This window comes from Ranitomeya variabilis, chromosome 1 (genome assembly GCF_051348905.1).
Source record: "Ranitomeya variabilis isolate aRanVar5 chromosome 1, aRanVar5.hap1, whole genome shotgun sequence".
In the NCBI taxonomy this organism is placed as follows: domain Eukaryota; kingdom Metazoa; phylum Chordata; class Amphibia; order Anura; family Dendrobatidae; genus Ranitomeya; species Ranitomeya variabilis.
Genome location: NC_135232.1, coordinates 81,706,417 through 81,928,086, shown reverse-complemented (window position 1 = coordinate 81,928,086; position 221,670 = coordinate 81,706,417). Strand labels below are relative to the sequence as shown.

At 47.7% G+C, this 221,670-nt stretch overlaps 2 protein-coding genes across 4 annotated transcripts; both read right to left on the bottom strand.

Moving 5' to 3' along the window:
* Positions 1-4,155: 4,155 nt before the first annotated feature.
* Positions 4,156-105,959, bottom strand: C1H5orf34 (chromosome 1 C5orf34 homolog). 3 transcript variants are annotated; one of them, XM_077285434.1, is made up of 13 exons: positions 105,678-105,957; positions 34,322-34,411; positions 32,777-33,330; positions 31,297-31,392; positions 30,238-30,361; positions 28,773-28,864; positions 26,750-26,822; positions 12,791-12,961; positions 9,050-9,180; positions 7,797-7,901; positions 6,689-6,729; positions 5,799-5,960; positions 4,156-4,600 (listed from the first exon to the last, which is right to left on the bottom strand). In XM_077285434.1, exons 1-13 carry the CDS (start codon positions 105,864-105,866, stop codon positions 4,566-4,568), a joined length of 1,863 nt encoding a protein of 620 aa, XP_077141549.1. In that variant the 5' UTR covers positions 105,867-105,957; the 3' UTR covers positions 4,156-4,565. The 3 variants fall into 3 exon arrangements, with proteins under 3 accessions (XP_077141549.1, XP_077141557.1, XP_077141566.1); XM_077285442.1 differs by lacking the exon at positions 34,322-34,411 and having other exon boundaries at positions 105,678-105,959; XM_077285451.1 differs by lacking the exon at positions 12,791-12,961.
* A 10,701-nt stretch (positions 105,960-116,660) lies between these two features.
* On the bottom strand, positions 116,661-150,294 carry PAIP1 (poly(A) binding protein interacting protein 1). The gene is made up of 11 exons (XM_077285418.1): positions 149,924-150,294; positions 139,052-139,203; positions 131,719-131,916; positions 131,506-131,618; positions 129,871-129,982; positions 125,547-125,672; positions 124,711-124,817; positions 123,747-123,864; positions 122,827-122,881; positions 122,462-122,549; positions 116,661-121,004 (listed from the first exon to the last, which is right to left on the bottom strand). The coding sequence occupies exons 1-11, from the start codon at positions 150,156-150,158 to the stop codon at positions 120,908-120,910; spliced, it is 1,401 nt and encodes a 466-aa protein (XP_077141533.1). The 5' UTR covers positions 150,159-150,294; the 3' UTR covers positions 116,661-120,907.
* Positions 150,295-221,670: the final 71,376 nt, after the last annotated feature.

Genomic DNA, 221,670 nt, shown 5'->3' with positions numbered 1-221,670 from the left:
ATTTCAGTTGGTGGATAATGAATCTATAATATATGAAAGTTTAATTGTAATCATTACATTATGGTAAATAATGAAATTTAACACTATATGCTAATTTTTTGAGAAGGACCTGTATATATACACTGTATATATGTTTTAACGAACATTTGAGCACATAAATCCATTAGATGTCGGTTTTGCAAGCCTGCGAGAAAATATCGCAGTACTGATGCCATACGGATTACATACGGAGGATGCCATGTGCAAAATATGCTGCCACACCCTGCCTACGGATGACATACGGATCACTATTTTTGGAACATTTCTGCGTATTACGGCCGTAAAATACGGACCGTATTTTCATACGCTGAGTGTGACGCCGGCCATAGGCACGTGGCTGCTCCATTCATCTGCCTGCTGCTACCACTAGGGGCCACACTCTGCATGGAAGGCCCTGGCGGGGCACTAGTGTAGTATCAGACATTATTGACTATGCTGTAAGGGCTCACTACAGGTTCAGGTTGTACATCAGTCAGTGTGTGATGTCCGACTATTCAATGAGCAGATAATATAGCAGGACATGGAAACGGCACAGGCTTCTTCACTACTGCCACGCCAGGACCTTTCAGCCACCGGAAGCCTAAAGTTTCCTGTTTCTGATTGGGGTAAGGCATCATGATTATTAGTAAATATATTTATCTTCACAGTGAATTTTAGGTCTGATTGCTCAACGACAACATATTTAATGTATGAAGATAAAAACTGCGAACTGTCAGGAAACCTGAACGGAGTTCAAAACTAATCAGAAAGCTGAATAATTAAATCCTCTCTTACAAGCGAGGAGTTCTACTTGTACGGAAAATGCTGAACAAATTGCCATCTTTAAATGTGAGCGAGAGATCACAGAAAGGGAAGATGAGACAAAGAAATGTGGGGATGGAAAATGCAAAGTGAAGGGCTGTCTGCGAAAGAATTGTATTAAGAGCTAATTATCAGAAAAGTAACGCAAAGCCGGGAATCAAGAGGGTAGAAGCACAATCTTACAGTTCACCCAATTTTCTAATACTCCTCCGGAAGTACAAGGGCAGCTTCTAATCTAGAAGTGGATGACTGGGATAAAAAATATCATCTAGGCTTCAGAGCTGAAATCTCTCAGCGTTCCATGCTGGTGCATCTTGTGCTATAGGGAGTGATGGCTTTACACCAGGCCTTGTTTAGGAATCATAGGAGCTCAACTTTTCAGCTGTGTCCAGTGTCAGATTGGGTGGCAAGTGCCCATCAATAACATTGAATGTGTTCAGCTAGGTGCAGAAATGTACTAATGCTCCTTCACAGGGGCCCACCGGAGGATTCACCTGCTCTCCCATGGGCCAGTCCGAGCCTGGACGTGTCTGACTAATAAGCTTGATCACAAATTAGTAAAAAGGCAGTGATGCCGAACCTTTCTTACCTTGAGAGTCCCATCCAGCACCCTCTTCCCCTCCAGCGTCTTCCATTATCAGTATGATGGCAGACGCCAGATCTGCACCTTACACAGAAAAGTCACCATTTGAGGACCCGCACTAAGCTCGCAGACAGCCACAAGCAACACATCGCGGCCTCCCCCAGCCACAGGTTGGGAACCGTTGGTATCAGGGGAATTTTTTATTTTGCAGATTTCAGCAGAATCATTCAGACAATGTGGCCGCTCTAGAGTCTGGAATAACTACTACTATTGCAGATAAATTCTAACAGTTAAAACAGCGCCATCCGTTCACGATATTCCACGGTGCATAAGCCAGCAGCTGTTGTATACTCCCTCATTTTTTGTATGTCTTGATTGTAGCTGTGTTGCGGTTATTTATGACAATCCCAGACTGGCATGTTTGTTGATAAATTTGGCACATCTCCAGGTAGAAAACTTCTGTCTGTTTCCTCTTTTAAGAGTTTGTGATTTTTGTGCATCATCTTTAAAAAAATTGCATTTCATATACAAGACTTTAAAGAGAACCTGCAAAGTGGGCTGTTTTTGCTCTTTTATTTGCTCCCTTATTCCAGTGTTGTATTTCTTTTTAAATCCCCCAAATGGATCTAGAGTCAGGGACCTTTTTATTTAGGGCTGATTTATATGGTCTTTACTAAAGTAACCTGGCTCACAAAGCAATTATGCAGAGCAGTCTAATACATGCCCCCAGAAGGTCCTGTGAGGAACATCCACTTAGTAAAACAAAGACAGCAGCATTATCAGTACATAAAAAGGCTCATATCTCTGAAACCATTAGGTGGATTAAAAAAATAAATATGGCACACACAGGAGCAGTATGACTAAAATATGATCAAACCCTGGCCACTTCCAACCTCGTGACTGCTTAATTAAACTTCCTTCCCAATATAACTGAAAAAAGGCTCTCTCCAAATCACACCTCACTACTGGTGAGCTTGACCCTATCCCATACCATCTCCTCCCCCATCTTCCCACCATTCTTATCCCAGGTCTAACCCATCTCTTCAACCTATCATTAACCTCTGGTGTCTTCCCTTCAGCTTTCAATCACGCCTATCCTGAAGGGGTCATCCCTTGACTCAACCTCCATGTCCAGGTATCGCCCCCTATCACTACTCACATTCAACGCCAAACAGCATGTCCACACAGAACTTTCCTCTCATCCAACACACTCTTCGACAACTTAAAATCCCGTTTCTGTCCCCACCAATCCAATGACTTTGCCCTAACCTAACTTAAGTTACAAATGACTTTCTTTCTGCCAAAGCCAACAGACAATTCTCTATACTAATCCTTCTAGACCACTGCCTCCAACTAAAAATCCTCTCTTCCCTTGGTGTCAAAAACCTTGCCCTCTCCTGGATCTCCTCATAACTCACTATCCGCACATTTAGTGTCTTCTATTCCCGAACTACCTCCTCATTCTGCTCTCTCTCTGTTGGTGTTCTTCATGGCTCTTTCCTGGGAAGCCTACTCTTCTCCATCTATTCCTTTGGCCTGGGGCTACTTAAACTCCTGTGGCTTCTAGTACCACCTATATACAGATGACACTCAGATCTACTTCTCTGGTCCAAATGTGAAATCTCTGCTGTCCAGCATGCCAGAGTGTCTATCAGCCATATCCTCTTCTTGCACATCACACTTCCTAAAGTTCGGTGTGGACAAAACGAAGTCCATCCCTTTTTCCTTCATCTAGCTCAACCCGCTACCAGATCTATCCCAATAAATTACATCGCTTTTCCGAGTATGATAAGTCCGTTGCATTAGTGTAACTCTTACCTCTGGCCTGTCCTTCACATCACACATCCATGCTCCTAACTCCAACTCAAAAATGGTTCAGGGTTGAGAAAAGAACAAATCCTGGAATCTACCAATATGTTAGTGCTGCGGTCTTCATCTCCCGCCTTCACTACTGCAATATCGTCCTCTGCGGCCTCCCTGCTAACACTCTCGCACCTCTCCAGTCCACTCCTAATTCCTCCTCTCTGCCAATCCTTCCATGGCTTAAAATTCCCCAACGAATGCAGTTTAAATTTCTAACAATGATTTACAAGGCCGTCCATTCTCGGTCTCTGAAATAATCTCCTGATACCTCCCCCACACGCAGTTTCCAGTCCTCCCAAGATTTTCTCTCCTCCACTCTGGTAAGTTCCTCACCCAATGGCCTCCAAAACTTCTCCCGAGCGTCCTCCATCCTATGTAATTCAGCACTATAACACGTCAGATTGTCCCCCACATTTGGAACCTTCATGCTTAACCTGAAACCTAGCATTTCTTGCTGACATTGTCTGAGCTTGTGCTGCTGATCTGCACTCTGGACAGATGTCCTCCGTAGCTTACAGCGCCCAGCATTCTGCTATACGTAGTCGCTCCTAATACCTGTAATGTCACATGCGGGGACCCCATGTAATAGGCTCTTCTCACACGTCGTGCAGCCTCCACTGCCCTCACCACTCTGCTGTAGAGCTTGGCGGAGCGGGTGGGCTGCCGCATCCTACTGGACTTCTACACTTGTAGCTTCCTAGGTCTCAGTTTCTGGTACGTTGCCTCTGATGTGCAACAGAAGGTAAATTCTGATAATAGAAATATTGTATATTCCTGCTGTACAGATAACTTCCAACATATAACATATGTTCACCAAAGGCAGTGAATTAGACCATTTACATCAACAATAAAGAAACGGACAATGAATAGTCAATACCTTTAATACATTTTGATGTACAATATAAAATTACTACATAATGTTATAGTGGTTTTTCTGTAAAATACATGTTACATTTGTAGTATCCACATCCATCATGTGAATTAGTCGCATATAGTCTATTTATGGCTTCCTGATCTCCTCTTCTTTGACCGGCTGAAGATGTATGTAGCACCCACTTATCCAATTGGTGACTGCAGAGGTAACCCATCGAGAGTTGCCAACCACAAAGTATGCTCCCTTAGCTATTGAGGACTGCCTTTACATGATACTGTAGTCATTAGCTTTGGTGAGTCACTTCAGTGCGTTTGTCTCCATTACTGGCTGTGCAGCACCACTCCTTTTGTGTATGGGTGTCTCAATGCTGGGCCTTCTTCTTGGCACACACCACCTCCACACCAGTTACGGTCTAACCCCTTGATCAGCACATCTGTAAGCTGTGGAGAGGGCACAATCGCAAATAATAGTTTAGTAGAGTTAGGAATCAGTAACATGACACAATTTGTAAAGGAGGATATACTATTGCATGTAGACATTGGCCAGAGAGTGGCAGTGTCCTGAAGAAACGTTACCCCTTAGAACCTCCACTTAAGACCTCTCACCGAGCCAACTATTATCCTACTCTGCACTGACAAGGAACAAAAATCTCGAAATACCAGACTCCTACTCTGCACTGATGAGGGTCAAGAACCCCGAAATACCAAGCTCTTACTCTGCACTGACGAGGGGCAAAAACCCCGAAATACCAGGCTCCTACTCTGCACTGACGAGAGGAGGGAACCCCAAAATACCAGGCTCCTACTCTGCACTGACGAGGGGCGAGAACCCCAAAATACCAGGCTCCTACTCTGCACTGACAAGGGGCGAGAACCCCAAAATACCAGGCTCCTACTCTGCACTGACGAGGGGTGAGACCTCCAAATTAGCTATCTTCTACACTGCACTGATGAGGGGTGAGAACCCCAATATACCAGTCTCCTACTCTGCACTGATGAGGGGTGAGAACCCCAATATACCAGTCTCCTACTCTGCACTGATGAGGGGTGAGAACCCCAATATACCAGTCTCCTACTCTGCACTAATGAGGGGTGAGAACCCCAATATACCAGTCTCCTACTCTGCACTAATGAGGGGTGAGAACCCCAATATACCAGTCTCCTACTCTGCACTGATGAGGGGTGAGACCCCCAAATTAGCGGTCTGCAAACAGATTCTGATTCAGCTTTAGATCCTCAGTCATGTGGCAAGCCCCTACAAAGGGTCAACATCGACTTCTAGGTTTGCTACCTGCAATAAGTGGCATTAGAGACCCTGTTTTTCCTCTATGAAGAGGCTATTCACAAGATTCCTGAGACACCGAAGGGGAGACTAAAGGAGCCCATGCACCTTACATGATCCTACAGCTAACAACTCTCCCCAAACTCCACTATGCACATAAGTGTTCAGCTCTAGAGAGCTCTAATGTCCTAGCACTGGGCAAAAAAATCCAGAAAATATCATGGAAAATTAAAATCCGGTGAAGTTCCCCTTTTGTTTCCGAAAATCTACATATCAGCAGTTCACAAGTAGACCTGGGAATATAATACAATAATAGTGGAATGTGAAGATGATCGGCTGCTTCTGTACAGGACTCACATCTACAAGAAAGCAGCGAGTCAATATCCTGTATGGCTTTTGCCGTCTTCTCCAGAATAGCCTGTATATTCATGTCACCTCCCCCTCCATCATCGTTATCCAGCCAACTGGGACGTGTAGTGTCGTTTCTGGGGCTCTGGGCACAGCCGTTCTCCGATAGGACTGGATGTATGTGTTAGGAAATACAATGAGGACGCAGTAATGGTCTACTTGGCTGCAAAACGAAAACCTAATGGCTGCAATAACAATTCCTATAAAGCCGAGCTGTCAGCAGGATTCACAATGCAGACATTACACAGATCCCCCCCCCCCGGAGAGGAATACGAGCGGGCCGCCGTCAGGATGGAGAGATGGTCATTTATATGGAGAGCGACATTTAGTTATACGGGAGATCTGGGAATCCCCATACAAGCCTGCGCGGCCCACTCCTCCTGAGAGAGTCCATCCTGCGGATACCCCATAAATGTCCCAAATAACTATAAGAGGCACAATGTAGGCAAATGGAATGATGATGGCAATGGCTGGATGGTACCGGCTTTAGTAGTACGGCTGCCTTATTAGAGATCAGAAATGTAAAAGCATTCCTTTATAAAAATAAAAAAAGAGGTTCTGCAGCAGATGCAGCATGCAAGATATTGCCCTGCCCTGTAAGATGCATATTATCAGGTGATGATCTCGGTCAATGACAGACATTGAATTTCCCTTCTCATAATACACCCTTCACTGAGTGCAGAGGAGTCCTGTAGAATACTGCACTGCAGGAAGAATAGCAGCAGTCACATCAGGATTTCTTCCTGCCAGCAATCCCTTATCTGGGCTCGGACATCCAGGTGACCGATGACAGAATGGGGTACATTCTCCCCTAAACAAGCAGCTGACATAAAGGATACCGTTAAACCTCTGAATCTTCTGGAGTTCTCGCACCACCGTCCTGGGGAGAGAAAACCATAAATCATACATAGGATCCGGAGCAATTTACAAAGTCATTTCCCTAAAAGAACGAAAAAAAAATAAAGTTTCAAATATAACCAAGGTCCAATAGTGTCAATCTTCTAAAAAAAATAAATAAATCGAACTAAAGGGGTTTTTCTGGTTTCCCATCATTGCAGTGCTGCCACTGTGGTGCTCCTTGTAGTTCTCTAGTTACAAGGCTGCGGTGATAACGGGCTGTGTACACGTGACTGCTGCAGCCAATCACTAGTCATGTGTCTTACACTGCTGAGACCAGTAACTGGCTGCAGTGGTCATGTGTGCTGTAGGCGTGTCATCACTGCTGCAGCCAATCACTAGTCACGTGCCTTACACTGCTGAGACCAGTAACTGGCTGCAGTGGTCACGTGTGCTGTAGGCGTGTCATCACTGCTGCAGCCAATCACTAGTCATGTGCCTTACACCACTGAGACCAGTAACTGGCTGCAGTGGTCACGTGTGCCGTAGGCGTGTCATTACTGCTGCAGCTTGTTAACAGAGAGCGGGAGCAGCAGCAGAGAGGCAGTGCTGGAGCGCAGAAGGGCGAGTAATGTCAAGGGTATTAAGACCTTGTAAATGGGAAACCCCTCAGAGTCCCACTCTGCTGACCCAGGGATGCATTACTGATCCACCTGCGCAGACCTTATAGCGACCAAGGCTTAAAGACCCCATATACAGTAAGTAAACGTTGTCCGGACCCACCAATTTCTGAGAAATTGTCCGACCATCTAATGTGCATGGGGGCCTCCGGAGTGTCCCCGACAGGTTCAGTTGGGTGACACAAGGATCAGTAGGTTGGAATCCAATCGCCCTGTCCTTTAGGGAAGATAAAGCCACTGCCAGATAATTCCAACAACATCCCGCTCAGAGGAAACAGTGGTGCCCGGATTAGCCGGGGGGATTCGGGGAGATGTACATGGCTGCACATTAGATAGCTGTCGGATGATTCGGCTGACAACATCTCCCGACTGCTCCAGCATCAGTCATGTAGGATGTGACATGGAGCGATAGAAAGGAAAGCGGACCCACCCAAAGCCCTTCACCATCTCAGTTTCTGTAGTCGCGCGGGTCGTGATTTCTCCCAATGATTTCTCATCCAGCCGTCTGCACCAGGCCACTGCCGTCCGGATGTAGCTACAGGGAGACATGGATGATAGGACGACGTATTACTCAGAAAGGATGAGGAAGGAATAAAGAAAAATGGAGAAAAATAAATCAGGCATTCAGATCACATTAGGAGAATGTGAATAATGCCCATCTATATCAGGGGAACATTCCCACTGCACACCCATTATGGAAAGGATGGAAGTTTTGGGGTCACCTACTCAAGACACTCCACATCCATAATCATTTTAAGGGCTTTATACAGAGGGGCGGCTTCTATTAGCCAAAGAGGAGAGACAGATTGTGCTGAACAGAGGTCGCCCCTACGGCAATGCTAGCAGCATCAGAGAGTGCAGAGGTCGCCCCTACAGCAATGCTAGCAGCATCAGAGAGTGCAGAGGTCGCCCCTACAGCAATGCTAGTAGCATCAGAGTGCAGAGGTCGCCCCTACAGCAAACCGGAAGCCCGAAGATAGATGAGCGGTGCTCTCCTGAAGACAGAACATTATAGAAGCTCTTTAATGAATGGAAGGTACACTAAATGAAACCATATACTGTATTACTCATTAAATACCACTAACATATGAAACATGGTTAATAGGGTTTTTCTATAAATCACATGATAGGAGATATACAAGTGATTGCTGGGGGCCTGTCTACTGAGGTCCTCACTGATCCTGAGAATAGGGGTGTAAAAGCCCCCAATCTAAAGGAAGTGTTAGAATCCATGTGCGGTCACTCCATTAACGGTCTATATCTCCTCTTATAGCGTTTTGCATATCCTCACAGACACTTCAGGGACCTAAGTTCTCCGGATCAGGAATTGTCGCACATGAATTATCGCTGGCAGTGTGGTCAGTGTCTATACCGAGGTGCAGGGATGTGACATGAGCAGCACATCGGGGCTCCACACCATATACTGTCTGTGCAGAGTACAGACGTGGCCACAGACTGGGGTATTAGGAGATAAAGTGTAGACCCCGGCAGCGGCCACTACTCAAGGTCCGGGCTGCTGGGTCTTTCCGGCACATTGCCTAAATCTGGAGCAAACAGCTGATTAGTAGGGTGCCGGGTGTCAGACCCCCCACTGCTCTGATTGGTCATCACTAAATTCTGGACAACCCCTTTGACAAAAATAAATAGATAAGTCACATATAAAAACCACAGCAGGTATCCCACCTTGCATATTCTCCAGGATCTTCCATTTCTACCAGTTTTGAAGATCCATTTGGAAAGCGCAAACAGCAATAAGCAAACCGTTCATGTCGGGCAGATCCGGAGGATTTCTGTAAAGCTGTGCTGTCCGGACACTAACGATGGAGGCAACAACACAAGGATTTATGACCTAGTGTGGCTGATATCATTTTCCAGTTTATTTTCCTGGTAAAACCGATGAGCAATTTTAGTACAAAGATTTACTATAAGGCCACAGTCACATGATCAGTTTTTTACCTCAGTATGTGTAATCCAAAACCAGGAGTGGGTGATAAATCCAGAAGTGGTGACGTGTCTCTATTATACTTTTCCTCTGATTGTTCCTCTCCTGGTTTCAGCTTACAGATACTGAGGTAAAATACTGACCAAATACTGAACGTGTGAACGTGGCCTAAAGAGATAAATAACTGCAACACATCCTATGAGCTGACTTTACCAACAAGGACTATTAATCGTACATTAGAAATATTTCACATTTCTTTAGATGACAGATCTTACTAAATCCATACTGCAGTTGCCCATGTCTGAGTGCTACCTTCCTAATGTAGGTGGAAAAGTAAAGATCCCTTTAACCAGCGTCTGCGTCCACTTCTGCTAGTCCGGCACACATTTCCAGCATAGTAAAAAGCCGTATAACAAATGGAAGTTCTCCGAGGTATTCTCCAATTAAAGTGTCCTGTAAAGCAGAGGTGTCAAACTGCATTCCTCGAGGGCCGCCAACAGGTCATGTTTTTAGGATTTCCTTGTATTGCACAGGTGATAATTTAATCACCTGCACAGAATGATTCCAGCACCTTGTGGAATGCTAAGGAAATCTTGAAAACATGACCTGTTGGCGGCCCTCAAGGAATGCAGTTTGACACCTCTGCTGTAAATGGTTCCCCTCAAGTTGTCTCTTGAGCAGTGCAGAGCTATGTAGTCTGACTTTCTGGTTCCTGTTGTAACACATTCATCCATCAGAGGAGTCTACACTGTGATCACTGTATTTATTTGGACAAGTGCACAGCTCTGGACAGCAAGATCCCTGACTAGGAAACCTGCTTTGGTAAAGCCAATATTGTGGGCTGGTGATTTTGCAAGATTTATAACAGCAGCTTGTCAGGAGCTGAGAGGGAGGGGGAAGGGAGGTGAAAAGTTAACCGCTGTATAGAAATGTTAGTGGTTAAAGGGAATCAGTCACGAGGTTTTTGTTATATAATCTGAGAGCAGCATAATATAAAGCAAGAGAGAGCCTGATGCCAGGGATGTATCATTTACAGGGATGCTTGGTGCAGATTTGATAGAATACTTGTCCTGTCTAAGGCTACGTTCACATTTGCGTTGCGTCGGGCGCAGCCGCGGCGACGCATGCGTCCCTATATTTAACATGGGGGGCGCATGGACATGCGTTGTGTTGCGTTTCGTGACGCATGCGTTTTTTTGGCGCAAGCGTCAGGGCGCAGAGGACGCAGCATGTTGCATTTTTTTGCACTAAAAAAATGAACGCATGCGTCACAAAACGCTGCGTTTTGCATGCGTTGCGTCGCCGACGCAGCACACAACAACGCAAATGTGAACGTAGCCTAATGTAGGTGTAGCAGAATTAAGACTTAGGGGCTGTGTATAACCCACCCACACTCTGGCCTGACAGCTTCCTGTGTGCACTGTGCATTGTCAGCAAGCAGCCAATCAGTGGTGGGGGCGGGGTTACACAGATTAGCCTGATTGCTCTGCAAGGGATATATAGTCCAGCAGTGATAATCTGCTGATAAAACAGTGTTTTGAAACAACAGCACACAGCCTAATAAGTGACACATCCCTGGAATCAGGCTCTTGTGTCCCATGTTATGCTGCACTGAGATTAAATAAAAACCTGCTGACAGATTACTTTTCAAACCTGCTTTTCAGATTTCTCACGGTGATCTGCTGTGAAGACACTGAGCTTGAACTGCGGTAACCTCATCAATGGCTTTTTCCCACGGCAGTTCATCTCTGCTGGAACACAGCCTCAGTGACCGGAGGTAACCTCTATGATGTCACCGCCGGTCACTGATGCTGAGCTTGCAGCAGCTCATTCTCAGCCTGGATGGTTGCATCTTGGCACCGTCCAGGTTGAAAACTATAATCCCCAGACATGGATTACGGCGTCGGACAGAACGACGGATAGGTGAGGGATATTGTTGTTTTTTTTTATTTTTGGTTTATTACAGGAGACGAGGGCTTCAGTGGAATAAGGCGTTAGGCGAGTATAATTGTGTTTGTTATTTTTAAATAAAAAGGGGAAACTGTTTTGTTTTATTTCTAATAAAGGACTATATTCTGGCTGTGTAACTATAGGATTAGAAATAGATAGGTGTCTTATAGACGCCTCTCCATTACTAAGCCGTGGGCTTCATGTCACCAGACAATACAAAGGTGACATCAACCCCACAAATATGAACACCTTTCCACCACTACAGGGCAAGTGGGAAGAGTACAGGGCAAGTGGGAAGAGCCGGGCAAAGCGCCGGAATTGGCGCATCTAATAGATTTACCTTTTCTAGGCAGCTGCTGTATTTAGGATGGGGGAGGGCTATATCAATGGCCCCTTACCGGCCTGAGAATACCAGCCCCCAGCTGTCAGCTTTAGCAAAGCTGGCTGTCAAAAATAGGGGGGGACCCCAAGCCCTTTTTTCAAATTATTTATTTAAATAATTTAAAAAAACAGCATAGGGACCCCTCTATTCTTGATAAGCAGCCTTGCTGAAGCTGACAGTTGAGAGTTGCAGCCCCAACTGTGTGTTTTGAGTGTCTGGTATAGAAAATAGAGGGGAACCTGGGCTGGGTTTTTAATTTATTTATTTATAACGCAACGTGGCTGATGAATACTCCCATAAGCCGCTCCTGCCATCACTGTTATTAGCGGCAGCAGGAGTAGGCTGATGGGAGTAATAGTCCCATCAGCCGCTGCCTGCTGTCATTGTGATCACTTGAATACACCTCTCACCATTCTCCCCTGCTTGCGCTGATCGCTGGCAGACAGGGGAGAATGATGAAAGCGGTCTTCAGCACCCGGCGCCGGGGAACAGCGCTTACTGTACCGCTGTTTCTCAGGAGGCGGTGCATGCATGTCACACGGATGACATTTATGTGTGTCATGAGTGCATGTGTGCGGGACGTTTTGCCCGTGCTGACTGTAAAAACAGACATGTCAGCGAGTTTTGCCCACGGACACAGTCCATGGAAACACAATGACATGTGCACAGACCCATGACAAAAAGACTGACTAGCACTTCCAAGCTAATGTGAACAGGTGCCAACTAGGAGCAGCTACCTCCATATACGATAAACGTTTATTATGTGAACAAACCCATTCACTTGAATGGGTCTACGTGTGTCAGTGTCTCCAGTACGTGTGACACTGTCACCACATGTACCGGAGACTCAGACGTGTGAAACCGGCCTTAGGTAGGTGGTAACTGTCAGATATACTATGTTGCCAGGAGTCGAGGAGTACTTGTCACAGTGGCTGCTCCTGAACCGGTCACTGGTTGCCCTACTTTGGACCACTTCTGTTAATTACTAACCTTTCTATACCAGGAACAATGTCTGCTGTTTTGGAGATGCTCTGACTCCATCATCCAGCCATCACAATTTGGGCCTCGTCCCCTATATCCTCACACTTACCCATTCCTCCTGATATTAGAATGGGTTTCATTGTAAAAACACGTGGACTTTGCACATTACCTCTTCATTTGTATTAAAGTTGGCAAAACCCCAAATCATGTGTAGAAGGACGCCGTCCACATAGCTGGCGTACACCGCGTTATTGGAATATACTGCAAATAGTCCTTGGTTTGGGATGAAGGATTGCTCGAGCAGCACTGGAGCGACCGCTCTGGAGGCTGGGCCAGATCCCTGGAATAAGAAATGGACATAATACCTGGACACAACAGGGTGCAGTCACATCCACAGTGCTGTATGATGGATGATGGAAATAGTGATGGAAACATGCAGATATGGAGTCTCTGTACACAGCCGAGGAGATGTGTGACCCCAATACAGTATGTGCAGCCCCAATACAGTATGTGCAGCAGCCGAGGAGATGTCTGACCCCAATACAGTATGTGCAGCAGCCGAGGAGCTGTGTGACCCCAATACAGTATGTGCAGCAGCCGAGGAGATGTGTGACCCCAATACAGTATGTGCAGCAGCCGAGGAGATGTCTGACCCCAATACAGTATGTGCAGCAGCCGAGGAGATGTCTGACCCCAATACAGTATGTGCAGCAGCCGAGGAGATGTGTGACCCCAATACAGTATGTGCAGCAGCCGAGGAGATGTCTGACCCCATTACAGTATGTGCAGCAGCCGAGGAGATGTCTGACCCCAATACAGTATGTGCAGCAGCCGAGGAGATGTGTGACCCCAATACAGTATGTGCAGCAGCCGAGGAGATGTGTGACCCCAATACAGTATGTGCAGCAGCCGAGGAGATGTCTGACCCCATTACAGTATGTGCAGCAGCCGAGGAGATGTCTGACCCCAATACAGTATGTGCAGCAGCCGAGGAGATGTGTGACCCCAATACAGTATGTGCAGCAGCCGAGGAGATGTCTGACCCCAATACAGTATGTGCAGCAGCCGAGGAGATGTCTGACCCCAATACAGTATGTGCAGCAGCCGAGATGTCGTCTGACCCCAATACAGTATGTGCAGCAGCCGAGGAGATGTCTGACCCCAATACAGTATGTGCAGCAGCCGAGGAGATGTGTGACCCCAATACAGTATGTGCAGCAGCCGAGGAGCTGTGTGACCCCAATACAGTATGTGCAGCAGCCGAGGAGATGTATGACCCCAATACAGTATGTGCAGCAGCCGAGGAGATGTCTGACCCCAATACAGTATGTGCAGCAGCCGAGGAGATGTCTGACCCCAATACATTATGTGCAGCAGCCGAGGAGATGTCTGACCCCATTACAGTATGTGCAGCAGCCGAGGAGATGTCTGACCCCAATACAGTATGTAGAGCAGCCGAGGAGATGTCTGACCCCAATACAGTATGTGCAGCAGCCGAGGAGCTGTGTGACCCCAATACAGTATGTGCAGCAGCCGAGGAGATGTCTGACCCCATTACAGTATGTGCAGCAGCCGAGGAGATGTCTGACCCCAATACAGTATGTGCAGCAGCCGAGGAGATGTGTGACCCCAATACATTATGTGCAGCAGCCGAGGAGATGTCTGACCCCATTACAGTATGTGCAGCAGCCGAGGAGATGTCTGACCCCAATACAGTATGTAGAGCAGCCGAGGAGATGTCTGACCCCAATACAGTATGTGCAGCAGCCGAGGAGCTGTGTGACCCCAATACAGTATGTGCAGCAGCCGAGGAGATGTGTGACCCCAATACAGTATGTGCAGCAGCCGAGGAGATGTCTGACCCCAATACAGTATGTGCAGCAGCCGAGGAGATGTGTGACCCCAATACAGTATGTGCAGCAGCCGAGGAGATGTGTGACCCCAATACAGTATGTGCAGCAGCCGAGGAGCTGCGTGACCCCAATACAGTATGTGCAGCAGCCGAGGAGATGTCTGACCCCAATACAGTATGTGCAGCAGCCGAGGAGATGTCTGACCCCAATACAGTATGTGCAGCAGCCGAGGAGATGTGTGACCCCAATACATTATGTGCAGCAGCCAAGGAGATGTCTGACCCCATTACAGTATGTGCAGCAGCCGAGGAGATGTCTGACCCCAATACAGTATGTAGAGCAGCCGAGGAGATGTCTGACCCCAATACAGTATGTGCAGCAGCCGAGGAGCTGTGTGACCCCAATACAGTATGTGCAGCAGCCGAGGAGCTGTGTGACCCCAATACAGTATGTGCAGCAGCCGAGGAGATGTCTGACCCCAATACAGTATGTGCAGCAGCCGAGGAGATGTGTGACCCCAATACAGTATGTGCAGCAGCCGAGGAGCTGCGTGACCCCAATACAGTATGTGCAGCAGCCGAGGAGATGTCTGACCCCAATACAGTATGTGCAGCAGCCGAGGAGATGTCTGACCCCAATACAGTATGTGCAGCAGCCGAGGAGATGTCTGACCCCAATACAGTATGTGCAGCAGCCGAGGAGATGTCTGACCCCAATACAGTATGTGCAGCAGCCGAGATGTCGTCTGACCCCAATACAGTATGTGCAGCAGCCGAGGAGATGTCTGACCCCAATACAGTATGTGCAGCAGCCGAGGAGATGTCTGACCCCAATACAGTATGTGCAGCAGCCGAGGAGATGTGTGACCCCAATACAGTATGTGCAGCAGCCGAGGAGCTGCGTGACCCCAATACAGTATGTGCAGCAGCCGAGGAGATGTCTGACCCCAATACAGTATGTGCAGCAGCCGAGGAGATGTCTGACCCCAATACAGTATGTGCAGCAGCCGAGGAGATGTCTGACCCCAATACAGTATGTGCAGCAGCCGAGGAGATGTCTGACCCCAATACAGTATGTGCAGCAGCCGAGGAGATGTGTGACCCCAATACAGTATGTGCAGCAGCCGAGGAGATGTGTGACCCCAATACAGTATGTGCAGCAGCCGAGGAGCTGCGTGACCCCAATACAGTATGTGCAGCAGCCGAGGAGATGTCTGACCCCATTACAGTATGTGCAGCAGCCGAGGAGATGTCTGACCCCAATACAGTATGTAGAGCAGCCGAGGAGATGTCTGACCCCAATACAGTATGTGCAGCAGCCGAGGAGCTGTGTGACCCCAATACAGTATGTGCAGCAGCCGAGGAGATGTCTGACCCCATTACAGTATGTGCAGCAGCCGAGGAGATGTCTGACCCCAATACAGTATGTGCAGCAGCCGAGGAGATGTGTGACCCCAATACATTATGTGCAGCAGCCGAGGAGATGTCTGACCCCATTACAGTATGTGCAGCAGCCGAGGAGATGTCTGACCCCAATACAGTATGTAGAGCAGCCGAGGAGATGTCTGACCCCAATACAGTATGTGCAGCAGCCGAGGAGCTGTGTGACCCCAATACAGTATGTGCAGCAGCCGAGGAGATGTGTGACCCCAATACAGTATGTGCAGCAGCCGAGGAGATGTCTGACCCCAATACAGTATGTGCAGCAGCCGAGGAGATGTGTGACCCCAATACAGTATGTGCAGCAGCCGAGGAGATGTGTGACCCCAATACAGTATGTGCAGCAGCCGAGGAGCTGCGTGACCCCAATACAGTATGTGCAGCAGCCGAGGAGATGTCTGACCCCAATACAGTATGTGCAGCAGCCGAGGAGATGTCTGACCCCAATACAGTATGTGCAGCAGCCGAGGAGATGTGTGACCCCAATACATTATGTGCAGCAGCCGAGGAGATGTCTGACCCCATTACAGTATGTGCAGCAGCCGAGGAGATGTCTGACCCCAATACAGTATGTAGAGCAGCCGAGGAGATGTCTGACCCCAATACAGTATGTGCAGCAGCCGAGGAGCTGTGTGACCCCAATACAGTATGTGCAGCAGCCGAGGAGATGTGTGACCCCAATACAGTATGTGCAGCAGCCGAGGAGATGTGTGACCCCAATACAGTATGTGCAGCAGCCGAGGAGATGTCTGACCCCAATACAGTATGTGCAGCAGCCGAGGAGATGTGTGACCCCAATACAGTATGTGCAGCAGCCGAGGAGCTGCGTGACCCCAATACAGTATGTGCAGCAGCCGAGGAGATGTCTGACCCCAATACAGTATGTGCAGCAGCCGAGGAGATGTCTGACCCCAATACAGTATGTGCAGCAGCCGAGGAGATGTCTGACCCCAATACAGTATGTGCAGCAGCTGAGGAGATGTCTGACCCCAATACAGTATGTGCAGCAGCCGAGATGTCGTCTGACCCCAATACAGTATGTGCAGCAGCCGAGGAGATGTCTGACCCCAATACAGTATGTGCAGCAGCCGAGGAGATGTCTGACCCCAATACAGTATGTGCAGCAGCCGAGGAGATGTGTGACCCCAATACAGTATGTGCAGCAGCCGAGGAGCTGCGTGACCCCAATACAGTATGTGCAGCAGCCGAGGAGATGTCTGACCCCAATACAGTATGTGCAGCAGCCGAGGAGATGTCTGACCCCAATACAGTATGTGCAGCAGCCGAGGAGATGTCTGACCCCAATACAGTATGTGCAGCAGCCGAGGAGATGTGTGACCCCAATACAGTATGTGCAGCAGCCGAGGAGATGTGTGACCCCAATACAGTATGTGCAGCAGCCGAGGAGCTGCGTGACCCCAATACAGTATGTGCAGCAGCCGAGGAGATGTCTGACCCCAATACAGTATGTGCAGCAGCCGAGGAGATGTGTGACCCCAATACAGTATGTGCAGCAGCCGAGGAGATGTGTGACCCCAATACATTATGTGCAGCAGCCGAGGAGATGTCTGACCCCATTACAGTATGTGCAGCAGCCGAGGAGATGTCTGACCCCAATACAGTATGTAGAGCAGCCGAGGAGATGTCTGACCCCAATACAGTATGTGCAGCAGCCGAGGAGCTGTGTGACCCCAATACAGTATGTGCAGCAGCCGAGGAGATGTGTGACCCCAATACAGTATGTGCAGCAGCCGAGGAGATGTGTGACCCCAATACAGTATGTGCAGCAGCCGAGGAGATGTCTGACCCCAATACAGTATGTGCAGCAGCCGAGGAGATGTGTGACCCCAATACAGTATGTGCAGCAGCCGAGGAGCTGCGTGACCCCAATACAGTATGTGCAGCAGCCGAGGAGCTGCGTGACCCCAATACAGTATGTGCAGCAGCCGAGGAGATGTCTGACCCCAATACAGTATGTGCAGCAGCCGAGGAGATGTCTGACCCAAATACAGTATGTGCAGCAGCCGAGGAGATGTCTGACCCCAATACAGTATGTGCAGCAGCCGAGATGTCGTCTGACCCCAATACAGTATGTGCAGCAGCCGAGGAGATGTCTGACCCCAATACAGTATGTGCAGCAGCCGAGGAGCTGCGTGACCCCAATACAGTATGTGCAGCAGCCGAGGAGATGTCTGACCCCAATACAGTATGTGCAGCAGCCGAGGAGATGTCTGACCCCAATACAGTATGTGCAGCAGCCGAGGAGATGTCTGACCCCAATACAGTATGTGCAGCAGCCGAGGAGATGTCTGACCCCAATACAGTATGTGCAGCAGCCGAGGAGATGTCTGACCCCAATACAGTATGTGCAGCAGCCGAGGAGATGTCTGACCCCATTACAGCATGTGCAGCAGCCGAGGAGATGTCTGACCCCAATACAGTATGTGCAGCAGCCGAGGAGATGTCTGACCCCAATACATTATGTGCAGCAGCCGAGGAGATGTCTGACCCCATTACAGTATGTGCAGCAGCCGAGGAGATGTCTGACCCCAATACAGTATGTGCAGCAGCCGAGGAGATGTCTGACCCCAATACAGTATGTGCAGCAGCAGGTCCAGTGAGATCAGCGGGAATCCCTGATATTTTCTGCTTCACTTTCTGAAATATCATTTATAACTAGGAAACTTGTCAGATGGCGAAAACAGCAACAAGAAGAATCAACGGCTTTGTTTGGGAATATGTAGAAGATGCTTAAAGGGAATCTGTCAGCAGGTTTTTGCTACATAATCTGAAGACAGCATGCTGCAGAGGTTGAAACACAGATTTCAGTGATGCCTCTCTCATCAAGCTCGGTGTTTTTGTTTGCTTGCAATGATTGTTATAGCACCAGTAGCTTATTACTGGGCCACACCAGCTCGTGCATGCTAGACAGACACACCCCCTCCTGTGATGAGCGCCTCACTGTCTATAGGCAATGTACACAGAGAGCCTGGGGTGGGCGGGGTTTGTTGTGGTGTGGGCGGGGTTAGTTTTCTCAGCTCAGCTTCATGCCAAATCTAAAAATTCTGATGGTGTCAGATCCGCTGCACCCAGTAATCTAAGTGATACATCGTTGGATTCAGGGTCTCTTTACCTTCATTATGCTGCTCTCAGATGAGGTAGCAAAAACCTGCTGACAGACTCCCTTTTACCCTCAGTGGTTATCCACAGTGCCCTACATTTTTTTGGTAAAAATGTGTTTTAATGTGTCCCCAAATATTATTACCTTGAATAGAGCAAGAGGAGCAGTCTAGCCCAACCTGACTCCCACCCAGGCGCTGCCCCAACAAGGCCCTACCCCCACAGGGATGAGGCAGATCAGGCTGGGACATCAGTGACACCTCCGGGGACCTGGCTGGGATCAAAGTATCCTGACTGGAAAAAACTGGGCTAAATTGAACGATTACATACATGTTATGGCACCTGACCAACCCTGGTGTTTTGTTTCATTCCCCCCATCGAATGTCTCATGTTTGGGAGCTCTGTCCGACCGTTCAGACCTGCTTGTATTTCGGGTATTGTGCAGACCATGCACAGGCTCTCACTAGTGGTGGGCATTTTGAGAGGACTCAATAAAGAAGTAGGGGGTACAATGACACGCAAGCAACAGTAATATCTACACACGAGTTTGTTTTTTTTTTTAAATTATTCCAAATGGAAAAATGATAATTACTTACGGGTAATTTGATTTTCCAGATCCATGACAGCACCGGTACATGAGAGATGGTCCCGCCCCCAAGAACAGGAAACCTGCATAGGAGATAAAAGATGGGGGCGGCACCTCTCTCCTCAGTTTGTTTACAGAGAATGTAAGGTAACCGCTATGTTAGTTTTAGGCATATATACATTATTTTAAACTCTAAGACTATTTATCTATTGTTATGTTAAGTGGTTATTACCCCATCTTTTGTTTGTGGATTTTTTTTTTTTTTTAAGATTTTTTTTTTTTGTGAATCACACACCATCACCAAGATAGGGCGGGAACTAGAGCGGTGCTGTCATGGATCTGGAAAATCAAATTACTCGTAAGTAATTATCATTTTTTCCCTTCCCCATGACAGCACCGGTACATGAGAGGAAGAAATAGAAAGAACCTCTAGGGTGGGACAACGGCAGATAGTACTTTTTTACCAAAGGCAAGATCTGACAGCCCTAGATTTAATCTATAATGGCGGAAGAAAGTAGAGGGTGAAGACCATACTGCTGCATTACAGATTTGCTCTATAGACGCATTTGCCCTCTCTGCCCAAGATGTGGAAATAGCCCTAGTAGAGTGGGCCGTAACACCAGGTGGAGGGACCTGCCCCGAAGAGGAATAGGAAAGTGATATAGCCATACGGAGCCATCGTGCAATGGTTGATTTTGTGGCCTTTTTTCCCCTGTTTGCCCCCTGAAAGGAGACAAAAAGGGCTGAAGACTGTCACCATGGTTTTGTCACTTCTATATATTGAAGTAGGCAACGTCTGACGTCCAAGCAATGGAAGGTTTCTTCTCCCTGGGATTTTGGATTGGCACAAAATGAAGGCAAGACTATCTCCTGGTCCCTGTGAAATTTCGAGTTGACCTTTGGTAAGAAGGCCGGATCAGATTTTATAATTACCCTGTCCTCTAGAAATGTAGTGTAAGGAGGGTCTATAGATATAGCCTGAAGCTCACTAATGCGTCTGGCTGAGGTAAGGGCAATGAGAAGGACCGTTTTTAAAGTTAGCGCTTTTTCCGATATGGAGGAAAGAGGCTCAAAAGGAGAAGAGGTCAAGGCATTTAAAACTAAATTTAAATCCCAGGGAGCGACCTTTGGACGAGGTTTAAATGGCCTGGCTGTAAAGGAGGCCCGAATGAACCTATACACCCAGGGGTGATCAGCCAATTTTTGGTCAAACAGGGCACTAAGCGCCGAGACTTGCACTTTTAGGGTGCTGGTAGATAATCCTCTTTCCAGCCCCTTTTGGAGAAATTCTAGGATTTCTGATATAGGGACTTTCTGAACGGTATCTGTTATCCGTCGGCCTGAGAATTCTAAAAATTTTCCCCATACCCTTTGGTATTTATCAGCCGTGATCTTCTTTCTACTGGACAGTAGAGTAGTAACCAACGGATCCGAGAACCCCTTTGCTAGAAGTCCCCTCTCAAGTTCCAAGCAGTAAGGTGTAGGCTGTGAACCTGAGGATGTGTCACTGGACCCTGGTGCAGAAGACTTGGGACCTCTGGAAGTATCCATGGGTCCGAGATGGACATACGTCTGAGTCAAGTGAACCAAGCTCTCTTTGGCCAGAAGGGTGCGATTAAGATTATGCGCGATTTCTCTTCTCGGATCTTTTTCAGGACTGTGGGGATTAATGGGATTGGGTGAAACGCATAGGCTAGTTGGAATCTCCATTGGTGCAGTAACGCATCTACTCCTTCCGGGTTTTCTTTCGGGTTTAGAGAGTAGAATCTTTCTACTTTTCGATTCTGCCTTGTGGAAAAAAGATCCACTTGAGGAAGCCCCCAGATGGCACAGATTTCTCCAAATATTCTTTGATTCAGCGACCACTCGCCTTGGTGCAGGATGTGACGACTCAGAAAATCTGCAAAGTTGTCCGACCGCTTCAAGTGTGTACTTGTGAGAGATAAAAGGTGGTTTTCGGCCCAAAGAAATAGTCTTCCTGCTTCTTCCATTAGGGGACTTGATCTGGTTCCCCCCTGTCGATTTATATACGACACCGTTGTGCTGTTGTCGGACAACACTACCAGATGTTTCCCTTTGACATCCTCCTCCGTTTGAAGAATCGCTTGCCTTACCGCTGTTAATTCTTTCAAGTTTGAGGAGGCTAATTGCATTTGTGGATCCCATAGCCCCTGTAGGATCCGATCTGATAGGTGTGCCCCCCAACCTAACGGGCTCACATCTGTGGTAAGTACCACCGGATTCTGGATTGACCATGGGACCCCTTTTTTTAGATTTTCGGAATCTAGCCACCAGTTTAGAGAGTCCCGTACATGTTGTGACAATACGATTTTTCGATTTAAGTTGTAAGGTATTTTTGTTTGTTCTGACAGGATCTGCCACTGTAGGTCCCTTGAATGAAGTTGTGCCCATTGGACTGCTGGAATTGTTGCAGTTAGCATACCTAGGAGGGACATGGCTTCCCTCACCGAGACATATTGGGCCAACTGTATTTGTCTTACTCGTTGTTTTATGGCCTCGACTTTTCTGTCTGGAAGGATACAGACATGTCTGATTGAATTTAATTGTATTCCTAGGAACTCTTGTATCTGGACCGGATTCAATCTTGATTTTTTTAAATTTATTATCCACCCTAGTTTGGTAAGCAGCTCTCGTACTGTCGTAACTGCTTTTATGCAATCTTCTTGATTGTCGGCTATAAGGAGGAAATCGTCCAAATAGGGCACTAGTAGAATGTTTTCTCTCCTTACGAAGGATGCTACTTCCGAAATTATTTTCGTAAAGATACGAGGAGCCACTGATACCCCAAAGGGGAGACATTGGTATTGTAGGTGGGTGTAGACCTGCCCCAGCTGCACCACCAACCTCAGGAATTGTTGATGCTCTCTGCTGATTGGCACATGATAATAGGCATCGGTAAGGTCTATGACTGCCATATAACATCCTGGATACAGCAGTTTTACCGCAGTTCTCAGAGTCTCCATTTTGAATTTTTCCACTCGGATGAATTTGTTTAATTCTTTTAGGTTGAAGATTGTTCTTAAAGACCCGTCCGGTTTTGGAGTAAGGAAAAGGGTGCTGTAAAACCCCCTCCCTATTTCCTGTGGAGGTACTCTTACCAGGACTTTTTTGTCTAAAAGAAGACGAACTTCTTTTTCGAGGACTAACTGGTTCTTTTTGGCCACCCGAGTAACTTTTATTCGGTGAGGAGGCAGGGAGATGAAGTTTAATCGTAGGCCGTCTGATAACAAGTTGATTATCCATGGAGACGGCTGTAAGGTTACCCACTGATGGACAAAAAACCGTAACCTTCCTCCCACCTGGAATATGGCGTCATTGTTTGGGATCTGGTTTTGGAGGTTTATTGAAAAGAAACCCTCTTTCTCTTTTTTCACCCCAGGGTTTCCCCCATGTGGTTCTATCCGTTGGGCGGCCTCGGCCTCTACCCGATCCTCGAAAGGACCGACGGTTGTCATACCAGCGTCGTTTAAAGAAGGGAGGTGGAGGAAAGGGTTTCTTCTTGTCCGCCGCTTTTTCTAAAATCTCATTTAAAGCCCTGCCGAATAAATATTGCCCCTCACAGGGTACAGCACAGAGCTTCACTTTTGATTGAAAATCAGCATTCCAGTTTTTTAACCATAACGCTCTTCTCCCTGAGTTAGAGAGGGCACTAGCCCGGGCAGCAAACCGTACTGAATCAATGGCAGCGTCCGCCAGGAATCCTGCTGCATTTTGAAGTGGAGGGATGACTTCTAGAAGTCTGTCTCTTGGACACTTGTTTTTTATTTGGTCGCTTAGTTCCTCCAGCCATTTAACCATGGCACGGGCAGTGCAGGTAGCCGCTACTCCCGGCTTGAATACCCAAGTTGAGGCTTCCCAGGCTGATTTTAGAAAGGCATCCGCCTTTTTATCTAGGGGGTCTTTTAAGGCCCCCATATCCTCGAAGGGAAGTGCTATGCCTCTGGAGGTACTTGCGATAGCCGCGTCCAACTTAGGCGCCTTTGTTTAGAGGTAACTTTCTTTCCCTGCATATATATATATAGAAAACACAAGAGTTACTAACATGTTTTTTGCCTTACAAAAGGCACTCACCCACCGGACCCTTAGTACCACGACAGGCTGTGGGTTCTCTGCTGAGATCGCTGATTTCTTTGGATCTGCCATCTTGCAGGAGACCGTTACCGGTGCCTGCATGCCGCCTTGTAACTTAAATATGGCCGGCCAGGAAGCGGTGTGTGCGCCTCTCAACTTCCTCCCCCCCGGGGAGTGTCAGCACACCGCTCCTTCAGCTTACAGCGTCACTTCCGGTTCTCACCCGGAAGTTCCTCCATTCACTCGGCGCCAGCGTCGTGATGGGCACGCTCTTTTCAGTTTCTCCTCCAGCCCAGCCTCCGGCCAGGAGCGGACGCCGGGGAGTCCGCAGTGGGGAAGGACGCCCATGCAGCTTCAGGTATGGAGGCGACGCGCACGCCGCCGCCGCTGCTCCCACCGCGGACCTCGGTCAGAGACCGGCCTTAGCAAGGGAGACCTCTCCCCATGCAGCACCGCAGGTTCCCCGCAAGAACAGGAAACCAAACTGAGGAGAGAGGTGCCGCCCCCATCTTTTATCTCCTATGCAGGTTTCCTGTTCTTGGGGGCGGGACCATCTCTCATGTACCGGTGCTGTCATGGGGAAGGGAAAAATGTTTTACCTGATCTAACAGAACAGAGGCCCCAAATCATCAAAGCTTTTACACCAGAACAATGGCGTAAAGCGCTTTGAAAACTTTCAAAAAAAAAAATAAACTAAAATAATGGAGTAGTATATCTGGGGAGGCACAACCACAGAGACGCTCCACAGTCATTAAGTGGTGTGCACCTCGTTATAGGTCCGCGCATCGTACTCCAGCCAACCCTTCATTAACACCGGCCTGCAAACCGCCAGTCCTCATGAATCAGCCCCAGAATAATGAATCACAAGGCAATTTTATTACTCAGACGCTTACAGGTCATGTTCACCTTCGCACAGAAATTTTGTATTCTTCATTTGCTTCCTGAATACAAAGTTATATCAAAACTATGTAACAATGGGCAATCATTTTTCAATCATTCTTGCAAAAAATAAAAGCTGTAATGTCATTGGTTGCTTTTAGGACCATACTTTATGGAGTGACAGTTACATAACCTTGAAGCGCATAGAATAAAACTGACTTGGGGTCTGTTCACATGCTGCATTTTTCAAGCGAAAAAACGCTGCACTCAGATTTCTGAAATCTCATGCACACGATGCTTATTTCTCAGGACGTCTCTCAGGAGGTTGTCCTTCTTATCCTTGATAGGGACACACAAGAGGTTAAAAGGTCCCTCCCTCCACCACCCCTTGGTGACTTTCCTGTCTCTATCAGGGACGGGAGCAGAGAGGTGTACCTTACATCTTCCGGTGAGCTGGAGCTCCTGACGCAGGAGGACCAGGACGGGATGCTCATCATCTCTCCCCGTCCTCCTGCAGGAAGTCTGGAGGCCGACACCCTGCCAAACTAGCGGTCCCTAGGCCTATCCAGTCAAGCAGTGCCTCCTGGAGTGAGCCGCTTCCCCTCCTCAGGGGCTCACGGCTCACCCGGCTCCGATACGCACCGAAGATTCAAGCAAGAAAGGGCATTTCCGGTTACAGGGGGATGACGCGCAGGCCTCTAGTACCCGGAGCGCGTCGCACTGTGGAACACACTTCCGGGAGATGTGAAAAAAGGCGCCGAATCCTAATTTAAAGGGGAACCACCTTTGACGATTCAGATGGAAGACAGGTGAGACAATACTATTTAAAGTATGTGCAGGCGGGAACTGAGGTTCTAGTACATCTAGTCAGCCAGCTATGGAAGGTCAAACCATATCAGAAGGGATGTCTCCTCCAATCCATACCAGAGTCCATTCCACGAGAGCAGAAGCCACTTCTTGGAGAGAGCAAGCAGGGGCCTCGGTGGACCAAATCTGCAGCGATGCAACATGGACATAGACACTATAAGCTGGGAAGTTTTATCTGGCCAAAAGATGGTCTTCGGTAGGAAGATCCTCCAAGCTGTGGTCCTGCCATGAATGTATCTTCTGGCATTCTACTGATGGTGCTGTCAGGAGGGACGTCTTGGAAAGTAGGCATTAGACCTACCGGTAATAGTTTTTCCAGGAGTCCATCGTGACCGCACCAACTACATTCCCTCCTTTTAAATTCCTATCTATGTGACGGTAACTTATGTAGAAGGAAAACTAAATAAAATAGAGTCGCATCCATCCTGGTGTGGTACTTGAAAAATCACTGAGGGGTGGTGGAGAGAGGGGCCATTTAACCTCTTCTGTGTCCCGGTCCCTATCAAGGATAAGATGGACAACCTCCTGATGGTGCAGTCCTGATGGCCTCCTAGAAAACCTACTACCGGTAGGTCTAATGCCTACTTTTTTCCCTGCAAATTTGAACAGTTAACGCATTTTTGTAAATCTGCGGCGTGACGTGTTTTGCATCTTTTTTCACTCATTAAAACGAATGGGACAAAAAAAAAAAAACAAAACCACGCAGTATTTTCCTGCCAACACTGGTTTTTGGTGCAGAAAAGTCTGCTACAAATACTCAACGTGTGCACATGCCCGTTGGTCATCATAAGGGGCCGGGGTTGAGTGCGAGATGCATGACTTATTAAGAGTCAATTCTTAATTAATCGAATGAGGCGCGAGGTGGTGTACGCGTCCATCTGCACCCACCACAAATATCACTCTAGTCAGAGACTGGAGTAAGATTTGTGGTATAAGGAACGTCGAGTGGTGGTCGTCACGCCCCGTCAAGCCTCCTATCCCAGCTCCACCCATTTTGTTGGAGATGGGCAGGTTCCCAAGTTTTGGCACAGCCGCGCATTTTACAAAAATAGTTGCTTTTTCCAGCTTTTCACGCCAATTTTGGTATAAAGTGTTGATGATTTGGGGTCTCAGAGTCTGATTTGGCCACAATGAGGATCTAGAACATCTCACACATTTCCCCTTTTTGCATATTTGAGGGCTTGGGATCACTTCCGTAGCCTCCACCCTGAGCTTTTCTATCCTGCGTTTTGCATAGTGGCAAGAAAATGCTTATTCAAATACACATGGAAATGACACATGGAAATCCGCACCGTCCTCCAGCAGCAGGTGTCAGGCAGAAGACTGATGATGGACAGCTTGTGCTTGCAGCAAAATTCCAAGAACCTGGGAAGAAAAAAGTAAAGGAAAGAAGAATTCAGCAAAAAACTCCCAGGACCCTGGTCCAGCGGTCACGTCTGTAGTCTGTGGCTGCTGGAACGTAACCCTGCAGACCTGATTCTACCTGCAGCATCCTCCTCTAATCCAGAGGCTCGGGGGATTCCGCAGGTAGGAGACGTGCGCAGGGCTCTGATCCGCAAGCCACAGACTATCAACATGGCCACCAATATATTCCGTAGGGACCCACAATAGAGATCCATCCCCTATATAATATTCTATACTAAAACAGACGACATCAAACCCTTGCTGCTTACATGCCATCAACACGTAACAATGGAAGTGGCAGAAGGATGTGTTTAATCCATTAATGATGAAAAAGTGCCTCTGAAACCCAGCTTTCCTAGAAATCTAGAAACAAGTCAGGATGCGGGTGTTGGTACATTTGCTAATCTTGCCTTGGGAAGGCTGTGACCGCCCCTTCATTGGGAAGAAAGGTCAGTGCACGTGGAAAAAGGAGCCTTCGGTGGTCAACCCCTGGGCTTGTGATGCTCATTGCATTTCTTTATAAGGCTGTGTGCACACGTTCCGGATTTTTCGCGTCTTTTTCGCTATAAAAAAGCGATAAAACCACGAAAAAAAAACGCATCCATTAAGCATGCTATTAACAGAATGCAATCCACAATTTTTGTGCACATGTGTTTTTTTTTCCACGAAAAAAAAGGATCGCGGAAAAAAACGCAGCATGTTCATTAATTTTGTGGATTTTTTGTGGATTTCCCGCTATTTAATGCATTGGGAAGCTCCGGAAAAAAACGAGAAAAATCAGCTCAAAAAAATGCGAGAAAAACGCATGCAGATTTCCTGCGGAAAAAGTCCGGTTTTGTTCAGGAAATTTCTGCAAATAATCCTGACGTGTGCACATAGCCTTAAAGCGCCACTCCAGTGGAATTTTTTTTTATTGCAGAGCTGGAGTGGTGTTACTAATAGTAGACCGTAGCAGCGCTGCCAAGAGCGGATGACGGAAGCTGGTAATTATAATACTGGGGTCAGAGATCTTAGATTAGTAGCACCACTCCAGTGCCAAAATAAATAAAAATGCTGGAGTGGTGCTTTAATAACTTATTAATTAATCCAGCAATAACTCTATATTCTTGAATCCAATGCAAATTCATAGAACACTTCAACAAATCGCCAATGCTTCGGGTCTGACAAATGACAATTATACCCAGAAAAAGAACTCCACCAATAGGGGGCTCCCTTCTGTGTAGCTTGCTGTCTGCTGCCTGTTGTAAAGTATAATCTGTGCCAGCAGCAGAGACCCCGAGACGGAGCACAGGACGAGACGGCGGCTTTAACTCTCTGCTCTTCTCTCAAAATCATTTTAATTTCGAGCAGGCAAATTACTGGACTATGGCAAGAACAATGCGGGCTGGGAAGTCAATGGGAAGGAGGACTCTGGTCAGTGCAGACATCTTAGGAGAGCCCAGGGCCTGTAGCGCCGGGACACCCCCTCCTCCCAGCGGGCCCAGCATCACCCCAGTCCTGCCGCTGCCGGCCTCCTGAAGCAGGAACCCCGCCTTCTGTGACCCAAACATTTGTGGTGCGTCTTATGGTCCAAAAAAATACGGTACTTAATGTGTGCACATACCCTTAGGGGATTCTCGCCACTTTTGCATCTCTTGGCAAGAGAAACGCAGAGTAAATTGGGTACATTTTTACGGCAATTTCTGTTGCAGATTTTTCCCCCACTCATTAGTATGAGGGACATCCTGCAGATTTAACTCTGCAGGTAAAAAATAAGACGTCAGGGTGCTCAGTCACTTTACTGGCCTCAGGAAACCATTCAGGTTTTGTGACAAATCTGCACAGAAAAAAGCGCAGTGTGCGCACAGAGCCTGACTCTGGTGCCCATGGACAGTCTGACGCATTCAGCACTGGCACAACAGGAATACCGACCTGGCAGCCTGGGCTATGAGCGAGCGCACCGAATACGGAGCCCGGGGGGTGTCGGGGGGCAGATCCCGCGCAGTGTACAGCCGCTCGTCCGTCTGAGGGCACACAAATAACACACAGTAAGGAAAGAGCGGAGGGGCTCAGAGGCACTCTCAGAAAAGCATTTTTTTTTTTAATTCGTTTATTAACAACAAAATAAACTGTTACATACACATTTGCATTCAAGATTATTGAACATAGTACACAGTACATATAAACTATGCATTGTTAAACATATGATAAAATGCAATTTTCACCTTTAACCAGCATTAACTTAGAATTGTTATAAATGTTGGATCAGTTGTAACATATGCATTGTGTAAATAAAAAAAAAAAACTTATAAAACCAAAACTCTTGAATTAGAACTGTATCTACTGTAACTACTAATTCGCCGTGTTACTTCGTGCCTGTCCCCCCATGCGATGTCCCCAACCAGAAACAACCCATCATCATGACATATCTATAAAGATGGGATGAATTCCACCTACACCAGATTTTTTCACATTTTCCCGGACACCCTCTGTTCTGATATAGCGTGAGTTAATATGGAATGATCGAATTAACCAGATCAATCCAAGTCCTCACAGATGGACATGGGCTCCCCATCCACCGCAATGCCAATACTTTCCGTGCCAGAAAGAGCGTCTCACGCAAGAAAATGTCAATGTAATGATCTCAGGTCTCCTCCTTCCAAACTCCAAATATACAAACTAGCGGATCAAGGGGGACAGGAATTAATAGCAACGATGCTAGTAGTGATGTCACCTCTTTCCAATAATGAAGAATAAGAGGACATCTCCATATCATATGGATGAAATCTGCATCCGATGAGCGACATCGTACACACTCTGATGTTTGGAACCGACCCATTTTAAAAAGCCGTATCGGAGTTAAATGTCAGAAAAGCATTTGATTTTTTCCCCCACTTTCCAGTACATCACATGAGAAAACAAATGGTGTGTTTCAAAAGTACAATTTTCCCCTCAAAAAGAAGCCCTTATAATGCTATATGAATGGAGAAATAAAAGTTATGGCTCTGGGAATCAAGACAGGAAAAGCAAAAATCATAAAATAGCCATGTCGGGAAGGGGTTAATGGGTTTTCCCTATTGTAAATAATTTGCCATAAAATGTCTCATAAATGAAACAGTCAAGGACACTTGCTCAGCGAAGTCCCATAGAAGTGAATGAAGAGTCACTAAAGAGTCTGTCTAAATGCAGCGGCCACAGGATGCCTCACTGGGTGGGATAGAGGTCTGCGGGTGCGGGGTACCGGGGGTGCGGGGTACCGGGGGTGCGGGGTACCGGGGTAGGATCTGCCTATAACACATCCACTGCATCTCCTATAAACGTCAGAGATGAGACTAATGCTCTTCATGGAGTCAGGACCACTAGAAGCTGCGCACACCGACGTCTCAGCACCACGTACCTGTTTGGTGTCCTCCTTTATGAAGCAATGTTTGAAATATTTTCCCATAGAATCGCCCTCAGAAATAAAGACGGAGCCATCGCCCGGGTGAATTTCCACCACACTGGATCCATCCAAAATGAACCTGATACAAATAAGATGAACGGTCAAACTGTGGATGAGGCCGAACATTACACAGCGTCTACAGCCGGAGCTGAAATCCAGTATATGTTTTCTGATAAATGCAATACAGACCCCAGCGGCCCACAGCGCTGCAGGCAGGGGGCACACAATGGCTGCGAGAGGACCTAGTAGTTTGTTTTTTATAGGCCAGAAATCTTTTTAAAAGTTATACAAAGGCAGATGCCAGCAGGGGGCAGCCTATATAACAGCTTTCAGCACAGTGTACACCGTAATTGGGAAAACAAAGGGCAGACTAGGAGCGTGTCGTCAGGACTTTCATTATCCAGATGGTTTCACCCACAACAAGCTCCTTCAGGAGCCCCTTATTGCATTCTCCCCTGCTGACAGGCATCAGATACTCTTCAGGAATTAACATACATGGGCAGGACTTACTCCAGGAGGGGGTAGCACAGGCCTGACCCCCTGGACACCAAAACATCACAACCAGCACTGCTGCTGCCCGGAGGAACAGCCCCGTGCCCTCCATGCTCAGGATCTATGGGGTAAGGTTTCTCCCAGTGGAGAGTGGCAAGTCAGAGTGAGGAGACTTATAAGCCATGCATGCTCTTTTTTTACCCAGTGCACGCGGATTAGAAAATATTCATGGTGTCTGTGTAGTGGTAAAGTATCGCATAGTCACAAGTAACACTTTAAAGAATAGGACAGAGGGGCCAGGCACTATATCTGTAGACCCTGTGGCATTTTGTGCGTCAAGTGACAGAACCCCCTCTGTAAAATCAGAGGATTGTCACCCACACAGGAGGACTTGACGCCACCTTATTTCCCCTGAGTCTGGTCCAGATGGGATCCTCCCATCTCTGAGAAATGTGAGATCCCTTATGAAGTGCACAATATAGTAAAATGCAACCAGTCTAAATATGATCACTAATGCTTCACCTGTAGAGAACGCCATTGTAGATCACCGCCTTCACGGGCAATGGATCAGCTGCCAGCGCGTCTTCTCCTTCCAGAGAGAATCTACAAGAGCTCCATCTGTAACGAGACACGGTGTGAATGGCGCTTACACTACTGATCGGCCTCAGAGCGCCCAGATCGAGTACAAAGAAGTGAGAAGAGTTTGCAAGAGCTGGATACAATTTAAGGATCCTTCATGTGCGCCGGACAACCCGGGCATGACAAGTAACGGCTGCCAGCAGCTCAGATGGGGCCAAACACCCTACCAGAAGGGGTTAACTATGCTACAATGTACAGAATGGATTCATCAAAGCTGCAGGATATTGGGGTAGAGGTAGACAGCCATTCTAGGGTGGCCGCAAAAGCAGGGCTGTGGAGCTGGAGTCGTAGTCGGAGCCCACTTTGGTGGAGTGGGTGTCATGGAAATTGAGGAGTGGGAGGTTTAGCTTACCGACTCCACAGCCCTGGGCAAAAGGGACGTGTAGTTATAATATGGCAGAAATCCAAGGCTACGGGGGCGATAGGAAAATCCACATGAGAATTAGCCCCGCTGTTATCAATCATCGCCTTCTCCCAGTGGAATCCATAAAATAACACGGATATTTGCTCACGGTCCTCTCGGATTATATATAGATTTATTTTTTATTCTCGTGGTGAGGACAAAACCCTACATATCTTTTCTGGACATTGTGAATGGGACAAGAATAGTGTCCGGCTGTCATTGCTCAGCAGGGGGCTCCACATCACGGCTATATTCCCACCTAATGTAGGTACGGACACTGGACAGAACTAGGCCAACCTTATATTGTGAGCACGTGACCAATAGTCACATCACCGGTAATGTCTGCGTCTGGAAATACAAGGGGGCTCATCCCATCTGCAGACCCCTACTGTATATAGGACGGCCCTCTACAAAGGAGCAGCACTATTCAGATAAAAGGAACCAAAAAGCAGGTCCTAATGGGCAGCGCCTGTTTGAAGGGGATATCCGGGACTTTCTGAAAAATCAAAAAATGTGCCTAAACCTGCCTGTTGTGCACGGCGCCGTTCTTCCCCGGCACAGAGCGGTCACAGGGATCCAGCTGACGTCACGTCAACAGAGCAGAGGCTTCTATTCCGCAACACTCTGTCGACAGGGTGTGACTTATGACATCGTTCCGATTGACAGCCAAATTCCCGCTGTCTAACTGGGGGAGTCAGAATGACGTCGGAGGTCACACCCTGTCAACAGAGCAGAGAAGGTGTTAAAGAAGCCTCCGCTCTGTCAATGTGACGTCAGCAGAATCGCCTGCAGGAGCGGTCTGTGACTGCTCTGTGCCTGGGAAGAACAGCGCCGTACACAACACCTACCCGTTCGAGCTTAGGCACATTTTCGGTTCTACAGAAAGCTCTGGATATTCCCTTTAATCTTTGTTCCGCAGCCCATAAATAGGTCCCCAGAGGGCTGCGATGTGACCCCTACCTGTGCACGTGTGCGGCAGAGCAGGTTAGTGGTAACGCTCTTGGTAAAGCCGACACTGTTTTTATTTCTCGAGAATTAGACTCAGTTGCAGTCTCCTCTTCATCCACAAGTTGCTTTATATCATCACCTTGTCGGGGAAACTCTCGGTGGAAGCGAAGCGCTGAGTCCATGGGATACTGAAATGACGGTGGACAGTCGGCCACAGAGAAGCGCTGCAGCAGCCACGTGTACAGGCAGGCGTGTTTTGTCAGACATAACGGGGACTCTGGTGGGAGGACCCAGGAGGAATATTTTGACCTGTTCACGTTTCTTGTGGGGTAGATCTTTGCCATTTGGGGGTCAGTGTTCTCTTTATTGTGGGTTGTATTTTCTGGAGCACAGCTGAGCTGACATAAGAACTTCACAGTCAATTCCTTCTGTAGCGCCGTCATGTACAAATGAGCATGTCCATCCAACGAGGAAACGTTTACACTGCCGTCCTCCAGACGTGTCACACAACCAGCATCATCCTCCAGAGAGGGCCACGCAACGTCAGAGATCTCAGGCAAGAGAGTCTGCGGAAGGAGCAAGAGGGAAGACTCGCGTTATACATCCAGCAATGCTGAAAAGGGATTAGCCCAAGATATCAAGTAATCCCCTATCCATAGGCTAGGGGCTAATTTACTGATTGATGGGGGTCCGACTGCCTGATTGAGGCGGAGATGGAGGATGCGCAGCTTCAGTCATTGCTTATGGGACTGAGAGATAGGTGTTAACTGTAGTTGGCTGCTGCCAATGACGCTGAGGTGCTACATTCACATCATGCTCTGCTACATTCACATCATGCTCTGCAGAACCTAACTCTCACCATCACTGGGACCAGAGCTGTGGAGTCCGAGCCCATTTTGGTGGAGTCGGAATCATGGAGACTGAGGAGTCAGAGGTTTGGCTTACCGACTCCACAGCCCTGACTGGGACCCCCAAGGATCCTGACAATGGGGCTCTGCAGAGCATCATCTGAATCTGAATGTAACAGATTGACTATGAGCATTAGTTCTTTATGGTCACAGTCGAGTACAGTGCTTACCTATCTCGGGAAATGAATGGCGTGGAGCTGCGCATCCTCCATCTCTGCTTCATCCAGGCAGCCGGACCCCACCAGTCAGTAAGTTATCTCCTATTCTATGCATAACTTAGTATCTTGGTAAAATACATTTCACCCCTGTTCACATCACACCTTTCCATCACACACATTTGTAGATGACGCTGCCTGATGTGCTGTAGATCTTTGCATAGAACGGCAGAGCCAACAGTGCTTCTCTACAGGATTGAAAAGGTTTTCTGATGTCCTCTGGCCTTACCAAGCCCTAAAAGACATTATCTTGGCTTCCGTCAGGTTAAAAGACCAATTCGTGTGGCTGTCCCAGATTAGAAGCTAAACAAAGGGCTGAAGGGTACAACACACAGGCGATGCGTCCCACGAGGCCTCCAATAGGACGGGTGCAACACTTCTGTGTAGGGACCAACATACCTGACGGCGCAGACTGTTACTCCTGAGATACATACCATGACCTGCTCTGAAGGGACCAGGCTCAAAGGTAAAAACGGACGGCTGGAAAAAGTGTTCCGAAACTTCAGAGCCTGAAGAACTTGTTCCTGATGAGTAAGCAGAAAAAGGTTTTGGGTTAAAAAAAATATATACATACACAAGAAATGCACAATTTCTGTGCAACAAAGTAAGCGGGCGTCTGCTGTATGGTATATTGTGGGCACCTGTCTGGTTTCATGTGAGATTCCAACAAAAAATGAACATGGGGAATGGGAAAGCTATGCAGACCCCGCGTCCAGATTTTAAAGGGGCTCTCCATTACTTGGATATTGTTGCCCTTTCATCACCCTCCCTGATCAGCTGTTTACAGCTCCAGTAGTGGCCAGATGTGAGCAGTGTACGGGGCAAAAAAGCATGGCCCTGTGTGAGCTGCAGTACCCGAGAATGGCCACTACACAGTGTAGGGCGCTGTGCTCTTCCGTGCCATACACCATTTATACCCAGGCGCCACTGTAGCTGCAATTAGCTGATCAGCAGGGGGCGCTGAGTGTCAGACCGCAGGTCTGATAGTGTTGACCTATGAATTCGATAAGGCCTTTAAAGGCTGTATTTTGAATTTTCATCTAGCAGAGGTCGGATCATTTCTGATATTTAAAGGGGTTGTCAGTCATACATTGATGACCTGTCCGCAGAACAGGTCATCAATATGAGATCGGTGGAGGTCTGATATCCAGCACCCTGCTCATCAACTGGTATTAGCTCCAGCAGAGGCCAGATGTGACCACATGAACCGTAGAAGTCGTTCTGGACCTGGCGAAACACTGAAAGGAGCTGAGCTTTACAGCATCGTTCCTTGTGTTTTTATCCACCCGCTGACAGGGCTGCTTTCAGCTAATTGGAGTGTGCTGGATGTCAGACCCCCACTGATCTCATATTAATGACTTACCCTTCTGATATGTCATGACGATGTGACCGGACAATCCCTTTAAAGGATATTTTATCTATTAACATGCATGTAAAGCAAGCGAATTTGAGTAAAGTGTCAGCTTAGTGCACGTGTCATACTGTCCCCCGGCGAAGACATCGCACTTTCAACTAAATTGACATCCTAGATACCGATACAGTTGAAAGCAATGATGGAGAAGCATCAGCTGACGCTCCCTCTCCCATCATTCCCCCTGTGCATCTGAAGTCTCAGCACAGCGAGCGCAGTGACGCCATTACAGTGCGCAGGAGGATGTGCAGAAGATTTGAAGACGCCATGAAGAGACCGGAGGTGCTGGGGAAAGGGCAGAGGTGAGCATTTATTTTTTAATTTGGGGCCTATTATACTGTATGCAGCGCCGTGCGGGGACCATTATACTGTATAGAGCGCCGTGTGGGGGCCATTATACTGTATAGAGCGCCGTGTGGGGGCCATTATACTGTATGGAGAACTATGTCGGGCCCATTACAGTGTATTGAGCGCCGTGCGGGGGCCATTATACGGTATGGAGCGCCGTGCAGTGGCCATTATACTGTATGGAGCACTATGTGGGGCCCATTACAGTGTATGGAGCGCCGTGCAGGGGCCATTGTACTGTATAGAGCACCGTGCAGTGGCCATTATACTGTATGGAGCACTATGTGGGGCCCATTACAGTGTATGGAGTGCCATTATACTGTATGGAGCGCCGTGCAGTGGCCATTATACTGTATGGAGCGCCATGCGGGTGCCATTATACTGTATGGAGCAGCGTGCGGGACATTATACTGTATGAAGCGCCATGCGGGGACCTTATACTGTATGGAGCGCTGAGTGGGGGCAATTATACTACATGGAGCGCCGTGTGGGAGCCATTATACTGTATGGAGCGCCATGCCGGGACCCTATTATACTGTATGGACCGCTGTGTGGGGGCCATTATACTGTATGGAGCGCCATGCGGGGGGCCAATATACTGTATGGAGCGCTGTGCAGTGGCCATTATACTGCATGGAGCGCCATGCGGGGGCCATTATACTGTATGAAGCAGCGTGCAGGGGCCTATTATACTGTATGGAGCAGCGTGCGGGGGCCTATTATACTGTATGGAGCTGCCAATCACAAGTAGGTTATGCAATACCGCTCAGATCATTCATTGCCTACTGTAGCCGTGTCCAGTCTACGGGGCATTGCAGCTTCAGTCCCGTCCGGTCTACGGAACAAAACAGCTGCAGGGGGCGTATTTATTTACCGCGATATTAGAGACATGGCACAATATTATGGAGATGTAATACACCTATATGTATGAAGCCCCCAATTCTCTGTTAGCTACTTCTGGCTACTAATGTTACAAAGTGCCAGTCCACACAGAGCCTTGTTTATACAGCACCGGCCATACAGCATTGATCATACAGAGCCTTGTCTATACAGCACCGGCCATACAGCATTGATCATACAGAGCCTTGTATATACAGCACCGATCATACAGAACCTTGTATATACATCACCGGCCATACAGCATTGATCATACAGAGCCTTGTCTATACAGCACCGGCCATACAGCATTGATTATACAGAGCCTTGTCTATACAGCACCGGCCATACAGCATTGATCATACAGAGCCTTGTCTATACAGCACTGGCCATACAGCATTGATCATACAGAGCCTTGTCTATACAGCACCGGCCATACAGCATAGATCATACAGAGCCTTGTCTATACAGCACTGGCCATACAGCATTGATCATACAGAGCCTTGTCTATACAGCACCAGCCAAACAGCATTGATCATACAGAGCCTTGTCTATACAGCAACGGCCAAACAGCATTGATCATACAGAGCTTTGTCTATACAGCACCAGCCAAACAGCATTGATCATACAGAGCCTTGTCTATACAGCACCGGCCATACAGCATTGATCATACAGAGCCTTCTCTATACGGCACCGGCCATACAGCATTGATCATACAGAGCCTTGTCTATACAGCACCGGCCATACAGCATTGATCATACAGAGCCTTGTCTATACAGCACTGGCCATACTACATTGATCATACAGAGCCTTGTCTATACAGCACCAGCCAAACGGCATTGATCATACAGAGCCTTCTCTATACGGCACCGGCCATACAGCATTGATCATACAGAGCCTTCTCTATACAGCACCGGCCATACAGCATTGATCATGCAGAATTCGATCTATACAGCACCGGCCATACAGCATTGATCATACAGAGCCTTGTCTATACAGCACCGGCCATACAGCATTGATCATACAGAGCCTTGTCTATACAGCACTGGCCATACTGCATTGATCATACAGAGCCTTGTCTATACAGCACCAGCCAAACAGCATTGATCATACAGAGCCTTCTCTATACGGCACCGGCCATACAGCATTGATCATACAGAGCCTTGTCTATACAGCACCGGCCATACAGCATTGATCATGCAGCATTCAGTCTATACAGCATCGGTCATGCAGAGTTGATCATGCAGCGTTCGGTCTATACAGCATCGGTCATGCAGCATTGATCATACAGCAGAGGTGTCAAACTGCATTCCTCGAGGGCCGCAAACAGGTCATGTTTTCAGGATTTCCTTGTATTGCACAGGTGATAATTTAATCACCTGCACAGAATGATTCCAGCACCTTGTGGAATGCTAAGGAAATCTTGAAAACACTCATGGTTTGAGGCCCTCGAGGAATGCAGTTTGACACCCCTGTCATACAGCATTCAGTCTATACGGCACCGGTCATACAGCATTGATCATACAGCATTCGGTCTATACGGCATCAGTCATACAGCATTGATCATACAGCATTCGGTCTATATGGCACCGGTCATACAGCATTGATCGTACAGCATTCGGTCTATACGGCACCGGTCATACAGCATTAATCATACAGCATTCGGTCTATACGGCACCGGCCATACAGCATTGATCATACAGCATTCGGTCTATACGGCATCAGTCATACAGCATTCGGTCTATACGGCATCAGTCATACAGCATTGATCATACAGCATTCGGTCTATACGGCACCGGTCATACAGCATTGATCATGCAGCATTCGGTCTATACGGCATCAGTCATACAGCATTGATCATACAGCATTCGGTCTATACGGCATCAGACATACAGCATTGATCATACAGCGTTCGGTCTATACGGCATCAGTCATACAGCATTGATCATACAGCATTCGGTCTATACAGCATCAGTCATACAGCATTGATCATACAGCATTCGGTCTATACGGCATCAGTCATACAGCATTGATCATACAGCATTCGGTCTATACGGCATCTGTCTATGCAGCATTGATCATACAGCATTCGGTCTATACGCCATCTGTCATACAGCGTTGATCATACAGCGTTCGGTCTATACGGCATCAGTCATACAGCATTGATCATACAGCATTCGGCCTATACGCCATCTGTCTATGCAGCATTGATCATACAGCATTCGGTCTATACGCCATCTGTCATACAGCGTTGATCATACAGCGTTCGGTCTATACAGCATCAGTCATACAGCATTGATCATGCAGCATTCGGTCTATACGGCATCAGTCATACAGCATTGATCATACAGCATTCGGTCTATACGGCATCAGTCATACAGCGTTGATCATACAGCGTTCGGTCTATACGGCATCAGTCATACAGCATTGATCATACAGCATTCGGTCTATACGGCATCTGTCTATGCAGCATTGATCATACAGCATTCGGTCTATACGCCATCTGTCATACAGCGTTGATCATACAGCGTTCGGTCTATACAACATCAGTCATACAGCATTGATCATACAGCATTCGGTCTATACGGCATCTGTCTATGCAGCATTGATCATACAGCATTCGGTCTATACGCCATCTGTCATACAGCGTTGATCATACAGCGTTCGGTCTATACGGCATCAGTCATACAGCATTGATCATACAGCATTGGGTCTATACGGCATCAGTCATACAGCATTAATCATACAGCGTTCGGTCTATACGGCACCGGTCATACAGCGTTGATCATACAGCATTCGGTCTATACGCCATCTGTCTATGCAGCATTGATCATACAGCATTCGGTCTATACGGCATCAGTCATACAGCATTGATCATACAGCATTCGGTCTATACGGCATCAGTCATACAGCATTGATCATACAGCATTCGGTCTATACGGCATCAGTCATACAGCATTGATCATACAGCGTTCGGTCTATATGGCATCAGTCATACAGCATTGATCATACAGCATTCGGTCTATACGCCATCTGTCATACAGCGTTGATCATACAGCATTCGGTCTATACGGCACCGGCCATACAGCGTTGATCATACAGCGTTCGGTCTATACGGCATCAGTCATACAGCATTGATCATACAGCATTCGGTCTATACGGCACCGGCCATACAGCGTTGATCATACAGCGTTCGGTCTATACGGCATCAGTCATACAGCATTGATCATACAGCATTCGGTCTATACGGCACCGGCCATACAGCGTTGATCATACAGCGTTCGGTCTATACGGCATCAGTCATACAGCATTGATCATACAACATTCGGTCTATACGGCATCTGTCATACAGCATTGATCATACAGCATTCGGTCTATACGGCACCGGTCATACAGCATTGATCATACAGCATTCGGTCTATACGGCACCGGTCATACAGCATTGATCATACAGCATTCGGTCTATACGCCATCTGTCATACAGCATTGATCATACAGCATTCGGTCTATACGGCATCAGTCATACAGCATTGATCATGCAGCATTCGGTCTATACGGCATCGGTCATACAGCATTGATCATACAGCATTCGGTCTATACGGCATCGGTCATACAGCATTGATCATACAGCATTAGGTCTATACGGCATCAGTCATACAGCATTGATCATGCAGCATTCGGTCTATACGGCATCGGTCATACAGCATTGATCATACAGCATTCGGTCTATACGGCATCGGTCATACAGCATTGATCATACAGCATTAGGTCTATACGGCATCAGTCATACAGCATTGATCATACAGCATTCGGTCTAGACGGCATCGGTCATACAGCATTGATCATACAGCATTAGGTCTATACGGCATCAGTCATACAGCATTGATCATGCAGCATTCGGTCTATACGCCATCTGTCATACAGCATTGATCATACAACATTAGGTCTATACGGCATCGGTCATACAGCGTTGATCATACAGCATTAGGTCTATACGGCATCAGTCATACAGCATTGATCATGCAGCATTCAGTCTATACGCCATCTGTCATACAGCATTGATCATACAGCATTAGGTCTATACGGCATCAGTCATACAGCATTGATCATGCAGCATTCGGTCTATACGGCATCGGTCATACAGCATTGATCATACAGCATTCAGTCTATACGCCATCTGTCATACAGCATTGATCATACAGCATTAGGTCTATACGGCATCAGTCATACAGCATTGATCATACAGCATTCGGTCTATACGGCATCGGTCATACAGCATTGATCATACAGCATTCAGTCTATACGCCATCTGTCATACAGCATTGATCATGCAGCATTCGGTCTATACGGCATCGGTCATACAGCATTGATCATACAGCATTCGGTCTATACGGCATCTGTCATGCAGCGTTCGGTCTATACGGCATCGGTCATACAGCATTGATCATACAGCGTTCGGTCTATACGGCATCGGTCATACAGCATTGATCATACAGCATTCGGTCTATGCGGCATCTGTCAAGCAGCGTTCGGTCTATACGGCACCGGCCATACAGCGTTGATCATACAGCGTTCGGTCTATACGGCATCAGTCATACAGCATTGATCATACAGCATTCGGTCTATACGGCATCGGTCATACAGCATTGATCATACAGCGTTCGGTCTATACGGCATCGGTCATACAGCGTTGATCATACAGCGTTCGGTCTATACGGCATCAGTCATACAGCATTGATCATGCAGCATTCGGTCTATACGGCATCAGTCATACAGCATTGATCATGCAGCATTTGGTCTATACGGCATCGGTCATACAGCATTGATCATACAGCATTCGGTCTATACGGCATCAGTCATACAGCATTGATCATACAGCATTCGGTCTATACGCCATCTGTCATACAGCGTTGATCATGCAGCATTCGGTCTATACGGCATCAGTCATACAGCATTGATCATACAGCATTCGGTCTATACGGCATCAGTCATACAGCATTGATCATACAGCGTTCGGTCTATACGGCATCGGTCATACAGCATTGATCATACAGCATTCGGTCTATACGGCACCGGTCATACAGCATTGATCATGCAGCATTCGGTCTATACGGCATCAGTCATACAGCATTGATCATACAGCATTCGGTCTATACGGCATCAGTCATACAGCATTGATTATACAGCATTCGGTCTATACGGCATCGGTCATACAGCATTGATCATACAGCATTCGGTCTATACGGCACCGGTCATACAGCATTGATCATACAGCGTTCGGTCTATACGGCATCGGTCATACAGCGTTGATCATACAGCATTCGGTCTATACGGCATCTGTCATGCAGCATTCGGTCTATACGGCATCGGTCATACAGCATTGATCATACAGCATTCGGTCTATACGGCATCTGTCATGCAGAGTTCGGTCTATACGGCATCGGTCATACAGCATTGATCATACAGCGTTCGGTCTATACGGCATCGGTCATACAGCATTGATCATACAGCGTTCGGTCTATATGGCATCTGTCATGCAGCGTTCGGTCTATACGGCATCGGTCATACAGCATTGATCATACAGCGTTCGGTCTATACGGCACCGGCCATACAGCGTTGATCATACAGCGTTCGGTCTATACGGCATCAGTCATACAGCATTGATCATACAGCATTCGGTCTATACGGCATCGGTCATACAGCATTGATCATACAGCGTTCGGTCTATACGGCATCGGTCATACAGCGTTGATCATACAGCGTTCGGTCTATACGGCATCAGTCATACAGCATTGATCATGCAGCATTTGGTCTATACGGCATCGGTCATACGGCATCAGTCATACAGCATTGATCATACAGCGTTCGGTCTATACGGCATCTGTCATGCAGCATTCGGTCTATACGGCATCGGTCATACAGCATTGATCATACAGCATTCGGTCTATACGGCATCGGTCATACAGCATTGATCATACAGCGTTCGGTCTATACGGCACCGGCCATACAGCGTTGATCATACAGCATTCGGTTTATACGGCATCTGTCTATGCAGCATTGATCATACAGCATTCGGTCTATACGGCATCGGTCATACAGCATTGATCATACAGCGTTCGGTCTATACGGCATCGGTCATACAGCGTTGATCATACAGCGTTCGGTCTATACGGCATCAGTCATACAGCATTGATCATGCAGCATTTGGTCTATACGGCATCGGTCATACAGCATTGATCATACAGCATTCGGTCTATACGGCATCAGTCATACAGCATTGATCATACAGCATTCGGTCTATACGCCATCTGTCATACAGCGTTGATCATGCAGCATTCGGTCTATACGGCATCAGTCATACAGCATTGATCATACAGCGTTCGGTCTATACGGCACCGGTCATACAGCATTGATCAAACAGCATTCGGTCTATACGGCACCGGTCATACAGCATTGATCATACAGCGTTCGGTCTATACGGCATCGGTCATACAGCGTTGATCATACAGCATTCGGTCTATACGGCATCAGTCATACAGCATTGATCATACAGCATTCGGTCTATACGGCATCAGTCATACAGCATTCGGTCTATACGGCATCAGTCATACAGCATTGATCATACAGCATTCGGTCTATACGGCATCAGTCATACAGCATTCGGTCTATACGGCATCAGTCATACAGCATTGATCATACAGCATTCGGTCTATACGGCATCAGTCATACAGCGTTCGGTCTATACGGCATCAGTCATACAGCATTGATCATACAGCATTCGGTCTATACGGCACCGGTCATACAGCATTGATCATACAGCATTCGGTCTATACGGCATCAGTCATACAGCGTTGATCATACAGCGTTTGGTCTATACGGCATCAGTCATACAGCATTGATCATACAGCGTTCGGTCTATACGGCACCGGTCATACAGCATTGATCAAACAGCATTCGGTCTATACGGCACCGGTCATACAGCATTGATCATACAGCGTTCGGTCTATACGGCATCGGTCATACAGCGTTGATCATACAGCGTTCGGTCTATACGGCATCAGTCATACAGCATTGATCATACAGCATTCGGTCTATACGGCATCGGTCATACAGCATTGATCATACAGCGTTCGGTCTATACGGCACCGGCCATACAGCATTGATCATACAGCATTCGGTCTATACGGCATCGGCCATACAGCATTGATCATACAGCATTCGGTCTATACGGCATCAGTCATACAGCAATCGGTCTATACGGCATCAGTCATACAGCATTGATCATACAGCATTCGGTCTATACGGCATCAGTCATACAGCATTGATCATACAGCATTCGGTCTATACGGCATCAGTCATACAGCATTGATCATGCAGCATTTGGTCTATACACCATCTGTCATACAGCGTTGATCATACAGCGTTCGGTCTATACGGCATCAGTCATACAGCATTGATCATACAGCATTCGGTCTATACGGCATCGGTCATACAGCATTGATCATACAGCGTTCGGTCTATACGGCATCGGTCATACAGCGTTGATCATACAGCGTTCGGTCTATACGGCATCAGTCATACAGCATTGATCATACAGCATTCGGTCTATACGGCATCGGTCATACAGCATTGATCATACAGCGTTCGGTCTATACGGCACCGGCCATACAGCATTGATCATACAGCATTCGGTCTATACGGCATCGGCCATACAGCATTGATCATACAGCATTCGGTCTATACGGCATCAGTCATACAGCATTCGGTCTATACGGCATCAGTCATACAGCATTGATCATACAGCATTCGGTCTATACGGCATCAGTCATACAGCATTGATCATACAGCATTCGGTCTATACGGCATCAGTCATACAGCATTGATCATACAGCGTTCGGTCTATACGGCATCAGACATACAGCATTGATCATACAGCGTTCGGTCTATACGGCATCAGTCATACAGCATTGATCATACAGCATTCGGTCTATACAGCATCAGTCATACAGCATTGATCATACAGCATTCGGTCTATACGGCATCAGTCATACAGCATTGATCATATAGCATTCGGTCTATACGGCACCGGTCATACAGCATTGATCATAAAGCGTTCGGTCTATACGGCATCAGTCATACAGCATTGATCATACAGCGTTCGGTCTATACGGCATCTGTCTATGCAGCATTGATCATACAGCATTCGGTCTATACGCCATCTGTCATACAGCGTTGATCATACAGCGTTCGGTCTATACGGCATCAGTCATACAGCATTGATCATACAGCATTCGGTCTATACGGCATCTGTCTATGCAGCATTGATCATACAGCATTCGGTCTATACGCCATCTGTCATACAGCGTTGATCATACAGCGTTCGGTCTATACGGCATCAGTCATACAGCATTGATCATACAGCATTCGGTCTATACGGCATCTGTCTATGCAGCATTGATCATACAGCATTCGGTCTATACGGCATCAGTCATACAGCGTTGATCATACAGCGTTCGGTCTATACGGCATCAGTCATACAGCATTGATCATACAGCATTCGGTCTATACGCCATCTGTCATACAGCGTTGATCATACAGCGTTCGGTCTATACGGCATCAGTCATACAGCATTGATCATACAGCATTGGGTCTATACGGCATCAGTCATACAGCATTGATCATACAGCATTCGGTCTATACGCCATCTGTCATACAGCGTTGATCATACAGCGTTCGGTCTATACGGCATCAGTCATACAGCATTGATCATACAGCATTCGGTCTATACGGCATCTGTCTATGCAGCATTGATCATACAGCATTCGGTCTATACGGCATCAGTCATACAGCGTTGATCATACAGCGTTCGGTCTATACGGCATCAGTCATACAGCATTGATCATACAGCATTCGGTCTATACGCCATCTGTCATACAGCGTTGATCATACAGCGTTCGGTCTATACGGCATCAGTCATACAGCATTGATCATACAGCATTGGGTCTATACGGCATCAGTCATACAGCATTGATCATACAGCGTTCGGTCTATACGGCACCGGTCATACAGCGTTGATCATACAGCGTTCGGTCTATACGGCATCTGTCATACAGCATTGATCATACAGCATTCGGTCTATACGGCATCAGTCATACAGCATTGATCATACAGCGTTCGGTCTATGCGGCACCGGTCATACAGCGTTGATCATACAGCGTTCGGTCTATACGGCATCTGTCTATGCAGCATTGATCATACAGCATTCGGTCTATACGGCATCAGTCATACAGCATTCGGTCTATACGGCATCAGTCATACAGCATTGATCATACAGCATTCGGTCTATACGGCATCAGTCATACAGCATTGATCATACAGCGTTCGGTCTATACGGCATCAGTCATACAGCATTGATCATACAGCATTCGGTCTGTACGGCATCTGTCTATGCAGCATTGATCATACAGCATTCGGTCTATACGGCATCAGTCATACAGCATTGATCATACAGCGTTCGGTCTATACGCCATCTGTCATACAGCGTTGATCATACAGCATTCGGTCTATACGGCATCAGTCATACAGCATTGATCATACAGCATTCGGTCTATACGGCATCAGTCATACAGCATTTATCATACAACATTCGGTCTATACGGCATCTGTCATACAGCATTGATCATACAGCATTCGGTCTATACGGCACCGGTCATACAGCATTGATCATACAGCATTCGGTCTATACGGCACCGGTCATACAGCATTGATCATACAGCATTCGGTCTATACGGCATCAGTCATACAGCATTGATCATACAGCATTCGGTCTATACGCCATCTGTCATACAGCATTGATCATACAGCGTTCGGTCTATACGGCATCAGTCATACAGCATTGATCATGCAGCATTCGGTCTATACGGCATCGGTCATACAGCATTGATCATACAGCATTCGGTCTATACGGCATCGGTCATACAGCATTGATCATACAGCATTAGGTCTATACGGCATCAGTCATACAGCATTGATCATGCAGCATTCGGTCTATACGGCATCGGTCATACAGCATTGATCATACAGCATTCGGTCTATACGGCATCAGTCATACAGCATTGATCATGCAGCATTCGGTCTATACGGCATCGGTCATACAGCATTGATCATACAGCATTCAGTCTATACGCCATCTGTCATACAGCATTGATCATACAGCATTAGGTCTATACGGCATCAGTCATACAGCATTGATCATACAGCATTCGGTCTATACGGCATCGGTCATACAGCATTGATCATACAGCATTCAGTCTATACGGCATCTGTCATGCAGCATTCGGTCTATACGGCATCGGTCATACAGCATTGATCATGCAGCATTTGGTCTATACGGCACCGGTCATACAGCATTGATCATACAGCATTCGGTCTATACGGCATCTGTCATGCAGCATTCGGTCTATACGGCATCGGTCATACAGCATTGATCATACAGCATTCGGTCTATACGGCATCTGTCATGCAGCATTCGGTCTATACGGCATCGGTCATACAGCGTTGATCATACAGCGTTCGGTCTATACGGCATCGGTCATACAGCATTGATCATACAGCATTCGGTCTATACGGCATCTGTCATGCAGCGTTCGGTCTATACGGCAACGGCCATACAGCGTTGATCATACAGCGTTCGGTCTATACGGCATCAGTCATACAGCATTGATCATACAGCATTCGGTCTATACGGCATCGGTCATACAGCATTGATCATACAGCGTTCGGTCTATACGGCATCGGTCAAACAGCGTTGATCATACAGCGTTCGGTCTATACGGCATCAGTCATACAGCATTGATCATGCAGCATTTGGTCTATACGCCATCTGTCATACAGCGTTGATCATACAGCATTCGGTCTATACGGCATCAGTCATACAGCATTGATCATGCAGCATTTGGTCTATACGGCATCAGTCATACAGCATTGATCATACAGCATTCGGTCTATACGGCATCAGTCATACAGCATTGATCATACAGCATTCGGACTATACGCCATCTGTCATACAGCGTTGATCATGCAGCATTCGGTCTATACGGCATCAGTCAAACAGCATTGATCATACAGCATTCGGTCTATACGGCATCAGTCATACAGCGTTGATCATACAGCGTTCGGTCTATACGGCATCGGTCACACAGCATTGATCATACAGCGTTCGGTCTATACGGCACCGGTCATACAGCATTGATCATACAGCGTTCGGTCTATACGGCATCGGTCATACAGCATTGATCATACAGCATTCGGTCTATACGGCACCGGTCATACAGCATTGATCATACAGCGTTCGGTCTATACGGCATCGGTCATACAGCGTTGATCATACAGCATTCGGTCTATACGGCATCAGTCATACAGCATTGATCATACAGCATTCGGTCTATACGGCATCAGTCATACAGCATTGATCATGCAGCATTTGGTCTATACGCCATCTGTCATACAGCGTTGATCATACAGCATTCAGTCTATACGGCATCAGTCATACAGCATTGATCATGCAGCATTTGGTCTATACGGCATCGGTCATACAGCGTGGATCATACAGCGTTCGGTCTATACGGCATCAGTCATACAGCATTGATCATACAGCATTTGGTCTATACGGCATCGGTCATACAGCATTGATCATACAGCGTTCGGTCTATACGGCATCGGTCATACAGCGTTGATCATACAGCGTTCGGTCTATACGGCATCAGTCATACAGCGTTGATCATGCAGCATTCAGTCTATACGCCATCTGTCATACAGCGTTGATCATACAGCATTCGGTCTATACGGCATCAGTCATACAGCATTGATCATACAGCATTCGGTCTATACGGCATCAGTCATACAGCGTTCGGTCTATACGGCATCAGTCATACAGCATTGATCATACAGCATTCGGTCTATACGGCACCGGTCATACAGCATTGATCATACAGCATTCGGTCTATACGGCATCAGTCATACAGCGTTGATCATACAGCGTTTGGTCTATACGGCATCAGTCATACAGCATTGATCATACAGCGTTCGGTCTATACGGCACCGGTCATACAGCATTGATCAAACAGCATTCGGTCTATACGGCACCGGTCATACAGCATTGATCATACAGCGTTCGGTCTATACGGCATCGGTCATACAGCGTTGATCATACAGCATTCGGTCTATACGGCATCAGTCATACAGCATTGATCATACAGCATTCGGTCTATACGGCATCAGTCATACAGCATTGATCATGCAGCATTTGGTCTATACACCATCTGTCATACAGCGTTGATCATACAGCGTTCGGTCTATACGGCATCAGTCATACAGCATTGATCATACAGCATTCGGTCTATACGGCATCGGTCATACAGCATTGATCATACAGCGTTCGGTCTATACGGCATCGGTCATACAGCGTTGATCATACAGCGTTCGGTCTATACGGCATCAGTCATACAGCATTGATCATACAGCATTCGGTCTATACGGCATCGGTCATACAGCATTGATCATACAGCGTTCGGTCTATACGGCACCGGCCATACAGCATTGATCATACAGCATTCGGTCTATACGGCATCGGCCATACAGCATTGATCATACAGCATTCGGTCTATACGGCATCAGTCATACAGCATTCGGTCTATACGGCATCAGTCATACAGCATTGATCATACAGCATTCGGTCTATACGGCATCAGTCATACAGCATTGATCATACAGCATTCGGTCTATACGGCATCAGTCATACAGCATTGATCATACAGCGTTCGGTCTATACGGCATCAGACATACAGCATTGATCATACAGCGTTCGGTCTATACGGCATCAGTCATACAGCATTGATCATACAGCATTCGGTCTATACAGCATCAGTCATACAGCATTGATCATACAGCATTCGGTCTATACGGCATCAGTCATACAGCATTGATCATACAGCATTCGGTCTATACGCCATCTGTCATACAGCGTTGATCATACAGCGTTCGGTCTATACGGCATCAGTCATACAGCATTGATCATACAGCATTCGGTCTATACGGCATCTGTCTATGCAGCATTGATCATACAGCATTCGGTCTATACGCCATCTGTCATACAGCGTTGATCATACAGCGTTGGGTCTATACGGCATCAGTCATACAGCATTGATCATACAGCATTCGGTCTATACGGCATCTGTCTATGCAGCATTAATCATACAGCATTCGGTCAATACGGCATCAGTCATACAGCGTTGATCATACAGCGTTCGGTCTATACGGCATCAGTCATACAGCATTGATCATACAGCATTCGGTCTATACGCCATCTGTCATACAGCGTTGATCATACAGCGTTCGGTCTATACGGCATCAGTCATACAGCATTGATCATACAGCATTGGGTCTATACGGCATCAGTCATACAGCATTGATCATACAGCGTTCGGTCTATACGGCACCGGTCATACAGCGTTGATCATACAGCGTTCGGTCTATACGGCATCTGTCATACAGCATTGATCATACAGCATTCGGTCTATACGGCATCAGTCATACAGCATTGATCATACAGCGTTCGGTCTATACGGCACCGGTCATACAGCGTTGATCATACAGCGTTCGGTCTATACGGCATCTGTCTATGCAGCATTGATCATACAGCATTCGGTCTATACGGCATCAGTCATACAGCATTCGGTCTATACGGCATCAGTCATACAGCATTGATCATACAGCATTCGGTCTATACGGCATCAGTCATACAGCATTGATCATACAGCGTTCGGTCTATACGGCATCAGTCATACAGCATTGATCATACAGCATTCGGTCTATACGGCATCTGTCTATGCAGCATTGATCATACAGCATTCGGTCTATACGGCATCAGTCATACAGCATTGATCATACAGCGTTCGGTCTATACGCCATCTGTCATACAGCGTTGATCATACAGCATTCGGTCTATACGGCATCAGTCATACAGCATTGATCATGCAGCATTCGGTCTATACGGCATCGGTCATACAGCATTGATCATACAGCATTCGGTCTATACGGCATCGGTCATACAGCATTGATCATACAGCATTCGGTCTATACGGCACCGGTCATACAGCATTGATCATACAGCATTCGGTCTATACGGCATCAGTCATACAGCATTGATCATACAGCATTCGGTCTATACGCCATCTGTCATACAGCATTGATCATACAGCGTTCGGTCTATACGGCATCAGTCATACAGCATTGATCATGCAGCATTCGGTCTATACGGCATCGGTCATACAGCATTGATCATACAGCATTCGGTCTATACGGCATCGGTCATACAGCATTGATCATACAGCATTAGGTCTATACGGCATCAGTCATACAGCATTGATCATGCAGCATTCGGTCTATACGGCATCGGTCATACAGCATTGATCATACAGCATTCGGTCTATACGGCATCAGTCATACAGCATTGATCATGCAGCATTCGGTCTATACGGCATCGGTCATACAGCATTGATCATACAGCATTCAGTCTATACGCCATCTGTCATACAGCATTGATCATACAGCATTAGGTCTATACGGCATCAGTCATACAGCATTGATCATACAGCATTCGGTCTATACGGCATCGGTCATACAGCATTGATCATACAGCATTCAGTCTATACGGCATCTGTCATGCAGCATTCGGTCTATACGGCATCGGTCATACAGCATTGATCATACAGCATTCGGTCTATACGGCATCTGTCATGCAGCATTCGGTCTATACGGCATCGGTCATACAGCGTTGATCATACAGCGTTCGGTCTATACGGCATCGGTCATACAGCATTGATCATACAGCATTCGGTCTATACGGCATCTGTCATGCAGCGTTCGGTCTATACGGCAACGGCCATACAGCGTTGATCATACAGCGTTCGGTCTATACGGCATCAGTCATACAGCATTGATCATACAGCATTCGGTCTATACGGCATCGGTCATACAGCATTGATCATACAGCGTTCGGTCTATACGGCATCGGTCAAACAGCGTTGATCATACAGCGTTCGGTCTATACGGCATCAGTCATACAGCATTGATCATGCAGCATTTGGTCTATACGCCATCTGTCATACAGCGTTGATCATACAGCATTCGGTCTATACGGCATCAGTCATACAGCATTGATCATGCAGCATTTGGTCTATACGGCATCAGTCATACAGCATTGATCATACAGCATTCGGTCTATACGGCATCAGTCATACAGCATTGATCATACAGCATTCGGACTATACGCCATCTGTCATACAGCGTTGATCATGCAGCATTCGGTCTATACGGCATCAGTCAAACAGCATTGATCATACAGCATTCGGTCTATACGGCATCAGTCATACAGCGTTGATCATACAGCGTTCGGTCTATACGGCATCGGTCACACAGCATTGATCATACAGCGTTCGGTCTATACGGCATCGGTCATACAGCGTTGATCATACAGCATTCGGTCTATACGGCATCAGTCATACAGCATTGATCATACAGCATTCGGTCTATACGGCATCAGTCATACAGCATTGATCATGCAGCATTTGGTCTATACGCCATCTGTCATACAGCGTTGATCATACAGCATTCAGTCTATACGGCATCAGTCATACAGCATTGATCATGCAGCATTTGGTCTATACGGCATCGGTCATACAGCGTGGATCATACAGCGTTCGGTCTATACGGCATCAGTCATACAGCATTGATCATACAGCATTTGGTCTATACGGCATCGGTCATACAGCATTGATCATACAGCGTTCGGTCTATACGGCATCAGTCATACAGCGTTGATCATGCAGCATTCAGTCTATACGCCATCTGTCATACAGCGTTGATCATACAGCATTCGGTCTATACGGCATCAGTCATACAGCATTGATCATACAGCATTCGGTCTATACGGCATCAGTCATACAGCGTTCGGTCTATACGGCATCAGTCATATAGCATTGATCATACAGCATTCGGTCTATACGGCACCGGTCATACAGCATTGATCATACAGCATTCGGTCTATACGGCATCAGTCATACAGCGTTGATCATACAGCGTTTGGTCTATACGGCATCGGTCATACAGCATTGATCATACAGCGTTCGGTCTATACGGCATCAGTCATACAGCGTTCGGTCTATACGGCATCAGTCATATAGCATTGATCATACAGCATTCGGTCTATACGGCACCGGTCATACAGCATTGATCATACAGCATTCGGTCTATACGGCATCAGTCATACAGCGTTGATCATACAGCGTTTGGTCTATACGGCATCGGTCATACAGCATTGATCATACAGCGTTCGGTCTATACGGCATCGGTGATACAGCGTTGATCATACAGCATTCGGTCTATACGGCATCAGTCATACAGCATTGATCATGCAGCATTTGGTCTATACGGCACCGGTCATACAGCATTGATCATACAGCATTCGGTCTATACGGCACCGGTCATACAGCATTGATCATACAGCATTCGGTCTATACGGCATCTGTCATGCAGCATTCGGTCTATACGGCATCAGTCATACAGCGTTGATCTTACAGCGTTCGGTCTATACGGCACCGGCCATACAGCGTTGATCATACAGCGTTCGGTCTATACGGCACCGGCCATACAGCGTTGATCATACAGCGTTCGGTCTATACGGCACCGGCCATACAGCGTTGATCATACAGCGTTCGGTCTATACGGCATCAGTCATACAGCATTGATCATACAGCGTTCGGTCTATACGGCATCGGTGATACAGCGTTGATCATACAGCATTCGGTCTGTACGGCATCAGTCATACAGCATTGATCATGCAGCATTTGGTCTATACGGCACCGGTCATACAGCATTGATCATACAGCATTCGGTCTATACGGCACCGGTCATACAGCATTGATCATACAGCATTCGGTCTATACGGCATCTGTCATGCAGCATTCGGTCTATACGGCATCAGTCATACAGCGTTGATCTTACAGCGTTCGGTCTATACGGCACCGGCCATACAGCGTTGATCATACAGCGTTCGGTCTATACGGCACCGGCCATACAGCGTTGATCATACAGCGTTCGGTCTATACGGCACCGGCCATACAGCGTTGATCATACAGCGTTCGGTCTATACGGCATCAGTCATACAGCATTGATCATACAGCATTCGGTCTGTACGGCATCAGTCATACAGCATTGATCATGCAGCATTTGGTCTATACGGCACCGGTCATACAGCATTGATCATACAGCATTCGGTCTATACGGCACCGGTCATACAGCATTGATCATACAGCATTCGGTCTATACGGCATCAGTCATACAGCGTTGATCATACAGCGTTCGGTCTATACGGCACCGGCCATACAGCGTTGGCCATACAGCGTTGATCATACAGCATTGATCATACAGCATTCGGTCTATACAGCATCAGTCATACAGCATTGATCATGCAGCATTCGGTCTATACGGCATCTGTCATGCAGCAATCGGTCTATACGGCATCAGTCATACAGCGTTGATCATACAGCGTTCGGTCTATACAGCATCAGTCATACAGCGTTCGGTCTATACGGCATCAGTCATACAGCATTGATCATACAGCATTCGGTCTATACGGCATCAGTCATGCAGCATTAATCATACAGCATTCGGTCTATACGGCACCGGCCATACAGCATTGATCATGCAGCATTCGGTCTATACGGCATCGGTCATACAGCATTGATCATACAGCGTTCGGTCTATACGGCATCAGTCATACTGCATTGATCATACAGCATTCGGTCTATACGGCATCAGTCATACAGCATTGATCATACAGCATTCGGTCTATACGGCATCAGTCATGCAGCATTGATCATACAGCATTCGGTCTATACGGCACCGGCCATACAGCATTGATCATGCAGCATTCGGTCCATACGGCACCGGCCATACAGCATTGATCATACAGCGTTAGGTCTATACGGCATCAGTCATACAGCATTGATCATACAGCATTCGGTCTATACGGCATCAGTCATACAGCATTGATCATGCAGCATTCAGTCTATACGCCATCTGTCATACAGCATTGATCATACAGCATTAGGTCTATACGGCATCAGTCATACAGCATTGATCATGCAGCATTCGGTCTATACGGCATCGGTCATACAGCATTGATCATACAGCATTCAGTCTATACGCCATCTGTCATACAGCATTGATCATACAGCATTAGGTCTATACGGCATCAGTCATACAGCATTGATCATACAGCATTCGGTCTATACGGCATCGGTCATACAGCATTGATCATACAGCATTCAGTCTATACGCCATCTGTCATACAGCATTGATCATGCAGCATTTGGTCTATACGGCACCGGTCATACAGCATTGATCATACAGCATTCGGTCTATACGGCATCTGTCATGCAGCATTCGGTCTATACGGCATCGGTCATACAGCATTGATCATACAGCATTCGGTCTATACGGCACCGGCCATACAGCGTTGATAATACAGCGTTCGGTCTATACGGCATCAGTCATACAGCATTGATCATGCAGCATTTGGTCTATACGCCATCTGTCATACAGCGTTGATCATACAGCATTCGGTCTATACGGCATCAGTCATACAGCATTGATCATGCAGCATTTGGTCTATACGGCATCAGTCATACAGCATTGATCATACAGCATTCGGTCTATACGGCATCAGTCATACAGCATTGATCATACAGCATTCGGTCTATACGCCATCTGTCATACAGCGTTGATCATGCAGCATTCGGTCTATACGGCATCAGTCATACAGCGTTGATCATACAGCGTTCGGTCTATACGGCACCGGTCATACAGCATTGATCATACAGCGTTCGGTCTATACGGCATCGGTCATACAGCGTTGATCATACAGCATTCGGTCTATACGGCATCAGTCATACAGCATTGATCATACAGCATTCGGTCTATACGGCATCAGTCATACAGCATTGATCATACAGCATTCGGTCTATACGGCACCGGTCATACAGCATTGATCATACAGCGTTCGGTCTATACGGCATCGGTCATACAGCGTTGATCATACAGCATTCGGTCTATACGGCATCAGTCATACAGGATTGATCATGCAGCATTTGGTCTATACGCCATCTGTCATACAGCGTTGATCATACAGCGTTCGGTCTATACGGCATCAGTCATACAGCATTGATCATACAGCATTCGGTCTATACGGCATCGGTCATACAGCATTGATCATACAGCGTTCGGTCCATACGGCATCAGTCATACAGCGTTGATCATGCAGCATTCAGTCTATACGCCATCTGTCATACAGCGTTGATCATACAGCATTCGTTCTATACGGCATCAGTCATACAGCATTGATCACGCAGCATTTGGTCTATACGCCATCTGTCATACAGCGTTGATCATACAGCGTTCGGTCTATACGGCATCAGTCATACAGCATTGATCATACAGCATTCGGTCTATACGGCATCGGTCATACAGCATTGATCATACAGCGTTCGGTCTATAAGGCATCGGTCATACAGCGTTGATCATACAGCGTTCGGTCTATACGGCATCAGTCATACAGCGTTGATCATGCAGCATTCAGTCTATACGCCATCTGTCATACAGCGTTGATCATACAGCATTCGGTCTATACGGCATCAGTCATACAGCATTGATCATACAGCGTTCGGTCTATACGGCACCGTCATACAGCATTGATCATACAGCATTCGGTCTATACGGCACCGGTCATACAGCATTGATCATACAGCATTCGGTCTATACGGCATCAGTCATACAGCGTTGATCAAACAGCGTTCGGGCTATACGGCATCGGTCATACAGCATTGATCATACAGCGTTCGGTCTATACGGCATCGGTGATACAGCGTTGATCATACAGCATTCGGTCTATACGGCATCAGTCATACAGCATTGATCATACAGCATTCGGTCTGTACGGCATCAGTCATACAGCATTGATCATGCAGCATTTGGTCTATACGGCACCGGTCATACAGCATTGATCATACAGCATTCGATCTATACGGCACCGGTCATACAGCATTGATCATACAGCATTCGGTCTATACGGCATCTGTCATGCAGCATTCGGTCTATACGGCATCAGTCATACAGCGTTGATCTTACAGCGTTCGGTCTATACGGCACCGGCCATACAGCGTTGATCATACAGCGTTCGGTCTATACGGCACCGGCCATACAGCGTTGATCATACAGCGTTCGGTCTATACGGCACCGGCCATACAGCGTTGATCATACAGCGTTCTGTCTATACGGCATCTGTCATGCAGCATTCGGTCTATACGGCATCAGTCATACAGCGTTGATCATACAGCGTTCGGTCTATACGGCACCGGCCATACAGCGTTGGCCATACAGCGTTGATCATACAGCATTGATCATACAGCATTCGGTCTATACAGCATCAGTCATACAGCATTGATCATGCAGCATTCGGTCTATACGGCATCTGTCATGCAGCAATCGGTCTATACGGCATCAGTCATACAGCGTTGATCATACAGCATTCGGTCTATACGGCATCAGTCATGCAGCATTAATCATACAGCATTCGGTCTATACGGCACCGGCCATACAGCATTGATCATGCAGCATTCGGTCTATACGGCATCGGTCATACAGCATTGATCATACAGCATTCGGTCTATACGGCATCAGTCATACAGCATTGATCATACAGCATTCGGTCTATACGGCATCAGTCATGCAGCATTGATTATACAGCATTCGGTCTATACGGCACCGGCCATACAGCATTGATCATACAGCGTTCGGTCTATACGGCATCAGTCATACAGCATTGATCATACAGCATTCGGTCTATACGGCATCAGTCATACAGCATTGATCATGCAGCATTCAGTCTATACGCCATCTGTCATACAGCATTGATCATACAGCATTAGGTCTATACGGCATCAGTCATACAGCATTGATCATGCAGCATTCGGTCTATACGGCATCGATCATACAGCATTGATCATACAGCATTCAGTCTATACGCCATCTGTCATACAGCATTGATCATACAGCATTAGGTCTATACGGCATCAGTCATACAGCATTGATCATGCAGCATTTGGTCTATACGGCACCGGTCATACAGCATTGATCATACAGCATTCGGTCTATACGGCATCTGTCATGCAGCATTCGGTCTATACGGCATCGGTCATACAGCATTGATCATATAGCATTCGGTCTATACGGCATCTGTCATGCAGCGTTCGGTCTATACGGCACCGGCCATACAGCGTTGATCATACAGCGTTCGGTCTATACGGCATCAGTCATACAGCATTGATCATACAGCATTCGGTCTATACGGCATCGGTCATACAGCATTGATCATACAGCGTTCGGTCTATACGGCATCAGTCATACAGCATTGATCATGCAGCATTTGGTCTATACGCCATCTGTCATACAGCGTTGATCATACAGCATTCGGTCTATACGGCATCAGTCATACAGCATTGATCATGCAGCATTTGGTCTATACGGCATCAGTCATACAGCATTGATCATACAGCATTCGGTCTATACGGCATCAGTCATACAGCATTGATCATACAGCATTCGGTCTATACGCCATCTGTCATACAGCGTTGATCATGCAGCATTCGGTCTATACGGCATCAGTCATACAGCATTGATCATACAGCATTCGGTCTATACGGCATCAGTCATACAGCGTTGATCATACAGCGTTCGGTCTATACGGCATCGGTCACACAGCATTGATCATACAGCGTTCGGTCTATACGGCATCGGTCATACAGCGTTGATCATACAGCATTCGGTCTATACGGCATCAGTCATACAGCATTGATCATACAGCGTTCGGTCTATACGGCACCGGTCATACAGCATTGATCATACAGCATTCGGTCTATACGGCACCGGTCATACAGCATTGATCATACAGCGTTCGGTCTATACGGCATCGGTCATACAGCGTTGATCATACAGCATTCGGTCTATACGGCATCAGTCATACAGCATTGATCATACAGCATTCGGTCTATACGGCATCAGTCATACAGCATTGATCATGCAGCATTTGGTCTATACGCCATCTGTCATACAGCGTTGATCACACAGCGTTCGGTCTATACGGCATCAGTCATACAGCATTGATCATACAGCATTCGGTCTATACGGCATCGGTCATACAGCATTGATCATACAGCGTTCGGTCCACACGGCATCGGTCATACAGCGTTGATCATACAGCGTTCGGTCTATACGGCATCAGTCATACAGCGTTGATCATGCAGCATTCAGTTTATACGCCATCTGTCATACAGCGTTGATCATACAGCATTCGGTCTATACGGCATCAGTCATACAGCATTGATCACGCAGCATTTGGTCTATACGCCATCTGTCATACAGCGTTGATCATACAGCGTTCGGTCTATACGGCATCAGTCATACAGCATTGATCATACAGCATTCGGTCTATACGGCATCGGTCATACAGCATTGATCATACAGCGTTCGGTCTATACGGCATCGGTCATACAGCGTTGATCATACAGCGTTCGGTCTATACGGCATCAGTCATACAGCGTTGATCATGCAGCATTCAGTCTATACGCCATCTGTCATACAGCGTTGATCATACAGCATTCGGTCTATACAGCATCAGTCATACAGCATTGATCATACAGCGTTCGGTCTATACGGCACCGGTCATACAGCATTGATCATACAGCATTCGGTCTATACGGCATCGGTGATACAGCGTTGATCATACAGCATTCGGTCTATACGGCATCAGTCATACAGCATTGATCATACAGCATTCGGTCTGTACGGCATCAGTCATACAGCATTGATCATGCAGCATTTGGTCTATACGGCACCGGTCATACAGCATTGATCATACAGCATTCGATCTATACGGCACCGGTCATACAGCATTGATCATACAGCATTCGGTCTATACGGCATCTGTCATGCAGCATTCGGTCTATACGGCATCAGTCATACAGCGTTGATCTTACAGCGTTCGGTCTATACGGCACCGGCCATACAGCGTTGATCATACAGCGTTCGGTCTATACGGCACCGGCCATACAGCGTTGATCATACAGCGTTCGGTCTATACGGCACTGGCCATACAGCGTTGATCATACAGCGTTCGGTCTATACGGCATCTGTCATGCAGCATTCGGTCTATACGGCATCAGTCATACAGCGTTGGCCATACAGCGTTGATCATACAGCATTGATCATGCAGCATTCGGTCTATACGGCATCAGTCATACAGCGTTGATCATACAGCGTTCGGTCTATACGGCACCGGCTATACAGCGTTGATCATACAGCGTTCGGTCTATACGGCACCAATCATACAGCATTGATCATACAGCGTTCGGTCTATACAGCATCAGTCATACAGCATTGATCATACAGCATTCGGTCTATACGGCATCAGTCATGCAGCATTAATCATACAGCATTCGGTCTATACGGCACCGGCCATACAGCATTGATCATGCAGCATTCGGTCTATACGGCATCGGTCATACAGCATTGATCATACAGCGTTCGGTCTATACGGCATCAGTCATACAGCATTGATCATACAGCATTCGGTCTATGCAGCATTAATCATACAGCATTCGGTCTATACGGCACCGGCCATACAGCATTGATCATGCAGCATTCGGTCTATACGGCATCGGTCATACAGCATTGATCATACAGCGTTCGGTCTATACGGCATCAGTCATACAGCATTGATCATACAGCATTCGGTCTATACGGCATCAGTCATACAGCATTGATCCATACAGCATTCGGTCTATACGGCATCAGTCATGCAGCATTGATCATACAGCATTCGGTCTATACGGCACCGGCCATACAGCATTGATCATGCAGCATTCGGTCTATACGGCACCGGCCATAGAGCATTGATCATACAGCGTTCGGTCTATACGGCATCAGTCATACAGCATTGATCATACAGCATTCGGTCTATACGGCATCAGTCATACAGCATTGATCATACAGCATTCGGTCTATACGGCACCGGCCATACAGCATTGATCATACAGCATTCGGTCTATACGGCACCGGTCATACAGCATTGATCATACAGCATTCGGTCTATACGGCATCAGTCATACAGCATTGATCATGCAGCATTCGGTCTATACGGCACCGGCCATACAGCATTGATCATTGTTGTGAATTTGCTTTTTGCTCCCTCTAGTGGTTACTAGTTTTTTTTGACTCTGGTTTTTCTGTCATTCCTTTTATCCGCACCTGGGTCGTTAGTTAGGGGTGTTGCTATATAAGCTCCCTGGACCTTCAGTTCAATGCCTGGCAACGTAGTTATCAGAGCTAGTCTGCTGTGCTCTTGTCTACTGATCCTGGTTCCAGTTATATCAGCTAAGTCTGCCTTTTGCTTTTTGCTATTTGTTTTGGTTTTGTATTTTTGTCCAGCTTGTTCCAAATCTGTATCCTGACCTTTGCTGTAAGCTCTAGGGGGCTGGTGTTCTCCCCCCGGACCGTTAGACGGTTCGGGGGTTCTTGAATTTCCAGTGTGGATTTTGATAGGGTTTTTGTTGACCATATAAGTTACCTTTCTTTATTCTGCTATCAGTAAGCGGGCCTCTCTGTGCTAAACCTGGTTCATTTCTGTGTTTGTCATTTCCTCTTACCTCACCGTCATTATTTGTGGGGGGCTTCTATCCAGCTTTGGGGTCCCCTTCTCTGGAGGCAAGAAAGGTCTTTGTTTTCCTCTACTAGGGGTAGCTAGATTCTCCGGCTGGCGCGTGTCATCTAGAATCAACGTAGGAATGATCCCCGGCTACTTCTAGTGTTGGCGTTAGGAGTAGATATATGGTCAACCCAGTTACCACTGCCCTATGAGCTGGATTTTTGTATTCTGCAGACTTCCACGTTCCTCTGAGACCCTCGCCATTGGGGTCATAACAGTTTGCCAGGCCAGTATTAAATGTTTAATGCATTGCAGAAGAGGGATTATAAGAAAGAAGATTCTGAGTTTTTTTTTTCTTCTTCCCCTTTACCTCAGAGTGGCTATGCTTGCTGCAGACATGAATGTCCAGACCTTGATTACAAGTGTGGACCAGCTGGCTACTCGTGTGCAGGGCATACAAGACTATGTTATCAGAAATCCTAGGTCAGAACCTAAAATACCGATTCCTGAACTGTTTTCCGGAGACAGGTTTAAGTTTAGGAATTTCGTGAATAATTGTAAATTGTTTTTGTCCCTGAGACCCTGTTCATCTGGAGATTCTGCTCAGCAAGTAAAAATTGTTATTTCGTTCTTACGGGGCGACCCTCAGGATTGGGCTTTTTCGCTGGCGTCAGGAGATCCGGCATTGGCTGATCTTGATGCGTTTTTTCTGGCGCTCGGTTTACTTTATGAGGAACCCAATCTTGAGATTCAGGCAGAAAAGGCCTTGCTGGCTATGTCTCAGGGGCAGGACGAGGCTGAAGTGTATTGCCAAAAATTTCGGAAATGGTCCGTGCTGACACATTGGAACGAGTGTGCACTGGCCGCTAATTTTAGAAATGGCCTTTCTGAAGCCATTAAGAATGTTATGGTGGGTTTTCCCATTCCCACAGGTCTGAATGATACTATGGCACTGGCTATTCAAATTGACCGGCGGTTGCGGGAGCGCAAAACCGCAAATTCCCTCATGGTATTGTCTGAACAGACACCTAATTCGGTGCAATGTGATAGAAAAACCGCAAATTCCCTCATGGTGTTGTCTGAACAGACACCTGATTTAATGCAATGTGATAGAATCCTGACTAGAAATGAGCGGAAAATTCATAGACGCCGGAATGGCTTGTGCTACTACTGTGGTGATTCTACACATGTTATCTCAGCATGCTCTAAACGTATAGCTAAGGTTGTTAGTCCTGTCACCGTTGGTAATTTGCAACCTAAATTTATTCTGTCTGTAACTTTGATTTGCTCACTGTCATCTTATCCTGTCATGGCGTTTGTAGATTCAGGTGCTGCCCTGAGTCTCATGGATCTCTCATTTGCTAAGCGCTGTGGTTTTACTCTTGAACCATTGGAAAATCCTATTCCTCTTAGGGGTATTGATGCTACACCATTGGCAGCAAATAAACCGCAGTATTGGACACAGGTTACCATGTGCATGACTCCTGAACACCGCGAGGTGATACGTTTCCTGGTTTTACATAAAATGCATGATTTGGTTGTTTTAGGGCTGCCATGGTTACAGACCCATAATCCAGTCCTGGACTGGAAGGCTATGTCAGTCTCAAGTTGGGGCTGTCGTGGTATTCATGGGGATTCCCTGCCTGTGTCTATTGCTTCTTCTACGCCTTCGGAAGTTCCGGAGTATTTGTCTGATTATCAGGATGTCTTCAGTGAGTCTGAGTCCAGTGCACTGCCTCCTCATAGGGACTGTGACTGTGCTATAGATTTGATCCCAGGCAGTAAATTTCCTAAGGGAAGACTGTTTAATCTGTCGGTACCTGAACATACCGCTATGCGTTCATATATCAAGGAGTCTCTGGAGAAAGGACATATTCGTCCGTCTTCTTCCCCTCTTGGTGCGGGATTCTTTTTTGTGGCAAAAAAGGACGGATCTTTGAGACCTTGTATTGATTATCGGCTTTTAAATAAGATCACTGTCAAATTTCAGTATCCTTTACCGCTGTTGTCTGACTTGTTTGCCCGGATTAAGGGTGCCAAGTGGTTCACCAAGATAGACCTTCGTGGTGCGTACAACCTTGTGCGCATTAAGCAAGGTGATGAATGGAAAACCGCATTCAATACGCCCGAAGGTCATTTTGAGTACTTGGTGATGCCTTTTGGGCTCTCCAATGCGCCTTCAGTTTTTCAGTCCTTTATGCATGACATTTTCCGGAAGTATCTGGATAAATTTTTGATTGTTTATCTGGATGATATTTTGGTTTTTTCTGATAATTGGGATTCGCATGTGGAGCAGGTCAGGTTGGTCTTTAAAATTTTGCGTGAAAATTCTTTGTTTGTCAAGGGCTCAAAGTGTCTCTTTGGTGTACAGAAGGTTCCCTTTTTGGGGTTCATTTTTTCCCCTTCTGCTGTGGAGATGGACCCAGTCAAGGTCCGAGCTATTCTTGATTGGACTCAGCCCTCGTCAGTTAAGAGTCTTCAGAAGTTCTTGGGCTTCGCTAACTTCTACCGTCGTTTTATCGCTAATTTTTCTAGCATTGTGAAACCTTTGACGGATATGACCAAGAAGGGCTCCGATGTAGCTAACTGGGCTCCTGCTGCCGTGGAGGCTTTCCAGGAGTTGAAACGCCGGTTTACTTCGGCGCCTGTTTTGTGCCAGCCTGACGTCTCACTTCCCTTTCAGGTTGAGGTGGATGCTTCGGAGATTGGGGCAGGGGCCGTTTTGTCGCAGAGAGGCCCTGGTTGCTCTGTTATGAAACCTTGTGCCTTTTTCTCTAGGAAGTTTTCGCCTGCCGAGCGAAATTATGATGTGGGCAATCGGGAGTTGTTGGCCATGAAATGGGCATTTGAGGAGTGGCGTCATTGGCTCGAGGGTGCTAAGCATCGTGTGGTGGTCTTGACTGATCACAAAAATCTGATGTATCTCGAGTCTGCTAAACGCCTTAATCCGAGACAGGCCCGCTGGTCATTGTTTTTCTCCCGCTTTGATTTTGTTGTCTCGTATTTACCAGGTTCAAAGAATGTGAAGGCCGATGCTCTTTCTAGGAGCTTTGTGCCTGATGCTCCTGGAGTCGCTGATCCTGTTGGTATTCTTAAAGATGGAGTTATCTTGTCAGCTATTTCTCCGGATCTGCGACGTGTGTTGCAGAGATTTCAGGCTGATAGGCCTGAGTCTTGTCCACCTGACAGACTGTTTGTCCCGGATAAGTGGACCAGCAGAGTCATTTCCGAGGTTCATTCCTCGGTGTTGGCAGGTCACCCGGGAATTTTTGGCACCAGAGATCTGGTGGCCAGGTCCTTTTGGTGGCCTTCCTTGTCAAGGGATGTGCGGTCATTTGTGCAGTCCTGTGGGACTTGTGCTCGAGCTAAGCCTTGCTGTTCTCGTGCCAGCGGTTTGCTCTTGCCCTTGCCTGTCCCGAAGAGACCTTGGACACATATCTCCATGGATTTCATTTCTGATCTTCCGCTATCTCAGGGCATGTCCGTTATCTGGGTGATATGTGATCGCTTCTCCAAGATGGTCCATTTGGTTCCTTTGCCTAAGCTGCCTTCCTCTTCCGATCTGGTTCCTGTGTTTTTCCAGAACGTGGTTCGTTTGCACGGCATCCCTGAGAATATTGTGTCAGACAGAGGATCCCAGTTCGTTTCTAGGTTCTGGCGATCCTTTTGTAGTAGGATGGGCATTGATTTGTCGTTTTCGTCTGCTTTCCATCCTCAGACTAATGGACAGACGGAGCGAACCAATCAGACTTTGGAGGCTTATTTGAGGTGTTTTGTCTCTGCTGATCAGGACGATTGGGTGACATTCTTGCCGTTGGCTGAGTTTGCCCTTAATAATCGGGCTAGTTCCGCCACCTTGGTTTCGCCTTTTTTCTGCAACTCTGGTTTCCATCCTCGCTTTTCTTCGGGTCATGTGGAGCCTTCTGACTGTCCTGGGGTGGATTCTGTGGTGGATAGGTTGCAGCAGATCTGGAATCATGTGGTGGACAACTTGAAGTTGTCACAGGAGAAGGCTCAGCGCTTTGCCAACCGCCGCCGCGGTGTGGGTCCCCGACTACGCGTTGGGGATTTGGTATGGCTTTCTTCCCGCTTTGTTCCTATGAAGGTCTCCTCTCCCAAATTTAAACCTCGTTTTATTGGGCCTTACAAGATATTGGAAATCCTTAATCCTGTATCTTTTCGTCTGGATCTTCCTGTGTCGTTTGCTATTCACAATGTATTTCATAGGTCCTTGTTGCGGCGGTACATTGTGCCTGTAGTTCCTTCTGCTGAGCCTCCTGCTCCGGTGTTGGTTGAGGGCGAGTTGGAGTACGTGGTGGAGAAGATCTTGGATTCTCGCCTCTCCAGGCGGAGGCTTCAGTACCTGGTCAAGTGGAAGGGCTATGGTCAGGAGGATAATTCCTGGGTGGTCGCCTCTGATGTTCATGCGGCCGATTTAGTTCGTGCCTTTCATGCCGCTCATCCTGATCGCCCTGGTGGTCGTGGTGAGGGTTCGGTGACCCCTCACTAAGGGGGGGGTACTGTTGTGAATTTGCTTTTTGCTCCCTCTAGTGGTTACTAGTTTTTTTTGACTCTGGTTTTTCTGTCATTCCTTTTATCCGCACCTGGGTCGTTAGTTAGGGGTGTTGCTATATAAGCTCCCTGGACCTTCAGTTCAATGCCTGGCAACGTAGTTATCAGAGCTAGTCTGCTGTGCTCTTGTCTACTGATCCTGGTTCCAGTTATATCAGCTAAGTCTGCCTTTTGCTTTTTGCTATTTGTTTTGGTTTTGTATTTTTGTCCAGCTTGTTCCAAATCTGTATCCTGACCTTTGCTGTAAGCTCTAGGGGGCTGGTGTTCTCCCCCCGGACCGTTAGACGGTTCGGGGGTTCTTGAATTTCCAGTGTGGATTTTGATAGGGTTTTTGTTGACCATATAAGTTACCTTTCTTTATTCTGCTATCAGTAAGCGGGCCTCTCTGTGCTAAACCTGGTTCATTTCTGTGTTTGTCATTTCCTCTTACCTCACCGTCATTATTTGTGGGGGGCTTCTATCCAGCTTTGGGGTCCCCTTCTCTGGAGGCAAGAAAGGTCTTTGTTTTCCTCTACTAGGGGTAGCTAGATTCTCCGGCTGGCGCGTGTCATCTAGAATCAACGTAGGAATGATCCCCGGCTACTTCTAGTGTTGGCGTTAGGAGTAGATATATGGTCAACCCAGTTACCACTGCCCTATGAGCTGGATTTTTGTATTCTGCAGACTTCCACGTTCCTCTGAGACCCTCGCCATTGGGGTCATAACAGATCATACAGCGTTCGGTCTATACGGCATCAGTCATACAGCATTGATCATACAGCATTCGGTCTATACGGCATCAGTCATGCAGCATTGATCATACAGCATTCGGTCTATACGGCACCGGCCATACAGCATTGATCATACAGCATTCGGTCTATACGGCACCAGCCATACAGCATTGATCATACAGCGTTCGGTCTATACGGCATCAGTCATACAGCATTGATCATACAGCATTCGGTCTATACGGCACCGGCCATACAGCATTGATCATGCAGTATTCGGTCTATACGGCATCGGTCATACAGCATTGATCATACAGCGTTCGGTCTATACGGCACCGGCCATACAGCATTGATCATACAACATTCGGTCTATACGGCATCGGTCATACAGCATTGATCATACAGCGTTCGGTCTATACGGCACCGGCCATACAGCATTGATCATACAGCGTTCGGTCTATACGGCACCGGCCATACAGCGTTGATCATACAGCGTTCGGTCTATACGGCATCAGTCATGCAGCATTCGGTCTATACGGCATCAGTCATACAGCGTTGATCATACAGCATTCGGTCTATACGGCACCGGCCATACAGCATTGATCATACAGCATTTGGTCTATACGGCATTGGTCATACAGCATTGATCATACAGCGTTCGGTCTATACGGCATCGGCCATACAGCATTGATCATACAGCATTCGGTCTATACGGCACCGGTCATACAGCATTGATCATACAGCATTCGGTCTATACGGCATCAGTCATACAGCATTGATCATGCAGCGTTCGGTCTATACGGCATCGGTCATACAGCATTGAGCATGCAGCATTCAGTCTATACGGCATCGGTCATACAGCATTGATCATGCAGCATTCAGTCTATACGGCATCGGTCATACAGCATTGATCATGCAGCATTCAGTCTATACGGCATCGGTCATACAGCATTGATCATACAGCATTCGGTCTATACGGCACCGGTCATACAGCATTGATCATACAGCATTCGGTCTACACGGCATCAGTCATACAGCATTGATCATGCAGCATTTGGTCTATACGGCACCGGTCATACAGCATTGATCATACAGCATTCGGTCTATACGGCACCGGTCATACAGCATTGATCATACAGCATTCGGTCTATACGCCATCTGTCATACAGCATTGATCATACAGCATTCGGTCTATACGGCATCTGTCATGCAGCATTCGGTCTATACGGCATCAGTCATACAGCATTGATCATACAGCATTCGGTCTATACGCCATCTGTCATACAGCATTGATCATACAGCGTTCGGTCTATACGGCATCAGTCATACAGCGTTGATCATGCAGCATTCGGTCTATACACCATCTGTCATACAGCGTTGATCATACAGCATTCGGTCTATACGGCATCAGTCATACAGCATTGATCATGCAGCATTTGGTCTATACGGCACCGGTCATACAGCATTGATCATACAGCATTCGGTCTATACGGCATCTGTCATGCAGCATTCGGTCTATACGGCATCAGTCATACAGCGTTGATCATACAGCGTTCGGTCTATACGGCACCGGCCATACAGCGTTCGGTCTATACGGCACCGGCCATACAGCGTTGATCATACAGCGTTCGGTCTATACGGCATCAGTCATACAGCATTGATCATACAGCATTCGGTCTATACGGCACCGGCCATACAGCGTTGATCATACAGCGTTCGGTCTATACAGCATTGATCATACAGCATTCGGTCTATACGGCACCTGTCATGCAGCAATCGGTCTGGACGGCATCAGTCATACAGCGTTGATCATACAGCGTTCGGTCTATACGGCATCAGTCATACAGCATTGATCATACAGCATTCGGTCTATACAGCATCAGTCATACAGCATTGATCATACAGCGTTCGGTCTATACGGCACCGGTCATACAGCATTGATCATACAGCGTTCGGTCTATACGGCATCGGTCATACAGCATTGATCATACAGCATTCGGTCTATACGGCATCTGTCATGCAGCATTCGGTCTATACGGCATCAGTCATAGAGCGTTGATCATACAGCATTCGGTCTATACAGCATCAGTCATACAGCATTGATCATACAGCATTCGGTCTATACGGCATCTGTCATGCAGCATTCGGTCTATACGGCATCAGTCATACAGCGTTGATCATACAGCGTTCGGTCTATACGGCATCGGTCATACAGCATTGATCATACAGTATTCGGTCTATACGGCACCGGCCATACAGCATTGATCATACAGCATTCGGTCTATACGGCATCGGTCATATAGCATTGATCATGCAGCGTTCGGTCTATACGGCACCGGCCATACAGCATTGATCATACAGCGTTCAGTCTATACGGCATCAGTCATACAGCGTTGATCATACAGCATTCGGTCTATACGACTGTCACGATATGGTATGAAATATCATAAGTTAGTTTTCTTGCTAGCATGCGGGGGCTAAAACCCCCCCCTCTCTCTGGTTCTCTTTCCTTCCCTGTGTTTCTATCTGTCTGTGTAGAAGAGCTTGCCTTGTGGGGGAGTTTTATTGACGAAAGGTATTTACGACTAGCATAGCTGCAAGAGAAATTTGTGTTAGCAGGAACTGTTAGAGAAACTTCTAGAACGCATGGAAGGTCTTTGTTCTGTTTTTGGAAGATATTATGCAAACCGTTTAAGTTACGAACACCAAAATATATCGTCATAATCACACTCGGAGGATCTACGCATCACTCTAATCACAGGCTTGTAGCTCCATCTGGTACAGAGGTAGGGATTTCTCTGTCAGTGTGCGTGACAAATAGGACATATTTGATCTCATCGGAATGCCCACGATACTATGAGATGAACGATGGGTATGGTGCGATTATTTTATGTTCTGTAGCGAAGTTACGGGCATCAGATATATTTAATGCCCAGTTAGTGAAACCGAAGAGGTAGGAGGAGTTGGAAAACCAGGCCCTTTCTGTGAGGTCACAGACTGTAGGTTTTAAGTGCTGGCAGGCATCCAAGAGAGCAGAGTTGTGAGTTTTTTACCTGAAGCGACCAGACTGCGAGTGCCAATGCACTGGGATAGATGGAAAGCTCCTAGCCTGTTGCCTGCAATGCAATGATCTGAGAAATGTGAGTGTTATCTTTTCTTCATTTAATCCTTTTATTTTTATAATTACCTTGTACATATTTACAATTGTCTCATTTGTAACATCTTTGTAAAATATTTTTATAAACACTGCCTAAAAATCATTTATGGGGTATATTATTTAATACTAGTTCGTTCTTCCTGCCCTAAACCGTACCCTGTCTCTGAAGGGAATTACGCTACTGTTTTTTTTGGGGTTTGCTCCAGACCCGTTCAATTGGAGCTGGTGGCAGCGACCGTGTGCCAGCTTTTGGGGGTCCCTGTAGCGACTGCGGCTTGATAATTATTGTTCCTGCCTGAGTGGGAGTAGTTATCGTGTCGCTGCAGTGCACCCAATAGCCAGTACATAGCAGGCAGCGTTTCTGGCGACTAATCACCCTAGGTGCAGTACCTAATCTGACCTGAGAGAAAGGGGGGCGCCAGAGAGCTGCAAGGGTTAAGTGGAACTGCAAGCGGGATATACACAAATCCCTGCAGTTCATGGTATACTGAAGAGCAGTGGGATACCTAAAATAAGCCCCTGCTGTAAACAAGAGGTCAATAGCCTCGTGTGTGTTTTTTCATCACATTGTGGCAGTGGAGGGATAACTAGGATAAGCCCCCTGCACATGTGACAGCCGGCTGCTGGTCTAAAGTCACCCCGATCCGTGACATATTGTGGGCAGCGGCTAAGGGATCTTGACAGTCACGGTGTGAATCGTGACAAATTGGTGGCAAGGCGGTGGGATATTAGAGCATTAGTGATTTGGTTTGAGCAATCATTCCTCTCACTAAAAACTTGCAGAAAGTTCTTGCGAGAACTCTGCGCAAATAAGTTTGGAGAACGAACTCAGTGTTTATTAGTTGTGAGACAATTGTGTACTGGTAATTATCCCTTCCCTTTTTCTTCGTTTTTCTATCCTATCTTTTATTTGGCAACCATGGTTGTGCTGGGAGAAACCTTTTATGAGCAGCAGACCAAAGACACCCTTGTGGCCTTATGCAAGTCACAGCACATTGACTATGCAAGCAAAAACAAAAGCGAACTGGTCGCAGCCCTGATGCAATGGGAAGCCGCTCTAGACCACTCACAGGGCCCAGAAGCCGCAGATGCCAGCACCAGCGAACATGGTGCTGCAGCAGAGGTCCAACCACTGAATGCTGGCCCTGTTAGCAATCCGGGCGAATTGGACCCCCACCTGCAGGCGGCCTTGAAAGAATTCCCCACTGACGACCATGAGGGACGTCGGCAGCTGATTCAGCAATACCGGCAGGAGGCTGAGGCCCGAGCTGAGCGAGAGGCCCAGCGAGAGGCAGAGAGAGCCGAGCGAGAGGCCCAGCGAGCCGAGCGAGAGGCCCAAGCGCAGTGGGAGTACCAGCTGCAGATGGCCCGACTGCAAATGCAGGGGTCGTCCCAGTCCAGTCGTGAGCCCAGCAGCGCTCAGACACCAAAGCCCCGGCCCGACCACTTTCCTGTTATGGAAAAGGATGGGGACTTGGACACGTTTCTGCGGGCCTTTGAGAAAGCCTGCAGACAGTACCAGCTGCCTACACAAGAATGGGCACGGTACCTGACACCAGGGCTGAGAGGAAAAGCTCTGGAGGCGTTTGCTGCACTCCCTCAAGAACAAGATGGTGACTATGAGGCCATCAAGCAGGCTCTGATAGCCAAGTACCAGCTTACACCCGAGGTGTACCGTAAAAAGTTCCGGACCCTCCAACGTGGCCCACACGACAGTTACAGTGATGTGGTGCATGGACTGGGGACCCGCTTTGACAAGTGGACCCAAGGACTGTCAGTGACCACCTTTGTACAGCTGCGAGACCTGATGATCAAAGACCAGTTCTTCCGTCTTTGCCCAACTGAGGTGCGACAGTTTGTGATGGACAGAGAACCCAAAGACGTGACGAAAGCAGCGCAGATTGCCGATGCCTATGAGGCCAACCGTAGATCGGAAGTGCGGAAGCCAGTCACCACCAGCTGGAGAGGGGGTAAGCCTGCAGCCAACGCCAGTACCCCTGCCAGCCAACACACCAGAGGTCCTGTCCCCGTGGCCAACAGCACCAGACCTACCACCGAACTTCGCCAGTGTTACCACTGCAGGCAGACTGGACACCTCAGTCACCAATGTCCAGCCAGGCAGAAGAACCCCTCATCCCAGGCCCCAGGGCCTAATGCAGCCGTTCTTTTGGTGGGTGGTGTGGTTGGGAGGGGGTGTGACAACGTACAGCCCGTCACTGTGGGAGGTCGTGTTGCTACAGGCCTCAAGGACACCGGGGCTGAACGAACCCTCATCCGACCCGAACTGGCGGCCCCTGAATAAATCATTCCGGGGAAAACCCTAACTGTCACTGGGATTGGGGGCATCAGCTGTCCCTTGCCAATGGCCCGGGTTTTTATTGATTGGGGTGCTGGGAGCGGGGTGAAGGAAGTGGGGCTGTCTGATAATTTGCCCACTGATGTTTTGTTGGGGACTGATTTGGGGAGGTTGGTTGCATACTTCGTGGATGACCCTCCTCCCCAATCTACTAATGAGGGTAAAGTTAACCCTGGGGATGATGATGATGATGATGATGATGATGGGAAATCGCATGTGTTACCTGACCATGCTTTATCTTGTAATGATGCATCTGTTAACCATTTTTTCCCTAGGATTGATGGTGAAAATGTTGTACCTGTGCCAACTGTACCTGATAACGCTGTTTCTATGAAAGTTGATGTGTCCGTAGGTACAGGAGTGCTCAGCCACGTCGCTCTGCGGAGTGAGACGGCTGAGGAACCCCTAGCAGGGGCAAGTGTCGGTGCTACCGGAAATGGGGAAATACATGGGAACCGTGAGGAAGGTGATGCCATGCAATTGACCAGTGCCACCGAGGAAGGTAACTGGCCCATAAGTAGCAATGCTCCTGAGGTAATGGGGGTGGATGGGGAGGTAGAGCCCATAGCAGCATCGGCTGATGGGTCTGTAGAAACCCCCGGGGAGACAGCCTACGTAGCTGCTGTCACCCGCAGTCAGAGTGCCCGGAACGCAGATACCTGTCTGCCTTCCGGACCCTCCTCAGTCATCAGTGTGACTGAACCAGAGGTGGACCCAGTGCAGGTCCCAGAGGGCTCCCGTGGGGAAGGGACCCTGACGTCGCTTCTGGCTTCCCCTAGCCAGGAGTTTCAGGCCGCTCTGCACACAGATGCGAGCCTAGAGAGTTTGAGACAACTCGCCGGGACGTCATTCTCCGAGACTGATAAGGAGAAGGTGTTCTGGGAAGGAGGAAGGTTGTACCGGGAGACAGTACCCGGAGAATCACAAAAGGAGTGGTTGAGGGAAAGACAGCTGGTCGTCCCGCAGCAATTCCGGGGTGAGTTGTTGCGGATTGCCCATGAGATCCCACTAGCTGGACACTTGGGGATCAGCAAAACTAAGGCCCGGCTGTCTCAACACTTCTATTGGCCTAAGATGGGGACAGATGTGTCAAACTACTGCCGCTCCTGTGTCACCTGTCAAAGAGTGGGGAAGGCGGGGCCTGCTCTTAAGGCTCCCCTGATCCCTTTGCCAGTGATAGAGGAGCCTTTCCAGAGGATTGCGGTGGACATTGTGGGCCCGCTGGCCGTCACCAGCAGCTCTGGAAAGCAATATATTCTTACTGTGGTAGACTACGCTACCCGGTACCCAGAGGCAGTAGCTCTGTCGTCAATTAGGGCAGATAAGGTGGCGGATGCCCTGTTGGCCATCTTTTCACGTGTAGGATTTCCCAGGGAAATGCTTACTGATCGAGGGACCCAATGTATGTCTCACCTAATGGAGGCTCTCTGTAAGAAAATGCAGGTGAAGCACCTGGTATCGAGTGCATATCACCCACAGACCAATGGCTTGTGTGAACGCTTCAATGGTACCCTCAAACAGATGCTACGCATGCTGGTTGAGACACAAGGGCGCGACTGGGAGCGGTACCTCCCACACCTGCTATTCGCTTACCGAGAGGTTCCGCAGGCCTCGACGGGGTTCTCCCCCTTCGAGCTCCTGTACGGCAGGCGAGTCCGGGGACCCCTTGGGTTGATAAGAGAATCCTGGGAAGAGGAGCCGAACCCTTCTGAAGTGTCCATAGTGGAGTATGTCATGCGCTTCCGTGACAAGATGCAGACCTTGACGCAGTTGGTGCATGACAACATGACGCAGGCTCAGGCTGAACAGAAGCACTGGTACGACCAGAACGCCCGGGAGCGGACCTACCACGTGGGTCAAAAGGTGTGGGTGCTGGTTCCTGTACCAACGGATAAGCTTCAGGCAGCCTGGGAGGGCCCGTACGTCGTCCACCAACAGCTCAACCCGGTCACCTATGTGGTCACGCTTGACCACGCTCGGGGTAGGCGAAAGGCCTTTCACGTCAACATGATGAAGGCTCATCACGAACGTGAACCTTTCGTCCTACCGGTCTGCAGCTTACCCGAAGACAGGGAGGAAGACACCCTCCTGGACATGCTGGCCCAAGCCAAGGCCCGTGGGTCCATTGAGGACGTGGAGGTGAGCGCCTCGCTAGATGAACCACAGCGGTTGCAGTTGCAAACCACACTGGAACCCTTCCGGGTCGTGTTCTCCAACCGGCCTGGAAGGACTGAGTTAGCGGTCCATGAGGTGGACACCGGGAATCACGCCCCACTACGGCGAACACCCTATCGAATCTCTGACCAGGTGCAGCAGATTATGCGCCAGGAGATCGATGAGATGTTACAGCTGGGGGTGATTCGACGGTCAAAGAGCGCGTGGGCCTCGCCTGTAGTTCTCGTGCCAAAGAAGGACCGGACCACCCGGTTCTGCGTGGACTACAGGGGGCTCAACGCCATTACCGCCTCTGACGCGCACCCAATGCCGCGCATCGAGGAGCTGCTTGAGAAGTTAGCTGGCGCAAAATACCTGACAATCATGGATCTGAGTCGCGGATACTGGCAGATTCCCCTGAGCCCCGAGGCGCAGGAGAAGTCCGCCTTTATCACACCCTTTGGACTGTACGAGTCCACGGTCATGCCCTTCGGCATGAAGAATGCCCCTGCCACTTTCCAGCGGATGGTCAATCTCCTGCTTCAGGGACTGGAGAAGTACGCTGTGGCGTACTTAGATGACATTGCCATCTTCAGTTCCTCCTGGGATGAACACCTGCAGCATCTCGAAGAGGTGCTCGGGCGAATTCACCGAGCAGGACTGACTATCAAGCCGGGAAAGTGCCAGATGGGCATGAGGGAGGTTCACTACCTGGGGCACCGGGTAGGTGGAAACACCCTAAAGCCAGAGCCTGACAAAGTGGGCGTGATCGTGAACTGGCCCACTCGCAGGAACAAGAAACAGGTGATGTCCTTCCTGGGCACTGCAGGGTACTATAGGCGCTTCGTGCAGCACTATAGTAGCCTGGCAAAACCTTTGACGGACCTCACCAGGAAGAAGCTACCCCACATCGTCAACTGGACAGATGGCTGTGAGGGGGCCTTCCAGGCGTTGAAAACAGCACTGTGCAACGCCCCTGTGTTGAAAGCCGTCGACAGCAGTCGACCGTTCTTGGTACAGACTGACGCCAGTGAGTTTGGCCTTGGTGCTGTGCTCAGCCAGGTTGACTCGGAGGACCAAGAGCACCCCGTGTTGTACCTGAGCCGGAAACTTTTGCCGAGGGAAGTGGCCTACTCCACCATTGAGAAGGAGTGCCTGGCCATAGTCTGGGCCCTGCAGCGCTTGCAGCCCTACTTGTACGGTCGCACCTTCACCGTGGTGACCGACCACAACCCTCTGCGCTGGCTAAGCACCATGTGTGGAACCAATGGCAGGTTGCTACGCTGGAGCCTTGCCTTCTTGCCCTTCAGCAATTTGACTTCACCGTTAAACACAAAGCGGGCAAAGAGCATGGTAATGCAGATGGACTCTCCCGCCAGGGTGAACCCACGGAGGTGCGCATGGAGGCATACCGAGAGGTCCTGCCGCCGTAGCGCACGCCAAAAGGGGGAGGTGTCACGATATGGTATGAAATATCATAAATTAGTTTTCTTGCTAGCATGCGGGGGCTAAAACCCCCCCTCTCTCTGGTTCTCTTTCCTTCCCTGTGTTTCTATCTGTCTGTGTAGAAGAGCTTGCCTTGTGGGGGAGTTTTATTGACGAAAGGTATTTACGACTAGCATAGCTGCAAGAGAAATTTGTGTTAGCAGGAACTGTTAGAGAAACTTCTAGAACGCATGGAAGGTCTTTGTTCTGTTTTTGGAAGATATTATGCAAACCGTTTAAGTTACGAACACCAAAATATATCGTCATAATCACACTCGGAGGATCTACGCATCACTCTAATCACAGGCTTGTAGCTCCATCTGGTACAGAGGTAGGGATTTCTCTGTCAGTGTGCGTGACAAATAGGACATATTTGATCTCATCGGAATGCCCACGATACTATGAGATGAACGATGGGTATGGTGCGATTATTTTATGTTCTGTAGCGAAGTTACGGGCATCAGATATATTTAATGCCCAGTTAGTGAAACCGAAGAGGTAGGAGGAGTTGGAAAACCAGGCCCTTTCTGTGAGGTCACAGACTGTAGGTTTTAAGTGCTGGCAGGCATCCAAGAGAGCAGAGTTGTGAGTTTTTTACCTGAAGCGACCAGACTGCGAGTGCCAATGCACTGGGATAGATGGAAAGCTCCTAGCCTGTTGCCTGCAATGCAATGATCTGAGAAATGTGAGTGTTATCTTTTCTTCATTTAATCCTTTTATTTTTATAATTACCTTGTACATATTTACAATTGTCTCATTTGTAACATCTTTGTAAAATATTTTTATAAACACTGCCTAAAAATCATTTATGGGGTATATTATTTAATACTAGTTCGTTCTTCCTGCCCTAAACCGTACCCTGTCTCTGAAGGGAATTACGCTACTGTTTTTTTTGGGGTTTGCTCCAGACCCGTTCAATTGGAGCTGGTGGCAGCGACCGTGTGCCAGCTTTTGGGGGTCCCTGTAGCGACTGCGGCTTGATAATTATTGTTCCTGCCTGAGTGGGAGTAGTTATCGTGTCGCTGCAGTGCACCCAATAGCCAGTACATAGCAGGCAGCGTTTCTGGCGACTAATCACCCTAGGTGCAGTACCTAATCTGACCTGAGAGAAAGGGGGGCGCCAGAGAGCTGCAAGGGTTAAGTGGAACTGCAAGCGGGATATACACAAATCCCTGCAGTTCATGGTATACTGAAGAGCAGTGGGATACCTAAAATAAGCCCCTGCTGTAAACAAGAGGTCAATAGCCTCGTGTGTGTTTTTTCATCACATTGTGGCAGTGGAGGGATAACTAGGATAAGCCCCCTGCACATGTGACAGCCGGCTGCTGGTCTAAAGTCACCCCGATCCGTGACATATTGTGGGCAGCGGCTAAGGGATCTTGACAGTCACGGTGTGAATCGTGACAACGACATCGGTCATACAGCATTGATCATACAGCGTTCGGTCTATACGGCATCGGTCATACAGCATTGATCATGCAGCGTTCGGTCTATACGGCACCGGCCATACAGCATTGATCATACAGCGTTCAGTCTATACGCCATCAGTCATACAGCGTTGATCATACAGCGTTCGGTCTATACGGCACCGGCCATACAGCGTTGATCATACAGCGTTCGGTCTATACGGCATCAGTCATACAGCATTCGGTCTATACGGCATCGGCCATACAGCATTGATCATACAGCGTTCGGTCTATACGGCATCGGTCATACAGCGTTGATCATACAGCATTCGGTCTATACGGCATCAGTCATACAGCATTGATCATACAGCGTTCGGTCTATACGGCACCGGTCATACAGCATTGATCATACAGCATTTGGTCTATACGGCACCGGTCATACAGCATTGATCATACAGCGTTCGGTCTATACGGCATCGGTCATACAGCGTTGATCATACAGCATTCGGTCTATACGGCATCAGTCATACAGCATTGATCATACAGCATTCGGTCTATACGGCATCAGTCATACAGCATTGATCATGCAGCATTTGGTCTATACGCCATCTGTCATACAGCGTTGATCACACAGCGTTCGGTCTATACGGCATCAGTCATACAGCATTGATCATACAGCATTCGGTCTATACGGCATCGGTCATACAGCATTGATCATACAGCGTTCGGTCCACACGGCATCGGTCATACAGCGTTGATCATACAGCGTTCGGTCTATACGGCATCAGTCATACAGCGTTGATCATGCAGCATTCAGTTTATACGCCATCTGTCATACAGCGTTGATCATACAGCATTCGGTCTATACGGCATCAGTCATACAGCATTGATCACGCAGCATTTGGTCTATACGCCATCTGTCATACAGCGTTGATCATACAGCGTTCGGTCTATACGGCATCAGTCATACAGCATTGATCATACAGCATTCGGTCTATACGGCATCGGTCATACAGCATTGATCATACAGCGTTCGGTCTATACGGCATCGGTCATACAGCGTTGATCATACAGCGTTCGGTCTATACGGCATCAGTCATACAGCGTTGATCATGCAGCATTCAGTCTATACGCCATCTGTCATACAGCGTTGATCATACAGCATTCGGTCTATACGGCATCAGTCATACAGCATTGATCATACAGCGTTCGGTCTATACGGCACCGGTCATACAGCATTGATCATACAGCATTCGGTCTATACGGCACCGGTCATACAGCATTGATCATACAGCATTCGGTCTATACGGCATCAGTCATACAGCGTTGATCAAACAGCGTTCGGGCTATACGGCATCGGTCATACAGCATTGATCATACAGCGTTCGGTCTATACGGCATCGGTGATACAGCGTTGATCATACAGCATTCGGTCTATACGGCATCAGTCATACAGCATTGATCATACAGCATTCGGTCTGTACGGCATCAGTCATACAGCATTGATCATGCAGCATTTGGTCTATACGGCACCGGTCATACAGCATTGATCATACAGCATTCGATCTATACGGCACCGGTCATACAGCATTGATCATACAGCATTCGGTCTATACGGCATCTGTCATGCAGCATTCGGTCTATACGGCATCAGTCATACAGCGTTGATCTTACAGCGTTCGGTCTATACGGCACCGGCCATACAGCGTTGATCATACAGCGTTCGGTCTATACGGCACCGGCCATACAGCGTTGATCATACAGCGTTCGGTCTATACGGCACCGGCCATACAGCGTTGATCATACAGCGTTCGGTCTATACGGCATCTGTCATGCAGCATTCGGTCTATACGGCATCAGTCATACAGCGTTGGCCATACAGCGTTGATCATACAGCATTGATCATGCAGCATTCGGTCTATACGGCATCAGTCATACAGCGTTGATCATACAGCGTTCGGTCTATACGGCACCGGCTATACAGCGTTGATCATACAGCGTTCGGTCTATACGGCACCAATCATACAGCATTGATCATACAGCGTTCGGTCTATACAGCATCAGTCATACAGCATTGATCATACAGCATTCGGTCTATACGGCATCAGTCATGCAGCATTAATCATACAGCATTCGGTCTATACGGCACCGGCCATACAGCATTGATCATGCAGCATTCGGTCTATACGGCATCGGTCATACAGCATTGATCATACAGCGTTCGGTCTATACGGCATCAGTCATACAGCATTGATCATACAGCATTCGGTCTATGCAGCATTAATCATACAGCATTCGGTCTATACGGCACCGGCCATACAGCATTGATCATGCAGCATTCGGTCTATACGGCATCGGTCATACAGCATTGATCATACAGCGTTCGGTCTATACGGCATCAGTCATACAGCATTGATCATACAGCATTCGGTCTATACGGCATCAGTCATACAGCATTGATCCATACAGCATTCGGTCTATACGGCATCAGTCATGCAGCATTGATCATACAGCATTCGGTCTATACGGCACCGGCCATACAGCATTGATCATGCAGCATTCGGTCTATACGGCACCGGCCATAGAGCATTGATCATACAGCGTTCGGTCTATACGGCATCAGTCATACAGCATTGATCATACAGCATTCGGTCTATACGGCATCAGTCATACAGCATTGATCATACAGCATTCGGTCTATACGGCACCGGCCATACAGCATTGATCATACAGCATTCGGTCTATACGGCACCGGTCATACAGCATTGATCATACAGCATTCGGTCTATACGGCATCAGTCATACAGCATTGATCATGCAGCATTCGGTCTATACGGCACCGGCCATACAGCATTGATCATTGTTGTGAATTTGCTTTTTGCTCCCTCTAGTGGTTACTAGTTTTTTTTGACTCTGGTTTTTCTGTCATTCCTTTTATCCGCACCTGGGTCGTTAGTTAGGGGTGTTGCTATATAAGCTCCCTGGACCTTCAGTTCAATGCCTGGCAACGTAGTTATCAGAGCTAGTCTGCTGTGCTCTTGTCTACTGATCCTGGTTCCAGTTATATCAGCTAAGTCTGCCTTTTGCTTTTTGCTATTTGTTTTGGTTTTGTATTTTTGTCCAGCTTGTTCCAAATCTGTATCCTGACCTTTGCTGTAAGCTCTAGGGGGCTGGTGTTCTCCCCCCGGACCGTTAGACGGTTCGGGGGTTCTTGAATTTCCAGTGTGGATTTTGATAGGGTTTTTGTTGACCATATAAGTTACCTTTCTTTATTCTGCTATCAGTAAGCGGGCCTCTCTGTGCTAAACCTGGTTCATTTCTGTGTTTGTCATTTCCTCTTACCTCACCGTCATTATTTGTGGGGGGCTTCTATCCAGCTTTGGGGTCCCCTTCTCTGGAGGCAAGAAAGGTCTTTGTTTTCCTCTACTAGGGGTAGCTAGATTCTCCGGCTGGCGCGTGTCATCTAGAATCAACGTAGGAATGATCCCCGGCTACTTCTAGTGTTGGCGTTAGGAGTAGATATATGGTCAACCCAGTTACCACTGCCCTATGAGCTGGATTTTTGTATTCTGCAGACTTCCACGTTCCTCTGAGACCCTCGCCATTGGGGTCATAACAGTTTGCCAGGCCAGTATTAAATGTTTAATGCATTGCAGAAGAGGGATTATAAGAAAGAAGATTCTGAGTTTTTTTTTTCTTCTTCCCCTTTACCTCAGAGTGGCTATGCTTGCTGCAGACATGAATGTCCAGACCTTGATTACAAGTGTGGACCAGCTGGCTACTCGTGTGCAGGGCATACAAGACTATGTTATCAGAAATCCTAGGTCAGAACCTAAAATACCGATTCCTGAACTGTTTTCCGGAGACAGGTTTAAGTTTAGGAATTTCGTGAATAATTGTAAATTGTTTTTGTCCCTGAGACCCTGTTCATCTGGAGATTCTGCTCAGCAAGTAAAAATTGTTATTTCGTTCTTACGGGGCGACCCTCAGGATTGGGCTTTTTCGCTGGCGTCAGGAGATCCGGCATTGGCTGATCTTGATGCGTTTTTTCTGGCGCTCGGTTTACTTTATGAGGAACCCAATCTTGAGATTCAGGCAGAAAAGGCCTTGCTGGCTATGTCTCAGGGGCAGGACGAGGCTGAAGTGTATTGCCAAAAATTTCGGAAATGGTCCGTGCTGACACATTGGAACGAGTGTGCACTGGCCGCTAATTTTAGAAATGGCCTTTCTGAAGCCATTAAGAATGTTATGGTGGGTTTTCCCATTCCCACAGGTCTGAATGATACTATGGCACTGGCTATTCAAATTGACCGGCGGTTGCGGGAGCGCAAAACCGCAAATTCCCTCATGGTATTGTCTGAACAGACACCTAATTCGGTGCAATGTGATAGAAAAACCGCAAATTCCCTCATGGTGTTGTCTGAACAGACACCTGATTTAATGCAATGTGATAGAATCCTGACTAGAAATGAGCGGAAAATTCATAGACGCCGGAATGGCTTGTGCTACTACTGTGGTGATTCTACACATGTTATCTCAGCATGCTCTAAACGTATAGCTAAGGTTGTTAGTCCTGTCACCGTTGGTAATTTGCAACCTAAATTTATTCTGTCTGTAACTTTGATTTGCTCACTGTCATCTTATCCTGTCATGGCGTTTGTAGATTCAGGTGCTGCCCTGAGTCTCATGGATCTCTCATTTGCTAAGCGCTGTGGTTTTACTCTTGAACCATTGGAAAATCCTATTCCTCTTAGGGGTATTGATGCTACACCATTGGCAGCAAATAAACCGCAGTATTGGACACAGGTTACCATGTGCATGACTCCTGAACACCGCGAGGTGATACGTTTCCTGGTTTTACATAAAATGCATGATTTGGTTGTTTTAGGGCTGCCATGGTTACAGACCCATAATCCAGTCCTGGACTGGAAGGCTATGTCAGTCTCAAGTTGGGGCTGTCGTGGTATTCATGGGGATTCCCTGCCTGTGTCTATTGCTTCTTCTACGCCTTCGGAAGTTCCGGAGTATTTGTCTGATTATCAGGATGTCTTCAGTGAGTCTGAGTCCAGTGCACTGCCTCCTCATAGGGACTGTGACTGTGCTATAGATTTGATCCCAGGCAGTAAATTTCCTAAGGGAAGACTGTTTAATCTGTCGGTACCTGAACATACCGCTATGCGTTCATATATCAAGGAGTCTCTGGAGAAAGGACATATTCGTCCGTCTTCTTCCCCTCTTGGTGCGGGATTCTTTTTTGTGGCAAAAAAGGACGGATCTTTGAGACCTTGTATTGATTATCGGCTTTTAAATAAGATCACTGTCAAATTTCAGTATCCTTTACCGCTGTTGTCTGACTTGTTTGCCCGGATTAAGGGTGCCAAGTGGTTCACCAAGATAGACCTTCGTGGTGCGTACAACCTTGTGCGCATTAAGCAAGGTGATGAATGGAAAACCGCATTCAATACGCCCGAAGGTCATTTTGAGTACTTGGTGATGCCTTTTGGGCTCTCCAATGCGCCTTCAGTTTTTCAGTCCTTTATGCATGACATTTTCCGGAAGTATCTGGATAAATTTTTGATTGTTTATCTGGATGATATTTTGGTTTTTTCTGATAATTGGGATTCGCATGTGGAGCAGGTCAGGTTGGTCTTTAAAATTTTGCGTGAAAATTCTTTGTTTGTCAAGGGCTCAAAGTGTCTCTTTGGTGTACAGAAGGTTCCCTTTTTGGGGTTCATTTTTTCCCCTTCTGCTGTGGAGATGGACCCAGTCAAGGTCCGAGCTATTCTTGATTGGACTCAGCCCTCGTCAGTTAAGAGTCTTCAGAAGTTCTTGGGCTTCGCTAACTTCTACCGTCGTTTTATCGCTAATTTTTCTAGCATTGTGAAACCTTTGACGGATATGACCAAGAAGGGCTCCGATGTAGCTAACTGGGCTCCTGCTGCCGTGGAGGCTTTCCAGGAGTTGAAACGCCGGTTTACTTCGGCGCCTGTTTTGTGCCAGCCTGACGTCTCACTTCCCTTTCAGGTTGAGGTGGATGCTTCGGAGATTGGGGCAGGGGCCGTTTTGTCGCAGAGAGGCCCTGGTTGCTCTGTTATGAAACCTTGTGCCTTTTTCTCTAGGAAGTTTTCGCCTGCCGAGCGAAATTATGATGTGGGCAATCGGGAGTTGTTGGCCATGAAATGGGCATTTGAGGAGTGGCGTCATTGGCTCGAGGGTGCTAAGCATCGTGTGGTGGTCTTGACTGATCACAAAAATCTGATGTATCTCGAGTCTGCTAAACGCCTTAATCCGAGACAGGCCCGCTGGTCATTGTTTTTCTCCCGCTTTGATTTTGTTGTCTCGTATTTACCAGGTTCAAAGAATGTGAAGGCCGATGCTCTTTCTAGGAGCTTTGTGCCTGATGCTCCTGGAGTCGCTGATCCTGTTGGTATTCTTAAAGATGGAGTTATCTTGTCAGCTATTTCTCCGGATCTGCGACGTGTGTTGCAGAGATTTCAGGCTGATAGGCCTGAGTCTTGTCCACCTGACAGACTGTTTGTCCCGGATAAGTGGACCAGCAGAGTCATTTCCGAGGTTCATTCCTCGGTGTTGGCAGGTCACCCGGGAATTTTTGGCACCAGAGATCTGGTGGCCAGGTCCTTTTGGTGGCCTTCCTTGTCAAGGGATGTGCGGTCATTTGTGCAGTCCTGTGGGACTTGTGCTCGAGCTAAGCCTTGCTGTTCTCGTGCCAGCGGTTTGCTCTTGCCCTTGCCTGTCCCGAAGAGACCTTGGACACATATCTCCATGGATTTCATTTCTGATCTTCCGCTATCTCAGGGCATGTCCGTTATCTGGGTGATATGTGATCGCTTCTCCAAGATGGTCCATTTGGTTCCTTTGCCTAAGCTGCCTTCCTCTTCCGATCTGGTTCCTGTGTTTTTCCAGAACGTGGTTCGTTTGCACGGCATCCCTGAGAATATTGTGTCAGACAGAGGATCCCAGTTCGTTTCTAGGTTCTGGCGATCCTTTTGTAGTAGGATGGGCATTGATTTGTCGTTTTCGTCTGCTTTCCATCCTCAGACTAATGGACAGACGGAGCGAACCAATCAGACTTTGGAGGCTTATTTGAGGTGTTTTGTCTCTGCTGATCAGGACGATTGGGTGACATTCTTGCCGTTGGCTGAGTTTGCCCTTAATAATCGGGCTAGTTCCGCCACCTTGGTTTCGCCTTTTTTCTGCAACTCTGGTTTCCATCCTCGCTTTTCTTCGGGTCATGTGGAGCCTTCTGACTGTCCTGGGGTGGATTCTGTGGTGGATAGGTTGCAGCAGATCTGGAATCATGTGGTGGACAACTTGAAGTTGTCACAGGAGAAGGCTCAGCGCTTTGCCAACCGCCGCCGCGGTGTGGGTCCCCGACTACGCGTTGGGGATTTGGTATGGCTTTCTTCCCGCTTTGTTCCTATGAAGGTCTCCTCTCCCAAATTTAAACCTCGTTTTATTGGGCCTTACAAGATATTGGAAATCCTTAATCCTGTATCTTTTCGTCTGGATCTTCCTGTGTCGTTTGCTATTCACAATGTATTTCATAGGTCCTTGTTGCGGCGGTACATTGTGCCTGTAGTTCCTTCTGCTGAGCCTCCTGCTCCGGTGTTGGTTGAGGGCGAGTTGGAGTACGTGGTGGAGAAGATCTTGGATTCTCGCCTCTCCAGGCGGAGGCTTCAGTACCTGGTCAAGTGGAAGGGCTATGGTCAGGAGGATAATTCCTGGGTGGTCGCCTCTGATGTTCATGCGGCCGATTTAGTTCGTGCCTTTCATGCCGCTCATCCTGATCGCCCTGGTGGTCGTGGTGAGGGTTCGGTGACCCCTCACTAAGGGGGGGGTACTGTTGTGAATTTGCTTTTTGCTCCCTCTAGTGGTTACTAGTTTTTTTTGACTCTGGTTTTTCTGTCATTCCTTTTATCCGCACCTGGGTCGTTAGTTAGGGGTGTTGCTATATAAGCTCCCTGGACCTTCAGTTCAATGCCTGGCAACGTAGTTATCAGAGCTAGTCTGCTGTGCTCTTGTCTACTGATCCTGGTTCCAGTTATATCAGCTAAGTCTGCCTTTTGCTTTTTGCTATTTGTTTTGGTTTTGTATTTTTGTCCAGCTTGTTCCAAATCTGTATCCTGACCTTTGCTGTAAGCTCTAGGGGGCTGGTGTTCTCCCCCCGGACCGTTAGACGGTTCGGGGGTTCTTGAATTTCCAGTGTGGATTTTGATAGGGTTTTTGTTGACCATATAAGTTACCTTTCTTTATTCTGCTATCAGTAAGCGGGCCTCTCTGTGCTAAACCTGGTTCATTTCTGTGTTTGTCATTTCCTCTTACCTCACCGTCATTATTTGTGGGGGGCTTCTATCCAGCTTTGGGGTCCCCTTCTCTGGAGGCAAGAAAGGTCTTTGTTTTCCTCTACTAGGGGTAGCTAGATTCTCCGGCTGGCGCGTGTCATCTAGAATCAACGTAGGAATGATCCCCGGCTACTTCTAGTGTTGGCGTTAGGAGTAGATATATGGTCAACCCAGTTACCACTGCCCTATGAGCTGGATTTTTGTATTCTGCAGACTTCCACGTTCCTCTGAGACCCTCGCCATTGGGGTCATAACAGATCATACAGCGTTCGGTCTATACGGCATCAGTCATACAGCATTGATCATACAGCATTCGGTCTATACGGCATCAGTCATGCAGCATTGATCATACAGCATTCGGTCTATACGGCACCGGCCATACAGCATTGATCATACAGCATTCGGTCTATACGGCACCAGCCATACAGCATTGATCATACAGCGTTCGGTCTATACGGCATCAGTCATACAGCATTGATCATACAGCATTCGGTCTATACGGCACCGGCCATACAGCATTGATCATGCAGTATTCGGTCTATACGGCATCGGTCATACAGCATTGATCATACAGCGTTCGGTCTATACGGCACCGGCCATACAGCATTGATCATACAACATTCGGTCTATACGGCATCGGTCATACAGCATTGATCATACAGCGTTCGGTCTATACGGCACCGGCCATACAGCATTGATCATACAGCGTTCGGTCTATACGGCACCGGCCATACAGCGTTGATCATACAGCGTTCGGTCTATACGGCATCAGTCATGCAGCATTCGGTCTATACGGCATCAGTCATACAGCGTTGATCATACAGCATTCGGTCTATACGGCACCGGCCATACAGCATTGATCATACAGCATTTGGTCTATACGGCATTGGTCATACAGCATTGATCATACAGCGTTCGGTCTATACGGCATCGGCCATACAGCATTGATCATACAGCATTCGGTCTATACGGCACCGGTCATACAGCATTGATCATACAGCATTCGGTCTATACGGCATCAGTCATACAGCATTGATCATGCAGCGTTCGGTCTATACGGCATCGGTCATACAGCATTGAGCATGCAGCATTCAGTCTATACGGCATCGGTCATACAGCATTGATCATGCAGCATTCAGTCTATACGGCATCGGTCATACAGCATTGATCATGCAGCATTCAGTCTATACGGCATCGGTCATACAGCATTGATCATACAGCATTCGGTCTATACGGCACCGGTCATACAGCATTGATCATACAGCATTCGGTCTACACGGCATCAGTCATACAGCATTGATCATGCAGCATTTGGTCTATACGGCACCGGTCATACAGCATTGATCATACAGCATTCGGTCTATACGGCACCGGTCATACAGCATTGATCATACAGCATTCGGTCTATACGCCATCTGTCATACAGCATTGATCATACAGCATTCGGTCTATACGGCATCTGTCATGCAGCATTCGGTCTATACGGCATCAGTCATACAGCATTGATCATACAGCATTCGGTCTATACGCCATCTGTCATACAGCATTGATCATACAGCGTTCGGTCTATACGGCATCAGTCATACAGCGTTGATCATGCAGCATTCGGTCTATACACCATCTGTCATACAGCGTTGATCATACAGCATTCGGTCTATACGGCATCAGTCATACAGCATTGATCATGCAGCATTTGGTCTATACGGCACCGGTCATACAGCATTGATCATACAGCATTCGGTCTATACGGCATCTGTCATGCAGCATTCGGTCTATACGGCATCAGTCATACAGCGTTGATCATACAGCGTTCGGTCTATACGGCACCGGCCATACAGCGTTCGGTCTATACGGCACCGGCCATACAGCGTTGATCATACAGCGTTCGGTCTATACGGCATCAGTCATACAGCATTGATCATACAGCATTCGGTCTATACGGCACCGGCCATACAGCGTTGATCATACAGCGTTCGGTCTATACAGCATTGATCATACAGCATTCGGTCTATACGGCACCTGTCATGCAGCAATCGGTCTGGACGGCATCAGTCATACAGCGTTGATCATACAGCGTTCGGTCTATACGGCATCAGTCATACAGCATTGATCATACAGCATTCGGTCTATACAGCATCAGTCATACAGCATTGATCATACAGCGTTCGGTCTATACGGCACCGGTCATACAGCATTGATCATACAGCGTTCGGTCTATACGGCATCGGTCATACAGCATTGATCATACAGCATTCGGTCTATACGGCATCTGTCATGCAGCATTCGGTCTATACGGCATCAGTCATAGAGCGTTGATCATACAGCATTCGGTCTATACAGCATCAGTCATACAGCATTGATCATACAGCATTCGGTCTATACGGCATCTGTCATGCAGCATTCGGTCTATACGGCATCAGTCATACAGCGTTGATCATACAGCGTTCGGTCTATACGGCATCGGTCATACAGCATTGATCATACAGTATTCGGTCTATACGGCACCGGCCATACAGCATTGATCATACAGCATTCGGTCTATACGGCATCGGTCATATAGCATTGATCATGCAGCGTTCGGTCTATACGGCACCGGCCATACAGCATTGATCATACAGCGTTCAGTCTATACGGCATCAGTCATACAGCGTTGATCATACAGCATTCGGTCTATACGACTGTCACGATATGGTATGAAATATCATAAGTTAGTTTTCTTGCTAGCATGCGGGGGCTAAAACCCCCCCCTCTCTCTGGTTCTCTTTCCTTCCCTGTGTTTCTATCTGTCTGTGTAGAAGAGCTTGCCTTGTGGGGGAGTTTTATTGACGAAAGGTATTTACGACTAGCATAGCTGCAAGAGAAATTTGTGTTAGCAGGAACTGTTAGAGAAACTTCTAGAACGCATGGAAGGTCTTTGTTCTGTTTTTGGAAGATATTATGCAAACCGTTTAAGTTACGAACACCAAAATATATCGTCATAATCACACTCGGAGGATCTACGCATCACTCTAATCACAGGCTTGTAGCTCCATCTGGTACAGAGGTAGGGATTTCTCTGTCAGTGTGCGTGACAAATAGGACATATTTGATCTCATCGGAATGCCCACGATACTATGAGATGAACGATGGGTATGGTGCGATTATTTTATGTTCTGTAGCGAAGTTACGGGCATCAGATATATTTAATGCCCAGTTAGTGAAACCGAAGAGGTAGGAGGAGTTGGAAAACCAGGCCCTTTCTGTGAGGTCACAGACTGTAGGTTTTAAGTGCTGGCAGGCATCCAAGAGAGCAGAGTTGTGAGTTTTTTACCTGAAGCGACCAGACTGCGAGTGCCAATGCACTGGGATAGATGGAAAGCTCCTAGCCTGTTGCCTGCAATGCAATGATCTGAGAAATGTGAGTGTTATCTTTTCTTCATTTAATCCTTTTATTTTTATAATTACCTTGTACATATTTACAATTGTCTCATTTGTAACATCTTTGTAAAATATTTTTATAAACACTGCCTAAAAATCATTTATGGGGTATATTATTTAATACTAGTTCGTTCTTCCTGCCCTAAACCGTACCCTGTCTCTGAAGGGAATTACGCTACTGTTTTTTTTGGGGTTTGCTCCAGACCCGTTCAATTGGAGCTGGTGGCAGCGACCGTGTGCCAGCTTTTGGGGGTCCCTGTAGCGACTGCGGCTTGATAATTATTGTTCCTGCCTGAGTGGGAGTAGTTATCGTGTCGCTGCAGTGCACCCAATAGCCAGTACATAGCAGGCAGCGTTTCTGGCGACTAATCACCCTAGGTGCAGTACCTAATCTGACCTGAGAGAAAGGGGGGCGCCAGAGAGCTGCAAGGGTTAAGTGGAACTGCAAGCGGGATATACACAAATCCCTGCAGTTCATGGTATACTGAAGAGCAGTGGGATACCTAAAATAAGCCCCTGCTGTAAACAAGAGGTCAATAGCCTCGTGTGTGTTTTTTCATCACATTGTGGCAGTGGAGGGATAACTAGGATAAGCCCCCTGCACATGTGACAGCCGGCTGCTGGTCTAAAGTCACCCCGATCCGTGACATATTGTGGGCAGCGGCTAAGGGATCTTGACAGTCACGGTGTGAATCGTGACAAATTGGTGGCAAGGCGGTGGGATATTAGAGCATTAGTGATTTGGTTTGAGCAATCATTCCTCTCACTAAAAACTTGCAGAAAGTTCTTGCGAGAACTCTGCGCAAATAAGTTTGGAGAACGAACTCAGTGTTTATTAGTTGTGAGACAATTGTGTACTGGTAATTATCCCTTCCCTTTTTCTTCGTTTTTCTATCCTATCTTTTATTTGGCAACCATGGTTGTGCTGGGAGAAACCTTTTATGAGCAGCAGACCAAAGACACCCTTGTGGCCTTATGCAAGTCACAGCACATTGACTATGCAAGCAAAAACAAAAGCGAACTGGTCGCAGCCCTGATGCAATGGGAAGCCGCTCTAGACCACTCACAGGGCCCAGAAGCCGCAGATGCCAGCACCAGCGAACATGGTGCTGCAGCAGAGGTCCAACCACTGAATGCTGGCCCTGTTAGCAATCCGGGCGAATTGGACCCCCACCTGCAGGCGGCCTTGAAAGAATTCCCCACTGACGACCATGAGGGACGTCGGCAGCTGATTCAGCAATACCGGCAGGAGGCTGAGGCCCGAGCTGAGCGAGAGGCCCAGCGAGAGGCAGAGAGAGCCGAGCGAGAGGCCCAGCGAGCCGAGCGAGAGGCCCAAGCGCAGTGGGAGTACCAGCTGCAGATGGCCCGACTGCAAATGCAGGGGTCGTCCCAGTCCAGTCGTGAGCCCAGCAGCGCTCAGACACCAAAGCCCCGGCCCGACCACTTTCCTGTTATGGAAAAGGATGGGGACTTGGACACGTTTCTGCGGGCCTTTGAGAAAGCCTGCAGACAGTACCAGCTGCCTACACAAGAATGGGCACGGTACCTGACACCAGGGCTGAGAGGAAAAGCTCTGGAGGCGTTTGCTGCACTCCCTCAAGAACAAGATGGTGACTATGAGGCCATCAAGCAGGCTCTGATAGCCAAGTACCAGCTTACACCCGAGGTGTACCGTAAAAAGTTCCGGACCCTCCAACGTGGCCCACACGACAGTTACAGTGATGTGGTGCATGGACTGGGGACCCGCTTTGACAAGTGGACCCAAGGACTGTCAGTGACCACCTTTGTACAGCTGCGAGACCTGATGATCAAAGACCAGTTCTTCCGTCTTTGCCCAACTGAGGTGCGACAGTTTGTGATGGACAGAGAACCCAAAGACGTGACGAAAGCAGCGCAGATTGCCGATGCCTATGAGGCCAACCGTAGATCGGAAGTGCGGAAGCCAGTCACCACCAGCTGGAGAGGGGGTAAGCCTGCAGCCAACGCCAGTACCCCTGCCAGCCAACACACCAGAGGTCCTGTCCCCGTGGCCAACAGCACCAGACCTACCACCGAACTTCGCCAGTGTTACCACTGCAGGCAGACTGGACACCTCAGTCACCAATGTCCAGCCAGGCAGAAGAACCCCTCATCCCAGGCCCCAGGGCCTAATGCAGCCGTTCTTTTGGTGGGTGGTGTGGTTGGGAGGGGGTGTGACAACGTACAGCCCGTCACTGTGGGAGGTCGTGTTGCTACAGGCCTCAAGGACACCGGGGCTGAACGAACCCTCATCCGACCCGAACTGGCGGCCCCTGAAGAAATCATTCCGGGGAAAACCCTAACTGTCACTGGGATTGGGGGCATCAGCTGTCCCTTGCCAATGGCCCGGGTTTTTATTGATTGGGGTGCTGGGAGCGGGGTGAAGGAAGTGGGGCTGTCTGATAATTTGCCCACTGATGTTTTGTTGGGGACTGATTTGGGGAGGTTGGTTGCATACTTCGTGGATGACCCTCCTCCCCAATCTACTAATGAGGGTAAAGTTAACCCTGGGGATGATGATGATGATGATGATGATGATGGGAAATCGCATGTGTTACCTGACCATGCTTTATCTTGTAATGATGCATCTGTTAACCATTTTTTCCCTAGGATTGATGGTGAAAATGTTGTACCTGTGCCAACTGTACCTGATAACGCTGTTTCTATGAAAGTTGATGTGTCCGTAGGTACAGGAGTGCTCAGCCACGTCGCTCTGCGGAGTGAGACGGCTGAGGAACCCCTAGCAGGGGCAAGTGTCGGTGCTACCGGAAATGGGGAAATACATGGGAACCGTGAGGAAGGTGATGCCATGCAATTGACCAGTGCCACCGAGGAAGGTAACTGGCCCATAAGTAGCAATGCTCCTGAGGTAATGGGGGTGGATGGGGAGGTAGAGCCCATAGCAGCATCGGCTGATGGGTCTGTAGAAACCCCCGGGGAGACAGCCTACGTAGCTGCTGTCACCCGCAGTCAGAGTGCCCGGAACGCAGATACCTGTCTGCCTTCCGGACCCTCCTCAGTCATCAGTGTGACTGAACCAGAGGTGGACCCAGTGCAGGTCCCAGAGGGCTCCCGTGGGGAAGGGACCCTGACGTCGCTTCTGGCTTCCCCTAGCCAGGAGTTTCAGGCCGCTCTGCACACAGATGCGAGCCTAGAGAGTTTGAGACAACTCGCCGGGACGTCATTCTCCGAGACTGATAAGGAGAAGGTGTTCTGGGAAGGAGGAAGGTTGTACCGGGAGACAGTACCCGGAGAATCACAAAAGGAGTGGTTGAGGGAAAGACAGCTGGTCGTCCCGCAGCAATTCCGGGGTGAGTTGTTGCGGATTGCCCATGAGATCCCACTAGCTGGACACTTGGGGATCAGCAAAACTAAGGCCCGGCTGTCTCAACACTTCTATTGGCCTAAGATGGGGACAGATGTGTCAAACTACTGCCGCTCCTGTGTCACCTGTCAAAGAGTGGGGAAGGCGGGGCCTGCTCTTAAGGCTCCCCTGATCCCTTTGCCAGTGATAGAGGAGCCTTTCCAGAGGATTGCGGTGGACATTGTGGGCCCGCTGGCCGTCACCAGCAGCTCTGGAAAGCAATATATTCTTACTGTGGTAGACTACGCTACCCGGTACCCAGAGGCAGTAGCTCTGTCGTCAATTAGGGCAGATAAGGTGGCGGATGCCCTGTTGGCCATCTTTTCACGTGTAGGATTTCCCAGGGAAATGCTTACTGATCGAGGGACCCAATGTATGTCTCACCTAATGGAGGCTCTCTGTAAGAAAATGCAGGTGAAGCACCTGGTATCGAGTGCATATCACCCACAGACCAATGGCTTGTGTGAACGCTTCAATGGTACCCTCAAACAGATGCTACGCATGCTGGTTGAGACACAAGGGCGCGACTGGGAGCGGTACCTCCCACACCTGCTATTCGCTTACCGAGAGGTTCCGCAGGCCTCGACGGGGTTCTCCCCCTTCGAGCTCCTGTACGGCAGGCGAGTCCGGGGACCCCTTGGGTTGATAAGAGAATCCTGGGAAGAGGAGCCGAACCCTTCTGAAGTGTCCATAGTGGAGTATGTCATGCGCTTCCGTGACAAGATGCAGACCTTGACGCAGTTGGTGCATGACAACATGACGCAGGCTCAGGCTGAACAGAAGCACTGGTACGACCAGAACGCCCGGGAGCGGACCTACCACGTGGGTCAAAAGGTGTGGGTGCTGGTTCCTGTACCAACGGATAAGCTTCAGGCAGCCTGGGAGGGCCCGTACGTCGTCCACCAACAGCTCAACCCGGTCACCTATGTGGTCACGCTTGACCACGCTCGGGGTAGGCGAAAGGCCTTTCACGTCAACATGATGAAGGCTCATCACGAACGTGAACCTTTCGTCCTACCGGTCTGCAGCTTACCCGAAGACAGGGAGGAAGACACCCTCCTGGACATGCTGGCCCAAGCCAAGGCCCGTGGGTCCATTGAGGACGTGGAGGTGAGCGCCTCGCTAGATGAACCACAGCGGTTGCAGTTGCAAACCACACTGGAACCCTTCCGGGTCGTGTTCTCCAACCGGCCTGGAAGGACTGAGTTAGCGGTCCATGAGGTGGACACCGGGAATCACGCCCCACTACGGCGAACACCCTATCGAATCTCTGACCAGGTGCAGCAGATTATGCGCCAGGAGATCGATGAGATGTTACAGCTGGGGGTGATTCGACGGTCAAAGAGCGCGTGGGCCTCGCCTGTAGTTCTCGTGCCAAAGAAGGACCGGACCACCCGGTTCTGCGTGGACTACAGGGGGCTCAACGCCATTACCGCCTCTGACGCGCACCCAATGCCGCGCATCGAGGAGCTGCTTGAGAAGTTAGCTGGCGCAAAATACCTGACAATCATGGATCTGAGTCGCGGATACTGGCAGATTCCCCTGAGCCCCGAGGCGCAGGAGAAGTCCGCCTTTATCACACCCTTTGGACTGTACGAGTCCACGGTCATGCCCTTCGGCATGAAGAATGCCCCTGCCACTTTCCAGCGGATGGTCAATCTCCTGCTTCAGGGACTGGAGAAGTACGCTGTGGCGTACTTAGATGACATTGCCATCTTCAGTTCCTCCTGGGATGAACACCTGCAGCATCTCGAAGAGGTGCTCGGGCGAATTCACCGAGCAGGACTGACTATCAAGCCGGGAAAGTGCCAGATGGGCATGAGGGAGGTTCACTACCTGGGGCACCGGGTAGGTGGAAACACCCTAAAGCCAGAGCCTGACAAAGTGGGCGTGATCGTGAACTGGCCCACTCGCAGGAACAAGAAACAGGTGATGTCCTTCCTGGGCACTGCAGGGTACTATAGGCGCTTCGTGCAGCACTATAGTAGCCTGGCAAAACCTTTGACGGACCTCACCAGGAAGAAGCTACCCCACATCGTCAACTGGACAGATGGCTGTGAGGGGGCCTTCCAGGCGTTGAAAACAGCACTGTGCAACGCCCCTGTGTTGAAAGCCGTCGACAGCAGTCGACCGTTCTTGGTACAGACTGACGCCAGTGAGTTTGGCCTTGGTGCTGTGCTCAGCCAGGTTGACTCGGAGGACCAAGAGCACCCCGTGTTGTACCTGAGCCGGAAACTTTTGCCGAGGGAAGTGGCCTACTCCACCATTGAGAAGGAGTGCCTGGCCATAGTCTGGGCCCTGCAGCGCTTGCAGCCCTACTTGTACGGTCGCACCTTCACCGTGGTGACCGACCACAACCCTCTGCGCTGGCTAAGCACCATGTGTGGAACCAATGGCAGGTTGCTACGCTGGAGCCTTGCCTTCTTGCCCTTCAGCAATTTGACTTCACCGTTAAACACAAAGCGGGCAAAGAGCATGGTAATGCAGATGGACTCTCCCGCCAGGGTGAACCCACGGAGGTGCGCATGGAGGCATACCGAGAGGTCCTGCCGCCGTAGCGCACGCCAAAAGGGGGAGGTGTCACGATATGGTATGAAATATCATAAGTTAGTTTTCTTGCTAGCATGCGGGGGCTAAAACCCCCCCTCTCTCTGGTTCTCTTTCCTTCCCTGTGTTTCTATCTGTCTGTGTAGAAGAGCTTGCCTTGTGGGGGAGTTTTATTGACGAAAGGTATTTACGACTAGCATAGCTGCAAGAGAAATTTGTGTTAGCAGGAACTGTTAGAGAAACTTCTAGAACGCATGGAAGGTCTTTGTTCTGTTTTTGGAAGATATTATGCAAACCGTTTAAGTTACGAACACCAAAATATATCGTCATAATCACACTCGGAGGATCTACGCATCACTCTAATCACAGGCTTGTAGCTCCATCTGGTACAGAGGTAGGGATTTCTCTGTCAGTGTGCGTGACAAATAGGACATATTTGATCTCATCGGAATGCCCACGATACTATGAGATGAACGATGGGTATGGTGCGATTATTTTATGTTCTGTAGCGAAGTTACGGGCATCAGATATATTTAATGCCCAGTTAGTGAAACCGAAGAGGTAGGAGGAGTTGGAAAACCAGGCCCTTTCTGTGAGGTCACAGACTGTAGGTTTTAAGTGCTGGCAGGCATCCAAGAGAGCAGAGTTGTGAGTTTTTTACCTGAAGCGACCAGACTGCGAGTGCCAATGCACTGGGATAGATGGAAAGCTCCTAGCCTGTTGCCTGCAATGCAATGATCTGAGAAATGTGAGTGTTATCTTTTCTTCATTTAATCCTTTTATTTTTATAATTACCTTGTACATATTTACAATTGTCTCATTTGTAACATCTTTGTAAAATATTTTTATAAACACTGCCTAAAAATCATTTATGGGGTATATTATTTAATACTAGTTCGTTCTTCCTGCCCTAAACCGTACCCTGTCTCTGAAGGGAATTACGCTACTGTTTTTTTTGGGGTTTGCTCCAGACCCGTTCAATTGGAGCTGGTGGCAGCGACCGTGTGCCAGCTTTTGGGGGTCCCTGTAGCGACTGCGGCTTGATAATTATTGTTCCTGCCTGAGTGGGAGTAGTTATCGTGTCGCTGCAGTGCACCCAATAGCCAGTACATAGCAGGCAGCGTTTCTGGCGACTAATCACCCTAGGTGCAGTACCTAATCTGACCTGAGAGAAAGGGGGGCGCCAGAGAGCTGCAAGGGTTAAGTGGAACTGCAAGCGGGATATACACAAATCCCTGCAGTTCATGGTATACTGAAGAGCAGTGGGATACCTAAAATAAGCCCCTGCTGTAAACAAGAGGTCAATAGCCTCGTGTGTGTTTTTTCATCACATTGTGGCAGTGGAGGGATAACTAGGATAAGCCCCCTGCACATGTGACAGCCGGCTGCTGGTCTAAAGTCACCCCGATCCGTGACATATTGTGGGCAGCGGCTAAGGGATCTTGACAGTCACGGTGTGAATCGTGACAACGACATCGGTCATACAGCATTGATCATACAGCGTTCGGTCTATACGGCATCGGTCATACAGCATTGATCATGCAGCGTTCGGTCTATACGGCACCGGCCATACAGCATTGATCATACAGCGTTCAGTCTATACGCCATCAGTCATACAGCGTTGATCATACAGCGTTCGGTCTATACGGCACCGGCCATACAGCGTTGATCATACAGCGTTCGGTCTATACGGCATCAGTCATACAGCATTCGGTCTATACGGCATCGGCCATACAGCATTGATCATACAGCATTCGGTCTATACGGCATCAGTCATACAGCATTGATCATACAGCATTCGGTCTATACGGCATCAGTCATGCAGCATTCGGTCTATACGGCATCAGTCATACAGCGTTGATCATACAGCGTTCGGTCTATACGGCATCAGTCATACAGCATTGATCATACAGCATTCGGTCTATACAGCATCAGTCATACAGCATTGATCATACAGCGTTCGGTCTATACGGCACCGGTCATACAGCATTGATCATACAGCGTTCGGTCTATACGGCATCGGTCATACAGCATTGATCATACAGCATTCGGTCTATACGGCATCTGTCATGCAGCATTCGGTCTATACGGCATCAGTCATACAGCGTTGATCATACAGCGTTCGGTCTATACGGCATCGGTCATACAGCATTGATCATACAGTATTCGGTCTATACGGCACCGGCCATACAGCATTGATCATACAGCATTCGGTCTATACGGCATCGGTCATATAGCATTGATCATGCAGCGTTCGGTCTATACGGCATCAGTCATACAGCGTTGATCATACATTATTCGGTCTATACGACATCGGTCATACAGCATTGATCATACAGCGTTCGGTCTATACGGCATCGGTCATACAGCATTGATCATGCAGCGTTCGGTCTATACGGCACCGGCCATACAGCATTGATCATACAGCGTTCAGTCTATACGGCATCAGTCATACAGCGTTGATCATACAGCGTTCGGTCTATACGGCACCGGCCATACAGCATTGATCATACAGCATTGATCATACAGCATTCGGTCTATACGGCATCAGTCATACAGCATTGATCATACAGCATTCGGTCTATACGGCATCAGTCATGCAGCATTCGGTCTATACGGCATCAGTCATACAGCGTTGATCATACAGCATTCGGTCTATACGGCACCGGTCATACAGCGTTGATCATACAGCATTCGGTCTATACAGCATCAGTCATACAGCGTTGATCATGCAGCATTCGGTCTATACGGCATCAGTCATACAGCGTTGATCATACAGCATTCGGTCTATACGGCATCAGTCATACTGCATTGATCATGCAGCGTTCGGTCTATACGGCATCGGTCATACAGCATTGATCATACAGCATTCGGTCTATACGGCACCGGTCATACAGCATTGATCATGCAGCATTCGGTCTATACGGCATCGGTCATACAGCATTGATCATGCAGCATTCGGTCTATACGGCATCGGTTATACAGCATTGATCATACAGCGTTCGGTCTATACGGCACCAATCATACAGCATTGATCATACAGCGTTCGGTCTATACAGCATCAGTCATACAGCGTTCGGTCTATACGGCATCAGTCATAGAGCATTGATCATACAGCATTCGGTCTATACGGCATCAGTCATGCAGCATTAATCATACAGCATTCGGTCTATATGGCACCGGCCATACAGCATTGATCATGCAACATTCGGTCTATACAGCATTGATCATACAGCGTTCGGTCTATACGGCATCAGTCATACAGCATTGATCATACAGCATTCGGTCTATACGGCATCAGTCATACAGCATTGATCATACAGCATTCGGTCTATACGGCATCAGTCATGCAGCATTGATCATACAGCATTCGGTCTATACGGCACCGGCCATACAGCATTGATCATGCAGCATTCGGTCTATACGGCACCGGCCATAGAGCATTGATCATACAGCGTTCGGTCTATACGGCATCAGTCATACAGCATTGATCATACAGCATTCGGTCTATACGGCATCAGTCATACAGCATTGATCATACAGCATTCGGTCTATACGGCATCAGTCATACAGCATTGATCATGCAGCATTCAGTCTATACGGCATCGGTCATACAGCATTGATCATGCAGCATTCAGTCTATACGGCATCGGTCATACAGCATTGATCATACAGCATTCGGTCTATACGGCACCGGTCATACAGCATTGATCATACAGCATTCGGTCTACACGGCATCAGTCATACAGCATTGATCATGCAGCATTTGGTCTATACGGCACCGGTCATACAGCATTGATCATACAGCATTCGGTCTATACGGCACCGGTCATACAGCATTGATCATACAGCATTCGGTCTATACGGCATCTGTCATGCAGCATTCGGTCTATACGGCATCAGTCATACAGCATTGATCATACAGCATTCGGTCTATACGCCATCTGTCATACAGCATTGATCATACAGCGTTCGGTCTATACGGCATCAGTCATACAGCGTTGATCATGCAGCATTCGGTCTATACGCCATCTGTCATACAGCGTTGATCATACAGCATTCGGTCTATACGGCATCAGTCATACAGCATTGATCATGCAGCATTTGGTCTATACGGCACCGGTCATACAGCATTGATCATACAGCATTCGGTCTATACGGCATCTGTCATGCAGCATTCGGTCTATACGGCATCAGTCATACAGCGTTGATCATACAGCGTTCGGTCTATACGGCATCAGTCATACAGCATTGATCATACAGCATTCGGTCTATACAGCATCAGTCATACAGCATTGATCATACAGCGTTCGGTCTATACGGCACCGGTCATACAGCATTGATCATACAGCGTTCGGTCTATACGGCATCGGTCATACAGCATTGATCATACAGCATTCGGTCTATACGGCATCTGTCATGCAGCATTCGGTCTATACGGCATCAGTCATACAGCGTTGATCATACAGCATTCGGTCTATACAGCATCAGTCATACAGCATTGATCATACAGCATTCGGTCTATACGGCATCTGTCATGCAGCATTCGGTCTATACGGCATCAGTCATACAGCGTTCGGTCTATACGGCATCGGTCATACAGCATTGATCATACAGCATTCGGTCTATACGGCATCGGTCATATAGCATTGATCATGCAGCGTTCGGTCTATACGGCACCGGCCATACAACATTGATCATACAGCGTTCAGTCTATACGGCATCAGTCATACAGCGTTGATCATACAGCATTCGGTCTATACGACATCGGTCATACAGCATTGATCATGCAGCGTTCGGTCTATACGGCACCGGCCATACAGCATTGATCATACAGCGTTCAGTCTATACGGCATCAGTCATACAGCGTTGATCATACAGCGTTCGGTCTATACGGCACCGGCCATACAGCGTTGATCATACAGCGTTCGGTCTATACGGCATCAGTCATGCAGCGTTGATCATACAGCATTCGGTCTATACGGCACCGGCCATACAGCATTGATCATACAGCATTCGGTCTATATGGCATCGGTCATACAGCATTGATCATACAGCGTTCAGTCTATACGGCATCGGTCATACAGCATTGATCATACAGCATTCGGTCTATACGGCATCAGTCATACAGCGTTGATCATACAGCATTCGGTCTATACGGCATCGGTCATACAGCATTGATCATACAGCATTCGGTCTATACGGCACCGGTCATACAGCATTGATCATACAGCATTCGGTCTATACGGCATCGGTCATACAGCATTGATCATACAGCATTGATCATACAGCATTCGGTCTATACGGCATCAGTCATACAGCATTGATCATACAGCATTCGGTTTATACGGCATCAGTCATGCAGCATTCGGTCTATACGGCATCAGTCATACAGCGTTGATCATACAGCATTCGGTCTATACGGCACCGGTCATACAGCGTTGATCATACAGCATTCGGTCTATACGGCATCAGTCATACAGCGTTGATCATGCAGCATTCGGTCTATACGGCATCAGTCATACAGCGTTGATCTTACAGCATTCGGTCTATACGGCATCAGTCATACTGCATTGATCATGCAGCGTTCGGTCTATACGGCATCGGTCATACAGCATTGATCATACAGCATTCGGTCTATACGGCATCGGTCATACAGCATTGATCATGCAGCATTCGGTCTATACGGCATCGGTCATACAGCATTGATCATGCAGCATTCGGTCTATACGGCATCGGTTATACAGCATTGATCATACAGCATTCGGTCTATACGGCATCAGTCATGCAGCATTCGGTCTATACGGCATCAGTCATACAGCGTTGATCATACAGCATTCGGTCTATACGGCACCGGTCATACAGCATTGATCATACAGCATTCAGTCTATACGGCACCGGTCATACAGCGTTGATCATACAGCATTCGGTCTATACGCCATCTGTCATACAGCATTGATCATACAGCATTCGGTCTATACGGCACCGGTCATACAGCGTTGATCATACAGCATTCGGTCTATACGGCATCAGTCATACAGCGTTGATCATGCAGCATTCGGTCTATACGGCATCGGTCATACAGCATTGATCATACAGCATTCAGTCTATACGCCATCTGTCATACAGCATTGATCATACAGCATTCGGTCTATACGGCACCGGTCATACAGCATTGATCATGCAGCATTCGGTCTACACGGCATCGGTCATACAGCATTGATCATGCAGCGTTCGGTCTATACGGCATCGGTCATACAGCATTGATCATACAGCATTCAGTCTATACGCCATCTGTCATACAGCATTGATCATACAGCATTCGGTCTATACGGCACCGGTCATACAGCATTGATCATGCAGCATTCGGTCTATACGGCATCGGTCATACAGCATTGATCATGCAGCATTCGGTCTATACGGCATCAGTCATACAGCATTGATCATGCAGCATTTGGTCTATACGGCACCGGTCATACAGCATTGATCATGCAGCATTCGGTCTATACGGCATCAGTCATACAGCGTTGATCATACAGCGTTCGGTCTATACGGCACCGGCCATACAGCGTTCGGTCTATACGGCACCGGCCATACAGCGTTGATCATACAGCGTTCGGTCTATGCGGCATCAGTCATACAGCATTGATCATACAGCATTCGGTCTATACGGCACCGGCCATACAGCGTTGATCATACAGCGTTCGGTCTATACGGCACCGGCCATACAGCGTTGATCATACAGCGTTCGGTCTATACGGCACCGGTCATACAGCATTGATCATACAGCATTCGGTCTATACAGCATCAGTCATACAGCATTGATCATACAGCATTCGGTCTATACGGCATCTGTCATGCAGCAATCGGTCTATACGGCATCAGTCATACAGCGTTGATCATACAGCGTTCGGTCTATACGGCATCAGTCATACAGCATTGATCATACAGCATTCGGTCTATACAGCATCAGTCATACAGCATTGATCATACAGCGTTCGGTCTATACGGCATCTGTCATGCAGCATTCGGTCTATACGGCATCAGTCATACAGCGTTGATCATACAGCGTTCGGTCTATACGGCACCGGCCATACAGCGTTGATCATACAGCGTTCGGTCTATACGGCATCAGTCATGCAGCGTTGATCATACAGCATTCGGTCTATACGGCATCTGTCATGCAGCATTCGGTCTATACGGCATCAGTCATACAGCGTTGATCATACAGCGTTCGGTCTATACGGCATCGGTCATACAGCATTGATCATACAGCATTCGGTCTATACGGCACCGGCCATACAGCATTGATCATACAGCATTCGGTCTATACAGCATTGATCATGCAGCGTTCGGTCTATACAGCACCGGCCATACAGCATTGATCATACAGCGTTCAGTCTATACGGCATCAGTCATACAGCGTTGATCATACAGCATTCGGTCTATACGACATCGGTCATACAGCATTGATCATACAGCGTTCGGTCTATACGGCATCGGTCATACAGCATTGATCATGCAGCGTTCGGTCTATACGGCACCGGCCATACAGCATTGATCATACAGCGTTCAGTCTATACGGCATCAGTCATACAGCGTTGATCATACAGCGTTCGGTCTATACGGCACCGGCCATACAGCGTTGATCATACAGCGTTCGGTCTATACGGCATCAGTCATGCAGCGTTGATCATACAGCATTCGGTCTATACGGCACCGGCCATACAGCATTGATCATACAGCATTCGGTCTATACGGCATCGGTCATACAGCATTGATCATACAGCATTCGGTCTATACGGCATCAGTCATACAGCATTGATCATGCAGCATTCGGTCTATACGGCATCAGTCATACAGCATTGATCATACAGCATTCGGTCTATATGGCATCGGTCATACAGCATTGATCATACAGCATTCGGTCTATACGGCATCGGTCATACAGCATTGATCATACAGCATTCGGTCTATACGGCACCGGCCATACAGCATTGATCATACAGCGGTCGGTCTATACGGCACCGGCCATACAGCATTGATCATACAGCGTTCGGTCTATACGGCATCAGTCATACAGCATTGATCATACAGCATTCGGTCTATACGGCATCAGTCATACAGCATTGATCATACAGCATTCGGTCTATACGGCATCAGTCATGCAGCATTCGGTCTATACGGCATCAGTCATACAGCGTTGATCATACAGCATTCGGTCTATACGGCACCGGTCATACAGCGTTGATCATACAGCATTCGGTCTATACGGCATCAGTCATACAGCGTTGATCATGCAGCATTCGGTCTATACGGCATCAGTCATACAGCGTTGATCATACAGCATTCGGTCTATACGGCATCAGTCATACAGCATTGATCATACAGCGTTCGGTCTATACGGCATCGGTCATACAGCATTGATCATACAGCATTCGGTCTATACGGCACCGGTCATACAGCATTGATCATGCAGCATTCGGTCTATACGGCATCGGTCATACAGCATTGATCATGCAGCGTTCGGTCTATAAGGCATCGGTCATACAGCGTTGATCATGCAGCATTCGGTCTATACGGCATCGGTCATACAGCATTGATCATACAGCATTCGGTCTATACGGCACCGGTCATACAGCATTGATCATGCAGCATTCGGTCTATACGGCATCAGTCATACAGCATTGATCATGCAGCGTTCGGTCTATACGGCATCAGTCATACAGCGTTGATCATACAGCATTCGGTCTATACGGCATCAGTCATACAGCATTGATCATGCAGCGTTCGGTCTATACGGCATCGGTCATACAGCATTCGGTCTATACGGCACCGGTCATACAGCATTGATCATACAGCATTCGGTCTATACGGCACCGGTCATACAGCATTGATCATGCAGCATTCGGTCTATACGGCATCAGTCATACAGCATTGATCATGCAGCGTTCGGTCTATACGGCATCAGTCATACAGCGTTGATCATACAGCATTCGGTCTATACGGCATCAGTCATACAGCATTGATCATGCAGCGTTCGGTCTATACGGCATCGGTCATACAGCATTGATCATACAGCATTCGGTCTATACGGCACCGGTCACACAGCATTGATCATGCAGCATTCGGTCTATACGGCATCGGTCATACAGCATTGATCATGCAGCGTTCGGTCTATAAGGCATCGGTCATACAGCATTGATCATACAGCATTCAGTCTATACGCCATCTGTCATACAGCATTGATCATACAGCATTCGGGCTATACGGCACCGGTCATACAGCATTGATCATGCAGCATTCGGTCTATACGGCATCGGTCATACAGCATTGATCATGCAGCGTTCGGTCTATACGGCATCGGTCATACAGCATTGATCATACAGCATTCGGTCTACACGGCATCGGTCATACAGCATTGATCATACAGCATTCGGTCTATACGGCATCGGTCATACAGCATTGATCATACAGCATTCAGTCTATACGGCATCTGTCATACAGCATTCGGTCTATACGGCATCGGTCATACAGCATTGATCATACAGCATTCGGTCTATACGGCATCTGTCATACAGCATTGATCATACAGCATTCGGTCTATACGGCATCGGTCATACAGTATTGATCAGACAGCATTCGGTCTATACGGCACCGGTCATACAGCATTGATCATGCAGCATTCGGTCTATACGGCATCGGTCATACAGCATTGATCATGCAGCGTTCGGTCTATACGCCATCTGTCATACAGCATTGATCATACAGCATTCGGTCTATACGGCATCAGTCATACAGCGTTGATCATACAGCATTCGGTCTATACGGCATCGGTCATACAGCATTGATCATACAGCATTCAGTCTATACGGCATCTGTCATACAGCATTCGGTCTATACGGCATCGGTCATACAGCATTGATCATGCAGCATTCGGTCTATACGGCATCGGTCATACAGCATTGATCATACAGCATTCGGTCTATACGGCACCGGTCATACAGCATTGATCATACAGCATTCGGTCTATACGGCATCGGTCATACAGCATTGATCATACAGCATTCGGTCTATACGGCACCGGTCATACAGCATTGATCATACAGCATTCGGTCTATACGGCATCGGTCATACAGCATTGATCATACAGCATTCGGTCTATACGGCATCGGTCATACAGCATTGATCATACAGCATTCGGTCTATACGGCACCGGTCATACAGCATTCGGTCTATACGGCATCGGTCATACAGCATTGATCATACAGCATTCGGTCTATACGGCACCGGTCATACAGCATTGATCATGCAGCATTCGGTCTATACGGCATCAGTCATACAGCATTGATCATACAGCATTCGGTCTATACGGCACCGGTCATACAGCATTGATCATGCAGCATTCGGTCTATACGGCACCGGTCATACAGCATTGATCATACAGCATTCGGTCTATACGGCATCGGTCATACAGCATTGATCATACAGCATTCGGTCTATACGGCACCGGTCATACAGCATTGATCATGCAGCATTCGGTCTATACGGCACCGGTCATACAGCATTGATCATGCAGCATTCAGTCTATACGGCATCAGTCATACAGCGTTGATCATACAGCATTCGGTCTGTACGGCGTCAGTCATACAGCGTTGATCATGCAGCGTTCGGTCTATATAGATCCCGGTCTATACGGCGCTTTCTTTTACCAACTTTATTTATAACGCTCTGCAGACGCAATAGGAGCCATAATTTATGGTAAACACATGAGGATCCCGGAGGGTCTCACCCGGCAGCCGCTTGTCACATACTCCGTCCTGTGCCGCCCCGTCCTCTGCACTGAGTGACCTCCAGCCTGCGGCCTTTCATACATGAACTCAGTCCCGCATGGAGACAGAAGGAGCCGCGCTCCATCCCCGAACTGAGCCTGCACCGAGTCATCCGCGTACAGCAGCAGCAGAGCGCCCGGAGCCGACATCCTGCTCCTCGGGGAACACAAACCGCCACTGTGGACGGTTCAAACAGCCCGGCCACACCGTACAGCGCCCAAAACTCGCAGATTGGACACGGTGCAACCAAGCAATGCTTTCTGATGTCCTGATTGGATGAGAACGTCGTTGCCATAACAGAGGAGGAAGCCGGAACAGGTCACGTGACCATAGCTGACGGACCCTGAGCAGCCCTTACTGCGCATGCGAACAACCCTAATGTATTTTTTTTTCTGTATGTGCACATGCTGCGGATTTTGCTGCGGATTTTGCTGCGGATCCGCAGCGGTTTCCCATGCATTAGGGTATGTGTCCACGTTCAGGATTGCTTCAGGATTTGGTCAGGATTTTCCATCAGTATTTGTAAGCCAAAACCAGGAGTGGAACAATTAGAGGAAAAGTATAATAGAAACATATGCACCACTTCTGTATTTATCACCCCCTCCTGGTTTTGGCTTACAAATACTGATGAAAAATCCTGACCAAATCCTGATGTAATCCCGAACGTGGACACATACCCTTACAGTACCATGATAACACAACCAGGCATCATCATGAGACTGAAGGGAAATAAGTGCACTAGATAGTGCAGTAAGACCCACAGCCACAGCAACGTACCAACTCCATATAAGCTACCAGAAAAAAGGAGTACCAAAGGAGGATAAGGCCATGTGCACACGCTGCAGATTCCATTGCGGAATTTTCCACAGCGGTTTTGATAAATCCGCAGTGCAAAACCGCTGCAGTTCTTACTGCGAATTTATCGCGGTTTTTATTGCAGTTTCCGCTGCGTGTTTTCACCTGCAGTTTCCTATTGGAGCAGGTGAAAAACCGCTGCGGATTCCGCACAAAGAATTGACATGCTGCGGAAAATAAACCGCAGCGTTTCCGCACGTTTTTTTCCACAGCATGTGCACTGCGGATTTCATTTCCCATAGCTTTACATTGTACTGTAAACTCATGGGAAACTGCTGCGGATCCGCAGCAAAATCCGCAGCGTGTGCACATACCCTTAAGGTAATAAGAGATGAACAAAATTTTATTAACAAGCATAAAGTGCATAACGATTCCATACATAATACAGTGCAAAAGGAAGGTTAAAAGAAGGCGAGTATCCACCGGTGCAAACTGCCACTATATGTATCATGCATCATTTTTAGAGAGGAAAGCAGCCATAAGTAAAAAGTAGAAATCTACCCGTGGGTGAAAAGTAGCCCACAGCCTAGAATACCAATATAATATAACAGGGCAATGTGCACCGGGTCGGATCTTTACCAGCAGGAACCCCCTATTTACAGTACAATGTAAACCTATGGGAAATGCAATCCGCAGCACACATGCTGCGGAAAAAAACACGCGGAAACGCAGCGGTTTATTTTCCGCAGCATGTCAATTCTTTGTGCGGAATCCGCAGCGGTTTTAGACCTGCTCCAATAGAAATCTGCAGGTGTAAACCCGCAGCGGAAACTGAGATAGAAACCGCGATAAATCCGCAGGAAAAACCGCAGCGGTTTTGCACTGCGCTTTTATCAAAACCGCTGCAGAAAATTCCGCAATGGAATCCGCAGCGTGTGCACATGGCCTAAGTCTAAGCATGTCCTGTAATTCATAACGGCGCGTCGTCCTGCATGGTTGTAGTCACACAGCTCTGACAGAGCGCCGAAACGCTATAAATCAATCCACTCTGTTCACATTTGTGTAAATTCTGTCAGGTTCAGCAGCGTTTTTTGTGTGTGGATTTCATGTGTGATTAGTCTACAGTACTTGAATACTGGAAAATGCAGCTAATAAAACCCTGCATGTGAACAGAGCCCTGAGGTTTCTGAGTTTTCTGAAGCAGCCTTACTAAAAAAAAAAAACACCTGAGAAGTCGCTCCAACCACACCTGAATGCCCGGAGCTGTCCGAGAGTCCGGTGCTGTCCGAGAGTCCGCCTGTGCTGGAGAGTCCGGTGCTATCCGAGAGTCCGCCTGTGCTGGAGAGTCCGGTGCTATCCGAGAGTCCGCCTGTGCTGGAGAGTCCGGTGCTATCCGAGAGTCCGCCTGTGCTGGAGAGTCCGGTGCTATCCGAGAGTCCGCCTGTGCTGGAGAGTCCGGTGCTGTCCGAGAGTCCGGTGCTGTCCGAGAGTCCGCCTGTGCCGGAGAGTCCTGTGCTGTCTGAAAGTCCGCCTGTGCTGGAGAGTCTGGTGCTGTCCGAGAGTCCGCCTGTGCCGGAGAGTCTGGTGCTGTTCGAGAGTCCGCCTGTGCCGGAGAGTCTGGTGCTGTCCGAGAGTCCACCTGTGCCGGAGAGTCCGGTGCTGTCCGAGAGTCCGGTGCTTTCTGTAGAGTCCGGTGCTATCCGGAGAGTCCGGTGCTGTCTGTAGAGTCCGGTGCTGTCCCGGAGAGTCTGGTGCTGTCCGAGAGTCCGCCTGTGCCGGAGAGTCCGGTGCTTTCCGTGGAGTCCGATGCTGTCCAGAGAGTCTGGTGCTGTCCAGAGAGTCCGCCTGTGCCGGAGAGTCCGATGCTGTCCGGAGAGTCCACCTGTGCCGGAGAGTCCGGTGCTGTCCGGAGAGTCCGCCTGTGCCGGAGAGTCTGGTGCTGTCCGGAGAGTCCGCCTGTGCCGGAGAGTCTGGTGCTGTCCGGAGAGTCCGCTGCTGTCCGAAAGTCTGGTGATGTCCGGAGAGTCCGCCTCTGCTGGAGAGTCCGGTGCTGGCCGAGAGTCTGGTGATATCCGGAGAGTCCGGTGCTGTCCAGCGAGTATGGTGCTGTCCGGAGAGTTCGGTGCTGTTTGAGAGTCCGATGCTGTTTGAGAGTCTGGTGCTGTCCGGAGAGTCCGCCTGTGCCGGAGAGTCTGCCTGTGCCGGAGAGTCCGGTGCTATCCAGAGAGTCCGCCTGTGCCGGAGAGTCCGGTGCTGTCCGAGAGTCTGGTGACGTCCGGAGAGTCCGCCTCTGCTGGAGAGTCCGGTGCTGTCCGAGAGTCTGGTGATATCCGGAGAGTCCGGTGCTGTCCGGAGAGTATGGTGCTGTCCAGAGAGTCCGGTGCTGTCCGAGAGTCTGCCTGTGCCGGAGAACAGCTCGCACTCAGGTTTCTTCATCTATTTCAGGTTTCCAGAATGAAGCGAGCAGCCGCTGGTCAGGCGTTGTCCGCCATGAAGCCGGTCCGTGGCCACTACGTCCTTTCTCAGCATTTTTTTAGTTGTTTTAATTAAAAATTTAAAACAATGAGAAAAAATTAGCAAAAATAGGTAGAAGACTCCACCTGCCATGCTTGGCGTAAATGAGTACACCCCCTCCGACAAGGAAGATGTTAATCAACATCTCACTGACAAAAAGAACCGTTTCCGTCATTCAGACACAATCAAGTTTCATAAAACTTTTTTTTAACCCATGCCATGACAGTAAGGATAATAATGTATCATCTTCAGTCGTAGGCGACGTTCCCACGCGGAGCTGTTGGGGCGTTTGTCATGTTTCAGGCGTTCAGCAATCTTTAGTGAAGTTTTTATCACATTTTTATCTCTTGCTCGGTTCTTAAAGCTGCTTTGTTTTGGACACTTTCTGGTTTTTGGCTTTATTGCTATACTTAGGTGCGGATTACATGAGTTTTTGTTGCTCTTTTGCAGCCGGATGTGCATTATTTTTTGTACCGGGTGAATGTCCACATTTAATACAAGTCTATGAGGAAATTCTGCACAGAAAACGGAGCGTACCTGCGAGAGATACTGACATGTTGGGGATTTGAATCACGCCCCCCAGGTCGGGTTACACTGCGTTATGAAGTAGCACAGAGGATAGCAGATTCCTATAAATCCCACCCAAATGGCAGGAACGGAAACACGTTACATTTCGAACCCAGTGAAAATACGCAGCATCAAAAAACGCCACAAAAACTCATTGTGTGAACGTAGCCCTATTCACTTTAGTAGGCGCAAGACTGAGTAAGCCCCACATCACAACCTACAGCATCTAGTATTGTGACCTCCATGACGGTTAAAGGGAATCTGTCACCAGAAAAAACACTATAACCTATTAATCTCACAGCGGCCATATAGTCAATGCATTGGGTACACGGGAACACTAGGTGTATATTGTATGCAATATTGTACCTATTATAAACAGAGATTAAAAGTAATGTTACACATACGATCAAGTTGACAGGGAGACCGATTCATATTTGGGGCCTTCTTTATCAATTGTGTCCTAATTCAAAGGCGAACATCTACCAAAGGCATTGAGTGATGGCAGCATCTTCTTCTTCAATATAGAGCAGCACATCTGTAAGTTCATGATGCCATTAATAACATGTAGCCCCCCCCCCCGCCCCCAACACCAGCAGCACTCATGCAGCCCCACATAAGGACATTGCCACCACCATGCTTCATCGTAGGCATTTAGAAGAATGCATGGCACCTACAGTGAAACATGGTGGCGGCAGTGTCCTTATCTGGGGCTGCTGGTGTCGGGGGGGAATACAGGTCATGGACGGTGTCATGAATTCAGATGTTCATTGGAAGAGAATACTCTGCCAGCCACCGTATTCCTGGTACACATGTGGAGCGCCCCCACGTAAGGGCAATGGGGTACTTGGTACCGGGTCCTTCGGTTCGGGGAATGTCACGGTGGCCCGACCCGTTCCGTGGCCCTTTGAGGGACGCCCAATAAAAGGGAAAGCTTGTTTAGTGTTCGTGACGCCACCTGTGACTTGGTCAAGGTGACCGACGCTGCTTAGGGGTCCGCTGGGGTGGTGTTATGGCAGCCAGATGGTATACCTTCCCACAGGTGAAGTGTGTCCCCAGGGCTTCCCAGAGTGTAGATGGTGATGGTGGTGGATGTAAGGCGCAGTGAATAACGAGGACACAAGGTTGCAGTCTCTTTACCTTTACTGAAGACTTCAGCATCCACAGTCCAGGGCACAGACCACAGGGCAGGCAGAGTCCAGCCAGTCCGAAGGCAAATCCAGAGTCCCCTTATCCAGGTGGAAAGCAGTAGCCTTCCTCTAGCGCCTGTGTGTTGTAGTACCACCTCCCTGCTGAGCTTCTCGGTAAGGTCCTCACAACTGTTCTAGATGTTCTAGATGTTATGTCTTCCTCTCTGTCCCCCAGATGGTATGGATAGGACAAACCCATATGACTGGTGGCCTGAGGCTTTTTACAGGGACCCTAGAGACGCCCCGGCCCCCACAAGTTGCCACCATGCCTCCTGGGTATATGGTCGGGCAGCGAAAGTGGAACTGTCCTGCCAGTCTCTGAAGTAAAGCGTAGAGACTATTACTCCCTCGGTGTTCTGGCTACCGGCTTCTGTGCCTCAGAAGGAGGCAGCCTTTTACAGGGCAGAACTCCTTCTGGTTTTCTCTCCTTGTGCTATGACTTAGTTTCTCACCCGCTACAATACAATTCTCTTTGTGTCCTTTCTTAGGATGCTGCCACATGTGGGGCAGGCGCATAACATCCAGGCATCTGCCGGCTATAAGTGCGCTACCACTGCCTGAAGAATCCTTCTACCCAGACTTGCGTCTGCCGAAGTCTGAGTGTGGATATTGTAGTGTTTGGAAAAGGTATGCAAACTAGACCAGGTTGCAGCCTTGCAAACCTGTTCTGCTGAAGCCTGGTGCCGAAGCGCCCAGGAAGCCCCCACTGCCCGAGTGGAATGCGCTTTGATTCCGGCCGGAATGGCTACGCCCTTGACGTGGTAGGCCTCCTGAATAGCCGATCGTATGCACCTGGCCAAGGTAGATCTCGAGGCCGCAAGTCCCTTCCTGCGACCCTCAGGGAGGACAAACAGCTCATCCGTCTGCTGAAACGTACCTTCTCAGCGCTCTCACTAGGTCTAACGTATGGAGAGCTTTGTCCACACTGTGCGTTGGCGCCGGACACAAAGAAGGCAAGACAATGACCTCATTAATGTGGAACAAAGAAACCACCTTTGGTAAAAAGGAGGGTGCTGGTCTGAGCACCACCTTATCCTGATGGAACCGTAGAAAAGGAGCTCGGCCGGATAGGGCAGCCAGCTCCGATACCCGTCTAATTGAAGTAACGGCCACCAAGAATACAACTTTCCAGGAAGGGTAAGTTAAAGAGACGTCCTGAAGGGGTTGGAAAGGAACTTCCTACAAGGCACTTAAGACCAGATTAAGGTCCCAAGCATCCAGGGGGCTCTGTAAGGCGGAGCCTTATGAGCTACTCCCTGTAGGAAAGTTTTTACCTGTAGATTAATAGCGATCCTGCGATGAAAAAGTAGACAAGGCTGATATCTGTCTTCTAAGTGTACTCGGTGCCAGCCCTGAATCCAGACAGACAGAACTCCTTCTGTCTTGACCTTTCTGATTACCTTCGGGAGCAGTGCTAGAGGAGGAAACAGATATGGGAGATGAAACTGGCCCCAAGGCAAAACTAACGCGTCCACAGCAATCGCCTGTGGATCTCGATACCGGGAGACAAACCTGGGTACTTTGGCATTCCTCCCGGAAGCCATCAGGTCTACGTCCGGGGTTCCCCAGTGTTGACATATCTGTAGAAATACCTCAGTATGTAGAGACCATTCCCCAGACGCAAGACCCTGTCGACTGAGAAAATCCGCAGCCCAGTTTTTCTCGCCCGGGATGTGGACTGCTGAAATCACTGAGTGGTTCCTCTCGGCCCAGCAGAGGACCTGTTTTACCTCGTGCATGGCCGCCCTGCTGTGGGTACCCCTTTGATGATTTATGTATGCCACCGCTGTAGCATTGTCCGATTGAATTCGGACAGGGCGGCCTGCCAGGAGATGATGAAAATGCTGCAACGCCATCCAAATTGCCCGAATCTCCAACAGATTGTTCGGGAGGGTTGACTCCTGCGAGCACCAGCGTCCCTTAGCTGTGTGGCGGTAAAATACTGCTCCCCAACCTAGAAGGCTGGCGTCTGTCGTGACAACCAGCCAATGGACTGGGGGAAAATGTTTCTATTGGAGAGATGGGCTCGTTGACCACCCACCTGAGGTTGAGAATGGATTTCTGTCCCATGCTGATAACAGAGCATGTTGGAGAGGGCGAAGATGGAGTTGCGGCAAATGGCACTGCTTCCATTGCCGCCACCATCCTTCCTAAGACCCTCATGCAAAACCGAATTGTGTGATAGACAGGCCGGCGAAGGGTCCTCACCTCTTGCCGAAGCTTCAGGACCTTGTCTCGAGGTAGGATTGTCAAGCCTTGTAAGGTGTCGAAGAACATCCCTAGAAAAGAAATTCTCCGGGATGGTACAAGAGACTATTTTTCTCGGTTCACCAGCCACCCTAGACAAGAAAGAGTGTCTAGAGTAATTCTGTCGTTTTCCTCGCAGGCCCGAAAAGACGGCCCCTTGATGAGGAGATTGTCTAAGGTAAAATGAGTATGCCCCGATAATGCAGGATGGACCCAACAGCCGACATGACCTTTGTGAACACTCTGGGGGCGGTGGCTAGCCCGAAAGGTAAGGCTGTGAACTGAAAATGCAGGTTGCCTACGGCGAAAGGTAGGAATCTTTGATGCGCAGGAAATATGGGAATGTGCAGATATGCATCTTGATTATCTATTGAAGCTAAGAACTCTCCCTTTTCCATTGACGCAATGACTGATCAAAGAGATTCCATTCGAAAGCGACGAATGTTGACAAACCTGTTTAAACGTTTCAGGTCCAGAATGGGCCTTACCGATCCGTCCTTCTTGGGAACTAAGAACAGGTTGGAATAGAACCCCTGAAATCTTTCTTCCTTTGGAACTGGAATAATGACCCCGCGGAGCCGAAGAGACTCTATAGAATTGAACAGGGCCTGTACCCGGGATTTTGAGCTGGGAAGGTGGGAAGGAAAGAACCGGCACGGGGGGAGGTTGACAAACTATCTCGCATCCTGAAGACACCAGTTCTCTTACCCATCTGTCGTGAACCACAGTGAGCCAGGACTGGTGAAAAAAAGAGTAGGCCGCCTACTTTGGTCTCCGCCGACAGAGACCGACTCCAGTCATTTGGTCGATAACCTATGGGACCTAGATCCCCTTCCACTCCCCTGAGATCGCATTCTTCCCAACTTGTTTGCCCTGTATGAGATCTGATGATCTCTGTCCTGATTGGGTCGCCCTGGAGCAGCGGGATTTGACGTTGGGGTCCACCTGGTATTGCGAAAGAGCTTAAAGTGAGCCTGGAACTGGCGACGAAAAGGCTGCTTAATCCTCTGCTGTGGAAGAAAATTGCTTTTTCCTCCCGTTGTATCTGAAATGAGCTGATCCAATTTTTCTCCAAATAATCGACCCCCCTGATAAGGATGGGTTGTAAGAGATTTCTTAGAGGTAGAATCTGCTTCACCATGTTCTCAACCAAATAGCCCTTCTGATGGCAATAGCGTTTGCTGCCGCTGAAGCCGCACAGTTTGCTACGTCTAAAGACGCATTGATCAGGTAGCTCCCAGCCAGAGCTATTTGATTTGACATCTCAGTCAACTCCACAGGAAGATCCCTCTCCTGAAGAGCTTTGGTCAAAGACTCTGACCAGGACATCATGGCCTTAGCTACCCACGTCACCGCAAAAGAGGGCGAGAGAGCTGAACCTGAAGCCTCAAAGACTGAACGAGCCAAACTATCAATAAGCCGATCAGTAGGATCCTTAATAGATGAGCCATTGGGAAGGGATAACAGTGATTTAGAGGCCAAACTGGGGGATCTACCGACGGGGATTCTGCCCATTTCATACGCAGTTCAGGAGCAAAAGGGTATCTAGCATTCAGAGCCTTTTGTCCCGCAAAACGTCTGTCTGGGTGCTCCCTGTGACGTTGGACCAAGTCCTCAAACTCTGGGTGGGAACACCCTATGAGACTGCTTGGCCCTCTTGAAGGACACCTTATGACCAGAGGTCAAGGTAGATTCGTCCTCTATACCCAGGGTCTGGTTGACAGCCTCAATTAGACTGTCTACTGACTCCTGGTAATCAGGGGCCTCTAGATTGAGGGATCCCTCGTAGTCCGAACAGAGTTCACCGCTCTCCACTGGAGGTGAACGAGAGGCAGAACTCCAGGACGCAGATGCCCAGGACGCAGATGCCCCTGATGGACCGGGAGACGCTGTGTGGGTTCACTTTCGCCGCGTCTGCCTAGTGCGAGACCGGCCCCTGCAGGCCGAAGGCTCCTGAGAGTCGGAAGACCTCTCAACGGCAGGTGAACCGCTGTCACTGGCCCCAGCCGGGGTCTGCAGGGACTCGATTGCCTTAGTTAGGGATGCCATAGACTGTGACAAGGATGTGACCCATTCCGGGGGGAGAAACCACGGCATCTACCTGAGTCACAGGGGAGGGCTCCTGAGCGCGTTGAGAAGCAGGCCTCACAGAGACGATTACTCTGGGCATGTGGAAAAGTGGACCGACAGACTACACATGCGGTATATAGTACCGTGTGAGTTTTGGCCTTTCTAGACATGGTGCCCTGTAATGCTATAATCAGGAAGATGTAGGTAAGCCGTAGCAATGCAGAGCTTAATGCTGTCAGGCTGGGGGGAGTAGCACTTACCCCAGTCCTGTGTCCCCGTTCGTCTTGTGGAACCTGTCCCAGAGCGAAGAATCCGAGCTGCCTTTTTGAAAAAGAGCGCCCCCACTAGTGGGCAGAACCGGAAACAGCAGTGTCTGTGGCCTAGAATTTGCTTTCCCAGCGCTTTGGCGAGCAAAGGGAGGGGGCGGAGCCACCAAAAAATGACGCCTACCTCCCGATAGATGCCGGGGACTAAATTATCGGCTGCCCCGGAAGTGACGCTGGTGGTCCGCCCGTAATACACCGCGGTCGCCAGAAACAAGGAGACCGCGGCGCCACCAGAGCAGCCAGACCGCAGCGACGCCAGGAAAGCGATGAGCCCGCAGAGCAGTCCTGCCCTTCAGATCCCCGGTATGATGTGCGCCTCAGGAGCCCTCATAGCCCCCCCACAGGCAGCCCTTCTTGAATGCCGGCGCACGCGTGAGGGGGGGCTGTGTGTAACCAAACAGACGGTGCAGGCACTCTAACTATCTTCCTTTCCATAGTATGAAGAGAGGGACCGTCCACCCCCCTTTATCACCGCTGTATAGCATTGGTGATGCAGTGGGGGCCGCACGGACAATCCGTATGCACCTGTACAGCCTACGGTTCCATTACCTTAGGGTGGTCAGGGCTTAGTCCGGCAAGTCCCACATCGCCGAAGAGGATACGTGGAGGTGACACTCCACGTGCTCGCCCGTTGATGGTTTGGGGAGACCCCTTCAATAGGGACCGTCGCCCATCTCGCTTCCAAAAAAGGGTCCAGAAGGTCTGGGAACCAGACTTGTGACTCCTTCAGACACTAAGCATGAACTGGGTTCGCCTGCGGCCGGTGTCAAGGTGTATACTGCGGAGGAGGAGCTAAAGTTTTGTAATGTTTACTTTGTGTCAGCCTCCTGGCGGCAGTAGAATACACCCACAGTCCTGTGTGCTCCAATGAGGCGAAGGAGAAAAAAAGTCATCTCCGGCCTCATTCTTTTAATTTCTGTGTCTTTTGGGGGGTGTTATTAGCATCAATGTTGCATCAAATCATATTTTCTCGTATACAAAAAACAAAGACTTTCCAAGCTTTTCTTTTTTTGTATGCGAGAAAATACGATTTGATGCACCGTTCAGTGTGCGCTGCCCTCGGATCCTGTGCAATGTATGGGACATCCGTATGTTACATGGGCTGCAGTCATGCTACCGCCATGTGCAATATACTAACCCGTAGAGATTGCATTTCACATATAACAACTTCCATTTTATCCCTCTTAAAGTAAAGATTCACTCAACTCGACTCCAACATTACAGCGAGACAAGGAAATAATGTAAAATCTTTTATTTACTATATTTATACAAGATCGAACCCAGAAAAAAATAAGATAAATAAGACAACAATGAATGTACAAAACAAGTTAATTGTTTCTACAGAATCCAGGCGGCACATGTACCAGAGCACGGAGTTTACCGGGGCAGACAGCCTCTGCCTACAGTAAGGTTCAAGGTGCGAAACGCGATTAGGAAACCCCCCCAATAACAAAACATTGAGCCGTCATCTTCCAAGTCCAATAGTAACACCTAGGAGGAGCGCAAGTTTCTATGGTAGGAGACGAGGCCCCCGCACCAATCTGGAGACTTTGTTTATCTGAAGGAATATGACGGCGGTCTTCAAGTCAGCTCGAAAAACTGTCTATGGCTATGTGCGCACAGAGTCTTTTTGAAGGAGTTTTTGGAGCAGAAACTGAGTTTAAAGTCTCCAAATGTCAAATCTTCCTTCAAAACTTGAAGGTTCTGCTCAGAAAACTCAACAAAAGGACACAGAGCTGTAGGGTATGTGCACACAACATCTTTTCCAGAAGCAAAAGTGCCCCATAAAATGAACGTCGTGCACAGCGATGTAAGAGCGGCATTGCTGTGCACACGATCCATCCTGTAACCCTGAAGCGGTCATAGGACGCCATGCTCATTCACTCCTCTGTACAGGTTACCGTAGAAGTCTCGCTGACGGCATCTCTAGAGGATGACTGGCCGTGTTCTCCTACAGGACGCTGTCTGCACATACCCTTAGGCTGCGTTCACACACAGTGCTTTGCAAAAAAAAAAAATTTCTTTTATATCACTACCGATTCTATTTACAGAAATGCTGCAGTCAAAGGCGACAGACGGGTCAGTTTTTTGCTGTTTGTCCTTTATTTGCACATTAAAGGCTGCCCTGGGTGATGAGGATTTTTTTTTTTTTTTATAGGACATGAAATACTTGAGAGAAAAAAAATAAGCACAAAATGTTACAATGTAGAAAAAAAAATGAACAAAAAATAAAACAATGAAAAATACTTGAAACTCAGGATGGTTTTACAAGCACTTAATGCTGAGAAAACTGTGTGTGAAGACGGCCGAGATGTAGCAGTGAAAACTTGTCAGACAAATTCCAGTGAGGGATCGGGTGATGAAAGCGCCTGTGATGCTGACGCCACTCCACCATATAAAGTTATGTCCCTAATGGTGATGATCAGGCGTTATCCGAGTATACGCGGGTGCTAACTGAGTGACGTCCCCCGCATGTATCGTGGCTGTTCGACAGATGGAACACATACAGGGATGGCCTAACACAGCCCTGAGACATGCAGCTGCAGGGACTAGAACACATCGGTGAGCACCTGAGCATGCTCAGATAACACCTTATCCACCGAGCATGTTCGCTCATCACTAGTCCCTACCCGATATGGTCTGCAGGTTTTCTTTTCTCAACCAGGACAGCAGCGCTCATGTCCCAGGATGGGTCTGGAACAGGTCTCAGCTGCCGTACTAGACACCAGTGGCATAACTAGAAGCTTGTGAGCCACGGCGCAAAAATCTGCAATGGGGTCCCCAGCTATCAGGGGTCTTTAATAGTACTGGTGTTCTTTTATAGGCCAAAGGGATCTTGGGGGCCCAACTACACTGCAGGGCCTAGATGCGACTGCAACCCCTGCACCCACTATACTTACGCCCCTGCTAGTCATAGGACCACTCATGGCTGCTTCTGGGAAATCTTGGACATCGTCTGAAAGGCAATGCCCTACACGGCGACTTCAATCACCTGTAGCCTGGATATGCCACATTTGGCAACTATTAGTCATAGGGCGCAGACAGACGGCCGTATAACACGGACGAGGATCGCATCGCAATCCTCGGACTGGTCGTCTGCTCTCCTGACCGGACATGGATTTCTCTGCAGCAGTCAGGAGAGCAGGTTGCCAGTCCGAGGATTGCGATGCGATCCTCGCACAAGTTATACGGCCGTCCTGTCTGCCCCCTAAAGCCGCAACTGCACATCTGAATCAATGCGTCTCTATGGGTTTCCTGTAGTGCAGCCAAGACATACGGCTACAGCCATCAGCTAGTCGGGGCCTGTGACTTGCCCACCACAGGTGCCAGTCAGCCTTCCTAAGAACAACTATACAAGATAAAACCTGGAAACTTAACTACATGAGCCGCCGCAGGACGGAATTCTCTGTATAAGGCGGATTCTATGACCATGGGGTATTACAGGTTTAGAAAAAAGAAATCCTCTGACTATTGAAGCTTTTTAGTTTTCCGTGTCACTGTATGTATTTCTCAGCCGTCAATCAGTAGGAACCATTATTGTTTACATTCAATGGATCCATCCTGGTGAAGTGATGGACAGACAGGTGTACGGCTCAGCACTGGACTCTCTGATACCTGTACCATAATGGCACCCACGTGCTCATCACACGGCCAGGAGAGAATTTCCATCACACGACGGATAAGCTTTACCTGCTGATATGTGAAGCCCCTTTACTAGGGGTTGTCCGGTGAAAACAAGTTATCGCCTATGCACAGGATAGCAGATACCTTATTGAACGAATGCGGCGGCAGTGACCGTACTGGATCACCGCACGGCCATATTGTGATCTGGACATGTGTCCATCAGGGACCCAGGAGCAGTGAGGTCACTAGCGCCTGCAGGAGAGGTCGGCTCTATACTCGCCATTATAGCTTTAGCCTCAAAAGTCATCTTACCGTCAGTGCAAAGATTGGGGCTCATTCTCCGTGCCCATCCTGTTTCAGTCATTTCTAAAGGACCTGTCAGCCCCCCTGACAATGACAGCTAGGCGAAACCAGTTGCAAATTGATACCGTCCAATTGCTGACCTGCCAATACATATACACTAAACAGCCATGTAAGGAGCGGCAACAGGTCCCCAGACACTTTACAAATCAGCAGAGACTACGGACACCTCTGAACACATTCTTTTTTGCACTGCATGCACCATATATACCAGTTACAACTGGTTTACATTAAATATTCTCTATCACTTGGCTCATATTACAAAATGTCGCAAGCTGCTTATGGCTGTTCTCTGCTCATTCCTTGCACCTGAAAGCAAATTTCATAAATAAAAAGTCCAATGAATTAAGATTCGAGCTTGGATTGAAGTTCAGGAGAGGGAAAAGCACCGGCTGTAGACTGATCCTTCTGATGGAACGAGCACAGAACAGCATCGAGCAGCTTGCGCTGTATTATAATGCATGCAGTAAGCAGAGGACACGTAGCACAACATTTTAATCCAAATGTTTCCTTTATAAACGTGCATGCAACAGATCAAACTAGGTCCATAGGTGCCCGCAGCTTTTACGTACTGACTGTAAAGGGCATGTGGCTTGCTTAAAACTTTTAAAACCCTGGGAATGGCGCTCTCATGAAAGTATGGGGGGGGAGGGGAAGAGACCTTTGTGCCCTAATTCCAATAGTAATCACTGGAGGTAAGGTAAGACCGCCAACACCAAGTACATTTCTGCCTGCCTGGAACTGTATATTTAGTAATGATGGACGTGTGAAATAATTTAGACACAATTTCCCTTTCATCGATCCCCTAGCCCCACACATAACCCCGTCCCCTTCCACCCTCTCTTGGCTGTATGCCTCCTTTCACAACACAGAGCACGAGTGTATGAACATCCTTAACATACGGGGGGAATTATGGTAAAAATAAATTGCCTTTTATTTGTAAAGGTTCTAGGTCAAGTACAGAAAAACATAGCTGAAAACTTTCCGGAAATGGCTGAGCGAGGCTCACGGTCGGGCATTTGTGGAGGAATACTGACTGGTCTTTTTATAAGCCATGCATATTACCTGGTCGGATGAGCGGCCTAGTTCTCCAGGTTAGCAGTAATGAAACAAATGCAACTGTAGAATGGGCCGATCGATTTAGGAGAAGGTTTCTCATCACAATGTGCCATTGGATTTAAGCTTTTCACTGGATTTAAGCTTTTTCTCTCATTTTTTTTTTTTAAATGCAGTCAAAAAAACAAAAATAATAATAATAACCACACTGTTCTTTTAACGGAACAGAAATGAAACTATAGTATATTTACACAAATGTCGATATAACTTACAGGGTATCAGCTGTTACACTTTTTGGCATTCACTTAAACAAAAAAGTTTGCATAAATTTCTAGGTCTGAGAGAATCTTGAACGTAATAATTTTGGTGCAAGAAAGATACGTCTGCCCCGTGTGCTGAACGGCGTACTGCACTTGCCATAGTGGGATTACTATGTCCATGGTTTCACTGCGCTCTCTTGTGTTCTGACTCCAAGCAGAACTTCTCGTACGCTTCTTGCATTTCTGGGTCCATTTCGTCATCGCCTAAATCATCAAGGAACCTGAACGGGGGAAAAACACAAGAGGTGTAATAATAAAGCAAAGCATGGTGGAGGACTCTGCTACCACCTCCTGGACAAACTGGCTTACTGCAGGTGAAATCTAATACAGGGGCGACATTGGCGGCTCTTGAAAGCCCAAACTCTGTCCATCAACGAAATTGTGGAACAAAGCAAAATCTAATGAATTGGTGCTCATAATTTGCAAACAGCTGTGGGGTATGCTCTGGGAAAGCCTGGACGCCTCCTGAAAGCATATCCATAGTGTCTGGGTGCTGATATAGCTTTTTTTTTTTTTTTTTTTCCTTCATTTAAATTCCACTTGTTGACGAAGGGAAAAAAACAAAAAAAAAAAAAAACAGTCCAGTGAAATTATTTTTACCATCTTGCACCCCTTCCCTTTCCCTGTTTGGCACGTCTCTTATATTCTGGGTATACTTAAAGGGGTAATTCCATATCTAAGATCCTATCCCAATATGTAGAATGTGCAAAAATAATATTAGCAATTAACTCCAATTAGAAATGTAGTATAATTCTTCTGAAAAACTATGTTGCTTACTCCATATTCAGGGCATTGCAGGAGCTTACATAACCGATCACTAACAACTGTCACTATGTGAGTGGTCGTAACCATGGATAACTAAGCTACTGCAATGCCCTGCACATGGGGTAAGCAACATAGCAAATCAGAAGAACTATACTACATTTCTAATTGAAAGTATTTGCTAATATTATTACACCTACTACATACTGGGATACAATCTTGGAATTAGGAATACCCATTAATTCTATGCAAGGCAAGTATGCCTCTTTCTTCACTTCAGTTTACATCCTGATATTCAGGTTTCATGATGCATCCACACAGCATCACAAAGGCAGCTGTCACTAGTATGCTATCTGCCTGTTGAGGTAACATTGTGACAAATCTCAATATTCTCCTAAATAAACTAGAAGACTAGCAGCAGGAAGGCTGAATGGTCATCTGAAATAGAAAGCGGTGTGAAAGGAGCTGCATAACCATCATCAGCACTTGTGATAGAAGTTTCTGTTCTGCCTGGTGAGAACCTCAGTGATACAGTCCATACATCTGCATCATAAGAAGGCAGTTCTGGTTCCTCAGATTGTGACTCTCCTTCTCTTCCCTCAGAAAAGAAAGGCCTGTAATTCCCAAGGGTCAGCATGAGATCAAGTAACTGAACTGAAGTTTTATTCAACTCTGCAGCCATTATTAAATTGCGTGTCTAGTTCAACGTGAACAATTTGGTGACCGATCCTTGTAAAGTGAAGGTGTATGTCAGGGGATGCTCCTAACATGCACCTGGGAGGAAAGGAACGGTTATTGAACAGTCTTCAAAAGACATCCTCCTGCTTTATAGCATCGCAGGAAAGCTGGTCGGCTGAGCACCTGACCCTTATTTGTCATTCACAGATGGTAATAAATGTAAGAAAACAGAACGTACGCATCTCCAGAAGCAGACAAATCGGTCACAGGTTCTTCACAGAAAAAGTCTTCTCTGTCCAGCATCTCCTGGTACTTTTCTTGATACTCTAAAGACAAGGGTAAATGCCTCACGTAAGACTCTGCACATAAGGGCTCATTTCCACTTGCGAGAAACACGTCCGTGTCTCGCATGTGGAAACCAAGCTGTGGCGCTGGCACTTTGGAGCGGAGCATGCAGCTCCATGTGTTCCTATGCGGCCGCACGCTCCGCTCTGGAGTGCCGACGCCACAGCTTGGTTTCCACATGCGAGACACGGACGTGTTTCTCGCAAGTGGAAATGAGCCCTAAGGGAAGGACACATTAGATCACTTCTCCATAATTACCTGGATCTGCGGCAGTGAAGGGAATCCCCTCAGACGTGTAAAAGGTGGGCTCATTCTGGAAATGGGCAGGAAACAAAAGTTAAAGGGACAAACACTAAAACAATCATCAATGATTCTTAAAAGGCGTTTCCACAGCTGGACAATCCTTTCCTAATCACTCCAGTGCCCAGCAGAAAATAAAAACAGTTGATACGTTCCCTCCCGTAGCGGCTCTGCTCTTGGAGTTGTCCCCCGGAATTCCAGGACAGTATAAACTGCAGCAAATCAGCAGCTGCTGACTGGCTGCAGCGGTCACGAGACATAAGGTCAAGTGACCACCGGTGGACCCAGCGCTATCGTCGCAGTAATGGCAAAGTATGGAAAGTATCAATAGGGTCTCATAAAGTTACCAAAACCTTTCAGCTAGGGGTACTTGCATCAAAGTGGATATCTGACTTCCTGGATTTCTTTACTGCATAGAGGACCAACTTTTTAATACACTTTTTTTTGTTATATAACCAAAATGACAATATAATTGCCAGGACATCAGCCATGCTGCCCTTCCTTCTCACTATAATGTGTCTGGTTGTATGAAAACTGGCTGCAGCAGGAGCCTCCCCCCACTAATATGAAGACACATCCACTGGCTAAGACCCAGCTGCCAGAAAAAAAAAAATTACAAGTAAATTAACTTATGTTGTCAGTCAAAGCACGGAATTTCAAGTATAGGCAACCTTGGAAGCAAAGTCGTCATATCAATTCTCATGTGCACAAACCATCCATTTGTACGGTGCTAGTTGTACGCTCTTATAAAGTAAGCAACAAGTCATCAATGCACAACAGAACTGCTCCGTCTGCCATCCAGACCGCTACAGATCAGGTGTGATCATTGGTCTGTAGGGACAGATCGCAGAGAAAGGTCTTCACTTGAGGATGCTTACCATGAAGTAATTGGGGTCATTTTCAGGAGTCGCTTCCTTAAAAGTCCAAGTTGAATGAACCCGGCCCCAATTACTAGATCGAAGTTCTACTAACTTCAGCAGCATCTGTCTTACGTCCCTGAAAGAAGACACATGCAATTTAGGAAAACACACAAACACATAATTGGTCTGGGAAAGAACATGTTCTGCCATGGTCTACAGGAGCCATGACCAAGAGGAATGGTATAGACAATATATGGGATGTAAGGGCCTCGGCGCAGAGCCTAGAATGGTATGAAGTTTCACTAGTGTCCAGTTGGACAAGGAAATTCTGGATTCTGCCAGGGGAAGAGGAGTGCAAATGAGTGAATGGCATAAAGAGTGGCCAATTACAGGAATCAGTCCAACGCTGGATTCACGCATGGCCCGAGTACAGAAAACAATGTAGGGGCCGAGCACGGGTCTTCAAAAACATGTATGAAGCTGTGAAGTTTGGGCGAGGAGACCCTTGGATATTCCGTACGTGTATACCATATATTTTGCACATATACGCTTTGTAGAATAAACACACCCTGCTTAAACCTGTTTTATGACTTCAGGAGACCTCTGTCCCCGGGCTGTAGTTTGCTTTACTTACCCTCCCCGGTTCCAGAGCTGTCTCCACTGCAGCTCCTGTTTGTAATTGTCTGCAGCGCTGCTATCACATTGACAGCTCAGTGGCTCTGCCCAAATTGGTGACAAAAGCTGCTCGGAACCTCTGAGTGCACTGATCGGCTGCAGCGCTGTTGACGTGATACCAGTACGGCAAACACTAACCTAAAGGGAGTAGCTGCGGAGAAGCAGCGCTTGACCTGGGGAGGGCGAGTAAAGTAAGTTTTTTGTTTGTTTTTTTTTAAACAAACAGCAACCGGTGGAAAAAGACTTCTGATAATGGAAAACCCCTTTTAGGTTGAAACAAGTCAATACGGTAACGGTAATTTCTAACCTGCTACGGTCTGAATCCAGAACCACATTCTTCATTCTCTGGATCACTTCATCCATGTAAAATTGCCCCTTCTCTTTCCAGGCATCTTCTAGAACAGATCCAGTCAACTGCAAAAGAAAAACCCCACACATTGAAGATTCCCTGAGAAGACGAAGGGCGAGCACCCAACGACTACAGGGGCTCTCACATCCCACTGCCTGGCAAAATGAGCAATTAAATGTACCCAGTGCTGTATAATATGATGACTGCAATATATTAAAAGGATAACAATTTTGATGGGAGGAGGAGTTCTTCTTTCAGGAGTGCATTGCTCCTCTGCCTCCCAGTTACTTGCTGGCAGGGATGTGGTGTGCTCCTGAAGGATTAGTGTTCAGGCCGGCGTCATGGCTGAGCTGCTGGCCCGATCTGCCCCCTCTCCAATGCTGCAAGTAGCTGCTTTGCCTCCGCAGCGTCTGAACACAAACTGCTTGCCTAAGAATCCGGTCAAAGCAGAAGTGGACGATAACCGAGGCAATGAGCTGTTAGCTACAACATGAAAAATCTTTCTTCTTTTTGATATTGGAGAGGATTTTAAATTAAAAAAAAAAAAAGTACATTGCAAAGTGTGTTCTTTGCAATTTTAATCATTGACCATCTCTGTAATAGACAAGTCTCATGGAGCGCTGCTTGTGTTTCATCTGAAAGAAGCTCAAAATCTAAAACTTTGGTGCCTGTGCAGACTCGCCCCGTACCCCAAGACTAGCTCTGTGACAGCCGGCAGGCCCGTTCTTGTGCCCTCGGGACCCACTGACTGTACATATACATTATTGGCCTTGTAGTGTCCGGTTCAGCTTTACCTTCAGTAGTTTTACAGCACAGATGAGATTATCATCTACAGGATTGGAAAATAAAGCATCCAGCAACTCCTTCAGGCCAGTCTGAAGGATCTCCGCTCTGTTCACCTGGCCCTTGCTACCTTTTATCTAGTAGAAGAATAAGAAGAAAGCATTACACTTCAGTACTTGGAAAATCCTAAAATATAAGCTCAAGAGTTTTTTTCATTTTTTACAGCTAAGCAAATAATCAGCGCTATATGATTCAGGAGATTTAGTATTAAAAACTCGAGTAAAATAAAATACCATGTAGTAAGTAAATAAATAGTAGTAGTGCATGGGAATAACATAGGGGACTTAGTTAACATAAACCGCAAAAACCATCCCACCATGGCAAGGTGTACCCCAGTGGGGATGGTACCTAACTAGGTCACCTGTGTCAGCAGACAGGATAATAGATCAGGCCACAGCAGGACCTGGGTCCGGACTTATCAGACACGTGCCCGGGGAAAGCTACATAACATGAACAACTCAAAAATGGGAGCCATGCTGCTGTTTGCTCAAAGTACAAAGAACTAAACCAAAACTAATAGAGCCGGACCATATGCTGGTTTAAATACAATGCATAGGTATGTATTCACACTACGGCCATTTAACAAACAAAATAAAAAATAAAAACAAAATGAACATATACTGTGTAGTAAGTAAATAGATAAATAAATAGTAAATCGTGCAAGTAAATAAAATGGGCACTACAAAAGGCAGGTACTGCCTTCATTGGGTACACCTTGTCGTGGTGGGATCTTACATTTCTGAATAATATGTGCAACTGTAGTCACAGGAACATCAAGCTGCTTGGAGATGGTCTTATAACTTTTACCTTAAAGGGTATGTGTCCACGTTCAGTTTTGCTTCAGGCTTTGGTCAGGATTTTATGCAGGTAAAATCCTGACCAAAACTGCACCTGAGGTCACTGGCAGGTCACCTGCGGCGTTCCTGCGTGTTTTGCTCATTGTAGCAACATGCTGCGTTTTGAAAAAACGCACCGCATGTGCGTTTTCGCGGCAAAAACGCATGCGTTTTTTAACGCATAGTGGAGTCGGGATTTCATTAAATCCCCTCCACTATGCTGTAACATCTGGACGCTCAGCGCTGCGTCAAAAACGCAACGTTTCCTGAACGTGGACACATACCCTAACACGTTTGTCTATAATTTCTAATCTCCTGAGACAACTCTGTCCTTCGCTTCCTCTGGTCCATGTTGAGTGTGATACACACCATGTCACCAAACAGCACAGTGAGTATCTGTAGCCCTATATACAGGCCACTCACTGATTCCAAGATTGTAGACACCTGTGATACTAGTTAGCGGACACACCGTGATTTAACATGTCCCTTTTGTCACATTATTTTCAGGGATGCCATCATTTCTGTCCAGGCCTATTTTTTATAAATTCTGTGGAAGCATGGTTGAAAAGCAATGTCTGACTTTCATTTGTTCATTTTCATAGATCTTATATTATTACTTTTGTCTGATTTAAGTTATTTCTGTGACCATTGCGGGTTTTTCTGTCATTAAACGAGGGGTACCAACAATTTTGACCATGTGTGTATGTACACACACACACACACACACATACTGTGTTACACACAATGCAATATATATATTACACATTGAATGTGGCATAGCATATAAATGAGTCAGAGCATAGGTGTGTGAATATATATATGTAATTAAAGATGTATTTCATACTACACAGTATATGTAACACTAGATGGTGGCCCGATTCTAGCGCATCGGGTATTCTAGAATATGTATGTATGTATGTATGTATGTATATAGCAGCCACATAGTATATAGCACAGGCCACGTAGTATATAGGAGTATTACGTGGCCTGTGCTATATACTATGTGGCTGCTATATACATAAATACATATTGTAGAATACCCGATACAGGCCACGCAGTAAATAACACAGCCCAGGTAGTATGTAACAGTCCACGCAGTATATACAGGCGATGTAGTATATAACACTGGCCACGTAATATATAGCACAGCCCACATAGTATCTAACACTGGCCATAGAAGTAAATAGTCCCATACAGCTTCATATGATACATGACTACTACACACAGCTGGGGCCACCGTACACATAGATCACTACGCCCGGGCCTGGCCACTCACCGTGTAATTAAAATAAAAAATAGTTACTCACCCGCCGGGGTCCAGGGAAGCTGTGCCGATGCGCGCGCAGCTGCCGCGATCTTTCGTTCCCAGGATGCATTGCGAAACTACCCAAATGACTTAGCGGTCTCGCGAGACCGCTAAGTTTTCTGGGTAATTTCGCAATGCATCTCTGGGAACGGAAGCTGGCGGCAGGTGCAAGCGCATCGTCGGACGACGGAAGGTGAGAATAGCAGGTTTTTTGTTTTCTTACTATTTTTAACATTAGATCTTTTTACTATTGATGCTGTATAGGCAGCATCAATAGTAAAAAGTTGGGGACACACAGGGTTAATAGCAGCGTTAACGGAGTGCGTTACCCACGGCATAACGTGGTACGTTAACGCTGGCATTAACCCTGTGTGAGCGGTGACTGGAGGGGAGTATGGAGCGGGCGCCGGGCACTGACTGGACGGAAGTAGGGAGGGACTAATTCTCGGCCGGACTGTGCCTGTCGCTGATTGGTCGCGGCAGCCAGGACAGGCAGCTGGCGAGACCATTCACCGACACGGGATTTCCGTTACAGACAGACGGACGGAAGTACCCCTTAGACAATTATATATATAGACTAGATGGTGGCCCGATTCTAACGCATCGGGTATTCTAGAATATGTAGGTAGTATATAGCACAGGCTACGTACTATATTGAACAGTGACATAGTATATAACATAGCTACGTAGTATATAACAGAGCGTATATAGCAGAGCTACGTAGTATATAACACAGCCACGCAGTATATAACATAGCCACGTAGTGTATTGCACAGGTATGTAGCATATTGGTCAGCCACGTAGTATATAGCAGAGCCACGTAATATATAACATAGCCACGTAGTATATTGCACAGGCACGTAGTATATTGCACAGCCACGTAGTATACAACAGTCACGTAGTGTACTGCACAGCTACGTAGTGTATTGCACAGCTATGTAGTATATTGGTCAGCGACGTAGTATATAGCAGAGCCACGTAGTATATAACATAGCCACATAGTATACTGCACAGCCACGTAGTATATAACAGAGCCACGTAGTATATTGCACAGCTACGTAGTATATAACACAGAGCACGTAGTATATTGCCCAGCCACGTAGTATATTGCACAGTCACGTTGTATATTGCCCAGCTACATAGTATATAGCACAGAGATGTAGTATATAACAGAGCCCACGCAGTATGTAACACAGCCCACGCAGTATGTAACACAGCCCACGTAGTATATAGCAATGTGGGCACTATATGCGTTGTTAACAAAAGAGTTAAAATAAAAAATAAACATATACTCACCTTCCGAAAGCCCCTTGAAGTCCTGGCACCTGTGTGCAGAGGACCTGTGATGACGTCGCGGTCACATGACCGTGACGTCATGGCAGGTCCTTCTCGCATAGCATCCTTGGCACCGGAACCTGCCGCTTGCACTGCCGAGGACAGCGCGCGACGTTCGAAGGTGAGAATAACCTTTTTTTTTATTATTTGTAACATTAGATCTTTTTACCATTGATGCTGCATACGCAGCATCAATAGTAAAAAGTTGGTCACACAGGGTTAATAGCTGCGTTAATGGAGTGCATTACACCGCGGTCCATTAACGCTGGCATTAACCCTGTGTGAGCGCTCAGCGCTGACTGCAGGGCAGTAAAACAGCGGCCATTTAGCTGTCAGACTATGGCCGTCGCTGATTGGCCGTGGCAATGGTCGTGGGCGTTTTGCCACGACCAATCAGCGACTTGGATTTCCATGACAGAGGCCGCGACCAATGAATATCTATGACAGACAGACAGAAAGACGGAAGTGACCCTTAGACAATTATATAGTAGATAATATATACACATATTGCAAATTTCAATCTGTCATTGTTTTAATATCTAATCATCTGAATCATATAATGCTGATTATTTGCTTAGCTGCTAAAAAGAAAAAAAAAAAAAAGTGTCCGTGTGTACATACTAATGTTTTAGTATTTTATTTCTTTTCACCGATAAGCAAATAATCTGCTCTATATTATATCTATATATTGCAGCAAATGCATTTTCTGCCATGATCTGTAGGATTTGCTGCACGATGTTCTTAATGATATGGTTTTAGACCCGGCCCGTGTGATGTGGTCTCCAATTGCAGTCTTACCTCCAGGTTGAGATAAAGTTCACCCAAGAACAACACGAAGGCATGGAAGCGCTTTCTTGAGGCTTCATTTCCTTTTGCTGCCTGATTTCTTTTTTCAAATTCCGTTTGACACCTGGAAACCGAGATAAAACTCCGTAAAAGCAGGAAAGCTAAGTATCAGGTGCGAGCATTACGTTGCGAGGAGTGATCAGTGCTCACCCGGCCCGCAGCTGATACATTGAAAATAATCAACTCGACAAATTTTGGCTTGCAGAAGGAAATATGGCGGAAGTATTTGTATTTTCCACATCTCGGTGTTCCAGACGCTCATGTGTAAAGCGCACCCATATAGTAAGGCCAACGTTGGCTCACAAGGCCCAGAAATCACATATTACATAGTGGACTCTGTATAAAGTACTTTAAATATGGTTGTCCCTTTTTTTTTTGTACTGTTGGGGTATTCAGGACACTGATGAGAAAATGAAGGTGTTGTCACTGGCTGGAGTGGGGTACATGTGCTATGGTCGAGACATCCGTCGTTTGGCGGAACATAGGCCGTGACTGCAGACTATGCCAGCGGGCGATACCAAAAGCTCTGGGCCAACCAAAAGTTGAGAAACTGTGGGTATAACCTGGTACGGGGGCAGTGGAACTACCGATCCCAGGTTGGGATTTTGTGGACTAAAGGCATTAAAGAAAGGGGGGTTTACAAAATAACAAGATCGACGCTCCTGTCTCCGTGCGCCCCTTCTTGCGATTTCACAGTTGTGCATGTAGGTTAGACATCATTGTCCTCCGTTTCCACTTGCCTGTGAATTGCAAATTTCTTCTGATAAAGTCGTTATGCTTTTATTTGCTAACAGACATACTGGTCGTTCTTGGTATTTTGCACCCCCCTCTTTCCTTCCTAGTTTGGCGACTTTTCCGTATTCTTGTCCAATGCGTAAGCCAGCATTTGCTCAGCCGCACTTTGGCTACATAGATATATATTGACATCCCTATTATGCTGCAACAATTTAGGAGTTCTTTTCATTTCAGGACTGAGAGCAATGTATTGTGCCCATCTACATGGAGTTTTTATTTTTCAGTGGATGGAGCTGTTCGATGGCTTCTTTTTTTGCAGGGCAAGACAAAGCTTTTATTGATACCATTTTGGGTTAGATATGACGCTTTGATCGCTTGTTACAGCATTATATGTGGAATTACAGAGCCAAAAAGTAATTTTGGTGTTCTTGATTTTTTTTTTGTCTTCTATGGTTTTTACAATAGGTTTAATTACTTTTTTGTGTTGATAGATCAGACTTTTCTGAAATTTGCTATACCAAATGTGAGTATTTTCTATATCTTTATTTATCATCATTTTTTTTTAACACTTTTCACTGTTCTTGTTAGTCTCCTTAGGGGAATCGAAGCCACGATCGTCCAATCACTTGTGCTATACACAGCAATGCTATAGGTTAAAGTTGTGGCCACTGCTATGGAGTCACCAATCGCACATTTGTGACATAATAAAGTGATGACCGTGTCTCAATCCTTAGCTGTCAATCATGGCCATAGGTGTGCCTAAACAGATCGATCCAAGCAAAATGTGAAGCAGCCAGCAGGTATTTGGAGGAGAGATAAATCAGTAAGAACGCCAACATATATTATAGTTACCTCTTAAGGAGCCGTTGCCTGAAGTTCCAGTTCGGTGGGTTTATCTGAAGATTGCTTGTCAAGTGATTACACAAACGTGCACCCGTATAAGAGAAGTTGGGAACCGATGTTGCCTTTATATCAAAAATATATATATATTATTTCACTAGTAGCACAATATTAGGGAGGAACCCTGGAAAGAAACAAATCCCGTAACCCCAGCCGGTGACCTACCTGCTCATAGATGAGCTCCACCAGTTCCTGTAAGGATTCTTCCGTAGTCACCCAGCTGTTCAATAAGTCCGTAAACTGGGTGATCTCAGCCTCAAAGCTGCCCGGCTCTTCAGTCAAATGGTTCAGCGTTTCCTGGACAAACCCTGCCAGCGTTATCTCTGGGACAGCCGAATATCCCACATTATTCTCCTCGTAGGACTAGGGCAATCAAATGACAGAAGAAATAAATTCTAAATAAAAATCAGACTATGCAAGATGTGAGCAGATATGGATATAAATCATCCTCCTCAGACCACACGAGAAGCGGGCAGATATGGACATATACCATCCTCCTCATACTACATGAGATGTGGTCAGATATGGACATACTCCATCCTCTTCATACTACATGAGTTGTGGTCAGATATGGACATATACCATCCTCCTCAGACCACACGAGTCGTGGGCAGATATGGACATATAGGATCCTCCTCAGATTACACAAGACGTGGGCAGATATGGACATACTATCCTCCTAACCTCTTCATAAAACCTTTACTTTGGTACATACATATTAGCATTAAATTCATAATTATTATTTTAGTAAAAGACAAAAGGAGATTTTTGTGTACTCACCGTAAAATCCTTTTCTCCGAGCTAATCATTGGGGGACACAGGACCATGGTTGTTATGCTGCTGCCACTAGGAGGACACTAAGTAAACACAGAAAGAGAAGCTCCTCCCCTGTAGTATACACCCTCCTGCTGGCTCCAAGTGAACCAGTTCGGTAACAAAGCAGTAGGAGCTTAATATTTAACCAGGATGAACTGTGTCAAAAACCAAGTTAACTCAACAAAAACCAAAGCAAGTAGGCTAACAGGGTGGGTGCTGTGTCCCCCAATGATTGGCTCGGAGAAAAGGATTTTACAGTGAGTACACAAAAATCTCCTTTTCTCCTACGCCTCATTGGGGGACACAGGACCATGGGACGTCCTAAAGCAGTCCCTGGGTGGGAAACAATTAACTGCAATTGCTACTTGCACCCACAAGTTACAGATGCGGCACAGCCGCCTGCAAAATTCGTCTGCCGACGGTCGCATCTGCCGAGGCCTGAGAGTGAATATGGTAATGTTTTGTAAAGGTATGCAGGCTGGACCAAGTCGCAGCCTTACAAACTTGTGCTGCCGAAGCTTGGTGCTGGATGGCCCAAGACGCACCCTCTGACCGAGTGGAGTGAGCCTTAATCCCTGCTGGGACAGGAAGACCTCTGACTCGGTAGGACTCCTGAATAGTCGAACGGATCCATTTGGCTATTGTCGCCTTGGAAGCGGGAAACCCTTTCCTCGGTCCTTCCGGGAGCACGAATAGGGCATCTGACTTGCGGAAAGGCGCTGTCTGTCCGCGAGATGTATCTCCTAAGAGCTCTCACTAAATCCAGTGTGAGGGCCTTCTCGATGCGATGGACTGGTGCCGGACAGAGTGAGGGTAAGACAATCTCCTCATTGAGATGAAAAGAGGATACAACTTTCGGTTGAAAAGACGGGGGATGTCCTCAAAACCACCTTATCCTGATGAAAATTCAGGAACGGAACTTGAGAGGACAGAGCCGCCAGCTCGGAGACTCGTCTGATAGAGGTGACCGCAACTAGAAAAGCAACTTTCCATGAAAGGAGAGACAGGGAAACCTCCTGTAGAGGTTCGAAAGGAGCCTGTTGCAAAACTCCGAGGACCAGATTAAGATCCCATGGTTCCAACGTCATCCTATAGGGGGGCGCCCGATGGGAGACTCCCTGAATAAACGTCTTGACCTGTAATCTGTTGGCAATCCTGCGTTGGAAGAGAACAGACAGGGCTGAGATCTGCCCCTTGAGAGAACTAAGGGCGAGACCCAGGTCCAAACCCGTTTGTAAGAACTTGAGAATGAAAGGGATGGAAAAATGTAGAGGAGAACGTCCTCGGTCGCTACACCATGAAAAGAAAGTCTTCCAAGTGCGATGACAGATACGCATAGACGTAGTCTTTCTAGCGTTGATCACGGTAGCTATGACTTCTGGAGAGAAACCTGCCTGGGTTAGGACCCAGGACTCATCGGCCATGCCGTCAAACACAGGGCCTCTGAGTTCTGGTGGTAAAAGGGGCTTTGAGATAGCAGATCTGCGCTATTCGGTAATCGCCAGGGAACATCGGCAACTAGTTGAACTAGTTCCGCGTACCACGCCCGGCACGGCCAATCTGGCGCAATCAGGATTACCGGTACCCTCTCCGCTCTGATCTTCTTGATGACTCTCGGTAGGAGAGGAAGCGGGGGAAATATGTACAGAAGCCGAAAATGATGCCACGGGAGTACAAGAGCGTCTGCCCCGATGGCTGCCGGATCGTGGGACCGAGCCATGAAGTCGGGAACCTTGGAATTCAGCCGTGAAGCCATCAGATCCACGTCCGGGGGTCCCCAACGACAGCAGATCTGGTTGAAGATCTCCGGATGGAGAGACCACTCCCCGGAGTCGAGGCATTGCCAACTGAGGAAGTCAGCCTCCCAATTGTCCACTCCCGGGATGTGAACCGCAGAGATCATTGAGCGGTTTTTCTCGGCCCATCGGAGGATGTGGCCTACCTCTGTCATGGCCGCCCTGCTGCGGGTTCCCCCTTGGCGGTTGATGTATGCCACTGCAGTGGCGTTGTCAGACTGAATCCTGATTGGGCGACCTGCTAGGAAGGGATGGAACTGGAGAAGTGCCAGCCTGATCGCCCGGATTTCCAAGATGTTGATTGGAAGGCGTGATTACTGGGGGGACCAGCGGCCCTGAGCAGTGTGATGAAGGAACACCGCTCCCCAGCCTAGAAGACTGGCGTCTGTCGTCACAACCAGCCAGTGTACTGGAAGAAAAGACTTCCCTTGATTCAGGGAGGATTTCAATGTCCACCACCTGAGAGACTGTCTGACTAGCTGGGGAAGGAGGAACCGAAGGTCTAGGGAGAACGGGTTCCTGTTCCAAACAGCCAGGAGGGCATGCTGTAGAGGACGGAGGTGTAGTTGAGCAAATGGAACCGCCTCCATAGCTGCTACCATCCTGCTGAGGACTCTCATACTGAAACGCAGAGAATGAGAGCGAGGCTGAGAGAGCTTCTGAGCTTCTCGCTGTAAGACTGAGATCTTTTCCGGGGGAAGAAGAACCAACCCCCGGGACGAGTCGAGTATCATTCCTAGAAAGGAAATTCGCTGAGCCGGTACTGGGGAAGATTTTTTGAAGTTTATCTTCCAACCCAGGCGAGAAAGGGTATCTATTGTGATGGCCACGGCTTCCTTGCAGGAGCGGAAAGAGGGGCCTTTGATGAGGATATCGTCTAAATACGGGAGCGCCACCACTCCTCGGGTGTGGAGTTTGGCCACGGCAGCCGCCATGACCTTGGTGAATACCCTGGGAGCAGTGGCGAGGCCGAAGGTCAAAGTAACGAATTGGAAGTGATCTTCCTGAACTGCGAAGCGAAGAAACCTTTGGTGAGAAGGTAAAATAAGAATGTGGAGGTATGCGTCCTGGATGTCTATAGATGCCAGGAACTCGCCTTTTTCCATGGAGGCGATGACAGAACGAAGCAATTCCATCCGGAACCGTCGTACCCTGACGAACCTGTTCAGCAGTTTTAGGTCCAGTATGGGCCGTACTGTACCGTCCTTCTTTGGAACAATGAAGAGGTTTGAATAAAAACCTTGAAACCTTTCGCTTTGAGGGACTGGAATAATGACTCCGTCTTTTCTCAGAGAGCTTATAGCTTTGAAGAACTCTGATGCTTTTGCCCTGAGAAGAGAAGACAGGAAAAAACGGTTTGGAGGATGAGATAAGAGATCTATCTTGTATCCGAAGGACACTAGATCGCGGACCCACTCGTCGTGAACGACTGAGAGCCACACGGCACTGAAGGAAAGCAGGCGGCCGCCTACTTTGAGGGTGTCCCCCGGATACCGCAGGGAGTCATTGTGTGGAAGGTCTGCCCGTTCTGGCACCTCTGGATGCCGGCTGCCTTGGCCTGCCTCTCCATGAAGGCGAAGGCTTAAAAGAGGCCTGTGAACCTCTGTCTCCACGTTGTGCCCGGCCGGAACCGGGAGATGTGAAAGAAGAGGACCAGTTTGAGTTGTAACGAAAAAAAATCGGGAACGAGCCTGTGGGTGCAGGTTCCGAAAGGGCCAAGAGGGTCTCTGTTGTGGAAGAAATTTACTCTTCCCTCCAGTGGCGTCAGAAATTAACTGGTCGAGCTTTTCGCCAAAAAGGCGACCGCTCTGATATGGGAGAGAAGTCAGTGACTTTTTGGAAGTAGAATCCGCACGCCATTCCCTGAGCCATAAGGACCTCCGGATGGTGGTGATATTTGCTGCTGCTTGAGAAGCGCAGTCAGCGGCATCCAGGGACGCGATCACTACAAAATCTCCAGCTCTGGCTATCTGAGTAGCGAGGTCTGCTACCTCGGGGGGAAGATTGGTATCCAGTACTGCTGTAGACAAGACCTCAGCCCAGTGGGTCATAGCCTTAGCCACCCACGTGGCGGCAAAAGATGGAAAGAGTGCGGCCGCTGAGGCTTCAAAGGCTGAACGCGCCATATTGTCGATCGGTTGGATTTTTGATAGAGGCGCCCTCCGAGGAGGATAAAACAGATTTGGTAGCCAGGCGCGATACCGGAGGATCTACTGGGGGAGATTGTGACCAATCTTTTCTTAGATCCTGGGCAAAGGGATATTTGGACTCCATGGGCTTCTGCCCTGTGAATCGTTTATCTGGACGGATCCTGTGAGATTCAACAATTTGCTTAAACTCGGGGTGAGTGGCGAACACTCTGAGCTCGTTTGGTCCTCTTAAAGGACACGGCATGATCCGTTTTAGATAAAGGTTCCTCCTCAAGTCTCTAAGCCTTATTCACTGACTCAATTAGAGAGTCGAGAGTCTCCTGATCGTGATGATTCCTGATCTAGGGACGTATCAGAATCGTCCTCTGAAACAGGTTCTCTACTAGCCCCAATGGAAGGGGAGCGAGAAATGGAGCTCTCAGAACCCCAAAACCGTTGATGGTCTGGGGATATGGCATGAGTCCTTTTCCTGGAAGAGTGAGAACTCCTTGGCAAGGTACGACCCCTGGAGTACGAGGGGTTCTGACCATCGGAAGCGTTGTCCGTATTAGTGCCCTGGTTAGAGGAAGGGTCTCGGAACGAGTCTAACGCTTTTGCCAGGGATGCCATAGACCGGGTAAGGGAGGTAGCCCACTCAGGGGGACTAGGCTCACTGGGTTCAGTATCAGCAACAGGTGGTTCCAGAGCCGTCACCGGTTCACAAGCTGTGCATAATGCAGTATTGTGACCCCGGGGTAATGGTACCTTACAAGAGGTACATGCAGCGAAAAATACAGTGTGGGTTTTCCCAGACTTTTTGTGAGGCTTTGGCTGAGACATAGTAAAGCCTGGAGGAAAGCGCTTACTAGCAGGGGAAGGGTTAAGCTATGTGTCTGCAGCTTACCCAGGTCCTGTGTCTTGAGTCCCCAGGGCAGGTCCGCAGTGTAGGCAGTGAAAAACGCTAGCTAGGGCTGTGATAGGAAATGCTGGAGCAGTGCTGCAGCATCAGGGCTGTGGGTGTCCCAAGATGGCCACCGAGATCAGGAAGTTGGAGCTCATCACAGAGAACGAGAAGCTCCAGAAAAAGTGGGCGGGGCTAACTGCCGGTGGGCGGGGCCAAAACTCAGGCCTGTATTGAGGGAAAAATTTATTTATTTATTTTTTCTCTGCAGTTGCAGCCTGCAGTGCAGCAACCGCTATTAGCGCCATCATTAGCTGCACTCCTTCGTGGGGTTGCCACACCAAGGACCACCCACAGACACAAGCTTAAGGTGCGGACCTCCCATACCCCGGGGACCAGGACCCCCCAGCGCCTCGGCCCCCGCAGTGTACTCACGGTAGATGCGGTGGGCCGGTGCTCAATCCACCGTCGCCATAGTCAGGGAGGGGGTGGAGAGCTTCTGCCGCCATGCGTCATCCGCTTTATCAGTGGTGATGCAGAGGGGGGCTGCACGGACACCATATATATCATGTCCGGCTATGCACCTGGCTCCAGGAGAGGTAGATGGAGGGCTACTCCATGTGGTCGCCTGCTATGGAGGGGGAAGATCGGAACGCGAAGGAACCGTCGCCCGTAATGTGAGCTCAGGGCTGGCATCCAACGTTGCAGGAAAGGATACGGGAGGGACGCTCCACGTACTTGCCTGTTGATGGTTCGGGGGAGATTCGCTCCGTTAAAGGAAAAAATAGAACGGAAAATCAAAAATTAAAATAAAAACGGTGGGGTCTGAAACAGACCCAAGTGCCTCCTACAGGCACTAAGCAAGAACTGGTTCTCTGGGAGACAGCACGAGGGTGTATACTGCAGGGGAGGAGCTGAGAGCCAGCAGGAGGGCGTATACTGCAGGGGAGGAGCTGAGAGCCAGCAGGAGGGCGTATACTGCAGGGGAGGAGCTGAGAGCCAGCAGGAGGGCGTATACTGCAGGGGAGGAGCTGAGAGCCAGCAGGAGGGTGTATACTGCAGGGGAGGAGCTATTCTTTATGTGTTTACTTAGTGTCCTCCTAGTGGCAGCAGCATAACACCCATGGTCCTGTGCCCCCCAATGAGGCGTAGGAGAAATTTTTCTAGCAAACATCATTGGTAAATCATACTATAAGTTAATTGTACAGGTAATTACGGTCACGATGATACCGAAAATGTGTATACTAAGGTTTTATCATCGACCAGGCGCCGCTGACATCACCTGATCACAGGAGTCTATCATGCGCGGACCTGCTGCTGCTGCTGGAGCAGCGACTTCCCCCTTTTGGTGTAAATGTATATTTTATTATTTAATACATCAGGAAAATTTGCCAGGACAACCCCTTTAATGAAGTTTATATAAAATATCAATTGTTTACATTACAATTATATATTTTTTATAAAAATGTACGATATATACATTACCCTTTGCACTAATATTATCAGAGCATGGCCTAAAAAGTAGAAAAAAAGTGTATGATCAGACAGTCCTGGGGTCCCCTAATACATCCTGGTCCATGCCATGTATGGGCCCCTTCAGTCTTGCCATTTTAATGTCACAATTGGCAGATCTTTAAGGGCTGAATGGTGGAGATGTGAGTATTACAGTCACAGCAGGCTGGAGATAGCCCAGAGCATAGCAGTGCTGCGTGACGAGCAGACTAGCCGGGTCACTATGAGGGTAGTCACTAAGCATCCTGAACGTGCCCTCTTACTACACCACGTAATAAGGACAGGGGCAGATCACACAACCCAATAATGAGGCAGAGCCCACTTGCACATTACAGAATACCTACATTGCCATCTGCAAAGTATCCGGAGGGATAAAACTCTGCAGCATTTGCAGACAGTTTGGAGATCACAGTCCTGGAGTCGGAGTGCTGACCCTTAGACACGGCCATTGAGCTGGTCTCTATCGCTATCTGAGCCTTCTTCTGGTTGATTTGGACTGCGGAGAAAACAAGAAATGGTAAAACATTTTATATCGAAAATATTCTTTCCAATGATTTCTAAAATAGGAAATGAGACACTACCCTGTTGCCCACGATCATCAATTCTGGGATGTATTAACAGAAGCATACAGTCTAGATCACGTGACGTCATTATTGCCCTCTACTCTTTGGTCAGACCTCATCTGGAATACTGTGTCCAGTTTGGGCAGCACATTTTAAAAAAGACAACAAACGAGCAAGTTCAGAGAAGAGCGACCAGAATGGTGACCGGTCTGCAAACCATGTCCTATGAGGAACGTTTACAGGATTTGGGAATGTTTAGCTTGCAGAAAAGAAGACTGAGAGGAGACTTAATAGCTGTCTACAAATATCTCAAGGGCTGTCACATTGTAGAAGGATCATTTATTCTCATTTGCACAAGGAAATACAAGAAGCAATGGGATGAAACTGAATGGGGGAGACACAGATTAGATATTAGAAAAAACTTTTTGACTGTGTGGGTGATCAATGACTGGAACAGGCTGCCCACGAGAGGTGGTGAGTTCTCCTTCTATGGAAGTCTTCAAACAGAGACTGGACAGACACCTGTCTGGGATGATTTAGTGAATCCTGCTTTGAGCAGGGGGTTGGACCAGATGACCCAGGAGGTCCCTTCCAATTCTATCATTCTATGAAAAGCCTATGTAGGAGCATTAACAAGTAACCTACATATGCTGTAACAAAACAGCAACTGTCAGAAATCTGAGTGAAATGCAATATGTTTATTTAAAAAAAAAATTGTGTTGGCTCTCACATAATTTTCAAAACCGGCAGAGGTAAAGCCAAAGGCTGAGGGCTGATGTTAATATTCTGGGAAGGAGCCAATAGCCAAAGGTTCCCAGGCTATTAATATCAACTCACAGTTGTTTGCTTAGCCTTTCCTGGCTAGTTTACAGGGGAACCCCAGAAAAGAATTGGCATGGGATTCCCCTATAAAAATCAAACCAGCAAAGGCTAGGCAGACAGCTGCGGGCTGATATTAATAGCCTGGGAAGGGGCCATGGATATCGGCATCCCCCCGCCAGGCTAAAAACCATGAGCTCTCAGTCCCCCAGAAATGGCGCATCTTATAGATGCGCCAATTCTGGCACTTAGCTTCGCTCTTCCCACTTACCCTGTAGTGGTGGCAAGTGGGGTTCATATTTGTGGGGCTGAAGTCACCTCTGTAGTGTCAGATGACATCAAGCCCACAGGTTAGTAATGGAGAGGCGTCTGCAAGACACATATCCATTACTAACCCCATAGTGATATTGTATAAAGCACAAACACCCAGAATAAAGTCTTTTATTTGAAATAATCACACAGACTCCTTTATTGAATCTAAATTTACCATACTTACTTACTGAACGCCTAATCCCCGACGCCCTCGTCTCCTGCAAACATTCAAAAAAATAATAAACCAAAGTATAATACTATCCTGTCCAACGGCGATCTCACATATAGGGCAGTTACAGCGGGAGATGTGACCGCTCTACCCGGCCTCCAGCGATACACTGAAAGGAGGTAATCGTTCCTGCAGTGTATCACTGAGCTGCTGTGAGATCACCGAAGTTCATCAGCTCCAGTGCTCTCACTTCTACCACTGTGTGAGAACTTTCTCACGCAGCAGTGCCGTAAGTGAGAGCACCGGAGCTGATCAGCTGATGAACTCCGGTGAACACTCGCGGCTGCTCAGTGATACACTGCGGGAGCGATCACCTCCTGTCAGTGTATCGCCGGAGGCCGGGTAGAGCGGTCACATCTCACGATGTGACTGTTCTACACATGAAATCGGCGTGGGACGCTTGGTATTAAATGGACTATGGCGGAAAGGTGAGTATATGCTGGTTTATTATTTTTGATTGTTTGCAGGAGACACGGGAATCGAAGATTAAGTGTTCAGTGAGTATGTATTTTGTATGTAAATATGTATGTAATTATGTAAATGTTTAAATTTTTTAACAACTGAACACAGGCGCCGGATGAGGAGACTATTCTCCTTTCATCGGGTCATGCTGTCTCTGTTATATGTGACAAAACGTAGCCGTATGGGAGTAGTAGTCCCATCAGATGACGTCTAGGTACACATGTCGCATGGGTACACACACAGACACACGCACACATTCTCCGCCCGCACACTCTTCCTCCTTCTGACATTTCCATTGACAAATCGCAGCATTTTTAGCAGCAAATCTGCAGCAAATACGCAAACCTTTTTACACCTGCGTTTTTGCTGCAGATTTGTCACTCAATTGTAGTCAAGGAGTCAAAAATGCTGCAGAAACGTAAAAAGAATTGACATGCTGCAGAAAATAAAACGCTGCAAATACGGACAGAAATTTACTGATCATGTGCACAACACTTCAGGATTATGCATTACCTTGCATAAGTATTCCATTGCGTTTTTGGATCATTTACGCGTGTTCAAAACGCATGAATAATGCATCGTGTGCACATAGCCTTAATCTGTGGAGTTGTCTAAAGGAGGGGCTAGTCACAGTGGGAAGTGGGGATAATTTAAAAAAGTTAGATGTTTTATTTTCAGAAGAAAGTAACTTTGGTACATGTGTAACCTTCTTGTTCTGAATGTTGATAATAATGTCTATAGATACTCGGAATCAGGAGAGAAAAACTTTCTTTTTAGGGCAAATTGAGTAATGCATTATTGATCTACCCCTTCTGTATCCTGCAGGTGACGGACATTTGTCTCATTTGACTCCTACTAACTACGTAACTTTGCATCAGCACCTTCTTCCACTGCCCATCTGCAGTGTCACCCTCAATCCCACTACCTGGCGCCATCACAATGGGAGCTTGGCTTTGCTGACCTCCTGCTGTAATAGCCAGAGCCAATGCCAGCCCTGTCCCAGGTTTTTTAACCATCTAGATGCTGCAATCATAGCATTTAGCCATTTCAGGTCTCGCGAGATTTCGCAATATATTACTAGGAACGCTAGCTGCCGGGGGCATCGCTGCGCGGGACATCAGTAGGTGAGAATACTGCGATTTTTTATTTTTTTTAACCTGGTTTGTGTATGCGTCTTCGCAGCGGAAAACCGCTGTGAAGACGCATACACAACAGGTGCACACAGGCTCGACGGGTCCGTCAGAAAGACTGGCCCAGTGCACACGTTTTCCACAATCTGCACAGGATCCGTCATTTCAACGTCTTGACGGATCCTGTGCAGATTTGGAAGACAGAAGTGTGAAAGAAGCCTAAAGGTACCTTCACACTAAACGACTTTGCAACGATAACGATAGCGATCCGTGACGTTGCAGAGTCCTGGATAGCGATATCGTTGTGTTTGACACGCAGCAGCGATCTGGATCCTGCTGTGATATCGCTGGTCGTTGCTGAAAGTCCAGAACTTTATATGGTCGTCAGATCGGCGTGTATCGTCGTGTTTGACAGCAAAAGCAACGATGCCAGCGATGTTTTACAATGGTAACCAGGGTAAATATCGGGTTACTAAGCGCAGGGCCGCGCTTAGTAACCCGATGTTTACCCTGGTTACCATTGTAAAAGTAAAAAAAAAAACAGTACATACTCACCCTCTGATGTCTGTCACGTCCCCCGGCGTCCGCGCTGCTGCTCAGAGCTTCCCGCACTGACTGAGTGCCGGACGTAAAGTAAAAGCAGAGCACAGCGGTGACGTCACCGCTGCACTCTGCTTTTACTTTACGGCCGGCACTCACAGTCAGTGCGGGAAGCTGAAGGCGAGGGACGTGACACCGGAATGTGAGTATGTACTGTTTTTTTTTTTTTACATTTACGATGGTAACCAGGGTAAACATCGGGTTACTAAGCACGGCCCTGCGCTTAGTAACCCGATGTTTACCCTGGTTACCCGGGGACTGCGGCATCGTTGGTCGCTGGAGAGCTGTCTGTGTGACAGCTCCCCAGCGACCACACAACGACTTACCAACGATCACGGCCAGGTCGTATCGCTGGTCGTGATCGTTGGTAAATCATTTAGTGTGAAGGTACCTTTAGCGTTCAATTTTAGGGTTAACAGATGAAAATGAACAGCACAATTTCTCGAGTGCACTCTATCCCATATGTGGTCAAAAAACACTTTTCAGACACAGTGCGAAGCTCAGAAGGGAGGAAGCGCCATATTATAGTGCCGATTTTGCTGTTTATTTATCTACAGATGTAGTGCCGATTTTTACTTCATGGGTGTTTTCCAGAAACAAGCAGAAGTAGATGTTAAACAGATGACGGGCCTGAGTGGGGACTTGCTTTTTTTGTAGATTGAGTTGACGCTTTTATTGGCGAAATTTTTTACTCTATTCCTCGTCTAGTATAAGAGATTAGACGACTTTATTTTTTGGGTTGGTGCGATTACAGCGATACCAGATTTATATTGCGTTTTTATGTTTGGCTTTCGCATTCCCATATTTTGACAGCTATAATTCTTCCATATTTCGGACGACAGTCATGCGACGGCTTTTTTTTTTTTTTGCGGGACGCGTTGACGCTTTTATTGGTGCCATTGTCAGTCACATTACATTTTTTGATCGCTTTCTATTCAGAATTTTGGGAGGCAGAACGAACAAAAAACAACAATTCAGGAATTTTTTTATGCCATTCCACATGTGGTAAAATTGATAAGGCAGCTTTACTCTTTGGGTCAGTATGATTTCAGTCAGGGCTGTCGAATTGGTGAGCCAATCCTTCGACTCCACAGAATTGCCTCACTACTGAGGATGTAGATAAAGTGCAATGCTGCCTCACTGCTGAGCATGTACATAAAGCGCAATGCTGCCTCACTGCTGAGCATGTACATAAAGCGCAGTACTGCCTCACTGCTGAGCATGTACATAAAGCGCAGTACTGCCTCACTGCTGAGCATGTACATAAAGCGCAGTACTGCCTCACTGCTGAGCATGTACATAAAGCGCAGCACTGCCTCACTGCTGAGCATGTACATAAAGCGCAGCACTGCCTCACTGCTGAGCATGTACATAAAGTGCAGCACTGCCTCACTACTGAGCATGTACATAAAGTGCAGCACTGCCTCACTACTGAGCATGTACATAAAGTGAAGCACAGATTAATCTCAACTAAAAGCCAGGATCCTCAGATCAGGGACAGACATTTATAGGACATTTCATAACTGTGACAATCAGCCATCATCTGCCTCTTAAAGGGAACCTGTCACCTGAATTTGGCGGGACCGGTTTTGGGTCATATGGGCGGGGTTTTCGGGTGTTTGATTCACCCTTTCCTTACCCGCTGGCTGCATGCTGGCCGCAATATTGGATTGAAGTTCATTCTCTGTCCTCCGGAGTACACGCCTGCGCAAGGCAATATTGCTCCGGAGGACAGAGAATGAACTTCAATAATTTTCCTCTATTCTGACATGATATACATGACATAGGAGAGAAATGATGTCCCCAAGGTCCCCCTCCATGATAACGCCACTTGCGCTCAACACTATTGACAACATATAGATAACGACCTAATGATATCAAATTCTGTATAGCACATTTGGGTTCAAAATCCTCACTATACCACTGGATAAAATCCTAAAATCCTTGACGGGTTTAGTTTCCAAAATGGGGTCACTTGTGCAGGAACAGTGGAAACCTCCCACATCAGGGGTTCTCCAAATGCGACATAGCGTTCGCTCTCGATTCCAGCCATTTTTGCGTTAAAGTCAAGTGGTCCTTCTTCCCCCACATTAAGCATAACCCGGGGAAACTGCAAAAAAAATTTGGGGTTCATTTTCTCCCTTTACCCTTGTGAAAATTATTTTTGTGAAAAGTAGTAAAATGTTAATTTTTTCCTTCCACATTCCATTAATTCCTGTGAAGCACCTGAAGGGTTGATAGACTTCTTGAATGTGGTTTTGAGGACTTTGAGGGGTGCAGTTTGTAGAATGGTGCCACTTTTGGATATTTTCTCTCATTTAGGCCCAAAAAAAAGTCACCTCAAATGTGATGTGGTCCCTAAAAAAAATGTTTTTTTAAATTGTCAGAAAAATTAGAAATCGCTGGTCAAGTTTTACATTGTTTTCCGCCCGCCTCACTGAATGTCCTGCTACTGGAACAACATGGGCCTATATCCTCCCAGGAGCCGCCGGTTTTCAGTCACCGCTCACTATACGGTGAGCAGCAGATGTAGGCACTCCTCCCCCGCCACTGACTGGCGATTCTGCAGAGCAACAGTGAAGAGCAAGCTGACAATCAAAGGGTCGGGGAAAGCGCCGAGCCGCCAACACTGTACAGCGAGCGGTGACTGGAGCGGCTCCATGTTCATCCCCGTGACTGAAAACCAGCAGCACCTGAGAAGTATATGATAGCTGTCATTTCACTAAGGTGGTCGGTCAACAATGCAACCAGGGCTGTGGAGTGGGGGTCGGTGTCCATTTTAGAGGGGTTTGAGTCAATATAAAATGGACCGAGTCCTAAAATATGTAATAAATTGGGTACAGCAGTACAATATAGGCAGGATGTGCTGTAAGTATTGTAATAATAATTTTGGAAAGTTTTGAAATGTCATTTCTCTGTTTTGTTCCTTATCTAAGGACTTTTTTAGTTGAGATGAATCTGTACTGCGCTTTATGTACATGCTCAGTAGTGAGGCAGTGCTGCACTTTATGTACATGCTCAGTAGTGAGGCAGTGTTGCACTTTATGTACATGCTCAGTAGTGAGGCAGTGCTGCGCTTTATGTACATGCTCAGTAGTGAGGCAGTGCTGCGCTTTATGTACATGCTCAGTAGTGAGGCAGTGCTGCACTTTATGTACATGCTCAGTAGTGAGGCAGTGCTGCACTTTATGTACATGCTCAGTAGTGAGGCAGTGCTGCACTTTATGTACATGCTCAGTAGTGAGGCAGTGCTCCACTTTATGTACATGCTCAGTAGTGAGGCAGTGCTGCACTTTATGTACATGCTCAGTAGTGAGGCAGTGCTGCACTTTATGTACATGCTCAGCAGTGCTGTACTTTATGTACATGCTTAGTAGTGAGGCAGTGCTGCGCTTTATGTACATGCTCAGCAGTGCTGTACTTTATGTACATGCTCAGTAGTGAGGCAAGGTTGCACTTCATGTACATGCTCAGTAGTGAGCCAGTGCTGCACTTTATGTAAATGCTCAGTAGAGAGCCAGTGCTGCACTTTATTTACATGCTCAGTAGTGAGCCAGTGCTGCACTTTATGTACATGCTCAGTAGAGAGCCAGTGCTGCACTTTATGTAAATGCTCAGTAGTGAGCCAGTGCTGCGCTTTATGTACATGCTCAGAAGTGAGCCAGTCCTATGGAGTCGGAGGTTTGGCTTATCGACTCGATATCCCTACTAACCAGCAGATTAACCCTTTATTTGTATGTGCACACAGTTTTCTAGTGGAAACCACTTAAAGAAATGCTACTTAGGCTGTGTGCACACGTTGCTGATTTTTCGCGTTTTTTTTCGCGTTTTTCCCCGATAAAAACGCTATAAAACCGCAAAAAAACAGCATACAATATGCATCTCATCATTTAGAATGAATTCCGCATGATTTGTGCACATAATGCGTTTTTTTCCGCGAAAAAAACGCAGCATGTTCATTAATTTTGCGGGTTTTTGTTTTCAGATTTCCCACTATAAAATGCATTGGGAAATGTCCGGAAAAAAACGAGGCAAAAACGCGCAAAAAACGCATGCAGATTTCTTGCAGAAAATTTCAGGTTTTTCTCAGGAATTTTCTGCAAGAATTCCTGAACGTGTGCATATAGCCTTAGGCTTCTTTTACACATACTGTGTTTTTTGCGGCCCGTTATTGCGGGCCGTATCGACGCAATTTTCATGGTCTGCTGCAATAACGGACCACAAAAAACTTGCGGATCGCCGTTTTTCATGTTTCCAATACTATGGAAATAGTATTGGGAAAAAAAACGGCATTCCGCAAAAACAAACTTCTGTTGTTTTTGCGGCCCCACTGATTTTCAAGCAGGCTCGATCTTTTTTCACGGTCGTAAATACGGCCCTCACGGCCATACGGCGCATCGTGAAATTATTGCGGCCCCATAGAAATCTATTGGGGCCGCAAAACAGTGGTATGTGTAAAAGAAGCCTTAGGGAGTTTCTTTTCCTGAAGCCATTTTTGAAGAGTTTGTCAAGTTTTTTTTTGCAGATTTTTTTCCTGAAACGTTTTTTTTTTTTTGCAGCCTTTTGATTGACTGGTCAGTGACTAGTTTGCAGCATTTTGGTATGTGGCAGTGGTCAATACAGCAGCTTCTCTATAGCACTTGAATAAGCACCAGAAAAATTTGTGAATAAGAGGTTTAAAAAAACCGGCCTTCTAGAGAAGCGATCACCTTTTAGGGCCGGCCATTTTATTGAAGAAAACAGCAGGCAACTGCAGAAAGGCGATTTTACTAAATATAATGTATTACCAAAAATGTCCCTAATACCAGGCTAAGGTACTATCAGAAGACAGGCGCGATCTTCTGGGTGGTGGGAGAGCGGGATCCAGCAAACGTCACTGTCCCCACCACTGGGAAAGCACAAGATCACTCGCATTAATCCAAGATCTCGTTCAGTGAACTAAACCTCTGCATCACTGATGGATAACTGCTCTAGGGAGGGTCCACCGAGCTGAAGGTGATAGGAAAGCATCTTGGAGGGAGGGCAGAAAATAAGTGAAATATTGGAGTTGGCGATGCTGGAAGTGAAGACCGCACCTCCCACAGGTCTCTCTGTTTCTAGACGGACACAGCAATGGGTTTCTTTTTTTGTTTTTTTTAACCCTGCACAAAATCTTCATGCTCCATTCAGACTCTGCTTTTCCCGTTCTCGCCCCATCAGATATACACAGTACACCTGAACAGTGCCACGTTCTGCTGGGGCTATCTACCATCTGCAGCAGCTAGAGGGGGACTACTGTACACATAATGACCTCCCACCAGCCGCAGACACACAGTCACCGTCCATTCCCTGGCAGCCATCTGTGGTAGTGGTGGCAAACTGATAAACCGTGTAATAAAGGGACACAGAGAACAACTGCCCTATGGTCTAGGTCTGATCCTGGGACGGGACGGCAGGGGTAGTAGTACAGTGTAATATTGGGAATATGGTTCCCTGTATATGGCAGGGGTAGTAATACTGAGTGATATTGGGGTGGATGATGGGGCAGAAGTCCTGTGTACATGGCAGGGCAGCGGTCCTGTGTGATATTGGGGTGGATGATGGGGGCAGTAGTGCGTGTACATGGCAGGGCAGCGGTCCGTGTGAAATTGGGGTGGATGATGGGGGCAGTAGTCCGTGTACATGGCAGGGCAGCGGTCCTGTGTGATATTGGGGTGGATGGTGGGGCAGTAGTCCCGTGTGATATTGGGGTGGATGGTGGGGCAGTATTCCCGTGTACATGGCAGGGCAGCGGTCCTGTGTGATATTGGAGTGGATGATGGGGGCAGTAGTCCCGTGTACATGGCAGCGGTCCTGTGTGATATTGGGGGTGGATGATGGGGCAGTAGTCCTGTGTACATGGCAGCGGTCCTGTGTGATATTGGGGGTGGATGATGGGGCAGTAGTCCTGTGTACATGGCAGCGGTCCTGTGTGATATTGGGGTGGATGATGGGGCAGTAGTCCCGTGTACATAGCAGGGCAGCGGTCCTGTGTGATATTGGGGTGGATGATGGGGCAGTAGTCCCGTGTACATAGCAGGGCAGCGGTCCTGTGTGATATTGGGGTGGATGATGGGGCAGTAGTCCCGTGTGCATAGCAGCAGTCCTGTGTGATATTGGGGTGGATGATGGGGCAGTAGTCCCGTGTACATAGCAGGGCAGCAGTCCTGTGTGATATTGGGGAGGATGATGGGGGCAGTAGTCAGTGTACATGGCAGCGGTCCTGTGTGATATTGGGGTGGATGATGGGGCAGTAGTCCCGTGTACATAGCAGGGCAGCGGTCCTGTGTGATATTGGGGTGGATGATGGGGCAGTAGTCCCGTGTGCATAGCAGCAGTCCTGTGTGATATTGGGGTGGATGATGGGGCAATAGTCCCGTGTACATAGCAGGGCAGCAGTCCTGTGTGATATTGGGGAGGATGATGGGGGCAGTAGTCAGTGTACATGGCAGCGGTCCTGTGTGATATTGGGGTGGATGATGAGGCAGTAGTCCCGTGTACAAGGCAGCGGTCGTGTGTGATATTGGGGTGGATGATGGGGCAGTAGTCCTGTGTGATATTGGGGCGATGATGGGGGCAGTAGTCCTGTGTGATACTGGGGCGATGATGGGGGCAGTAGTCCTGTGTGATACTGGGGCGATGATGGGGGCAGTAGTCCTGTGTGATACTGGGGCGATGATGGGGGCAGTAGTCCTGTGTGATACTGGGGCGATGATGGGGGCAGTAGTCCTGTGTGATATTGGGGCGATGATGGGGGCAGTAGTCCTGTGTGATATTGGGGCGATGATGGGGGCAGTAGTCCTGTGTGATACTGGGGCGATGATGGGGGCAGTAGTCCTGTGTGATACTGGGGCGATGATGGGGGCAGTAGTCCTGTGTGATACTGGGGCGATGATGGGGGCAGTAGTCCTGTGTGATATTGGGGCGATGATGGGGGCAGTAGTCCTGTGTGATATTGGGGCGATGATGGGGGCAGTAGTCCTGTGTGATACTGGGGCGATGATGGGGGCAGTAGTCCTGTGTGATACTGGGGCGATGATGGGGGCAGTAGTCCGTGTACACGGCAGGGCAGCGGTCCGGTACCTGTGGTGATGATGTTGCTCCCCACGGGAGGGCTGCTGAGCGGCGGCCTCAGGGGCTCTTGTTGCTGGAGTCCTCCCGGCCTCTGCGCTGAGGTGATGTTCCCGGATTCCTCTCCGTTATTCTGGCCCCGGAAGCCTGATTGAGCGTCCGCTTCTCGCCCGCGTCCTCTGCCTGTCCCCGAGCCACGACCTCTGCCTCTACCTCCACCAGGGGCTCTGTCAAAGCCGTCCCACATAGCGGTGCACACACTGTTCCGGTACGGAGCTCGGTAGTCGAGCAGCCCTCTCCGGGCCCGATCACAAAACCCCGCTCCGCCCCCTTGTCAACAACAGAAACAGGATAGCGAGCGGACAGCGACATCTGCAGGACGGAGGTCATAGTGCAATGGTATTGCACACTGTAGTAGACGAGCGGTCACATACAGCGCCACATAGTGGCCGGAGGACTGCAGCGCGCCTAGCACGAAGGCTAGAACTGTATAAAGAGGATGTCTCGTACTGACCTGATAGAGTGAAGTCTCCTCTGCTTCCCTTTCCTGCACCCACTCTGAGATTCTCCCTCTCTTGCCCACTCCCCTGTGCTGCCCATCCCCTCCTGGACCCCTCTGCTGCTCCCCCCTCCTGCTGCCCTGAGTGCCCCCGTGTAGCAGAACATGACTTTGGAACGTTGCGGCTTCGTTATTACAAGTGCTTCTCACAAAATTAGAATATCATCAAAAAGTTAATGTATTTCAGTTCAATACAAAAAAGTGAAACATATATTATAGAGTCATTACATACAGTGTCATCTACTTCAAGTGTTTATTTCTGTTAATGTTGATGATTATGGCTTACAGCCAATGAAAACCCAAAAGTCATTATCTCTCAGTCAATTAAAATAGCTAACAAAGAATACCTGTAAAGGCTTCCTAAGCATTTATAAAGGTCCCTTAGTCTGTTTCAGTAGGCTCCACAATCATGGGGAAGACTGCTGACGTGACAGATGTCCAGAAGGCAGTCATTGTCACACTCCACAAGGAGGGTAAGCCACAAAAGGTCATTGCTAAAGAAGCTGGCTGTTCACAGAGTGCTCCTAGGGTGGGGGTTGGAGGTTTAGTTCAGGGTTTAACAGGAGACAGGGACAGGTCGGTGACTTGGGCCTCCCTACCTTCAAGGGTACCCCCAAGTTAAGGAAAGACAGGGCTTCCCCTAGCCTGAGGGGCAGATCAGGGGCCCAGATTCCTCATCTCCTGTTTTCCTATTTCTGCCCCTTGACATTATAACCAACCGTTCCTTTTTTTTTTCTGGTGAGCCATGGCCCAAATGCAGGCCTTTTGCCCAATTGCTACAGACTCTCACCGAGGAGTGTAAGGTGCTGCGTGGTGAGGTGGTGCAGCAGCTGCAGCAATTGTTGGGGTTTTGGGCCTCGGCTCAGGTACAGGCTCAACCAGAACCCAAGATATCTCTCCCAGACAGGTTCTCTGGAGGGAGAGATAAATTTTTGGTTTTTAAGGAGGCCTGCAAGTTATACTTCAGGCTCCGCCCTCGTTCATCAGGGAGTGAGGAACAACGGGTGGGTATCATCGTTTCCCTTCTTAAGGGTGATCCCCAATCCTGGGCCTTCTCCCTGCCAACCATCCCTACGGTCGGTGGACGAGTTTTTTACGGCTCTGGTGTATGGTGATCCAGATGGCGTCTCCCTGGCGGAACCCGACTCCGTAAGATCAAGCAGGGGGCTCGGCCGGCTGAGGAGTACTGCTCGGAGTTCAGGAGGTGGGCCACAGACACACAGTGGAATGACCCTGCCCTTAGGAGCCATTTTGTGCAGGGTCTGTCCCCTAGGTTGCAAGATACTCTGGTGCAGTACGCAGCCCCCAGGTCGTTGGAGGCCACCATGTCCCTTGCCATCCGGGTGGATAGACGCTTGAGGGAGAGGCATACACCAAATGTGCCCCCTGTAGTCCTTGCTAGGGAGGAGGACACACCTTGGCAGGCAGATGAACCCATGCAGGTGGGAGGAGTTGGTTCCCAAATTGGGTTGTCTGTGGTTCGCCGTGGAGTGGGGGCATGTTTCTACTGTGTGCAGACCGGTCATTTTATCAATGTCTGCCCAGTGCGTGCCAAAGTACCTGCACCATCTAAAGAGCCGCGTCCTCCTGGTCGTGTGGAGGGAGGCAACCAGGGTGTGTATATTTCCTCAATTTTTTCGTCTCGCTGTACCTTACCTGCTGAGGTGGTTATTGGTGGGGTAACTGAGAATATTCCGGTGCTTGTGGACAGTGGAGCAGGAGTCAATTTGGTGGATGCTCATTTTGTCCAGACCCATGGCCTGATGAGTAGGACGCTAGCGAAACCCTTAAGCGTCCAGGCCATTGACTCTGCTCCGCTCAGCGAGGGGAGCATTACACAAGTTGTAGACAATATACATCTGTGTATAGGGGCTTGTCATGAAGAGTATTTATCATGCTACGTCTTGGAGGGCTTACCAACTCCCATGGTTTTAGGTCTCCCTTGGATGAAAAGACATAACCCGGTCATAGACTGGCGGTCCAGGGAAGTAGTCAGCTGGGGTCAGTCGTGTAAGGACTGCTGCCCGGGAGCTATGATCTCTGCCGTTCTTCTAAAACCTACCCCTTCCCCTTCAGTGGGGGCAGCAGAGGTGCTGCCAGGGACTAGTGGCAAGACTTTACCCTCACTACAGGTTAACCTGGTGGGTCAGAGACCTCTTAGGAGGAGGGGTCAGAAGAGGGTGGTGGTTCCCTCGGAGCATTGTGGGGGTGTGAGTGTAGTGACACAGGGGGACGCCTCTGTTGTTAATTCCTCAAAAAATTCTCTGTCCTGTAATAAACGTTCAGGTCCGGACCTGTGTGTGAATGAGTACGTATGGATGTCCACCAAAAACATCAGGTGGAAGTGTGCAGCTGGGACCTGGAGTTCCAGGGTGATTGGGCCATATCGGGTGTCGGCCATTCTCAGCCCGGGGACTTTTCAGTTGGAGTTACCCCCAGTTATGCATGTACACAACTCGGTCGGCCCTCTGGAGGTTTGTGGCGCCTTCGTTGGTGGCATTTTCATCAGGTCGCGTTTACCATAAACCTGAGAGTCGGGTGCCTGACGAGGTGAACTCTGGTGGATCGAGGCGTCCTCACCGTAGGTAGGTCTGATGGTGAGTGTCCAGAGGCCACTCATTGAAAGGGGGGTACTGTCACCATCCATGTTTAGATTTGTGGCAGATCTGGTTTCCCTCTGATTTAAACCTTTTTTCCTTTCTGGTCATAGGGGGTTAATGCAGTTCCGCCCCCGGTGGCCGCTAGTGTTATTGCATTGCTGCTGGGTCAGCTGATGTTTATGACCACTTGCACCATCCTTTATAAGGTCACCTGGTGCATCAGCTGACTGTTGGTTATACAGGTCCTTTCTGGAGACCAACCTCACAGTAGCAACTCCCTGGTGTCAGCCAAGTCTGGTGTTTGGAGCTCTGTTGCTGTGCTATCTGTGTTGTGGAGTCTGCAGCGGCGTGCACAAGCTAAGTTCTGAGTTTTGTTACTTTGTAGTTTGTGCATTCACCTTTTGGTATCATGTTCCCCTCACTCTCATATTGTTTATTCCTGTTTATTTGCTTTGTGGTGCTGTTTACATTGTTCACCTCCTGGGGTGGGGGTTTAGTTCAGGGTTTAAGGGTACCGTCACACATTGAAATTTCCATCGCTACGACGTTACGATTCGTGACGTTCTAGCGATATCGTTACGATATCGCTGTGTCTGACACGCTACTGTGATCAGACACCCTGCTGAGAATCGTACGTCGTAGCAGATCGTTTGGAACTTTCTTTCGTCGCTTGATCACCCGCTGACATCGCTGGATCGTTGTGTGTGACAGCGATCCAGCGATGTCTTTGCTTGTAACCAGGGTAAACATCGGGTAACTGAGCGCAGGGCCACGCTTAGTAACCCGATGTTTACCCTGGATACAAGCGTAAACGTAAAAAAACAAACCGTACATACTCACCCGTCGGTGTCCTTCAGGTCCCTTGCCGTCTGCTTCCTGCTCTGAGTGCCGGCCGGAAAGTGAGAGCAGAGCGCAGCGGTACGGCTGCACTGCATTCAAAAATTTGGGGGAGATTCACAAGGAGCGGACTGCTGCTGGGGTCATTACTTCAAGTGCCACCACACACAGACGTATCCAGGACATGGGCTACAAGTGTTGCATTCCTTGTGTCAAGCCACTCATGACCAATAGACAACGCCAGAAGCATCTTACCTGGGCCAAGGAGAAAAAGAACTGGACTGTTGCTCAGTGGTCATTTCATTTGAAAATCAAGGTCCCAGAGTCTGGAGGAAGAGTGGAGAGGCCACAATCCAAGCTGCTTGAGGTCAAGTGTGAAGTTTTCACAATCAGTGATGGTTTGGGGAGCCATGTCATCTGCTGGTGTAGGTCCACTGTGTTTTATCAAGACCAAAGTCAGCGCAGCCGTCTACCAGGAGATTTTAGAGCACTTCATGCTTCCCTCTGCTGACAAGCTTTTTGAAGATGGAAATTTCATTCTCCAGCAGGACTTGGCACCTGTCCACACTGCCAAAAGTACCAATACCTGGTATAAAAACAGAATTAGGCTTTGTGCACACATCAGGATTTTCTGCAGAATTTTCCTGAACAAAACCGGACTTTTTCTGCTTGAAATCCGCATGCGTTTTTTTTCGCTTTTTTTTGTGTTTTTTTTCCAGAGTTTTCCAATGCATAAAATGGCGACAAACACGAAAAATCCACAAAATTAATGAATGTGCTGCGTTTTTTACCGCGATCCGTTTTTTTCGTGGAAAAAAAAACGCATCATGTGCACAAAAATTGCAGAATGCACTCAAAATGATGGGATGCTTATGTATGCGTTTTTTAAGCATTTTCCCCCTCGGAAAAAGGCCGAAAAAAACCCGCGAAAAATCCTGAATGTGTGCACATAGCCTTAATGTGCTTGATTGTCCAGCAAACTAACCTGACCTTAACCCCATAGAGAATCTGTGGGGTATTATCAAGAGGAAGATGAGAGACATCAGACCCAACAATGCAGACGAGCTGAAGGCTGCTATCAAAGCAACCTGGGCTTCCATAACCCCTCAGCAGTGCCACAGGCTGATCGCCTCCATGCCACTCCGCATTGATGCAGTAATTGATGCCAAAGGAGCCCCGACCAAGTATTGCATTTACTGAACATACATTTTAGTAGGCCAACATTTCGGATTTTAAAATCATTTTTCAAGCTGGTGTTATAAAGTATTCTAATTACTAATGACTTTTGGGTTTTCATTGGCTGTAAGCCATAATCATCAACATTAACAGAAATAAACACTTGAAATAATCACTCTGTTTGTAATGACTCTATATAATATATGAGTTTCACTTTTTGTATTGAAGAACTGAAATAGATTAACTTTTTGATCATATTCTAATTTTGTGAGAAGCACCTGTATATGGTTTTTACACAGGGCAAAGCTGATCTCAGTGTAGAGATACATGGGAATGAGAATTGGATGGTTTTCCAAAATCTTTTGTAATAAATGATAATTCCCTATTATTACAGACCCTCTCATCCCTTGGCATCACAGACTTGGCCCTATCCTGGATCTCATTATACCTAACAGACCGGACATTCAGCGTCTCCCACTCACACACCACCTCCTCACCTCACCCCATATCTGTCGGAGTCCCACAAGGTTCAGTTCTAGGGCCCCTGCTCTTCTCCATTTACACTTTTGACCTGTGACAGCTCATAGAATCTCACGGTTTTCAGTATCATCTCTATGATGATGACACACAGATCTACATCTCTGGACCAGATATCACCTCCCTACTAATCAGAATCCCTCAATGTCTGTCCACTATTTGATCCTTCTTCTCCGCTAGATTTCTGAAACTTAACATGGACAAAACAGAATTCATCATCTTTCCCCCATCTCACGCGACCCCCCCCCCCCAACTAACCTATCCATTACAGTAAATGGCTGCCCTCTCTCCCCAGTCCCACAAGCTCGCTGCCTCGGGGTAATCCTTGACTCTGATCTCTCCTTCAAACCACATATCCAAGCCCTTTCCACTTCCTGCTGACTTCAACTCAGAAATATTTCACGAATCCGTACATTCCTCAACCAAGAATCTGCAAAAACCCTAGTCCATGCCCTCATCATCTCCCGCCTTGACTACTGCAACCTCCTGCTCTGTGGCCTCCCCTCTAACACTCTCGCACCCCTCCAATCTATTCTAAACTCTGCTGCCCGACTAATCCACCTGTCCCCCCGCTATTCCCCTGCCTCTCCCCTCTGTCAATCCCTTCACTGGCTCCCCATTGCCCAGAGACTCCAGTACAAAACCCTAACTATGACGTACAAAGCCATCCACAACCTGTCTCCTCCATACATCTGTGACCTCGTCTCCTGGTACTTACCTACACGCAACCTCCGATCCTCACAAGATCTCCTTCTCTACTCCCCTGTTATCTCCTCTTCCCACAATCGCATACAAGATTTCTCTCGCGTATCACCCCTACTCTGGAACCCCCTACCACAACACATCAGACTCTCGCCTACCATCAAAATCTTCAAAAAGAGCATGAAGACCCACCTCTTCCGACAAGCCTACAACCTGCAGTAACCACCGATCGACCAAACTGCTGCATGACCAGCTCTATCCTCGCCTACTGTATCCTCACCCATCCCTTGTAGATTGTGAGCCTTCGCGGGCAGGGTCCTCTCTCCTCCTGTACCAGTTATGACTTGTATTGTTCAAGATTATTGTACTTGTTTTTATTATGTATACCCCTCCTTACATGTGAAGCGCCATGGAATAAATGGCACTATAACAATAAATAATAATAATAATATTGCTGATATATTGTGTGTCACTTATCTGCTGCTTCCCCCCCCTCCCGATATAAAACCTGCAAATGTAATCAACGTGGCCACTGTATTCTAGGGACACTAGGTCACAGCTCTTGGCAGATTTGTTAATTTACTGTGGTGCCTGAATCCTACAGCTAATGGGTTAACATTGTGCTGCAGACCTGCACGTTATAGACAGAAGTATCATGCCCCCTGCACACTACACCTACAGGAGCTTTTTTGACCTCCTATTCTACATCCATAGCCATTAAAGGGGTTGTCCACTACCAGGACAACTCCTTCTTGATCAAAATGTTTTGCGGCGCTAAAATAATGAAGCCTATACTCACCTCCCATGCTGGCGCTGTTCCCGCGGTGTCGGCACTCACGGTTCCTTGGCTCGCATGCGGTTGTTGTGACACATAATGCCGGCACCCAATCAGCGCTGGTGTCACTGTCTGTCTTCGGACAAATCGAACATTAAGAGGAAGTCCGGGCTGCAGCTGGTCTCTGACTTCCTCTTCCTGCTCAATTCGACAGGAGGGGACAGTGACGCCAGCACTGATTAGGTGCCAGGGTCATGTGTCACAACAACAGCACAGGATCCCCAGGGAGAGCAAGCGCTGACGCCACCGGAACGGCGCCAGCACAGGAGGTGAGTATAGGCTTTATTATTTTCTTTGGACCCACTGAGGTGTATGACAAGAAATTGCCCATATAGTGGACAACATTAATATGGAGTTGGTCGCTTTGGACCTTTAAAAGCTTCCACTCCTCTGGGAGGCTTCCTACAAGATTGTGAAGATGTCTGTGGGAAGTTTTTCCCATTCATCCAAAAGAAGGTTTGTGAGCTCAGTTGTATGAGCGGTCCTGGCTGCGGGTTGAGGTAGGGGCTCAGTCACGTTCATCCACACCAAACTCCTCTATTGATCTACACCAGATAAAGAATATGATCGGTCTAGTGATAGGCAAGCATTAAAATGCTCATTACTCGTAACGAGCAGGACGTACTGCCCCAGTGCTCAACTTGGGTAACAGGCATTATGGAAATCAATTGGAAACTCAAGCATTTTTCTGGCAGACCTTCCCAGGATGTCTCGGGGGGGGGGGGCATGAAAATTGTTGAAATGGAATGGAAACAGAGTGGGGAAGACCCCTGGAAGCATTTCTGACTCCCAGGTTGCTGCTGAGAGCAATGTTGTCAGAATATTACAACACTTTTACGGAGTGACAATAAATTAGACAAACCCGAAGATAAAATGGATTTTACAGTAAAAAAGGTTAGGAAACATTCTTTACAGTATACTGACACATATAAAAGGCAAATAACAAAGAGAGAAATAAAAAAAACTCCTCCACCCCTTAGACCAGGGGTAGGGAACCTCAGGCCCACGAGACGTTTACAGCACTTGATGACCTTTTATCCAGCCCTGGGCAAATTCCTGGGGACGGTAGTGTTTGGGCCGGCAACTGTATTTTGCTGGCCCATTTATTTCTTCCTTCTCTGTGAGCATGCACTGAGGCACATGGAGTGGAAGATTACATCCTGACACCAGTGCCAGTGTGCGGACATACTTTGTGGGCGGAGAAAGCGCGCAATTTTATAAATATAGGATGTTAGAAATATCCAAATGTCCCTTGGCAGAAAATAAGTTCCCCAACCCTGCCTTGGACTATGTTCACACATAGCATTTTTGCACTTTCTCATTGCTTTCAATTGTGAAAAAAGTTATAAGGAATTGTGCATGAGATTTCTAAAAAAAATTCCCATTTGTAAAGAGTAGGACTCCTAGACTGGTGAATCTTATGCACTAAGTAAAAGGCCTATCAAAAATTGAAAGGAGTGACTGCAATACACCCCAAAGTACAACTAGAGAATGACCTCAGAAAATATTTTTTCACCATATGGTACTCCTAGACTGGAAGAGCATATGCACTATGTTCAAGGGCTTCCAAAAATTAGAAGAAGGCACTCCAATACACACTGGAATACACATAGAGTAGAGCCTCAGAAATCATTTACATTTAGATGGAGAAGGACTTTTGTGGCCAACAACAAGGAGTCCTGGATTCGAGGCCACTACTCAGAGTACAACTGGCACAACAAGGATCTTTATTTATCAGACTCCGAGTTTACTCTAGCGAAGGTGTGAGCAGGTTGCGGGATGCAGTGACAGATGGGAGGCAGAGCAAGGGTTAACAATTTTAACAGTTTTAATTAAACGGGATTATCTCCTCGCAGGGATATGAATGGTTAAACGAGGGAATAAACAGTTCAGGTGTAAATAATATGCAGAGTTAATGAGCAAGGTAATGGCAGTCCTTTTGTACACTTATCGTGTCAGAAGTTCCACCAACTGTAGAAGTTGCTTGTAAGTCAGTAGGCGCCAACAACAGCTGGCACGGTGCTTGTCCAAGAAGGTCCTGCTGGTAACGGTGGTCTGTCTTCTGGTGGCAGTGGTCGGTGTCCGGTACCTTCCACTGGGCCCCTAGTGTTATGGACCTGGTGGTTAGGAGCACCCGGAATGACCTGATGAGTAAACTCAAAATCGGGACTAGCTCTGGGAAGTGGGAACTCTGCTGACCGCAAACCCTACTCCTATCACACACACTAGAAATAGCCGTGGAGCGTACCTAACTCTCCCTAGACGCCTCTTCACAGCCTAAGAGCTAACTACACCTAAAGATAGAAATAGAAGCCTTACCCTGCCTCAGAGAAATTCCCCAAAGGTAAAGGCAGACCCCCACATATATTGACTGTGAGTTAAGAGGAAAGTCACAAACACAGGAATGAAACAGGTTTTAGCAAAGGAGGCCAGACTTCACTAAATAGTCAGAGGATAGAAAAGGGAACTATGCGGTCAGCACAAAAGACTACAAAAAACCACGCAGAGTAAGCAAAAAGACTCCCCACACCAACTCACGGTGTGGAGGTGCCACTCTGCACCCCCAGAGCTTCCAGCTAGCAAGGGAATATCATGATAGCAAGCTGGACTAGAAATTAGCAGTACTAATAAATATATTCAGGAAGCAGTAACAACAAATGAACTAGCAAAGACTTAGCTTCTGCTGGAGTAGACAGGTCCTCAGAGAAGTCCAAGAGAGATCTGAACCAATACTGAAACATGGACAGCTGGCATGAAGTAACGATCTGAGTGGAGCTAAATAGGGAAGCCAGCATAGCAATAAACGAGAGCAGCTGATAAAGCCAACCTCACTGACCAGCAGTTCCGCTCAAAGCCACCAGAGTGAGTCCAAGAGCAGAACTAACCAAAGTACCATTCATGACCACAGGAGGGAGTCCGAGAATGGAATTCACAACAGTACCCCCCCCCCCTTGAGGAGGGGTCACCGAACCCTCACCAGGGCCCCCAGGCCGATCAGGCCGAGCCAAATGAAAGGCACGAACTGAATCGGCAGCATGGACATCGGAGGCAACAACCCAGGAATTATCCTCCTGACCACAGCCCTTCCACTTAACCAGGTACTGAAGCTTCCATCTCGAAATACGAGAATCAAAAATTTTTTCCACCACATACTCCAACTCCCCCTCAACCAACACCGGAGCAGGAGGATCAAGGGAGGGAACCATAGGCGCCACGTACCTCCGCAACAACGACCTATGGAACACATTATGGATGGCAAAAGAAGCTGGAAGGACCAAACAAAATGACACAGGGTTGAGAATTTCAGAAATCCTATAAGGACCAATGAAACGAGGCTTAAACTTAGGAGAAGAAACCTTCATAGGAACATAACGAGAAGACAACCAAACCAAATCCCCAACACGAAGTCTGGGACCAACACAACGACGGCGGTTAGCGAAACGTTGAGCCTTCTCCTGGGACAACGTCAGATTGTCCACTACGTGAGTCCAAATTTGCTGCAACCTGTCCACCACAGAATCCACACCAGGACAGTCAGAAGGCTCAACCTGCCCCGAAGAAAAACGAGGATGAAAACCAGAATTGCAAAAAAAAGGTGAAACCAAAGAAGCCGAACTAGCCCGATTATTAAGGGCGAACTCAGCCAATGGCAAGAAGGTCACCCAATCATCCTGATCAGCAGAAACAAAGCATCTCAGATAGGTTTCCAAAGTCTGGTTGGTTCGTTCGGTTTGGCCATTTGTTTGAGGATGGAAAGCCGAAGAAAAAGACAAATCAATGCCCATCTTAGCACAAAAGGACCGCCAAAACCTAGAGACAAACTGGGAACCTCTGTCCGACACAATGTTCTCCGGAATGCCATGCAAACGAACCACATGTTGAAAAAACAATGGCACCAAATCAGAGGAGGAAGGCAATTTAGGTAAGGGTACCAAATGGACCATCTTAGAAAAGCGATCGCAAACCACCCAGGTGACAGACATCCTTTGAGAGACAGGAAGATCTGAAATAAAATCCATGGAAACATGCGTCCAAGGCCTTTTCAGGACTGGCAAGGGCAAAAGCAACCCACTGGCACGAGAACAGCAGGGCTTAGCCCGAGCACAAGTCCCACAGGACTGCACAAAAGAACGCACATCCCATGACAAGGAAGGCCACCAAAAGGACCTAGCCACCAAATCTCTGGTAGCAAAAATCCCAGGATGACCAGCCAACAAAGAGCAATGAACCTCAGAAATAAGTCTGCTAGTCCATCTATCAGCGACAAACAGTTTCTCCGCTGGACAACGGTCAGGTCTATCAGCCTGAAACTCCTGCAGCACCCGCCGCAAATCAGGGGAGATGGCAGACAGAATTACCCCCTCTTTGAGAATACCAGCCGGCTCAGGGACTCCTGGAGAATCAGGCACAAAACTCCTAGAAAGGGCATCCGCCTTCACATTCTTAGAACCTGGAACGTATGAGACCACAAAATCGAAACGGGAGAAAAACAGCGACCATCGAGCCTGTCTAGGATTCAACCGCTTGGCAGACTCGAGATAAGTCAGATTTTTGTGATCCGTCAAGACCACCACGCGGTGCTTGGCTCCCTCAAGCCAATGTCGCCACTCCTCGAATGCCCACTTCATAGCTAGCAGCTCCCGATTGCCAACATCATAATTACGCTCAGCAGGCGAAAACTTTCTAGAAAAGAAGGCACATGGCTTCATCACAGAGCCTGTCATGATCTCCATGGCCAGAGAACTAGCATAAGCCTCTATAGGAACAAGCTCTTGGAAGATGTAACTGTACTGACCATGAACTAAACCTACCGCATCATCTAGAAGTAGCCAGGTAGCATGTCCTACTTTTTATCCCTATATGCCCAGCGCCGGCCGGAGAACTAAATAATGCTAGCAGAGGGAAATATAAGACCTGACTCACCTCTAGAGAAATGCCCAAAAAGGAGACAGAAGCCCCCCACATATATTGGCGGTGATATGAGATGAAACAACAAACGCAGCAGGAAAATAGTTTTAGCAAATTTGAGGTCCGCTTTCTAGATAGCAGAAGACAGAAAGCATACTTTCATGGTCAGTAGAAAACCCTAACAAAACACATCCAGAAATTACTTTAGGACTCTGGCATTAACTCATAATACCAGAGTGGCAATTCCTGATCAACAAGAGCTTTCCAGACACAGTAACGAAACTGCAGCTGTGAACTGGAACCAAAATACAAAAACAAAACATGGACGAATGTCCAACTTATCTAGTAGATGTCTGGGAGCAGGAACAAGCACAGAGAGGCTTCTGATAACATTGTTGACCGGCAAGCATCTAACAGAGAAGCCAGGTTATATAGCGACACCCAGATCTAATCAGAACAGGTGAACAGGGAAGATGATGTCACAAGTTCAATTCCACCAGTAGCCACCGGGGGAGCCCAGAATCCAAATTCACAACAGTACCCCCCCCTCAAGGAGGGGGCACCGAACCCTCACCAGAACCACCAGGGCGATCAGGATGGGCCCTATGAAAGGCACGAACCAGATCAGAGGCATGAACATCAGATGCAGTGACCCAAGAATTATCCTCCTGGCCGTATCCCTTCCACTTGACCAGATACTGGAGTCTCCGTCTGGAAACACGGGAGTCTAGGATTTTTTCCACAACGTACTCCAACTCACCCTCAACCAACACCGGAGCAGGAGGCTCAACGGAAGGCACAACCGGTGCCTCATACCTGCGCAATAACGACCGATGAAAAACGTTATGAATAGAAAAGGATGCAGGGAGGTCCAAACGGAAGGAAACAGGGTTAAGAATCTCCAATATTTTATACGGACCGATGAACCGAGGCTTAAACTTAGGAGATGAGACCTTCATAGGGACAAAACGAGAGGACAACCACACCAAATCTCCAACACAAAGCCGAGGACCAACACGACGGTGACGGTTGGCAAAAAGCTGAGTCTTCTCCTGGGACAACCTCAAATTGTCCATCACCTGCCCCCAGATATGATGCAATCTCTCCACCACCGCATCCACTCCAGGACAATCCGAGGATTCCATCTGACCGGAGGAAAATCGAGGGTGGAACCCCGAATTACAGAAAAACGGGGACACCAAAGTGGCAGAGCTGGCCCGATTATTGAGGGCGAACTCCGCCAATGGCAAAAAAGCAACCCAATCATCCTGGTCAGCAGACACAAAACACCTCAGATATGTCTCCAGGGTCTGATTAGTCCGCTCGGTCTGGCCATTAGTCTGAGGGTGAAAAGCAGACGAAAAAGACAAATCTATGCCCATCCTAGCACAGAATGCCCGCCAAAATCTAGACACGAATTGGGTTCCTCTGTCAGAAACGATATTCTCAGGAATACCATGCAAACGAACAACATTTTGAAAAAACAGGGGAACCAACTCGGAAGAAGAAGGCAATTTGGGCAGGGGAACCAAATGGACCATCTTAGAAAAACGGTCACACACCACCCAGATGACAGACATCTTCTGAGAAACAGGCAGATCTGAAATAAAATCCATCGAGATGTGTGTCCAAGGCCTCTTAGGAATAGGCAAGGGCAACAATAATCCACTAGCCCGAGAACAACAAGGCTTGGCCCGAGCACAAACGTCACAAGACTGCACAAAGCCTCGCACATCTCGTGACAGGGAAGGCCACCAGAAGGATCTTGCCACCAAATCCCTGGTACCAAAAATTCCAGGATGACCTGCCAATGCAGAAGAATGTACCTCAGAGATGACTCTACTGGTCCAATCATCAGGAACAAACAACCTATCAGGCGGACAACGATCCGGTCTATCCGCCTGAAACTCCTGCAAGGCCCGCCGCAGGTCTGGAGAAACGGCTGACAAGATAACTCCCTCCTTAAGAATACCTGTGGGGTCAGAGTTGCCGGGTGAATCAGGCTCAAAACTCCTAGAAAGGGCATCCGCCTTAACATTCTTAGAACCCGGTAGGTACGATACCACAAAATTAAACCGAGAGAAAAATAATGACCAGCGCGCCTGTCTAGGATTCAGGCGCCTGGTGGTCTCAAGATAGATCAAATTTTTGTGGTCAGTCAATACCACCACCTGATGTCTGGCCCCCTCGAGCCAATGGCGCCACTCCTCAAACGCCCACTTCATGGCCAAAAGCTCCCGATTCCCAACATCATAATTCCGCTCAGCGGGCGAAAATTTACGGGAAAAGAAGGCACAAGGCCTCATCACGGCGCAGTCAGAACTTTTCTGCGACAACACTGCCCCAGCCCCGATCTCAGAAGCGTCGACCTCAACCTGAAAAGGAAGAGTCACATCAGGCTGACGCAACACAGGGGCAGAAGAAAAACGGCGCTTAAGCTCCTGAAAGGCCTCCACAGCATCAGGGGACCAATTAGCAACATCAGCACCCTGTCTAGTCAAATCGGTCAATGGCTTAACGACATCCGAAAAACCAGAAATAAATCGACGATAAAAGTTGGCAAAGCCCAAAAATTTCTGAAGACTTTTAAGAGAAGAGGGCTGCGTCCAATCACAAATAGCTTGAACCTTGACAGGATCCATCTCAATGGAAGAGGGAGAAAAAATATATCCCAAAAAGGAAATTCTCTGAACCCCAAAAACGCACTTAGAACCCTTGACACACAGAGAATTAGACCGCAAAACCTGAAAGACCCTCTTAACTTGCCGGACATGAGAGTCCCAATCATCCGAAAAAATCAGAATATCATCCAGATACACTATCATAAATTTATCCAAAAAATCGCGGAAAATATCATGCATAAAGGACTGGAAGACTGAAGGGGCATTAGAAAGACCAAAAGGCATCACCAAATACTCAAAGTGGCCCTCGGGCGTATTAAATGCGGTTTTCCACTCATCCCCCTGCCTGATCCGCACCAAATTATACGCCCCACGGAGATCAATCTTAGAGAACCACTTGGCCCCCTTTATGCGAGCAAACAAATCAGTCAGCAACGGCAATGGGTATTGATATTTAACCGTGATTTTATTCAAAAGCCGATAATCAATACATGGTCTCAAAGAGCCGTCTTTTTTTGACACAAAGAAAAAACCGGCTCCTAAGGGAGATGACGATGGACGAATATGTCCCTTTTCCAAGGACTCCTTTATATATTCTCGCATAGCAGTATGTTCAGGCACAGACAGATTAAATAAACGACCCTTTGGGTATTTACTACCCGGAATTAAATCTATGGCACAATCGCACTCACGGTGCGGAGGTAGTGAACCCAGCTTGGGTTCTTCAAAGACGTCACGATAATCAGACAGGAACTCAGGGATTTCAGAGGGGATAGATGATGAAATGGACACCAAAGGTACGTCCCCATGAGTCCCCTTACATCCCCAGCTCAACACAGACATAGCTCTCCAGTCAAGGACTGGGTTGTGAGACTGCAGCCATGGCAATCCCAGCACCAAATCATCATGTAGATTATACAGCACCAGAAAACGAATAGTCTCCTGGTGATCCGGATTAATACACATAGTCACTTGTGTCCAGTATTGTGGTTTATTATTAGCCAATGGGGTGGAGTCAATCCCCTTCAGAGGAATAAGAGTCTCCAAAGGCTCTAAATCATACCCACAACGATTGGCAAAGGACCAATCCATAAGACTCAAAGCGGCGCCAGAGTCGATATAGGCGTCCGTAGTAATAGATGACAAAGAGCAAATCAGGGTCACAGACAAAATAAATTTAGACTGTAAAGTGCCAATGGAAACGGATTTATCAAGCTTTTTAGTACGCTTAGAGCATGCTGATATAACATGAGTAGAATCCCCACAATAGAAACACAACCCATTTTTCCGTCTAAAATTCTGCCGCTCGCTTCTGGACAGAATTCTGTCACACTGCATGTTTTCTGGCGTCTTCTCAGTGGACACCGCCAGATGGTGCACTGGTTTGCGCTCCCGCAGACGCCTATCGATCTGAATGGCCATTGTCATGGACTCATTCAGACCTGCAGGCACAGGGAACCCCACCATAACATCCTTAATGGCATCAGAAAGACCCTCTCTGAAAGTAGCCGCCAAGGCACACTCATTCCACTGAGTAAGCACAGACCATTTACGGAATTTTTGGCAGTAAATTTCAGCTTCATCTTGCCCCTGCGATAGGGACATCAAAGTTTTTTCTGCCTGAAGTTCCAAATGAGGTTCCTCATAAAGCAAGCCCAAGGCCAGAAAAAACGCATCCACATTGCGCAACGCAGGATCCCCTGGTGCCAATGCAAAAGCCCAATCTTGAGGGTCGCCGCGGAGCAAGGAAATCACAATCCCAACCTGCTGTGCAGGGTCTCCAGCAGAACGAGATTTCAGGGACAAAAATAACTTACAATTATTTCTAAAATTCTGAAAGCTAGATCTATTCCCTGAGAAGAATTCCGGCAAAGGAATTCTCGGCTCTGATACCGGAGCATGAACAACAAAATCTTGCAAACTTTGTACTTTCGTGGCGAGATTATTCAAACCTGCAGTTACACTCTGTAGATCCATTATAGACAGGTGAACATAGAGCCATTCAAAGATTAGAAGGAGAGAGAAAAAAAAAAGAAAGACTGCAGCATAGACAGACTGGCAAGTGATCCAATTAAGAGCACACTAACTACTAGAGAAAAAAAAAAAAAATTTTCAGCAGACTTCTTATTTCTCTCCTTTCTCAGCCAAGGATTTTAACCCTTTAGTGGTCCGGTCAAACTGTCATGATCTCCATGGCCAGAGAACTAGCATAAGCCTCTATAGGAACAAGCTCTTGGAAGATGTAACTGTACTGACCATGAACTAAACCTACCGCATCATCTAGAAGTAGCCAGGTAGCATGTCCTACTTTTTATCCCTATATGCCCAGCGCCGGCCGGAGAACTAAATAATGCTAGCAGAGGGAAATATAAGACCTGACTCACCTCTAGAGAAATGCCCAAAAAGGAGACAGAAGCCCCCCACATATATTGGCGGTGATATGAGATGAAACAACAAACGCAGCAGGAAAATAGTTTTAGCAAATTTGAGGTCCGCTTTCTAGATAGCAGAAGACAGAAAGCATACTTTCATGGTCAGTAGAAAACCCTAACAAAACACATCCAGAAATTACTTTAGGACTCTGGCATTAACTCATAATACCAGAGTGGCAATTCCTGATCAACAAGAGCTTTCCAGACACAGTAACGAAACTGCAGCTGTGAACTGGAACCAAAATACAAAAACAAAACATGGACGAATGTCCAACTTATCTAGTAGATGTCTGGGAGCAGGAACAAGCACAGAGAGGCTTCTGATAACATTGTTGACCGGCAAGCATCTAACAGAGAAGCCAGGTTATATAGCGACACCCAGATCTAATCAGAACAGGTGAACAGGGAAGATGATGTCACAAGTTCAATTCCACCAGTAGCCACCGGGGGAGCCCAGAATCCAAATTCACAACAAGAGCCATCAGAACTTCTTTGAGACAAAACAGCCCCTGCTCCAATCTCAGAAGCATCAACCTCGACCTGAAAAGGGAGCGAAACATCTGGCTGACGCAACACAGGGGCCGAAGAAAAATGACGTTTCAGCTCCTGAAAAGCCTCAACGGCCTCAGAGGACCAATTCACCACATCAGCACCTTTCTTTGTCAAATCAGTCAAAGGTTTAACCACACTAGAAAAATTAGCGATGAAGCGACGGTAAAAGTTAGCAAAGCCCAGGAATTTCTGGAGGCTCTTCACAGATGTAGGTTGAGTCCAATCATAAATGGCCTGAACTTTAACAGGATCCATCTCGATAGTAGAAGGGGAAAAAATGAAGCCCAAAAATGAAACCTTCTGAACTCCGAAGAGACATTTAGACCCCTTCACAAACAAGGAATTAGCACGAAGGACCTGGAATACCATTCTGACCTGTTTCACATGAGACTCCCAATCATCCGAAAAGACCAAAATATCATCCAAATATACAATCATGAATCTATCCAGATACTTTCGGAAGATGTCATGCATAAAGGACTGAAACACAGATGGAGCATTTGAAAGCCCGAATGGCATTACCAGGTACTCAAAATGGCCCTCGGGTGTTATGATCCTAGTGGCAAGGATCGCAGGTCGGACTAGCTAAGTAACTGAACAGACTAATAGCTCTGGGGAAGTGGTAATTAGATTGACCGCAACCTGATCCTATCCGCAAACAACTATAGGCAGCCGTGGAACGTTACCTAAAAAATCCTAGACGTCTCGTCACGGCCTGAGAAACTGACTATTCCTGGAGGGAAAGTAAGTCCTCACTTGCCTCAGTGGAAGACCCCAAAGATATAGAATAGCCCCCCACAAATATTAACGGTGAGATAAGGGGAAAGCACAAACGCAGAGATGAAATCAGATTTAGCAAATGAGGCCCGCTAATACTAGATAGCAGAAAATAGGAAGGAAACTGTGCGGTCAATAAAAAACCCTATTCAAAATATCCACGCAGAGATTGCTCGAGCCCCCGCACCAACTAACGGTGCAGGGGAAGCAACTCCGTACCCCAGAGCTTACCAGCAAAAAGAAATCACATGTTAGCAAGCTGGACTAGACTCATCATACACAGAAATCATATTGCAGGCAGATGAGCAAAAAATATTCAAACAGAACTTAGCTTATCCTGAAGAGGCAGAAAACGAGATAATCAGGAGTAATCAGAATAGCACTGAATACATTGACAGCCGGCAACAAGTGGAAGTGAAGCAGAGCTAAATAGGAGCCTCCCTGGTGAATAACGAGGCAGCTGATCCAGCAGACCCGCAGGATAATAAACCAAACCACCAGGGGGAGCCAAAAAACCAAAGTCACACAATACCATCTGTGACCACAAAAGGGAGCCTGAAAACGGAGTTCACAACAGTACCCCCCCTTGAGGAGGGGTCACCGAACCCTCATCAAAACCCCCAGGGCGATCAGGGTGAGCCACATGGAAGGCACGAACCAAATCGGCCGCATGAACATCACAGGCGACAACCCAGGAATTATCCTCCTGACCATAGCCTTTCCACTTAACCAAATACTGAAGCCTCCGTCTAGAAATACGAGAATCCAAGATCTTCTTCACCACGTATTCCAATTCTCCCTCAACCAGCACAGGGGCAGGAGGCTCAACCGAAGGAACCACAGGCACCACATACCTCCGCAACAACGACCGATGGAACACATTATGAATAGCAAACGATGCCGGGAGGTCCAAACGAAATGACACAGGGTTAAGGACTTCCAAAATCTTATAAGGACCGATAAACCGAGGCTTAAACTTAGGAGAGGAGACCTTCATAGGAACAAAGCGAGAAGACAACCACACCAAATCCCCAACGCGAAGTCGGGGACCCACACAGCGACGGCGGTTGGCAAAGCGCTGAGCCTTCTCTTCTGACAGCTTCAAATTGTCCACCACATGATTCCAAATCTGATGCAACCTATCCACCACAACATCCACTCCAGGACAGTCAGAAGACTCCACCTGACCCGAGGAAAAACGAGGATGAAACCCTGAATTACAAAAAAAAGGCGAAACCAAAGTAGCAGAACTAGCCCGATTATTAAGGGCAAACTCGGCCAATGGCAAAAAAGTCACCCAGTCGTCCTGATCAGCAGAAACAAAACATCTTAAATAGGTTTCCAAAGTCTGATTAGTGCGCTCGGTTTGGCCATTCGTCTGAGGATGGAAGGCCGACGAAAATGACAAATTAATGCCCATCTTAGCACAAAATCTAGACACAAACTGGGATCCTCTGTCGGAAACAATATTTTCAGGGATCCCGTGCAAACGAACCACATTTTGAAAAAACAGAGGAACCAACTCGGAGGAGGAAGGCAACTTAGGCAAGGGCACCAAATGGACCATCTTAGAAAAACGATCACACACCACCCAAATGACCGACATTCTCTGAGAGACAGGGAGATCTGAAATAAAATCCATGGAAATGTGCGTCCAAGGCCTCTTCGGGACAGGCAAAGGCAACAACAAGCCACTGGCACGAGAACAGCAAGGCTTAGCCCGAGCACAAATTCCACAAGACTGCACAAAGGAACGCACATCCCGCGACAAGGAAGGCCACCAGAAGGACCTAGCCACCAAATCTCTGGTACCAAAAATCCCAGGATGGCCTGCCAACACCGAAGAATGAACCTCGGAAATAACTCTGCTGGTCCATCTATCCGGGACAAACAGTCTCTCCGGTGGACAACCGTCAGGTCTATCTGCCTGAAACTCCTGCAGCACTCGTCGCAAATCTGGGGAGATGGCAGACAAAATCACCCCTTCTCTGAGGATACCAGCTGGCTCTGAATCACCAGGAGAGTCAGGCACAAAACTCCTAGAAAGAGCATCAGCCTTCACATTCTTCGAACCAGGCAGGTATGAGACCACGAAATCAAAACGAGAGAAAAACAACGACCAACGAGCCTGTCTAGGGTTCAGCCGCTTGGCCGACTCGAGATAAATCAAATTCTTGTGATCAGTCAAGACCACCACACGATGCTTAGCTCCCTCGAGCCAATGTCGCCACTCCTCAAATGCCCACTTCATAGCCAACAACTCCCGATTACCAACATCATAATTCCGCTCGGCAGGCGAAAACTTTCTTGAAAAGAAAGCACATGGCTTCATCACAGAGCTATCAGAGCTTCTCTGCGACAAAACAGCCCCCGCTCCAATCTCAGAAGCATCAACCTCGACCTGGAAAGGAAGGGAGACGTCTGGCTGACATAAGACCGGAGCCGAAGAAAACCGGCGCTTCAGCTCCCGAAAGGCCTCCACAGCCGCAGGAGACCAATTAGTAACATCAGAACCCTTCTTGGCCAAATCCGTCAATGGCTTAACAACACCAGAAAAAATAGCGATGAAGCGACGGTAAAAATTAGCAAAACCCAAGAACTTCTGAAGACTCTTAACAGATGTAGGCTGAGTCCAGTCATGAATAGCCTGAACCTTGACTGGGTCCATCTCAATAGCAGAAGGAGAAAAAATGAAACCCAAAAAAGAGACCTTCTGGACTCCAAAAAGACATTTTGAGCCCTTCACAAATAAAGCATTGGCACACAGGACCTGAAACACCATCCTGACCTGCTTAACATGGGACTCCCAATCATCCGAAAAAAACCAGAATATCATCCAGATACACAATCATAAATTTATCCAGATATTCGCGGAAGATGTCGTGCATAAAGGACTGAAAGACAGAAGGAGCGTTAGAAAGTCCAAAAGGCATCACCAAGTACTCAAAATGGCCTTCGGGCGTATTAAATGCAGTTTTCCATTCATCACCCTGCTTAATACGCACAAGGTTATACGCACCACGAAGATCTATCTTGGTGAACCAACTAGACCCCCTAATGCGAGCAAACAGATCAGATAACAATGGCAAAGGATACTGAAATTTGACCGTGATTTTGTTTAGAAGGCGATAATCAATACAAGGTCTCAAGGAACCATCCTTCTTAGCCACAAAAAAGAACCCTGCACCAAGAGGGGAGGAGGAGGGGCGAATAAGTCCTTTCTCCAAAGACTCCTTTATATAACTCCGCATAGCAGCATGCTCCGGCACTGACAAATTGAAAAGTCGTCCCTTAGGAAACTTACTACCAGGAATCAAATTTATAGCACAATCACAATCCCTATGAGGAGATAGAGAACTGAGTTTAAGCTCATCAAATACATCCTGGTAATCTGACAAAAACGTAGGGACCTCAGAAGGAGTGGATGAAGCAATTGACACCACAGGAGCGTCGCCATGAATTCCCTGACAACCCCAACTTGACACAGACATTGCTTTCCAATCCAGGACTGGATTATGAGTCTGCAACCATGGCAAGCCCAACACGACAACATCATGCAAATTATGCAATACAAGAAAGCGAATCACCTCCTGATGAACAGGAGTCATGCACATGGTCACTTGTGTCCAGTACTGAGGTTTATTCGTAGCCAATGGTGTAGCATCAATTCCCCTTAGTGGAATAGGGAATTTTAAAGGCTCCAAAACAAAACCACAGCGCCTGGCAAATGACAAATCCATCAGACTCAGGGCAGCACCTGAATCCACAAAAGCCATAACCGGGTAAGATGACAGGGAACAAATCAGGGTAACAGACAAAATAAACTTAGGCTGTAAAGTACCGATGGTGACAGATTTATCAATCTTTTTTGTGCGCTTAGAGCATGCTGAGATAACATGAGCTGAGTCACCACAGTAAAAGCACAACCCATTTTGCCGTCTATAATTTTGCCGTTCACTTCTGGTCAGAATTCTATCACATTGCATAGACTCAGGTGTCTGTTCAAAAGACACCGCCAAATGGTGCGCAGGTTTGCGCTCCCGCAAATGCCGATCAATCTGAATGGCCAGAGTCATTGACTCATTCAGACCTGCCGGCGTAGGGAACCCCACCATGACATTCTTAATGGCTTCAGAAAGACCTTTTCTGAAATTTGCAGCCAGGGCACACTCATTCCATTGAGTAAGCACCGACCATTTCCGAAATTTCTGGCAATACACCTCTGCATCATCTTGCCCCTGAGAGAGGGCCAACAACGCTTTTTCAGCCTGGTTCTCAAGATTAGGTTCCTCATAGAGCAATCCAAGGGCCAGAAAAAACGCATCCACACTGAGCAATGCAGGATCCCCTGGAGCCAATGCGAAAGCCCAATCTTCAGGATTGCCACGCAAGAAAGAAATAATAATCTTAACTTGCTGAACAGAATCCCCAGAGGAACGAGGTTTCAAAGAAAGAAACAACTTGCAATTGTTCTTAAAATTCAGGAACCTAGATCTATCTCCAGAAAACAACTCCGGAATAGGTATTCTAGGCTCTGACATAGGACTGTGCACAACAAAATCCTGAATACTTTGTACCCTTGCAGCAAGATGATCTACACTGGAGGCTAAACTCTGGATATCCATATCAGCAGCTGAACTCAGAGCCACACCAAGATTAAGAGGAGGAGAGAAGCCAGACACACAGCAGCTAGACACACGGCAGCAAAAAAAAAAAAAAAAATTATCTCCAAGCTTCTTTTCTCCTGCTTCTGCCATGCAATTAACACTTTATAGGCCGGCTGTACTGTTATGATCCTAGTGGCAAGGATCGCAGGTCGGACTAGCTAAGTAACTGAACAGACTACTAGCTCTGGGGAAGTGGTAACTAGATTGACCGCAACCTGATCCTATCCGCAAACAACTAAAGGCAGCCGTGGAACGTTACCTAAAAAATCCTAGACGTCTCGTCACGGCCTGAGAAACTGACTATTCCTGGAGGGAAAGTAAGTCCTCACTTGCCTCAGTGGAAGACCCCAAAGATATAGAATAGCCCCCCACAAATATTAACGGTGAGATAAGGGGAAAGCACAAACGCAGAGATGAAATCAGATTTAGCAAATGAGGCCCGCTAATACTAGATAGCAGAAAATAGGAAGGAAACTGTGCGGTCAATAAAAAACCCTATTCAAAATATCCACGCAGAGATTGCTCGAGCCCCCGCACCAACTAACGGTGCGGGGGAAGCAACTCCGTACCCCAGAGCTTACCAGCAAAAAGAAATCACATGTTAGCAAGCTGGACTAGACTCATCATACACAGAAATCATATTGCAGGCAGATGAGCAAAAAATATTCAAACAGAACTTAGCTTATCCTGAAGAGGCAGAAAACGAGATAATCAGGAGTAATCAGAATAGCACTGAATACTGTCATGTTCTCAATGGCAAGAGAACATAGCATCAGCATATATAGGAACTAGCTCTTGGAAGATGGGAACTGAGCTGACCATGAACTAAACCTAACGCACAACTAGCAGTGGCCGGGTAGCATGCCTACGTTGATTCTAGATGCCCAGCACCAGCCGGAGGACTAAATAATGCTAGCAGAGGAAAATATTAGTCCTAGCTCACCTCTAGAGAAATACCCCGAAAGGAGACAGAGGCCCCCCACATGTATTGGCAGTGAATTAAGATGAAATAACAAACGTAGTATGAAAATAGGTTTAGCAAATTTGAGGTCCACTTACTACATAGCAGAAGACAGAAAGGACACTTTCATGGTCAGCTGAAAACCCTATCAAAACACCATCCAGAAATTACTTTAAAACTCTGGCATTAACTCATAACACCAGAGTGGCAATTCCTGTTCACAAGAGCTTTCCAGACACAGTAACGAAACTTCAGCTGTGAACTGGAACAAAAATGCAAAAACAAACATGGACAAGAGTCCAACTTATCTAGTAGTTGTCTAGGAGCAGGAACAAGCACAGAGAGGCTTCTGATAACATTGTTGACCGGCAAGCAACTAACAGAGCAGCAAGGTTATATAGCGACTCCCACATCTTGATGGGAACAGGTGAACAGAGAAGATGACAACACCAGTTCAATTCCACCAGTGGCCACCGGGGGAGCCCAGAATCCAAATTCACAACAGTACCCCCCCCTCAAGGAGGGGGCACCGAACCCTCACCAGAACCACCAGGGCGATCAGGATGGGCCCTATGAAAGGCACGAACCAGATCAGAGGCATGAACATCAGATGCATTCACCCAAGAATTATCCTCCTGGCCGTATCCCTTCCACTTGACCAGATACTGGAGTCTCCGTCTGGAAACACGAGAGTCTAAGATTTTCTCCACAACGTACTCCAACTCACCCTCAACCAACACCGGAGCAGGAGGCTCAACGGAAGGCACAACCGGTACCTCATACCTGCGCAATAATGACCGATGAAAAACGTTATGAATAGAAAAGGATGCAGGGAGGTCCAAACGGAAGGAAACATGGTTAAGAATCTCCAATATCTTATACGGGCCGATGAACCGAGGCTTAAACTTAGGAGAAGAGACCCTCATAGGGACAAAACGAGAAGACAACCACACCAAATCCCCAACACAAAGCCGAGGACCAACACGACGGTGGCGGTTGGCAAAAAGCTGAGTCTTCTCCTGGGACAACTTCAAATTGTCCACCACCTGCCCCCAGATCTGATGCAATCTCTCCACCACAGCATCCACTCCAGGACAATCCGAAGTTTCCACCTGACCAGAGGAAAATCGAGGATGAAACCCCGAATTACAGAAAAACGGGGACACCAAAGTGGCAGAGCTGGCCCGATTATTGAGAGCGAACTCCGCCAATGGCAAAAAAGCAACCCAATCATCCTGGTCAGCAGACACAAAACACCTCAGATATGTCTCCAGGGTCTGATTAGTCCGCTCGGTCTGGCCATTCGTCTGAGGATGGAAAGCGGACGAAAAAGATAAATCTATGCCCATCCTAGCACAGAATGCCCGCCAAAATCTAGACACGAATTGGGTCCCTCTGTCAGAAATGATATTCTCAGGAATACCATGCAAACGAACAACATTTTGAAAAAACAGAGGAACCAACTCGGAAGAAGAAGGCAACTTGGGCAGAGGAACCAAATGGACCATCTTAGAGAAACGGTCACACACCACCCAGATGACAGACATCTTCTGAGAAACAGGCAGATCTGAAATAAAATCCATCGAGATGTGCGTCCAAGGCCTCTTAGGAATAGGCAAGGGCAACAATAATCCACTAGCCCGAGAGCAACAAGGCTTGGCCCGAGCACAAACGTCACAAGACTGCACAAAGCCTCGCACATCTCGTGACAGGGAAGGCCACCAGAAGGACCTTGCCACCAAATCCCTGGTACCAAAAATGCCAGGATGACCTGCCAACGCAGAAGAATGAACCTCAGAGATGACTCTACTGGTCCAATCATCAGGAACAAACAGTTTATCAGGTGGGCAACGATCCGGTCTATCCGCCTGAAACTCCTGCAAGGCCCGCCGCAGGTCTGGAGAAACGGCTGACAATACCACTCCATCCTTAATGGCATCAGAGAGACCCTCTCTGAAAGTCGCCGCCAGGGCGCACTCATTCCACTGAGTAAGCACAGACCATTTACGGAATCTTTGACAGTAAATTTCCGCTTCATCTTGCCCCTGAGATAGGGACATCAAAGTTTTTTCTGCCTGAAGCTCCAAATGAGGTTCGTCATAAAGCAACCCCAAGGCCAGAAAAAACGCATCCACATTGAGCAACGCAGGATCCCCTGGTGTTAATGAAAAAGCCCAGTCTTGAGGGTCGCCCCGGAGCAAGGAAATCACAATCCTGACCTGCTGTGCAGGGTCTCCGGCAGAGCGAAATTTCAGGGACAAAAATAATTTGCAATTATTTCGAAAATTCTGAAACCCAGATCTATTCCCCGAGAAAAATTCCGGCAAAGGAATTCTCGGCTCAGATACAGGTGCATGACAAACAAAGTCTTGCAAATTTTGTACCTTCGTGGCGAGATTATTCAAACCTGCAGTTACACTCTGAAGATCCATTACAAACAGGTGGACACAGAGCCATTCAAAGATTAGAAGGAGAAAAAAAAAAAAATTCTCAGCAGACTTCTTATTTCTCTCCTTTCTCAGCCAAGGATTTTAACCCTTTAGTGGGCCGGTCAAACTGTCATGTTCTCAATGGCAAGAGAACATAGCATCAGCATATATAGGAACTAGCTCTTGGAAGATGGGAACTGAGCTGACCATGAACTAAACCTAACGCACAACTAGCAGTGGCCGGGTAGCATGCCTACGTTGATTCTAGATGCCCAGCACCAGCCGGAGGACTAAATAATGCTAGCAGAGGAAAATATTAGTCCTAGCTCACCTCTAGAGAAATACCCCGAAAGGAGACAGAGGCCCCCCACATGTATTGGCGGTGAATTAAGATGAAATAACAAACGTAGTATGAAAATAGGTTTAGCAAATTTGAGGTCCACTTACTACATAGCAGAAGACAGAAAGGACACTTTCATGGTCAGCTGAAAACCCTATCAAAACACCATCCAGAAATTACTTTAAAACTCTGGCATTAACTCATAACACCAGAGTGGCAATTCCTGTTCACAAGAGCTTTCCAGACACAGTAACGAAACTTCAGCTGTGAACTGGAACAAAAATGCAAAAACAAACATGGACAAGAGTCCAACTTATCTAGTAGTTGTCTAGGAGCAGGAACAAGCACAGAGAGGCTTCTGATAACATTGTTGACCGGCAAGCAACTAACAGAGCAGCAAGGTTATATAGCGACTCCCACATCTTGATGGGAACAGGTGAACAGAGAAGATGACAACACCAGTTCAATTCCACCAGTGGCCACCGGGGGAGCCCAGAATCCAAATTCACAACAGAATACATTGACAGCCGGCAACAAGTGGAAGTGAAGCAGAGCTAAATAGGAGCCTCCCTGGTGAATAACGAGGCAGCTGATCCAGCAGACCCGCAGGATAATAAACCAAGTATTAAATGCTGTTTTCCATTCATCGCCCTGTTTAATACGCACAAGGTTATACGCCCCTCGAAGATCTATCTTGGTGAACCAACTAGCCCCCTTAATCCGAGCAAAAAAATCAGACAGCAGAGGCAAAGGGTACTGAAATTTGACCGTGATTTTATTGAGAAGGCGGTAATCTATACAGGGTCTCAGAGAACCATCCTTCTTGGCCACAAAAAAGAACCCTGCTCCCAACGGTGATGAAGACTGGCGAATATACCCTTTCTCCAAGGACTCCTTTATATAACTCCGCATAGCGGCGTGCTCTGGCAAAGATAAATTGAAAAGTCGGCCCTTAGGAAACTTACTACCAGGAATCAAATTTATAGCACAATCACAATCCCTATGAGGGGGTAGGACACTGGACTTGGGCTCATCAAATACATCCTGGTAATCTGAAACTCAGGGACTTCAGAAGGAGTGGAAGCAGAAATTGACACCAATGGAACATCGCCATGTACCCCTTGACAACCCCAACTAGACACAGACATTGATTTCCAATCCAATACTGGATTATGAACCTGTAGCCATGGCAAACCCAACACGACCACATCATGCAAATTATGCAACACCAAAAAGCGAATATCCTCCTGATGTGCAGGAGCCATGCACATGGTCAACTGAGTCCAGTACTGAGGTTTATTCTTGGCCAACGGCGTGGCATCAATTCCCCTTAATGGAATAAGATACTGCAAAGGCTCCAAGAAAAAACCACTGCGCCTGGCAAACTCCAAGTCCATCAAATTCAGGGCAGCGCCTGAATCCACAAATGCCATAACCGAGTAGGATGACAAAGAGCAAATCAGAGTAACAGACAAAAGAAATTTAGGCTGTACAGTACCAATGGTGACAGACCTAGCGAACCGCTTAGTGCGCTTAGGGCAATCAGAGATAGCATGAGTGGGGTCACCACAGTAAAAACACAGCCTATTCTGACGTCTGTGTTCTTGCCGTTCAGTTCTGGTCAAAGTTCTATCACATTGCATAAGCTCCGGCCTCTGCTCAGAGGACACCGCCAAATGGTGCACAATTTTGCGCTCGCGCAAACGCCGATCAATTTGGATGGCCAAGGACATTGATTCATTCAGACCAGCAGGCATGGGGAATCCCACCATAACATCCTTAAGGGCTTCAGAAAGACCCTTTCTAAAAATTGCTGCCAGGGCACACTCATTCCATTGAGTAAGCACAGACCATTTTCTAAACTTCTGACAATATATCTCCGCTTCATCCTGACCCTGACACAAAGCTAGCAAGATTTTCTCTGCCTGATCCACTGAATTCGGTTCGTCATAAAGCAATCCAAGCACCAGAAAAAACGCATCTACATTAAGCAATGCAGGATCTGGCGCAAGGGAGAATGCCCAGTCTTGAGGGTCGCCACGCACCAAAGAAATAATAATTTTAACTTGCTGAATGGGGTCACCAGAGGAGCGGGGTTTCAAAGCAAGAAACACTTTACAATTATTTTTGAAATTCAGAAACTTAGATCTATCCCCAGAAAACAAATCAGGAATTGGAATTCTAGGCTCTAACATCGGATTCTGAACTACATAATCTTGAATGCTTTGTACCCTTGCAGTGAGATGATCCACACAAGAGGACAGACCTTGAATATCCATATCTACACCTGAGTCCTGAACCACCCAGAGGTTAAGGGGAAAAGAGAGACAAAACACACTGCAAAGAAAAAAAAATGGGTTCAGAACTTCTCTTATCCCTCTTTTGAGATGCATTAACACTTTATGGCCTGCTGTACTGTTATGGACCTGGTGGTTAGGAGCACCCGGAATGACCTGATGAGTAAACTCAAAATCGGAACTAGCTCTGGGAAGTGGGAACTCTGCTGACCGCAAACCCTACTCCTATCACACACACTAGAAATAGCCGTGGAGCGTACCTAACTCTCCCTAGACGCCTCTTCACAGCCTAAGAGCTAACTACACCTAAAGATAGAAATAGAAGCCTTACCTTGCCTCAGAAAAATTCCCCAAAGGTAAAGGCAGACCCCCACATATATTGACTGTGAGTTAAGAGGAAAGTCACAAACACAGGAATGAAACAGGTTTTAGCAAAGGAGGCCAGACTTCACTAAATAGTCAGAGGATAGAAAAGGGAACTATGCGGTCAGCACAAAAGACTACAAAAAACCACGCAGAGTAAGCAAAAAGACTCCCCCACCCCCAGAGCTTCCAGCTAGCAAGGGAATATCATGATAGCAAGCTGGACTAGAAATTAGCAGTACTAAGAAATATATTCAGGAAGCAGTAACAACAAATGAACTAGCAAAGACTTAGCTTCTGCTGGAGTAGACAGGTCCTCAGAGAAGTCCAAGAGAGATCTGAACCAATACTGAAACATTGACAGCTGGCATGAAGTAACGATCTGAGTGGAGTTAAATAGGGAAGCCAACATAGCAATAAACGAGAGCAGCTGATAAAGCCAACCTCAGTGACCAGCAGTTCCGCTCAAAGCCACCAGAGGGAGTCCAAGAGCAGAACTAACCAAAGTACCATTCATGACCACAGGAGGGAGTCCGAGAACGGAATTCACAACACCCTAGTCCATAAGTGGCTGCTGCCAACGCAGGCAAGGCTGCAATACTGCCAGGGTCCTGATCGAACGGTGTGACAATGTAGGCAGCAACAAACAGTCCTGCACCCTGCTTTGGCTCTTAAGCTTACATGCAGCGCTCAGCTGTACAGGACTCCCGGCTCTCTCTGTCACTGTGGCAGGCCCTGGCAGCGTCCTGGCATATGCCACGCCCTGTTTCGTTTCGGCCCGGCTGCCCACCTCACGGAGCATGCTGCAAACGCACCTTGCCCCTCTCACAGCTGGTGGGAAACTCCCCGACGCTGCGCGCGCTTTCCCTTTTTAACCACCCCCAGCTCCCGGGTCAGAGCCCCGGTCCGGTCCTTTTTGCCTTCACCCGGGAAACAAGGGACGCAGCCTCGACAGTTCCGGACCTAGCACAGGTACCCACAGTCCGGTCTTCCTCCTTACAAAGGAAGGCAGCAGTTCCTCCTATGTCGACTTAGGGCATCAGGCAGCCCAGAGTCGTCAAACAGATTTCAGAAGGGGTTCCAAAACAATTTTTTTTTCTCCCTGGAGACCTTTGACAATGAAAATTAAAGAACCATATAGGGGAAACTTCACCAACAGATCCTGGTGCACAAGAAGAGCATTTGGGCCTTTCTACCATTGTATGAATGCATCTTTATTTTTATTTTACAGAGAGTTGAGTCAAATCTGAGGTCCATAGGCCGCTGTCACTGCTCCTTCCCTGCTTAACCCCTTCCCGACCTGTGCGCCACGTAGGCGTCATGAAAGTCGGTGCCAATCCGACCTGTGACGCCTATGTGGCATTTCATGTGTAATGAAAATTGGTGAAATATTACAATCCAGCCATGGCCAATGCTGCAATACCATCGGTCATGGCTGGAGACCGCGATCTGCCCCCGCCCTCCTCCCCTCCGTCCTCCATCCTGTCCTCTGCTCCCCTCCATCCTCCTGTCCGCTCCCCCCGTGCTCCGTTCCCACCCCCTCATACTTACCGAGCTCCGGTGTTCCTCCCGGTGTCCGTCCGTCTTCTGCATGGGCGCCGCCATCTTCCAAAATGGCGGGCGCATGCGCAGTGCGCCCGCTGAATCTGCCGGACGGCAGATTCGTTCATTCATTTTGATCACTGTGATAGATCATATCACAGTGATCAAAATAAAAAAATAGTAAATAAACCCCCCCTTTATGACACCCATAGGTAGGGAACATAATAAAATAAAGAAAATTATATTTATTTTTATTTTTCCACTAGGGTTAGAACTAGGGTTAGGGTAAGAACTAGGGTTAGGGTTAGGATTGTGGTTAGGGTTGCAATTAGGGTTAGGGTTACGGTTAGAATTAGGGTTACGGTTAGAATTAGGGTTACGGTTAGAATTAGGCTATGTGCACATGGTGCAGATTTGGCTGCGGATCCACAGCAGATTAGCCGCTGCGGATTCGTAGCAGTTTTCCATCACGTTTACAGTACCATGTAAACCTATGGAAAACCAAATCCGCTGTGCCCATGGTGCACAATACCATACCACCTGGATGTCAATTCTTTGTGCGGATTCCGCAGCATTTTACACCTGTTCCTGTATAGGAATCCGGTGGTGAAATCCGCACAGGAAATCCGCAGGTAAAACACAGTGCGTTTTACCTGCGGATTTTTCAAAACCGGTGTGGAAAACTCGCATACAAATCCGCAACGTGGGCACACAGCCTTAGGGTTGGATTTAGAGTTAGGGTTGGAATTGGGCTTAGGTTTGGAATTAGGGTTAAGATTAGGGTTAGGGGTGTGTTGGGGTTAGGCTTGTGGTTAGGGTTATGGTTGGAATTAGGGTTAGGGGTGTATTGGGGTTAGGGTTGTGGTTAGGGGTGTGTTGGGTTTAGGGTTGTGATTAGGGTCATGGTTAGAGTTGGGATTAGGGTTAGGGATGTGTTGGGGTTAGTGTTGGAGTTAGAATTGAGGGGTTTCCACTGTTTAGGCATATCAGAGGGTCTCCAAACGCGACATGGCGCCACTATTGATTCCAGCCAATCTTGAGTTCAAAAAGTCAACTGGTGCTCCTTCCCTTCCGAGCCCCGACGTGTGCCCAAACAGTGGTTTACCCGCACAGCATACTCAGGACAAACTGGACAACAACTTTTGGAGTCCAATTTCTCCTGATTTTTTATTTTCACGGCTCTGCGTTATAAACTTCTGTGAAGCACTTGGGGGTTGAAAATGTTCACCACACATCTAGATAAGTTCCTTGGGGGGTCTAGATTCAAAAATGGGGTCACTTGTGGGGGGTTTCTACTGTTTAGGCACATTAGGGGCTCTGCAAACGCAATGTGACGCCCGCAGACCATTTCATCAAAGTCTGCATTTCAAAACGTCACTACTTCCCTTCCGAGCCCCGACGTGTGCCCAAATAGTGGTTCCCCCCCATATATGAGGTATCAGCGTACTCAGGACAAACTGGACAACGACTTTTAGGGTCCAATTTCTCCTGTTACCCTTGTGAAAATAAAAAATTGCGGGCTAAAAAAATCATTTTTGAAGAAAGAAAAATGATTTTTTTATTTTCACGGCTCTGCGTTATAAACTTCTGTAAAGTACTTTGGGGTTCAAAGTGCTCACCGCACATCTACATAAGTTCCTTGGGGGGTCTAGTTTCCAAAATGGGGTCAATTGTGGGGGAGCTCCAATGTTTAGGCAAAAAGGGGTTCTGCAAACGCGACATGGTGTCCGCTAACGATTGGAGCTAATTTTCCATTCAAAAAGTCAAATGGCGCTCCTTCCCTTCCGAGCCCTGCCGTGCACCCAAACAGGGGTTTACCCCCACATATGAGGTATCGGTATACTCAGGAGACATTGCCAAACAAATTTTAGGATCTATTTTATCCTGTTGCCCATGTAAAAATGAAAAAATTGAGGCTAAAAGAACATTTGTGTGAAAAAAAAGTACTTTTCATTTTTATGGATCTATTTGTGAAGCACCTGAGGGTTTAAAGTGCTCACTATGCATCTAGATAAGTTCCTTTGGGAAGCTAGTTTCCAAAATGGGGTCACTTGTGGGGGAGCTCCAATCTTTAGGCACACAGGGGCTCTCCAAACGCAACATGGTGTCCGCTAAAGATTGGAGCAAACTTTTCATTCAAAAAGTCAAATGGCGCTCCTTCCCTTCCGAGCCCTGTCGTGCGCCCAAACAGTGGTTCCCCCCCCAGATATGGGGTATCGGCGTTCTCAGGACAAATTGGACCTCAACTTTCGGGGTCCAGTTTCTCCTTTTACCCTTGGTAAAATAAAAAAATTGTTGCTAAAATATGTTTTTTGTGACTAAAAAGTTAAATGTTCATTTTTTCCTTCCATGTTGCTTCCGCTGCTGTGAAACACCTGAAGGGTTAATACAATTCTTGAATGTGGTTTTGGGCACCTTGAGGGGTGCAGTTTTTAGAATGGTGTCACTTTTGGGTATTTTCAGCCATATAGAGCCCTCAAACTGACTTCAAATGTGAGGTGTTCCCTAAAAAAATGGTTTTGTAAATTTTGCTGTAAAAATGAGAAATCTCTGGTCAAATTTTAACCCTTATAACTTCCTAGCAAAAAAATGTTGTTTCCAAAATTGTGCTGTTGTAAAGTAGACATGTAGGTAATGTTATTTATTAACTATTTTGTGTCACATAACTCTCAGGTTTAACAGAATAAATATTTGAAAATTGCTACATTTTCAAAATTTTCGCCAAATTTCCATTTTTTTCACAAATAAACGCAAAAATTATCGACCTAAAGTTACCACTAACATGAAGCCCAATATGTCATGAAAAAACAATCTCAGAATCGCTACGATCCGTTGAAGCGTTCCTGAGTTATTACCTCATAAAGGGAGACTGGTCAGAATTGCAAAAAATGGCCAGGTCATTAAGGGGGTTAAGTTGATTCTGTGGGTTTTTAGTGCCGTTGAGAGTATAACTAAAAGGCGCATCTGAAAATGTTGACAGGATGACTGCTCTTGAAATGAACAAGGCCCAGATTGGCCCAGACTTCTCAACCCCACCGGATGACAGCAGCGGAACACGGAACATAAAGGCAATTCAATTTTTTTTTTCTGGTGGATTCACATGCACTCCTTTTCACCCATAAAAGGTATACAGTTTATGGGTTAGTATTTTTTCTTGTCCTTCTTCTCCAACACCATATCACAGGGTTATCAAGCAGCCATCGCTCCAAATTTTTAGAGGGCCATCATGCAGCTCTCAGTCATACATTTTGGAGGGCCAACAGTCATAAATATTGGAGGGCCATCAGGCAACCCTCACTCCTAATTTTCGCTGCCCCTGACTGGAGCCAAATCAGAGGCTCGTAGGCCGCATTCACTGCTCCCTCCATGCTTAAGTTGATTCCGTGTGTTTTTAGTCCCACCGGGTGGGCATACTAACTGATAGGCCCATCCGCCTGTTAATTGAAAATGCTGACAGGCTGACTGTTCTCAAAATGAACAAGGCCTGATTTGGCCCAGACTTATCTTTTATACTTTTGGAGGGTCAGCATGTGGCCTTCACGCTAAATTCATTCTACTGGCTGCATATTTTATTTAAAAAAATAACACCAGTTTGCAGGTGGGAGCACAACAAACACGATAATCCACAAGACTTAGCTTCCTGTCCCGCTTTCCATAGTGTCAGGACTCTGAACATTTTTATTACCTTTTGTGCATTACTGCCCTTTTCCAAGATGGCATCTTTGGTCTCATGTGCACTGTGTCTTCCTGCTATAAAACTCCACCCCAGCCTTCAGTCTGTGCTAGAGTATTCTGCCTTGTATCCAGCTCCTGACTCTGATGACTCCCTGGCTATATACTTGCTCCTTTGAACCTGTGTGGTGATCCTGCTACTCTGCTCTGAGTTTCCAGTAATCCTCCTTCATCTGCTGCTCGTGTTTACTCCCATCTGCATTTGCTGGACATGTAAGCTGTTGCTGCTCTGCTTAAACCTGAGATTATCACCCAGGCCTTCCTGGTTGAGATAAGACATTGCTTGAACTGCCTTATAAGCATATCTATCTATGTTTGGACTAAAACAAGGACTTATTTGTGTCAAGTATCCTCAAGAATAACTGTGCTTCATAGACTTTCTGCGTGATTGCATTTTCCTCTGAAGTTCCCTATAGACTGTTTAAGCTGAGTTTAATATTTACACCAAGTGTTGTGGACTTGAGTTTCTCTCTGCACCTGTTTGAATCACCGTGTGATAATATAGACTTTACCACTTATAAAACTGTGTCCTGCAGTTGTCTTGTTCCACGCAAAGAGTCTCCTGAGTTATCCCCTATAATTATTACACATAGAGGCGCGGGATACCACTTTTGAAACCGGAACAGTGCAAACAGGTGATCGATTGGATGGGAGATAATGCTTCCAGTATATTTAACAGCACCACCTTGTCTTCCACATGGACCAGTCTCACTGCCAAGAGTCCAAGAACCACATTATGAACCACATAATTCTCACACTGATTCTCCTTCCTCCCACCATGGTGACTCCCAGGAGACAAGTGATCCCACACTCGGACACTCTGAGGGGCTCTTTACAATTCCATTTATTGATTATGGCCTTTCATTCCACTCTTTTCAACAGGGACATTAGGAGGTCATGCTTAGTGATGCCCAAATATTTGAGCAGCCATGGTCAGAAGAAGACAGTGGGGAAAGGCAATTAGTGTCTCAAGAGGTAGATGATGATGAGACACAGTTGCCAACAATTGATGTTGTTAGGTCAACAAGTCAGGAAAACCAGAGTGCGGAAATGGAAGACAAGGTGGTGAACAATGAAGTCACTGACCCAACCTAGGAAGGTGCCATGCTGAGCGAGGACAGCAGGGCATAGAAGGAGAGATCTGCAGAACTGCAACAGGCAGGAAGAGGCAGCTGTGTGGCCAGAGTGAGAAGAGGGTCAACTGGTCCCCAGAGTACCCACACATGGCAAGATCCCAGGCCAAGGGTTAGGTATTCATCGGTCTGGAGCATTTTTAAAGAAAGTGAAGATGATGAAAGAACAGTCATTTGGAACCTGTGCCATACCAAGATGAGCAAGGGCCAAAGCACTATCAGTCTGACCACCTCAGCATGTTCAGGCACTTGTCATCAAAGCACCCGACTATGTGGGCCAAACGCCTGGATACACAGTCAGTTTCTGCTTGTGACACCACTGCCTCTTCCCCTGTGCTACAGTAAGTGCTTGCCAATCCCCTGTCCAGGATGCTGCTGCGGATGCCTCCCACCCTGCATCTGTTGTTGCTCATTCACAAGTACCATCAGCAACCACATTTACTTATTTGGCCCAGCTCAGCATTCAGCTATCCCTACCACAGACCTTGTAATGCAAAAGAAAATAAGCAGGCCATCCACCCAAAGGCCCGAATACTAAAAGGGCACGTTGCCAGAATACTTAACCTGGAAGTGTTGATGTTTAGGCTTGTGGACACTGAGGCTTTCCGCCGCAACCTCATGGTGGTGACTACGCCTTGGAACTCGGTCCCCAGCTGCCACTATTTTTCCCGATGTGCCGCTCCCGCCTTACACCAGCACGTGTCCCATAACATCACCCATGCCCTGAACAACACAGTTACTGTAAAGGTCTACATAATGACCGACACATTAACAAGTGCTTGTGGCCAGGGATGCTACATTTCCCTGATGGCACACTAGGTGAACCTTGTTGAGGCCGGGACTGAGTCGGACCCTGGGGTGGCACATATGACATAGTTCCATCAGGGTTTCCTCCACCTCACACTCATACATTTTTACATGCATTTTATATTTACAGTCATACATTTTGAAGGGCCATCAGGCAGCCCTTACTCATAAATAAGTCCCCTCTATAATTTGTAAAGCACTGCGGAATATGTTGGCGCTATATAAATAAAATTATTATTATAAATTTTGGAGGGCTTCATCCTCCTTTTCTGAATTGAAGCCCATATTAGTCACAAACCGAAAGCACTGCACTGCAATGAAGCGGCAACAGGCTCTGCTGAAACTCATTTGTTTAGGAGACAAAAAGCACACCACCGCAGTTGTGCAAGGGTATACCAGACAAGATATTTATGGCTCTCTCCGCTGAATCTACAACCAGACCGTAATCTGGTGGAGGCTCTAAAGCTTGGCAAACTAGCACACATACCATGCCTGGCCCATATGCTCAACTTAGCGATTTAGTGGTTTCTGAAAACCTACCCAGATTTGCCTGAGGTAATTGTGATGGTATGGAAGGTATGCCGCATGTGCTCTAGCATTTCTGCAAGTCAGTTACACCTGCCGCAGCAGCTCTTACAATTACTAGCTAACAGGCTTGTGTGCAACGTGACCACGCTCTGGGACTACACATTACATATTTTTATTATTATAAAACAAGAGGGGATTATAGGGAGAGAAATGGGAAGCGCAGACTTCTGAGTGTAGTAGTTAGTTTCCAAAGGTGTGTACTCAGTGGGAATCCACTCACCTTTTTGGTGTCTTGACATACTGTGTATAGATCCAATCCATGGATCACTCCATTCCTCTTTCCACTCAGTTTGCTGCAAAGATCTGGGAACTGATGAGCGCACTGAACAGTGCTTTCATAGGCGATAACACTTTGTGAATGTTTTTCCCAGCAATATGCGCTCCTGAAGGATGATGATGGAACTCGATATTCTCATTCAAGGATGATTTTTATTTCAAACTAAAATACAACCGGTTTCGACTTCTTGGAGTCTTCCTCAGGTATAATGTCATGCATCACATTATACCTGAGGAAGACTCCAAGAAGTCGAAACCGGTTGTATTTTAGTTTGAAATAAAAATCATCCTTGAATGAGAATATCGAGTTCCATCATCATCCTTCAGGAGCGCATATTGCTGGGAAAAACATTCACAAAATATTTTTATTATTATTTGTTATTATAGCGCCATTTATTCCATGGCTCTTTACCTGTAAAAAAGGGTATACATAATAAAAAACCAGTACAATAATCTTAAACAATACAAGTCACGACTGGTTCAGGAGGAGAGAGTACCCTGACCGCAAGGGCTCACAATCTACAAGGGATGGGTGAGGATACAATAGGCGAGGGTAGAGCTGGTCATGTAGCGGTTTGGTTGTTACTGCAGGTTGTAGGCTTGTCAGAAGAGGTAGGTCTCCAGGTTCCTATTGAAGTTTTCCACGGTACACGAGAGTCTGATATGTTGGGGTAGAGAGTTCCAGAGTAGGGGGGATGCATGGAAGAAATTTTGTAAGTGATTGTGGGAAAAGGAGATAAGAGGGAAGTAGAGAAGGAGATCTTGTGAGGATCAGAGGTTGTGTGCAGGTAAGTACAGGGAGACAAGGTCACAGATGTATGGAGGAGACAGGTTGTGGATGGCTTTGTACGCCATGGTTAGGGTTTTGAACTGGAGTCTATGGGAAATGGGGAGCCAGTGAAGGGATTGACAGAGGGGAGAGGCCAGGAAATAGCAGGGGTATAAGTGGATTAGTCGGGCAGCAGAGTTTAGAATAGATTGGAGGGTTGCGAGAGTATTAGAAGGGAGGCCACAGAGCAGGAGGTTAGTCGTCAAGGCGGGAAATGATGAGTGCATGGACTAGGCTTTTTGCAGATTTTTAGTTGAGGAATATATGGATCCAGGAAATATTTTTGAGCTGAAGTCAGCAGGAAGTAAAAAGGGCTTAGATATGTGATTTGAAGGAGAGATCAGATTCAAAGATTACCCCGAGGCAGCGAACTTGTGGGACTGGGGAGAGTGAGCAGCGATTTAGTTTAATGGATAGGAATGTTGGGGAAGTTGAGTGAGATGGTGGAAAGATGATGAATTCTGTTTTGTCCATATTAAGTTTTAGAAATCTAACAGAGAAGAAAGATGAAAGAGCAGACAGAAATTGTGGGATTCTGGTTAGTAGGGAGGTGATATCTGGTCCAGAGAGGTAGATCTGTGTGTCATCAGCATAGAGGTGATACTGAAAGCCATGAGATTCTATGAGCTGTCCCAGGCCAAAGGTGTAAATGGAGAAGAGCAGGGGCCCAAGGACTGAACCTTGTGGGACTCCGACAGATAGGGGGCGAGGTGAGGAGGTGGTGTGTGAGTGGGAGACGCTGAATGTCCGGTCTGTTAGGTATGACGAGATCCAAGATAGGGCCAAGTTTGTGGTGCCAAGAGATGAGAGGGTCTGTAGTAATAGGGAGTAGTCCACTGTGTCAAAGGCAAAACCTTGTCAACATATGTTGGCAAGGTTTTGTGAGCAGCAGGGACACTAGTTAAATACCAGCTACAGCATGCCCGTCGGTATTCCGGTCAGCCTCCGCACATAACCAACGAATGGGCAGGATTTGACATATGTGAGGTGTCAAGAAAACTGGTTCCTCCCACATCACCAATCCGTGACGTAACAACACAGGCTCTGCTCTCCGGCACCCCCTTTGTCTCTCAGATCAATGAGGGAACTGCACCTAGAGCAAATGGCAGCCGGGGAGACTGCCCTGTTACCCACGCTGGGTATTCTAGGATTCGCCATCAGAATAAAAGGATCAGCCCAAAATTAATTTATGGTTTATTTGCCTTAAGGGCGCACTAGATAATTACAAGAAATATACAGTAAAAATAAACAAAGAGTTACAGTCAGAGTAAAATATAACAATAATAGTACAAGGCTTAGAGGCATAAAGCTGGAGGTCAATTTACCAGGTTGAAGGTCGCTTGTGGAGGCTGAGGAGCTCTGCGTTCCACAGGGACAAGACTTCTAGTTGCCAGAAAGCCCTCAAAAAGCATGTGCTTGCTCCCCTCTGGCTGGCATATGCCCTGTTCCTTATTTCATCATCTTCTTCTTCTGTTGTCTGACTCTCCATGTGTCCTCAGCTCTTATTCCTTCTGTGTCCCTCCCCCCCTCTACCTAGGTGGGCTAACAATCTTCACCCCTCAGCTTCCCTGCAGAATCTATTCCCAGTACCTAATAAATGGAATAACTTCTCTGAGGATGATCGGATCAGTACACGGGCGGTACCAGCGCATGTGGTTTGCTCTGCCAGTCGTACAGGGATCAAACCTGGACCCATTCGATCACTGTGGGAGGCTGATCTCTATATCTCAGGTTCCAGAACGCTCACTGACCCGGGAGTTGCACTGTCAGCTGCGCAATTTCTTCAGGGCTATGAGGATATTTTTTATGAGCCTGTACATCGGACTATGCGTCCATAATTCATAATTTCATGTTGTAGATGGTCCGGCTGGGTAGACAATAGACGTGTCCTCCTGTAGCCATCTGACATGTATGCTTTAATTGAGCCCCCAGGCACCTCCATGCCCCCTGCTGGCGTGGCTTCCTCATTCAAGCTTTGAAGTGCCATCTGCCTGCTACACTGGTCTCAGTCCATTACCATACTAAAGGGTCTTCATTCAAGTAGGGAGAAGGTGGGGGCCAGCAGTGCTCATGTCCCGTCAGACATGTGACCAGGTGAATTCTGATATGAGATAAAATGGAGTCAGGCCAATCTCTGATAGGTGGCCAGCATTATGCCCCATATACAAGATGGCAGCTGCTCCCTTCTTCACACCTCCCTGTTTTAGAGGGCGCTAGGGGGTATCACATTCCTGTGTTCCCCCATACACCCTTCAGCACCTTCTCCTTGTTGCCGGGACAACCCATCAGCGTTACCATGGTCTCTGCCTCTTCGGTGGCGAATAGTGAAGATATACTGCTGGAGAGCGAGGCTCCAGCGTAGCAGCCTCCCATTCGTCCCAGAGACCGTGTGTAACCAGCTGAGGGGGTTGTCTGTTTCCACATTGAATTGACGTCCGTACAAGTATGGCTGCAGAAGCTGCAGGGCCCATACAATTGCCAGACATTCCTTCTCCATCATGGAATAGGCCACTTCCCTCAGCAGGAGCTTCCGGCTCAGGTACAAAACGGGGTGTTCATGACCCATATTGTCAACCTAGCTGAGCACAGCACCGAGGCCAAAGTCGCTGGCGTCAGTCTGTACTGCGAATGGCTGCGTGAAGTCCGCTGCCTGTAGTACAAGAGAGCTAGAAAGGGCGGTTTTGAGCACCTGGAAAGTTGTCTCGCAGGCGACTGTCCAGTTGACTGCGACGGGTAGCTTCTTCTTGGTGAGGTCCGTCAGGGGCTTGGCCAGGGTACTATAGTGTGGAACAAACCTCCTATAGTACCTGGCAGTCCCCAAGAAGGACATAACCTGCTTCTTGGTCCTGGGGGAGGGCCAGGAGGTGATGGCATTTACCTGCCTGGGCTCTGGCTTTAGAGCTCCCCCACCTACCCGGTGTCCCAGGTAGTGGACCTCACTCATACCCAGCTGGCATAATGGTCAAGCCTGCTCGCTGGATCCGCCCGAGCACCTGCGCCAGGTGTTCTAGGTGATCCTCCCAGGTGGGACTGAAGATGGCAATGTCATCCAGGTATGCGGTCGCATACCCTTCCAGTCCCTCGAGCACCGTGTTGACCATCCACTGAAAAGTGGCAGGGGCATTCTTCATGCTGAAAGACATCACCGTGGACTCCTACAGTCCAAATGGGGTTATAAAGGAGGAGCATTCATCCCCTGTATCCCCTGCTCAGATCGATGATGGTCAGGTACTTGGCCCCGGCCAGCTGATCGAGCAGGTTATCAATGAGTGGCATTGGGTACTTAGGTACTTATCGGTGACCGTCACAGCGCTGGGCCCCCGGTAGTCCATGCAGAACCACGCACTTCAGTCCTTTTTAGGGACGAGGACTACAGGCGAAGCCCACGCGCTGTTGGACGCTTGGATCACCCCCAGCTTCAGCATCTCGTCTATCTCTTGGCGCATGTGCTGCTGCACCTCGAGAGAGATCCGATATGCTGAACGCCGGATCGGGGGGTGATTGCCGGTGTCCACCTCATGGACGGCTGCCTCAGTCCTTCCGGGCAGGCTGCTGAACAGCCCCCGAAAGGGGTGTAGGGTGACCCCCAGCTGGGAACGTTGGTTCTCCAAGAGCTGGTGGCCAAAACCCCACATCCTCAATGGATCCACCCGTCTTGGCTTGGGTGAGCAGATCCAGGAGGGCTTCTACCTCACCTTCCTCTGGAAGGTTGCCCACTAAGTGGGCACAAGCCTCCTGCTCATGATGTGCCTCCATCATGTTCACGTGGAAGGACTTCCTCCTTCCATGGGCGTGTTTCAGGGTGACCAGATAGGTGACAGCGTTAAGCTGCTGGTGCACGAGGTATGGGCCCTTCCAGGCCACCTGAAGCTTGTTTTGTGGGACTGGGACCAGTACCCACACCTTTTGACCCACCTGGTAGGTCCTCACAAGCAGTCTGGTCGTACCACCGCTTCTGGTCAGCTTGGGCCTGGGCCATATTGTTATGCACCAGCCGTGTCAAGGCCATCATTCTGTCCCGGAAGCGCACAACATACTCAATGACCGACACTCCAGGGGTTGCCAAATCTCCTTCCCATGCTTCATTCACCAGGGCAAGGGGCCCCCGTACACGTCGCCTATACAGGAGCTCAAAGGGGGAGAACCCCGTTGAGGCCTGTGGAACCTCCAGGTAGGCAAATAGAAGGTGTGGGAGATACCGCTCCCAGTCTCTCCGGTGGGAGTCGACCAACATTTTAAGCATCTGCTTTAAGGTGCCATTGAACCGCTCACACAGGCCATTGGTCTGTGGGTGATACGGGCTGGCTTCCAGATGTTGCACCTGTATCTGCTGTGGTGTCGTGACCTCTGTTACAGGTAGGGGGCGCTGTATGGGCTTCCCAGAGTGTGCATGGAGGCGTATAGAAGTGTGCATGGAGGCCGTAGGAATGCATGGCAATCGCAGATATAACTGTGGTGATGAGTCAAAGTCCGGCATGATTGTGAATGGCCGGTATGTATGTCGCAGAGGAAGAAACTCTGCACTGTCAGCCTGAAGTAAGGATGTTCTGGGACCTGTAGTCCTACAAGTAAATTGTGTTGTTTAACTAGGGAGGCTGGCAGGGCTAGTTCTGAGAGATGGGCGGGTTAAACTAGTCACACACACTCCCATGGTTACAACCATATAATGTGACTGAGGTCTGGTCACATGGTCTCTGAGTGTGGACCTGAATGGTCTGTGCTGGAAGGTCCTGGAGTGTTATGATCCTAGTGGCAAGGATCGCAAATCGGACTAGCTAAGAAACTGAACCGACGACTAGCTCTGGGGAAGTCGTAACTGAATTGACCGTAACCTGATCCTATCCGCAAACAACTATAGGCAGCCGTGGAACGTTACCTGGAAATCCTAGACGTCTCGTCACGGCCTGAGAAACTGACTATTCCTAGAGAGAAAGTAAGTCCTCACTTGCCTCAGAGAAATTACCCCAAAGATATAGAAAAGCCCCCCACAAATATTAACGATGAGTTAAGGGGAAAGCACATACGCAGAGATGAAATAGATTTAGCAAATGAGGCCCACTAACACTAGATAGCAGAAAATAGGAAGAGAACTGTGCGGTCAATGAAAAACCCTATTCAAAATATCCACGCAGAGATTGCTCGAGCCCCCGCACCAACTAACAGTGCGGGGGAAGCAACTCCGTACCCCAGAGCTTACCAGCAGCAAGAAATCACATATTAGCAAGCTGGACTAAACTCATCATAAACAGAAATCATATTGCAGACAGATGAGCAAAAAATAATCAAACAGAACTTAGCTTCTCATGAAGAGACAGAAAACCAAGACAGTCAGGAGTAATCAGAATAGCACTGAATACATCGACAGCCGGCAACAAGTGGAGGTGAAGCAGAGCTAAATAGGAACCTCCCTAGAGAATAACGAGGCAGCTGATTCAGCCACAGACCCGCAAGATAACAAACAAAGCCACCAGGGGGAGCCCCCAAAAAAAACTCACGCAATACCACCTGTGACCAAAAGAGGGAGCCCGAAAACAGAGTTCACAACACTGGAGAGCCTTTGTGTTGGGAGTGTCATCTCCCTGAAGAGCACATGGTGGGGCTTTGGACCTGGCACAGGCCAGTGTGTGGAATGGCCTGATAACCGTGGGTAATACTGACCGGGGTCAGTGAGAACGTCTGTAGGATACCTCTGAGGAAGAGAGGTATCCGAGAACCTGTGCGGCACCAACAGGTAACGGAAAGGGATCCGTGTTATACTGACCGGGGTCAGAGAGAGAGAAAGAGAGAGACATTGTGTATGGGACACCTCTGAGGACAAGAGGCGTCCAGGAACCTGTGAAGGTCGCCAACAGGTAACGGACGGGTCCGTGTGTCATGCTGACCGGGGTCAGTGAGGGACTGTGGTAATGCTGAATATGTACAGACAGTGTTCAGGCTGTTGCTAAGTTCCTGAGGATGTGGTTTATAGTGTTGTGAAATAAACCTAAGAGACTGTGTTTTTGTAAGAAATCCGTGCCTGAGTGCGTTAATCCCGTGCCAAGCGAGTGTCCCCCAAGACACGTAGTAGGTGAAACGCTACACTGCTTACAGAGAGACTCCATCAGCTGTGACATGAACTGGGTCCCTCGGTCGGTGAGCATTTCCTGGGGAAACCCCACTCTGGAGAAGATCTTCAGTAAGGCAGTGGCCACTTTGTCAGCCCGAATGGAAGACAAAGCTACCGCCTCCGGGTACCGGGTGGCATAGTCCACTACCTGTTACGCCGCTTCCTTATACTTACCTGTCCGGCTGGCGTGCTCCCGATGCTCCCTCCTGCTCTTCATCTTCCAGCTTCTCTGTCGCTCGTCCGTTCAGCGGTCCGCGCATGAGCAGACGCGCTCCTCTCATCGCTGGGGCTTCTGGGAGGTCGTGACCCGGCGGCTCCCCCTCCAATATAGCGGCACCCATCGGGTACTTCTTTCCAGTGCCTGCCCTGCTCAAACGCCTTTGTGTCTATTGCGTTCACTGGCTTTGTGCCAGCGTCACCTTAGGTTCCTAGGCTCCGTTCCTTGCATCCTAACCTGTGACTCTGACTGTCTGTTTGCCATCCCTGCCAGTCCTGTGTTCCTGCCATACCTTGCCAGCCCTGTGTTCCCGCCGTGTCCTGCCAGTCCTGTGTTCCCGCCGTGTCCTGCCAGTCCTGTGTTCCCGCCGTGTCCTGCCAGTCCTGTGTTCCTGCCGTCCCTGCCAGTCCTGTGTTCCTGCCGTACCTTGCCAGCCCAGTGTTCCTGCCGTGTCCTGTGTTCCTACCAGTCCTGTGTTCCCGCCGTGTCCTGCCAGTCCTGTGTTCCCACCGTGTCCTGCCAGTCCTGTGTTCCTGCCAGTCCTGTGTTCCCATCGTGTCCTGCCAGTCCTGTGTTCCCGCCATGTCCTGCCAGTCCTGTGTTCCTGCCGTGCCTTCCAGTCCGGTATTCCTGCTGTATCCTGACGATCCTGTGTTCCTCCCAATCCTGCGTGCCTGCCGTTCCTGCCAGTCTAGAGTCTCCTTGTTTCCATCTTACATGTGCGTCCATCCTACCGGTCAGTACTTTGTCTTTGCTGCCTCCATCTGTCCAGTACCTCCGCCATTCTAGTCTCTTCAGTAACTCCGTCTTTCCCCTGTCTTCCGTTGTTTCTTTGTTCTATCTTCAGTTGTCCATTTTGCTCCGGCAGTTGCGGCTTCACCCTCCTTGGGCCTGTCCCTAACTCTCCCTGTATAGGGGGTGGCATCATCTGGTTCACTCGTCCTCGGGGGCTCTGAAGCCGTGACCCAGAGGGTCCACTTCCTTAGTCCTGATACTACCGTTAATATGAAGCATTTTCCGGAATGGCTGGGAGTGGACAAAGCTCCAATGAGATCCACAGCCACCCTCGAGAAAGGCTCTTCAATGATGGGCAGTTACAAGTGGGGCTTTGGGGCACCGCACCGCCTTCCCCACCCTCTGACAGGTGTCACACGAATGGCAGTAGGCAATTACCTCGGTCCTCATTCCAAGCCAGTAGAAATGCTGCGCTAGCCTGGCCCTGGTTTTAGCGATCCCTAGGTGTCTGGCCATGGGAATCTCGTGTGCTATCCGCAACAATTCCGCCCTGAACGGATAGGGTACCACTAACTGTTGGTCCCTGGGCCACGCCTCCAGTGAACCCTGCTGGACCGTTACCCGGTACAGCCGTCCCTGGTCCCAGACCACCCGCTCGCGGTCTGACTCCCTGGGAGGCTGTGCCGCCTGCTCCTTGAGAGCTTTCAGGCTAGCGTCAGCTTCCAACGCTGCCTGAAATCCCTGACTCGAGGTGGCAAGAATGGACGACACCGCCACATCCGCTGTCAGCTTCCCGGGATCTGTCTCCTGGCCGCTGTCTGACTCGGCAGCCACTTGGTCGGAGAGGGGGAAGCAGTCAGACCTCTGCGAGGCTCCTTGGGCTCCGGCGCTCCCACTCCTGCTGACAGCAGCCACGACCGCTGTGCCCAAGTCGCCGGGTCAGGCAGACATCCCTGGCCTCCTGACATCCCGGGTATGGGAAACTCCTGCCCTGGGGTCTTACCTGGTGGCTCCTCTCCCGGGACGCCCCCTCCCCCCATGGCCTGTTCCTCTTCCTGCAGAGGCCCTAGACTCAGCAGGCTGGATTCACTTAGGGGCCCTACACTGCCCATACCAGCCCCTCCCTCCACCTCTGAGCTCTCCCCTACAGTCTCCCCACCTGTCCTCACTATGAGCCCTGTGTGTGTGGTGTCAGTGCATGGATTACCATCAGGTTTCATTCCCTCCTCTACTGTTGGAGGCACATTCAACACATCGGCATTCACAGTAGTCATGACATTCTTGGGGACCCGAACTTGGGGGGTTCAGTGTTATGATGACCTGGTGGTTAGGAGCACTCGAAATGACCAGATGAGCAAACTAGTAATACAGGACAAGCTCTGGGAAGTGGGAGCTCTGCTGACCGCAACCCCTAATCCTATCACAACAACTAGAAATAGCCGTGGAGCGTACCTGACTCTGCCTAGACGCCTCTTCACAGCCTAAGAGCTAACTACCCCTAAAGATAGAAAATACAGCCTACCTTGCCTCAGAGAAATTCCCCAAAGAAAAAGGCAGCCCCCCACACATATTGACTGTGAGTTAAGATGGAAGTCACAAACACAGGAATGAAATAGGTTTCAGCAAAGGAGGCCAGACTTAACTAAACAGACTGAGGATAGAAAAGGTATCTTTGCGGTCAGCATAGAAAACTAAACAAAAAACCACGCAGAGTGTGCAAAAGAGACCCCCGCACCGACTCACGGCACGGTGGTGCCACTCTGCATCCCAGAGCTTCCAGCTAGCAAGGCAAAATCATGATAGCAAGCTGGACAAGAAAACAGTGATAAACAAATAAGCTAGCAGGGACTTAGCTTTTGCTGAAGTAGACAGGTCATCTGAAAGATCCAAGAGAACTGAACCAGTACTAGGACATTGACAGCTGGCATCAAGTAACGATCTGAGTGGAGTTAAATAGAGCAGCCAGCCTAGGACTAAACGAGGTCAGCTGAGGAAGGAACCTCAGAACCAGCATCTCCACTCAGCCACCAGAGGAAGTCCATGGACAGAACTCGCCGAAGTACCATTCATAACCACAGGAGGGAGTTCGAGAACAGAATTCACAACAGTTCAGTGGCCACATACTGAGACACTAGCCGCCCCAAATCGGTCCCAAGTAACACATTGGCAGGATTATATGGCGTTACTCCCACCTCCTGCATTACCCTCCCGGCGCCCCAGTACAAAAACACCTTTTGACAGGCAGCGCCGGTTCCACGCCTCCAATTCCGGAGACGGAAAAGATTTTCCCCAGTACCAAGTCTTGAGGGGACACCACCTCAGGACGTACCAGTGTTCGTTCAGCGCCTGTGTACCGCAGTCCCATGACCGCTGAGCGGCCGATGGTGACGGGTTGGTAATTGTCCATGGACCTCCCAACACCTTCGCCCACACATAAAACAGTGGACGGTACCTGGGACAGGGATGAGGCCTTTATGATGCTGGTGACATGCAGCCTTGAAGTGTCCCGGCTGGTTGCAGTGATGACAACATCTAAGTTCTGTGTCTGGCCTGGAGAGGGCAGCAGGGGGGTACACCCCTTGCACTCTGGGGGCTGGGGAAACAGGGGCAAGATTGGGCTTACCCCCTCTCCAGGTGCTGCTGGCAGGCTTCTTTGGCTCAGGCACCATGATATTGGCATACTCGTCTGCCAGGGTGGCTGTAGCAAAAGCCCCCTTCAGTTTCCAGTCACGGAGCAACTGCTGGAGGTCCTCTGGGCAGTTTCACAAGAACTGCTCAATGACGAACAGTTCCTGGACCTCCTGGCGGGTGGTGAGCGCTAGTCCCGAGGTCCAGTGCTCTGCAGCTCTCAGCGGGGTGGGGTTGTAGTGCTGGATCAGGGCCCGCTTGATGCTGTTGTAGTCCTGCTCCGCCCCGGCAGGTAAGTCCCCCCCCAAACTTCCAGGAACTTACCCCTCAAACGTGGGTCAGGTATCTTGCCCACTGATCCGGGGCCAGATAGTGTTGGAGGCAGGTCCTTTCAAAGGCCAGCAGGAAGGAATCCAGGTCTCCATCCTTCTCAAGCAGAGGGAAGTCCTCGGCCTGGACTTTGGAAGACTTGGACTCTGGTGCTGGGGCGTCCAGCGGGATCCCGTGTTGAGCCATCGCCAGTCGGTGCTGGCGCTCAGCTGCTCTCTCTGCCGCTGCTTGCTCCGCTGCCCACTCTGCAGCTTCACGGCGTTCTGCACGCTCACGCTCTGCTGCTTTCTCTGCCCGCTCCGCTGCTTCACGGCGTTCTGCACGCTCTGCCTCTGCTTTCTCTGCAGTTGCCATGAGTTTCACATAGGTGTCTTCATTACCCACCTCGAGACGTGCCACTGCAACAAGGGCTGCTGATGTGGACAGGCTGGGGCAGGTAGGTGGTGGGTAGTCCCCTGCAGGACTAAGCATGGGTGGCTGGCTCCCCCTCACCTTGAACGGTACCATCCACCACCACCTCTTCATAGACCATAGCACTGGCCTGTGCCCTCACCGCACTCCTGGTGCCATCCGCCATCTTTGGAACCTCTGGTTACTGACACAACTGTAACCCTGACCTTGCACACCACTTATTATATCTACACTCTGACGGTCTAGTGCTGGGCTGACCGTAAGACCGCAGCAGTGAAAGTTACCACTGGTAGTCTTTAGTGTCTGGGAGTAGGGGTCCCATGCACACTATTACTCTGGTCCCACCTTGCTGCCACCAATGTCAAGAAAACGGGTTCCTCCCAGGTCACCAATCCGTGACGTAACGACACAGGCACAGCTCTCCGGCACCCCCTTTGTCTCTCAGGTCAATAAGGGAACTGCACCTAGAGCAAATGGCCGCCGGGGAGACTGCCCTGTTACCCACGCTGGGTGTTCTAAGATTCGCAATCAGAATAAAAGGATCAGCCCAAAATTAATTTATGGTTTAATTGCCTTAAGGGCGCACTAGATAATTAGAAGAAATATACAGTAAAAATATACCAAGAAGCCAAGAATACCCAAAAAGCATGTGCTTGCTCCCTTCTGGCTGGCATATGCCCTGTTACTTATTTCATCATCATCTTCTTCTGTTGTCTGACTCTCCATGTGTCCTCAGCTCTTAATCCTTCTGTGTCCCTCCCCCCTCTACCTGGGTGGGCTAACAATCTTCACCCCTCAGCTTCCCTGCAGAATCTATTCCCAATACCTAATAAATGGAATAACTTCTCTCAGGATGATCGGATCAGTACACAGGTGGAACCAGTGCATGTGGTTTGCTCTGCCGGTCGTACAGGGATCAACTTTGGACCCATTTGATTTCTGTGGGAGGCTGATCTGTATATCTCAGGTTCCAGAACTCTCACTGACCCTTGAGTTGCACTGTCAGATGCACAATTGCTTCAGGGCTATGAGGATATTTTTTATGAGCCTGTACCTCGGACGATGCGTCCATAATTCATAATTTCATGTTGTAGATGGTCCGGCTGGGAAGACAATAGACATGTCCTCCTGTAGCCATCTGACATGTATGCTTTATTTGAGCCCCCAGGCACCTCCATGCCCCCTGCTGGCGTGGCTTCCTCATTCAAGCTTTGAAGTACCATCTTCCAGCTACACTGGTCTCAGTCCATTACCATACTAAAGGGTCTTCATTCAACTAGCGAGAAGGTGGGTGCCAGGAGTGCTCAGACGTGTGACCAGGTGAATTCTAATATGAGACAAAATGGAGTAAGGCCAATCTCTGATAGGAGGCCAGCATTATTCCCCATATCCAAGATGGCGGCTGCTCAATTCTTCACATGAGGTTATACAAAACTTTGAGGAATCAACCAATATGGTGAGCAGTGATGACGTCATAATCAGCGTAACCGTTCAGCTTTTAAACCAAAGTGTGCTTTATGTTGTTCCTGGGAACAGATACTCTGAGCTAAATTTCTAGGGCATCAATCTTGGCTTGTGCGAACAGGTACTGCCAAAAGAGATGCAAAAGTGTTTCCTCAGGGACAGGGCATCTCTGGCAGTACCTAGTATTACACAGTCCACGGGTATGCATGAAAGTTCTCAGAGGCAGACTCCCCTGAATAGCCATATATGCCTCCTCCTTCCATATATTAACTGTATACAGTGTATGAGAACATGATGAGAGGAACCTGATTATGTTTTGTTTTTTTTTTTTTTAATGGGCCACACAGGGATAGTTAGATTAATGCGTTGAGGAAGTAGGCCAATCTGAACAAATGAGTTTTTAGGGCGCACTTAAAACTGTGGGGATTGGGGATTAATCGTATTAACCTAGGTAGTGCATTCCAAAGAATCGGCGCAGCACGTGTAAAGTCTTGGAGACGGGAGTGGGAGGTTCTAATTATTGAGGATGCTAACCTCAGGTCATTAGCGGAGCGGAGGGCACGGGTAGGGTGGTAGACTGAGACCAGGGAGGAGATGTAGGGTGGTGCTGAGCCATGGAGTGCTTTGTGGATGAGGGTAGTAGTTTTGTACTGGATTCTGGAGTGGATGGGTAGCCAGTGTAATGACTGGCACAAGGTAGAGGCATCGGTGTAACGGTTGGTGAGGAATATGATCCTGGCAGCAGCATTCAGGACAGATTGGAGCGGGGAGAGTTTGGTAAGAGGGAGGCCGATTAGTGGAGAGTTACAATAGCCCAGACGGGAATGAATAAGTGAAACAGTAAGAGTTTTTGCAGAGTCGAAAGTAAGAAAAGGGAGAATTCTAGAAATGTTTTTGAGATGCAGATAAGAAGAGTGAGCCAGAGATCGGATGTGGGGGGTGAATGAAAGCTCAGAATCAAGGATGACCCCAAGGCAGCGGGCATGTTGCTTTGGAGTAATGGTGGACCCGCACACGCAGATGGCAATGTCAGGCAAAGGTAGGTTAGTAGAGGGAGAGAACACGAGGAGTTCAGTTTTTGACAGGTTCAGTTTCAGATAGAGGAAGGACATGATGTTAGATACAGCGGTAAGACAATCACTGGTGTTTTCTAAAAAGGTCGGCGTGAAAGCAGGAGAAGAGGTGTATAATTGGGTGTCATCAGCATAGAGATGGTACTGGAAACCAAATCTACTGATTGTTCAATAGGGGCAGTATACAAAGAGAAGAGGAGGGAGCCTAGGACTGATCCTTGAGGAACCCCAACAGTAAGGGGAAGGTGAGAGGAGAAGGAACCAGCAAAAGATACACTGAAGGATCGGTCAGAGAGATAGGAGGAGAACCAAGAGAGAACGGTGTCCTTGAGGCCGATGGAGCGGAGCATAGTGAGGAGGAGCTGATGATCCACAGTGTCGAATGCTGCAGAGAGATCCAAGAGAATTAGCAGGGAGCAGTGACCATTAGATTTAGCTGTTAGTAGGTCATTAGAGACTTTAGTGAGGGCAGTTTCAGTAGAGTGTAAAGAGTGGAAGCCAGATTGAAGAGGGCCCAGAAGAGAGTTATCTGAGAGATAGCGGGTAAGACGGGAGTGGACCAGGCGTTCCAGGAGTTTGGAGATGAAGGGAAGATTAGAGACAGGTCTATAATTAGCGGCACAGTTTTGGTCGAGGGATGGTTTTTTAAGTAATGGATGTATGATGGCATGCTTAAATGAGGAGGGAAAAATACCGGAAGTGAGAGAAAGGTTGAATATTTTTGTTAGGTGAGAGGTGACAGCCGGGGAAAGGAACTGGAGGAGATGTGACGGAATGGGGTCACTGGTGCAAGTGGTCGGGTGAGAAGATGCAAGGAGGTGAATGGGGTGCCCCGGGCTCTGCACTGTGACCCCACTGACCTAACACTGCACTGTGACCCCACTGACCTAACACTGCAATGTGACCCCACTCACCTGCCTAACACTGCAGTGTGGCAGCTGCATAGAGCCTGGCCAGGCTACCTGTGTAGCCCCAGCAGAATGAAGACACAGTCTCCAGTCCAAGGTGGTTCTGCCGCATACCTGGGATGATCGACAATCAGTACAACTGTTCAGGGTCTGTCTGGTTGTTATGGACGTCATTCACCCCAAAATATTTATACGTCCATGTAGTTCTTTCAAAGACAAGTTGATGTAAAGGTAGTGATAAGCAGGCAGAAACAGGAAGGAAAGAAGAACTTGTCCCACCACAGGTTAGGTGCCTCATAATAATAATCTTTATTTTTATAGAGCGCTAACATATTCTGCAGTGCTTTACAGGTTGCACACATTATCATTGCTGTCCCTGTTGGGGCTCACAATCTAAATTCCCTATCAATATGTATTTGGAATGTGGGAGGAAACACACGCAAACACGGAGAGAACATACAAACTCTTTGCAGATGTTGTCCTTGGTGGGATTTGAACCCAGGACTCCAGCGCTGCAAGGCTGCTGTGCTAACCACTGCGCCACCGTGCTGCCCTGTGTAATGTGAGGATACAGCTCTGATCTCCTGCTCTAACCTCCTGCATGATTAGACAGTGCAGCTGAGTTTAGCTGTGTCACATTACAAACCCTTCTATCTGCACTCCTCTCATTACGCTGTACTGCCTCTTCCCCGACTTTGCATGTCTGAAGATGAGTCATTCTTAAGTCTGTTGTGCTCACAGCATCTTGTAATCTTTCTGAAGATGATTTCAAGCTCTGAAGCAGAAACCCAAATTTCAATAAATTTTTACCTTGTTTAGATTTTGAGGAAATAATAATAATAATCTTTATTTTTATATAGCGCTAACATATTCCGCAGCGCTTTACAGTTTGCACACATTATCATCACTGTCCCCGATGGGGGCTCACAATCTAAATTCCCTATCAGTATGTCTTTGGAATGTGGGAGGAAACCGGAGTACCCGGAGGAAACCCACGCAAACACGGAGAGAACATACAAACTCTTTGCAGATGTTGTCCTGGGTGGGATTAGAACCCAGGACTCCAGCGCTGCAAGGCTGCAGTGCTAACCACTGCGCCACCGTGCTGCCCCGGTGTACAAGCGTGAAAAATAAACTAGTGTAATTGTCAATTCAGGATAAGGTCTGTCTGCATCTGTCCTCCCTCTTCCATAGAGCTGTATAGGCACTGTCATAAATGGAATTATAGTTATACAGATCAAAGGAGGGGGCCTTGGATCAGTTCCTTCATCATCACTGTTAACAGGTGAAGGAGGTTATTTGATGGCGAGCAGACATGGAGTGTGCTAACAGAGCTATTAAGCAGCTAACAGATGTTGGAAGCGCACACTTTGACTACATCCATCGAGCGACTGGTGTTCGTGACTAATTGGTGGCAGGGGGAGTGTTGATCCTGACAGATACCAACTGTTATCTTCTATCGGAGAAATGGGCAAATCTACAGTTGTGCTGAAAAGTTTACATACACCGGCAGAATTTTTGCTTTCTTTGCCTTTTTTCAGAGAATATGAATGATAACACCAAAACTTTTTCTCCACTCATGGTTAGTGGTTGGGTGAAGCCATTTATTGTCAAACTACTGTGTTTTATCTTTTTAAATCTCAATGACAACCCAAATCATCCAAATTACCCTGATCAAAAGTTCACATACCCCATTTCTTAACCCCTTTCTGCCAGCTGACGCAATAGTACGTCAGCTGGCAGATCCCCTGCTTTGAGGTGGGCTCCGGCGGTGAGCCCACCTCAAAGCCGCTGTTTTGTACAGCTGACATGTGGCGCAATGAGCGCGAGCGGAATCGCGATCCGCCCGCACCCATTAACTAGTTAAATGCCGCCGTCAAGCGCTGACAGCAGCATTTAACTAGCGCGCACGGCCGGAGGTGCTCGCACCGCTGACCCCATCACATGATCGGCGGTCAGCGGTGCATTGCCATAACAACCAGAGGTCTCCTTGAGACCTCTATGGTTGTTGATGGCCGATTGCTTTGAGCGCCACCCTGTGGTCGGTGTTCAAAGCAACCCTGCATTTCTGCTACATAGAGGTGATCTGTGCTTCACCTCTATGTAGCAGAGCCGATCGTGTAGTGCATGCTTCTAGCCTCCTATGGAGGCTATTGAAGCATGCCAAAATTTATTAAAAAAAAAGTGTTTAAAAATATAAAAAAATATATAAAAGTTCAAATCACCCCCCTTTCGCCCCAATCAAAATAAAACAATTAAAAAAAAAATCAAACATACACATATTTGGTATCGCCGCGTTCAGAATCGCCCGATCTATCAATAAAAACAAAGGATTAACCTGACCGCTAAATGGCGTAGCGAGAAAAAAAATCAAAACGCCAAAATTACGTTTTTTTGGTCGCCGCGACATTGCATTAAAATGCAATAACGGGCGATCAAAAGAACGTATCTGCACCAAAATGGTATAATTAAAAACGCCAGCTTGGCACGCAAAAAATAAGCCCTCACCTGACCCCAGATCACGAAAATTGGAGACGCTACGGGTATCGGAAAATCGCGCAATTATTATTTTTTTAAGCAAACTTTGGATTTTTTTTCACCACTTAGATAAAAAATAACCTAGACATGTTAGGTGTCTATGAACTCGTAATGACCTGGAGAATCATAATGGTAGGTTAGTTTTAGCATTTGGTGAACCTAGCAAAAAAGCCAAACAAAAAACAAGTGTGGGACTGCACTTTTTTTGCAGTTTCATCACACTTGGAATTTTTTTCCCGTTTTCTGTTACATGGCATGGTAAAATCAATGGTATCGTTCAAAAGTACATCTCGTCCCGCAAAAAATAAGCCCTCACATGGCCATATTGACAAAAAAATAAAAAAGTTATAGTTCTGGGAAGGAGGGGAGCGGAAAACGAAAAAGAAAAAGCGGAAAAAGCTCCGGGGGTGAAGGGCTTAATACTGTGCATTGCCCCCTCTAATATCAATGACAGCTTGAAGTCTTTAGTGGTAGTTGTGGATGAGGTTCTTTATTTTCTCAGATGGTAAAGCTGCCCACTCTTCTTGGCATAAAGCCTCTAGTTCCTGAATATTCCTGGGCTGTCTACCATGAACTGCGTGCTTGAGATCTCCCCCAGAGTGGCTCAATGATACTGATGTCAGGAGACTGAGATGGCCACTCCAGAACCTTCACGTTGTTCTGCTCTAGCCAATGACAGGTCGACTTGGCCTTGTGTTTTGGATCGTTGTCATGTTGGAACGTCCAAGTACGTCCCGTGCGCAGCTTCTGGGCTGATGATTGTAAATTTGACACCAGTATTTGCTGATAACGTGCTGCATTCATCTTTTCTACAACTATGACCAAGTTTCCTGTGCCTTTGTAGCTCACACATCCCCAAAACATAAGCGATCTACCTCTGTGCTTTACAATAGGAATGGTGTTCCTTTCATCATAGGCATTGTTGACCTCTCTCCAAATGTAACATTTATGGTTGTGGCCAAAAAGTTCAAATTTGGTCTGATCACTCCAAATTACCTTGTTCCAGAAGTTTTGAGGCTTGCCTCTGTGGTGTTTTGCATATTGTAGGTGAGATACTTTGTCGCATTTGTGGAGTAATGTCTTTCTTCTGGCGACTCGACCATGCAGCTCATTTTTCTTCAAGTGCCTCCTTATTGTGCATCTTGAAACAGCCACACCGCTAGTTTTCAGAGAGTCCAGTGTTTCAGATGATGTTATTTGTGGGTTTATTTTTGCATTCCGAATAATATTCCTGGCAGTTGTCGATGACATTTTTGTTGGTCTATCTGACCGTGGTTTTGTTTTTACAGAGCCCCTGATTTTCCATTTGTTAATCACAGTTTGAATGCTGCTGACTGGCATTATCAGTTCCTTGGATATTTTTTTGTATCCCTTTCCTGTTTTATACAGTTCAACTACCTTTTCCCGTAGATCCATTGACAATTCAATGGCTTTCCCCATGACTCACAATCCAGAAACGTCAGCGGCTGGATTAAGGATACAAGAGTCGGTCTGGATCGTAGAAACTCACTCAGCTTTCACGTACACACACTGATTACAAGCAAACAGGTCACAGGTGACCTTTAGTAGCCATTCAAACCCATTTGTGTCAACTACTGTGCACGTTATCAGGCCAAAATCATCAGGGTATGTGAACTTTTGATCAGGGTCATTTGGATGTTTTGGGTTGTCATTATGAGTGGAGAAAATGTTTTGGTGTTATCATTCATAGTCACTGAAAAAAGGTCAAGAAAGGAAAAATTCTGCCGGGGTATGTAAACTTTTGAGCACAACTATACCTTCCTGTTGTGCATGGCGCCATTCTTCCCAGGCACAGAGTGGTCACATGCTGTCATGATTTCTCTGCTCGGAGTGTCTGGGACACTGTGATGGACAGCTTTGTCATCCTATCCCTGTGCTGGGGTATGCGGAGCTGTCGGTGCTTTGATTGACAGCTCAGTTGACCTATCTGACTGGAAGGTGCAGAGATTTCCACAGGTGCTCCATATTCTTGGTAATTGCCCTGCTATTTAGGTGAGCTATCTGGCCCAGATCATTGCCAGTCAAAACTTGTTCTATGCTTGTGCTCTCTGGTGTGTTCGCCTGTACCCTGTGCTGTAAGTTCTGATCTTCTTCTACTGCTGATCTTTGGACCGTGTTCAGACTACCCGTTTGTCATTGCCCCTTTGCATCTGATATTGTGCTGCTGACCTTTGGACCCTGTTCAGACTACTCGTTTGTTATTGCCCCTTTGCTTATCCGCTATTTCTCTGGTATTCTGACCCTGGCATATGACCTTATTTACAACTTCATATTTTCCCTTAGTTTACTACGTGATCTTTTGGTATTGACCCCGGAACGTCTGACTGTTCTGATTCACGGCCTGGCCATGGGTTGTGACTAGCATCACACATACCGATTGTAATGTACATCGCGGGTCCAAATCTCTCATAGAGTTCGTCCACGCAGGGCATCAGATACGCATCAAAACTGAACACCTCGTTTAACCTGCGTTAGTCATTACAAAAATGCCACTCAACATCGGGCTTCGGCACTAGGAATATTGGACTCGACCATCCACTTTTTGACTCCTCTATAACAGAGGCCTAGCATTCTCTTAGCTTCCTTTGATATTATCTCCCTGCGTGCTTCGGGAATTCTATAGGGCTTGAAGTTCACCCTTACATGCGGCTCTGTTAACATGTCATGCTCCACCACCTGTCTACGCCCTAGCAACCCCGAGAATAGGTCGCTGTAGTTCCCGACACTGTTGCTTCTGGGCCGGCGTTAGTCTCTGAAATTCTGACCTCCTCCACTTTGGCTTTGGGATGGGCTCCCAGGCAAGGAGCTTCCAGCGATTCCCGATCTCGCCATGGCTTGAGCAAGTTGACATGATACACTTGGTGTGGCTTCCTTCAACCAGGCTGGTGTACCTTGTAATTCACCTCACCGAGTTTTTCCAGCAGCTCATATGGGCCTTGCCACTTGGCTAGGAACTTGTTCTCCACCGTGGGGATAAGCACTAGCACGCGGTCCCCTGGCTAGAACTGCCTCAGCCTTGCTGATTGGTTATATAGAAACATGCGGAAAAAATAAGCGAAAGGGGAATCAAAAACCGTGTAACATATTAACCCCTTAAAAGATTAAACTTTAATAAATATATTAAAAATACCACTTCCCAGTGAATACAGACAAACAAATATTTTTTGATGAAACAAAAATCTAGTAGGTGCACCTGTCCTGGTAAAATGACCCTACACTGTCCTACTGTCCCTTCCTAGCAGTGGAGGTTGGCACCCTGATAGATAATTTGGCGCCCCCACTCCGCGACGGCTATCGCCTGCTGGCCCTAGGTAGGACTAACCAACTATAGGCGGGAAAACAATGAGCAAATAAAAGAGATGAAAAAAGCGAGGGTAGAAAAGTCTAAGGTGCACACGTTGACTACATTCAAATTCTATGAGTGTTAATTTTATATGCTCCTACCATGTTGTCCTATCTGGGACCTCATTTAAGGAGGTTGGTAGCATATACTTAGTGTGCACCTTAGACTTTTCTACCCTCGCTTTTTTAATCTCTTTTATTTGCTCATTGTTTTCCCGCCTATAGTTGGTTAGTCCTACCTAGGGCCAGCAGGCGATAGCCGTCGTGGAGTGGGGGCGCCAAATTATCTATCAGGGTGCCAACCTCCACTGCTAGGAAGGGACAGTAGGACAGTGTAGGGTCATTTTACCAGGACAGATGCACCTACTAGATTTTTGTTTCATCAAAAAATATTTGTTTGTCTGTATTCACTGGGAAGTGGTATTTTTAATATATTTATTAAAGTTTAATCTTTTAAGGGGTTAATATGTTACACGGTGATTGGTTATATAACCTTGCCTATGCTCCTTCATGATAGGCATTACTTTCACCATCCTCTCCTGCAAATGGGCGACATGCTCTATGACGCTCCGTTGTGGCATGACTTTGGCTGTAATTGTCGTTAATTGCGATAGATAGGTCAAGTAAGGAAGATCTATGAGATGGAGGAAAGATTATGAGTTCAAAATTGTCCACATTGAGTTTGAGGAAGTGAGAGGAGAAGAAGGAGAATATGGCTGATAGACAGTCCGGGATTCTGGACAGCAGAGAGGTGACGTCTGGGCCAGAGACGTAGATCTTAGTGTCATCAACATAAAGGCGGTACTGGAATCCATGGGACTTTATGAGTTGTCCCAGGCCAAGTGTATAGATTGGGAAGCGTAGGGGTCCTAGAACAGAGCCTTGGGGAACTCCAGCACAGAGAGGGTGGGATGAGGAGGTATTGTGGGAGTGGGAGACGCTGAATGTGCGGTTGGAAAGGTATGAGGAGATCCAGGATAGGGTGAGGTCTTTGATGCCAAAGGAGGAGAGTGTTGTGAATTCCGTTCTCGGGCTCCCTCCTGTGGTCGTGAATGGTACTTTGGTGAGTTCTGTCCTTGGACACCCTCTGGTGGCTTTGAGTGGAACTGCTGATCTTTGAGATTGGCTTTCTCAGCTGCCCTCGTTTATTGCTTCTGCTCGCTTCCCTATTTAACTCTGCCCAGGTCGTTAGTCCATGCCAGCTGTCAATGTTTCAGTACTGGTTCAGATCTCTCTTGGATTTCTCTGATGACCTGTCTACTCCAGCAGAAGCTAAGTCCTTGCTAGTCATTTGCTGTTCATTGGTTTTAAATATATTTTTCAGTACATGCTATGTTTCAGTCCAGCCTGCTATTATGATATTTCCTTGCTAGCTGGAAGCTCTGGGGGTGCAGAGCTGCACCTCCACACCGTGAGTCGGTGTGGAGGTCTTTTTGCACACTCTGCATGGTTTTTGTAGTTTTTTATACTGACCGCATAGTTCCCTTTCCTATCCTCTGTCTTTCTAGAGAAGATTCGGCCTCCTTTGCTAAAATCTGTTTCATTCCTGTGTTTGTCACTTCCCTCTTAACTCACAGTTAATATTTGTGGGGGCTACCTTTACTTTGGGGAATTTCTCTGAGGCAAGGTAGGCTACTATTTCTATCTTTAGGGGTAGTTAGCCCTTAGGCTGTGAAGAGGCGTCTAGGGACAGTTAGGTATTCTCCACGGCTATTTCTAGTGTGTGTGATAGGATTAGGGATTGCGGTCAGTAGAGTTACCACTACCTCAGAGCTTGTCCCAGGTTTTCTGTTTTAACCATCAGGTCACTTCGGGTGCTCCAAACCACCAGGTCATAACAGTACAGCTGGCCCATAAAGTGTTAATGCATCTCAAAAGAGGGAAAAGAGAAGTTCTGAGTCAATTTTTTTTTTCTTTGCTGCTTGTTTTGTCTTTCTTTTCCCCTTAACCTCTGGGTGGTTCAGGACTCAGGTGTAGATATGGATATTCAAGGTTTGTCCTCTTGTGTGGATCAACTCACTGCAAGCGTACAAAGGATTCAAGATTATGTAGTTCAGAAACCGATGTTAGAGCCTAGAATTCCTATTCCTGATTTGTTTTCTGGGGATAGATCTAAATTTTTGAATTTCAAAAATAATTGCAGACTGTTTCTTGCTCTGAAACCCCGCTCCTCTGGTGACCCCATTCAGCAAGTAAAGATTATTATTTCTTTGTTGCGTGGCGACCCGCAAGACTGGGCATTCTCCCTTGAGCCAGGAAATCCTGCATTGCTTAATGTAGATGCATTTTTTCTAGCGCTTGGTTTGCTTTATGACGAACCAAATTCTGTGGATCAGGCAGAAAAGATCTTGCTGACTCTAGGTCAGGGTCAGGATGAAGCAGAAGTATATTGCCAGAAGTTTAGAAAGTGGTCTGTGCTTACACAATGGAATGAGTGTGCCCTGGCAGCAATTTTCAGAAAGGGTCTTTCTGAAGCCCTTAAAGATGTTATGGTGGGGTTCCCCACGCCCAGGGCCGGACTGGCCATAGGGCACTTCTGGCAAATGCCAGAAGGGCCGGTGCCAGTGGTGGGCCGCTCAATCCGCCGCCCCCGCCGTCGCATTCAACTATACCGGCGTATAGACGCCGGTACAGTTGAATGCAATGATGGAGGAGAGAGCGTCTACAGACGCTCCTCTCCCATCATTCCCCGCTCTGCCTCTGACACTGCGGGTGCGCGATGATGTCATATCATCGCGCACCTGCTGTGTCCCGGGCAGACTGCAGCTGCTGAGACAGGAGCAGGAACCAGGAAGCAACGCTGGGCACGAGGAGAGGTGAGGAGAGTTTTTTTTTTTTCTGGACTGTGGGGCCATTCTCGGAGGAGGTGAGGGGAGGAAGAGAAGAGATGTGGGCTGTATATAGTTCTCTGTGGGCTGTGCTCTGTGCTGTATACTGCTGTGGGCTGTATATAGTTCTCTGTGGGCTGTGCTCTGTGCTGTATACTGCTGTGGGCTGTATATAGTTCTCTGTGGGCTGTGCTCTGTGCTGTATACTGCTGTGGGCTGTATATAGTTCTCTGTGGGCTGTGCTCTGTGCTGTATACTACTGTGGGCTGTATATAGTTCTCTGTGGGCTGTGCTCTGTGCTGTATACTGCTGTGGGCTGTATATAGCTCTCTGTGGGCTGTGCTCTGCTGTATACTACTGTGTGCTCTGTGCTATATATAGTTCTCTGTGGGCTGTGCTCTGTGCTGTATACTGCTGTGGGCTGTATATAGTTCTCTGTGGGCTGTGCTCTGTGCTGTATACTGCTGTGGGCTGTATATAGTTCTCTGTGGGCTGTGCTCTGTGCTGTATACTACTGTGGGCTGTATATAGCTCTCTGTGGGCTGTGCTCTGTGCTGTATACTTCTGTGGGCTGTATATAGTTCTCTGTGGGCTGTGCTCTGTGCTGTATACCACTGTGGGCTGTATATAGTTCTCTGTGGGCTGTGCTCTGTGCTGTATACTACTGTGGGCTGTATATAGCTCTCTGTGGGCTGTGCTCTGTGCTGTATACTACTGTGGGCTGTATATAGTTCTCTGTGGGCTGTGCTCTGTGCTGTATACTGCTGTGGGCTGTATATAGCTCTCTGTGGACTGTGCTCTGTGCTGTATACTACTGTGTGCTCTGTGCTATATATAGTTCTCTGTGGGCTGTGCTCTGTGCTGTATACTGCTGTGGGCTATATATAGTTCTCTGTGGGCTGTGCTCTGTGCTGTATACTGCTGTGGGCTGTATATAGTTCTCTGTGGGCTGTGCTCTGTGCTGTATACTGCTGTGGGCTGTATATAGCTCTCTGTGGGCTGTGCTCTGTGCTGTATACTACTGTGGGCTGTATATAGTTATCTGTGGGCTGTGCTCTGTGCTGTATGCTACTGTGGGCTGTATATAGTTCTCTGTGGGCTGTGCTCTGTGCTGTATATAGTTCTCTGTGGGCTGTGCTCTGTGCTGTATACTACTGTGGGCTGTATATAGTTATCTGTGGGCTGTGCTCTGTGCTGTATGCTACTGTGGGCTGTATATAGTTCTCTGTGGGCTGTGCTCTGTGCTGTATATAGTTCTCTGTGGGCTGTGCTCTGTGCTGTATACTACTGTGGGCTGTATATAGTTATCTGTGGGCTGTGCTCTGCTGTATGCTACTGTGGGCTGTATATAGTTCTCTGTGGGCTGTGCTCTGTGCTGTATATAGTTCTCTGGGCTGTGCTCTGTGCTGTATACTACTGTGGGCTGTATATAGTTCTCTGTGGGCTGTGCTCTGTGCTGTATACTACTGTGTGCTGTATATAGTTCTCTGTGGGCTGTGCTGTATATAGTACTCTGTGGGCTGTGCTGTATATAGTACTCTGTGGGCTGTGCTGTATATAGTACTCTGTGGGCTGTGCTGTGTATAGTACTCTGTGGGCTGTGCTGTATATAGTACTCTGTGGGCTGTGCTGTATATAGTACTCTCTGGGCTGTGCTGTATATAGTACTCTCTGGGCTGTGCTGTATATAGTACTCTCTGGGCTGTGCTTTATATAGTACTCTGGGCTGTGCTGTATATAGTACTCTGGGCTGTGCTTTATATAGTTCTCTGTGGGCTGTGCTGTATATAGTTCTCTGTGGGCTGTGCTGTATATAGTTCTCTGTGGGCTGTGCTGTATATATTACTTTGTGGGCTGTGCTGTATATATTACTTTGTGGGCTGTGCTGTATATATTACTCTGTGGGCTGTGCTGTATACTACTGTGTGGACTGTGTTGTATACTTCTACATGGGCTGTGCTGTATACTACTGTGTGGTCTGTGCTGTATACTACTGTGTGGTCTGTGCTGAATACTGCTGTGTGGGCTGTGTTATCTACTACGCGAGCTGTGCTATAGTATGCAGGCTGTGCTGTATACTATGCGGTTTGTGCTATATAATATGCGGGCTTTGCTATATACTATGGGGAGTATATTATATTCTATGGGGGAGGCCATGTTATGTACTATGTGGCTGTGTTATATACTATTGTGGGGGTATATTATATTCTATGGGGGAGGCTGCGTTATATACTATGGGGGGCTGCATTATATTCTATGGGGGGCTACATTATATATTATGGGGAGGTGGGCTGTATTATATTCTATGGGGGTTACATACTCTGGGGTGGCTGCATTATACTCTGTGGGGTGGCTGCATTATACTCTGGGGTGGCTGCATTATACTCTGGGGTGGCTGCATTATACTCTGGGGTGGCTGCATTATACTATATGTGGGCTGCATTATACTGTATCGAGGACTATGGGGAATACGTTATACTATATGAAGAACTATGGGGGTGTATTATACTATGGGAAGTGAATTGTACTACATGGATGACTGTGGCGGTGCATTATACTATATGGAGCACTATGAGGATTGTATTATGCTATATGGAGGACTATGAGGATTGTATTATGCTATATGGAGGACTATGAGGAGTGTATTATACTATGTGGAGGACTGAGCAGTGTATTTTAATATATGGAGGACTATAGGGAGTGTATTATACTATATGGAGGACTATGGAGCACATTATAATATATGGAGGACTAAGGGGTGTATTTTACTAAACAAGTAAAATGCTGCATATTCGGATTGTTTTTGCTGGAACAAAAAGCCTTGTTGTCAGCAGCACATTGCCAGTGTAAACTGTAGATGTGCTGCTGAAAACATGATACTGTATGGTGATCTATTAGTGATCGTTCTGTCTCATCATTATTCCTCAGCTGGTGGAAAGAGGCCGGGAAACAAGCGTTGAACAACTTCAGTATTGTCGATCAAACTCGTTTAGCGGCCTGAACTCAGCGCACGTAAATACAACAGAAAGGCTTCTGTGTGATGTGCAATATGTTAGCATTTGGGGACCCATTTTAAACTTTGCCTAGGGCCCCACTTTGCCTAAAACCGGCCCTGCCTACAAGTGTACAAAGATATTATACAGTCACCATGTGACAAGTGGGCCTGTGTAACTTCAAATGCCAGGGCTGAATTTTAGTCCCAGTCCGGCCCTGCCCACGCCTGCTGGTCTGAATGAATCAATGTCTTTGGCCATTCAGATAGATCGGCGTTTGCGCGAGCGCAAAGTTGTGCATCATTTGGCGGTGTCCTCTGAGCGGAGGCCTGAGCCTATGCACTGTGATAGAACTTTGACTAGAGCTGAACGGCAAGAACACAGACGTCAGAATGGGCTGTGTTTTTACTGTGGTGACTCCTCTCATGCTATCTCTGATTGTCCTAAGCGCACTAAGAGGTTCGCTAGGTCTGTCACCATTAGTACTGTGCAGCCTAAATTTCTTTTATCTGTTACTCTGATTTGCTCATTGTCGTCCTACTCCGTTATGGCATTTGTGGATTCGGGCGCTGCCCTGAACTTGATGGACTTGGAGTTTGCCACGTGCTGTGGTTTTTCCTTGGAGCCTTTGCAGAATCCTATTCCCTTAAGGGGGATTGATGCTACGCCATTGGCCGAGAATAAACCTCAGTACTGGACTCAGCTGACCATGTACATGGCTCCTGCACATCAGGAAAATATTCGCTTTTTGGTGTTGCATAATTTGCATGATGTTGTCGTGTTGGGTTTGCCATGGTTACAGGTTCATAATCCAGTACTGGATTGGAAATCAATGTCTGTGTCTAGTTGGGGTTGTCAAGGGATACATAGTGATGTTCCTTTGATGTCAATTTCTTCTTCCACTACTTCTGAAGTCCCTGAGTTTTTGTCGGATTACCAGGATGTATTTGATGAGCCCAAGTCCAGTGCCCTACCTCCTCATAGGGACTGTGATTGCGCTATTAATTTAATTCCTGGTAGTAAGTTCCCTAAGGGCCGACTGTTCAATTTATCTGTGCCAGAACATGCCGCTATGCGGAGTTATGTAAAGGAGTCCTTGGAGAAAGGGCATATTCGCCCATCTTCGTCGCCGTTGGGAGCAGGGTTCTTTTTTGTGGCCAAGAAGGATGGCTCTCTGAGACCCTGTATAGATTACCGCCTTCTCAATAAAATCACGGTCAAATTTCAGTACCCTTTGCCTCTGTTGTCTGATTTGTTTGCTCGGATTAAGGGGGCTAGTTGGTTTACCAAGATTGACCTTCGAGGGGCGTATAATCTTGTGCGTATTAAACAGGGCGATGAATGGAAAACAGCATTTAATACGCCCGAGGGCCATTTTGAGTACCTGGTGATGCCATTTGGGCTTTCTAATGCTCCATCTGTGTTTCAGTCCTTTATGCACGACATCTTCCGGAAGTATCTGGATAGGTTCATGATCGTATATTTGGATGATATTTTGGTCTTTTTGGATGATTGGGAGTCTCATGTAAGGCAGGTCAGGATGGTGTTCCAGGTCCTTCGTGCTAATGCGTTGTTTGTGAAGGGCTCTAAATGCCTCTTTGGAGTTCAGAAGGTTTCCTTTTTGGGCTTCATTTTTTCCCCTTCTACTATCGAGATGGATCCTGTTAAAGTTCAGGCCATTTATGATTGGACTCAACCTACATCTGTGAAGAGTCTTCAGAAGTTCCTGGGCTTTGCTAATTTTTACCGTCGCTTCATCGCTAATTTTTCTAGTGTGGTTAAGCCTTTGACTGATTTGACAAAGAAAGGCGCTGATGTGGGGAATTGGTCCCCTGCGGCCGTTGAGGCCTTTCAGGAGCTTAAACGTCGCTTTACTTCGGCCCCTGTGTTGCGTCAGCCAGATGTTTTGCTCCCTTTTCAGGTCGAGGTTTATGCTTCTGAGATTGGGCCAGGGGCTGTTTTGTCTCAGAGAAGTTCTGATGGCTCCTTGATGAAGCCGTGTGCTTTCTTTTCTAGAAAGTTTTCGCCTGCCGAGCGTAATTATGATGTCGGCAATCGGGAGTTGTTGGCTATGAAGTGGGCATTTGAGGAGTGGCGACATTGGCTTGAGGGAGCCAAACATCGCGTGGTGATCCTGACTGATCACAAGAATCTGACTTACCTCGAGTCTGCCAAGCGGTTGAACCCTAGACAGGCTCGATGGTCACTGTTTTTCTCCCGTTTTGATTTTGTGGTCTCATACCTTCCGGGATCTAAGAATGTGAAGGCTGATGCCCTTTCTAGGAGTTTTTTGCCTGATTCTCCAGGAGTCCCTGAGCCGGCTGGTATTCTTAAAGAGAGGGTGATTCTGTCTGCCATCTCCCCTGATTTGCGGCGGGTGCTGCAGGAGTTTCAGGCTGATAGACCTGACCGCTGCCCAGTGGAGAAACTGTTTGTCCCTGATAGATGGACTAGTAGAGTTATTTCTGAGGTTCATTGTTCAGTGTTGGCTGGTCATCCTGGGATTTTTGGTACCAGAGATTTGGTTGCCAGGTCCTTTTGGTGGCCTTCCTTGTCACGGGATGTGCGTTCTTTTGTGCAGTCCTGTGGGACTTGTGCTCGGGCCAAACCTTGCTGTTCTCGTGCCAGTTGGTTGCTTTTGCCTTTGCCTGTCCCGAAGAGGCCCTGGATACATATTTCCATGGATTTTATTTCTGATCTTCCTGTCTCTCAAAGGATGTCTGTCATCTGGGTGGTTTGTGATCGGTTTTCTAAGATGGTCCATTTAGTACCCTTGCCTAAATTGCCTTCCTCCTCTGATTTGGTTCCATTATTTTTTCAGCATGTGGTTCGTTCGTTTGCATGGCATTCCGGAGAACATTGTGTCGGACAGAGGTTCCCAATTTGTTTCTAGGTTTTGGTGGTCCTTTTGTGCTAAGATGGGCATTGATTTGTCTTTTTCTTCAGCGTTCCATCCTCAGACAAATGGCCAAACCGAACGAACCAATCAGACCTTGGAAACCTATCTGAGATGCTTTGTTTCTGCTGATCAGGATGATTGGGTGACCTTCTTGCCATTGGCCGAGTTCGCCCTTAATAATCGGGCTAGTTCTGCTACTTTGGTTTCGCCTTTTTTTGTAATTCTGGTTTTCATCCTCGTTTTTCTTCAGGGCAGGTTGAGGCTTATGACTGTCCTGGTGTGGATTCTGTGGTGGACAGGTTGCAACAAATTTGGACTCACGTGGTGGACAATTTGATGTTGTCTCAGGAGAAGGCGCAACGTTTTGCTAACCGCCGTCGCTGTGTTGGTCCCCGACTTTGTGTTGGGGATTTGGTTTGGTTGTCTTCTCATTATGTTCCTATGAAGGTTTCTTCTCCTAAGTTCAAGCCTCGTTTCATTGGTCCTTATAAGATTTCTGAAATTATCAATCCTGTGTCGTTTTGTTTGGCCCTTCCAACTTCTTTTGCCATCCATAATGTGTTCCATAGGTCGTTGTTGCGGAGATATGTGGCGCCTATGGTTCCTTCCGTTGATCCTCCTGCTCCGGTGTTGGTTGAGGGGGAGTTGGAGTATGTGGTGGAGAAGATTTTAGATTCTCGTATTTCGAGACGGAAGCTTCAGTACCTGGTTAAATGGAAGGGCTATGGTCAGGAGGATAATTCCTGGGTTGTTGCCTCCGATGTCCATGCTGCCGATTTATTTGAAAAAACTGACCGTCACATCCATACATAGACTAAGTGTGAACAGGTGCTGAACCTAGAGTAACCAACTCATATACAGTCAAGTAAAAAAGGCAGCACACTGCAGCGCTAAGACATGCAAACATGAAACATGAAAACTGAACTGCAATACTGCACTAGAAATATGAAAAATGAGAGCGTTTAGCGCATAAAAATGGCCAATTTTATGTGTACCTGATAGCCCCTTTACGGCATCTCTCTTATATCAGGTCCTACGCTTGCCTACCTCGCTGAGAATAAACGTCTCCATGTGAATGGGTACCTGTGAAAAACCTCTTCCTAGACTCATATTCTCTCTCTCTGTGGAGGGGTACTGGACCTGCTGTAATTAAAACACCTGAGGCTAGGAGGCGGAGTGCTCAGTCAGAAGGCTAAATAATATATTTGAAAAAACTGACCGTCACATCCATACATAGACTAAGTGTGAACAGGTGCTGAACCTAGAGTAACCAACTCATATACAGTCAAGTAAAAAAGGCAGCACACTGCAGCGCTAAGACATGCAAACATGAAACATGAAAACTGAACTGCAATACTGCAGTATATTATTTAGCCTTCTGACTGAGCACTCCGCCTCCTAGCCTCAGGTGTTTTAATTACAGCAGGTCCAGTACCCCTCCACAGAGAGAGAGAATATGAGTCTAGGAAGAGGTTTTTCACAGGTACCCATTCACATGGAGACGTTTATTCTCAGCGAGGTAGGCAAGCGTAGGACCTGATATAAGAGAGATGCCGTAAAGGGGCTATCAGGTACACATAAAATTGGCCATTTTTATGCGCTAAACGCTCTCATTTTTCATATTTCTAGTGCAGTATTGCAGTTCAGTTTTCATGTTTCATGTTTGCATGTCTTAGCGCTGCAGTGTGCTGCCTTTTTTACTTGACTGTATATGAGTTGGTTACTCTAGGTTCAGCACCTGTTCACACTTAGTCTATGTATGGATGTGACGGTCAGTTTTTTCAAATATATTATTTAGCCTTCTGACTGAGCACTCCGCCTCCTAGCCTCAGGTGTTTTAATTACAGCAGGTCCAGTACCCCTCCACAGAGAGAGAGAATATGAGTCTAGGAAGAGGTTTTTCACAGGTACCCATTCACATGGAGACGTTTATTCTCAGCGAGGTAGGCAAGCGTAGGACCTGATATAAGAGAGATGCCGTAAAGGGGCTATCAGGTACACATAAAATTGGCCATTTTTATGCGCTAAACGCTCTCATTTTTCATATTTCTAGTGCAGTATTGCAGTTCAGTTTTCATGTTTGCATGTCTTAGCGCTGCAGTGTGCTGCCTTTTTTACTTGACTGTATATGAGTTGGTTACTCTAGGTTCAGCACCTGTTCACACTTAGTCTATGTATGGATGTGACGGTCAGTTTTTTCAAATATATTATTTAGCCTTCTGACTGAGCACTCCGCCTCCTAGCCTCAGGTGTTTTAATTACAGCAGGTCCAGTACCCCTCCACAGAGAGAGAGAATATGAGTCTAGGAAGAGGTTTTTCACAGGTACCCATTCACATGGAGACGTTTATTCTCAGCGAGGTAGGCAAGCGTAGGACCTGATATAAGAGAGATGCCGTAAAGGGGCTATCAGGTACACATAAAATTGGCCATTTTTATGCGCTAAACGCTCTCATTTTTCATATTTCTAGTGCAGTATTGCAGTTCAGTTTTCATGTTTCATGTTTGCATGTCTTAGCGCTGCAGTGTGCTGCCTTTTTTACTTGACTGTATATGAGTTGGTTACTCTAGGTTCAGCACCTGTTCACACTTAGTCTATGTATGGATGTGACGGTCAGTTTTTTCAAATATATTATTTAGCCTTCTGACTGAGCACTCCGCCTCCTAGCCTCAGGTGTTTTAATTACAGCAGGTCCAGTACCCCTCCACAGAGAGAGAGAATATGAGTCTAGGAAGAGGTTTTTCACAGGTACCCATTCACATGGAGACGTTTATTCTCAGCGAGGTAGGCAAGCGTAGGACCTGATATAAGAGAGATGCCGTAAAGGGGCTATCAGGTACACATAAAATTGGCCATTTTTATGCGCTAAACGCTCTCATTTTTCATATTTCTAGTGCAGTATTGCAGTTCAGTTTTCATGTTTCATGTTTGCATGTCTTAGCGCTGCAGTGTGCTGCCTTTTTTACTTGACATGCTGCCGATTTAGTTCGTGCCTTTCATTTGGCTCGTCCTGATCGGCCTGGGGGCTCTGGTGAGGGTTCGGTGACCCCTCCTCAAGGGGGGGGTACTGTTGTGAATTCCGTTCTCGGGCTCCCTTCTGTGGTCGTGAATGGTACTTTGGTGAGTTCTGTCCTTGGACACCCTCTGGTGGCTTTGAGTGGAACTGCTGATCTTTGAGATTGGCTTTCTCAGCTGCCCTCGTTTATTGCTTCTGCTCGCTTCCCTATTTAACTCTGCCCAGGTCGTTAGTCCATGCCAGCTGTCAATGTTTCAGTACTGGTTCAGATCTCTCTTGGATTTCTCTGATGACCTGTCTACTCCAGCAGAAGCTAAGTCCTTGCTAGTCATTTGCTGTTCATTGGTTTTGAATATGTTTTTCAGTACATGCTATGTTTCAGTCCAGCCTGCTATTATGATATTTCCTTGCTAGCTGGAAGCTCTGGGGGTGCAGAGCTGCACCTCCACACCGTGAGTCGGTGTGGAGGTCTTTTTGCACACTCTGCGTGGTTTTTGTAGTTTTTTATACTGACCGCATAGTTCCCTTTCCTATCCTCTGTCTTTCTAGAGAAGATTCGGCCTCCTTTGCTAAAATCTGTTTCATTCCTGTGTTTGTCACTTCCCTCTTAACTCACAGTTAATATTTGTGGGGGCTACCTTTACTTTGGGGAATTTCTCTGAGGCAAGGTAGGCTACTATTTCTATCTTTAGGGGTAGTTAGCCCTTAGGCTGTGAAGAGGCGTCTAGGGAGAGTTAGGTACGCTCCATGGCTATTTCTAGTGTGTGTGATAGGATTAGGGATTGCGGTCAGTAGAGTTACCACTACCTCAGAGCTTGTCCCAGGTTTTCTGTTTTAACCATCAGGTCACTTTGGGTGCTCCTAACCACCAGGTCATAACAGGAGAGGATCTGTAGTAGGAGGCAGTGGTCAACCGTGTCGAAGGCAGAGGACAGGTCCTTGTGCAGCAGTAGTGCTGCATTCTGACAAGGTGGCTCTTTTAGTTTGTGGTGCAGTTATAACCAAAATAAAGCGTTTTATAATTTCGCCAAAATACCTATCTTTCGCCAGGGAGGCAGGTCTTAACCCCTCTGCTGCAACCGCCACACTGCCGTCATTCAAATCTTCTTCGGCGCTGGGCGCCTCCCCCTCCGCGCTGTTTTCCAATGAAATCCGGCGCCTGCGCTGTTTAGTACTGTCTGGGCCATGCGCAGTGAGCTCGTGCCGTCTGACCTCCGATGCAGTCTTGCAGACTGCGCCTGTGCGGCCACCCACCTTGGTAATCCCAGCCCCACAGTGTGTTATGTATTATGCAGAGTGCGGGGCTGGGATTCACAAGCAGGGCGGCCGCACAGGCGCAGTCTGCAAGACTGCATCGGAGGTCAGACGGCACGAGCTCACTGCGCATGGCCCAGACAGTACTAAACAGCGCAGGCGCCGGATTTCATTGGAAAACAGCGCGGAGGGGGAGGCGCCCAGCGCCGAAGAAGATTTGAATGACGGCAGTGTGGCGGTTGCAGCAGAGGGGTTAAGACCTGCCTCCCTGGCGAAAGATAGGTATTTTGGCGAAATTATAAAACGCTTTATTTTGGTTATAACTGCACCACAAACTAAAAGAGCCACCTTGTCAGAATGCAGCACTACTGCTGCACAAGGTGGCTCTTTTAGTTTATAACGGCTGGAGGGGGTGACAGTCCCTTTAACTGGTTCATGCAGCTTTACATGAACACCCGAGCCTTACACTATGGCTGGTCCGAACAACAAAAGCAAT

Bases quoted from the DNA above. Each gene is read 5' to 3' on its own strand.
- C1H5orf34 (XM_077285434.1), bottom strand. From the start codon at position 105,866: ATGTCGGCTCCGGGCGCTCTGCTGCTGCTGTACGCGGATGACTCGGTG. The intron at 31,393-32,776 runs GTAGGGGTCACA...GTCTCGTTACAG, and splicing joins TCTGCCGCACACGTGCACAG to ATGGAGCTCTTGTAGATTCT. The intron at 6,730-7,796 runs GTGGGTCCGCTT...TTCTCTCCCCAG, and splicing joins GAGATGGTGAAGGGCTTTGG to GACGGTGGTGCGAGAACTCC.
- PAIP1 (XM_077285418.1), bottom strand. From the start codon at position 150,158: ATGTGGGACGGCTTTGACAGAGCCCCTGGTGGAGGTAGAGGCAGAGGT. The intron at 139,204-149,923 runs GTACCGGACCGC...TTTTCTCCGCAG, and splicing joins GAGCAACATCATCACCACAG to TCCAAATCAACCAGAAGAAG. The intron at 121,005-122,461 runs GTACGTTCTGTT...TCCCCCGTTCAG, and splicing joins TTGTCTGCTTCTGGAGATGC to GTTCCTTGATGATTTAGGCG.